The 288,358-nt window shown below is 40.2% G+C and overlaps 1 protein-coding gene across 2 annotated transcripts; it reads right to left on the bottom strand.

Annotated features, from left to right (window-relative positions):
* Positions 1-79,423: 79,423 nt before the first annotated feature.
* Positions 79,424-266,552, bottom strand: LOC131038226 (CSC1-like protein At3g54510). 2 transcript variants are annotated; one of them, XR_009359128.1, is made up of 4 exons: positions 265,989-266,552; positions 221,674-221,820; positions 144,254-144,412; positions 79,424-79,505 (listed from the first exon to the last, which is right to left on the bottom strand). XR_009359128.1 is itself a non-coding variant. In XM_059213112.1 (3 exons), exons 1-3 carry the CDS (start codon positions 266,276-266,278, stop codon positions 144,322-144,324), a joined length of 528 nt encoding a protein of 175 aa, XP_059069095.1. In that variant the 5' UTR covers positions 266,279-266,552; the 3' UTR covers positions 143,974-144,321. The 2 variants fall into 2 exon arrangements, 1 of the variants encoding a protein (XP_059069095.1); XM_059213112.1 differs by lacking the exon at positions 79,424-79,505 and having other exon boundaries at positions 143,974-144,412.
* Between the last annotated feature and the right edge of the window lie 21,806 nt (positions 266,553-288,358).

The raw sequence follows: 288,358 nt of genomic DNA, 5'->3' as shown, positions 1-288,358 counted from the left end.
TTAAAGCATTTATTAAAGTGAAGGCAAATATTAAATATCATTAAATTATTTAAATGAGACTTCTAGAAGGGATCTACAAGTCTTCTTGACCTTCCACTCTTGTTCTTTTCGAACAAAAGTATAACTCCGAAAAAATCAACCCATTTTAAGTGTCTTAGATTTAACTTCCTTGACTATTAAGGTACTGCAAAGCCTAATAATTAGTATATAAAAATAAAACAAACTATTTTTGGCAACAAATATTGTCTCCATTTCTTCAAATCTTGAGCTACAACATAAAAATCTTGATAAGAGATAGAACACTTTTTCTTGGCATTATTAATCTTCTCACTAAAATATGCAACTAGCCTACCTTTCTAACTCAAAATAGTTCTGATAGCATTGCCACTAGCATCACAATCTACTTGAAATACCTTATTTAAATCCAAAAGTGTCGCTTTGTGAATTTATTCTTCAACATATTCAAACTCTTGGATACTCCTATAGCCCACTTAAACTCCTTCATATCCCTTCTCAGTCTATGTTAGGGTGTAGAAATACTAAAATTCTTAATAAAGTTTTTGTAAAAACTTGCTAGACCATGAAACGATCTTACCTCCACAATAATTCTTAGTGTAGGACATCTAATAATAGTCTTTAATTTCCCTAGATCCATCTAAGACTCTCAGTTGAGATAAAAGAATACCAAATACACCAACTCCTTCAAAAAACTACATTTCTTCAGATTATTTAGCAACTTATCCTCGCTAACTTCTCAAAAAATCTTTGAATATGTATTAGGTTCTCTTTTAATGTCTTTCTAAAAATCAAAATATCATCCAAGTACACTAAAAAATTTCCCCAAAAATTCTTTCAATACCTCATTCATAATCCACATAACTATGCTTGATACATTGGTTAGCTCAAATGGCATGACTATCCGCTCGTACAATTCATCTTTAGAGTTGAAGGTTGTCTTCCACTCATCTCCTTCTTTGATATGAATTTGATGATACCCACTCTTCAAGTCAATCATCGTGAAGTACTTAGATCTAGCCAAATAATTCATAAGGTCATCCATCCTTGACAATAGAAATCTAGATTTGATTGTAATCTTGTTAATGACTTGAGAGTCTATACACATTCTTTATTCTTAATCTTTCTTTGGTGCTAGTACTACAAGTATAACACATGTACTTAAGATTTCTTGAATTAATACTTTCTTCAATAACTCTTGAACTTGTTTGTTCATCTCTTCAGTGTTTATAGGAGTCATTATATCAATTGCCTTATTTGGAAAACCGGCTCCTAGTATGAAATCCATCTAGTGACAAATCTTGCTCATGGGTGATAGACCCTCAAGTACATAATCTGATACAATGTCATGAAACTGTTCAAACAAATTTCAGCTTCTATTTATATATCTTCATATTCTTCTTTATGAACTTTAGGAATCATTGCATAACATATATGCTTGTACAAGTTCATTCCACCCAAACAATTTCTACCATCAATTAAATAACTTCTTGCACTACTACATAGATTTGCTTTCACTTCATGGGCTTCAACTCATGGAAAAATCCATCTTTTGTCAAGGAATAAGAGTTGACATGTCCCTCATGTATTGCATGTCAATCAAATTGCCATGACCTCCCTAATAACACATGACAAGAATCCATAGGCATGATGTCACACAATATCTCATTATGGTATTTTACAATCTTGAACTTCACTAAAAGTTGCTCATAAACTAAAGCTCCATGGTCCTTCTACAACCATACAATTTGATATGGATGTCTTATTATGTCCAACTGCAATTTATTAATAATATGCTCTAAAACAAGATTATCAATGCTACCACTATCTATGATAACATTACAAACTTTACCTTCGCATTTGCACCTTGTGTGAAATATATTCTTCTTTTGAATTGGATCTTTCTCCTATTTAGCAAGATTTTACTTGTGATAAGAACTCCTCTTTGTACATCTTCAAAATATTCAGATTCAACATCGTTATCTACATATGAAATTCATGCATTGCTTCCAAGTCTTTTATTTGTCCTTCCTTGATGTTGTGGACACTCGTATGCTCAATTTCCTTCTCTACATTGGAAATAGATTCCACAAAGGCCTCCTCTTCTATTTCCTCATCCAAACCTTATTCTTCCTTTTCAATTATCATTGTTTTCTCACGAGGGTGGTTGGCATCGTATCCTTTCTTTTTCTAACTACAATGATGCTAACCACTCTTCTTTTATTTATTTTCCTCTTTTATTTATTTTAAGTTGCATTTCCTTCCACCGAATACTAGCATGGCCTTTCAGCTTGGTCTTTTTAAATTTGACCTTCTTAGGATCTTCCACTTCCTCATACTCAATGTATTCCTCTATATCAATGATCCAATCGATCAACTCTTCTGGGAAAAGATTTCCAAAAAAAAATGGAAAGTGTAATCTTTGGTCTTTTTCCAATCTTGGAGATGGACTTCAACAATTGACTTGCTCAAGATTTCCTTCAACATCTTCTTCTTGAAATCGTCTTTCTTCTTCAACCTCATCTTCACTTTCATCTCTTCCTCTTGGATCAAATCATCTTCGTAGCTCCTGTTGCAATGCTTAAACTTGTCTCTGTTATTCTCTAAAACCCTCTTGTTACAAAATTTCTTCCACAACCCAAATTCTTTGTGGAGGCATCCTCATCACTTTTGTAACAAATCCACAACCACAAAGTCATAGTGTAAATTGCCTCATGTTTGACAATCTATTTACATACTCAAGAACTCCTACTTTGATACCACTTGATGAAGGGTTAATCCACCTAACACTAAAACATATCACAACAATAGATAATACATAAAATGCAAGAACAATCCACTTTCAGGTTTTTCAATAAAATGGAATTTTACAAATTAGAAATTACAATGTTACAACCATATGAGTTTATTTCATTACAAAAATATCAACTCTCTAAGAAGACTCTACAATTCGAAGCAACAATATACACTAATAGAGTTGGCATCAATAACCGCCTTAGAATGTTATGAAAAGTATAATCGCTTATTTTCCCACCTAGGAAGGATTTTCATTTGAAAGTTGAATTTCGGTAGAACAATTTTTGAGAGCCATAACTTTTGACTCAAACATTTGATTTTCTATTATAATATATTATTGGAAATCTAATGAAGAGATCTCCAATTTCAATTTTATTTGAAGATTATTTCATCCACTTTTCATGCTTTTCCAAGGCTTCTAAGGTCTTCAAATTTAAGTTCAAAACTATACAAAAAAAATCATAAATGCAAATTTAATACCAAATATTGAGATTTCTTTCATCATTCACTTTATTTTTCAGTTTCACTCCTTGGGGTCAATTTTCATGTCCATAAATGTTTGTATAGGTCAACTTCCTAAATATGATATGTGATTATTTTGTCTTTCCAAAGTTTTTGACTATCCTACACCTCATAAGTGTCATCATGGCTCCAAAACAACTAAAGAAAGCTACAAAATAGAAGGAAAATGTTTTTTTTTTGGTAATGCACTACTAAATTGCATCAGATTTCATTATACTTGTGTTGAAATGTGTCAATTTGGCTATCAACAAGTGTGATTGCACAAATTTATATCTTCTTCCCTTCTAATTCTTATTTTCAATAAGGAAACATTTAACACAATTAACTAACAAAAAATAGATGAAGCCCCCAAATAAGCTTTATACATGAAAGCCATGTAGGAGGATTTACCTTTCTACCTTTCTTCCAAACCTACAATTCACCATAAAAAGGAAGAAAGCTAGATAAATATGTAATCCAAGTATTTATAAATAAAAAATTATAGTTTTGCTCAAGCCCTAAACCTACAATTCACCATAAAAAGGAAGAAAGCTAGATAAATATGTAATCCAAGTATGTATAAATAAAAAATTATAGTTTTGCTCAAGCCCTAAAGCTAAATGTGGAGTTAAAGCTAAATGTGGAGTTTGGCTTAAAGATTTCTTAGCATGGGGAGACCATCCCCTTAAACCTCCTTTATCTATCTCTTGGTGGAAGGAAATAAATGTTAGTTATTAATGGCTTCCTCATTCCTTCATTTTTTAATCTCCATTCCCTAATTTTGATTTTGACACTTACAATATGAAATCATAATCCTAGTTTGTCAAATTTTGTGGAAATGTGCTGAAGATTAGGGTCTCTTTTGAAATGGTCGACTAGGATTTATCATCCTAAGGTACAAATGAGTGAATAATTTCTTAAGTTTATTATTTTATTAACTTAATCTTTTTTTGCATTTTAAATAGTGAAAATCTAAATTATAAATTATTGAAGTGGAAGATGGAAGTTATGCCCTTAGACCATTGATTGTATTAGAATCTATCATAACCAACTAAGATTCACATAATCCTTATTTAAGTCATTTTTAGTTCTTAGATATATATTTTATAAGCCAAGTTAGCCTCATTGGATTTGGGATATCAATATTACCTAATGATAGAGGAATTGACTACTTGTTTAGCATTGTATTGCAAGTTTTATTCTTATTCTCTAAGTGGCTTATTAATCAAGTATTTACATTTTCTCATATATTCTTTTCTTAGCCTAAGTTAGTTCATTACAAGTGGTATCAAAGCATATTCTGGAACCATAAGGGTCAAAAGGGCTTTTTTTTAAAACAATTTGGAGGTGGTGTTGTCTATTGTATATCTTTCACAAATACATTTTTTAAGAAAATTATAGGTTTGATCAAGGACACATTAAAGAAGATAAATTCTAGATTTGAGGAAATCATAGCATTTTTGAAGAGCTTATTCTTCACTAAATTCAATTCCAAGGTTGTAAGTCAAGTTTTTAAAATATGTTTTCATCAAAATGATCATTAGACAAGTTACACTCAAAAGTTTAGCTTACCATGAAAAAAAATGGAGCGACATCATGGTGGGGACTTCAACAATAGGCAAGGGAGGGAATCCAATCACTACATTCTAAAGCTACTCTAAATGCAAGAACCACAAAGATTAAGAGGAAGTTTAAATACAAAGGAGTTGAAAGGGACAACTAAGAAAGAAGCTATCAATGATCTCCAATCTGAATTCATTAACTTTCTTCTCTCAAGACTACTATAGACTCCATGAGGGAATATTCACATGAGAAGAATTGAGAAGGAATGTAGCTTCCGTGCGAGAAATGATGATTCTTAGCTTGGATTATATTTAAATTTTAATAGGGACCAACACCCAAATAATTGTACTACAAGATATAAGCATTCCTTACCAAAAATGTATATGCATAGGTTTTATGGAAGAATCCAACTAACTAGCTCTACCAAATGATGTAGTTTTATTTACATCACATTCTATGCTGATAGAAGGTGGAATTGGCATACTTAATCTCTAAAAATATATCAATTCATTTGGATCATTAGCTATACTATCAAACAAAAAATAAGGGATTTGTGGTCACATGGTATATGTTCCAAGAGTAACACATGAGACATTATTAATAACTAACTCTAGCCAACTCACCAAATCAATACAAAGACATACAATCAAGGTCAATATTCAATAATTTCAAACATTGTCTTTAAGAGTTGAGCATGTTAATAGGATAAATTTCAAACGAACTATATCTAGGGGCACTAAAGGATCATGCCAATTATTACACACACATTCCATTAATATCAAACGGTAGGTAAAGGAAAACCTCTTGACCACTATGAGACAAGCAATTACTAATTTCAATCTTAACAACTCGATAAATGGAAGAAAAATGGTAAAGGACACAATTGTGAAAAGAAAAATCTTTTCCATATTGAAGAAGCAACAAAACATAAAGACTAAGATAGCCATAGAAGTGGCATCAAAGGAATCATGAAACATGATATAAAAGGAGCAAGTTATGCACCAAGAAAACAATAAGACATAATTAGGGAGATACAATAGAAATTGATAAATGGAAGAAAAATGGTAAAGGACACAAGTGTGAAAAGAAAAATCTTTTCCATGTTGAAGAAGAAACAAAACATAAAGACTAAGATAGCCATATAAGTGGCATCAAAGGAATCATCAAACATGATATAAAAGGAGCAAGTTATGCACCAAGAAAACTATAACACATAATTAGGGAGATACAATAGAAATTGATGTGCGATAAAGCCAAGGTTCACAAACAAAAACCTTAATAATGGTGACGAGGTTATAACAATGAATAAAAAGGCTTATCCAATTGAAAGCCTTAATTTTATTTAACAATATGTCTTACCCTATGCTTAACAATACTTAATGCAATTGAAAGTATGACTTCTACATAAAAAGCAATAAAAAACATCATTGAGTTGGGAATTAGAAACTAGTCTGGTATTATGTCAAGAAGTACAATAGAAGTACAATAGTTGTAGCTTGAGAAAAACATGGAGGCCCCTCATTTGAAACCTTAGTAATAATGAGTAAGGTTATGACAATGTATAAACCTTAGTAATAATGAGTGAGGTTATGACAGTGTATAAAATGATTGGTCAATGGGTAGAATTGATTTCATTTTACAAGCTGATCCAAGATGAATTCCAAATAAATACAAAAACATTCCTATGTGAAAATATAACATATCTAACTTTTGAATGTATATATTATAAATTGTATCAATTTTATTTCATGCAAGCTTATATTTATCTTAAGCGTTGCAAACATTCTAATTAACAAAAAATGAGACCTTGATGGATAAGTTTAGCTATTATTGCCCTATTTCTTCACATAAATTTGTGTGCTTGTCATTCTAAATACATTGAGAGAATTACGTGAAATTATGCGTTATTCAATATCAAACCATATTTCAGCCTCAACATCCATGCATATTCAATACGAGTAAAAAAAATGTTGTAAATTGAGAACACTATCTAAAGAATAATAAAAGTCAACATGGCAACATTATGGCTCTTGACCATGCACCAAGGAGATCAAATTCTCAACGTTACTTTGTTGTAGGATTTTGCTAGATTGACACAAAGCAGGATGAACATAAGCCTTGGTTACACACCCAAGTATCTCTTCTTTCAAACCATTTTGTTCGTCATCTTTATCCTTCTCCATCGTATTCTAGACCAGTAAGAAAACACAATTAGCCTCGACTATGCAAAAGACAATGTATTGCACAATTACAATAAAAAGATTGATATAAAAGTGTTGATAATAATGTAGTCCTCAATTTTGTATTCAATTAGGGAAAATAAGTCATTTCTATGAAAATTAACATAAACAATTGCTCAATTTTTTTGGGATGTTATTCATAGCAAATAGCTCATGTGCATCCAAAAATCATAATTGAGTTGATTTCAAGGATTATTCAACTACTATCATCTTGGAGTACCTCCTAGATATCTTGCAGGAGTTTAACATTGAGAATGAGATGGCAGAAATATGCAATTTTCATCCAATACATTATTGGCCATGGTTAACGATGTTTTCAAAACTGTTATATGAAAGCATAGTTATTATTTCAAATAAAGGTATCAATTTCCATTTCAAATCTGTTACAAATCAAAATGAGTAAATGTGAGAACCATTAAAAATTTAAATATCTATATTAAATTAAAATACTTGTATACCATTAAGTAGAAAATCTAGAGGGAATCCTAGCCTCTTACATTGTTCTAAGGACATTGATTCAAAGTGATCATGAAGCCATTAGGATGACAAATGGCATCCATCACAATCATGCAACTAATAATTGCAGTATAGAATCATGTTCAAAATGTTGGACAATCCATCAATGGGGAAGCATTTATTGGATGAAAAGTGCAATTTGATCTGTATAACGCTAACAACCTTTGTCTTCTATTTGTCATTTTACCTTGGTTTTATACCAAATAGATTTGTTGTGGATAAGAATAGGTACAAATTGCAAAGGTTCAAGTCATCAAATTTGTTTGAGCATCACTCATACACCACGTAGTCATTTCACATGTCATAAAAATAACAATAACAATGTTTGGCATATACGACATTATAAAACTCAATGCACAATACAAGATCACATATGAAGAGAAGAAATGACTAGCAATCATATCCCTAACTTGTGTAACATGTTAAAACATTGTATATGTTGTTGTAATCTGGCAATGATAAGATGGGATGATAGAGAGGAGGTAGAAGTAGAGTATCAATGGGTTGTGCAAAAATAGGTGGCATGCGATAAGATTATAATACATGGACACACACACACATTGAATAAAAGAAAAGTTAATATAGGAAATACCTTTGTCAATGCATTCTTTAGAAAATGACATAGTTTAGAAAATGTCATAGTTGTGATTACTTTCCCCTTTAACTCCAACTAGTATCAAGATATTGTACTTTGGTGCAAGCATACAACTAATTCCAAAATTTGGTTGTATTGCTTATATAAACCATAGATATCTAATGCCTAAATGAAATAAACAATGCAATTTTAAAGATCAAGGAATGACACAAAACTTATCTAAACAAATCCTTTGAGGAAGAGATAAATATTCTTACTCTGTGATTATAGCCAAATTCTTTTGGTCCCAAGATGAGGAAATCTAATGTTTATTTTCCTAATATTATATGATGTGGATATCAAGAAAAGGCAACTCCACAAGCCCCTATAGGTTCACTAGTAAAATAACAAAGTGGACACAACTCGAAGTCCAAGAACTATGAGATACAAATAAACCTTGGAAATTTTCTATCAATTAGAGGTTTAAAACTATAATTTATTTCACTATGTTGGATGTGTTTTTGAAGCCAAGAAAGATGAGTTATTGGATAAAAGAGGTGTGTATATGCATGCACACATGTTCATGCATGTGCATGTGGGTGTGGGTGTGTGTGTGCGTGTGTGTTCATGTGTGTGTGTGTGTCCCTCCTAATCTATATTATATTTGGAGGATTGTCACTTGCCTATAAGATGTGTGTGTGTGTGTGTGTGTTCATGTGTACGCGCGTGTGCCTCCTAATATATATTATATTTGGAGGATTGTCCCCTAACTATAAGATATGTGTGTGTATTTGGACGATTGTCCCCTGACAATAAGAAATGTGTGTGTATGTCTCCTAATCTATACTATATTTGGAAGATTGTCCTCTGACTATAGGAAATGTGTGTGTGGAGGATTGTCCCTGACTATAAGAAAAGAGTGTGTGTATTTGGAGGATTTCCCCTCACTATGAGAAGAGTGTATGTGTGTGTGCGCGCGTGTGTCCTAATCTATATTATATTTGGAGAATTGTCCCCTAAGTATAATGTGTGTGTGTGTGTGTGTGTGTGTGAGAGAGAGAGAGAGGGGGGGCGGGGGGTGGGCAATCCTCCAAAAAAAAAATACATGCACATGCATGTACCAATCTATATTATATTTGGAGGATTGTCCCCTAATTATAAGTTGTGTGTGTGTGAGAGAGAGAGAGACTTACTTCTTATACATAGGGGAGAATCCTCCAAATATAATATAGATTGGCGCGGACACACACATGTGTGTCCTAATCTATATTATATTTAAAGGATTGTCCCTTAAGTATAAGATGTGTGTGTGTCCCTCTTAATCTCCTAATCTATAATATATTTGGAGGACTACACCTAACTATAAGAAATATGTGTTTGTGTCCCTCCTAATTTATATTATATTTGGAGGATTGTCCCCTAACTATAAGTGTATGTGTGTGTGTGTGTGTTTGTCCCCTTACTATAAGAAATGTGTGGATAAGCACCTTGGGGTTCGTATGTGATAAAAAGGAGATCTAATGAGGAAAACCAATTATGATAATTACTAGTATTAAAGGGATAATGGAAAAGTAGAGTATGAAGAGCTAAGGAGAGTAAGAGGAAGTGGATGAAAAACCAAAAGTGAAGAGATAAAAAACAAGTGAGTTAGAAAGGGAAGATCAAAAGGGGAGACAAAGAGGAATAGTGAAAAAATAGAAAGAGGAGAGAGGAAGAAGAATGTTATAAGTGCCACTCCTAATTTGTATATATAATATATTTGGACAAGGGGTTCTACCCTTGCTATAAAAAACTTTGAAGGGCTAGGCACAAAGGACATAGGTATGGGATAAAGGAGGAATCCAATGAAGTGAAATCACTAATGGGGATTAATTATGACAATTGGTGTAGATAAAATCATGAGGATTAAGAAGCTAACAGTAAAAATTTATTATTTATTTAATTAATTTCATCCCTTATCCATCTTATCATAACCTTTGGTTAAATAAATAAATATTATTTAATTAATTATTTTTCCCTTCATTTGATATCATTAATTAAATAAATATTTATTATATATTTAATTGATTTCCCATTCATCTTTATCCTTGTCCATTTAAACCTAGCCATTCAGCTTGCTCACATGGATCATAATATAAAATTGCCATCATGTTACAAGTTTCCCCTTCACATGTCCAACTAAATCTTGTCCACATTCATTGAACCTAGACACTTCTCAAAAGTCAGAGTAACTTTATATCCTATCCATCCATTTCATACTAAACCTCTTAGTATTAGGCATGAAGAGGGATAGATTTTTGTTAAGGCAAAAAAGCTAAGTCCTTTTTATCCTTCTTTCGATATGACTCTTCGATCCCATAAGAGCAATTCTAAATGTAAACCTTGATGGTTCTTAGGTAGGGGATGGTTTTTGGTTGGTTGCAGGTTGTTCTTTCTACAAATTTGTTGTTGTTGGTTATGGGTGTCCTTTTTACCCATGGTTGTCTGGTGCTTTCCTGTTCCTTTTATTCAGACAACTTTCTGGTTGAAGATTTCATATCCTATCTTTTTTTGGTTGTAAAGGGTTTCGGGTCCCTTCAAAACTTGTTTTTACCCTAATAAAAAACATAAGGATGTTGCTCTAAACCTAGATCTTATCCCTCATGTAACACTTGTCACATTACTGTAACTTTGAGCCAAACCCTAATCCTCAATCAATCTTAGCCATCCATATTTAGTTATGTGCAAGATCACAAGGGGCCAAAAAGTGGCGATATTCTGATTAAAGTCTTGATTAATAGGTTGACTGAAAAATATTTGTAACTTTCAAACAATATCACAGTTTTTGAATTTGAAACATGCGTCACATTCTATGTTTCAGATACTATAGGATTAATAAAAATTGAATTTCATATATTCTTGACCTAGTTATGGTGGTCAGATATACGAGTTTTTATATTTTTTAAAAGTTGCAATAAAAAGGAAATTATTAGTTATTTAAAAAAATACAAAAAAATATGTGTCGCATCCGACCATGAGTCTTCTACTTATATCTAAAATCTTATAAAAAAATATTATAATTTGATTGTGGTTAGGGTGGCCAGACAGACCTCTGCTTCTTATATTTTTCTTGAATTTTTAGTACTACTACATTGAATTTTCAATTTTTTCTCAAAAAGAATTTTTTTTTAGAAAACAACTAGTAGCTTAGAAACTACATTCAATTTTATATAGATTTTATTCTTACATTATTTTGAAATAATGTTAGTAACTTATTCAAATTTTTATGTCAAGTTGCCTAACTCAGTTTTCTTGATTTTCATTGCCACTTAAGGGCCTCTTTAGCCCACCATGATCCAGCACATACCCATTTAGTTTATCCATCCCTTGATTTTATATAACTAGAGGTTGTCATCCTTTATCCATTACACTTGGATATCTAGAGAATCAATTAAGCTTATGTTATCATTTTGCTCATATTATCATTGCTACACCAAGGTAATGTTGGTTTCTATATTATTTATATATGATCAACAATTCCAACTTGCTTTCAATTGAAACTCCAATAATTGAAGTTTTTCTAACTCTTTCATGAAATAATTTATACCATTAGAGATCTAGTATAGTCTCAAGACTAGACCTTATGTCACACATTACAAAAAGGTTTCACTTGCTAACACTAATTTGCTTTCCATCAAACATAGACTAAACCTAATTTTAAATGTCTTGCTTCACAAGTTGAAACTTCGACCTCCTTTGGATTGGTGGTAGCATTTGACATTGCATTCATGAATCACATTCCAGAGCTTTTCCACAAAATGCTTAGACCTTTCTCTTTAAGCCTTTGTAATATTAACAATTAATGAGGATTGAATTCCTCCCTTTACTTGGACTTATAAGATTTTGGTAGTTTAGCCTTAAGCCTAAAAGTGTTCATATTATTTAGTGTCTAGTCTACCAAGGGCTTCAACTTGGTGAAAGAGATGCATATTGGTCTAGATAATTGTAAATGTTCAAATTATCACATATTGGAGACACCCAAACACTTACACTAAGATGCTTGGAAACAAAACCACATTCTTTTCTCTCATTTTCATCTAGGAATTTTCTTTTAGTAGACAACTTTGTTTGATACAACCGTGTGCCCTAATCACATTGCAATAATTTCAACTTTCTTTTCAACTTCTTATTTCTCTCTGATGAGAAAGTTCATATGATTACATATGCATATTTTCATATCCAAATGCAAAAGGAGATGGTGCTAGAATTGCAAAACCTCTTCAACCACTTAGGGAGTGCTCCATGTACCATGCATAGATTTCCATTTGATGGTATTACCAAAAGATTATTCAACACACTACCCACCATCAATTATACTTACAATCAAGAATTTAACCTAGAAATAGGGTTTGATGAAAAATGACCTAACCTAGATGCCCAAAACTTGATCAACACACTCATATGCAATATGGAGCCAAGAAAATTGAATTATAAGAAAACAATAAACTCTTTGTAAATCAATGGAAACTATTTAAAATTTTCTATTATTCTATGGAAGTTGTTGACACTTGTTACTATATGCCCTTTTTATAGCATGAATCTTCAACAAAATCCCTCTCAAGAAAGAAAGTCTTTATGTTCTTTATTTTTCTCATTTTGCAATGGCAAGTGAAAGCCAACTAATTTGCGCCAAAGCACATTATTTTCCAATTTTTTTATGAGTTCAAGGTGCAATAATGGCAAATATGGCAGGTTACCTTGTCAAAATCCATGGCTGAAGAACCAAGATCAACAAAGAAATAGCGGACACTTGTAGAGGGTGGGGTATGTTGATTGTGTCTCTTAGAGTTATTGTGATGTTGTCAATCCTAGGTCCAGTAGACTTCCTATTCTAATGTATGCCATTAAAAAATATCATTTTCATTTCATTTCCCTTGCCAAAGCTAGTTCAATTGTCACAAGTAAATGAGAATGGTAAAGGTTGTGGGGTTGTGGGAGGCTAGATGTGAGCTGCCCATAGTACCATGACCCTCTTGATCAAGGACCAAGTGAAAAACCATTTATACAACTACTCATAAGACATCAATGCACACCAATTATATTGCTGAAGCAACCATAACGGCATGGGAATAACTAACCCAACACTGCCAAGAATAGAAAATTCAAAGATGCTGTCAATTCGTAAGATTTCACAACTTATCCTTTATATTTGATGATATTGTATAAGTCAATATTATCTGCATAATCAAACCAAACAACATTTAACTTAGCACTAATCTATGTAATAAATCTTCTCTTGCCACAACCTTGAGACACAAGAAGCCATCATCAATGCATTACATTTTTAAAACACACAATTCCTATAGCATAATACATAGCCCTTGTCACCTTTTCTATATCACCATATACACCAAAGGTTGCCCTGAAGCAATTTTGTTCGAGCTAATATCACTACTATAGAAGATCTAAAATATATTGAAAACCTGCATCCTACCCGCAACACTCTTGAGAAACCAAGTTGACAGGATACATCAAATAACAAACACATAAAACTTAAGTACAAAACTAAAAAACATAATTAATACTATTTTTGGGGACATGAGATTGCATTCGGACTAGATGCTCATGCATCAAAATTGCTTCTCACCTCCTTTTCAATGGCATGGTTGGACACCATCCTTATGAGTGAAAGCTTTTAGATTGGCATAGGGTGATGTTGAGGAATGAGCATCAAAATTGCTTCTCACCTCCTTTTTCAATGGCATGGTTGGACACCATCCTTATGAGTGAAAGCTTTTAGATTGGCATAGGGAGATGTTGAGGAATCTATTGCACCCTTGCCACTTAGTTGGGGAATGTTGGTGCTTGCTATTCAAGAGCCTTAGGACAGTTGGAAGGTCCTTCATCTTTCTTCTAAAGAACCATCCCCATGGGAGGTTTCTCGGTAGGATGATTTGTCTTCCTCTCCTCCTCACCCTATGATTATTACTTAGTGATGGCACACATTCTTTATTGTGTGCTTTGGCTTGTAGCCTTTGGTCCTCAGTTTTTCTAACTTGTGTTTTGATGGGACTGTGCATACCTAACAAACTCTTTTTTATTGTAAACCCTATATTATGTACTCTAATGTTTCATGATTAATATTTAATCCTTTGCATTATTGACTAGGGTAAGTATATATTGGGTCAAATAATCACCTCCAAAAGCTTTTTCAAGATGGCAAGATGCACATTGCAGTGAATTTGAGATTTTGGATTGTAATGAAGCATCTTAAGGTCGTCCACAATTTTTCCTATCGTAAGGAGATGAAAAGGGAACCTTCCATCCCCAATCCCATGGCATCCTCAACATCAAGACAGTCAAAGCAACATGCTTGTGGTACACTGATATCTAATTTATCTTGTCAATAAATATTTCAAGCATTTCATACTTTTTGAGACCCTCAATAATGTTGAGAAAAAATGATAACAGGAATTTTATTATGGGTAAGTCAAAAACAATCTCGTCACAAGAAGCTCTCAATAACCAAACCACCAGTGAACATTTTAACTTCTAGGGAGGCAAAAATTAAACACACTATGCATGCTACTATTAATAGCCATGGATTCAATTAAATAATGTAGCTATTTAATTTGACAAAGCTTCCTTGACAGGTACTAAAAAAAATAATTTGTTTGTTCAGGTATTGAAAATGGTCAACAAAAAACAGAGAACTACCTATACTGAGTATCTCCGGAATGCAAGAAAAAACCGTTGCTTGCAGTACTCATTAAACAAAAGAGTAATTATGGGGAGCAGAATTGTCAGAATTGATGTTGTTGGTTTTTGCTTTAGTCCAAAGAAACCAATCAGAGTTACTTGCATAAGAATAAAAGACACTATTAAATAGTGTTGAATCTGGCGCCAAAATTGTCCACTGGTATCGTACGCGGGTTCATAAACATTCACTACCTGCAAAATACCAAATACAAAACAATTAAATTTAAAATAGAAATGGCATGGTTAATTTATCAATTGACAACAGTGTTGTACTATTTCTAATGAATGAAAGTAAAATACAACATAACCTAAAAATTATGGATGGATAGAAAAAAATAATAATAGAGTTTTCCCATTCTCGAAAAAAAGACCATATTACCTGATTGAGATAAACAAAATAGCCAATAAATAAATACACTAGAAGAAATGGAAGATTGCAATGGAGCGATGGTTGCATATGTCATCCTGATCAATATGAAAAGGGATACATTTGGAATGATTCTATAATACGGAACCGAATAGATATAAGGTTCATGCTTCTGTCCTCTACCAAATGAGTGAACCTTGAAAAGATGCCACAAAAGTAAACCCAGTTGAAGAATTTCTAAAGGGAAACCTGCCAACCCAGTTGTCAAGATGTATGCCATGAAGAAATCTGCCTGCCATAGTAAAAGAAGAAACAATCTATTAGGAAATTAAATGCCAATGCTGTCTGTCTGTTGTCATTTGTCATAAGTTTAAATTCTGTCTATTTAATCTTTCTCCCAATTTATCTCTAGTATTGGTACTCAAAAACTTGCATTGAAATGGAAAATATATAAGCTACTATCCTTTTGTACAAGCAAAAACCTTTTAGTTTTTCATATAAGAAAATATGTAAAAAAATATTCCCAGACAACCACATCTAGTGTTAAATTCAAGTTTAATGTGTTTAGCAATATAAAAGGAATCATAACATGTGGAGGCAATGAAACATGCTTTGTGTTAGATTTTTCAAAACACAATAAACAACCAAGACCTAGTGTGGTAGCATTAGCGACAAGAATACTTTTCTAACCAATGTTCTCTAAACCAAAATAGAAGAACAATGTTATCCCATTAATCAAGATGCTCGCAATACATTACATGGAACAAGTGAGTACATCTATAACAAATGCGAGGGGAGAGGAGTTGGCAAATACATCCAATTGGAAGTGCAAAACTCCTTCAAAAGATGCTAACAACTCAGACCCTATGACTCACTGCAAGACAAGCCTAAGCAAGCTAAACTTAGTTGTAGGAATATAATTAATAAAACTAATAGATGAATTAAAACTTGCACTTAAGAGTTGGCAAATACATCCAATTGGAAGTGCAAAACTCCTTCGAAAGATGCTAACAACTCACACCCTATGACTCACTGCAAGACAAGCCTAAGCAAGCTAAACTTAGTTGTAGGAATATAATTAATAAAACTAATAGATGAATTAAAACTTACACCAACACTTTGGAAGTCTTGCATATATACTCAAATATTCTTCACCAGCCTAGTTTCTCCATGTGTATTCAAGATGACTATGCAACACACTAACAAGACAATAATATAACTTGACTCAAGCAGCTATCTAAAAAACCTTTTGAATTGATTACTTTAGGCACTATCTGTTGGTATGATGAAAGAATAAGGATCCAGTAAACTATTGAGAGGGCGGGGAAGAGGGGGGGGGTGAATCAGTAGGGGAAGGGGGGGGGTGAATCAGTAGATAGAAAACTATATACACTTTCACCATCTCAAAATCAACCTCTCAAAGCAAACTCTAAATTGACTGGTTTAAACACTGAACTTCAAATGCAATATTACTGACAAGTTAAACCGGTTGACTGTTAAAACAGACTAACAGTAAAACATCTTTGAAACTCTCAAAACCTTTTAACTGAATCATTCAAATACTTTATTGACAGTAGTTAAAACATATTTCAAATTGCTGCCGGTTAACATAACATATCAAAGTGGATTTAACAGTTAAGCAATTCAGCCATAATAAACATAACCACAAAAACATTCACCACTTGACACAATATTTCTAACGTGGAAACCCAAATGGGAAAAACCACGGTGGGGATGAATACCCACAAGTATTCTTAACTCTTCTGAAGTTCGCCCTGTTGGGAGCCTAGCCTGTTAAAGCTTTACAAAAAGTCCTGTTAAGAACTTAAGAACAGATCCTGTTAGAGACTATCTGGTTAAGGGATTGACTATAATGCCTTATTAGAAGCAATACCCTGTTAGGAGTAACCTCGGTAGAGGATTTGGAATCTAAGCTAATGGATCACCTGGTTAGAGGATTTGAATAACACTAAGCTTGTTAGAGCTTACCCGGTTAGGGGATTTGACTGTTGTAATTGTTAGAGAACAACAGGGATTTGCTGATCTGTTTGAATAGCACTACACTTGCTTGTTCAGATCCTTTTCATGCTCCTATCTGCCTTTACAGATACTATAGATACATCATCTGGTTCGGCAACCACACTCTCTTACTCAATCACAAATTGCCAACACTTCAACAAAACAACTCATCGACCTTAAAAACAAATCAATAGGTCGGTAACACATCACAAACCTAAGATCTCATAGAGATTACAAACAAATCGGTTCAAGTATGACCGTTGGATTACATAACAATCACTGCACATCATTCAAGACAACCTCGACTGCTCCTTGATCACCGCTTCATCGAACTTTGTAACTCATCACACAGTTTCCATTACATGCAATGAACTTGTTCATTCCCAAGACAAAAACCATTATCTCTACATGCCAAAAACCATTTGAAACTCTTCTCATACAACATGCATACGTGTCATAATCATTACCACTCATTATTTGATCATAAACCAATACCACCGATTCACCAAACTCCATCGGTTAGGGTTTATCATATCAACAGGTAGGGTTTACCGGTTGATCTCACTTCTTCTCTAGTAATACCGGTTTCCTTCACAAGCTCACTTACTGGTTACAAGACAACATTATAACATCATTACCGGTTAATTGACATCAATGACAACATAACATTTCATTAATGCAATCTTCATGCAAATGCCAACACTATCCAGACACTAACTAGTTCACATGTAATCGATTGAGATGTCATACAACAAAATGTCAATGGTTTATACCTATTTCTTCATTAAGGTGAGCATTGGAAATAAGAAACTCTAGTAAATTGCAACTATTTTTGGGCAGGTATATATGTCTCCCATAAGTTAAAAAATCCTGTTAATGTGGATGTCAATCCCTATGCCCTATTGTATTCTCTTGTTTTTGCATTAGATGTTATAACTTTTTGTACTTTTATATAAAAGAAATAAGGCAGATAAGGGTTAGTTCGGTTTAAGACAGATTTTCATATAGTTAACATAAAGTATATTAAAATCTGGTGCAGTCATTTTCTATTGGTTGAATGAGGGAATCGATTGGGGAATACTTCTTCACTATATAATCAAAATGTTTCCTTGTCATAGTACCCCTTATTATGATATGATTCTTCTACAAAGGCAATTCAATCTTGTGGGTCAAACACTGACCTGAGCGTGCCACAATGTGTTTGTTACTTTGTACATTGTTTTAAGTTTGTCTCCTGCATATATAAAGGTATAAAGTTGATATTAAGTTCTTAAAAGAACAATATGTAATGGTAGCATTACTGCAAAATATATTTATGTCTCAGAAAGTATTTCAGACTGTTCTCAGACACCTTTCCAAGTAAACATTCCCATTTTTCCTTTTTCCTTGAACTTGTTTTCTTCTGAAGCCTTACCATCAAGAATCAACATGAATTATCCTTCCTCTGATTCTCTCTGTTAATTACAATGGGAAAGGCTTAAAGGTGCCTCCTTCCCCTTACAACTTCAGAACAACACTTTAAGGTTCTTATCCAGTTTATCTAAAGCCTTGAGCAGCACATGGCATAGACATCAAAATAAGCTCAATCACTTCAGACTTGATCAATATTTCAACTTCCTTCTCGCTCATGCTAGTGTAACAGCAATACTCTTATTCTTTTTAAAAAAAATTCAATTGTCCTAGTCAGCTTTTAGTCCAGCTTTTCTAGTTTTTGCTTCCAGATTCCTTCCCTTCTCTTCCCTTCCCTTCCCTTTGTAACCAATATCTTTGTTATCAAACTAAGCCACCAGTGAGGAATAAAAGATAATATGCTTTTTGTCACAAAGAAAATGGCAATATATTTTATCCTAGCCAAGGATTTATGGTCATCTTCCATTATTTTGTAATGCTCAAATTCACGATTGTGCAAGCAAAATTATGAATTCCCCACTCCAAAAAATGTTCAGGACCTCTTTCATCAAATTCTATCGGCATCTTAAAAAAGAATGGCCTCATAATACATACGTATTCGAATAAGCCATGTTGCACATGAAATTTGAATGCTTGCTATTTTGCAACTCAAACTTGTAAAAGCATTGCAAGATCGTAACCCACACATGATAAACTCCCCACATGGCAAATGATCCCAGAAATTTATAATCTCAAATATGGATAATTGATTTTTAAAGCAGTTCTGTACCTTGACACTACATAAAAAATTGGTTCCGAAATCCAGGTTGTATTATTATATAAAACTTTAGTTCTGTCTCGAGCACATAGGATTAAAGAATGGTAAATGAGTTAATCAAAGTTGTGTTCTCCATCAAGTATATAATCAGGGAAAACCCTAGATGTTTTATCCTTTTCATTCTCATTTTCTAAAGCAATACAAAAATCTTAAGCTGTGTGAGAACTTGCATGTTTACAGCAATGTTACTAGGTTTAAAAATTTTGGCTCCAGATTGGGAGGGAAATAAATTTGGAAATCCACAGTTACAAAAAAATATTAGCAGAATTTCTATAGGAAAAGGAAAATCCAGTTCAAATCAGAAAAATACAGCTGGTCAAAACAAATAAGATTTGGCCGTATTTGGACCAGATCCAGCCAGATCTGGTTACTATGGTTTACAGCTTGACTTGCAGGTGCAATTCATTTCAGTTGAGCAGGTGCTTCCATTTTTTCTGCTTTTTTGATATTTTTTCAAATTATTTTTTAGCTACTGCTTTAGGAACACAACAAAAGGCTAATTTGAAGAATTATCTACCAAAATGATATTCGTTAGCAGGGAAGAACCAAAAAAATCATCACTTTAGATGTATTATTTTCTGTTTATGCAGATTTTCAAATTTCAGAAATTTTAATAGGTGTCAGGAGTGTAAAAATACTTATATCTAAAGTATTCCTGATATCAGTAGACCTTGAAACCTAATAAAATTATTTGTATAAAAAATAGATGCAAGATTAGTTACCTGTGCAGAGACAGCACTTGCAAGACGATTTGGTATATTTCTAGGATGTGTAAAAGATTCTCCTATTTGATCCAGTAGAGATCCTGATAACAAGCTCAGAAAGAAGACATTTGCAATCAGAAAATAAAAAAACATGCTGCATGCCTTTCTTTCCTGGCTGCTTGTAGAAACAGATCCTTCAATGTCTGCAAGTAGAAGCATTGCAAATGGAATAATGTATATGAAAATGTTGAGGATGATACTTGGGAGATATCCAGTTAAAATGGATCTTAACCCAGGTCTGCAATGGAAAATTGAGTGCACCCATTAGCAACAGTCGACACTTCTATGAAAAGCATTATATCGACAAACATACAATGCAGAACCTAATCTGTCCATCTGCAAGGTAGTCCTAAATTAAAACATCTCATAGACATTCCTAGTAAAGGGGAAAGGAATATTTGCAAGTATCAAGGGCAACTCAGGTAAGTAATAGTGCAAGCTCAACAATATATAACTGAAAAAAGCATGTGTAACCTGTGAGCACAACTAAAGGACACCTGAATTGACCAATTCCAAAGAGATGAAGAAACTTGACCATTAAAGTAAACAGAGAAAACATTGAATAAGTGGATATGCTGCTGATTTCAACACATTATCCACTGTCAATTTTGACATATTCTGTCTGATTCTGGGAATGAGTTTAAGCAAATCAAATATAAAACTCAGTTCTAGCATTGTTGGTAATTTGGCATCAAGTTTCGTTAAGGATGCATATAGACATTTAGATTATATTAAACCAAACATTGCACACACGCGCATACACACACACTTATATACATTTAGATTATACTACAGCAGACACTGCACAGCATATGCGTGTGTTCTCCAATACACTCTTAAATGTTTTACCCTAATATATATAATATACATATACTGTATACATATATATGCATATAGTTATATGTATGTATACATATAGTATATACATATGCACACAAACACACACATACACACCTATGTATATGCATAAATATGCGTGTGTGTGTACAAGGTCAAATTTGGAAGAAAATAAAATTTGTGGAATTCAGCTACCCAAACACTGTCCAGCATAATAAAGAAAAATGGATGGTAAGTTAGACAGGTTCCAGATTCTGCACATATTTTCTATCAGATTTGTAGATTTCTGAGACAAGCAAGCAGCAAGGAGTTCTGTTACATTCTACGTTACCCCAAGTTTCCGGGATGGAGGGACGGGGGGACAGGGGGACGAGTTTCCGGGAAGGCAAATTTTTTTGCCAAATTTGGGTTAGGGGGGGACGGCAAAGGGGATGGCTATATAAAATATAGGGAAAATTTAAAATATATAGGAAAATTCTAATGTTCATATGAAAACATGGATAAAGCATGCATCTATACATTATATTCATATGGAAACATGGATATAGCAAGTGTATGATACTATGAAAACATTTTAGAATGCAAACATCGAACATACAACATTATCAATAGACTCAATACTCAATATGCACTCATAATTCAGAATTTCAATTCATTCACATTGTCAATATGCATATCATAATAGATATTAAAGAAATAACATACATAATGGAGCCTAATTAGACTCGGAGGTTAAATTTTCACTACTTCCATCAGCGCAATTTCCCCCTAAATTTTTCGACGGGGGTTTGGGGGCAGCACCCCCAAGTTGGGGTCAAGGGGCCAAAAATACTTTTATTATTTTATATAGGCACCAGGTGTTATTTTTCTATTGGCAAAAAACCCTTCATGAGATATTACACTCCCTCAATTACACAAAAAACATCATTAAAAAAAAATGAAAATACGACTTTTTTTATTTTAATATTTTTCCCTAGCCCTAGATGTGGGGGACGTCTAGCCGTCCCCGGGACGGCTGGGACGTCCCCAATCCGTCCCCATGCTAGGGAAGCCGTCCCCGGGACGTACAGACGTCCCCCACAGCTAGGGAAGCCATCCCCCCATTTCGGGGACATCCCCTCAAAATTCTGACAATTTGGGGATGGGGGGGGGGACGTCCCCTGGCCGTCCCCAAGTCCCCGAAACGTCCTCGGGACTGGGACGGGGGTTTTCAGGTAGGGGAAGCATCCCCGAGTTTCGTAGGTTACATTGGCTTAATACACTTAAAAGTCTGGCAAGGACTTAAAAATTCATCTTATTGGAGCAGACATACATACAAATATAGATTCTGTGCAGTGTCTGCTCTAGTACAATCTATTCACCAGATTATATTAAAGCAGACAGTGCGCAGAATGCACACACTTATTTATTGAACAGACTTAAAGACAAAATTTGTGCAATTCAGCTGCGCAGACATGGTCCACCATGCTACGAAATCATGGATGGTAAGTTAGATGGATCATAGTTTCCAGACTCTGCAGATCTTTTCTAACAGATTTGCAGAGTTCTGAGACAAGACAGCAGCAGGGAGTTTTGCCGCATTTGCTTAGGACACTGGAAAACCAGAAAAGGAATTGATAAGTCTTCACCTTTCAGCTATTTTGGCATTAATTGCCTGAGACTTGGTCAGTCTTGAAACCACCCATTTTTAAACAAATTAAAAAAAAAAAGTAATTCAAAGGTTAAACAATGTAATGTATATCCCTGAATTTTTTTTCATCTTTTCTGTTAAAGTAATTTGACAGACAATGCTTTGCCAACACAAATAAAATACTAGCAATAATCTGATCTGAATTAGTTCAATCATTCAAAACACAATACATGTCTTGCAAACATCATTTATGTCATTTAAACTGAAAATAATAATACTATACTTAATTGCTTATTAGTTTCAGTCACAACAACAATTAAATACCTTATGGTTGCACCTAAATCAGTCATCTCAGGTCTGATGTAAAGAGCGGATTTGGGAGAGTCTATAACAATGACTTAGCAAGGTCTTCTAGTGACTGTAAGAATACTCCATGTGGTTGCTGAGCCAAAATCACCTCCAAACTCGCAGACAGGTTCATGAGAATGCTCAGAAATGTACAAAAAGCAAGTAGACTCATTTCTTGATGGATTAACACTCAAAATCTCCTCCAGTTATACTCTGTAACTGATTGCTACACTTGGTTCTTGAATGGCTAGCTTGATAACACCTCCGAACACCTGTAACTTCTTGTTGTCCTCATTTTTGTTTTCAAAAATGATGGACCATTACATAAAATGTTTGTCAAAAAATGAAAATTTTACTCTATGGCATGCTTCCCAAGGCAGAATTTCGCCTTACCCTTGGACTGGACTAATCTTCAGTCCATCCACAAACCACGTTTCAAACGTTTGCTATGTTTTTCCTTTAATTTCGGGTTTTTTCTCCCTGACTGCAGGTAGGAAATTTTTCTTAAGTTGCAAGTTTTATGTTTTCCTTTGTTTTAGTCTTTGTAGGGAAATTTTTAGTTAGTTACAAGTTCACTTTATGTAAAAATAGAACTTGTAACTTATTTTTTATTTCCCCCTTGTTGCTTTTTGGCTTTTTAAGTCATTGTAGGAACTTTTTACACATATTACAAGTTAACTTTAAATTATAAAGTTTAAATAAACTTGTAATTCATTTAAAAAGTTCCACTTAAGTGATTTTAAATTATGGTAGAGGTTTTTCTCCCCCATTACAAGTTTTATAAAGTCACTTTTACTTGTAAAAGGAATTTTATTTTCCCTTTACTAGTCTTTTGTTTAAAAACTTGTAAAGGGAGTTTTATTTCCCTATTACAAGTATTTTAAACTTCTTGTTTGCTCTCACAAACCCGATTTTGCCTTATGAGGGAAAAATTGAATATTTTTAACATGTAAAAAGGTTTAAGAAACCCGATTTTCCTTATTGCATGCCTTTTTGAACTTGTTGTTCTTTCCCAAGAAACTGGCCAGCATTCTCCTTCCTAGAGTTTGATTTTGCAAAGACTTCTAGACCGATTTTTGTGGAGAAATCTTAGGAAGAGGAAGGCGTTTTGGATTCTTTGCAATTTTCATGCATTTTCCAACTCTCTTCTCGCCATTTGGAAGATGTTGTTGCTGGTTTTATGGTGTTTTGACATAAAACACGTGTTGAAGAAATACCACGATTTGTCTCATTCAAGTGCCACGAATCTTGTCTCTCCCAAATCGTTTTTGCTTGTCTTTCTTAGACATGGGGTTTGGATGAAGATTTGACCAATTCTCATGCCATTTTGATAGCCATTTTTGCTGCATAAGGCGTTTTGGAAAAACGTGGCTAGGGTTTGAATCTCCTTCTTGAATCTATTTAAGAGTTTCAATCTTCTCTTTCAAAGATAGCTTCTTGCTTCTTGGAGGGCATTTTGATTGATCAAGGTATGATTCTTTCCTTTCTTCTTTGTTTTTATTTCTTGTTTTTAATTGTTTAGTTTCCTTGGTCATTTGTATATATGTTGAATTTGTTCTTGCCTAAAATTGGTTTTGTTCTTTGTTTTTATCAAACTACTTCACAATCATCATTTAATAGTCTTGATTATTCTCAATACATCGTCATCAAACTATTTGGTTTCAATTACATCAACTTATTATAAAGATAGTACAAGGAGCTTTCTCAATATTAACAATACTTGATGGAGTCTTGTTTAGGTACATCACAATTACATTGTATAATCTAGCATTCACTTCTTACTACTCTCTTGAGGAAGGTTATTTTGGTTTGGCAAGTGATCTTGGCTGCTTGAATCTGTTTTGTAATCCTTAAGTGTATCATAACTCTTATATGGGATACCTAATTAATGGTATATATAGTTATAAAACCTAACAATCTAATGCAAGAATTATGAACTTTATCTCAAATTGGAATCAGTTTCCCTCAAGTGCAAGCACAAACAAAAGATCAGGGTCAAGAAAAGGGTAAAAATTGGATGAAACAAAAAAGGTGAAAATTTGGAGAATGGTTTGTTCAAGAAAATAACCATATTGACCTAATAATTCAACCAAGAAAAAACAAATTCAAGTGAATAACATACTTTATGTTTCAAAAATTACTCAGGTCTGTTCCATAGAGTTCACCACAATCTACAATGCAATCTACAACCAAAAAGAAAGAAAATTATCAAGCCTATTATGGGTGTACATCTTGTGGCAAGCATTCTCTCCAACAATGTGGGAGCTTAGATCCACATTAGACCTGTACTTAGCTTTAGCTAGTAATAGATTCCCTACATCAATTGAATTATTTATTTGGTTGAAAAAGAGTGGAAGAATTAATTGTCTATTTTAACATGTCGCACCTACTCATACATGAAAGTAAATGTTATCAATAAAGCCTTGCACCCTCTGCTAAAGCTGTGAACTTTAGCTGCCTATTGAAAACATGGGAACACTTCGAGGTTGTGGGTAACCTAAAGATTGAAGTGGACCTCTAGAGTAAGCTGGTTCTTTTCAAATTCTTCACCTAAACTAACAATTTCTTCAGGGAAAAGAGTGAGGAGGAGAAAATATGAAACTAAAATCTAAACCTAAGGTGATTGCACCAGATGATATGTTGAAATTCAAATAAGCAAAAGATACACAGTATAACAGTGATAATGAAGCTCTTTTACACTAACCAACAACCCATAATCTTTACATCAATACTTTATAAGAAGGTTGGATAATCACAGTCCTAAGAGGAAAAACTCCTTCTTTCACAACGTAAGACTGATAATTACTAAAAAAACACAGCTTATGACCTACAAGAGTATATGTATTTCTGTATAAGGCATCAACAGAAAGTGCAATTTTAAGGGGGGGCAAAAGCCAACCACAAAGAACTGCCTAACACTAAAGACACAATAACATAAAAAATGAGAAGTAGAGAGGTAAGTCAAGCTATTATCCCTGCCAAAAAGGTATCACCAAGCTTTATTATTCCTGAAAATGTGTTACAAAAACATTCCTTCTTGCAGAGAGAACTCAGAAATTACAGTCTGCTAAAAAGATGAATGAAGAAGAACCCTTGAAAAAGTGAAGTCCTATAGTATATATGCCTTCTAAAAAGCAGATAATGAATACAATAATCCATCTCATCTTGGGCGAGCAGAAACAAAAAATCCACTTTTCAGGCCCTCAAACAGGTCTGAAAGGGAACACACTTGAACAAAAGTCAAGCCAACCCATGCCCTGCCATAAAAGCTCCTAAATGCACCATAAATGGTCCCAGAATATCTCCTGACAGGCCAAAAATGTCTCTTTGACCTTACAATAAATGAAAATAAATATCTGTTAAAGTGATTTAAAAATTCACTACTTAATCAGACATTTGTTTAATTTCATTTTTACATTTAAAGTCAAGATTTTAATAACATAAAAAATAATAAAGTTATTTATTAAAGTGATAACTAAATTAATTCACTTTAACAAGTAATATTATCATTTTATTGTTATTAAAATTTTATAAATGTAATAAGAAAATATATTTAATAAAGTGACTTATCAAATTACTTTAATGAACATTTTTCTACTTCATTTATAAAATTTCATTTGACTTTAATTGTGAATATGACAAAAAATAATGGCATTTAAGTAATAAATTTTTTTAATTATTTTAACAAATATCTATTTTCATTTAAATACATAAAAACTTATGCCTAGCTTCCACAAAAAAATATTTATTAAGTGATTTATTAATATCACTTAATAAATATTAACATTGTATATCAAATATTAAGTGATATTAATAAACCACTTAATAAAGATTGACAAGGGGATGAAAATCATTTCATCGACCCCCTTAGGCATTTTTGCGTGGCATTAGAGAGGAGAAAATAAAAAGAAAGCAAAGGTAAATAATGACTTTGCAACTCGAGATGTATTTTTAGGGAAAGAGAAACCTAAAATGCTTCATTTTTACCATCATTCGATATTTTCCTTCCTTCAGCTGTGTTGTGACCATTTCACACATCGCCCCATTAAAATGGGGACCCCCTCTTTTTTGCTTTTGTTTCGCCTGTTCTTCTCTCTGCTCTTAGGGTTTTGATTAAGTGAGTGAGTTGTCTAGACTAGGGTTAAGCCTCAGGGGTTTCTTTTTGATATTTTCAAGCCGAGTCTAGTCGAGTTTTTGAAGGTTATTAAGCATCCTCGCAGAGATTGCAATTTTGAAATAGGATGAGCCTGCCAGGAAGTCAAGTATGTCTCAGGATGGGTCCAGTTAAGATTTTAAGGGCAAATTCAAGTTAGGTCTAAGGGTTAGCATTTTAATGATGGAATTATACATTTTGTCTGGGCAAACTCTAACCAAATTTTGGAAGCAAGGTAACCGATTCTTGGACTTGAAGATGACTTAGCCCTGCGTAATGGAGTGATTTGAAGACCTAAATTTTTGGTATTTTGGCTTATAAGGGCAAAATCGCTCCTGTCCCTCTCTCAAGGACCAGGGCGAAAGTGATATTTTGTGCATCTTGGTTATTGATTTGTTTTAATTGTTTTATGCAGGGTCGCCAGGGGATATGATCGAACGTGAATTAAAGATTTTGAAGGTTTTGAAGACTCAAAAATGACAAGTTTTAAAAGTTTAACACCAAATCACTCCTGTCCTTCACTGAAGGACCAGGGCGAAATGGTTTTCTTAGATCATTTTGGGCCTTGGTTGATCGAACTGAAGCGTCAAGGACGCAATGAAGGATGAAATGAGCATAAAGGAGTATCAAGACTTCGTCGTTGGCAATGAAAGATTGAACTTTTGGCCCAGCAAGACATGTTCGCTCATGTCCCTCTCCCAGGGTCCAGAGCGATTTTCCTCAAAACACACCTTCTTGGACGTTTTTGGATTTGGACTTTTGTTCATTGCTTGCAAAATGATGGTATTTTCCCCAGCAAAGGAAATTTGAGATGAAAATTATGAAGATTTGACCTTAAGGACCAAAATCTCTCCTGTCCCTCACTGAAGGACCGGAGCTTGTTTTTCAAAGTTGCACTGTTCTTGCAGGATCAAGACAATTTGTTGATTGGAAGAGATCAGGGAGGGCATGTCTTGTCCATTGAATATAATTTGAGTAGTCGACAAGCAAGGAAATATACCAAGTTGCAAAAGGGCGCTCCTGTCCCTTGCTGAAGGTCCAAAGCGATTTTCTAAAAAGTGCAAATTTCTTACAAGGACGAAGTAGTTTTGTGATTGAAACGAATGAAAGAAGGTATTTTTAGCCCGTTGAAGATAGTTTGGAAGCCTAACAAAGGACGAATGGGCTTGGATTTGCAAAATCGCTCCTGTCCCTCACTGAAGGACCAGAGCTTGAATTCCAAGTTTGCCTTATCCTTGCAAGATTTAAATGATTTCGCGATTTGAGAAGGACAAGGAAAATATGTTTTGCTCATGGAATATAACTTGAATGGACCACAATGGAGAAAATCGATCCAAATTGGCTTAGGCGCTCCTGTCCCTCTCCCAGGGACCAGAGCGATTTTCCCTCGAGGCAAGTTTTTGGCAAAAGAAAAGCAAGTTTTTCGTTTGAGAAGAGTAAAGGAAGGCATAATCGCTCCATTGAAGATAATTTTGAAAGATTGCAAAACACAAGTGGAGTCCAAATTGGCCAAGGCGCTCTTGTCCCTCTCCCAGGGACCAAGGCGAAAATGCATTATCAAGTCTTCCCTTCCGAATTTGGTCGAATCCAGGCCAAGGCACATGATGGCGATGATATTTGGAATGCTTCAAAGAAGAACGAAGTTACAAAAAACCACAAGACTTGATGAAATGGGCTAAGGCGCTCCTGTCCCTCACCAAGGGACCAGAGCGAAATTTTCAAATTTGCCTGATTGCCTAACATTTTGGAGTGCTACTTTCGTTTGCAAGACTCAAGACGGATTAAGGAACAATGTTTTACGCCTTGGAGATAATTAGATATTGATATGATTAAGGATTTGTGCCATGGACTAAAGATCGCTCCTGTCCTTCACTGGAGGACCAGGGCGATTTCTATAGAATCAATCATTCCTTTCCAAAACCACGTCAAGGCGAGATGATGCAAAGTGAGAAATGTCTTTAAGAAGATAATGAACAAGGAATTAACCTCAAAATCGACAATTTTAAGCTCAAAAGAAAAAATTCGCTCCTGTCCTTCACTGAAGGACCAGGGCGAATATCCTTGGGAGAGCTCATTTGGTATTGGAGAAACGAGTTAGGCATGCATGGAACAAACAAGGAAGATCATTGATTGCCCTGAAACGTGAATTGACAATTGGAAAAGACGAGAACCAAGAGCAAAAGGTGGGATCGCTCCTGTCCCTCACCAAGGGACAAGGGCGAAAATGTTTTAAGATACACTCCTTCCAAAGATGGAATAAATCAAACTCAGGATTCCAAGCGAAAAGGTTATTTTGGACATCCAGGATAAAACTTTGAACGCGAAAAGCAAGAAATGCAAGGCTAAAATGCATGGGCACTCCTGTCCCTCTCCCAGGGACCAGAGCGATATTGTTGATGTTCCAAATACCTCCCACGCTTGAGCACGTACTTTGAAAAACTCACATTAAATGCCAAATTCGCTAAAAACGTGAAATATTTAATTAAGTTGGCATTTAATAAGTTCGCATGGGCATTTAATAATTAATTTAGGCCTTTTAAAAAAATCGAAGTTTTTAATTGCAAAGGCATTTAAATTAATTATTATTAAATTAAATAAAAAAGGGAGAGCGCTTGGGATGTTATTTTAATATTTTTATAAAGGTCGGCCTCCTCTTTTATTTAATTTTTTATTTATTTTCCAAGTCGGCCTATGGGAATTGCAATGCATGAGCGCCTATATAAGAGAGGTTTGTTGCAGCATTTTAATCCATCATTCAATCATTGTTTAAATGCGATTTGGAGAAGCAATAGAGGTGCGAATTTTGATCCAAGAAGAAGTGCGAATTTCAATCCAAGAAGGAGTGCGAACTTTGTTGGAGGTTAGAGGTGGAGCGAGTTTTTCTCAAGGCGTTGAAGACCCAAAGGGTGGTGAAGTTGATGAAGGAGGCGCATTTGCTAGAAGACTTCGATCTTCATTTTGCCTAGCGAATTTCTTAATTTTTGCATCATTTTTTAGAGCTAGTTCTAAAAGAGAGGTATGGTAAAATCTCCCTTGTTCAAATTTTGAAATTTTGAATTTCCAATTGCATAATCGTATTTAGGAAATGATAATTCAAAGATTTATCATGAAGTTTCCTAAATTTAAAACTTAAATCTAGTCTATATTTCTACATTCCAAGGTATATTGCTCATTATGAAATGTTGTGTAGGTGTCAAGATGGCGACCCCGAAGACAGGAGCATCCACTAGTCGTCCAACCCTCATGAAGGAAGATCAAAGGAATGAAGAAATGGAGACCAAGATCGTGTCAAAATGGAGCAACATTGGTGATACCAACTTGGGAAACTTCAGTGTGAAGAAGTTTTGAGAGGTCCCTTATATTGGAAAGCCGTCACCTGTCGCAAGGAGAATAATTGAAAGTGGCATTATCAAGGCGGCCGGCTTCCCTCCAGCAATGCAGTGCCATGAGCTGATGATCAAGTGTGCCCGCCATTACGACCCACAGTCAAGATCGATCATGTCCAAGGAAGGAAACACTTTGGCTTATCTTTCAGAGGAGGCTATCAGTGAAGCTCTTCATCTACCAGAACATAAAGATATGATTTACAAGAGCTTGGAAGGAGCTAGATCCATGTACGAAGATGATCCAGACACTTGCTTGAGCATCATCAACAAGAATTGGTTACTCAAAAGTCGTCCTCGCCTGAGCAAGATTCCCAACACACCACATAGGATCGACTTCCAGGAAGAGTACAGAGATTTGATAACTTTACTCAATAGAGTTACAGGGGCTTCTCAAGCCTTCTATTTTGAGAAGTGGATGTTCTTCTTCATCCAAGTGATAGTTCAAGGAAAAGGAACAATTCATTGGGCTAGAATCATTAGCCATTGCTTGGACGTGCAGTTGAGAAGACTGAAAGCTACTAAATCCTTCCACATGAGCTCATACATCATATATGCCTTGATCAGGAGTTTTGAATATGCAGGACTACCTCACAGAGGAGCGATTGGAAGAGGACCTGGAGAAGTCAGAGTTTGTGACTCTTATGTTCATTTGCATCATCCACCAGGAAGCAACTACAAGTTAGTCAATGATACCTTCACGATGAACATCACCAGGACATTGCAAGGTGGGATTCACAACCGGATATCTCAAGATGCACAGGAGCTTGTAAAAGGGTATGGTGCTTGGTTTATCCAATTTCAAAATTTTACATATATTAGAGTTCATGGGTGTCCTTCACCTCCCTATATGTTGCCAAGATATCCGACAGACCGGATAGTACTACTTGAGGTGACTAGGCAGTTGGCAGCTTATGCAAAGGCATTCAAACACAGGCATGGAAATGGAATTCCTGTACCTATCATACTGGGAAATTCAGTTGAGGTATGTCCTAATGCTCCGGCTTTAGATGATGCAGAAAGAGAGTTGGCCTTATATTCATTTTCATTCTTTTCATTGAGGGAGAATTTTGATCCTTATGGGTATATAGAAGAGACAGTTGGTAGAAAATACAAGCATGAATGTCAGGTAGAGGACTTTTGGATGAATCTCTCAGATGATTTAGAAGTGAAAAGAAAGATGCATTCCAGATTGCCTTTGGATTTCATCAGGAAATGCAAAGTTTACAGAGTGGCCGATCAAGCTCAGGACAGTGGCAGACACCTCCAGTCATCCTATAATAGAGAGGACAAGGTAGTAAAGATAGATTGGAATGAACCCGAGGTTGTGGACTTAAAAGCTTTGATGGCTCCAGTTTTGTCATGTACTCGCAGATGGGTTGATGTGCAACATCAAAAGTTGAGAGAGAAGAATATATCAATGACTTTTACTTTGGAGGAAAGGTCGGTAGAAGGAGGAGCAAGTGCAAGTGAAGGCCATCCTCATCCTAGAAGCACAAGCGAAGGCAATCCTCACCCCAGAAGCGTAAGTGAAGGCAATCCTCATCATAGAGGTGCGAAGAGGAAGGAAAGACCTGAGAAAAGAGAATCTTCCAAGAAGAAGCAAGAGGCCAATCGAGATCGCTCATCCGACACATCTTCTCGACAGGAGAAGAGGACACTTGAAGTGGAGAAATCTATGGAATCAATGGTTCAGAATGATAAACATGAAGAAGGACAGGCATCTCAACGTTCATCAAGTCAATCTCCCCAGGTCAATGAGCTACATGAAGACAAGAATGATGATGAAGCGACGTCTCCTCTCCGGAAAGAAGAGCCATCACCTAAAGAAATACAAGTTAGAGAGGCAAGGTCCGCCATTCCAGATTGGTTAAAGGAGAGACTAACAAGGGTAATTGTGATTGAGGATGAAGATAATGTAATTGACTTAGAGAGCCTTGTTGGAAATTCTCAGGAAGTGACAGAGAGAAGGAAGGCTACCAAGATGTCCAAGATGATCAGAGATGAGACAGGATCCAGGAAGTTGCAGATAGCCACACCAGCAGTGGACAAATATGAAGGTGAAATCCTGGCAGAGGAATATGATGTAGAAACATTCGAACTTGGTCCACTCACAGCCGAGCAGACACTAGATGAGGCCACTGATTCATTTGAGGCACTTAAAGATAAACTTAAGGAAGAAATGGAAAAGAATAGAAAACTTGAGAGAGAGAGAGGTGCTTGGCGAGGCTACTTTAGTCACCTCAGTCAGCCTTTGAGACGTCAGGATCCCGCAGTGTCTCCTATGCAAGCACTTCCCCTTGAAACAGTTGGTGAGGCAGAGAGAGTTAAGAGCTCGGTCTAGCTTATGAGCTCTTGGATTGACAAATCCCATACAGTTGCCATTGAGTTTGCAACAAGAATGATGCAGACCATCCATCGGGCTATCCAGGTCCTTGAGATCATCCACAATCTAATGATAACAGTAGTTGCCTTTGCTCATACTAAAGATGTTATCATTCCTGTTCTTCAAGTAATCAGGCAAACACCAAGGAAGATCTTAGCACAAGAAAAAATAATGGATGGAGGAGTTCATAATTTACTCCAATGGTCTACTTTACTCCAGATGAAAGAAGTACTTTTCGAGGACACCAGCACCAAATGCAATCAAGTTGAGGAGGTCATCCATCCAATCCAGGACAAGGTGTTTGGGGTTTTATGTACTATTCTTGGCAGAAGGATCGAAGTTGAGACAAATGTGGATCTTCAAGAGTTGGAAGAAAGGGTCAAGGTCATCTTTTGCAAAGATGAGAATGTTATTACAGACGAGCAAAGAGATCAAATGTTTGCTACTATGCTCCTGGTTGAGAAAATCAAGGAACTCGAACCTGAATGGGACGTAGCTCTTCTCAAGGCCTTTGATCAGATTATTCACTTGGAAGACCGAATGAGGAATCTTCCCGAGATTCCTATTGCTGAGATTGAGGGAATCGTGTCCAGATTCATTGCATATGCTAAAAAGGAGCATTGGAAAGGGAATAAGGTTCTAGAAGAGAGGTTGTTATAGATGACATGGCACCTTAATTGTCATTGGTCTATGTTTCCTAGATTTTTGTGCCAAATTAAATATTTGGCTATGCATTTAATATTGTTCAATAAAAAGGGAACTTTTGTAATAAAACCCTAATTAGGGTTTAGGTGTCAGAATCTTAGCCGTTGATCTTCTTTTGATCTGGGCCGTTCATTGTAATTGAGGATGCTATATATACCCTCATTCATTTTCATTTTGATAATTAGAAATAGTAAGCAATAAGAAATAATTAGAAGTTTAGAGTTTTTGGAGAGAAGAAAGTTATTTTGTAGCAAGATTGAGTTTTGAAGAAAGAATTTCAAGCAATTGTTGTCTATTTTGGCTTTGAGATCAATAAAATATTGAAGTTATGGTGTTTTATTGCAATTCTTGTGGCTATCTTCATGGTTGTTTACTTTCTTGAATCATTCTCAGTCGAAGTAGTATTTAAGTTTGAAGGACTAAGTGTTGGGCTCGATTTTGGTGAGATTCACGTTCCAAACCACTAGCTTCTTACTGATTGTAGGAACGCCTTGTGTGGTCAACTGGAGAGACTTGAATTGTTTAAACCTTCAATCGTCATTGAGCTTTGGATATGTGCCTTTGTGGTAGTGTCTATGATCCTTGATGAATTGAAAAAATCATTTGTTACCTTAGAAGATCGCATCAATTTCAGTTGGGTTGTTATTTCATGGAAATATTGAAATTGGTAGAATCTTACCAAGTCTAGCCTACATTGGGTCATTCTTAGGATTAAGTTAGAATTCATCCCTCGCAAACTCTACCTTTTGATCTTTTTGAGAACTTGTTAGTTTTAGGCAATCTTGTTCCTACAGCTCGGAGGACGTAAGGCCCCTTGATGAAACAGCATTCACAACGACCACTGGTGCTTATCCACACGTAGAGACCCTACATAAAAGAACATTGGAGTCACCCTGATTGATCCTTTCTTGCGACATCTTCAGCAATCAGAGGCTTTATTCAAGAGAGGATAAGGTACCCTTGGGTATTTTATTCTGTGTATGATTGTGTACAAAATACACGTCAACAAGCTGTTGCGTGGAGTGACTACCATGCTAGGGTTTTGGAGAAAATGAAGGGCATTTGTGACGATTTCCTGCAGATTTCCGCCATTAATGGGTGTCAGCGTGACTCTTTCTTCACCTTTGTCGATTCTGGGCATATACTGGGCTGAACGTGGACTGATTTTTGCATACTCTCTACCGAAAATAATAAGTTGGGCACTATTCTTCAAGTGTTGGGTGCCGCCATGAGAGTCTCTTCTCCTCTATCGATTCTGGGCACATACTGGGTTGAACGTGGACTGATTTTTGCACATCCCTTCCCCATTAGTGAAAACTGGGCGTGAATTTTGTCTAGCCGCCATGGGTTTTTCGAAAATACGATAGGTATTTTCGCCATTAATGGCTGCTTTTGGTGACCCTCTGTTTCTATTTAGCAATTCGAACTTTTGCATTTTACTTGGAAAATGGCTGTCGAAAACTTGCTACTTCTTTGGTTTGAAATCTGTAAATGGTAATGATCCTTTACCACATGTAGGCTGCTTCAGATATGCATTTTTGAGGCATTTCATTTTGATTTTCTTGGCATATAGCGATAAACATGGGTAAAACTGTTGATTTCCTTTCTTTGGCATTTTCACCTTCCACATTCACAAATAAAACCCATCCTCAAGCTTATCAGATTCCTTTACACTACTGTTTGCACAATAAAATTGATAGCTGACCTTGAATTCGACAAATGACCTACTCGGACCCCTGTAAAAATGTGCCATACATATTCTCCTTACTCTTGTAAATCCTAGCATTTTATAGCAGATACTGCTATGGCATTATTGTTGCATTTTCTTGCTGTGACTGTAGCTGCTTAATGAATCTTGAATAACGACAAATCTGCATGTTTTTTGCTAAAACTTAGACTAAACTGGAACAACCACCCACCATGTCCTCTTCATGCTGTTAAAAGACCCTCTGTGACTGTTGTGGCTACTTTAATAGGGGTCACTATCATTCTCCACGTGACCTGCAGTCTTCCTCTTTTAAATACATAAACTCATATTAGCAAGATATGACATTACATGCTTAAAACAATAATATCCTCTCCTTCGTTACAAAGCTGCAACATACTATCTTTTGTAAAAAACACTATGATTTGCCGCTGCTAATGAAGCTGTTCTATTTTTGCTTCTGTGACATGAGGGTTTACTATTACTGGGCTGCTACATGACTGCTATAACAGTCCTATATGACTGCGGTTAATCTTTTCCTCTTTGGCTGCACTCTGCCTCTGTCTTTTTATAATATCACTGCTTTCCTTGGGACAGATGTCGTTGTTGAACATAGCACCATTAATAAGATAAATCTTACTGTTTTGTATCCTTGACTAACATCAAACAATTTCTCCTTGATTCTTCAATGAGGATGGTCTCTGAGATGACACATTGGGCTGCTATCTCTGTCTTTTTATAATATCACTGTCGCAAGACCTGTGACTGACTTTATACCTTGTCACGAATGTGATAATCTTATCATGGCACAAACTGGGGTTTGCCTTATTCCAATCTCGACTATGCTGAGACTTGAGTGTGATTGAAAAGTCCCAACACACCTTTGAATGAAAATGCCTCCCTAATGCTTCAAAACTGCACCTATGACTGCATTCTACATGCTATTATGACTACATCTTATTTTAAAAGGCTGCTGCTTGACTTATGATTGAGGATTGTTGTCGGAAGGTTGTCCTCCTGCTATTTGTCATGGTATTCATGCATAGACTGCCAAAATGCCTTATCATTGTATTAGCTTTTGATGCTTACTATCAATTTCTTAACTGTCAGCTTGGAGAACTTCTAAACCACTGTCTTTTGAAAACATCTAAAAGATCTATGCATTGCTAACTTATATGTTGTATTATCTTTTGTAGTGCAATCTTCTATAATTCTCCTGTACGATGGTCTCCGTGAATGAGTGCCCCTCGCTTATGACAGTATGCTGGTGCTGACATTTAGGACTCTCATGTTCTTATCAGCCTAATGCCATGAGCAACATGTACTCCTTTATTGTGTCCACTGTTGGAGATGGGTAAGGATTGTTTCACTGATGTCATAATAATCTGTCCCTAATGTCATACATGCTGAGCTCAACCCTCGTGGGAGCCCATTTTTCCCACATGCAAATATTTAATTGAAGTAATCAGCGATAAAACTTTACCTGTATCTGCACATTGGACAAATTGTTAGACAAAAACTATGAATTTTCAGATATGTTTCTTGCTGTTTCTGATACGTACAATGACTTGACTAGTATAATGCATTGTAGGAGTGGATTGTGCATGCATTGATGATATATATGCAAGGATATGGAATCCCGAGCTCTAATGCAATTCCCTTATCTTCTTGCAGACACTTGGAGCAGCAGGGGACCTCTGCAAAGGAGCTGGATATGAAGCTACCCAACTGCGGGGGGGTTCGTCATTATGAGGCATTGACGGATCCCTTATCTTTGTTTATATTTTATTTTTTACATGCATCGTTTTCTTGTTGTAATGGGCACCCCCTGTTCGGTACTAAATTTATGTCCTTTTTACTTAGTGTAATTTTGTCAAACAGTTGGCGTGCAAGCTGACTACTGGATTTTTTGGTTCTTGATTTGCTATAGGATAAATTTGGTAAACTGATATTTATTGTAAAACTTTCAAAGTTTATTCAATATAAAAATAACCAGACATATCAAATACCAAAAACAAGAGGATTAATGCTGATGGTATTTATTTAATTCCAACTCCAAGCATACAAATCAGATTTGAAGAATATTACAGACCATATGATAATAAACAAATTCAAACCTGGACTCCACAAGTATAGAACCTGCTGAAAACACTGTTCATGCACTGTAGCTGCACTATTCACGGCACTGTAGCATTTTTACTATTCACGCAGCACTGTAGCAAAACACTGTTCACGCGGTACTGTAGCAAAACACTGTTCACGCGGTACTGTAGTAAAAACACTATTCACGTGGTACTGTAGCAAATCACTATTCACGCGGTACTGTAGCAAAACACTATTTTCAAATCTGCACTTTCAAACTCCTGTAAAACATCATGCGAGAGCACCAAATGAAGCCCAATGTGTTTCCTGAATGAAAACACCATTAATCCTCCTGACTGTGTCTTTCAACAGCGAAGAGAATGATAGCAAAGAGGGATTCCGTCCTCCAAGCCCAATAATCAGATTTCTACGAAATCCAACAGCATAACATTAATTCATCCCAGCATATCCCAAAAGAGAGCTCTCAACCTCCATTTATATCTTCTCCCTGGATGCAAACACTTCATTTCCTAAATGTGGGATAATACAATTAGAATAAAATATTATTTCCCACAATGTACCATTAAAGGGAACTTTTAATATTTTAAACATTACTTTATATTCCCAACCTTATAAAATAACAATAAAGTTAAATATTTAATTTAACTTTACACTTTATCGTTAAATATTAAAACATTGTTGATAATCCCTTTAAATCATTGTCGCCTTCAAATATTTTTACTGATAGTTATGCCAACCAGGGAAACACTAAAAATTTCAAGTCACTGCTTGGAGACTAACTTACTATAAATAGTAAGTGTCTAGAAACCTTGTCAAAGCAGCACTGATTGGCCTGAAATCGAAAACACCTAGGCCAAAACACCTCAGGATCCCATCAATGTCCTTGTTAGCCTTCGGGACCATGTCAGAATAGGCTAACGACACCCCATATCATGTTGCGCTAAAAAGGGGACATTACAGTCCGCCCCCCTTGAAATTGCTTGTCCTCAAGCAAATTCGGTCCTGAATGTTGCAATACCTGCTCATTCTCCCATGTAGCATCCTCATCTGGCAGGTCTCTCCATTTCACCAAGTATTCCTTAACAATTCTGTTCCTGAGTGTCCTTTCCCTGATATCCAGAATAGCTTCGGGTACTAACACAAGTTTTCCCTCCTCATCCAAAGGGGGTAAATCTGCAGAAGGCACTACACTCTGACCAATGGCTTTCTTAAGCCTAGACACATGAAACACATTGTGCACCCGACTGCCCTCTGGAAGCTCAAGCTCGTAGGCGACTTCGCCCACTCTGCGAATCACCCTGTAGGGACCATAAAATCTAGGCTTCAACTTTTCAGCTCCGCTCTTCTTGAGTGATGACTGTCTATATGGTTGTAGCCTCAAGTAGACCATATCCCCTACCTCGAAACTGCGCTCTATTCGGTGCTGATCAGCGTACAATTTCTGTTGATTCTGGGCCTGCTGTATATTCTCCTTGAGCACTTTCAGGATGTCCTGACTATCCTGCAATAAGTTTTTGGCTTTGGGCACTCTGCTGTCCCCCAAAACTAAATCCATGAAGCTAGGTGCATCATAACCATAGAGTGCCATGAAAGGAGTCATCCTGATGGACATATGATAAGTGGTGTTATAACAATACTCTCCCATATGCAACCATCTGACCCAAGCTTTTTGTTGTGCAGTTACATAGTTCCTCAAATATCCCTCCACCCATTTATTCACAATCTCTGTTTGCCCATCTGTCTGCGGATGATAACTAGTGCTAGGTGTAAGATCTGTACCACACAACCTAAACAACTCCTGCCAAAAAACACTCATAAACTTACTATCCCGATCACTGACAATGAATCTGGGCAACCCATGTAACCTGAATATCTCTCTAAAGAAAAGATCTGCCACCTGTGCTGCTGTGTAAATGGACGGAATAGCAAAGAAGTGAGCGAACTTCGTCAAGCGGTCCACCACCACATAGATGCAATCCCTTCCCTGCACTCGTGGTAAGCCAGTGATGAAGTCCATCGAAATACTTTCCCATTTCCTATCTGGAATGGGCAAGGGCTGTAATAAACCTGCAGGAAATGTGTGCTCTCCCTTATTCTGTTGACAAACCGCACACTCCCTGACATACCTCTGAACATCATCCTTGAGCCCTCTCCATGTGAACCGCTCTCGGATCTGCCTGTAGGTCTTGAAGATCCCCGGATGCCCAGCTGTGGGTGCATCATGAAATGCCTTAAGTATCACCTCTCTCAAATGTGATGACGGAATCAAATAAACCCTGTCTTGAACTCTGATCAATCCATCTATCACCTCATAGCGATCATCCTGTATAGTACCTGAAATCAATCCGGAAGCCCAAGCATCTCCAACATACTCTGCTATAATCTGATCTCTCCAATCTCCTGAAATCTCTGCCAGAGCACATAAGTGAGGTCTCCGAGATAAGGCATCAGCCACCACGTTTTTCTTACCTTTGACAAACTCTATGTCAAAGTCATAAGCCTGCAATTTAGTAACCCATTTCTGTTGCCGGTCATTAAGATCACGCTGGCTCATAAAATATTTTATGCTATTGTGATCAGTTTTGATCACAAACCGTCCACCTACTAAGTATGATCGGAATTTGGCCAATGCATGCATTATGGCCAACATCTCCCTGTCATAGATAGAATAGCTCCTCTCAACACCTCGAAGCTTCCTACTCTCGAATGCAATGGGATGTTTCTCCTGCATCAATACTGCCCCTATCCCATCACCTGAAGCATCACACTGAAGTTCAAAAGGCTTCGTGAAATCTGGTAGAGCTAAAACCGGACAAGATGACATCACTTGTTTGAAGTGGTCAAAACATCGTTGCGCTGCTTCTGTCCATACAAAGGCTCCCTTTTTAGTGAGGTCTGTCAAAGGTGCTGCAGTCTGTGAAAACCCCTTAACAAACCTCCTGTAAAACCCGCATAAACCAAAGAACCCCTTAAGCTGTGTGAGGTTTGTGGGAGTAGGCCAATCTACTATGGCTCTAACCTTTTCGGGATCAACCCGAACACCATCCGCACTAATAATATGCCCAAGGTATAGTAATTCTGTCATACCAAACTCACACTTAGACTCCTTGGCATACAAAGACTCTCTCTCTAGGATAGATAATACCTCCTCCAAATGCTGTGAATGTTCCTCCCAGGTCTTACTGAAGACCAAGATGTCATCAAAGAAGATCAAGACAAATCTCCTCAACTGCTCCCTGAATACCTGGTTCATACAACTCTGAAATGTAGCGGGTGCATTGGTTAGTCCAAATGGCATAACCATAAACTCAAAGTGGCCATAGTGACATCGGAAGGCTGTTTTCTCAATGTCCTCTGCTCTCATCTTGATCTGATGGTATCCAGATCGCAAATCAATTTTAGTGAAGAAGCATGCCCCATGCAACTCATCAATCAGCTCATCAATCCTAGGAATGGGATACCTGTTTTTAATTGTTTTCTTATTCAATGCCCTGTAATCGATGCACATGCGCATCGTCCCATCCTTCTTCTTTACCAAAACTACAGCTGAAGCAAAGGGGCTTTTGCTAGGCCTAATGTGCCCCATTTCCAACAACTCCTTAATTGCCTTCTCTATCTCATCTTTATGTTTCTTAGGATGACGATAAGGAGTGATCATCACTGGTTTGGCTCCCTCCTCGAGCTCAATAACATGCTCCGCACCCCTGTTAGGAGGAACCCCGTGAGGAATATCACTGAATACCTTGGCATGCCTATCAAGAATCTCCTGTATATCTGGTGGATAACTCTTCACCCGAGGCTCCGGTGAAGTTGGCATAACTAAGCACTCTGTCGCCCACTCTATGTCATTATGTCGAAAAAGTTTCTCCATTCTCCTCAAAGAGACTACCCTGCAACTCCCATCTGAAAGTCCCCTGAGTACAACAGTCCTACCCTCATGCTGAAACCTCATTTCCAACTTCGCTAGGTTGAAAGTGAACTCAACCAGCGATGCCATCCATGTCATACCGAGGATGACGTCGTAATCTCCCATGTCCACAACATAGAAATCATCTTTCAACTCATAACCATCTCCAAATCTAATGTGAAGATTTGAAACCTTCTGAGTACATAACAGCTTTTGGCCATTAGCCACCATGACTCTAAAACCATCATGCTCCTCTGTCTGTAAACCTCTCCTGGCTACCAACTGTGTATCTATAAAGTTATGTGTAGCCCCAGTGTCAATGAGAGATATCACTTTCTGCCCCTGGATAGTGCCCCTGACCTTAAATGTGATTGCCTTTTGGGCCCCTGTCAAGCGTGCCAACGATCTATCATCCTTAGGAATGCTGCTCTCCTCTATCGTGTTACCCTCATCTGAATCGGAGTGCTGATCCTCCCCCTCTGACTCTGACTCCTCTGCTGAAAAATACTCCATTTGATTTGCCTTAGCCTTGAGAGGGCATTTATGAGATAAGTCCCAAGGCTCTCTACACTGGAAGCACAATTTCTTCTTTCGAAGTTCATTCAAGGTTTCACTGTCTAGTCCTTTGGATCCTTCTTTGGGTTTGTTATACTCTTTCTGAAATGGTTTTTTGTCTTTGTCCTTGCGGTAGGAAGAATCTGTTGAATGGTATTTTCCTTTGTATACCGAAGGGGCTAAATCTCGTGCCTTTTTAGTTGCTTCTGCTAAGGTGAGTGGATCATGTCCCTTCACCCAACCACGTAATGGATCAGCAAGCCCATCACAAAATAACACCACCAATCTCCTAGGAGAGATATCAGTAACAAGTACAGACAAACGCTGAAACTCGGCGATGTAAGCATCCACTGAACCTGACTGTTTTAACTGTGCTAGCTCCTTGAAATGTAACTCGGGATCCCTAGTGTCAAATCTCTCAATCAATCTTTCTGTGAATTCCTCATAGGATGTAATCTGATTATGCCCCAGAGTCACCATGCCATGATGCCACCATTCATGCGCAACGCCGTCCAAATGCATAGCCGCATACTTGATAGCCTCATCCTCAGGCATAGGATTTAGCTGCAAGTATGTATCTATCTTCTGCACCCAAGCTCGTGCAGTCATCTTCCCTGAAGCATCATAATAAGGCAAGGAAAGTTTTCCAACTTTCTTCCTCAGCTCAAAATTCTGATTCCTCCCTCCTGCTCTAGGCATATGTCTCATCCTCAAGTCCATATAATCTCTGAGGGAAATATCTGCCTGAAACTCGGGTCCACTGGCCTCCCAGTCCCTCCTGAACTGACCCTGTAACTCAGTAATCTGCGGTTCGTTCACTGGTTGAACCGGATCCCTAGGTGGAAAGGTGGGTAGAAGAGGTCTCGAGCTCGCTGTTCGAGCTGGGCGTGCAATGTGTCTAAAGTTATCCGCCTCATTCCCATTGTTGCCATGTCCATTATTACCATTAATATTATTCTCAGGGCCATTGTTGTTGCCTCGGCCTCCATTATTATCATTGCCCCTATTGTTATCGTTTCCCCTATTGTTATTGTTTCCATTGTTGGCATCACCTGGATTAATATTAACGCCCATCTGTCTAGCCATAAGCTGCAACATCATGTCCATTCGCCTATTCTGCTCCTGCTGCATACGCTGCCCTTGCTCTAACGTACCCAGCAACTGTCTGAACATTACCTCCCCCTGATCTGGAACGATATTCCTCTCATCTCGGTCACCCATACTGCTGTCCTGCTCGAAGAATATTTCCTCTATGTCTGTATGACTGGATTCTATGTCCACCTGCACAGATGAACTAGACTGCTCACTCTGACTATCCGGATTTCTATTTTGTCTGGCCCTGGTATTGCGAAAATTATAATGCCCCTGTTGCATGCTCAATCATACATTCTGGACCTGTTTTATTTCTGCAATATGTTTTGGTGAAAGTTTCCCACAAGATGGCAGAATCTTCTGCTCTGATACCACTGTAATGGGCACCCCCTGTTCGGTACTAAATTTATGTCCTTTTTACTTAGTGTAATTTTGTCAAACAGTTGGCGTGCAAGCTGACTACTAGATTTTTTGGTTCTTGATTTGCTATAGGATAAATTTGGTAAACTGATATTTATTGTAAAACTTTCAAAGTTTATTCAATATAAAAATAACCAGACATATCAAATACCAAAAACAAGAGGATTAATGCTGATGGTATTTATTTAATTCCAACTCCAAGCATACAAATCAGATTTGAAGAATATTACAGACCATATGATAATAAACAAATTCAAACCTGGACTCCACAAGTATAGAACCTGCTGAAAACACTGTTCATGCACTGTAGCTGCACTATTCACGGCACTGTAGCATTTTTACTATTCACGCAGCACTGTAGCAAAACACTGTTCACGCGGTACTGTAGCAAAACACTGTTCACGCGGTACTGTAGTAAAAACACTATTCACGCGGTACTGTAGCAAATCACTATTCACGCGGTACTGTAGCAAAACACTATTTTCAAATCTGCACTTTCAAACTCCTGTAAAACATCATGCGAGAGCACCAAATGAAGCCCAATGTGTTTCCTGAATGAAAACACCATTAATCCTCCTGACTGTGTCTTTCAACAGCGAAGAGAATGATAGCAAAGAGGGATTCCGTCCTCCAAGCCCAATAATCAGATTTCTACGAAATCCAACAGCATAACATTAATTCATCCCAGCATATCCCAAAAGAGAGCTCTCAACCTCCATTTATATCTTCTCCCTGGATGCAAACACTTCATTTCCTAAATGTGGGATAATACAATTAGAATAAAATATTATTTCCCACAATGTACCATTAAAGGGAACTTTTAATATTTTAAACATTACTTTATATTCCCAACCTTATAAAATAACAATAAAGTTAAATATTTAATTTAACTTTACACTTTATCGTTAAATATTAAAACATTGTTGATAATCCCTTTAAATCATTGTCGCCTTCAAATATTTTTACTGATAGTTATGCCAACCAGGGAAACACTAAAAATTTCAAGTCACTGCTTGGAGACTAACTTACTATAAATAGTAAGTGTCTAGAAACCTTGTCAAAGCAGCACCGATTGGCCTAAAATCGAAAACACCTAGGCCAAAACACCTCAGGATCCCATCAATGTCCTTGTTAGCCTTCGGGACCATGTCAGAATAGGCTAACGACACCCCATATCATGTTGCGCTAAAAAGGGGACATTACACTTGTATAATGCATCATAGGTAGTCATTCCCACGGCTTGTGTGGGAGCATCTCGTTTAACATTTATGAATAAAGAAAATGCTTTTTTCAAATATGCAATGTTGTATGGTTCTTGATTGGTTGTGAACACTTGCATTTACTCGGAAATCTTTTAGCATTCTATAGTATCTCTTGGCAAAACACAAACAACAAACATGTTCCCTTAAAACTATAAAACTTGACCAGCTCCACCTGATTGAGCTGGAGAATGAAAATGGGTAACAGTAAATATTCCTTCAAGTCTTGAAAACAAATGTGAAAAGAGTACCATAAATAAATTGTACAGCCTTTCAATTTATGGACACAAATTTCGATTCAAATATGTAACTTTGGCCATTACCACACAATATCATTATATCAACTAAAACTTATGCATTTCAACTTTTCTATTATGTAAAAGTAAATTCCTGTTACCAATTTAATGTCCCCCATTCGCTTCCTTAAGGATATTGCATTTCTTTGAAATGGAAGAGAACTACAAGGGTATTACAATTCTTTCAAATGGAAGAAAACTATCTTACTGTGAGTATCTTGTTTCAGACTAAAAATATAATATATGTAAGTGAGCAAATTAATGATGTGAAGGACAAAAAGGTTTAAGTTTTAAATTTGACAAAACAGGAAATTCAATTGACAAGGTTGGTAAATGAAGAAAAATAGTCCTTAGAGCCACAATGGTTGAGCCTAGAAAGTACATAATTAGTTTAATCCATGGATATAGTTAACACTATGTGACTTCTGCCATTTGAATAAAGTCCAACTTCAAATGGTAAAGTTAATAACTAAAATATACTTAACAGTGTAGAACAATCATTCTGGGAATCACACATCTAACTCTCCAACTACAAAAGAAAAGATAGGCATCTGAAATTTTAAAACATATAACTCCATATATGAGAAATTGTACACTTACATTAATAGTAAAGCTTTAAAAGGAGGGAACCACTCTTTGATCTTATCAAGCTGTGCAAGACCCTGTACTGCTGTAACAGGAACTGTGAAAAATACTGTAAGAAAAAGCACAGCTGTGGCAATTCCAATTTTGTGAAACACCAAACGAGCATATGGTATGGATAGATTATGCCAGGAGACATCCCTTGGTTCTGGTGCCCATTCTGTAACCCAGTGCATTGGATTCACAGCCTGCTGAGTTTGAGCAGCAACAGCAGCACCCCATCTTGATTTAAATGTAACGAAGGCCACTGGTAGCTCCTGTGTTTCAAATATATTAAATAAATGTTTATTTAATGGTGACTAACATGGATAATACAAAATTAATAAATGCAATTGCACAGAAAAAATAGCATTCATGTATTCAAGATTTAGATTAAATGTTATCCATCTGTGAGCAGTTTTCTGGTCTTCAAGATATTGAAGAATGGATATTGATAAATTCTAGACGAGAAAGTGCTAAAAAATCTTGAGTATGAATCATAAAGTATATGCTCCAATTGAATTCCCTAGGGAACCAATAGAGGATTTAGGCATATGTGCTACAATTAGGTGGAGTCGAATTGCCAATCTTTTATCTATGTGAACCCAATCTACCCCGCATTCTTTAAATTTGCAGGTAGGTGGTTGGAGACTTTGGTGGTTGATGTCATAGTTGATACTTACACAGGTAGTTACCATGTACTATAATAGTGCAGCATGTGCTTTATAGGCTGTCTAACAAGAACCAAAACAAAATGTTGTTACAATGGTTATAATCTAAACCTGTGGAAAAGGTGAACATTGTATGTTGTTAAATGTTCATCTATTCCAAATGACAGAAGATGTACTATGCCAAGGGCCGACCTCATGAGTTATGGCACCCATTGTAGGAGAATTTTTTAAATTAAATATTTATCATATGCTCCTTTGGCCGACCTTGTTAAACGGATAGGTCTTTTGGTTGAAAAGGCACATTCAAGGTACAATTTTGGAGGACTTTTAAAATAAGAATTCATTGAATATCAATCAGATCTTTAAGAGCAGAGAATCAGATTTTTAAGAGAAGATTAAAGAGCAGAAAATCAGAAATTTGAGAGCAGATCTGAGTAAAAATCAGGTATTTTGAAAGTAGAAATCAGAGATAATTAGAGAAGACATTGTGCAGATTTGTGAGCATATTTTGAAGATCATATTGCAGATCTGCGTGGAGTTTCAAGACCAGAAGTTCAAGATAGATTTGTTGACAGATCTTGTTGAAGTCCTTGAAGGATCCAACAACACTACAATCACTTTGCTTTTCGAAGGTTGGTGCCTTCTACTTTGCGAGTTCAAGAGGTCGGTGCCTTAGTCAAAGAGATCATTGTCTCTTGCTGAATTGGTGCTTAGTGGAGGGGATTGGTGTCTCTTGGGGGTTGGTGCCTACAAAGTTGTAAGATGTTTTCTATAAAAGCAATATTTTGCTGTGGTTTTCTCCCACAAGGGTTTCCATACAAAATCGCGTGTGCATCTTGTGTTCTCTATTGTCAGATCTTACTTATGTGGATGCTTCAATTATTGCTTGATGGTTGCTAAAGTAATAAATTGAAAAAGTTGGTCTTATACTGATTCAACCACCCGCCCCCCACCCCCCCCCGCCTCCTCCCTCCCTCTCTCTCAGTATAAGTGAAAAAGCCTAACTGATTGAAGGAAAGATTTTAAGAACACACATGGCAAGTCAAGAAGGGTTTTCCTCAAGCCGAGCTCCATTGTTTGACGGGAACAAGTATGCATTTTGGAGTGTAAGAATGTGCACTTGAATTTGATATATGGAAATCAGTTGTGGACGGAAATGTGGCACCATCTACTCCACCGATCAAGCCAGAAAAAGGGCAAGCGAGAACAATGCTAAATCTATGAATGCGATCCTAAGTGGCTTAACTGAATCTGAATTTGTCAAAGTCATGCACTGCACCTCGGCAAAGAAAATGTTGGATAAGCTTCAAAAGACTTAGGAAGGAGAAGACAAAGTGAAAAAGGCTAATCTCCAAACCCACAAGAGACAATTTGAAAGCCTAAAGATGAAGGAAGAAGAAAATGTTCCTGCATGCTTTCTTCATGTGGATGAAATTGTAAACACTATTCGTGGTCTTGAATAAAAGATTGAGGATCAGGTTATTTTACAAAATATATTAAGATCTCTCTCCATGAGATTCGATGCAAAAGTTTTGGCCATCGAAGAAATGAAGGATCTAGATACCTTGAAGATGGATGAGTTGGATGGCATTCTTATGGCATACAAAATGAGGATTGAAAATGGAACAACATCAAAAAGATAAGCTGCCTTCAAAGCATCAAGAAGAATGAAGAGCAAAGGTCCAGTATCAAGTGAAAGTCCAAGTGAAAAGGAAGAAGCCAACTTTGTGAAGAAATTCAATTAAGGATCAATCAAGAGGAAAGGTAAGTATACTCTTAAATGTTTTAATTATGGTAATATAGGTCATTTTGCTACCAAATGTCCACAAGTTGGAAGTGAACACAATGAAGGGGAAGAAGTATATTACAACAAGAGAAATGACAAGAAAAACCATCATGGCAAGAAGTACACTCAAGGAAAATCCAAGAAGAAAAATTTTGAAGACGCAAGAAGAGCCTATATGCCCAAGGAAGTAGTAGCTCATCTAAAAGTGATGAAAGCTTTTCGGAAAGTGAAAGAGAATAAATTCTCTTCATGGCCATGGAAATGAAAGAAGAAGCTCCAAGGAGCAAAGATAAAGAAAGTGAAAAGTCTGAAATCAAGGAGGATACTATAGTGGATCTTAACAAAGAACTTACCGTCGCCATCAATGAAATCAAATGACTCAAGAAGAGGAACTCAGAGTTGAAATATCAAATTCAATAAGACGAATTCGAGAAAATCATTATGGACTTAAAGACTCAAGTTGAAGAAGCCAATTGCATCAAAGATATTTTGAAAGACCAGCTAAAGGCAAAAATAATGGAGTGTGAGAAGCTTGAATTGGAAATTGTTTTCCTACAAGTCTTGCAAATGGTTGTCAACATAGTGAAATTATTGGAACAAAAATCAAGGTTATGGGACCAACTGTGGAACTTTTAAGTATTGCACCAAAGTTCGAAGAGTTTGTCTCTACCTAAATTTTGTGTGTTGGATTTTGGCTCTATATTTTGTTCTCAGTGTTCAAGGAGATAACACATGATTGCATTGGGATAATGTTGGTGTCATATTTTGCGAAGTCTAAATATTGTATTCATGCCAATAAACTACACACACATAGAAAGGGACTGCAGCATTCTAGTAAATGTGTAGGCAAAATATTAAATGGCAGAAAAAACAATTAATTGTTTCTCCTTGGAAATGCAATGGTATAAATTATTGTAAACAACTGAAAAATGCGATATCATTTGTAAAGTAGGGGAGTCCTACACCACCCATGATGTAATAGCTGATAATGATGAAAGAATTGACCAATACAAGCAGTGAAGATCTACCAAATTTAAGTTCAATATGTTCATGCCTTTCAAGATCACATTTGTCTGTTATAACAATGCACACGTCATGTGTAGGGTGGAAAAATCAAGAATACTTCGGGTGAGACTAAAAATTTGGATGCCAATATTAAGGATTTATTCAAGTGTTTATCCATAGGTCATTGGACACGTGAAGGGGAATTGCTAACAACTATTATTAATAATAGCTGTTATCTCTCAAGGTTGCACCCTCACCAAGTTGCAGAACTTGGTACTTTAGAGGAACATGGAAACACTCCTAGGCTGTGGGTCACCTAAAACTTGGAGTGAATCTCCAAATAAGGTTGGTTCCTAGCTGGTTATCACCTAAGTTTAACTATTCTAATGGCTTTGTTGAGTAAAGGGTAAGGAAGACTGCATTGACTGAAACTATAATCTAAAGGGTGATGCACCAAAATGTTCTACCCAAATCTGTAAAATCAGATTTAACAATTACACAATTTCAAGTAAGCAATAAGGTAACTTGCACAAACTCCAACTGTATACCTTTCATAGACACTCTGCAAAAAGGTTATTACTGCACCTGATTCAAGAAGGAAGAAATAAGCTTCACAACCCTAACAGCTACAACACAACATGGCTTGTAAAAATCTGCAACAAAGCATAATCTTTCTGCAAAAGATACTTAATAATAAAACATAAACTACAAGGAAGTGATAAACTTCACAAAATAGCAGTGTTAAATCACCTAAATGCATACAATATGACATAAATAAGAGAAGGCAAATACTTATATATTAATCTCAAAAGGTAGTCTGATATACAAATATGGAAAAATGAGTTACAAATCTCTCTAAGGAGAAAAGAACTCTGAAAATGAGTTACAATAATCAAGTGACTGAAAAGAACTCCTTTACAAATGAAGACTTAAGGTATATATGCTTTTTCCAACAACTGTACCCCATCAAGTAAACCCTAACCATCTTGGTCGATTTCACCCCAAAAGCCTATTTTTTAGGGGCCAAAACAAGTCTAGAAGGGGATGGGCTTGAGAAAAAAGTCAAGCCACCCCATCTTCTGCCATAAAAGCTCTTAATTACCCAATAAATGACCCCGAAAATATCTCTGAATAGCTTGCAACTCCTCATAAATGCAAAAAAAATATCATTGACTTCTAATAAATATAAGTAAGATAAATATCTCATAAAGTGATTTATAAATCATCACTTTAGTAAATACCTTTCTTATTTCATTTACACATTTTAAGTTAAAACATTAATAAATAAGAAAGATATTTAATAAAGTGATAATTCGATAATATGAAAGGGAATTTCTAAGGATGGCATGCGTGCGGGGGCTCGCGGGCGGCTGAGCTAGGGTTTCGGGCTCGCAGGAGACAGAGTTGCAGGTGTGTCTACGGGGGGAGGGAAGTGCAGGTGCGGCGAGGGCTCGTGGGCGACCAAGCTAGGTTTCGATGCCCTACCTCGCGGGAGACAGAGTTGCAGGTGTGTCTACGGGGGGGGGGGGGGGGGGAAGTACAGTGAAAGATCCCTAATGGATCTTTTAAGTTGACAGGCTGTAATTTTTAATTATTTGTTTTAAAATAAATTCTTCCTATTTATTAAATGATCTTTCAGAGAGAGACAGAAGTTGCAGAAAGGTTGTGTCTTTTGTTTTTTTTTGTATTTTTCCAGATATAGGTAAACAATGAATAACAACAGCAACAAATATGAAATAGGCTGGAAAATAATGTGCAATAATATAATATGCAGCCAATCCAGAATAGCTACAAATCGTATCAGGCAAAATACATAAATGATATGCCAGCAAAGTATCTACCAACCAAAATAATGTTGCCGGCTGCAAGGAAGACCATCCACGCACAATGAAAAGAGATGGCTGATGAATACCAATCAGCAACCCACGTGCCAGCTGGAAGGAGGCCGTACGGCTGCTGCAGTCACATCCAGGCAGCCAAGGAACTCCCACGTGCCAAGCAATATACCCAACATCCAAAGCCAAAGCTCTTCCAATGTTGAACTTGCACTCCAATCAAAGTCTGAAACCAAATGAAGGTGCTGAAACCTTCTATTGGGGTTTGCGTCCCAATATCCAAGCCCTAGGGTTTGCGTCCCAGTTCTCCAGAAATCGCTCCTCAGAGCAAATTCACAAATGCCTAGTTTGAAGATGTAAAAAGATAATAAAATAATGAGCCAACATCTCCTTTTATCTCCCTCTCAAAGCTACTCGAACCCTACAGGGAGAATATGCTTTTACCTTTATTAAATAATGGCATATTCTTAATTAAAAAGGCCTTTATGTATAGGAAAAACACCCCTTTCGTCAAATAACAAAACTCAAGGTGCCAGAAGGTCTCCGGATGATGAAAATAAGTTATAATAATTCAAGACCTTTCCAACGAGCTATAACACATATGCCTGCCTGACCAAAAGAAGCCAAAATCCCCTTATTACTCCAATTAGCTATATAAATAGCTTTATTTAATTAATAAGACGCTAACTTAGGAAGTATTAAAAATATATCCCAAATAGCTGTATAATGCTCATCTGACTCCACAAGTCTGAAACGGAGCCTGCCACCTATCTGTGACTGTTGTCGAAAATCATGGATCCTCGAGCAATCTTGTCCCAATCTAGGGATGCTCCTAGAAGCTAGGAAACATACCCAAATCTCCTGAAACTAAACCCAAGGAATAGTCTCATGGTAACCCAACCCTGGGTACTGTCAAATCCTCCTAAATAGTAGGAATAGCCTCCACAAAAGAAGGAAATGCCTCCTAAAATTAAGGAACTGCTCCAAACTGGTCCACTACTGCCAGAATACCAAATCCCAAACACTGAATATCCTCACTGAGTCTCTATCCACCACTGTTAGCCTACAAGACCCCAAAATAAGTTGACTCACATGTCTCTGCTAGACAGAGCTAAAGAGGGGACATGACATGCAGGTGGGGCGGGGGAGATAAGTGGCAGAAGGGGCTGGGCAGGGTTCGACTGAGGGAGTGGAGGGTGAAATGGTGGGCTTCAGGTGGAGCTTTGGCTGCGAGCGGCTGGGCTTCAGGTTTGCTAAGAGCTGTGGGCTTTCAGGGGGATAGGGGTTTCGGCCGGCGTCTTCTCTCGGTGGTGCTTGGGAGGGGTGGGGTCGTGGGAGCCATGCCTTCCCGAGTGGCCCTTTGGGGTGTCGGTCCTTTATAATCTTGAATATTTGTTTTGAGCTCTGATGACGAGTATTGGTGGTGAAGCCTTGCAGGTACTTCCCGCCATGGATTTTCGCGCCGCGGTGGGCTCAAAACCCTCACTCCAGAGTATGAAGACTTTTAACAATAACCTTTTCTCATCTGAATCGGGATCGGGGAGTGCTGGTAGCTCTCGCATTATAAAGATTAATGGTTGCCTGGAGAGATGCAGTGAGAGGCCGAAGTTGGTTATTCCTCCTGAGTTGATAGCTGAAGACATTGAGTACTTTTCTAAACACTCGAAATATTGCAAGCTTTTGGGAATGAGGGTTTCTTTGCAATTTTTGGAAAACTGGGCGCAGAGGACTTGGGCACCGGAAGGGGAAATAAAGATTATGCTGCTAGCAAACAACTATTTCATGGTTACTTTCAATTGCATGGAGGATCACAAAAGGGTCTTTGAAGGAGGCCCGTATTTTTACAACCAGGTGGGATTGTTCATCAAACCTTGGCATGCGGGGTTTACCCCTTCGGAGGAGCTCCCAAATAGGGTTCCAGTGTGGGTTCGTTTACCACGTTTTCCAGTGGAATGCTGTCAGGAGGATGTGCTACGGTTGCTGACCGCACTGCTTTGGAAGCCAGTGGGATCTTCAACGCGAACCCTAGGGATAAAGGTAATGACCTTTGCGCGTATCTGTGTTGAAATTGATCTTAGTAAACCTTTGCCAGATGCTATAGATATGTGTGCGGGCTCTTACTCATGGGTTCAGCAGCTAGATTATGAGACTTTACCTTTTCATTGTCGTCTGTGTCATGAGTATGGTCATTTACAGCGTAAGTGCTCTAGATATAAACCGGTGGTGCGCCAACCTCAACAGCCGGCTCAGAGTCAAGATAGGGCTAATAAAGGAAAAGCTGCTATGTCGGCCGAGGTAGTGGGTGCTGATGGTTTTGTCACAGGTAAGACAAGGAATAGGAATCGAGGACAAAAGAGGTCCTTACAGGAGAGACAGGAGGAGGACACCTTTAACAGATTTGAGGCCTTGGATGACCTTAGCCATCAAGAAGTGAATCCGGGGTTAACTCCTTTGGACCAAGGTGCTTCAGTGGGGGCCCCGGAAAGAGTTATTGAGGATTCTAACCAGGCCCTGCAAGTGATTGGAAGCCAGCAAATGGAGATGGATCAGACAATAGGGATCCAGTTGGGACTCATTCCTGGTTCGGAGGTGAATTTGGTTGAGGGGGAGGGCTCTCCGATAGCCCTGAAATTGGAACCGGCTTGGGCTAAAAGTAATAAGTCTTCCATTCACCTGGGTCTGCATCAGAAAGATATTAAGAAAAGTGCTACAGAGAAGAACTCAAAGGTTGGCAGAAAGAGGATTTGGATAAAATCAAATTGATGGGAGAGAATTTGGTTGAGTCAGGGTCAGTAAAGACTTTGGATTCTCACTTTTCCAATCCTCCTAAATGATTGTGCTCTCATGGAATGTAAGGGGCTTGAATAGCGGCCCAAGACAAAAAGCTATTCGGGAATTGATTAGGAATCATTCACCTGATGTCCTGTTCTTGCAAGAAACTAAACTCTCGGTGGAGAGTATGATGGGTTTGGTGCCGAAGCTCGGGGGGCGAGGCGAGTGTCAGTGTATTGGGGTAGCTAGTTCCTCTAGAGGGGTGGCTTGTCTTTGGAACCCTTTAAGGATTCGCCCTGTCTGGTGGGTGGCTTCCAGATCTTCACTATCCAAGGTTGCCTCTAGTCTTGAGACTGGAGATCTTATCTTGTTTTCTAATATCTATGCCCCCACCGATCTTCAGGGCAAGCAGAACTTATGGTCTCATATTTCTTGTATGCGAAGGATGGTCCCTTTTCATCCTTAGATTATGGCGGGAGATTTCAATGCTATCCTTGAGTTGAGTGAGAAGAAGGGGGGTGTCATGTGGCTGGAACCTTCTTCTTTCCTTTTTCGGGATAGTATATCTTCGCTGCATCTTGTTGACATTAAGCCTGGTAATGGGTTGTTCACTTGGAACAATAGCAGAGTGGGGGAGTATTGGATTGCAGAGAGGCTGGATCGATTTTTGGTTTCCAGTTTTTGGGTTGGTGGGGGGTGGTCCACAAGTTCTGAGATTCTTCACTGGAGAGGGTCAGACCACTGGCCTATCAAGCTGGTTTCTTCTTCTGCCCAGGTTGCTCGCTCTCCTTCCTTCAAATTCCAACTTATGTGGCTTCAAGATCCTGATTTGCAGGCTCTTGTTGAGCAGTGGTGGAGGAAGGGGAGGCCGTCCTTTGGCACTGCTATGTACACTTTTGCCAAGAAGCTGCAGTTTGTTAAGTTTCAGCTTAAACAATGGAATCGACAGGGTTTCGAGAACATTTTTCACGCTAAGAAAGCTGCCCAAACAGTGTTAAATGGCATCACCAATGAAATCAGATAGCATGGTCTGTCTGAAGCCTTGCTTAGGGAGGAGGGCAGGGCTGTCAAGGCTTTAGAGGAATGGGAGCTCAGGGAAGAAATTTACTGGAAACAGAGAGCCCGTATTGATTGGCTTCAAGCAGGCAATAAGAACACTGCTTTCTTTTTCAACTCTGTGAAAGCAAGACAGCATGGAAATTCCATTCTTGCTCTAGTCAATGATAGAGGTGAGGTGTTATTATCCTTGCAGGAGATATCTAGGGAGGCTTTACAGTATTTCGGATCCCTCTTCAGTGAGGATTCTCAGGGGGAATTGGTGGAGGAGAACCAGGTTCTCGCTTGCATTCCTCCTCTTGTTACTGGGGAGATGAATGAGCAACCTATGGGCCCTATTTTGCTGGAAGAAATCAAGAGGATTGTTTTTCACATGAGGAAAGGAAAAGCCCCTGGACCGAATGGGTTCCCAGTTGAATTCTTTCAAGAGTTTTGGGATATCATTAAACTGGACTTACTGGAAGTAGTCCAAGAGTCCCAGAGGAATAAACAGATGCTTCGGGCCTTGAATGCGACTTTCATTGCGCTAATCCCTAAGTGTGATGGGGCTAACAGGTTTGGCCAGTTCCGCCCTATATCTCTATGCAATGTGACTTATAAGATCATCTCTAAGCTGATAGCAGAGAGGCTGAAGAAGTGTCTGGGGGATGTTATCTCTGAGGAACAGAGCGGGTTTGTGGAAGGGCGTCAAATTTTGGATGGTGTGGTCATTGCTACGGAGACCATTCATTCTATGGCAACCTCCAAGGAAAAAGCTATGCTTATCAAGTTGGACATGGCTAAGGCTTACGATAGAGTTCGTTGGTCCTTCCTCCAGAAGATCCTTAGGGTTTTTGGCTTTACTGGGGAATGGATCCAATGGGTTATGAGTGGAGTTACGTCCACCTCTTTCTCAGTGCTAATCAATGGTGATCATACTAAGCTGTTTGGTGCATCTAGGGGCCTCCGTCAGGGGGACCCCCTCTCCCCTTATTCATTCTCCTAGCCAAGGGCCTGGGGAGGCTAATCAAGCATAATGTGAGTCTGGGTAGTATTCAAGGTTGGAGCTGGGGTAATGACCTCCAGCCACAGTCTCATTTGTAGTTTGTTGATAACACGGCCTTGATGGAACTTGCTCGGATCATAGAAGCTACTAATTTGCGTAAGGTTTTGGATGTTTATCTGGCGGCCTCGGGCCAGTTGATCAATGAAGATAAATCTTCTATCCTTTTCTTCAATGCCCTTGGAACTATTCAAAGGAGGATTGCTCTTATCTTGAGATTCCAAGTTGGCTCTTTGCCCTTGACTTATTTGGGTATTCCTATTTCTCCTGGTAACCCTCCTCGGGAGTCATGGCAGGGTATCTTGGATAAATTTCGCTCGAAGGTTGAACATTGGACCCATAGATGGTTATCATTTGCTAGGAGGGTTCAACTGATTCAGTCAATGGTTCCAGGCTCTTCCGATTTATCGATGTATGCTTCAAGTGGCTCCTAAGTGGTTCTTGAAGGGTTTGGACTCTTTGGCAAGGCAATTCTTATGGGTAGGCAATCTATCCTCTTCCAAATGGAGTCTTGTCAATTGGGACTTGGTGTGTAGCCCGAAGCAGTCGGGGGGGGGGGGGCTTGGTTTAAGGCAGGCTTTTTTATTCGGGGAGGCTCTGGCGGCTAAATTGTACTGGAGGTGGTGTGTCGAGCAGGATCGTGGTTGGGCTAAGATTTTGGCCTACAAATACATGCAAAGGATCCCAGTGCAGGAGGTTCCAAGATATCTGCTTGAGGGAAAAGGCTCAACGATTTGCTATACTCTCAAAAAGGGGGCCTCTCTCATTAAGGAAGGACTCTTTTGGATCTGTAGGAGGGGGGAAGAGGTCCTTTTCTGGAATGACTCTTGGGATGGGTACCCCCCCATCCTTGATCAGTTTCCTAATCTTGGGAACCTTAGTCAGAGGTTTTTGGAGGCAAGGTGGTCAAGGGTGAGTGACTTCAAGGCTGTTTACAGGTGTGGGCGGCTGGAGTTGGAGCGGTGGAAGGCTCCTAATGAGTGGCCGGTTGCTGGGATGGAGGAGGAGTGTGCTGAGTTGCATGGCATTCTGGCGAGTAGACACTGTAGTGCCCTCAAGGGTAGGGATGGACTTGCTTGGTCTCCGAATCCTAAGGGCATCTTTACTGTAGCTAGTGGTTACCGGGAACTGTTGAACCGAAGATTGGAGGGAAGAGAGGTGCACTGGTGGAAACAAGTTTGGAACAATTCTTCATGGCCGAAGTGCAACTGCTTCACTTGGACTCTGGCCTTGAATAGACGCCTAACTTGGGATAATATTCACAAGCGGGGATTCTTGGGGCCTTCTATTTGTGCTTTGTGTGGTAATGGGGAGGAAGATTCCTCACATCTGTTCTTCAGATGCCCCTTCTCTATGCTTATTTGGCATTACTGGTGGGGGGTGTGGATGTGTCCTTGTGTTCACGCAGACTCTCTGGTGGAGTTTTGGAGCAGTTTGGGTAGACCTCCCACCTTGTCCCCCTTCCTCCAGACGGTCTGGTATATTGGGCCCATTTTCATACTCTGGCAGATCTGGCTTGAGAGGAACAAAAGGGTTTTTCATGAGATCAGACTGTTAGTGCAGCAAGTGTGGAATAGAATCATGGTTATGGTTCGGGAGACGGTGGAAGCTAAATGTGAGGTGAATTTTCCTTTGGATAGAGATGAGGTGGATATTATGAGTAGGTTTGGCTGGCAGGAGTTGTCTCCCGCCTCTGCTTGTGTCAGAAGAGGTAGATGTGCTATGAAGAAGGTCCAAAGGGTGGGAAGGTGGAGACCCCCTCAGGATGAGTTTATCAAGATTAACACCGATGGCTCCTCCAGGGATAACCCAGGCCCTGGTGGTGTTGGTAGGAACTGTATGGGGGATGTGGTTTTCTTCTTTTTGGTGCATAAAGGGAGGCAATCTAATAATTTTATGGAGGGACTTGCTATTCTCTATGCCCTGGAGCGGGCTTGGGAGTTGGGTAGAAGGAAGGTTATCTGTGAATCGGATTCACAAATTATTGTTAATTTGTTGACAGAGAAGAAGGTGAGTGGGATTCATTGGCAACTGGCAAGGATTGTTCATCAGATTCTTCAAATTAGTTCTTTAATGGAGCAGGTGTCTTTCATCCACATTCCTCATGAATGGAATAGAGCAGCTGATTGTTTGGCTAAGTGGGCTTCGGAACATGACAGTGATTGGAAAATTGAAGGTTGGGAGCATCTCTCCCCGGATTACTGTCAGGTCTTGCAGAAGATTTTTGCTGAGGACATGGATAGTTATGATGTTGGCTGATCTTGGACTGGGCATGTGGCTCTTTTTTGGGGCCTCGAGGCTTTGGTCCTCATAATTTTTATGTCTCTGTCTCGATAAAGTTTTTACCCCTTTTATTCAAAAAAAAATAAAGTGATAATTCAAGTGTCACTTTAATAAATATTTTTATTATTTACATCAATTACACATTTATCTTTATATGCTATTACTCTATATATAATATTTATTAAGTGATTTATCAATTATCACTTAATAAATATTTTTTTTTATTACATTGGCATAAATTATTAAGTGATAATTGATAAACCACTTAATAATAAGTAATAGCATACATATGAGATGCAAAAAGAAAGGTTCGATTTTCCCTTAAGGCTTTCATGGGGAATAATAGCAAGAGAGACAAAAAATAAAAAAGAAGGCAAAATAAAATATGCCTAAGGCTATCGATGATAAAGGGAATGAAACCCTAATTGTTTCATTTTTCTCCTCATTTGCATCTGATAGCTTCACTTGGAAGCTCTGCTGGACGCTGCCAAGGAGGGTTTGGAGGTCGAACCTGCACCATTTTTGGCGGTTTCTAAGTGTCTGCCACTGGGATGTCTGCGTGAAATGCATGGTAGGCCGCACTTACTGTCAAAATTGAGAATTTGACCTCCATTTTTTGCGATTTGAAGTCGATTTTGGGCCTCTAAGGCCATGGCTTTGACTGATTTTTAAATGCATCTGCTCTCTTCTTTCACCATGCTTGTGTTTTTGGAAAATTCAAAGGCTTTCTGGGAAATACGAAGCTGAAAAACAAGCCGCCATGGGAGCTTTGAATCCTGAGGGTTAAAATTGAGCTTTTCTGGAAAAATACTTGCATATTTCCACTCCATTACCAGCCATTTCAGGTGCATATTCTTCTACGCACAACAACATGATTTTTCACAACATTTCACTTGACTGGAAAAAGATGTGAAAAATTTCTGCTCTCTGATGTGAAACTTTATTACTGCTCTTTTTACACAGTCACTGTTTTATCTTTTCACTGCTGAAGACAGTGACATTGGTTATGCTGTGCCACTATGAAAGTGGTCTCCTCTACTTCTTGAATTCATCTACTGAGTATGGCTGCAAAATCTCTATCTTCTTTGCCAGAAAGATCTGTTCTTGATGCATTTGACAATGTTTTACTGATTGCTTGGTCTTCTTAATTGTTGTTCATGATTATCAAGCATACAAGCAAACTAACTGTCCTTTACCAGACTGTGAGACCTTCACTCAATTCTTTGATGGTTGTGATTGAAGAATGTCTCTCTTTTAGCTTTAACTGCACTTTTCAAGTAAATATTATCTTCTTCATAACCACAAAACCCTTATTTTTGTATCTTTTCTCTTATGACAGTAATACAATGTGACTGCCTTTAATAGCACTGCTCCTGACTGTTCTTGAGAGATCTCTGTGACCGTCTCTTGAAACTTTTCATCTTCTTTTTACCTTTGACCGTTTTTGCACGGTATTAGCATCTATTCCATCCACTGAACCATATGTTGATCCTTGGCTGCTCCATGACTTTCTAGAAGACTTTAACTATTGTATACTTGGTCTCAGTCCTTTATTACCATTTGCTGCTCCTAACTGTGACAACCTCTTTTATAGTTGCTCTTCAAATGTGCATTATGACTACATCTTTGCCTTATCTCATGCTAACTGCCATGATCTCTTAGCTTTGATTCTTGACACTTGAGACTGCTGTGTCTTCTTTGACAAGTCTGAAACCTCAATATTGTTATTGTGCATTCTTGGTCATCATTGAATATGCCTTGCTGTCATGGGCTTTAATAGCCCCCCTGTTGCTTGGCTTTCATTCTAAGCATGGACTCATTGCTATTGCAGATGTCTGTAAAATCATGAATGAATTACTTATCCATACTATGGCTTCTCTAAAGAAGATGACTGCACCTTTGGCTGCTTCCTGAGTGGATAGTGCTGCTATCAAAGCTTCTTTTCATGTGGCTTTTAATACCTCTCCTTTGCTTCTCTATAATGGCTGTCCTAGATAGTATCATATCCTTTGATTACAACATTATTCCTAAATGAAGCTTGCTGTCCTAAAAACCTCTCTGTGATCATTGAATACTCACTGTGATTCATTTTCTGCCATTACAACTGTTATCACCTCTTCATGGCACTGCCTTAGACATTGTAACAGCTTTTAGAAGTATCTTTATGACTGTGCTTTAGAACAAAATCTGCCTTTAGTGACTACTGATCTGCGCTTTGATTTTATGACTGCTGCACTGTAGCTTTCTGGAACACTGTAATGGCATCTCTTTGATACTGGCATATTAAATGATGAGCTTTCCTTCCTAACTACAATTATTATGACGATCATGCAATCTTCTTTATCTCTCTTGTACGATGGTTTCCGTGAATGAGTACCCCTCCTTTATGACAGTATGCTAGTAGTGACATCTGGGATCCGCATGTTCCTATCAGCCTACTGCCATGAGTGACAGGTACTAATTTATTGCGACTGTCGTAGGAGACGGACACAAACTGTTGCATTTTTGTCATAATAATCTGTCCCTATCACAACGTGCTGATCTCAACCATTGTGGGAGCCCATTTTACCCCACCTGCTGTAATAATTACATTGAATGAAGTAATCAGTAATGAAACTTTACCTGTATCTGCATATTAAACGAACTGTTAGACAAACCTATGAGTTTAAATTTGTTTCTCTCTCTTTTTGATATGTACAATGATTGGACTAGTATGATGCATTATAGGAGTAAATTGTGCATGTAATGATGATGTATATGCAAGGATATGGTATCCCGAGCTCTAACACAATTTTCTCCTATCTCTTTGCAAAGACTTGGAGCAGCAGGGTGACCTATGTGAAGGAGCTGGAGATGAAGCTAGTCAACTGTGAGGGTTCGTCATTACGAAGTAATGACAAATCCCTTATCTCTGTTTATACTTTTATTTCTATATGCATCATTTCTTTCAATAATGCATTATAGGTAGTCATTCCCAGAGCTTGTGTGGGAGCATTTCGTTTGACATTCATGAATTAAAAAATCCTTTTAAAATATGCAATGTTGTATGGTTCTTATTGATTGTAAACAATTGCATTTATCTTGGTTCCTTTATGGCATTCTATAGCATCTCTTGGCAAAACACTCAAATAACAAACATGTCCCCCTAAAACTATTAAACTTAACCACCTCCACTTGATCAAGCTGAAAAATAAAATGGGTAACAATAAAAAAGGAGTTACGATTAACACAACTAACCTAGGTGGATTTTGAATGGAGCGCTCATGCAGAGGAAAGGCTAGGTGTTATCGGAAAAAATGTATAGTTTAGTAATGTTAATTAGTGATAGTCACTTAGCCGACGGGTAGGTAGTTGGAGTCGCGACGGTTGTGTCACACCCCTTCGGCTGTCATATATTGTACCACCTCCGGGTGTTGGAGGAGATGTAATGTGGACGATAGAATATAATATGAACATCTCTTGACATTAATGGAAAGCTTATTCTGGTACTTCTTTGGTATTTGCATTGTGCATTGCTGTTCAGTTTCTGTACTCTTCCTGTTTACCCAGTCAGGTAAACATTTGGCGCCGTTGCCAAAATTATTTCAGGAGGGACGGGAATATACTACATGGCACAGGGATAATGGGACAACCATTGCCCGAGGGGACGAGCAGTAAACCTGACGAGGATCACCAAGAACTGTTCGAAGGAGAACGAGCACTCACAAAAGATTTCTCTTGCATCCTTCAAGCGGCCATCGAAACACACGTACGGAGGGAAGCCACCATTGAGGCTGTCCCAGAGGATGCTGTGTGGAGCGGGCTTGGTGTAAGCCCGACGGTGAATCGGTTAATGAGCAATTTGCCTAACCTTTTGGCTCAAGCATTTTTGGCTCTTCAAAACCGCAGAGAAGACACCTACCGTGAGAACCGACGACAGCAAATCTTACGAGAATTTCATGAGCGCCAGGATGACGGACGTAGGGAAGACCGACGAAGGACAAATAATCCTTAAATTGTGAAGGGAGAGAAATAAAGAACACTGTTAGAAGCAGAAGAATTATGTTGATTGTATACAAAAGAATGAATTAATAAAGACGTGTTGTGTTTTGGTTTATGTGTTGTGAAACATGAAATTGTACCACAATTAATGCCCAATTTATTGAATAAAGACAGAAATAAGAAATTAGAAACCAACGAGTGGGAGGCTGTGCAGAAGGCTTTGATTCTGGAACAACGTGTAGAACGTAGACGGAGGCTGAGGCAACTTGCCGAAGGACGACCTGCCGAAGGGTTGCCCGAAGGGAACCAAGGAGGTGTCACGGAAGGTGCAGAAGCCGAGGGGAATTTCTACGCGTTGCCAGACTACTGTAGAGCGAGAAGCCTCGAAGAGTTTCTGGAGGAAACTAGGTTACGGAGAGAACTAGTTGAAGAGACTCGAGATCGGTTCAAAAACTTATCTCTCACGCCACAGAGGGAGGATCACCGAAGGGAGCCGGGCACGAGTGACGGCGAAGGGGGAGCTAACCGCACAGTAGTCGCTCTCACGCCACAGAGGGAGGATCACCGAAGGGAGCCGGGCACGAGTGACGGCGAAGGGGGAGCTAACTGCACGGTAGTCGCTCTCACGCCACAAAGGGAGGATCACCGAAGGGAGCCGGGCACGGGTGATGGCGAAAGGGAAGCTAACCGCACGGTAGGTACAAGGCAGAACACCGTACCTTTGGTCACCACCACAAGAGACATCAGCGGCATTGGAGGGAGCAGCGCCGGAGGGCAGACGCGGCCACAACCACCTCCAAGTGGACGACTTCCATCAATGGCGACCAAACAGAAGTTGCCCAAATTCAATGGGGATAGAAAAGATGATCCCGCACGGCATTGCCGTACCTGCGAAACCATCTGGACAGCCAACGGGGTGACTGACCAGGATGAATGGATGAAACAGTTCCCCGCCACATTGAGAGGAGTGGCTATTGACTGGTATTCAGACTTGGATAAAACCGGGGTAACTACGTGGGATGAATTGAAGAAAGCATTCGAGAAGGAATTTCGGCTTCTCCGAGATGATAATGAGATAGTCTCGGAAATCTATGGAACAAAGCAAGGAAAGAAGGAGACCATACGGGCATATGGCCGCCGGCTAAAGGAATTAGTCGGAAAGATGGAAAGCCAACCGGCTGATGGCTTAAAGAAGCGGTGGTTTGTCGAGGGTCTGAACCCTAAGCTATGACGAAAGATGAAAATTGTGCCTCCGACATCCTACGATGATGCATACAACCGGGCCATGGACCTGGAAAGTGAAAATAAGACGGCCAAAAAGAAGAAGAATAGATCTTCGTCATCCTCTGAAGATGATACGTCGGAAGAAGAGAGTAGCAGTGATGAGAAGCCGAAGAAGAAAGTCACAGCCCTTCAGAAGGATATGGAACGGATGTTAAAAGAATTTAAGACAATGAAGGGGGCCACAAGCAAGGATGATGAACTGTGGTGCACGGATTGTAAGGAGAGCGGCCACACAAAGGGTGCCTGTCCCAAGAAGGCATTCTGTGACATTTGCCAGATCATGGGACATTCTACGAAGGAATGCCCATACAATCTGAAGGCACGTAACCAGCAAGTGCTCTTTGCACATGAGCAGCCCTCCACATCGGATTCAAACAATAATCCATCTTTCGGAGGCTACCGAGGAAACCGACGAGGCAGACGGGGGAATAATAATAATTCCACCAGAAACAGGGTCCAATACGATGCGAAGGGACGCCCGATGATTCAATGTAGGGCTTGCAATCAATGGGGTCATTACTCACGAGAGTGTAATAACAATGACATCGCTCAAAAGCTATGTCGGTACTGTGGTGCACGGATTGTAAGGAGAGCGGCCACACAAAGGGTGCCTGTCCCAAGAAGGCATTCTGTGACATCTGCCAGATCATGGGACATTCTACGAAGGAATGCCCATACAATCTGAAGGCACGTAACCAGCAAGTGCTCTTTGCACATGAGCAGCCCTCCACATCGGATTCAAACAATAATCCATCTTTCGGAGGCTACCGAGGAAACCGACGAGGCAGACGGGGGAATAATAATAATTCCACCAGAAACAGGGTCCAATACGATGCGAAGGGACGCCCGATGATTCAATGTAGGGCTTGCAATCAATGGGGTCATTACTCACGAGAGTGTAATAACAATGACATCGCTCAAAAGCTATGTCGGTGGTGTGGCCCCGGTGACCATGAAGATGCCGATTGTCCGAAGTCTGGCGTAGGGGCCAATCTGATTGATATCGAAGGCAACACACGGGGTAAAGAGGCCATCCTTGCTCTTACCCGATGGCAGGCAAAGGAAGCCCGATACCCCCATCCCCGCACGGAGAAGCAGAGAATGACGGAGGCAAGGGAGGAAATAGAAAGGGCCATGAAAGCCCAACGGGGAGAGACACACGAGTCATCTGGACCCTACTGCACAGACACGGAGAGGAACATTGTATGACAGATGCTCCAAATGGAGGTACCTGTGAAACTGGAAGACCTCCTACACACCATACCGCAATTGGGGACAGTGTTGTTGGGCACAAAGGTTGATAAACCCAAACCAAGAGACATGGACGCTCCCATACTAGGAAACTCGGCAACAAATCCAATTGTACTTACCGTCAACAATGGCCGACACCCAGCTGTGGTGGAGATGGGTATACTGGGCACCATCCTGACGGATACTATAGTAGACGGCGGTTCCGGAGTAAATGTCCTTCCGGAGGACACATGGAAAAAGCTAGGAAAGCCCACTCTGTGGCCACCTACGTTTAATCTGCTAGATGCAGACCAGCACGGGATTAAACCCCTCGGCATGTTGATGGCACAGCAAGTCACTGTGGGTGCACAACCTTTTGTACTCGACTTCGTGGTCATTCCTTTGAAACAGAAAGGGTATGACGCCATACTTGGAAGAGGATGGTTGGTGGCAGCGAAAGCAAACCACAACTGGAAACGAAATACACTCTCGATGGAGAGCGGAGGCAAGAAATTCACTATTGATCTCCGGACGCAGTTGGTGAGCGAGGAACTTGCCTCTTCCTCGGGATCTGAATCCGAGAGGGAAAATGACCCACGAGACGAAGGGAGAGAGGGGATGGACCCAGATGCCGAAGGCATATTAAAAATCGGAGGTTGCTGTTCGGAGGATGACACAGATTCACTAAACGGATTGTTCCATTGGCAGCAGGAGGACTATGAGATGTTCTCACCCTCCTGTAACGTATTAAGCGTCGAAGGAGAAGGAGAGGAGCCAGATCAATATCCTCCAGAATACGGGGAGTATAAGGAAGGAGAAGCTACAATGGACACCGTACCCGCACATCAATTTAGAAACAAGGAGGCCATGAAGTATGAAGAACCGACGGTGAAACCTTTGAATCTAGGTACGGAGACGGATAAGAAAATCATTCTGGTAGGAGATGACTGGAACCCAGTGCTGAAAACAGCCGCATTCAAGATTTTCACCGAGTACAAAGATGTATTCGCATGGACTTATAAGGATTTGAAGGGAGTCCCACCGAAGTTATGTGTTCATCGTATTCTGTTGGTACCAGGTGCAGTACCAGTACGGCAGCGACCGTACAGGATGAATAAAAACTATGCTGCAAAAGTACAAAAAGAGATTGAACGAATGCTGGAGGCCAAGATTATCTTTAGGGTGCAGAATAGCGAATGGGTATCCCCCATTGTAATATCTCTCAAAAAGGATGGTAACGAGATCCGGATTTGTGTCGACTTCCAGCGACTCAATGCAGTTACCATCAAAGATCCATTTCCCATACCGTTCACGGACTCTATTCTTGAAGAGGTGGCCGGCCATGAAATCTATTCATTTATGGATGGATTTTCCGGCTATAATCAGATATCAATAGTGGAGGAAGATACGCTGAAGACGACATTTGTGGTGGAGGATGGAGTATATGCTTACAACCGGATGCCCTTCGGTCTCTGCAATGCTCCGGCAACGTTCCAACGAATAATTCTCCACATTTTTGATAAGATGTCCGTGGGTAACTTCAAGGTGTTCCTAGATGATTGGTCCATCTACAGTGGGGAGGAGACGCATCTGAAGGCACTCGGAGAATGTATGGACAGGTGCCGGAGGGCACGACTCGCACTGAACCCTAAGAAATGCAGATTCATGGTACCTCAGGGTAGACTACTCGGACACATAGTGTGTAAAGCGGGACTTAAAACAGACCCGGATAAAGTTCGGGTGATTGTGGAGATGGAACCCCCACAGGATGTCTCAGGGGTAAAATCTTTTTTGGGACACATCGAATATTACCGAAGGTTTATAAAAAATTTCTCCCAGATATCTTACCCCCTGGATAACCTCACAAGAAAAGGGGAACCATACGTATGGGGAACAGCGCAGTCGGAATCCTTCGAGGAATTGAAATCACGACTGTTGGCGGCACCAATATTGGCCTACCCAAACTGGGACAGAGAATTTCATGTGCACGTCGACGCCTCCAACTATGCAATAGGTGCAACACTAGCACAAGTTGGGGATCATGGGTTGGATCACCCGGTCTACTTCGCCAGTAGACTACTCTTGAAAGCTGAGAAGAATTACAGTACAACTGAACGGGAAGCGCTCGGCATGGTTTACGCAGTACAGAAGTTCTGGCATTATTTGTTGGCGACACCCTTCACCTTTTATGTCGACCACCAAGCTTTGATGAACTTGGTGAATAAACCTAGTATTCAAGGACGGGTGAGTCGGTGGCTGTTATTATTGCAAGAATTCACATTCAACATTATAGTACGGCCAGGGAAGAGCCATGTGATCGCTGACCAACTGTCACGAATCAAGTCGGGAGAACGAGCAGAGGGGGTGAATGATGATTTCCCGGATGTGCACTTATTCCGGATTGCGGTTTTACCATCCTGGTACACTCGTATTGGCGAGTACCTATCGACGTCCCAGTTCCCTCGGGACATACCACCAGGGGAACGACGCAAACTGGTTCTGAGGAGCCGAACGTTCCAACTGATCAATGGACTCCTTTACAAAATGGGGACAGATCAAGTACTCCGCCGATGCGTGATGGAGGAAGAGATACCGGGGATTTTGAAGGAAGCACATGAAGGACCCGCAGGAGGTCATATGGGGCCGGACACGACGGCCAGGAAAGTACTGTTAGCCGGACTATGGTGGCCCACGCTACACAGCGACACCAGAGAATGGGTCGGAAGCTGTGATACATGCCAGAGGGCCGGAAAACCACTAAAACGAGACTTCATGCCATTAAACCCTTCAGCGGCACAAGAGTTATTCGAACGCTGGGGGCTTGATTTTGTGGGGCCTTTAAAAGTCAGTAGACCACGGCGATGTACATACATCGTGGTAGCTACGGAATACTTGACAAAATGGGTCAAAGCACGGGCCCTACCTGATAACACCGCCGTGAGTACAGCCAGATTTATTTATGAACAAATTATCACGAGATATGGAATTCCGCTTCAGATAACCAGTGACAGAGGAGGCCATTTTGTGAACCATGTGGTGAGACTCCTTACAACAGAATTCAAAATTTTTCACTCCTTGTCCAGTCCGTATTATCCGAGGGCCAATGGTCAAGCGGAGGCGACCAACAAGATTCTGGTTTCCGTCATCTATAAGTCGTGCGGGGTAGAAAAGGAAGATTGGGAGGAGCGACTACCGTCGGTGTTATGGGCATACCGCACCACCTACAAAGTAACGACGGGCCAAACACCATTTCAATTAATGTACGGATAGGAAGCGGTAGTACCGATGGAGTTCATGGTGCCAAGTCTTCGAATTGCTGTTGAGAATAAACTTGGCGATATGGAGAGCCTGAGGGAGCGCCTATATGCCCTAAACAAACTCGATGAACGAGAGTGTTTGGCATTCCAGGAGTACATGGCAAGAAAGTGGAATTGAAAGCTAAGAAGATGACGCGGGAGGAAAAAGAATATTGGATTAAACGAGTATCCCGAGACTTGACCACAACAGAATTGGAGAGCATTGTTGATACCACGAAGAATCGTGGGATGCGTAGGTCTTTTGTTGCAAAGGGCCATTGGCGGTGCATAATGGACGTCATCAAGAGCAGGTTGACGGGGTCTGGTAGGGCATCGGACATCGCTCTCCCACAGATCATATTGATGAATGGCGTTGTGTATGATTGGGCTACATTGTTATCAGAGCGGATGTGCGAGTTCTTGATGATGGAGCATCGCACGTTTTACATGCCCCACTATGCCATCGGATTGTTTCTGGAGGCCACGCGAGAAGTAGTACCGGAGGCAGAATTGGAGATACAGCCGCAAAGACCATTGGCTGTAGGTGAGCCTCCTATTATGCATTGGAGACACCTTGACATTGGCCATTCTTCCGCAAAACGGAAAAGGATAGTAGAGACCCCCTCAGCTGAACCTGATAGTGGAAGAGAGACTTCCAGCAGCGAAGAGACTTCGAAGGAAGAAGATTCGGCGGAGGATAGCAGCAGTAGGGCGACAGAAGAGGGGAGGATGGAGCTCGCGGGGGAGCGAGTCTTGTTTGCGCCACCCTCACTACCACTTGGCACACTTGTGAGGTCATCCGCGGGAGTGGGAGGCACGTCCATTCCAGCTTTTGGGGAGGGCCGCACACCCGTTGCACTTGGGCCAATGTAGCAGGTGGCATCACCTTCCATCGTACCACCTCCGCAGGCTAGTGCGCCACCCGCGGGACCGCCTCCGGCCATAGAGGCACGTACAGAGGGCATGGCGAAGTCGTGTGGATCACCGCAGCAAGTAGTGGCAGAGGAGGAGCACAGGGAGGTGGTCGATGCAAAGCCGCAGGTACGGTTGGACATTGTGGGATCCGAGGCAGTAGTGACTGTGTCTGCCTCTTTGTTGGAGGAGCCCCTGGAGAGACACACTTTAGAGGTGGAGAGAGGGCTGGAGGGGTTCGGTACGGATCCATCGGTGGAGGCTATGGGGAGTTGGCTGACCCGGCGATTTCAGATGACGGTGATGCCACCAGTAGGAGCTGCTGTACTCTCACCTCGGCGAGAGCCTCTGATGGAGGTGGTAGACTTGGAGGATTCATCGGGTGAGACACCGGTACCAGCAGTAGGGCATGAGATAGGAGAAGTCATCCCTGCTATCCAGGAGCAGGCGGGGGTAGAGGAGACACCTTGGTGCCAGCAGGCAGCAGTTTTGATCCCACTCGAGCCCCCTGCACCTATATCGGGGTCCCAGCCTTCAGGGCAGGATGGGGAGGACATTGAGGCTTACTTAGTAGATATGGTGACGAGGGGTCGGCGAGTGGTGGCAATGGCTCAGACACGGGCTTTGCAGCAGGTTGTGGAGGAATTAGAGCAGGTCCTCCAGTTTATGCGGGTAGGCTGTTCGACAGCTTTTGCTGCATGCTTTGAGTCACAGGGGTGGCCAGCTATTCAGACAGATGCAATGCTTGAGGCTTGGAGTGTGCCTCAGCCTGTCGTCGAGGCCAGGGTGACTACTCTCGTCCGACAGATTGAGCAGGTTTACAGGGATGCCTACTATGCACTGCGGCAGACGCAGCATGAGTCCGTGGTCCGCGAGGCTGCTCGTACAGAGATAGAGAGAGATCTCGCCAGACAGCAGGCTTCCTGGGCAGCCGAGAGGACGCAGTTGTTAGCACAACTTGAGACAGCCCGTGCAGAGAAGGTTGCGGTTGACATCCGCCTATTGGAAGAGCAGAGTGTGCGGAGCCTTGTGCAGCAGGAGTTGGATGCTGTCACTGCAGAGCGGGGTTTGTTGCAGACTCAGTTGGTCGGTATGACAGAGTCCGCGGATACCAAGGAGAAGGAGTTGCTGGAAGCTGCGCATATGGTGAAGACGGCTTTGGAGAAGGTGTTGGTGGCGGAGCGGGATGTGGCAGCATGCACATAGCAGGTTTATGACCTCCGCGCCCGCCTGGCGGCCCAGACACCAGCATCCCAGCCTTCGACTTCAGGGACGCTTCCTCAGCCCCCTCCTTGACTTTGGTTTGGGTGTATATATGCATTGTCTCCATTTTGTTGTTAGTCGTCGGAGACGACTTCTTTTTTGGGGGAGATGATGTTATCGGAAAAAATGTATAGTTTAGTAATGTTAATTAGTGATAGTCAGTTAGCCGACGGGTAGGTAGTTGGAGTCGCGACAGTTGTGTCGCACCCCTTCGGCTGTCATATATTGTACCACCTCCGGGTGTTGGAGGAGATGTAATGTGGACGACAGAATATAATATGAACATCTCTTGACATTAATGGAAAGCTTATTCTGGTACTTTGATATTTGCATTGTGCATTGCTGTTCAGTTTCTGTACTCTTCCTGTTTACCCAATGAGGTAAACACTAGGGCTTCGGCTGGAGATGCAAACGCTAGGGAAGATGTAGATCCAGACGGTGACAATGATTTTGTTTGGCTTCTTGGAGATCCAAACGGTGACGATGATTTTGTTTGGCTTCTTGGAGATCCAGACGGTGACGATGATTTTGTTTGGCTTCTTCTAACAAAGGAGTATTCACTGATTAACACAACTAACCTGGGTGGATTTTGAATGGAGCATGCGCATGGAGGAAAGGCTAGGGCTTCGAGTGGAGATGCAAGCGCTGGGGAAGATGGAGATCCAGACAATTTTTGTTTGGTTTCTTCTTACCTTTGTGGGCTCTTCTCTTTCTTCAGTGTTTTCTTTTGGTGGTGGCCTTCTGTTTGCAGACTGGGCTGTGGTGCAGACGGGGTTTTTAACCCTTGTTTTTTAGGAAAGGTGGATGCAGCTTTGTGACTTTGGACAACATTTTGGGCATTGTTGGTACTGCTTCCTTGCCTTGATCGATGGATGTTGTGCCTTTGATTCCTTGCTTGGCCATTGCTTCGGGGAGGGTTCTATGCCTTTTGCCCTCAACTTTCGCTTCTCTGATTCTATTTTCCTCATGTGAGGTTCTGTTGCAGCTCTAGCTCTTTTATTATTGTTTATGTTTGAGAGCCTGCTGATGGGTTTGGTTCTTGATGCAGGAGCATCCCTGGTTCACAAAAATCTTGCATCAACCAAAAAAACATTTTCTTTTCTGCTTGCAATTTCAGTTTTCCTTTCTGCGTGTCCCGGTTTTGGCTCACCGGATCCTATGGAGTTGGATTCTACTTGAAGACTTGATCATCTTTCTTGCTTTCAAACCGCATCTCATTTGGATCACTTTCCGGCAAGATATCGCTACCAGTTTCCATGATAGTTTCTTGTTACCGATTGTTCCTTTGTACCAATTGCCTGAGACCTATTATGGTGATCTACCGGAACCCATTCCAAAGCTTGCAAAGCCTTGGACGTTGATCTCGATGTTTCTTGGCGTGTGGCCGACCTTCTACGTTTCATCCTTTGGATTTTACGGAGGAATCTCTTGGAGGAGGCCGACCTTGTTCATTTTGCACGTTATGTCTTGTTCTTCGGGTTTTGATCCTTTTGGGCCAACTGGATCCTTTGGATCGATATATATATTTGTAATCATGCTTTAGAATGCAATCAATTGAAGATCAATTAGAATCAATCAAAGATAGAATGTGCCTAGAAGATAGATCTTTTGATTCAAGGTCCCGGTTGTGACCTATTCTACCAGACCTGTGTGCCGGTATGTTGTAACCCGGTTGTTACCGGTTGGATGTAATCAAATTTCATGCAATAAAACTATCTGTTCTGCATTGCCTCCATCATGTTTGTGTGTTTCCGTTGTGTTTACTCTTGCTGACTGGTTTGGACTGATCTCCTTGAGGTCCCTCCTCACCGATGACTGCTTCAAGTGGTATCAGAGCGAAGTTTCATTCCGGAGGTTGCGTGTCCTGAAATTTTGTTGTAGGGTGGTGGATTGCGGATCCAACTTGCAATTGCAGAGGACTAGTGTGAATCAATGGTGCTAAGACAAACTAGGAATGGTGGAGCGCGTGGGAGTGCAGACCCTGCTATGATGGAGATGTTGCGAGGAATAGCAGTCCGGTTAGAAGTCGTGGAGATAGCCCAAAGAAGAGGCCGACATATTGAAGATGTAAGTGAAGATGAAGGAGAAAAAGCCCCAACAGAACAAGTGAACCTACCGGTAGTTGATCCGGATGTAGAAAGGTTTTGAAGGGTTTTGAGTAGGGCGAACACTAAACCTCATTTTACCCCACCGGAATATGATGGGAAGTTAGATTCGGATGAATTGATGGATTGGATCTTAGAGATGGAGAAGTATTTTGATTTTGAAAACACTGCAGAAGAGAGGAAGGTAAAATATGCCTGTACCCAGTTGAAAGGTCATGCATCTCTTTGGTGGGAGCATTTGCAAGTTGATAGGCAAACAAGAGGTAAAGAAAAGATTAAGACATGGGATAGGATGATTGCTAAGTTGAAATCAAAGTTTGTCTCGGCGAATTATCAAGTGGATTTGTTCTGGAAGTTGCAGAATCTCAGACAGAAGGAGTCTAGTGTGAAGGAGTACACCGAAGCATTTTACAAGTTGAACATCAAATCCAGACATGTTGATGATGAAGTTGAACAGATTGAAAGATATTTGAACGGATTGCGGATGTCTATACAAGATGAACTCAGTATGATCAAATTGGAGAGTGTTGAAGAGGCTTACCAGTATGCCTTGAAGGCTGAAGAGAAATTGAACAAAAGACATGAGCAGAGACAGAGAGGTAGAGGTGGAAGGTTTACTAGAGGAAGATTTCAAGGAGGAAGAGGATATACCGGAGGAAGAGGAACCAATACAGATCAGAACAAGGACAAGGAAGTGAGAAAAGAAGGTAATTCATATTGGAAGGATGATAGAAATTTCTACCAAAGGAGAGAACCGGATGGTTACCAGAATGAGAACTTTGGAAGACAAGACGAGAGGACATTTAGAGGAACCCGCTTTAAGTGTGGAGGAGAAGGACACCGTGCATTTGAATGTAAGAAGACAGAGGCTACCGGAAGAGCGGTAGTGGTGGAAGCAAACCCCACCGGATCAGACAATAAACCAGAAGATGGAGAACTGTTGATGATGAGGAGAGCTTTGTGTCATACCGAAGGAGGTGAAGAACCCTTGCAGAGGAAGAACCTGTTCAAGACCAGATGTAAGGTATCCGGTAAGTGTTGTAAAGTTGTTATTGATAGTGGTAGTTTAGATAATCTTGTTTCAAAAGAGATGGTGAATAAGTTGAAATTGGAAAGATTGAAACACCCTAAGCCTTATCAGATAGCATGGATTCAGGATAAACATAAGTTGTTAGTAAGTGAACAGTGTTTAGTAAAATTGAAAATTGGGAATTATCATGATGAAGTTTTGTGTGATATTATGCCTATGGATATTTATCATCTTTTATTGGGAAGACCTTGGCAGTTTGATAGACAGGCAATACATGATGGGAGGAAGACTACATACACTATTGTGACCAATGGGATGAAGCAAACCTTGTTACCTTTGGAGGAACCTTTGAAGAGTGAAGTCTGTACAAATACCAGAATCTGTTTAGTAGATGGAAGGAAATTCATGGATGGACTGAGACATGAGAATGTGCTTTTTGCCTTAATTCCTAAGAAGAATGAGAGACCGAAACTGGAAGAAGAACACCCAACAGAGATAAGAGATTTGCTGACAGAATATGAGGACATCATTTCAGATAATGTACCTGATGGATTGCCACCTGTTAGAAGTATTAGTCATTGCATGGACTTGGTTCCTAGAGCTAATTTGCCTAACAAAGCTGCACACTGGTTGACACCGACAGAGAATGAAGAACTGAATAGACAAATGCAGGAGCTATTGAAGAAAGGCTTGATCAGGGAAAGTTTGAGCCCTTGTGCAGTACCAACAGTATTAGCACCTAAGAAAAATGGAGAATGGAGGATGTGTATCGATTCAAGAGCAATAAACAAGATCACAGTGAAATACCAATTTCCTTTGCCTAGGATGGATGACATTATGGACTGTTTGAGTGGAGAAAAATACTTTACAAAGATAGATTTGAAGAGTGGATATCATCAGATCAGGATCAGGGAAGGTGATGAGTGGAAGACAGCATTTAAGACAAATGAAGGACTATATGAATGGTTGGTGATGCCTTTTGGATTGACTAATGCACCGAGCACTTTCATGAGGCTGATGAATGAGGTATTGAAGAAATTCTTGGGTAAGTTTGTTATTGTGTATTTGGATGACATTCTGATTTTCAGTAAAACAAAAGAGGACAAGTTTTATAGAGGTTGAGAGAAGAAAAGTTGTTGACCAATATCAAGAAGTGTACTTTCATGAAGGATGAGTTGGTCTATTTAGGATTTGTGATATCTGAGGATGGTTTGAAGATGGACCCTGAGAAAGTGAAAACCATTGTTGAGTGGCCTACACCGGAAAGCATTGGAGAGGTAAGATCATTTCATGGATTGGCTAGTTTTTACCGAAGTTTATCATAAATTTCAGTTCAGTTTGTAACCCTATGACTGAGACCATGAGAGGAGATTAGAAGGAATTCAAGTGGACCACCAGAGCAAACAAAATTTTTGAATTGTTGAAGCAGAAAGTGACTGAGCAGCCTGTGTTGGCTTTACCGGATTTCAATAAGATATTTCAAGTGGATTGTGATGCAAGTGGAACAGCAATAGGAGTAGTTTTGAGTCAAGAAGGGAGAGCAGTAGCATATTTCAGTGAAAAATTGAATGATGCCCGGAAAAGATGTTCAGTGTATGATCAGGAATTTTATGCCATAGTTCAAGCCTTGAAGAAATGGAGACACTACTTGTTGCCTAAGGAGTTTGTATTGTATACGGATCATCAAGCTTTGCAGTATTTGAACAGTTAGAGTAAGTTGAATCAGAGACATATGAGATGGGTAGAATTCTTGCAGAGTTACACCTTTGTGTTGAAGCATAGAAGTGGGAAATCTAACAAAGTTGTTGATGCATTGAGTAGGAGAAGGAATTTGCTGACAGAGATGAGAGTGACAATATTAGGTTTTGAAGATTTGAAGACCTTGTATGATGAAGACCCGGATTTTGCAGAACCTTCGAAAGCATGTAGAGAACCGGTTATGGTTGATAGAAGCAAATGGTTGGATTATTTCATTCAGGATGGGATGTTATTCAAGGGAGTTCAGTTATGCATACATAAGAATTCCATGAGAGAGAACCTAATCAAAGAGAAACATAGTGGAGGTTTAGTTGGACATTTTGGCATTGATAAAACAGTTGCATTGGTAAGTGAGCAGTACTTTTGGCCCCAGATTCATAAGGATGTTAAGAGATATGTGCAGAGTTTAAGAGTTTGTCAAGTTGCAAAAGGCAGTAGTCAGAATGTGGGATTGTATAAACCTTTGACAGTACCGGTAAGACCTTGGGAGGATATAAGCATGGATTTTGTACTTGGATTTCCTAAGACACCGAGAGGGAATGGTTCTATATTTGTGGTAGTGGATAGATTTTCAAAGATGGCTCATTTCATACCTTGTAAGAAAACATCAGATGCATTGCATGTAGCAGACCTATTTTTCAAGGAAGTGGTGAGATTGCATGGATTACCTCAGAGCATAGTTTCAGATAGAGACACTAAGTTTGTTGGCTATTTTTGAGAACACTTTGGAAGAAGATGAAGACAGATTTGAAGTTAAGTTCTACTTTTCATCCACACACTGATGGACAGACAGAAGTAGTTAACCGGAGTTTGGGAAACTTGTTGAGATGTTTAGTAGGAGATAAAACCAGAAGTTGGGATTTGATCCTTGCACAAGCAGAGTTTGCCTATAACAATTCAGTGAATAGAAGTACCGGAAAAATACCTTTTGAGATTGTTACCGGAGTACATCCTAGAGGAATAGCAGAATTGAGAGACATTAGCAGTGAAGACTAGAAGAGTTCAGAAGCAGAAGATTTTGCAGATCACATGGCAGCATTGCATATTCAAGTTAAACAGCATTTGGAGGACTTGAATAGCAAATATAAGGAGAAGGCAGATGAGAAGAGGAGACATAAGGAATTTGAAGTTGGCGATGAAGTGATGGTATACTTGAGAAAAGAGAGATTCCCAGTTGGAACTTATAATAAGTTGCAGATGAAGAAGTTTGGACCCTGTAAGATTTTGAGGAAGTTCAGTTCTGGAAATGCATATGAAGTAGGGCTACCGAATGGTCTAAGTATTTCACGTATATTCAACATTGTAGATCTTCATGAGTACCATGAACCAGAATTCAGTGAGGACAATGTTGCAAACCTTGAGAAACAATTGCCCCGGAAGGAACCAGATCAAATTGAAGAGATTTTGGACAATAGGATTGGGCGTAGTACCCGGAACAGTCAATACAAAGAATATCTTGTGAAGTGGAAGAGAAGACTAGTTGAAGATTCATCTTGGATTTGTCAAGCAGAGGTAGACCGCCTTGTTTTCCCTCTGACCCCAGCAAAGTGAGAGGCTCACTTTTTCATTAACCCCGAATGTCTGATGCAGGAGCATCCCCGGTTCACAGCAATCTTGCATCAACCAAAAAAACATTTTCTTTTCTGTTTTGTTTTCTATTTGCAGTTTCAGTTTTCCTTTCTGTGTGTCCCAGTTTTGGCTCACCGGATCCTGTGGAGTTGGATTCTACTTGAAGACTTGATCATCTTTCTTGCTTTCAACCTGCATCTCATTTGGATCACTTTCCGGCAAGATATTGCTACCGGTTTGCATGACAATTTCTTGTTACCGGTTGTTCCTTTGTTACCAGTTGCCTGAGACCTATTCTGGTGATCTACTGAAACCCATTCCAAAGCTTGCAGAGCCTTGGACGTTGATCTCAATGGTTTCTTGGCGTGTGGCCAACCTTCTACGTTTCATCCTTTGGATTTTCTGGAGGAATCCCTTGGCGGAGGCCGACCTTGTTCATTTTGCACGTTAGGTCTTGTTCTTTGGGTTTTGATCCTTTTGGGCCAGCTGGATCCTTTGGATTGATATATATATTTGTAATCATGCTTTAGAATGCAATCAATTGAAGATCAATTAGAATCAATCAGAGATATACTGTTCCTAGAAGATAGATATTTCGATTCAAGGTCCTGGTTGTGACCTATTCTACTAGGCCTGTGTGCCGGTATGTTGTAACCCGGTTGTTACCGGTTGGATGTAATCAAATTTCATGCAATAAAACTATTTGTTCTACAATGCCTCCATCATGTCTGTGTGTTTCCGTTGTGTTTACTCTTGCTGATCGGTTTGGACTGATCTCCTTGAGGTCCCTCCTCACCGGTGACTGCTTCAATTCTCCTCCCATCTTTTCTCCTTCTCGACCTGTTCTATTGAGGTGAAGAGAGGTTGGTTGGGTGAAGATGGATGAATTTTTCTAGGGGATTTTGCTGCCCTATTTCTTGAGGTCGGTTGCTATACTGCCTTCATCACCATGCTTTTGTTTCTTTGTCACTTTTCTCCTATGGAGGTGGAGACTCTAGTGGAGCTCACTTGCTTGGTGTAAGACTGGTTTGTGCCTTGGTACCTTTTTAAGGTTTTGGGAGCCTTTCTAAAATCCAATATTCCAACATACTGGTGTTGTATTGATCTTTTGTCTCTAGATCTAGTGGGGTTGATCGATGTTTGGCAGTTTCAGTTGGTGGTCCGTTTCTCTTAAATTCTTATTGAGGTGGGTCCTTTTCCTATTGAGGTGGAGAGGAGTTGTGTTGGATGTCTTTGCTGGTTTCAACTTGATGGTTTTGGGTACCAAATCAAAACCCAATTTGAAGGTTAGGGGAGCCTTTCAAAAACCCCTAGTTCCATATTGTTCCTTTATGCTTATCTTCAAGATTTTGGTTGTTATGGTTTGGGGAACCTTGCTTAAAGCAAATGTTCATGTTATGGGTGCTTGGAAAAACCCTTGGTACTTGTTGCAGGTTAAGGCAGCCTTGTTAAAACCCTTGGATTTCCTTGTATTGACATATTTTGGTGTTGTCTAAGTCTTTTTTCAGCTGGCTATTCAATTATTATACTTTGATGTTAGGTCGAGGTTGGGCTTCTGGCTGCCTTTGTTGTATCTTTTGGCAGCGTTCTTCTTTGGGTTCCGGATCCCCGCAAAATCCAAGGGTTTCAGGTCCCTTCAAAACTTGTTGTAAGGGGTTTCCGATCCCCTCAAAACCTGTTTGATCATTAATCAAAAGCAAAGGAGTTACGATCATAGTAGCATTACACTCCAAAAACCCACAATGAGAGAGAGAGAGAGAGTATATATAAGCTAATTTTTACATTTAGAATCAAAAAATGCAAAGCAAAGGCCAATGTTGTTTTTTCTTTTAATTTATAATATAATGAAAAGATAGGGCTACCCGTAAACTAGTAAGCCATGCTTGAATGACAAACAACCTATTGTTTTAGGTCCAGCCATATTTTATTACATAGACCCTCGTACATGAATTTAGATTTATTTAAAGTCCAATGCAATTTTTTATGATTAGCATTTTCATAATGTATAGCATTTATTTTTATCAACACAATAAACTCGGCATGAGATAACAAAATTTGCTTTCCTTTGTTTTTACAATCTATACATTGTTATTCATCACCAAGTTTTCCCATATTAAAACTAGGTAATTGAATTCCATTTATACTTTAACAATCATGTCAATGCCATGTAAATTAAACGCTAGCATGGTTAGAATAATAAGTCACCAATTCTACCTTTAGCCATCCATGTAATATCTTTCTTTAGTGCTATATTATTCTGTGTTTAATGATCCATCTGTAAAAGCTTTAATTCAGTGAAAGGTGTGATTTGCATCATAAAAAGTATGTGAACTTACTTTTCCTAACACAACATGCAAAACTTGTTCAAAAGATTAATACTTTTAAAATTTTAAATTAGGATAATTATCTTTATTGTTTTCTCATATAGTGAATGGAATATATCTTCAGCAGATATGTTAGAAAGATTACTGTTATATGTAGAATAATATGGAATATATCTTCAGCAGATATGTTAGAAAGAGTACCGTTATATGTAGAATAATAACACAGTGGTATCTAATCTTGTATAAAATGCAAATTTTTCCATGGTTTATAACATACTATACTGAAATGTCTATTAGCTAGAGGGATTGGTCTAGCTATTACCATTTTGAATTTCCCAAAATTCCTACTCTACAAAGAATATGCAACATTATGAAATAAGAGCATTACCTTCTGCTTAAGTACAATTTCAGATTGGCAACATTTTAATCTTTCATAAATGGTTTTAAGCTTGCGTTCATACACTTTCAGCAGATCACTATCTGTTCCATGAGATCCAAAATATCCACTTTTTTTAGATAGCCTTTCATTTAAAGATTTCTTCTGCAATTTCTTAATCCATTTTGATAGTTTTTCTGCTTCTTGCTGCATATCAAGATAGAAGCACAATCCACTATCACTGGATGAAATCTTGTCATATTTCTTACAAAAAAATTAGGGAGCAGTGTACTTTAGCAGATATGTATACCAAGTAAAGAATACAATATAGGAACAAAATGTTTGCTGAGAAAAATTCATAATCTCCAAGTTCTCCAAGTTCTAGATACTTAAAGTTAAAAATATTGGAAATTACACTGACACAAATAAACATGGAAAGGCAAAAATAGTATATTCCGTAAAAGGTATTGGAGAACTCTGAAATAGGAGAAATTCTATTTTTGACAAATTGTGGCTAATTGATTAAATTTTCTAACCTTGGCGATTAAGTCCCAATGTTAAATAACATTGCATAAATCACAAAATAAGCTACAGAAGCCTACAAAAAAAACATTGCATAAATCACACAATAAACAGCAGAAGCATACAATTATAATTACACATACAATTTTCATTCCACTGAAAAACATATATTGGTTTTTATTTTGCAAATTCTTCTAGTTGAATTGACTTTAACATTTTGGATGCTTCTATCTCTATTGATGTTGATGTTGGGTAATTGATTTGAACATTTTGGATGCTTCTAATTCTATTGATATTGATTTTGTGTATTCTTCTTCACCAATCTAGATGTTGTGGATGCTTCTACTTCTAATGATATTCGTAATTTGTTGATGCTAATCCTAATGTTGCCAAAAGTAATTGTGTTGTTGTTACCTCATGGATGGACGATCCATTTGATGAAGGCACTTGCATAGTTGGTAGTATTCTGCTATTATTGTTGTACCTCAAACAGTAATGCCTTGGATCTCTACAAATATTGGTCCAATTGAGAAGAGTTGGAAAGGCATTCATCCAATCTTGCTTTAACAAATGCGTTATCCAAGCAGAGTAAAGTAAGGAGAGGCCATTGCCCTACCTCTTAAGGCATCATTTAGGCCAATGAGGGGACTTGATTACCATAAGGATGCAAAGGGTGATTATGCTCTTCAGCGTTAGTCGTTTCTTAGGAACTTGTTGACGTGTCTGAAATCGCATCAGTATGGTTCCATCCGACCAACGCAGAATAGAATACTAAGCATCCTACCCTCTCTTGAGATAAGGAAATCCCTAATGCTGTTTTTTATTTGATCAAAGGGGATTACCTCAATGTTTCTTTTGTCAGGTTTTGACTGCAGGATAACTTAGTGGTTTGATGTGTTTTGCTGGAACACAAAGGGGACTTACGGTTAGGTGAACAACTTTCGGGTGAGTTCCCTTAAATTCTAACAGTCTTGTTATCGGTTGATTTTAGTTGGATCGATACTTAACTCAGGTGGACTGTGGTTTCTTCTTGGTAAAAAAAAGGGGGAAAAAGAGGGATAGGGAAAAGAGATACAAAAAATCTGATTACTTAACTAAGATAACATGTTCAGTTAAAATAGACAGACACCTCCAAATAACCAGATTTTAACATTATCAGCTATTTAAGCACAATGTTTGTAAGAACCTAGTGCGATCTTCAAGGAAAACTAGATTTTCATGCTATTAAACATAAATTCAGAATTTTAACATTCATTCACTAACTGTTTAATAACCGAACTGAGCATATGAGAGGGTTCAGATTAACCATGCAAAGGGAATGACAATCAGCCAGTCCTTAATGGTATGAACAACGAGAATTCTATTAGATGTTTATCCTAAAAATGCTATTGAAAAATAAAAGACATAACAGAATAATTTAAATGATGAAGAAGGGGACCATGCACTCACAAAGAAATGAAATAGCCTTAATTTTCCATTAATTCTGTGTAAATTTCGTCAAAGCTTCAGCAACAATCTTGAACTTCTTACAAAAATAAGGGAAAACCAATCCCTTTAAATAGATTTCCAAAAATAGATGAATGGCCAAGATTTAAACTAAACAAGTGGCCCAGATTCATCTGTACAAAAAGGTACCCATACCCATAAATAGAAGGTAAATATCAGCAACCACCCAAAGGGGAGCAATAACTACCTAAAAAAGGTAATTAAAAAACTATCCATAACAACTCAAAAAGTGCATATGCACAGAGTTTAAAGTTTACAGCTGAGTTGGCAGTCAAATATGAACTTTTGGCCAAAAAGTGCTTTTTCAAATTTAAAAGAAAAATGCATTTTATGAAAGCACTTTTTCCTTTCCTGATGCAGACTCCTTTGTGATAAACTCAACCTCGCTGCGCAGGTACTCTCCACAGATATCCCGATTGGCTGTGCTCTCTACCCGAACATAGTCCTGAAATCTTAGACATAACTTGAATAGTTCGGTTGTCGGTGGCATAGGAGGATTAAACATTTTGTAATGAATACCCTGTAGGAGGCTATCTAAATTCTCCAGTTCCTCCCTCCAGTATGACTTGTGATTTTCAAAGCATGATATGTCCACTTGCAGCCCACCAGCAAAATCTAGATCCTCCATGGAGTAAGTGACCCTGGGCTTAAGCCTGTCCTCCCATTGTGGTTGTACCTCATTATCTTCCATACTATTTTTCCAACCGGGAACCATTGATTTGAGGATCCTTTCACCAAGATCCTTCACATTTGATAAAGTGTCATCGCACTTATCCTGCATTTTATTGATATTATCCTTCATGTCATTCTTCATGCTGAGGGTCCAATACCATTCCTTGAAGGTATTGACATTAGAAGGATTTAGGATAATATCAAATGGGGAATTTGAGAGCAGGTCCAAAATAGAGCCCTAATGAGGGGTAACTCCCTAGCAATCGCCTCATGAGTGTTATAGCACTCCTTCCTTAACTTGCACATTTTGATAATAGTGGATTCCCTATGGAGGGCCATTTCGCGCAGATCCTTGAAGATTTGCTCTCCTCTTTCTTTAATGCTTTGAATCAATTCCCTAACGGCCATGGCAGTATCTCGTACTCCTTCAAACTCTGTGGTGGTCCTTTGCGCCAATGTTGTTGGGGGAACATGGGATTCGGGGGCATTATGTAATGGTCTCAGTAGGTGATCAATGTACCCCTTGGCCTTCTCAGCACGAACTTGATACATGTCTTTCTCAGCAGTTATCTCTTCGAGTTGCCTGAACATGTTTTGCACGAAGTCCTTGAACTCCTCCCTTTCCTGTTCCTTGGTGGCTCGTCCGATCGGGACGGTTGTGATGCTATACTCAGCCAGTGTAACTTGATCTGCTGGCTTATCGACAGGTGGGGTGGCGATATGGAGGGTAGGGTTTCTTTGGTCATCTTTGGTTATTCGGGAATAGGCCTTAGGTTTTTTATTCCCCTTGGACTTGGCTTCGCCTATGCGAGAGAAAATGTCCTCCAAGTCGATGGGTGGCTTGGTGGCTGCCTTCCGCTGAGCTCGAGCAACTAACCAATCTTGAGGTATAGGCTTCCCTGATGCTATGGTTAAATTCCCACTCTGCTCTTTAATGTTTTCAGCTGGCTCATTGCATATTTGTAGCTGCTCTGTTACAGGAGGAGTCGAGGAAGTGTCAAGTCCTTTGCTTGCAGCTGAATTCTCTCCTACTTCGCTGAACAACTATCTGGTATCTTCATGTGATGGTTGTTCTTCAGTTCTATCAGGCTTGCGGGTCTCATATGTCCTTTGCTCTCCTTCAACAGTGGGTTCATCCTTGGCAGTACTGTACAATTGCAATTCATGGCGGCTCCCTTGGGTAGGTTCATGCACCTCAACCCCTTGAGTGGACGGAATTTCTCCTTCCTCAACTGGATTCTTAGGTTCGGCAGGCTCAATGACCCTCACCTCTGTATTTAGCCTATCTTGTGCAGGAGGGTCATCAGCTCCGAATGCATCAACATCGCTTTGGGAAGGCGGAGCAGGTATATAGTCAAGTTCAATTACATCATCAGATGAACTGGGGTCTTTTGATGATGAAGTGACCTTCGGTCTCCTAATAGGGATCTTCTCCCTTCTTGTCCTTTTAGATGTTCGAGTCCCTCTGTTGGCTTTAGCTTTCTTCCTTTTTTCGGGCTTTTCAACCTCTTCCTTAGGTGCACTTGAGGTTCCCTCATCTTCAGAGGACTGAGAATCAAGTCTACCCATCATGTGGTAGGTGAACTGGACTCCCTCATGAATCAGCTGCTCAATCTGTTGGTGTAACCACTGATCAGTGTACCTCCCTGGGGCTACCATGACTGCCTCAAAATCAGTGATTGGATCCTATGACCAATCGATGCCTGGCAAGAGATGCCTTACTGCCTCAAATTCCCGGACTTGTAAGCAATTTCCAAAATCCGTTAACTGATCCGGGACTTGACAATATTCATAGAGTCGCATTTGCTGCACACTTAGCCTTGAATATTTGCGTCGTCGAACTTCATAGTCATCAGAGCAATTCTTCCAATAATCTTCAACTGACTCCTTTGCTCTGTAGCGCCTGTCGTAGGCTCTCTTTGCCAGATTGTCATGATCGAAACATTTCCTTGGGAAATGTTCCTGTAAGCCATAGGAGGCTAACTCAGCAAGGGATTCCTCTGCATGGGCTGGATTCTTCAAATGGACATCGAGGTTACCTATAATCATAGGGAAGGTGAATTCGGACTGCGTCTTGTCTTTAAGCAAATTGTTCACCGGACATGCCTGCCTTGCGACTTCCAGAAGAACTATTTTGTCGGTTGGATATCATGGAAGTTGGAAAGGAGCACCTTCAAAGCCAGCTATTCGGATGTAGGAGAATCTTGGGAATTGAATGAACCAGGCGCCATACCTCTGTACCAAAATGGTAGCTTGCTCTGAGAGCCTTATGTGTAGTCCCCCTTGCATCAGCCTGACCAAGCGCATTGTGAAGGCGTCATTGACACACTCATACTGACCAACTGCATAGGCAGGGTTGTTCTTTTCCCTTTGAGCTATGTCCTGATAATGTAATTGTGGATAGCAATCGTACACCTTCACCTGATCAGGCCCGTTCCCAATCTCACCCTTCATGATCAAACCTGGCAGTGGCTGGTTTCAGGCGAACATATAGACTAGATAGGATGTCATGGTAAAGTATTTTTTCTCTTCAAGCTCGACCAACTGGGTATGGATGTTGTCACTTATGATCTGGGCCCAGTCGAACTTGGATTTCCCAGCGAAAACATGCTCTGTAAAGTAAAACATCCACTCTTCAAAGTAGTTAGATTGGGGAAGTCCCATAACCCTGCTGAGCAATGTGATCATATCTCCATGCTCATTGTGAAAATCGCTTCTGGGGGTCTTTTTCCCAATTTTGATGCTGGGAGGTCTTCTTTCCTTATACCATTCCTCATTTATTAATGTCCTGCATTTGGTAGGGTTCATATCATATGCCACTTGCGCTTCATCTATAGTTGTTGCTATGGGGTTGTTCGGGAAGGGGATGTCAAATGCGTCGCCAATGGCCTCAGGAGTGAAGTCAGCTAGGACCATATTCTCAAGGAGCACCAATCTGGTGTTTGGTTGGTATTGTCGAGCAGCCTCTACAACCAGCTCATAATTCTGCACTGACGGGGGAAATCTTGCTGCCTGGGCAATACCACTTTCCATCATCCGCCTAGGCCTGCCATAGGCATTAGGGGAGAATACTCTGTCTCTGAAATCTTGAATATCAATGTGGCCTAAGTCAGTATTGTTGGTTGAAAATTTTGTACACTTGGGGAAATATACAAAATTGTGGTTTCAACTACAGTGTGTGAGTAAAACTCTCCTAATTAAGGGAAGGCTCCCCCTATCTAACTACAACTTTGAAAATAAAATAGGATGGGACAGCAATCTTTCTTCTTCTTTCAAGAAAAACAATATCCTTTTCTCTTCACAGAAAAGGATAGCGATTGAATATAAACAGCAGTAACCACTTTCAAATGAAATGAGAGAAAGGAAATGAAGTTTCCTGAAAGCGCAAAGACTTTCGTCACTTCCTTCGGGACGGGACAGCAATATCAAGCTCAAAGGCTTGATTATATGAAGTCCTATCTACCCTTTTCTATACTAATTCTATAAAGGACAAGTTATAACAGCTCAAAGACTGGAATATTTTATTCTTTTCTACTTAAAAGAAGTAAAGTAGTATAAACTCAAAGACTTACAGCTGTTTCTCACAAAATCTACTCCTAAATTCTCCTAAGAACAAGTGAAAGCACAAAGACTTACAACTTCTCTAAACAAAATATTTATTTTAATCTATATTAACCTCAACTACTTGCAGCACAAAGACTGCAAATCAGATGTGATTAAGCTCTTTAAGAAACACTTGCAAGAAAGATAATATTGAACACAAACTCAAGAATGTAGCACAAAGATTCAGAGCTTGAGCAATTTCCTTCTATTCCTTTCAATTCTTGAATTCACACATGAAAGCTCAAAGACTTCTTTGCTATAAATTTGGCAGAGTTTTTACTTGCTTTCCAAAAGATAAAAATTACAATAGACCCCCTCAAGTATTTATAGAAGAGGAGCCTTGAGAAAAAGGTGGGAGGATCCTAACTAACTTGAGAGATTCTCTCAACCACCAAGATTTATTCAATAACTAACTATGACTTATTCCAACTACAGTCCTAATTGAACACAAATTGTAGTTGCTTTACATGTAATTACAAAAGTGCACTCAAATTGTAGTTGCTTTACATGTAATTACAAAAGTGCAAGTAATAAGTTAACTTGCAATTACAAAGTTATTTTTTTACATTTAACTTGTCAAAACGAAATTACAAATGCATAACTAAAACTATTGCATGTGTCTAAAGACATGACTCTAACTGCATCATCCTTTGTCTGTGATAATCTTCATCTCGCTTCAGGATGCTAGAACTTGAAGTATTCTGGATTGGTAAAGACATCTTGAACAGGAATGGGAACTTACATCCTTATCTTCTTGCTTGGGGTAGTACTAGCTTTTCAAGAGGGAAAGGGCTGCCTTCCTCTTTTCATGTCATTTTGAAATAATTCTATGCTCTCAACCATGAATTGTTGTTGTATCTCTTCTTTGTATCATCCTTCATTCTTGAAATCTTCTTGCAAAATAAGGCCCATGCCTTAATCCATTGATTTGGTAGATCGTGTGTGCAAACCGAACTAACAAGGGAAGGGATAAATTGATGCAAAAATGGGCTCGCAAGTGAATTTCGGGTTTTGGAAGTTGCATTACATGTGTGGGGAAAACAAGAGCGTTAACTTGCAATTACAGGGAACAAACATGCAACTTCATATGTGTAATGGGTAACTACAAGTTTGCACTTGTAATTGGACCTTTAAAACTCATTTACAAGTGTTTTTTGAGTGCATTTTGGACCAATTTCGGGTTCTGGATGGCTGACCGTAGGTAGACTTTTAATGGGGAAAATGAATGAAGGTGTGAAATGAGTGGATGAAATGGTATGAATGGTATGTACGTATGATGGAAATGAATATGAAAAGATTTTGGGAAGATCATCTTCAAGAAAATGGGAAGAACTTTCAACAAAAGATGGTTAAATCTTTTATCCATAAGGGAAGAACAATGATTTTCATCCAACTTGTAATCGGGATTTTAAATCCCAAATACAAGTAAAGAGGGAAAATAGAGAAGAACAATGCAATTCACAAATTGCTATCAAAGGGGAAAATCTCTCTCACAAAACCGATTTTTGGGGAAGAACCAAAATATTTACAAATTTACAACTAGAAAGGAAAAACAAGAAAACAAGAAAACAAGAAAAAAGAAACAAGAAAAGAAATCTTACCTTGCTCCAATCTTAAAATGCCTCTTCAACAAGATGATTAATCAATCTTGGAATGAAGAAGACAATCCAATAAATAGAGAGAATCCACAATGCCAAAACATAAGGCATTTTTGCAAAAACGCCTTATGTGGAAAAACGTGGCGGCAAATGCAAGGGAAATGGCATGAAAGATGTTTGAATCTCCTTCAACCCTCAACGCCTTATCATTCCAAGCAAAAACGATTCATAAAATTGCTGATTCGTGGCATTCCAAATGGCAAAAAAACGTGGTTTTGGAAAAAACGTGGTTGTTGTTATAGAGCTAAAAACTAGCAATCTTAACCTCCATGTGGCATGAAAGGTGTTTGAAAATGCATGGAAATAGGAAGGAATCCTAAACGCCTTCCTATTCCAACAAATTCTCCACACAATTTTGCTAAAAATCCTCAAAAACGTTTTTCCTTGCAATTCGGGTTTTCTGGAACAAAGTGCAAGTTCGAAATGCATAAAACAATGAAAATCGGGTTTTTTGGAGGATATAACAAGTTTAAAATTTCACTTTTTCAACATGTTACGAAAAATCGGGATTTTTTTTACCAAATAGCAAGTTTAAAATGTCAAAAATGCACTTTATAAGCAAAATTGGGTTTTTGGAGACAAAGTGCAAGTTTAAAATTGTCACTTTTTCATTTTCAAGGCAAAATCGAGATTTTTTGAGAGAAATGCAAGTTTAAAATCACTTGCAAAGGGGAAATAAAATCCCCACAACAAGTTATAATTTACTTGCACACATGTAATAGGGGTTTAAAATCCCTATAACATGTAAAAACCATTAAAGTAGAGGTTTTTGGAAAGAACTACAAGTTTACTTGTAACTTAACCAAAAAATCCCTATTTTAACTGAAAAAGTCCAAAAACAATAAAAGCAATAAAGGGGAAATTTAAAACAAATTACAAGTTTTTCATTTTTTAATAAAGTGCACATGTAATAAGCTTAAAATTTCCCTACAAAGACCAAAACAATGGAAATCATTAAAACTTGCAGTTCGAGGAAAATTCTCCACCTGCAGTCGGGATTTAAAAACCCGAAATTGAAGGAAAGACATAGCAAACAAACCCAGAATGTGACGAAATTCGAAACGTAGTTAGAGGATGGACTGAGGATTAAGCCATTCCAAGGATTAGTCGAAATTCTGCCTCGGAAAGCGCACCATAGAGTAATTTTTTTTTCATTTTTTCACAAAAATTTCATGTAATGGTCCTTCATTTTTGAAAACAAAAATGAGGACAACAAGTATCACCTACACTTTCCCATACACTTTGAACCTTTGATTCCCTCAGTCCTCCCCTCTGATACTGATATTTCATCTTTTTGCCCCTGCGAGGGATGTCTGATTTGGATGCTCGGGACGTTTCGACTGCACCAGGTGTCTTTGAGGACTTGTTGTGACGTTTTCACACATCGCCCCATTGCAAATGGGGACCCATGTTTTTTGCTTTTTAGGGTTTTTTTTTTGGTCTTTTAGGGTTTTGTTAGTTAGCCTTTGCATTTTGAGTGCTGTCGAGGAGATCAATAGGATAGCAAGTCCTGCTGGAGTGAAGTCCTAATCTTGAAATTTGGCTAAGTCTGGAATGTCCTGATCCTGAAATTTGACTAAGTCTGGAAACTGAAAAACCTCAAAAAACTAGATTTTGCAATGTAACTCCTGGAAGTCTGAAACCACTCTCAAACATCCTGAAAGTATATATGGAATATAACTTAAAGTATAAGTGACATTTACTTCAATGTTATATTCCATGAAAATTATCCTGATAGAGAGTTCGAAAAGTCAAATTTCGCTCCTGTCCTTCACTGAGGATCCAGAGCGAATTTCGCTCCTGTCCCTCTCCAAGGGTCCAAGGCGAATCGCTCATGTCCCTCACCAAGGGTCCAGAGCGAAAAGGCTTAGTGGAGTCATTCCTGACCTTGTTTGGACAAATTGAGACATCAAAGGCGTGATGGAGGAAAAAATGAAACTGATAGAGCATCCAGACTTAGTCAAAAAGCAATGAAAGGTTGAACAAATCGCCTATCAGGATGATTTCGCTCCTGTCCCTCTCCAAGGGACCAGAGCGATTTTTTTCGTACACACCTTCTTGGGCCTTTTTTGGACTTGGGCTCTTATTCATGGCATGTAAAAAGATGATATTTTCCTCAGCGAAGGAAATTTGAAGTGAAAAGTAAAAGGATTTGGCCTTGAGAGCAAAAATCGCTCCTGTCCCTCACTGAAGGACCGGAGCTTGAATTCCAATTTTGCATTATCCTCGCAAGATTTAAGTGATTTTACGATTTGAAGACGCCAAAGTAAGTGTGCTCTGTCCATTGAATATAACTTGAGTGGCTTGCAAAGGAGAAAACCAACCTAAGTGACAAAATCGCTCCTGTCCCTCTCCAAGGGACCAGGGCGATTTTCAAATGAAGCTCCTGTCCCTCAACAAGGAACCAAAGCGATTTTCCAACAAGACAAATATCTGGCGAGGGATATGCAAGTTTCATGTTTGAAATGAATGAAAAGGGGCGTGATTGATCCGTTGAAGATAATTTTCGAAGGCTAGCAAAACACAAGTGAGCTTATAAATGCAAAATCGCTCTTGTCCCTCTCCCAGGGACCAGGGCGAAAAACACATTAGCTAACCTTCCTCTCCAAATTTGGACGAGTCCAAGTCAAGACACAAGGTCAAAATGATATTCAAAGTGCTTCAAGAGGGTACGAGATTGCAAAGACCACCAAATCAATGAAAATTGGCTAGGGCGCTCCTGTCCCTCTCCAAGGGACCAGGGCGAAAAATGTATTATCAAGTCTATTCCGCCAAATTTAGGTGAATCCAAGCCAAGGCACATGATGGAGACAATATTGGGAATACTTTAAAGGAAAACAAAGTTGCAAAGACCGCAAGACTGGACGAGTGGTGGCCAAGGCGCTCCTGTCCCTCACCAAGGGACCAGAGCGAAATAGTCAAGTATGCCTAATTTTTAAATGCCTCTTTCGTTTCAAACGTTCAAGATGGAGTAAGAAACAATGTTTTACGCCTTGAAGAAAATTCGATGTTAACATGATTAAGGATTTGTGCTATAAATGCAAAATCGCTCCTGTCCTTCACTGGAGGACCAGGGCGATTTCTACAGAATCAACCATTCCCTTCGAAAGTTACGTCAAGGCAAGGTTACACAAGGTCAAAAATGACTTTCGAAGGACGATGAACGTGGAATTAACCTCAAGAATCAACAATTTTGAGCTCAAAATGCAAAAACTCGCTCCTGTCCTTCAGTCAAGGACCAGGGCGAAAAATCCTTAGGAGGGCTCATTTGGTCTTGGAGAGACAAGTTTGGCATGCGTAGAACAAACATGGATCATCAATTGCCCTCACAAGTTGATTTGACGATTTAAAAGACAAGGGCCAAGGAAGAAAAGCAAAAATCGCTCCTGTCCCTCACCAAGGGACCAGGGCGAAAATGGTTTAAAAGGCATTCATTCCAAAGATGGAATAGGTTAAACTCAAAATACCAAGCGAGAACCCCATTTTGGACGTAGAGGATGAAGTTTCAAACGTGAAGGATGAAAGATGGAGGACTAAAATGCATGAGCGCTGTTGTCCCTCTCCCAGGGACCAAAGCGAAGTTATTAACAAGTTGATATTTTTGCCATGCCTAGACACCAATATCCTCCAAATTGCATTAAATGCTAGATTCGCTAAAAAAAAAAAACTTGAAATATTTAATTAAGATGGCATTTAACAATAACGCATGGGCATTTAATAATTAATTTAGGCCTTTAAAAAATCGAAGTTTTTAATTACAAAGGCATTTAATTAATTATTATTAAATTAAATTTAAGGAAGGGAGCGCTTGGGTATTATTTTAATGTTTTTTTGTAAGGTCGGCCCCCTCTTCTATTAAATTTTTTTTATTTATCTTTTGGCCTATTTTTCCAAGTCGGCCCATGGAAATAAAATGGTGAGCGCTCTATATATTTGAGGCATGTTTCAAATCATTCACTCATCTTTCAAGTGCGATTTGGAAGAGCAATTTGAGGAGCGAATTTCTACCAGGAGTGGAGACTAAGAAGGGCGAAATTCATCTTGAAGGCTATTGGAGAGGCGTATTTCTTGCTAGATTGGAGGATAAATTCCAGATGTTTTGAAGGTATTTGAAGGCGAATTTCCAGATCTTGAAGAAGCTAGAGGAAGGTGGAGTTCTTTTCCAAGCTAAAGGAGGTACATTTTATCCAAGGGAGAGCTTTGATCTACACTTTGCCTAGCGAATTCTCCTATTTTTGCATCATTTCTTAGAGTTTAAAACTCAAGAGGAGGTATGGCGAAATCATCTTGACACCCTTATTCAAGGTTTGATTTTTTTAAGCATTTTTTTGGAAAAATCTAAGTATTACATGGTTAATTAGGAAATGATAACTCAAGATTTATCATGAAGTTTCCTAATTAAAATCTTGAATATTCCTTTTAAAGTTTAATTTTTAGATTTCAAGATATATTACTAATTTTGAAATGTTGTGTAGGCATCAAATGGAGATCCTGGAGTAGGACGATCAAGCAAGGACAAGGACGATCAAGCAAGGACAAGGATGACCTTCTTCGATCCAGCCTAGCATTGACAAGGGCGACCTCCTCCAGCCTAGCATCGACAAGGATGGCCTTCTTTGGACTAACGTCATCAAGGGCAACCTCTTCCAATCCAGCATTCCAAGGCGAGGTACAACAATCATCCTGCAAATCAAGGACACGAGAAGTTAGAAAAAGGGTTTGTTGAAGAAGCAGATAGTTCCAGATGAATTAATTAAAGCTAGCTTCTCAACAACATCAAGTTGAATATCTACCAAGTTACAAGTGTCGGACGAGGTGGCATCCTAGTCATCGCTCATCCAGTCAGTGTGGTCCACCTCAGCATGTCTAGATTCAATGTACCTAACTCATGGAAGGTGGCACAAACTCCGATGTACCTACCTGTTGTGACCATTTCACACATCGCCCCATTTGAAATGGGGACCCCCTCTTTTTGCTCGCCTTTCGCTTCGTTTTTTTAGGGTTTTGTTAGTCAGTCAATTGTCTGGATTTAGGGTCAAGCCTTAGGGTTTTTATTGTCGTCTTTTTTAGGCCAGAATCCAGTCAATTTTGAGAGCTTTTGAGCTTCTTTTGTAAGAATGCAAATTTTGAATGCAATGATTTCGCCAAAGTGGTCTATTTTCAATTGGAATTTTGAGTGCAGAGCTTAAATTTGTCTAAGTGTTGAAGGTGAAATGTGAATTTTTGTCCAATTGACTGATTTTGACCAAATTTTGACTTTTTTGATTTTTGATCCCGGGCGTTGGGAATGATTTGTTTTCGCCTTGTGAATTGATTAAACTTGTAAAATCATGATATTTTGGCCTGTAGGAGCAAAATCGCTCCTGTCCCTCAGTGAAGGACCGGAGCTCGTTCTCAAATATCTTACTGTCCCTGCAGAGTCAAGATGAATTTCGAATTGCAAGTGATAGAGAAAGGCGTGATCTTTCCGTTGAATATAAATTGAAGAATTTCACGAACACGGAAGTGCCTCCAGAAGTCAAAATCGCTCCTGTCCCTCAGTGAAGGACCGGAGCTACAAATCAAATATTGCTTTGTACTTGCAGGATTTTAATGATTTAACAATTTGAAGATGTCCAAGGAGATATGTTTTATCAAATGAATATAACTTGAAGTGCCGACATGAAGGAGAGTGGTCCAGAATGCCAAAATCGCTCCTGTCCCTCAGGAAGGGACCAGGGCGAAGTACATTGTAGCTCCCGTCCCTCTCCAAGGGACCAAAGCGATATTCTTCATAAGGCAAAATCCAGACGAAAATCAAGCAAGTTATAAGTCTGAAGGCAAGAAACAGGGTGAAATGAACTCATTGAAGATAAATTGAAGATTACCAAATGTCAACAAAAGACCTAAATGCCTAAGTTCGCTCCTGTCCCTCAGGAAGGGACCAGAGCGATTTTTGTCTAAGGCAAATTTCTTGCTAAGTTACAATCAAACCCAAGGCATGGATGAATGGAATGGAATGTTACGAATCCGTTGAAGATAATTTTAGAGGTTAGCAATGTGATGTGGAGCCTACAAGAGCAAGATCGCTCCTGTCCCTCTCCAAGGGACCAGGGCGATATAATGGTTATATTACCGTTCCTCCAAGTTCAGGACACTCCAAGGCGAAGAACAAGGTGGTGAGGACATTTTAAGACATCTCCATCAAGCACAAAGCATCAAGGGTCGTCAACATTGAACGAATTACATCAAGACTTGAAGTTCGCTCCTGTCCCTCAGGAAGGGACCAGAGCGATGTTTATTATATTGGCCGAATCCCTCAAAAATCACGTAAGGTCAAGGTTTTGCAAGGTCGTATGAGGTCCAAGGCATGATTAGAAGGTGATATACAAGGACTTCAAACGTCAAAAGATCCTCAAATTGAACACAGAAGCTATATCGCTCCTGTCCCTCTCCAAGGGACCAGGGCGATTTGCTTGGGATCCTTCATTTTCCTTCAAATTCATGCCAAGTCAAGGTTTTTCGAGATCACACAAGGTATAAGGTGTCATTTGAAGATGATATGCAAGAGTTTTGAACGTCAAAGTGTTACCAATTTGTGCAAGGAACTCATATCGCTCCTGTCCTTTGGACAAGGACCAAGGCGATTTTTATTAAAAGACTCATGTTTCGTCAAAATCATGTCAAGGCAAGTTCATGCTAGATCAAGAACGTCCTTTAAGAGGCAATGAACGAAGAACCAAGGTTGAAAGGTGATGCATTTGGACTAGAGCTTCAAGATCGCTCCTGTCCCTCTCCAAGGGACAAGGGCGATGATCCTTCCAACGTCTAAACGCCTTGTAGAATTCAAGTGGAACGAAAGGGGAGCGAAAGAATAGCATTGTTTGTCCATCATAACAAAGATTGAAGTTCGAAGTCACAAAGATTAAAGAGAAATTATGAGGATCGCCCCTGTCCCTCTCCCAGGGACCAGGGCGATATTTGCCAAAGCATTCATGTTCCTTCGAAGATCATAACAAAACAAGTTACAAAGGGTCTAAAACGCCATTTGGAAGGCAATGAACGAGGAGTTAGAACCAAAAACGAGGAATTTCAAAATAGAAGATAAGGATCGCTCCTGTCCCTCTCCAAGGGACCAGGGCGATATTCTTCCTAACATCAAATGCGCCTTGTAAAGGTTAGATGAAACAAGCATGGAATGAAGAAACAAGGTTATTATTTGCCTCGTGATGGAAATTTGAGATCAAAGATGCAAGATTAAGGAAAAACAATGGAGATCGCTCCTGTCCCTCTCCAAGGGACCAGGGCGATATCACATCTTAAGGACATTTATTCACACATGCAAGACACTCAAGTTCGAAAGACCCAACAAAATACCGATTTGAACGTAAGGATAGAGACTTTGGACGTCGAAATTGCAAGAATCATGACAAAATTGATGGATCGCTCCTGTCCCTCTCCAAGGGACCAGGGCGATGAGGTACGTATCTTCCATTTTCAAAATTTGGCGCTCAAACACATTTCTTTAAATTTATTTTAAATGCTAAAATCGATAGATTGAAAATTTAATTAAAAATGGCATTTAAAATTTGCGCTTAATATTTATTAATTATTTTGCCTTTATAAAAATCGAAATTTATTTATTTAAATAATAAAGGCATTTAATTAATTATTTATTAATTAAATAAAATTCAAAAGGAGCGCTTGGTTTGTGAGAGTCGGCCTTGTTATTTATTTAAAAATCGTTTAAATTGCCTTATTAATTACCAAGTCGGCCTATATGGAGGTGAGAGGTAAGCGCTATAAAAGGAGGGTGAAAATCTTCATTTTCACATTATCATTTTTTTTGCCATTTCACATGCGATTTGGAAGACAAAGGGAGAAGTGCGAAATTGTGTTCAAGTGCGAATTATATTCAAGGTGGTGCGAAATATTAACCAAGGCATTAACATCAATCCAAGGCGCTACGAACTTGAAGTTTACATTTGAGCGAACTTGGAGATCACGTCAAAGACTTGAAAGGTGGTGAAATTGACAAGAGGAACGTTGCTTTGAAGACCACATCAAGGACATATCAAAGGTGGCGATATTGATAAGAAGGACATTTATTTGAAGATCACATTGAAGAGAGATCTAACGTCAATTTCGCCTAGGCGATTTTATTCTTTTGCATTCTAGAGTTAGCTCTCGATTTGAGGTATGGCGATTTGGTTTTATTGTTTTATTTGTTGATCGTCATATTTTAAATTTTGAATTTTGAATTTTTTGAATTTTGAATTCCTAGCTCAATCGTTTTATTTTAGGAAATGATAACTCAAAGACTTATCATGAAGTTTCCTAAAATTTATTCTCTAATCTATGTTATTTATTGCAAAATCTAGCTTCTCATTATGAAATGTTGTGTAGGTATGGCAACCCCGAAGGCGGGAGCATCCACCAGTCGTTCAGCTCTCATGAAAGAAGATCAAAAGATCGAAGAAGTGGAGACTAAGATCGTGTCGAAGTGGAGCAACATTGGAGATACAAATTTAGGCAACTTTAGCACGAAGAAGTTTCGAGAGGTCTCTTACATTGGCAAGCCATCACCTGTCGCCCGGAGAATAATCGAGAGTGGTATCATTAAGGCGGTCGGCTTTCCTCCAGCTATTCAGTGCCATGAGTTGATGATCGAGTGTGCTCGTCATTATGATCCACAGTCCAGAACGATCGTGTCCAAAGAGGGAAACACTTTGGCGTACCTTTCAGAGGAAGCTATAAGTGAAGCTTTCCATCTTCCAGAGCACAGGGACATGATATACAAGAACATAGAAGGAGCCAGATCAATGTACGAAGATGATCCAGATGCTTGTCTAAGCATTATCAATAAGAACTGGCTACTTAGGAGCCGTCCCCGTCTGAGCAAGGTCCCGAACACACTGCACAGGATTGATTTCCAAGAGGAGTACAGAGATTTGATTACCATGCTCAACCGAGTTACAAGAGCCCCTCATGCCTTCTATTTTGAGAAGTGGATGTTTTACTTCATCCAGGTGATCGTTCAGGGAAAAGGTACGATACATTGGGCTAGGATGATTAGCCATTGCTTGGACATACAGTTGAGGAGACTCAAGGCTACTAAGTCCTTCCACATGAGTTCATATGTCATTTATGCCTTGATTAGGAGTGTTGAGTACGCAGGACTACCTCACAGAGGAGTGATTGGAAGAGGACCCAGCGAGGTCAGAGCTTGTGATTCCTATGCCTACTTGCATCATCCGCCAGGGAGCAACTATAAGTTGGTTAATGATACTTTCACGATGAACATCACAAGGACGTTGCAAGGTGGAATTCACAACAGGTTATCTCAGGATGCCCAGGAATTCATAAAGAGGTACGGTGCTTGGTTCATTCAGTTTTCCAAGTTCACTTATATTAGAGTGCATGGATGTCCTTTACCTCCATACATGTTGCCGAGATATCCGACAGACAGAATTGTGTTACTTGAAGTAACAAGACAGTTGGCAGCATATGTGAAGGCATTCAGACACAGACATCAGAATGGAGTTCCAGTACCTATCATTTTGGGTAATTCAGTTGAGGTATGTCCTAATGCTTTAGTCATGGATGACGCAGAGAAGGAGTTAGCCTTGTATTCTTTTCCATCTTTTGCTTTGAGAGAAAGCTTTGATCCACATGGACATTTAGAGGAGACAGTCGGCAGAAGGTTTAGGCATGAGTACCAAATAGAAGATTTTATGATGAATCTCTTAGATGATCTTGAAGTGAAACGGAAAATGCATTCTAGATTGCCTTTGGATTTCATCAGGAAATGCAGGATTTACAGAGTGGCCGACCAAGCTCAGGACAGTGGCAGACATATCCAGTCTTCCTATGATCGAGAAAGCAAAACAATAAGGTTAGATTGGAATGAGCCCGAGGTCGTGGATTTAGCTACTTTGATGGCACCAGTCTTGTCTTGTACTCGCAGATGGGTTGACATACAACATCAGATGTTGAGAGAACAAGGCATAGCTATGACTTTCACCTTGGAAGAGAAACCAGCCGAAGGTGGAGCTAGTGTGAGTGAAGGCAATCCTAATCCTAAAAATTCAAGTGAAGGAAACCTTCGATGTGCCAGTGAGGGCAATATCCATCCAAGAGGTTCGAAGAGGAAAGAGAGACCTGGAAAGAGAGAATCTTTCAAGAAGAAACAAGAGGCTAACAGAGATAGATCATCCGGTACTTCTTCTAGACCTGAGAAGAGAACAATTCAAGTGGAAGAATCCATGGAGTCTATGGTACAGAACGATAGGCAGGAGGAAGGACAAGCACAACAAGGGTCACCAGATGGATCTCTCCAAGACTATGAGTTAGATGAAGATAAAGAAGACAATGAAATATCATCTCCTCCCAGACAAGAAGAAATAGTGCACAAAGAGATTCAAGTTCAAGAGACAAGATCGATTATCCCAGATTGGTTGAAGGAAAGATTAACCAAGATGATCGTAGTAGAGGACGAGGACAGTGCAATTGATTTAGAGAGCCTTGTTGGACATTCCCAGGAAGTGACAGAGAAGAGAAAGGCTACCAAGATGTCCAAGATGATTCGAGATGAGACTGGATCCAGGAAATTGCAGATAGCTACACCGGCAGTAGACAAATATGAAGGTGAGATCCTAGCAGAGGAATATGATATACAGACATTTGAGCTAGGACCATCTACAGCAGAGCAGACTTTAGATGATGCCACCGATTCATTTGAGGCATTGAAAGACAAGCTTAGAGAAGAAATGGAGAAGAACAGAAAGCTTGAGAGAGAGGTCGGTGCATGGAGGACTTATTTCAGTCACATCAATGAACCTTTGGGACGTCAGGATCCAGCTAGATCACCAGTGCAAGCACTTCCACTTCAATCAATCAGTGAAGCAGAAAGATTCAGGAACATGGTCCAACGTACAAGTAATTGGATGGATAGATCTCATACAGTGGCCATAGAGTTTGTAACAAGGATGATGAAGATTATTCATCAAGCTATCCAAGTTCTTGAGATAATCCACAATTTGATGATAACAGTAGCTGCATTTGCCCATACCAAAGATGTCATCATTCCTGTCTTGAAGGTAATTAGACACACATCAAGGAAAGTTTTAGCGCAAGAGAAGATCTTGGATGGAGAATCTCACAATTTGTTTCAGTGGTCAACCTTACTCCATATGAAGAGTGTTTTCTTCGAGGACATCAGTGTTAGATGTGGCCAAGTTGAGGAGGTGATCAATCCGATCCAGGACAGAGTATTTGAGGTACTTCGTACCATTCTTGGCAGAAGGATCGAGGTCGAGACAGATGTGGATATGCAGGAATTAGAGGATAGAATCAAGGTCATCTTTTGCAAGGACGCAAATGTTACAGATGAGCAATATGATCAAATGTTTGCCACCATGCTCCTAATTGAAAGAACAAAGGAACTTGAATCTACTTGGGACGTAGCTCTTCTAGATGCATTCGATCAGGTCATCCACTTGGAAGAGAGTATGAAGAATCTTCCCGAGATTCCAATTGCAGAAATCGAAGGAATCGTGACAAGATTCATTGCATATGCCAAAAAAGAACATTGGAAAGGGAATAAGGTTCTAGATGAAAGGTTGTTATAGATGACATGGCATCTTATTTGTCATTGGTTTATGTCTCCTAGGTTTTTGTGCCAAATTTAATATTTGGCTATGTATTTAATATTGTTCAGTAAAAAGGAGGCCATTTGTAACAAACCCTAATTAGGGTTTAGGTGTCATGATCTTGACCGTTGATCTACTTTCGATCTAGACCTTTCATTGTAATTGGGGATGCTATTTATACCCCCATTTTTCATTTCATTTGGTAATAGTTAATAGTCAATAGTTGATGTAATAGAGAAGAGAGATAGCTAAGAGATTAGAAATTAGAAGCAATTTTATTTTGTAGCAAGATTGAGTTTTGAAGAGAAGAATTCAAGCAATTGTTGTACATGATGACTTGGAAATCAATAAAATATTGAAGTTATGGTGTTTTGTTGCAACTTTCTTGGTTATCTTCATGGTTGTTTAATCTACTTGAATCATGCTCAATCAAGGTAGTGTGTTAGTTTGAAGGACATTGTGTGAGACTTGATCTTTGGTAGGATTCGTAATCCAAACCACTAGCTTCTTGCTGATTGTAGGAACGCCTTGCGTGGTCGACTGGAGAATACTTTGAGTCCCTTAACCTTCAATCATTATTGTATCTTGGATATGTACCTTCGTGGTAGTGTCTTTGATCTTTGATGCATTGAATATCATTTTGTTACCTTAGAAGATCGCATCAATTTCAATTGAGTTGTTATCTTATGGCAAAATTGAAGTTGGTTGAATCTTGCCAAGTCTTGTCCATACGAAGTCATTCTTAAGGTTAGGCTAGATTAGACCTCTTTCAAACCCTACTCTTTTGTTATTTTTGAATAGTTTCTTAGTTTAGCAAATCTTGAACTTTCAGAATGCGTAAGACCCCTTGAAGGAAACAGCAAATCACATCATACCGCTGGAAGCTTGTCCACACGTAGAGACCCTACTAACAGAACCTTGGAGTCTTCCTAACTGATCCTTTATGCGAATCTTCAGCAGTTAGAGACTATTTTCTCAAGAGAGGATAAGATGCCTATTGGTATTTTATTCTGTGTATGATTGTGTACAAAATACACGTCAACACTACCCCAGCTATCCATTGGTGGAATTTTCTAGAGAGGACATGTGTCCAAGCAATACAATTTTATCATTGGTCAAGCATTAAATGTTAGGTAATGGTTGTAACAAACCCTAATTAGGGTTTTCATTGTTGAATCTTGGCCATTGATCTCGAATTGATCTAAGCCATCGAATTGTATTGAGGGCACTATATAAGCCCTAGCATTTCATTTTGTAAAGGCAGTTAGCAATAGTTAGAGGGAATTAGTAAGCAGTTAGAAGATAGAGAGAGAATAGCAATTAGAGTAGAGTAGCGAGAGAAGGCAAAGATTGTTGCCAAGATGTTGTTGTAAAAGACTTGTAACTTTATTGAAGAAATGGTGAAATTTATGGGTCGATTCGACAATTTGCATGGTCTTTATACTTCTCATATTTGATTTCATGTTAATAGATGAGTGGAAGAAATGTGCTTGATTGATGGTGAAATTCGTATATCCATACTACTAGCAGTTTGTTGATTGCAGACTTGCCTTGCGTAGTCAACTGGAATCGTTCAGCCTAAGCTTAACTTCAATTGTCGCCTCTTCATTGATATGCATCAACCTGATGGTGTCTATGCTTGCAGTGATGATTTGAACATCATAAAGCTTTCCTTCGAAGATCGCACTAGCCTTGTGGAGATGGTCCTGCGATGTCAAAACAAGACCTAGTTAGAATTTCATCAAAGATCAATCATTGCTCCTACATTCCTTAGTATTAGGATTAGATTCTCTCCTCGCCCTCGTCCTTTTTCCTTTTTTTTCAAGTCAAAGTGAGTAAAATCCTGTGTCCAGCAATATTCAAAGCAAATCAGAAGTTCAGGCATCAAGTGTAAGTCCCCTTGTGATTCCAGCAAATCACATCATACCACAGAGAGCTTATCCACACGTAGAGACCCTACATACAAGAACCTTGGAGTCATCCTGATTGATCCTTTTTCGCGATATCTTCAGCAATCAGAGGCTTTATTCAAGAGAGGATAAGGTACCCTTGGGTATTTTATTCTGTGTATGATTGTGTACAAAATACACGTCAACAGGACTCTACAGCAGATTTAGGCATCTATCCTGCACAACCGGACGCGGATTATGAGATGAGATAAAGGAAACAAAACGGGTTAGATAAAAGGGATACATTAGCACACAAGGATTAATTGAAAACAAAATTTTGAAGAAAGCAAGATACTTCAGCGAAAGAGCTTGATTAATTTGGACCTGAACATTATGAAGCTCTTTGATTACAAATTTACTTATCCGGCTACGGTTCAAGGACTTAGGTGATTTTGACAGCTAAATTTGCACTTAGTCATTTTAAGATCAATTTTCAAAAATGGATGAGGTTAAATATTCCCTAAGTCCGAAAATGCATTTCTGGTTAACTCCTAGGAATAGACTCTGATTTTAACTGCATTGCCTGATCCCTTTCAAACGGGAAAAGATGCGGTTTAATGACTTAATCATTTAATCAATTTTGCATAAACACATCTATCCAATTTTGCATACATTTTAAACGATTCTAAGAGAGACAAAGAAAACTTGCCTGGCAGAATACGGTGTCAACACGCACAAATCTGGCCTGTAGGAATGATTTCCTTTGAAATTTTAAAATGCCCCTCTTATGCCCTATGCCTTTGAAAAGACAAATGCACAACTTGCAAATTTGGAATGGGAGGGTTTCTGCAATTTCAAATTTTAACAGTCAACTCCCTGTCTCTTATTTCGCGCCTAAGTTTGGAGAAGAATGCAGCTTTGAAGACTTAGACTTAGCAATTTACCTTAGACGAAATTTCAGTGTTTTTAACCGCTGCGAGCTCTTACTTTGCGGTTCTCTAATGCTGCAAACTTCGGGAGTTTGGAATGTTTTCAAACTATAAACTTCTGCGTTTTCTCTCCTAATGGTGTCAAACTTGGGTGATTAGCTCTCCTTTGCGAGCTTCTTGGCAAATATGCGATTTAATACCTTGTCGTTGAAAATGGCGTTTCCACAAGGTTAATAAACTTCGCGATTTTCGCTTCAGGCGGACTTCGTTGTAATGAGAGCGATCGCAAGGGTTTTAAATGAACTTACAAACTCCGCAATCTTCCTATGGATGCCGAACTTCGGCGATTTGGGAAAGTTCGCAAATTTTCTTCAAAGTTTTTCGCGATTCAACTAAAGGTTGCGAACTTCGGCGTTTGGGCATGGTTTTGAAAACTTTTAATATTGCGATGTTTGCCTATGGACGCCGACTTTCGGGGTTTTGGAGTCCTTTTTCAACTTCATAAAAATCGCAACTTTCCCCTTAATTGAAACTTCGAGGAAAAGCATCATTTTGCAAATTTAAAACTTTTGCCATTTTGCCGTGGTTCACGACTTCGGCGATTTGGAGGGTTTCTTTTTTAACTTCATAAAAAATCGCAACTTCCTTAGGATGAAAACCTCGGTGATTTGACATGGTTTGAAAGCTTTACAAAATAGAAAACTTCGCGCTTTTCACGCTACATGTGAATTTCGGGAATTTTAGGTGGTTTGCTAACTTCTATATCGCGATTTATCCTCTAGATGCCGAATTTCGGCGATCTTAGCCACTTTACAAACTTAAGATTTTTTGACATTTCACTCTCCGTTAGCGAAAAATCAAGACTTTAGGTGGTTTTTGAAAACTTTAAAATTTATAAAAATCACAATTTTGCCCTTACCGAACTTCAGCGAAATAGAGCATTTTGAAAACTCTTTTAAAACATTGCTATTTTTCCCCAAGTTGCAAATTTTGGTGATTTTAGCCTAGATGCAAATTTTAAAGACTTCGCACTTTGAAACTTCGGGCTTTTGAGAGATTTTGGAAACTTTAAAATTTTAACACTTACCCCCTTTGTGGCGAATTTCGGAGAATGAGGGGGTTTTGAAAACTTTTAAAAACTCTTGCAATTTTCCCCCTTTTATGTGAATTTCGGGATTTTGGGAGGTTTTGCCAACTTCGGCAATTTAGAGCATTTTGTAAGCTTTTGACACTTTAACAATTTTTCTCCCCTCTATATCCTTTTGGCGAAAATCGGCACGTTGGGTCTTTTTGCGACCTTTAGATGCCTTGTCATTTTTTGGGGATTTTGCAAGCTTCTGCCATTTCTCACCTAACTCAGGCAATTTTTACAAGTTTAGGCGATCTCTTGGAATTTTAACGCCCGAATGTTAAACTCACCTTGCGGATTCCCAGGGTTCCGCTCATGACATCATCATCTCCTGGACTGATTACGAACATGCTCAAAAAGGATGCGAGACACCCTGCGCAAAACTCAACAGGGCGAAGGCGAAAAGACCAAAAGAAGAGGGGGACCATGTCAGCGACAGGGAGCGTGTGCAACGCACAACAAAACTTAGTAATGGATATTGAGAGGATCTTTGAAAATCACATTCTCATATAGGAAATATAAGGTATTTGATGCCTCAACCTACATATTTAGAAAATTTACATGCTAGCTTAAGGATAGATTATCTAATTTTACAAATTTTAGATAATATCTCCCATCCCTTTGTAGATCAAAACAAGGACATATCTGTTGTCAAACCTGTGTGTTATGCTGCTTACTAATACTGCATGTTATGCTGTTTGCTGTCTCAGAGGTTTACAGATTGATATAGGGTTCAACAAACATACATTCGCCATGAAAGAACAACTACTAATGGTTCCTTAATGAAGTATGATAACCAAGCATGCATATATAACCAAAGAATGATGTTCTATCACCCGAATCAGACTCTTAAGCTAGCTGACATTATGTCACAGTTGGCATGTGTTCACAGTAAAATAGTGAGTTATGTTGCAAGCCAAAGACTATCTTCTTATTCATATGATGAATGAAATTACATCTCATATGACAGCCGAATGACAAGATATAGGTAGCTAATAAATGATTACACAGACTGTCATTTTCAGACTTCTAAAGACTTTAGGACTGCAGTCATGATTAATCACATATACTGTAATTTCTTCATGAGAGCAAGTGAATAAGGAACCTGATTTCGTGACCCCTTTAGCGGTAAACATTAGCATGAGTGAAGGAGTCTCTAATTATGCCATTTCAATCTTCAATACCCATTGCCCCTGCTGCTGTGAAATATGGTCTGAGAGCACAATGCATGGCAGCCAAATCTCCTTAAGACACTTCCAAAGATGATCACCTTGTTGGCTAAGATGGATTGCCCAACTTAGTGTGAATTTTGGAAGTCCAATGCTCGTCCTAGGAGCCCAGACGTAGGGTGGTAACAGTCAGGTCCGATTTCTATTTGGAAATGCTTAAAGGCCGAACCCACTATCAAACCTCCTCCAAATAGCCCTTAATGAAATCGCCTTTCTCCCTGAAATATCCTAGACCAATTTTTTTCAATTTTTCAATTACAAAGAGTAATGCAACACACATCCTGTAATGTCCCCATTTTGCGAGCATCAGAGTTTGTAAGAATTAGCCTATCATTTGACCCTCGTAGGCTAATAATTATTGATAGAGGGCCTCGTGTGGCAGTTACTTGGTGATTAAAGACATTACTCTTCAGCTGGATTCAGGTTTTGGCCTTTGCACAGGTTTTTTGACTCAGATTGGCATACTTACTATTTATAGTAAGTCACTATTCAGGGTTTCTATTTTTAGACAGGCATCCAATCACATGGAGAACAGGGAGAGTCGACTCCTGGCTCAGACGGTTTAGCAATTAGACAAGTACATCAAGAGATATTAAAGTTTAAGTGACTTAAGTGATTTATTTAATATTTTAATATTATTATAAAGTTCTAAAGTAACTTTATAATAATAAAGTCACTTTAATATAATAAAGTGCGTTAAGTGAATAATTTAATGTGGGAATAAATCTTTTATCCCACATTGGCCAGGAAGGTGTTTGAGCTCTCTTAAGGAAAGAATAAAAGGAAAGGCAAGAGTTCATTCTCGACATCCAGTTGATGAATAGTATTTTGATTGATTTTTATTGTGGAGCCTAGGGCTTTCGCAATTTTCTTCTTTGATCATAGGAAACGAAAACTTCCTATTGATAGCAATTTTGAAGGTGTGAAATAACACCTGAATTATTGCAGTTGTGGGAAAGAATACTTCAGTTCTTTCATTTGTGCAAATTGGTGAAGTTTTCTACAAGGATTTGAAGTTTATTGTTGAAGAACATTTATAGTTGGTTGTGAATCATTCTTATTTGGCAACAAATTATTCGAGGTTTTAAGAGCAGATTGCAAGTTTGTTCTTGCTGCTACAGTGCCATGAACAGTGCGCATGAACAGTGCCATGAACAGTGCGCTACAGTGCCGTGAACAGTGCGTATGAACAGTGCCGTGAACAGTGCGCTACAGTGCCATGAACAGTGCGCGTGAATAGTGCGCTACAGTAGTTGGAGTTCTATAGAAGGGGATTTAGAGAGGTTGAACAGCTATATATATGTGACAAGGGATTTGCATATGAGGAGAATCAAACCAATATATCAAGGCAGCCATTGAAATACCAGGTTTTCTATCTATGGTCATTGTATTAGAAAATCATTACTTCATTGCATCATTTTCTATTATGATTATATCATGAAATATTTGGAGGTTGTGTTGTGACAATTTCACACATCGCCCCATCGCAAATGGGGACCCCCTCTCTTTTGCTTGTTTTTCGTTCGTTTTCGCTTTCGTTTTTAGGATTTTGTTAGTCAGTTAGTTGTCTGGATTTAGGGTCAAGCCTTAGGGTTTTTATTTTTGTCTTTTCAGGCCAAAATCCAGTCGTTTTTGAGAGCTTTTGAGCTTCCTTTTCTAGGATGCAAATTTTGAATGCAATGAATTCGCCAGAATGGTCTAATGTTCAATTGGAATGTTGATGCAGAGCTTAAATTTGTCTAAGTGTTGAGAGTGAAGTGTGAATTTTTGTCCGATTGAATATTTTGACTAAATTTTGACTTTTTTGATTTTTGATCCTGGGCATTGGAAATGATTTGTTTTTGCCTTGTGAAGTGTTAAAATGTGAAAAATCATGTTATTTTGGCCTGTAGGAGCAAAATCGCTCCTGTCCCTCAGTAAAGGACGGGAGCTCATTTTCAAATATCTCACTATTCCTGCAGAGTCAAGACGAATTTCAAATTGGAAGTGATGGAGAACGGCGAGATCTTTCCATTGAATATAAATTGAAGATTTTCATGAGCACCGAAACGCCTCCAGGAGGAAAATCGCTCCTGTCCCTCAGTGAAGGACCGGAGCTACAAATCAAATTTTGCCTTGTCCTTGCGAGATTTCGTTGACTTGATGATTTGAAGAGGTCCAAAGGAAGATGCTTTACCAAATGAATATAATTTGAAGTGCTAACACAAAGGAGAATGGTCCAGAATGCAAAGTTCGCTCCTGTCCCTCTCCAAGGGACCAGGGCGAAGTACCTTATAGCCCCCGTCCCTCTCCCAGGGACCAGAGCGATGTCCTTCATTGGGCAAAATCCAGGCAAAAATCAAGACAAGTTTACGTCCAAAGGCAAGGAAGAGCGTGAGATGAACTCATTGAATACAAATTGAAGATTTTTAAACGTCCACAAGGGTCCCAAAATGCCCAGTTCGCTCCTGTCCCTCAGGAAGGGACCAGAGCGATTTTTGTTATAATTAATTCTCTTGCCAAGTTGCGGACGATATCAAGGCATGGATGAATGGAGTAGAGCATGACGAATCCGTTGAATATAAATTTGGAACCTGACAAAATGAAATGAAGGCCACAAGAGATGGATCGCTCCTGTCCCTCTCCAAGGGACCAGGGCGATACAATGGTTATATTGCCTTTTACTTAAGTTTGAAATCGATCTAAGTCAAGACGAAGGGTGGCAGGAACATCTTAAGGCATCTTCATCGAGCGCAAGCACTTAAAGGTCATCACAATGAAGAAATTTGCACCCTAAGACCTAGTTCGCTCCTGTCCCTCAGGAAGGGACCAGGGCGATGTTGGATATATTGGCCATTTCATGCAAGATTTACGTAAGAACAAGGGTTTGCAAGGTCTTAGAGGGTCCATGGTGCCTTTTGAAGGTGATACACAAAGATTTTGAACGTAAAATGATCACCAAGATGTACATAGGGACCATATCGCTCCTGTCCCTCTCCAAGGGACCAGGGCGATTTGCCTTGGACTCTTCGTTTTGTTTCGAGTTCATGCCAAGTCAAATACTCCACAAGATCATACAAGGTTCGAGACATCGTTTGAAGATCACATGCAAGAGTCTTGAACGTCCAAACATCGTCAAACATGCTAAAAAGCTCACATCGCTCCTGTCCTTTGGACAAGGACCAAGGCGATCCCATCAAAAGCACTCATAATCCTTCACAGCCAAGGCAAGGCGAGGATGAACAAGGTAAAGGACGGCGTTTGGAAGACATCACAACGAAGATTGAAGTTTAAAGTTGCTAAGATTATGGAGAAAGACATGGATCGCTCCTGTCCCTCTCCAAGGGACAAGGGCGATGATCCCTCTAAATGTCCAAACACCACATGCAAACAAACGGAACGCGCATAGAAGGAACGAACAAAGATGTTATTCGCTCTACAAAGAAGGATCGAAGATCAAAAATGCGAGGTCTACGTGAAAACATGGAGATCGCTCCTGTCCTTTGGGCAAGGACCAGGGCGATGAACACCCAAAGGCACTTATGCACACATGCAAGGCAATCAAATTCAAAGGACCCATCAAAATGATTGATATTGAACGTGGAAAGGAAGGAGATGAACGTTGAAAACATGACAAAATCAGGGATCGCTCCTGTCCCTCTCCAAGGGACCAGGGCGATGAGGTACGTCCCTTTCGTTTTCATAATTTTGGCGCCAAATAAACATTTCAAATTTTCCTTAAATGCTAAGTTCGATAAAATTGAAAATCCTATTTAAATTAGCATTTAATATGGCGTTGATCATTTATTAATTATTTTGCCTTTATTAAAAAAATCAAAATTTATAAATTAAAATGAAAGGCATTTAATTAATCATTAATTAATTAATAAAAAATCGAGTTGGAGCGCTCATATATGGAGGTCAACCTTGCTATTTAAAAAAAAAAATCATTTTAAAAAATTGTTTTATCTCCAAGTCGGCCTAAGGGCATGGAGAGGTGCAAGCGCTATATATGGAGGGTGAAAACTATTGTTTTCACATCATTATTTTTATCCCTCTACATGCGAATTAAGGAGAAGGAAGGAAGTGCGAAGTGTGGGGTGCGAATTCCATTCAAATCCAAGGTGGCGCTATTACATCAAAGGTGGTGCGATACTTCATTTGAGCGAATTTGAAGACCACACCAGAGGCGATATTTGAAGATCACGTTCAATCCAAAGGTGGCGAAGTTGATCTTTTGAGGATAACTTTGAAGATCATTTATACATCAACTTTGCCTAGGCGATCTTTTGTCTTTTTGCATTCTAGAGCTAGCTCTCTATTGAGGTATGGCGATTTGATTTTATTGTTTTATTTGTTGATCGTCATATTTTAAATTTTAAAGTTTTGAATTTTGAATCTCTTAGCTCAATCATCGTTGTTTTTTTAGGAAATGATAACTCTAGAGACTTATCATGACGTTTCCTAAAAAATTCTCTCTCTAATCTATGTTATTTATTGCAAAATCTAGTCCTTATAATGAAATGTTGTGTAGGTATGGCGACCCCGAAGGCGGGAGCATCCACCAGCCGCTCAGCTCTCATGAAAGAAGATCAGAAGACAGAAGAAGTGGAGACCAAGATCGTGTCGAAGTGGAGCAACATTGGAGATACAAACTTGGGGAACTTTAGCACGAAGAAGTTTCGAGAGGTCCCTTACATTGGCAAGCCATCACCTGTCGCCCGGAGAATAATAGAGAGTGGCATCATCAAGGCGGCCGGTTTTTCTCCAGCTATTCAGTGCCACGAGTTGATGATCGAGTGTGCCCGTCACTACAATCCACAGTCCAGGACAATTGTGTCCAATGAGGGAAACACTTTGGCGTACCTTTCAGAGGAAGCTATAAGTGAAGCTTTCCATCTTCCAGAGCACAGGGACATGATATATAAGAGCATTGAAGGAGCCAAATCAGTGTACGATGATGATCCAGATGCTTGCCTAAGCATAATCAACAAGAACTGGCTACTCAAGAGTCGTCCCCGTCTAAGCAAGGTACCGAACACACCGCACCGGATTGATTTCCAGGAGGAGTACAGAGATTTGATTACTATGCTCAACCGAGTTACAGGAGCACCTCATGCCTTCTATTTTGAGAAGTGGATGTTTTACTTCATCCAGGTGATTGTTCAAGGAAAGGGTACGATACATTGGGCTAGGATAATTAGCCATTGCTTAGACGTACAGTTGAGGAGACTCAGGGCTACTAAGTCCTTCCACATGAGTTCATACGTCATCTATGCTTTGATTAGGAGTGTTGAGTACGCAGGGCTACCTCACAGAGGAATGATTGGAAGAGGACCCGGCGAGGTCAGAGCTTGTGATTCCTATGCCTACTTGCATCATCCACCAGGGAAAAACTACAAGTTAGTTAATGATACTTTCACGATGAACATCACAAGGACGTTGCAAGGAGGGATTCACAATAGATTATCTCAGGATGCCCAAGAATTCATCAAGAGGTACGGTGCTTGGTTCATTCAGTTTCCCAAGTTCACTTACATTAGAGTGCATGGATGTCCTTTACCTCCATACATGTTGCCGAGGTATCCGACAGACAGAATTGTGTTACTTGAGGTAACAAGGCAGTTGGCAGCATATGTGAAGGCATTCAGACACAGACATCAGAATGGAGTTCAGGTACCTATTATTTTGGGTAATTCAGTTGAGGTATGTCCTAATGTCTTAGCCATGGATGACGCAGAGAAGGAGTTAGCCTTGTATTCTTTTTCATCTTTTGCTTGGAGAAATAGTTTTGATCCACATGGACATTTAGAGGAGACGGTCGGTAGAAGATTTAAACATGAGCACCAAATTGAAGATTTTATGATGAACCTCCTAGATGATCTTGAAGTGAAACGAAAGATACATTCTAGATTGCCTTTGGATTTCATCAGGAAATGCAGGATTTACAGAGTGGCCGACCAAGCTCAGGACAATGGCAGGCACATCTAGTCTTCCTATGATAGAGAAAGCAAAACAATAAGTTTGAATTGGAATGAGCCTGAGGTCGTGGATTTAGATGCTTTGATGGCACCAATCTTGTCTTGTACTCGCAGATGGGTAGACGTTCAGCATCAGAAGTTGAGAGAACAAGGCATAGCTATGTCTTTTACTTTGGAAGAGAAACCAGCCGAAGGTGGAGCAAGTGTGAGTGAAGGCAATCCTAATCCTAGGAATTCAGGTGAAGGTAACCTTCGATGTGCCAGTGAGGGTAATCTCCATCCGAGAGGTTCGAAGAGAAAGGAAAGATCAGAAAAGAAAGAGCCTTCCAAGAAAAAGCAAGGTGCCAACAAAGATCAAACACCAGGTACTTCTTCCAGACCAGAGAATAGAACAATTCGAGTGGAAGAGTCCATGGAGTCTATGGTACAGAATGACAGGCAGGAGGAAGGACAGGCACAGCGTGTTTCGTCAGATGGATCTCTCCAAGACTACGAGTTAGATGAAGACAAAGAAGACAATGAAATAACATCTCCTCCCAGACAAGAAGAAATGGTGCATAAAGAGATTCAAGTTCAAGAGACAAGATCAATTATCCCAGATTGGTTGAAGGAAAGATTAACCAAGGTGATCGTAGTAGAGGACGAGGACAGTACAATTGATTTAGAGAGCCTTGTTGGACGTTCACATGTGATAACAGAGAAGAAGAAGGCTACAAAGATGTCCAAGATGATTCGAGATGAGACTGGATCCAGAAAACTGCAGATAGCTACACCAGCTGAGTTATACAGACAATTTGTGGAGGTTCGAAGGAACTTGAACCTACTTGGGACGCAGCTCTTCTAGATGCATTCGATCAGGTCATCCACTTAGAAGAGAGTATCAAGAATCTTCCCGAGATTCCAATCACAGAAATCGAAGGAATCGTGACAAAATTCATTGCATATGCTAAGAAAGAGAATTGGAAAGGGAATAAGATTCTAGATGAAAGGTTGTTACAGATGACATGACATCTTATTTCTCATTGGTTGATACCTCCTAGGTTTTTGTGCCGAATTTAATATTTGGCTATGTATTTAATATTGTTCAGTAAAAAGGAGGTCATTTGTAACAAACCCTAATTAGGGTTTAGGTGTCATGATCTTGTCCGTTGATTTACTTTCAATCTGGACCTTTCATTGTAACTGGGGATGCTATTTATACCCCCATTTTTCATTTCAATGGGTAATAGATAATAGAGTAATAGTCAGATAATAGTCAATAGTTGATGTAAGAGAGATTAGAGTTAGAAGCAATTTTATTTTGTAGCAAGATTGAGTCTTGAAGAGAGAAATTCAAGCAATTGTTGTACATGATGACTTGGAAATCAATAAAATATTGAAGTTATGGTGTTTTGTTGCAAATTTCTTGAGTTATCTTCATGGTTGTTTGATACACTTGAATTGTGCTCAATCGAAGTAGTTTGTTAATTTGAAAGACTAAGTGTGAGATTTGATATTTGGTAGGATTCGTAATCCAAACCACTAGCTTCTTGCTGATTGTAGGAATGCCTTGTGTGGTCGACTGGAGAACACTTTGAGTCCTTAATCTTCAATTATCATTGTGTCTTGGATATGTACCTTCGTAGTAATGTCCTTGATCTTTGATGCATTGAATACCATTATATTACCTTAGAAGATCGCACTAATTTCAATTGAGTTGTTATCTTATGGCAAAATTGAAGTTGGTTGAGTCTTGCCAAATCTCGTCCATACTAAGTCATTCATAGGGTTAGGCTAGATTAGACCTCTTTAAACCCTATATTTTTGCTATTTTTTGAAAGTTCCTTTTAGTTTAGTAAAATCTTCGAGCTTTAGAATGCGTAAGACCCCTTGGAGGAAACAGCAAATCACATCATACCACTAAAAAAGCTTGTCCACACGTAGAGACCCTACTAAAAGAACCTTGGAGTCTACCTAACTGATCCTTTTTGCAGATCTTCAGCAGTTAGAGACTATTTTCTCAAGAGAGGATAAGATGGCCTATTGGTATTTTATTCTGTGTATGATTGTGTACAAAATACACGTCAACAGGTTGCATATGTTTAATGGAGATATAATTCGCATATTCCACATTCAACATTGATCAGCCAATTAGCTTTCATGCCAATTGTTTGCTTAAATGCCTAATGGCTGTAGGTGTACTTTGGGATGCATGACAAGTGTTTGTCTTAATGTCAACTAGCTGTACTAGTTAATTTCAGTCATTACATATGTGTGGAAAGGTCTAAAACAGCTAGTAGATCATTTCTATAACAACTTTGCATTGTTAGAAGCTTTCCATAACTTCATTTGCAGCCTACAAACCCAAAGAAGACAAATAAAGAATTCACTACAGCGGCTTCAAACATTGTATGCCAAATGTTTGACAATATTCCTTGGTGTTCATATAAGCAAAACAAGGTCAGATTAGCCAAGGGATATTACAGTGGTATCAGAGCGGTTTCCTGCCAACCTGTTGGGTGATGGTTGCATTCAATTGGTGGGAAAATCATCCATGTACAAATCAGTTTTGATTTGGTTTTCAGTTGGGTAGTGAAAATGGGCTACATGACAACATTGTTCAGCGATAAACTGGCACTGAAAGAACTTGAACAATCACAATACAAGCTCAGCCGAGAGTTGTTGCGTTTAGAGCAAACGCTTTCAAAGTTTGGGTTGCCTAAAAGATTCAATTCACTTCCTACCAGCAAAGGTCGAACACCACAAAACAAAGAAGAAGAAGTGATTAGCATGTTTAAGGAGTATAGCACTCTTCCTCAAAAAATTAAGAAGGAACTTCCTTTCATGAGTTACATGGATTTGCACCCGAGTCCTTGCCATAAGACAGAGTTTGCAAGGAAGAAATATCACACTATAGCTCATGAATTGTTTACACATGAAATGGATAGAGAATCTACACATAAGGATAATACAACTCTTCATCAAAATGATTTGGTATCTTCAAATTCCTATGAAGTATGCAGAAATTTATATGATGAATTTGATAGACATGCTGATTTGATTCAAAATGACACTAGCACAACTTTGGGTAATGATTTATCTACATCATCCTTGCAAGAGGTGACTCAAGAAGTTTCTAATATAGAGGCTACTTCTGATTTTCATGACAGCGATGATGAAACTTTGCATGAGCATGAGACAGCAGTGTTTTCACATGTGCAAAATGATCCTATTGAATTGTCACATGAAAGTACTCAGAAATTGGGTACTAATGATGCATTGTATGTGGAGGATTCATGTCATGGTGAGTCTGATTTTCCAGATCAGACCTTTGAAAACAAGCTAGAAGATTCATATGTTGATACGGAATCCCAAGATCGTGCTTTGGATGGGCATGCAGTTACTTTGAGAGTGGAGGTGTGTGAAGATACTGTCATACCAGCAACTTCTACCTTATCAGTTGAGCCATCCTTTGAGGTACAAAGCAGCAGTACCTTAGATGTTGAGGTGTGCATGGATGAAAGCACACATGATGCTGCTTATCATGTAGTGAGTGATGACGAATCAGCCTCATATCATAGTGCATATTGTGAACCGGAAAACTTGTATGGGGTTCATAAGCTACAAAATCCTCATCATTTGGTTGGGCAACTAAAAGTGAATGACAATATGATTGCCACAACTATTGAGCATTTTGATGTTGCTCGTCAGATGTTGGCTACCTATGGTTGGAGTACTCCTTTGACAGATGAGCATGGTGATAGTGGTTTTTCCCTTGCAGAGATACATGCACTTCGAGAAGCAATTGGAATGATGAAACAAAATTACCTAAAATTACTTGCGGATAGGGATTTTCTTCTCGAGTGGGATTGCATTTGTTATGATGCATTGAAGGGAAAGGAGGAGCAGGTCGATGAGCTCACTCATGAGCTTGAGGTGACTATGGACTCATGGCAGAGTGCCGAGTTGGCTCTTCAAGAGTCACAGTTACAGATTGAGAAGCTTACCGAGGAGTTGAGTTTGGCACAGTTTCCACCAACTGCAGATATAGTACAGTTATATACAGAGGCAGTTGATGAGGATTTTATATCCACTGGTTGTAGTGAGGATGTGGTTACATCTATCACAGATATAGGTACGAAAGTTTCAGCTGGGATGAGTACCTTGGTTGAGAGCAGTAGAGAACCACTAGTTGCATCAAGTTCTCCTGAGGTCAGTACTGTGACAGTTGATGCAGGACAGTTCACTGGTAGCTCTTGTGTCACAATGGTGGATTCTCTTGAGAGTTGTGTGGTAGTACACACCGCTACTCCGTCCTCACAGGGCATTTGTAGAGTGTCATCTAGTTGGGAGTATGGCTCCCATGTTGATTTGTTTCCATCTCCTGGAAGCAAATCTGTCACTTCATCCCATGCAGCTGATTTTGGATGCCAGCTTGTTGTTTTTCAGAATCAAAGGGATCAGCTGCTCGATTCAAGTGTTGTTAGTGATGAGCCATTGACAGAGGTTGGAGCATTTTACTGCGACTACACAGTGAGGAGTGCTCATCATTTTTCTTTTGATCCACACACAGAGGACTTGATGATGCATCCGTGTGGATTGGCTCCGAGATGCCATCCTTTGTGGGATGGGTATTCATCATCTTCAGAAGATGGGATTAGCAGTTGTGAGCGCCCAACTCAGCAGTTTATGGGGGATTACTTGCAGGGACAGCTGTCAGTTATACATCATGCTGATATGTATCCAACAGGGTTTGCTACTTCTATGTCACAAAGTTCTCTTATGGGTACATGGTTACAGGATGACTATGGTGTCAGTGGGCATGATGGTTTGGTTAGTTATCACATCCATGGGAGTTTACCGAGAGCTGTAGAGAGATATTGTGTTATAGACGCTTCCAGATATTTTTATCTTTATATGGCGAATGGATGTGGGGTTCAGTTGTTTTGGGATCCAGGAGGCGACAGGTTTGGCACAGTGTATTGGATGGGTCCCATTGGTTTGCTTCACCACTTCTGGCATGGTGAAGTTGAGATCAAAGTAGCGCAGAGGAAGTTAGAGGGTATTAGAATTGGCAGACTTCCATTCCAGGTTTGGGATCCAGGGATATTGTGCGCAACTATGTTTATGTTGGTGCTACAGGAGTCGGTTAAGGATGTGTGGGACATTTCACAATTCTCCTTTTGGGCCTCCCGAGGATTGGAGTTTCTTTGCAGTGGAGATTGCTTGGGGACAAGCAATTTCAGGAAGGGCGGACTGTAATGTCCCCATTTTGCGAGCATCAGAGTTTGTAAGAATTAGCCTATCATTTGACCCTCGTAGGCTAATAATTATTGATAGAGGGCCTCGTGTGGCAGTTACTTGGTGATTAAAGACATTACTCTTCAGCTGGATTCAGGTTTTGGCCTTTGCACAGGTTTTTTGACTCAGATTGGCATACTTACTATTTATAGTAAGTCACTATTCAGGGTTTCTATTTTTAGACAGGCATCCAATCACATGGAGAACAGGGAGAGTCGACTCCTGGCTCAGACGGTTTAGCAATTAGACAAGTACATCAAGAGATATTAAAGTTTAAGTGACTTAAGTGATTTATTTAATATTTTAATATTATTATAAAGTTCTAAAGTAACTTTATAATAATAAAGTCACTTTAATATAATAAAGTGCGTTAAGTGAATAATTTAATGTGGGAATAAATCTTTTATCCCACATTGGCCAGGAAGGTGTTTGAGCTCTCTTAAGGAAAGAATAAAAGGAAAGGCAAGAGTTCATTCTCGACATCCAGTTGATGAATAGTATTTTGATTGATTTTTATTGTGGAGCCTAGGTCTTTCGCAATTTTCTTCTTTGATCATAGGAAACGAAAACTTCCTATTGATAGCAATTTTGAAGGTGTGAAATAACACCTGAATTATTGCAGTTGTGGGAAAGAATACTTCAGTTCTTTCATTTGTGCAAATTGGTGAAGTTTTCTACAAGGATTTGAAGTTTATTGTTGAAGAACATTTATAGTTGGTTGTGAATCATCCTTATTTGGCAACAAATTATTCGAGGTTTTAAGAGCAGATTGCAAGTTTGTTCTTGCTGCTACAGTGCCATGAACAGTGCGCATGAACAGTGCCGTGAACAGTGTGCATGAATAGTGCGCTACAGTAGTTGGAGTTCTATAGAAGGGGATTTAGAGAGGTTGAACAGCTATATATATGTGACAAGGGATTTGCATATGAGGAGAATCAAACCAATATATCAAGGCAGCCATTGAAATACCAGGTTTTCTATCTATGGTCATTGTATTAGAAAATCATTACTTCATTGCATCATTTTCTATTATGATTATATCATGAAATATTTGGAGGTTGCATATGTTTAATGGAGATATAATTCGCATATTCCACATTCAACATTGATCAACCAATTAGCTTTCATGCCAATTGTTTGCTTAAATGCCTAATGGCTATAGGTGTACTTTGGGATGCATGACAAGTGTTTGTCTTAATGTCAACTAGCTGTACTAGTTAATTTCAGTCATTACATATGTGTGGAAAGGTCTAAAACAGCTAGTAGATCATTTCTATAACAACTTTGCATTGTTAGAAGCTTTCCATAACTTCATTTGCAGCCTACAAACCCAAAGAAGACAAATAAAGAATTCACTACAGCGGCTTCAAACATTGTATGCCAAATGTTTGACAATATTCCTTGGTGTTCATATAAGCAAAACAGGGTCAGATTAGCCAAGGGATATTACACATCCGTTAGGGTTAGCACTTAAACCAAAACGATGCGGAAAACAACTCCAACCAAGAGCACCAGGATCCCAGGTTGGGCAAGGCGTGAGCATATGGTCAGTGGGTCTTAAAGCATTTTGAAAATAACTCTAACCAAGAATGTGCCCAAGATGGACTAACATATGGTCAAAGGATCTTGGTGCATGCTAAAAGCAACTCTAACCAAGAATGTGCCCAAGATGGACTAACATATGGTCAGAGGATCTTTACAATTACAACTGCTGAAAGGAAAACTCGACACCAAGCATGTGCTTTCAAACCCAGGGTGGGAATGGAGCTACCATATGGCGGAGATGCTAAGAACTTAGAAATGGAATTAAATGTAAATAACAAGCGTGAAATGAAAATGAGAAGAAATGCTGCCAGTACTACTGTTCAGCTTACAATATGATAGTAAATGCTTGCCAAGATCATAGGATTAAGACTATATAATGCTGTAACAATATAGAAGGCTCTCCCGGGCTTAACAAAAATGATAAGTCCAAGAAATTCTACTCAAGGATCAATCTTAATATTCTGATTTATGACAGACCTGCACATGAAATGCTTAATCAGCAACACATGGAATCACTAAAATGCTCATTACTCTCTCAATACTAGTCCGAATGACCCAAAACCAAAAGCAATGGCTTCCTATGAAGGAAGCGACCCAACCAATACCAAGAAATCAGATATTAACCCAACAGATTATTTATCACGAACCCCAAGGCAATTCCCAGCAGTGACGCCAGGCAAGAATGGCGATTTTTCTCTATAAAATAAAACACTTCATATTAGAATCTGTGAATTTGCACAAATGCGCGCCCAGCCAAAACAAGAGGAAATATGCAATACCCAGAATGAATATGTTTTTATTTTGAAATATATGAGTGAAACTACAAATCTGCCCTGCTAACCGTGACTCCCGAAAATGAAATGAAATGCAAATAACTAAACTTCAAGCACAACTCAAGCTACAATGCAATCCCCACTACAAACTCTCACAACTACACTAAATCACCACTAGTTGCTATCTTTCAAGCAAGAAGCAATGCCAAGGCTATGAGGCATTCATTCCTCGAAGCAACCCCAATACCATTCCGGCAGAGTAACATTACAATAGACACAAGATGCCAAATGAAGGGAAGAGGCCTCCATTTATAAGCTTAACAAGGGATCTCTAGAGGCTTCTAGAAAGTGCGCCATAATTTCACATTTGAATTTTCCTCCAAGAGATGGCGCCACTTTTAAAAGCTTAATTAACCTTTATTTTAATTCACTTCTCTTCATAAAGTTGGCACCCCTTTTCATAAGCAAGATTTTAGACCCTAGGAAATATTAAATCCCTTCCATGATGCGTCCACCCTTGAAGACCACCTTTTAAAACAACTTGAAGTGATGAAGCTAGGCCAAGGGGTCAACTTTAAAATATAACATTAAAACATAACATTATTTAAATGAAATGAACTTATCTCTCCAAAAACATCTCAGGGCCAAAAGTGACGAAGCCAACTGAACCAACTGAAGAAGAGAACCAGCTGTATCGAAATAATTAGGACCACTGCCAGAAAGAGAATTTACTAAAAATAGTAAATTCCAAAAAGTGCTTGGAACGCAAAGCCGGACATACCACTGCGAAACCCTTTGAAAACCCAGAAAGAATCCGTGATCCAAACTCTAATTCACGAGCAACAACAAACTCCAAAATTGGAAACCCTAATTTCACCCATTGAGTAGCCTACGGGTCTCCGAAATAGGCCATCAGTCAACTGAAACATTACGCCTGAGAAGGGGACATTACACTCCCTATATCAAATCGCCACCCCTAATTTGATCTTTCAATGCATCAATGAAATGTAATGGACAAAATCGTGGGACTGCTGAACTGCTACGATTTCCTCAGAATTTATATGATTTCTATTCTCCTTACAAAGCCCTTCCAAAAAAATAACCAAAGAGATCGCTCAACCCTTGAGATGAAATTGCTGTCCTCCTCATTGAACTTCGATGCCTCTATGGTGATGGGTGGACAACATCATGGTAGTTGATATTCTGCTTCCGATTAATTACCCGCTGCACTCACTCAAATCACTCCCAAATTGCTCCAAATAGGATCGCCCTTCTCTTTAGGATAGATTGCTGTCCTTATAAGACTTAAGAGGAAGCATTCACTACAATCAATGAGAAAATTATAATGTCTGAAGGTCTGAAGCAACACCACAAAATCTGATATGAAACTTTATGAGCTCAAATAGGAAGACTAAAATATCCTCCTCTCAACTGCAAATTTGTCTTCAAAGAAGACTTCACAAATTAGGCACCGATGTAGATCTCGTCATGAACCTACTCCCAAAATGAAGAACTAGGGTTTCGTTCTATCAAATCTGTTGAAGGTTTGCATCCTCAGAGATTCAACCAATGCCACGCATCAATCATTTCATTATATCCAAATCTCCAATCTGCTTGATCATCCATCACCCTCTTCTATTTATCCTTTTCATAACCCATCATGAGATTCCTTCTAGAAGAGGGTAGGTACACTTTATTATTTATTAAGTGACTTTAATTATTTTAATTTTATACTTTAGTCACTATTTAATTAAATTAATTAAATATAAAGTCACTTTTTAATTTTTAATTTATTTAATGACTTTATAAGAAATTAATTTCTCCTTATTTCTCCACTTAGCCAAAAGGCTAAGACTCCATAAAAGACTAACAAAAATGGGGACATTACAAGCTGATCCAAAAAACATCTTAAGTCATCCAAGTAGTACTCTTGGACAGATTTATGAAGATTTCCAAAAATCTACTTTTTGATATTTTTTCTACAATTTTGTATTTTGTTCTTTTAAGACTCTTGGAGAGGAATTTGGCAATGTGATAGTTTGACTTTGCTTATGTAACATTCCAACCCAAATTGATTAGTTCACAACCTAATAATATGAAGGCATATACAAACTTCAATTTTTAAGTAACAAGCTAGGAGTTATCACCACAAAAAGTAGGGGTACTGAAATTATATAGGTCCAACGAACATTTTTAGTCTTCTAACAAGTTTGTTCTCATCTAGTTGTTTATTTCAACTTCCAAAAACTACACAAATCACTATCAAGTGTGGTCACTCTTTTAGACCCTTAACTTACTATTTTATAAGTTTTTATTTTTTTTTATGAAAAGTTATATAGTTGTTGGATTTGAAGCATGCAATTAGAGTAGAATTCATGTACCTTTCCTATAGAGTTTTCCCATTTTGTATAAGGTTCAAATTGAAATAAGAATCTACTTTTTTCATCTATTTAGTAATTGTTGATCTTGTTTTGTTTGAATTTTGTTCAATTGTTACTTAGAATACATTAAGTTCCTAAATTATTGTACTATATCGTCAAATACTAGCTTAATTCAAATCATCGATTGGCAAGAGATCATAAAACTTCATACCTGCAACTTTGATGACATCTTATTGACATGTTTCCTCGGTGGTCAAATCATTTGTCTCTCATCACTTATGATCTCTGTTAGTTGAAAATTTTGTACACTTGGGGAAATATACAAAATTGTGGTTTCAACCACAGCACACGAGTAAAAACTCTCCTAATTAAGGGAAGGCTCCCCCTATCTAACTACAACTGAAATAAAAACAGGATGGGACAACAGTCTTCCTTCTTTCTTCAAGAAAGACAATATCCTTTTCTCTTCACAGAAAAGGATAGCGATTGAAAACGAACAGCAGTAACTACTTTCAAGTGAAATGAGAGAAAGGAAATGAAGTTTCCTGAAAGCGCAAAGACTTCCGTCACTTCCTTCGGGACGGGACAGCAATATCAAGCTCAAAGACTTGACTATTGGAAGTCCTATCTACCCTTTGCTATACTAAATTTTACAACGAATAAAAGATAACAGCTCAAAGACTGAAATAATCTATTCTTTTAACACAAAGACAAGAACTAATGCAAGCTCAAAGACTTGCTGCTATTTCTTATCAAATAGTAATTTTTCCTCAAGAATAGACGCAAGCTTAAAGACTTGCTGCTCCTTCAAGAGGGTTTCCTATTTTAATTAATCTTCTCTATTTGCAGCTCAAAGACTTCAAATCAGATTGGACTAAGCTCCTTTAGAAACACTTTGCATAGAAGAAATAAAAAGATTCAAACTCAAACATGTAGCTCAAAGACTCAAAACTTGAGTAATCCTTCTTTCTTATTCTTCAAAACCTTCAATTCACATACATAAGCTCAAAGACTTCTTGCTGTAAATTTGGCAGAGTTTTTGCTTGCTTTCCAAAAGATGAATATTACAATAGACTCCTCCAGTATTTATAGAAGAGGAGCCTTGAGAAAAAGGTGGGAGGATCCTAACTAACTTGAGAGATTCTCTCAACCACCAAGACTCATTCAATAACTAACTGAGACTTCATTAACTAACTAAGAGTTACTCCAACTAACTAAGACTTATTCCAACTACAGTCCTAATCGGACACAACTTGTAGTTGTCTTACATGTAATTACAAAAGTGCAAGTAATGTGTAACTTGCATTTTACAAAAAATACTTTTACATGTAACTTGTCAAAACGAAATTACAAATGCATAACTAAAATTATTCCATGTGTCTAAAGACACGACTCTAACTGCATCATCCTTTGTCTGTGATGATCTCCATGTCGCTTCAGGATGCTAGAACTTGAAGTATTATAGATTGGTAAAGACATCTTGAACCGGAACGGGAACTTGCATCCTTGTCTTCTTGCTTGGGGTAGTACTAGCTTTTCAAGAGGGAACGGGCTGCCTTCCTCTTTTCATGTCATGACCATCTTTGTCTTGAAAGCATTCTATGCTCTCAACCATGAATTGTTGTTGTATCTCTTCTTTGTATCATCCTTCATTCTTGAAATCTTCTTGCAAAATAAGGCCCATGCCTTAATCCATTGATTTGGTAGATCGTGTGTGCAAACCGGACTGACAAGGGAAGAGAGAAATTGATGCAAAAATGGGCTCACAAGTGAATTTCGGGTTTTGGAAGTTGCATTACATGTGTGGGAACAAACATGCAACTTCATATGCGTAATGGGTAACTACAAGTTTGCACTTGTAATCGGACTTTTAAAACTCAATTTCAAGTGTTTTATGAGTGCATTTTGGACCAATTTCGGGTTCTGGATGGCTGACCGTAGGTAGACTTTAAATGGGGAAAATGAATGAAAGTGTGAAATGAGTGGATGAAATGGTATGTACGGATGATGGAAATGAATATGAAAATATTTTGGGAAGATCATCTTCAAGAAAATGAGAAGAACTTTCAACGTGTAATCCGGTTCTAAAAACCCGATTATGAAAGGATAGGTATTTCTCATCTTTGCAACTTGGAATTTCAACAAAAGATGGTTAAATCTTTTATCCGTAAGGGAAGAACAATGATTTTCATCCAACTTGTAATCGGGATTTTAAAATCCCGAATACAAGTAAAGAGGGAAAATGGGGAAGAACAATGCAATTCTAAAATTGCTTTACAAAAAGGAAAATCTCTCTCACAAAATCTGATTTTTGGGGAAGAACCAACCATTTACAAATTTACAACTAGAAAGGAAAAACAAGAAAAATGAAACAAGAAGAAAATAAATCTTACCTTGCTCCAATCTAAAAATGCCTCTTCAAAAGATGATCAATCTTTGAAATAAAGAAGAATATCTCTTAAAAAGAAACTAACCGTATTCCAAAACCCTAGCCACGTTTTTGAAAAAATGGCAAAAACTGAAAAACGTGGCAGCAAATGCATGAGAAATGGCATGGAAAATGGCCAAGACTCTTTCTAACCTCAATACCTTAGCATACCAAGCCAAAACGATTCATAACATTGCTGATTCGTGGCATTTTTAATGAAGAAAAACGTGGTTTTTTAGCAAAAACGTGTTTGCTGTTATAAACCTAAAAACCAGCAAACTTAACCTCCATGTGGCGTGAAAGGTGTCTAAAAATGCATGGAAATAGGAAGGAATCCAAAACGCCTTCTATCTCCCAAAAAATCTCCACAAAAATTTGCTAAAAATCTTCAAAAAACATGTTTTTCCTTGCAATTCGGGTTTTTTGGAACAAATAGCAAGTTTAAAATGTATGAAACAATGAAAATCGGGTTTTTTGGAGGATATGACAAGTTTAAAATTTCACTTTTTCAACATGTTAGGCAAAATCGGGATTTTTTGGCCAAATAGCAAGTTTAAAATGTCAAAAATTCACTTTATGAGCAAAATCGGGTTTTTTGGACCAAAGTGCAAGTTTTAAATTGTCACTTTTTCACTTACAAGGCAAAATCGGGTTTTTTGGAGCAAACTGCAAGTTTTAAATACTTGTAAATGGGAAATAAAATCCCTACAACAAGTTATACTTGCTTGCACATATGTAATGGGGATTTAAAATCCCTATTACATGCAAAAACCATTAAAGTAGGGGTTTTTTCACCAAACTGCAAGTTTACTTGCACATATGTAATGGGGATTTAAAATCCCTATTACATGTGAAAACCATTAAAGTAGGGGTTTTTTCACCAAACTGCAAGTTTACTTGCAGTTGAGCCAAAAAATCCCTATTTTAACTAAAAATGACCAAAAAACAATAAAAAGATAAAAACAACAAAGGGGAAATTTAAAATAAATTACAAGTAACATATTTGAAATAAAAGTGCACATGTAATTGGTCAAAAATTCCCCTACAAAGACCAAACAATGAATATCATTAAAACTTGCAATTTGAAGAAAATTCTCCACCTGCAGTTGGGATTTTAAAACCCGACTGAAGGAAAGACATAGCAAACGAACCCAGAATTTGATGAAATTCGAAACGTAGTTCGAGGATGGACTGAGGATTAAGCCAGTCCAAGGATTAGTCGAAATTCTGCCTCGGCAAGCATGCCATAGAGTAAATTTTTTTCATTTTTTCACAAAAATTTCATGTAATGGTCCTTCATTTTTGAAAACAAAAATGAGGACAACAATCTCTCTATTACATTTGATGGATGGCTGATCTCATGTGCAAGAGCCATCTTATGGAGTTAGCATTATTGATTTCATTTGTCTATTAAGAGAAACATTATTTGATTCCTGTACAAAACGGGTATTGTTTGGGTTTATGTACCTATTGATGTGTCTTTTGTACACAACCAAACATAGAATAAAATACCTAAAGGTACCTTATCCTCTCTTGAACAAAGTTCCCGACTGCTGAAGATATCGCAAAAAAGGATCAATCGATGAAACTTCAAGGTTCTTTTTTGTAGGTTCTCTACTCATGGATAAGCACCAGTGGTCGTTGTGTTTACTGTTTTTCAAGGGGCCTTACGTACTTACAGAGAAAGCTTGTTTGTGTGACTACTTTTCAAAATGAGGGAATAGGATTTTCCTAACGCTAACAGATGTTTCAAAAAGATCAAAAGATAAAGGTTTTGAGGAGGTGAGACTAAATTAATCCTAAGAATGACTCAGTGATGATTGGTCTTGATAGGACTCTACCAATTTCAGTATTGCCAAGAGGTTACAACTCCATTGGAATTGGTGCGATCTTCTAAGGGGATTCAATGATTTTCAAATCACTAAGGGGATAGATACTATCATTAAGATACATATCAATGCCTCCAACTATGACTGAACTCTTAAACAATCTCGATGTTTCCAGTTGACCACACAGGGCGTTCTTACAATCAGTAAGGAGCTAGTGGTTTGGAATATGAGTCTTATCAAAGATCAAGCACAACATTCGTCCTTCAAACATAAAACTTAAATGCTATCTCTCCTAGGAGTGATTCAAGAAGATAAACAACCATGAAAATAGCCACAAGGATTGCAATAAAATACCATAACTTCAATATTTCATTGATCTCATAGCCAAATAAACAACAATTGTTCAACTTTCTCTCTTCACTACTTATTTCTATGCTGCTGACAATATTGAACTCTAAAAAATTCTAACTCTCTCTCTCTTACTTCTTTCTAACTCTTTAAAATGAAATGAGTGAGGGCTTATATAGCACTCTCAAATACAATGAATGGCCTGGATCAAAAGAAGATCGATGGCTGAGATTTTGACACCTAAACCCTAATTAGCGTTTGTTACAAAAAAGTCCCCATTTAGATAAGCATTATCAATCCATAGCCAATAGGAATTGGCACAAATAACGAGGAGACATGGACCAATAGGAATTAAGTTGCCACATCATTTTATAACAACTTCTCATCTAGAACTTTGTTCCCCTTTCTATGCTCTTTTCTAGCATATTCAATGAATCTAGTCATGATCGCCTCAATCTCAGCAATGGGAATCTCAAGAAGATTCTTCATCCGTTCTTCCAAGTGAAGGACTTGATCAAAGGCAGTGAGAAAAGTCATCTCCCATCCAAGCTCTATCTCTTTTGTTTTCTCAATCAGGAACATAGTAGCATACATCTGATTTCGCTGCTCTTCAGTGACTATGTTCTCCTCTTTGCAAAAGATGACCTTGATCTTGTCTTCCAATTCCTGGATGTCTACATCCGTCTCGATCTCAATTCTTCTGCCAAGGATCATACACAATACCTCAAATACCTTGTCTTGAATAGGGTGGATGGTTCCCTCAACTTGGCTACACCTAGAACTGATATCTTCGAAAAGAATTTCCTTTATCTGGAGCAAAGTTGACCACTGCAGAAGACTATGGGCTTCTCCATTCATTATCTTCTCTTGTGCTAGAATCTGTCTTGGTGTCCTTCTTATCACTTGCAAGACCGGGATGACAACATCTCTAGTGTGAGCAAATGCATCCACAGTTACCAATAGATTATGGATGATCTCAAGAACTTGGATAGCTCGGTGGACCGTCTTCATCATCCTTGTTGCAAATTCAATGGCAACCTTGTAAGATTCATCAATCCAAGAACTCATGATTTGAGCTAAGCTCTTCATTCTTTCTGCCTCATTTACTGACTCAAGAGGAAGTGCATACAATGGAGATATTGCTGGATCTTGTCGTCTCAAAGGTTGATTAAGATGGCTAAAATAATTCCTCCAAGCACTGACCTCCTTTTCTAGTTTCTTATTCTTTTCCATTTCTTCTTTGAGTTTGTCATTAAGTGCTCTCACTGAATCAGTTGCTTCTTCCATAGCCTGCTTGGAGGTAAGTGGGCCAAGATCAATTGTATCTAGATCATATTCTTCTGCTAGAATCTCATCCTCATACTTGTCTACCTATGGTGTAGCTATCTGCGCCTTTCGGGATCCTGCTTCATCTCTAATTACTTTTGACATCTTGGTGGCCTTCTTCTTTTCGACCTCTTCATGAGAACTTCCGATAAGACTTTCCAAGTCAAACACTTGTTCCTCCTCTTTGACCACAACTACCTTTGTTAGCCTTTCTTTTAGCCAATCTTGAATGGAAGACTTCCTTTCCCTCACTTGTATTTCTTTAGGCAAAGGTCTATCTTCTCTGAAAGGAGATGTTGCTTCATCATCATTCTTTTCTTCTTGTTGTTCGTTAGCACCAACCTGAAGAGATTGACCAGATGAATGCTGAGGTGCCTGTCCTTTACCTCGATTATCATTCTGCACCATGGATTCCATAGACTCATCAATTTCATACACTATTTGCCTTTGATCTTCTCCTTGACTTGCTTCCTTTTCAGGCCTAGAAGATGTACTTGGTGGACGATCAAGATTCACCTTTTGTTTCTTCTTGGAAGGCTCTCTCTTCTCATGTCCTCCTTTTCTCTTTGAACCCTTGGAATGAGAAGTATTCTCACTCACACTTGCCTCTCCTTCTTCTGTTCTTGTCTCCAGGGTGAATGTCATGGATACATTCTGCTCCTTCAACTTCTAATGTTGTACGTCTACCCATCTACGAGTACAAGCTAACACAAGAGCCATCAATACTCTTAGGTCCGAAACCTCTAGCTCATTCCAATCTATCTTCACTTCTTTATCTTCCTTCTCATAGGATGATTGGAGGTATCTACCACTATCCTGGGCTTGATCGGCTACTCTGTAAACTTTACACTTCCTGATGAGATCCAAAGGTAACCTGGAATGCATCTTTCTTTTCACTTCTATATCATCATGAATATTCATTCAGAAGTCTTCGACTTGAAACTCATGCTTGTACTTCTTCCCAACTGTCTCTTCTATATGACCATGAGGATCGAAATTCTCCCTTGATGCAAAGATTGAATGAATATAGAGATAATTCCTTCTCTACATCTTCCGCGGCTTGAGAATTAGGACATGCTTCAACTGAATTTGCTAGCAGGATGGGCACGGGAATTCCATTTCCATGCTTGTGCCTTGATGCTCTAGCATAAGCTGCCAATTGTCTAGTCACTTCAAGTAGTATTATTCTGTCTGTAGGATATCTCGGCAACATGTAGGGAGGTGAAGGACATCCATGAACTTTGATGTATGTGAATTTCGGAAACTGAATGAACCATGCACCATGCTTCTTCACGAGCTCCTGTGCTTCCGGAGACAATCGATTGTGAATCCCTCCTTGCAATGCCTTGGTGATATACATCGTGAAGGCATCATCGTTTAGCTTGTAATCATTCTTTGGTGGATGAAGAAGTTGAATATAAGAATCACAAACTCTTATTTCTCCGGGTCCTCTTCCAACAACTCCTTTGTGTGGTAGCCCCGCGTACTCAAAACTTTTGACTAAGGAATATATGACATATGAACTCATGTGAAAAGACTTGGTAGGGGCTAGCCTCCTCAACTGTACGTCCAGGTTATTACTAATGATTCTAGCCCAATTGAGCTTTCCTTTTCCTTGCACAATCACTTGTATGAAGAAGAACATCCATTTGTCGAAGAAGAAGGCTTGAGAGGCACCAGTAACCCAATTGAGCATGGTTATCAAGTCCTTGAACTCTTCCTGGAAATCAATCCTGTGTGGTGTATTAGGAATCTTGTTTAGGCGAGGTCGACTTTTGAGCAACCAATTCTTGTTGATGAAGTTCAGACAGGAATCAGGATCATCCTTGTATATAGACCTAGCTCCTTCCTGACTTTTGTAGATCATGTCTCTCTACTCTGGGAGATGAAAAGCTTCGCTTATAGCTTCCTCCGAAAGGTAGGCTAAGACAGTTCCATCCTCGGCTACGATCGTCCTCGAATGTGAATCATAGTGTCGGGCACATTCGATCATCAACTCGTGACACTTAACTGCAAGAGGGAAACCCACGGCCTTGATGATGCCACTCTCAATTATCCTCTTCACAACAGGTGACAGCTTGCCGATGTAGGGTGCTTCTCGAAACTTCTTCACATTGAAGTTTCCTAGATTGGTGTCTCCGATATTGCTCCACTTGGACACGATCTTGGTCCCCAATTCATTGTTCTTCTGATCCTCCTTGATGAGGGCCTGTCGGGTAGTGGATCCACTAGCCTTGGGGGTCGTCATTTGATACCTACAAGAAAGGCTTAAAGTTAGGTTTGAGCATGATATCTTACGACAGGGAATTTGAGATCTTTCATAATTATGAATTTTCAAATTGATGTTATCTATGCACTAAATCAGACTGTAAAAGATTTTAATCCTTACAAAGGATTAATATAGCAAATTAAATCAAATCTTCAACATGCCTTCAAAACTTGATTTCACATACCTTCCTTAAATTTTAGCTATCAACCTTGAAAAATGGATAAAAGAAAATGGAGGTCTGCTGGACAAAGGGTCCTTAATTTGAATTTCAGGTCCTTCCTTTGATGGCTTCAACCTTCAATCAGCCTTCAAGATCTTCCAATCTGCTCAATTTCGCACCTTCAAACTTCTGCTCCTCAAATTCGCACAAGGGAAAATGAATGAATGATTTAAAAAATTTCAAAATACACCTCTCTTATATAGGGCGCTCACCTTATTTTGCCATTAGGCCGACTTGGTAAAGGCTTAAATAAATTTAAAAAAACCCCTCCACAAGCATGGCCGACTTGATAAATAGGTAAAAATAATAAATTTTGGGCGCTGAAATGTGAGTTTTTGATTTTTCAAATTAATTTCAAAGCCTAAGGTTGATCTTTTTATTTATTTTAAGGCTTAGAAAATTAATTAATTAATAAGTGCCTTAACCCATGCGAATTTGTCTTAGCCCCCCAAACGAGATTTAATTAGCAAATTTGGTGAAAAAATAAGAGTAAGCTTAGTGGATGCTAAAGCTTGATCAAGGTTTGATGAAGGCTCATTCTCCATAGGCACTAGAATGCTTAAGATATGAGGAAGGCTTAAATTACTTCAAGAAGGCTTATTTGAACTTTTCATCTAGGCTTATTCACTCCTCACAATTTAGATTTGTCATACCTTCATGTTTTTTGTCTAGCCCAAACAAGGCGAAGAATAGGCTTTCTCAAGGATTTCACCCTGGACCCTTTGGAAGGGTCATGAGCGATTTTCTTTATTAGGTCTTAATTACCCCAATTTTTTCACTCCAAAATCCTCTGGAAGGTGAGCATATGCTTGTTTTAGTCCAACAAAGTCTAGGGATTTCAACCTTTTAGCTTCTCATAAGGGGAAAAAGGTTGATTTAGAGAATTTCGCCCTGGACCCTTTGGAAGGGTCAAGAGCGAATTTCTCTCTTTGCTTGTTTTCCTTCACTTCAACTCACCTTGCAAGGCTTGAATAACCTCCCTCCAGTCTTTTCATGCCTTAGGAATCAAAATCTTGTCTTGACACAATGGGGAAATAGTGATTCTGATGAATTTTGCTCTGGACCCTTTGGAAGGGTCAAGAGAGAAATTCACTTTTTGCTTGCCTATTCACACCCAATTTCACTTTCTTCACCTCATTTCATCTGGACTCCCTCATATTGAATCTATTTCCCAACTTGGCAACATTGGTTTGATCTTCACAAGGCCTAAAAGGTCAAATTTGCTCAAAAACCTAGCCAGGGACAAGACCTATCCAGAATTTTGCTCTGGACCCTTTGGAAGAGTCAGGAGCGAAATTCCAATTTTAGCTCAAAATATGCATCTTTTGTGGTCAAAAATCTTTCCAAGGCACTCCAACTAGCTTCTGCCATTCTAGCCTAGGCCTGACTTCATTCAAAATTTGGATAAAAGGATGGTTGGAAGAATTTTGCTCTGGACCCTTTGGAAGGGTCAGGAGCAAAATTCCAATTTTAGCTTGAAATTAGCATATTTGAAGGTAACAAACTATTCAAGGGCAATCCTAGGAGCATCCCTGACTTGATCTAGGCCTGACTTGGCACAAACTCTTTGAAGATAGGATGTGTTTTAGGATTTTCACTCTAGACCCTTTGGAAGGGTCAGGAGCGAAAATCTTGTTTTGAGCTCATTCCTTCATTATTTCATCTTGAATCTATTTCACAAGGCAAGGAAACACTTCTCTTCTCCCATCCAACCCAAGTTTGACTTGATTTTGCAAGGAAAAATAGGTGATTGTAGAATTTTCGCCCTGAACCCTTTGGAAGGGTTAGGAGCGATTTTCAAGTTTTCTAGCATGTTCCTCCATCATTTGACTTCAATCCACCTCCAAGACTAGGGACACATCGCCTCACTCCCATCTAGGCCATAAAAATCAAAATTTGAACTTGTCTTGCAAAGAAAGTAGGTGATCCTAGGATTTTTGCTCTGGACCCTTTGGAAGGGTCAGGAGCGAAATCCTTGGTTGGGCTTACTCATCCATCATTCGACCTCAATCAACTTTAACAGGGCAAGAACACCTCTCCTCACACTCATCCAAACTATAAAGACTCAAAGTTGACTTGATTTTGTAAGGAAAACAAGGTGATTTTAAGATTTTCGCTCTGGACCCTTTAGAAGGTCAGGAGCGAAAATTTTGATTTGGTTCAATTCTTTCAATTTCAATGATTTCTAGCAACTTGAAGTCACTCTTAGGGACATCTCCTTCTTTATTTCACCTTAGCCCATACTTGATCTAGCACAAAGTTGAGAGCAAAGAGAGGTTTTGAGAAAATTCGCTCTGGACCCTTTGGAAGGGTCAGGAGCGAAAATCTCATTCTTGACTTGATATTTCATCTCTTCAACTCCAATCTTCTCTAGAAGGAAACCAAACATCATTCTTCACCCAAGGGATAAGGTCTAAAGCCAAAACAAGGTAAAAAGGTAGGCTTGTGAGGAATTTCGCTCTGGACCCTTTGGAAGGGTCAGGAGCGAAATTCACCTTTCTTGGCTAAAACCTTCATTCTCCAACGCTTTCAAACATCTTTAAGGATTTCAATATGCTCATTCTCTCTTTCAACATGCGTTGGACATCAAAATTTGGCCAAATAAGGAAAGAAATGAGTCTTTAGGTTGATTTTCGCTCTGGACCCTTAATCATGATTTAGGCTTGATCACTCACTTTTCCAACTTCAAACCACCTCAAGAGGCAAACTTGGATCATTTTCCACCTAAGGAACAAGGATTGAATCCCACAACCAAGTAGTAAACGAGGTTTATAGTGAATTTGGCTCTAGACCTTTGGAAGGGTCAGGAGCAATTTTCATCCCTTAGGCAAAATCTTGATCATCCAAAGCATCAAACTCACTCTCAAGGCAAGAACATACCTATTCATCCTCCATCATGTCAACGCCTAGCCAAAACAAGGAAAAAAAACAAGAGATATAAGGATTTTCGCTCTGGACCCTTTGGAAGGGTCAGGAGCGAAAATTATGTTTTGAGCTTGATTCTTGACTTTTTCAATTCCAATCCTCTTTGGGAGGCAAACATAGATCCTTCCTCTTGCATCTCCACCAACATCCTGACTTTAGCCAAGGGAAAAATGAGTGTTTTCAAGAATTTCGCTCTAGACCCTCTGGAAGGGTCAGGAGCGAAATTCTTCTTTTGGGCTAGAATCCTTCATCTTCACTCACTCCCTAAGGCTAGAATATTCAAAAATACCTTCAAACATGCCTTAGGAACTAGAAATTTGGCCTTGATAAGTGAGAATTTGAGGTCTTCAAGGATTTTCGCTCTGGACCCTTTGGAAGGGTCAGGAGCGAGAATCATTTCCCAAGTTGATTTCATCTTCCTTTCAACTCATTCTCACACAAACTTGGTCAAATCAACTTCCTTTCATCGCAATCAAGACAAACCTCCATCCAACTAGGTCTAGGCAAGGTCAAACTAGGTTTTAAGGTCAAAGGAAGGTAAAAAGGGAAGAATTCGCTCTGGACCTTTTGGAAGGGTTAGGAGCGAAATTCTCCTCTCAGACTAGCTTTCATCATCACAAGGTCTAAAACCTCCTCCCTAAGGCAAACATGCATCCAAATCTCTCATCTATGCCCCAAAAGTCTACAATTCTAGTCAAATCCTTGAGCAAAGTGGAAAAAGGGTAGATTCCACTCTGGACCCTTTGGAAGGGTCAGGAGCGAAATCTCATTCTTGGTTGATTTCACACTCAATTCCACTCCTTCTCAATCCAGACTTGATCAACTTTATCTCTCCCTAGTATCATCATGTCTACTTGCCATCCACTTGACTCAAAAACTTCATTCTGCACGTCTAAGGCCAAAATTGGGGGTCAGGTGAGGATTTCGCTCTGGGCCTGTTGACGTGTATTTTGTACACAATCATACACAGAATAAAATACCCAAAGGTATCTTATCCTCTCTTGAATAAAGTCGCTAACTGCTGAAGATTTCGCAAGAAGGGTCAGTTAGGATGACTCCAATGTTCTTTTTAGTAGGGTCTCTACGTGTGGATAAGCACCAGTGGTCGTTGTGATTGCTGTGTCATCAAGGGGCCTTACGTTGCCGAAGATTTTGCTAGACTAAACAAGCTTTTTCGAAAAATAACAAAAGGATAGGGTTGGCAAGAGGTCTAATCTAGTCTAACCCTAAGAATGACTTGATGTGGACAAGACTTGGTGAGATTATACCAACTTCAATTTTGCCATAAATTAACAACTCAATTGAAATTGATGCGATCTTCTAAGGTAACAAATGATTTTTCAATACATCAAAAATCAAAGACACTACCACGAAGGTACATATCCAAGATACAACAATGATTGAAGGTTTGAGTGATTCCAATATCTCCAGTCGACCACGCAAGGCGTTCCTACAATCAGCAAGAAGCTAGTGGTTTGGAAAGCGAATCCTACCAAAGATCAAGTCCAACACTTTGTCCTTCGAATTAACACACTACTTCGATTGAGAATGATTCAAGGAAAATGAACAACCATGAAGATAACCAAAAGAATTGCAACAAAACACCATAACTTCAATATTTCATTGATCTCAAAGCCATCATGTACAACAATTGTTTGAATTCCTTTCTCAAAACTCAATCTTGCTACAAAAGTAAATTGCTTCTAAACTCTAATCTCTAATGCATCAATAATTTCTAACTCTCTCTCTTTCTAGTTCTTAAAATGAAATGAAATGAGGGTATAAATAGCATCCTCAATTACAATGAACGGTCCAGATCAAAAAGCAGATCAACGGTCAAGATCATGACACCTAAACCCTAATTAGGGTTTGTTACAAATAGCCTCCTTTTTACTGAACAATATTAAATGCATAGCCAAATATTAAATTTGGCACAAAAACCTAGGAGACATAGACCAATGACAATTAAGATGCCATGTCATCTATAACAACCTTTCATCTAGAATCTTATTCCCTTTCCAATGCTCCTTTTTAGCATATGCAATGAATCTTGATACGATTCCTTCGATCTCAGCAATTGGAATCTCTGGAAGATTCTTCATTCTTTCTTCCAAGTGGATGACCTGATCAAATGCCTCGAGAAGAGCAGTGTCCCATCCAGGTTCAAGTTCCTTAGTCTTTTCAATCAGGAGCATGGTAGCAAACATCTGGTCCCGTTGCTCATCTGTGATAACATTTGCATCCTTGCAAAAGATAACCTTGATTCTATCCTCTAATTCCTGCAAATCTACATCTGTCTCAATCTCGATCCTCCTGCCAAGAATGGTACGTAGTACCTCAAATACTCTGTCCTGGATCGGGTGGATAACCTCCTCAACATGGCTACATCTAGTACTGATGTCCTCGAAGAGAACTTCCTTCATCTGGAGTAAGGTTGACCACTGAAGTAAACTGTGAGGTCCTCCATCCATGATCTTTTCCTGCGCTAAGACCTTCCTTGATGTTTGTCTGATTACTTGCAAGCCAGGAATGATAACCTCTTTGGTATGGGCAAAAGCAGCTACTGTTATCATCAAGTTGTGGATGATCTCAAGAACCTGGATAGCCTTATGAATAGTCTTCATCATCCTTGTTGCAAATTCTACGGCAACTGTATGAGATTTGTCCATCCAAGTGCTCATATGCTGGACCAAACTCCTGAATCTCTCTGCCTCACTAATTGATTGAAGGGGAAGTGCCTGCACGGGTGATCTTGCTGGATCCTGACGTCCCAAAGGCTGATTGAGATGGCTGAAATATGTTCTCCATGCACCAACTTCTCTCTCAAGCTTTCTATTTTTCTCCATTTCTTCCCTAAGCTTATCTTTCAATGCCTCAAACGAATCGGTGGCATCATCTAGTGTCTGCTCGGCTGTGAGTGGACCAAGCTCAAATGTCTCTACATCATATTCTTCTGCAAGGATCTCACCTTCATACTTGTCCACGGCCGGTGTAGCTATCTGCAATATTCTGGATCCAGTCTCATCTCTAATCATCTTGGACATCTTGGTAGCTTTTCTCTTCTCTGTCACTTCTTGGGAATGTCCAACAAGGCTCTCCAAATCAATTACATTGTCTTCGTCCTCAATCACGATCACCTTCGTTAATCTTTCCTTCAACCAATCTGGGATGGCAGACCTTGTTTCTTTAACCTATATTTCCTTGAGCAATTCTTCTTCTCCGGGAGGAGATGTCACTTCATTATCTTCCCTATCATCATGCAACTCATTATCTTGAAGAGATTCACCTGGTGACCTTCGAGGTGCCTGTCCTTCTTTATCATTTTGTACCATTGATTCCATGGATTCCTCTATCTCAGATGTCCTCTTCTCTTGTCGAGAAGATGTGCCGGATGAATGATCTCGGTTGGCCTCTTGCTTCTTTTTGGAAGATTCTCTCTTCTCAGGTCTTTCTTTCCTCTTTGAGCCTCTTGGATGGATATTGCCTTCACTCGCACTTCGAAGGTTGCCCTCACTTGTATTTCTGGGATTAGGATTGCCCTCGCTTACACTAGCTCCACCTTCAGCTGGTTTCTCTTCCAAAGTGAAAGTCATAGCTATGCCCTGTTCTCTCAACTTCTGATGCTGCACATCAACCCATCTACGAGTACAAGACAAGACCGAAGCCATCAAAGCATCTAGATCCACAACCTCGGGCTCATTCCAGTCTAACCTTACTGATTTGCTTTCTCGATCATAGGATGACTGGAGATGTCTGCCACTGTCCTGAGCTTGGTCGGCCACTCTGTAAATCTTGCATTTCCTGATGAAATCCAAAGGCAATCTAGAATGCATCTTTCTTTTCACTTCAAGATCGTCTAGGAGATTCATCATAAAATCTTCTATCTGAAACTCATGCTTAAACTTCCTACCGACTGTCTCCTCTATATATCCATGTGGATCAAAGCTTTCTCTCAAGGCAAAGAATGAAAAAGAATACAAAGCTAACTCCTTCTCTGCGTCATCCATGGCTAAAGCATTAGGACATACCTCAACTGAATTGCCCAATATGATAGGTACCGGAACTCCATTCCCATGCCTGTGTCTAAACGCCTTCGCATAAGCTGCCAATTGTCTTGTTACCTCAAGTAACACTACTCTGTCTGTCGGATATCTCGGCAACATGTATGGAGGTGAAGGACATCCATGAACTCTAATATAAGTAAACTTCGAAAATTGGATAAACCAAGCACCGTACCTCTTTACTAGTTCTTGTGAATCCTGTGATAGCCTATTGTGAATCCCACCTTGCAACGTCCTGGTGATGTTCATCGTGAAGGTATCATTAACTAACTTGTAGTTACTTCCTGGCGGATGATGCAAGTGGACATAGGAATCACAAACCCTGACCTCGCCGGCTCCTCTTCCAATCACTCCTCTGTGAGGTAGTCCTACGTACTCAAAGCTCCTGATTAAGGCATATATGACGTATGAACTCATGTGGAAGGACTTGGTAGCCTTGAGTCTCCTCAACTGTACGTCCAAGCAATGGCTAATCATCCTGGCCCAATGTATTGTTCCTTTTCCCTGAACTATCACCTGGATGAAGTAGAACATCCACTTCTCAAAATAGAAGGCCTGAGGGGCTCCTGTGACTCGGTTGAGCATTGTAATCAAATCTCTATACTCCTCCTGGAAATCAATCCTATGCGGTGTGTTCGGTATCTTGCTCAGGCGAGGACAACTTTTAAGCAGCCAGTTCTTGTTGATGATGCTTAGGCAAGCATCTGGATCATCTTCGTACATGGACCTGGCTCCTTCTATGCTCTTGTAGACCATATCCCTGTGCTCTGGAAGATGGAAAGCCTCACTTATAGCTTCCTCTGAAAGATATGCCAAAGTGTTTCCTTCCTTGGACACGATCGTTCTGGATTGAGGATCATAATGACGAGCACACTCGATCATCAACTCATGGCACTGCACTGCTGGAGGGAAGCCGGCCGCCTTAATGATGCCACTTTCGTTTATCCTCCTGGCGACAGGTGATGGCTTGCCAATATAGGGGACCTCTCGAAACTTCTTCGTACTGAAGTTACCCAAGTTGGTATCTCCAATGTTGCTCCACTTAGACACGATCTTGGTCTCCACTTCTTCGGTCTTTTGATCTTCCTTCATGAGAGCTGGACGACTGGTGGATGCTCCCGCCTTCGGGGTCGCCATACCTACACAACATTCCATAATAAGAAACTAGATTTTGCAATGTATAACATAGATTAGATTAATTTTAGGAAACTTCATGATAAGTCCTTGAGTTATCATTTCCTAAAAAACGATTGAGCCACTGAAATTCAAAATTTAAGGCAATGACGATCAAAATTCAAAATAAGGAATCACATCGCCATACCTTATTTGAGAGCTAACTCTAAAAAATGCAAAATAAAGAGAATCGCCTAGGCAAAAATCAATGTTTGAAGCTTTTCCACGTGATCTCTCTTCAAATGAACGTCCACTTAGCACTTTGCCACCTTTGGAGTCTTTGAAGTAGTCTTTGACAAGTTCGCTTAACTCAAACTTGCACCACTTCCTTTGCTAAATTCGCTCCTTGCTTGGAATGGAAATTCGCCCCACTTTGAACACAATTCGCACCTCTCCAAATCGCATGTGAAGGATGTTTGAATAATGATTTGAAAACGAAATAAACACCCCCCCTTTATAGGCGCTTACCTCATGCATTACCTTAGGCCGACTTGGTAATTAAAAGATAATTAAAAGCAATTTTAAAAAAAAACCAATGGCCGACTTTGTAAGAATTTAAATCCAAGCGCTTAATTTGATTTTTTATTTGAATTAATAATTAATTAATTAATGCCTTCGTTTTTTATTAATTCGATTTTTTAATAGGCAAAAAATTAATTAATAAATGTCATTCGCTATTTTTAAATGCTATTTAATTGAATTTTTTTAGCATTTAATAAAAATTCAAAAAAAATGTTTTAGCGCCAAAATTTGAAGTTGAGAAATACGAACCATATCGCTCTGGTCCCTGACTGAGGGACAGGAGCGAACTTATTATTTTAGCCTGGATTCTCGCCTTCGATGTTCAAAATCACAATCTTCACGTTGAAACTGGCATTTTTGCAAGGAATCTCGAGCTTGATCGACTTGATTTTGTGGATGAGTGCCTCCTGAGGTTGATATCGCCCTGGTCCCTTGGTGAGGGACAGGAGCGAACCTTATGTTTTCTCCTTGACCTTAGCTTCTTCGATCACCAATTTTCATCATGAGGAAGAAACAACGTTAGTCTTTCACTCCACGCTTGCTTCACTTGGCTTTTACGAGGCACATTTGAAGTTTGAAGGATTTTCGCCCTGGTCCCTTGGTGAGGGACAGGAGCGAACCTAGTGCTCTAGTCTAAATTTGCCGTCTTTCAACCTTTGCCTCTTGTTCATCGCCTTCCAAATGATATCTTCGACCTTGTGTACCTTGGCTTGATGTGATCTTGTGGAACGAATGATAGATTTAGTGAAAATCGCTCTGGTCCTTGCCTGAAGGACAGGAGCGATTTTGTCTCCTTGTTCAAATTGATCACCATTTGACGTTTGGTTTCTTTGCACATCATCCTCTCAAGATCACTTTGACCCTATGTAACCTTGTACATCCTTTACTTAGCGTGATTTTTGAAGGAAAAGGCCAATCTAGTGAATATCGCCCTGGTCCCTGACTGAGGGACAGGAGCGAATTTTGGTGTTTTGGGCTCACCTTTGTTCTCATCAACTTGCAATTGCCTTCACAATGTAAAACGAGGTCCTTTGATCCTTATTGAACACTTGAAACGTGATCAACATTCAAAACTTAAGCCTTCATGAAGATTTCGCTCTGGTCCCTGACTGAGGGACAGGAGCGAACTTGGGCATTTGGTGCAAATCGTTCATCATATTAACTTGTAATTGTCTTCAAAGTGCAAAACGACGTTCTTCACTCCCTTTCAAACATTTAAAATGTGAATGGCAACTTAAATTTGGCCTCATTTGAACATTTCGCTCTGGTCCCTGACTGAGGGACAGGAGCGAACTTAAGCATATAGTGCAATTCCTTCATCTTTGGCGGTCCTTGCAACTTCGTTCTTCGTCGATACACCTCAAAATGTCCTTGCCAGCTTGTATCCTGACTTAGAGTGGTTTAAACTTGGGAGGAAGGCAAGATAAATACCATTTCGCCCTGGTCCCTGGCTGAGGGACAGGAGCGAATTTGATGTTCTAGGCTCAATCACACTTTGCTAACTTCCAAAATTATCTTCAATGGACTCGATGTGGACCCTTTCACCTATTCTTGGCATGAAATTTGTTCTAACTTAGTGAAAAATTGACCTAAGGCAAAAATCGCTCTGGTCCCTTACTGAGGGACAGGAGCGCCTAGGCCAATATGGAGTTCACTTTGGTGTCTTGCACTCTTCAATTTGTCTTCAACAGGTTCGTTACGCCTTCTTTGTTTGCCTCAAACTCAAAACTTGCTTGATCTTTGCCCAAAACATGCCTCATGAGGAAATTCGCTCTGGTCCCTGGGAGAGGGACGAGAGCTACCACTGAATTTCGCCCTGGTCCCTGGCTGAGGGACAGGAGCGATTTAGCTTCAAAGTCATGTTTTCCTCATGTTTGCGCTTCCAACCTATATTCAACTGATGAAACATATTTCCTTTGATCTTCTCAAATCGTCAAATTGTTCAAATCCTGCAAGGACAAGGCAATGTTTGATTTTGAGCTCCGGTCCTCCACTGAGGGACAGGAGCGATTTTTGCTCCTGGCACATTTCCATGCTTGTGAAATTCTTCAAATTATATTCAACGGAAAGATCATGCCTCCCTTTATCATTTCCAGTCAAAAATTTGTCTTGATCCTGCAGAGACAGTAAAATCTTGAGAAACAAGCTCCGGTCCTTCACTGAGGGACAGGAGCGATTTTGCTCCTACAGGCCAAAATATCAAGATTTTGGGAGTTTAATCACTTCACAAGGCAAAAACAAGTCTTTTCCAATGCCCGGGATCAATCATCAAAATTTTCAAAATTTGGTCAAAATTGCTCGATCGGACAAAATATCAAAATCCCATCATTCACTCTTAGACAAACTTTGGAGTTGCACTCAAAATTCCGACTGAACTTAGACAAATTCACTTAGCCTCTGGCGAATTCACTTTATTCAAAATTGCATCCTACGGGAGGAAGCTCAAAAAGCTCTCAAGATTGACTGGACTCTAGCCTGAAAACGCAGTAACGGAAACCCTAAGGCTTGACCCTGGTCCAGACAACTAACAAACTAAACCAAAACCCTAAAAAGCAAAGCGAAAGGCGAGCAAAAACGAGCAAAAAGAGGGGGTCCCCATTTAAATGGGGCGATGTGTGAAATGGTCACAACAAGGCCCTTTGGAAGGGTCAAGAGCGAAAATCTTCTTTCAGGCTAACTTCCATTATTCTGACACTTCAAACCTTGGATATCCTTTCAAAACTCCTTCAATCATCATCAAGTGCATTTGTTCATCAGCTTCTGAAATCGCTACTTCCATCTCTCTCTGACCACTGACTCCGCTTAATAGGCTCTGACTAGGAGGAAAACAAGATTCTGACAAGAAAACCACCAATCCAGACCTACCCTGACCTGAGACCTATCATCCTATCCATCTTCATTCCCCTGAAGGGAAAAGATCCACTAAGGCAAACCTAGGGCTCCAGGTAGACAACTAAGGACTTCCCAAAACCAAGCTGGACTCAGCTTGAAAGAAACCCTAAGACAAGCCCCCAGAGAGAAACCCTAATCTACTCACTCACTCCAAAACAGAACCCTAAGAAAAAGAGGGGGTCCCCATTCTAATGGGGCGATGTGTGAAATGGTCACAACAGTACCCAATGTGGGCAATACTCATCTTGTGTTTAATATTATGTGTCCAAATAAAATAGACTTCATTAATTGCTCATTGTCACTATTTTTTAATCAAGGCTTGTCATGAATCTATGGATAGTTGATGGGATAATGGATTGTTAGATATGTGATTAATTCGATAGTGTAAAATCTAAGATGCTTTCTGAAGTGTGTGGCATATGATGTTGATAACATTTTGATGATTGAATTCAAATCATTGATATAATTGTGCAAGTATTGGGAGTTTATTGACATGGGTTGTGATATTTTATGTTCAACATGTTTCAAATCACAATTGGACTTGGTTATTTATCTTATCATCATCACCTTTGTAGACAACATATGTTTTAGATTCATCAAATTTCCATAGTCCATGTTGATTACAAATAGTTTTTTGGATGCAATAATTCTTACACAGTTGAATCCAAAAAACAATTAGTAATCAACATATGTTTTGTACTTTAACTTTGGGACCAAATCATTTGATCAGGTATTTTTGGGAGATAACGCACATTATTGGGATCATTTCTATTGGCCAGGGGTTTGATCATTTTTGGCTTCATGGTGATTGACCACAACTTCTCGTTGAATCACAATTGGCTACACGTGCTTTAATCATAATTAGCTTCAATAATTCATTTGGTGATTTCTTTGCATGGGTTAATTCATTGAATGTATAGTTGACCATTTTTGGAGTGCTTAGAGAATTGTCACCTAGTGCATCAAATTAACATTTGTTAGGATCTTACTTGGCTTCAATATTTTAGGTCATCATTTAAATTGGGAAAATTTTCCCTAAACATCCCTCTATTGATGGGGTAAAGGAAGAAAGTTTTGGCTACTATGGATACCATCTTCCTCAAGGCTCTCTAGGTGTAATGTCCCCTACTAGATATAGCCCTGTTTAATAATAATTAATCTTATAACATTAATTAATTTTCCACAATCCATATGAATTAAATCGGTGCTTCTGGATTCGATTGTGAAGTTTTTTTGCATCAACGTTTCAGATCACTCTGTGATCCATCATCAGGATGATAGAGAGCAATCAAAATAGAAAGATAGGAAAGTAGCAAACCAGGGTGACTAAAAAGAGATAGGGAGGAGGCACGATGATCAAGGAGAGAAGGATGACAAGAAGATATAAAGAAAAAAAAATTAAAAACTAAACAACATAAAAAGGAACAAAGAAGAAGAAATTAAAATAAAATAGAAAAGAAACTAAAAAGAGACTCACAAATCAAAAAATCAAAGAAAGAGGCAAATGATGAAACAAGGACAAAAGAACACAATAAAAAACAAAAAAAATTATTTTGCCCTTTGGTTTTTATTGTGTTCTTTTGTCCTTGTTTGATCAGTTGCCTCTTTCTTTGATTTTTTGATTTGTGAGTGTCTTTTTAGTTTTTAAAAAAAAATCTTTTTATCTTCTTGTCATCCTTCTCTCCTTGATCATCGTGCCTCCTCCCTATCTCTTTTTAGTCACCTTGGTCTACTACTTGCCTATCTTTCTATTCTGATTGCTCTCTATCATCTTGATGATGGATCACAGAGTGTGATCCGAAACGTTGATGCAAAAAAACTTCAAACAATCGAATTCAGAAGCATTGATTTAATTAATCTTATATCGGATGAGAGTAGTCTTGGAAGGACAACTTGCACCACAAAAGGAAAGGCAAACCCCTACATACATGTTCAATTATAATTAGACCTAATCCATTCTAATGTAGAAATAGATAGAAGTTGGTATATGAGACATGAGAAGGGATTGCACAGGTCTGTTGTCTACCGAGCCCAAGGAATGGTTACTTCTAACCTCCTTGCTAGACTTGGTGGCCCATGTTGCTTTCCCTTTCAAGCACATTACCCATACACACATCATCTTGTGAGTCTGGCATAGAGAGTGCAACTGGTTCCTTGATTCCAAGGGTTCTTATGATCACTTGTGAGCCCTTCGTCACCACTGGATTACACCTCTACCCTCTTCCCACACAATGCAACAAACAATGCATATATCTCACATGGAATAATTCTATATAAATATTGCTACTATATCTACAAACATATCCAGTTATATATTTATTTGCAGATTGTTTATTAAACACCTTGTCACATGAGGTTAGTTTGTAGTTTGTACCTTCGTCCTTGCTTCTGCAGACTTGACTAATACGATTTGTGTTGATGCTTGGTTGCCCGTATAAGTAATGCCTTCGATCTGCTGTAGATTGCTTTCTGCTTTCTGCTATGATCCGAACTGAAATCTTTTTATGGTTCGAACTGTTTTCAGATTGGAGTTTCATCCTTATTCTTCTCTTTTCTAGAGTTTCCACCTTCGTATGAGTTTCAGGAATCTCTAATGGCTGAATTCGATCAATGCTTCCCCCTTGACTTAAAGATTGATTCTCCTTAAATATCTTGTAATGGCTGATTGGTTGTACCCCTTGGGTTGCAATAGTCACGTCTCCCCCTTGAATCACATCTCTTCATGATTATTTGTAAATTATAGGCATATCATGTTTGTTCTTAATCACATCCTTTCCATAAGCTAATCAATGGTCATTTGAAAATGATTAATTAATCATTGTTTCGACTGGATTTATCATTATCAGATAGGGTTACCAACTAACGGCAAATGCAGATTAGATAATACTCTTCATAGTCAGGCTTCCTAGAAGCATTCCTTACTTCCCCAAACTTCCCATAGAAATAGTATCTGATAGGCTTAAATCTTCCCCATGCATACAACCAAGAACAAGGATGTTGCTGCCTCTAACTTAATAACAGTTCTAATCTGATCTGATCCATGGTGATGTCCCTGGATGCTTTTCTTTTTCTTTACATCTCTCAATGTGAGGGAGAGGTCACACCTCTTCATCATGCATGCCCTTTGGCAAGAAACAAACCGTTTCACCATTAGAACCCTTTTAAAAGAGAGCAACTCTTCATAATTTCTGCCCTATGAAAGCGACACAACCTTTCACAATCAGATCTGTACTTCTTATTTAAATCAGATCTGCACTTCTGATTCCCAAATTATCCCCCCTCAAATGATGTTCTCCTCTCCCTTTTATATCTCATGTTTGAGGGAGTCACAACTTTTCATTCCATCTCTTTTGACCATTCATCAACTTAATTAAATTTTAATTATATTCTTTTATATTTTAATTTTTAATTTTATTTTTTATTCTTTTGAATTTTAACTTTAATTTTACTATTATTACTTACCATTAAATTCTATTCCAGAGTGGGGACATTACACTAGGTAGCGATTATTTTTTATCTTCTTTTTTTTTTGAGGGGCGGGGGAGGGGGGATATAACAGTGAATGTCAAGATAAATCTCTCTTATAGGATCATTTTTATATTCATAAATTACCTAGTAGATTAGGAAACAGGGAGGAGAGGGCCCTGCCCGGGAGTCTTGTGTGAGCAACTCATTTCACATGCTATTAAATGAGTGACTATTTATAAGAGGCTAAGCCCACCTATTATTCACTTACAATTATACTTCACCTTTTATTAAAGAATTTATTTGGAACCCAAGAGATGGCACTCTAACATTTATGGATCTAGATGTAGTATAAGTTCAAAAGAAAGATTGCATATAAGTTAGAAATGCAGACATTAAATAGACAAAGATGTATAGGAAAGATATCAACACTGAAGAAAAGAAAACATTTCAAAATATGTGTTATGTACAAGATAGTGTCGAGGAAGATTTGTATTTGTTCATCTTCCACTAGCTATGTCTGTGCTTGAATCTGCTAATACATAATGTTAATAAGCCACAAAGACTCAAAAACTTTTATGGAGTGAAATGGAATGAAAGATTTTAACAATGTCAATGTGGCCAAAGCAGCCTATGGGACCCGAGAGTAGCACATGATCCCCAACATAAAGGCCCTATATAGTTTTGAATATCCTCTCGAGATCAAATCTTTTGCAGTGATTTTGATAATGATGTTTGCAATTTTGTCCAGCTTTGCCTCCTCAAATAAGGTACTTAAATTAACAACTTACAAAGTGTCTTCATAGTTGGCCTAGATGTCATAGTACATTGAGCACTCCATGACGAAGTGTCATTCTATCTACACTATTCCCTTGTTGCAAAATCGCCATATTATTTTTTCCCACTCCTCTTTCGGTACCACCCATCTGCCAATTTCACATCTCCAACATCTACAAAGTACAAAAAGTTAAACTTACAAGTTACAATTAAAGTAAATAATTAAAAAAACTGAAAATAAAGAATAGAATTTGAAATTTAAATTGAAGTTTGAGGTTACTTTACTGATCTTTCCAGCTCTATTTGGAAAGACATAATAAAAACTATCTCTATGGTACTCCCTTCATCAAATCCATATTTAAATATGTTGAGTCTAACAATGCTTGACTCATAAAACATTTGCTTCAAAGATAACAATGAACTAAATTACTTTGCAATGTTAGAAATTTAGTTACAAACCTTGTGACACCCAGTTACACCAGCTCTTTCCTCTTGGTGTAATCTCTTATCAAGTTGAGAACCCAAGGGTTATTGTAAATATATTTTATCATACTCCTTGCATCTTCTATAATTAGAGTTGGTTGAAAATTTTGTACATCCGGGAGGATGTACAAAATTGTGGTTTCAACCACAACACGTGAGTATAAACTCTCCTAATTTAGGGAAGGCTCCCCCTTTTCTAACACTTACTAAAACTAATTTAATCTAATATGGGTAGGATAGTAACCGTTCCTCTTTTTTTCAGAAAAGATTGTTATTTTCTCTTCACAAAAAAGAAACAACAAATTTTGAAGGAATAATAACAGCAACTTTTAAACAAAACCAAGAGAAGAAATGAAGTTTCTAGAAAGCACATAGACTTCCGTCACCTCCTTCGGGACGGGAAAGGAGCAACCAAGCACATAGTCTTGAGTTTCTAAAATTCTATCTACCCTTTTCAGAATGATGAAATAAGAACAACGTATAGCATATGGGAACGCGAAGTCTGCAACTATGACGTACCTTCAAGTCACTTTAAATGGGAATTACTACAAGCGCAAAGTCTTGCAACTCTTCTCAAATTCTAATCACAAACTAAACTAATTCAACCTTCAATATTTGCAGCACAAAGTCTGCAGATATTCAGAGTGAAGCTCTTTTCAACAACTTTCCACAACTACAAGCAAGTTCAAAGACAATGTCCCAATATGACATAAGAACACAATAGACACAAAGTATGGCTTCAACACAAAGTCTGAAAGTCCAAACTCTTTGATTTTACTTGAGAGAAAATAGTTTAAAACTATAAAGCTCAAAGTCTCCATGAGTGCAAAATTCTGCAGAATTTTCTTGCTTGCCAAAAAGATAAAAAATACATAGAGCACGCTCGTGTACATATATAGGAGAGGGGTTGAGAGAAAAATGTGGGAGAAGTCTAACTAACTAAGACTTTTTCAAATTACAATTCTATTGCTAACCAATTTGTAATTTGTTTACATGTAATTACAATTTACAAAGTTACAAGTGAAAGTTCACTTGCGATCATGAATCTTGACATTTCATGTAATTTGTCAAAAAAAAATGCATATACAAAAAGTAAGTGTTGAAAGACACTTTTATTCTTTTCCATTCATGGCCACGAGGGATTGGAAACTTCTAATAGATTTCTGCAACTTATCAGGATCTAGACCTGTTGTATTCCTGGCCACTGCAACAATCTTAATGATGACATCAGAATATCTAACTGTTGCCTCTCTGTGTTTTTCAAGAGTGGTCTACATCTTATCAAAGAACACCTGGTAATTCATGAACTTGTGGATCAAAGATACAGAAAATTGCTCCGATTCCAACTCATGATGAAGGCTCGACACTAAGTCAGCAAGAAACAAATTTTCAGCGAGCATCTCTCCATCATGGCTTAAGATTTTGCAAGATATTTTGTCAAAACTGGAGATGATATCCTGCTCAACTTCATCACTCATTTCAAGGGTGGCTTGCATGTCTTTGATGACCAATGATTATTTGTCATGAGCTCTTCAAATTCTATGTATTTTTTCCTACTTGGAATTACCATATTGTTGCATAGAATTTCCATTTTGAACTAATCCATCTCATGCCAGATCTCCAAATCTTTCTCAACTGAAGCTAGACTCTGGTTGAAAGCTTCCAATGTCTGATTCAGCTTTAACTTTGTTGTTCTTACATTGCTCAACACGTGCAATACTTTCTTCACCACCTAAGTACTCTGATCAATCACTTGATCAACCCAGGAATCAATTGCCTTAGCCTTTTGAGAAGCTTTCTCAAATTGTTTTACAGATGCTTCAGATGTGGAGGAGGTTAAAGGATCAACCTGCTCTAAAGAATTTGTGATCTTTTGGATCATTATGATGAGCTGTGAATTCTTCTCTCTGAGCTCATTCTTCTTTGCTAGCATCTCATCGTAGCTTTGGACCAGCGAAGATACTAAAACTTGGGCATCATTCATGAGACCAGAATGTGTCAATTTCCCAAGTTCCACCCTCGTGAACCTATAGTCTAGCAACTGCATTTCTTTTGGCAGTTTCTCAACTAGAGGCTCTGCCACTTTTGCATATTTCATCTTGTTTCTATCTACCACCACTCGTGAAACTGTCTTCACTTTCTTACTAGCCCTTGGCTTTGGTCTCCTGAGTTGCTGAAAATCAAATATGTCAGGAGAGATCTCCTGCTTCTTTCTCTTGGGTGTGATTGAACTCAACCAAGGGGGTAGTTCTAATGAGTTTGCATTTGAGATTGCAACTGTGGTTTGTGAAAAAACAGGCTCAACCTGTACCATAGTTGTCACTCTAGGAGGAGCCTCTATCTGAATAGCAACAAGCGTTTGTTCGGACGACAAATCATGACTTACTTATGTCATAAACTCATCAAAACTCACGGCGGATGTATCAACCTCAGGAAAAGAAACACTAGAAAAGATGGCATATGAGGAATTCACATCGAAGACATTCCCCAAGCCACTATGAGAAGTCTCAATAGGTACTTCTATGCTAGCATAGGTAGATGTACTTGGTCCCATAGGTTCCACATGAATGGTGGAGAAAGAATCCACATCCGTATCAATTGGAGACATGGGTACATCCAACGATAATTGGGGAAGGGTTGTATGAGGAGAATCTGAACCTATTGAAAGGGGTGAACCCGATGTATTCTCCTCATGAGTATCATTGTAAGCATCAATAACCTGTATTTGCACCTATGGTTTTTCCTTCCCTTTCAGTGACACTTCTGGGGGAGGAATAACCAAAGCCTTGCTGACCCTCAGCTTGATTCTAGTGCCAAAAGAGGAAGCACCTTCTTTGGACTTGATCCTGACCTCAAACCTTCGCCCAACAGGTCCAGTTGAATCACCTTCTGCTTCACCTTTAATCTTTATGGTCTTGACATTATTTTTCTTTAGCCAAGCATTGGTGTTTGCAAGAATGGGCTGAAATCTGTCAAGGATAGAATCACATTCCTTCTTTGACCATTCCTTTCGGGATCTTGGTCAAATAGAGATCTACAATCTGCTCCAAGGTGAGCCTGCTATAATCCATTCTTCTGATATCTTCTTCAGTGCAAAGATCAACCCATATATCTTCGAGGCGATGAACATGAGTGAAGGCCCTCTTGATTTTGTCCTTCATCCCTCGATAATCAAGATCTTTCCTCTCCTTGAACTTTCTCAATTTGATTTCTTGAAGTTCGGTCTCCATTGCCTTGGCTCTTGCTGAGGTGTTCAAAGAATTTTGACCAATCTGCAATGGATTATGGGAGGAAATGTTGATACCTAACTTGTGATTGGCAAGTTGTATTGCACGAACTAACATCAGCTGTCTTGCCAACTCCATCAAGATGATCTTGTTTGTAGGGTATCTTGGCAACATGTACGGTTGACCCTCAAAGCATCCAACCCTCATATATGTGAAAGTCGAGAACTGCAGAAATAAGCACCCATACTCATTCACTTTCTTCCAAGCTACCTCAAAGACTTTTCTATTTTTGAGTGTTTTGTCAAAAAGACACGTGAAGTGACCAAAGAATGCATCCTGCACCCATCTGTAATGAATTTTGTTGGGCCTCAGAGTCAACTACTCGTAATATTTCCATACTAGCACCAGCGACTGTTGACGGGAATAATCATTATGTTATGTTGTTATATTATGTTTATGTTGTCGTCGGTAATAATGAGTTACGGCGGTCAGTTAGTTGGCCGACGGGTAGGTACTTGGAGTCGCGACGGTTGTGTCGCACCCCTTCGGGTATTATATATTGTGTACCTTTTCTTCGAAGTATGATCATGTTAGTCGTGTCAGATGTAATGTTATAAGCACTTATTGTACATGGACTGTTGAATTAATATAGAGACTGGTTATTTAATGTATTTCCATTATGTTCTGTGCATTTACTTTCTGCATTTAACCGTTTACCCGAGAGGGCAAACATTTGGCGCCGTTGCCTAGACGTACTCGGGAACGGAAGACACGGATGGCGCACAGACACAATGGGCCTACCCGTTGGTGAAGTAAACCCGGAGGCCGACGACGCGTGGACAGAACTTTACACAGGAGAAGACACGGCAACGCGAGAATTTTCGATTTTGCTCCAGGTAGCCATTCAGACATACGTTCGACGAGAAGCGGTGGAGGCAGAAATCCCACCAAGTGTCGTGTGGACAGCGCTGGAGGTTAGCCCGGCAGTAAACCGGTTAATGAACCACCTCCCCCGGCTGCTTGCACAGGCATCGCTGGCACGGCAGTAAACCGGTTAATGAACCACCTCCCCCGGTTGCTTGCACAGGCATCGCTGGCATAGCAGGCCCACCTGGAGGAGATTGCTCAGGAAGAGCGACGACAACAAATCCTGCAACGCTACGAAGAGAATAGCCGATGGGAAACGGAACGAAATGGCGCCAGGCCAGGAGGAAATTGAACCTTTGACTTATGCCCAATAGACTAAATAAGGACAAAAATAAAAAGATACAGAGTGACGAATGGGAAGTGGCACAAACCGCATTGAATCTCAGACAGCAGATAGAACGAAGGCGTAGGCTAAGGCAGCTTTCCGAGGGACGACTGGCCGAGGGGTTGCCCGAAGGGAACCCAAGAGGTGTCACGGAGGTTGCGGAGGCAGAGATAGATGGAGAGAACTACACTGTCTATGTTGTCCTCATTTTTGTTTTCAAAAATGAAGGACCATTACATGAAATTTTTGTGAAAAAATGAAAAAAATTACTCTATGGCACGCTTCCCGAGGCAAAATTTTGACTAATCCTTGGACTGGCTTAATCCTCAGTCCATCCTCGAACTACGTTTCGAATTTCATCAAATTCTGAGTTCGTTTGCTATGTCTTTCCTTCAGTCGAGTTTTAAAACCCCAACTGCAGGTGGAGAATTTTCTTCAAACTGCAAGTTTTAATGATATTCATTGTTTTGGTCTTTGTAGGGGAATTTTTGACCAATTACATGTGCACTTTTATTTCAAATATGTTACTTGTAATTTGTTTTAAATTTCCCCTTTGTTGTTTTTATCTTTTTATTGTTTTTTGGTCATTTTTAGTTAAAATAGGGATTTTTTGGCTCAACTGCAAGTAAACTTGCAGTTTGGTCAAAAAACCCCTACTTTAATGGTTTTCACATGTAATAGGGATTTTAAATCCCCATTACATATGTGCAAGTAAACTTGCAATTTGGTGAAAAAACCCCTACTTTAATGGTTTTTGCATGTAATAGGGATTTTAAATCCCCATTACATATGTGCAAGCAAGTATAACTTGTTGTAGGGATTTTATTTCCCATTTACAAGTATTTAAAACTTGCAGTTTGCTCCAAAAAACCCGATTTTGCCTTGTAAGTGAAAAAGTGACAATTTAAAACTTGCACTTTGGTCCAAAAAACCCGATTTTGCTTATAAAGTGCATTTTTGACATTTTAAAACTTGCAGTTTGCTCCAAAAAACCCGATTTTGCCTTGTAAGTGAAAAAGTGACAATTTAAAACTTGCACTTTGGTCCAAAAAACCCGATTTTGCTTATAAAGTGCATTTTTGACATTTTAAACTTGCTATTTGTCCAAAAAATCCCGATTTTGCCTAACATGTTGAAAAAGTGAAATTTTAAACTTGTCATATCCTCCAAAAAACCCGATTTTCATTGTTTCATACATTTTAAACTTGCTATTTGTTCCAAAAAACCCGAATTGCAAGGAAAAACATGTTTTTTGAAGATTTTTAGCAAATTTTTGTGGAGATTTTTTGGGAGATAGAAGGCGTTTTGGATTCCTTCCTATTTCCATGCATTTTTAGACACCTTTCACGCCACATGGAGGTTAAGTTTGCTGGTTTTTAGGTTTATAACAGCAAACACGTTTTTGCTAAAAAACCACGTTTTTCTTCATTAAAAATGCCACGAATCAGCAATGTTATGAATCGTTTTGGCTTGGTATGCTAAGGTATTGAGGTTAGAAAGAGTCTTGGCCATTTTCCATGCCATTTCTCATGCATTTGCTGCCACGTTTTTCAGTTTTTGCCATTTTTTCAAAAACGTGGCTAGGGTTTTGGAATACGGTTAATTTCTTTTTAAGAGATATTCTTCTTTATTTCAAAGATTGATTATCTTTTGGAGAGGCATTTTCACATTGGAGCAAGGTAAGATTTATTTTCTTCTTGTTTCTTTTTTCTTGTTTTCTTGTTTTTTTCTTTCTAGTTGTAAATTTGTAAATGGTTGGTTCTTCCCCAAAAATCAGATTTTGTGAGAGAGATTTTCCCTTTTGTAAAGCAATTTTAGAATTGCATTGTTCTTCCCCATTTTCCCTCTTTACTTGTATTCGGGATTTTAAATTCCGATTACAAGTTGGATGAAAATCATTGTTCTTCCCTTACGGATAAAAGATTTAACCATCTTTTTTTTGAAATCCGGGTTGCAAGTTGAAAGTTCTTCCCATTTTTGCATTGGCAAAGTTCCAAGTGATCTTCTTGAAATTCATTTTTACCTATCCGCTTCCAATTTCCTCATCCGTACATACCAATTCATCCACTCATTTCACATCTTCATTCATTTTCCCCATTTAAAGTCTACTTGCAGTCAGCCATCCAGAACCCGAAATTGGTCCAAAATGCACTCAAAAAACACTTGAAAATGAGTTTTAAAGGACCAATTACAAGTGCAAACTTGTAGTTACCCATTACACATATGAAGTTGCATGTTTGTTCCCACATTTGCAAGTTAATGCTCTTGTTTTTCCCACACATGTAATGCAGCTTCCAAAACCCGAAATTCACTTGTGAGCCCATTTTCGCATCAATTTATCCCTTCCCTTGTCAGTCCGGTTTGCACACACGATCTACCAAATCAATGGATTAAGGCATGGGCCTTATTTTGCAAGCAAATTTCAAGAATGGAGGATGATACAAAGAAGAAATACAACAACAATTCATGGTTGAGAGCATAAAATGCTTTCAAGACAAAGATGGTCATGACATGAAAAGAGGAAGGCAGCCCGTTCCCTCTTGAAAAGCTAGTATTACCCCAAGCAAGAAGACAAGGATGCAAGTTCCCGTTCCGGTTCAAGATGTCTTTACCAATCTAGAATACTTCAAGTTCTAGCATCCTGAAGCGACATGAAGATCATCACAGACAAAGGATGATGCAGTTAGAGTCGTGTCTTTAGACACATGGAATAGTTTTAGTTATGCATTTGTAATTTCGTTTTGACAAGTTACATGTAAAAGTATTTTTTGTAAAATGCAAGTTACACATTACTTGCACTTTTGTAATTACATGTAAGGCAACTACAAGTTGTGTCCGATTAGGACTGTAGTTGGAATAAATCTTAGTTAGTTAGAGTAACTCTTAGTTAGTTAATGAAGTCTCAGTTAGTTATTGAATGAGTTTTGGTGGTTGAGAGAATCTTTCAAGTTAGTTAGGATCCTCCCACCTTTTTCTCAAGGCTCCTCTTCTATAAATACTGGAGGAGTCTATTGTAATATTTATCTTTTGGAAAGCAAGCAAAAACTCTGCCAAATTTACAGCAAGAAGTCTTTGAGCTTATGTATGTGGATTGAAAGTTTTTGGAAGAATAATAAAGAAGGATTACTCAAGTTTTGAGTCTTTGAGCTACATGTTTGAGTTTGAATCTTTTTATTTCTTCTATGCAAAGTGTTTCTAAAGGAGCTTAGTCCAATCTGATTTGAAGTCTTTGAGCTGCAAGTAGAGAAGATTAATTAGAATAGGAAACTCTCTTGAAGGAGCAGCAAGTCTTTGAGCTTGCGTCCATTCTTGAGGAAAATTATTGTTTGATAAGAAATAGCAGCAAGTCTTTGAGCTCGCATTATTTCTTGTCTTTATGTTGAAAGAATAGATTATTCCAGTCTTTGAGCTGTTATCTTTTATTCGTTGTAAATTTTAGTATAGCAAAGGGTAGATAGGACTTCCAATAGTCAAGTCTTTGAGCTTGATATTGCTGTCCCGTCCCGAAGGAAGTGACGGAAGTCTTTGCGCTTTCAGGAAACTTCATTTCCTTTCTCTCATTTCACTTGAAAGTAATTACTGCTGTTCATATTCAATCGCTATCCTTTTCTGTGAAGAGAAAAGGATATTGTCTTTCTTAAAAAAGAAGGAAGACTGCTGTCCCATCCTGTTTTTATTTCAGTTTTAGTTAGATAGGGGGAGCCTTCCCTTAATTAGGAGAGTTTTTACTCGTGTGCTGTGGTTGAAACCACAATTTTGTATATTTCCCCTAAGTGTACAAAATTTTCAACCAACAGTCTACACTGTTGTAGGGCTGCCAGAAGGAGTCACGGAGGGTGCCGAAGGAGAACTATACAGTTCGCCAGAATACCACCGTAGGGTAAGAAGCCGAGGAGAGTTGGTGGAACAAACAAGGCGAAGTCTAAACCTGATCGACGCTACCAAAGACTTGCTAAAGAATTTGTCCATTTCAGAGGACAACCGGAGGGAGACAACCAACCGGAGGGAGACACCGGAAGGTGACGGTATGACCGAAGGTGTCGAGGGAGCACAAGGGTACCGTACGGGAGGCAATTTGGTTGGTTCAGTGTCAACAACTTTTTCCGGAGGACCCACGAGTGGAGGTTCAGTTGCAGGAGGCGGAGGATCGCAAGGTACAAGTACACAAGGAATTAGAGGAGCGAGACCCAGTGGTGGGATGGCGAGTAAACAAAAATTGCCAAAGTTCACAGGGGAGGGCAAGGAAGACCCCTTACGGCACTGCCGTACATGTGAAACCATTTGGTCCGCTGACGGAGTAACAGACCAGGATGACTGGGTACAGCAGTTCCCAGCCACGTTACGAGGAGTTGCCATAGATTGGTACTCCGATGTGGACAAGCAAAAAGTGGCCACGTGGGCCAATCTACAGAAGGAATTCACGGGGGAGTTTCGGTTGCTCCGTGATGACAATGAAATTGTAACGGAGATATACAGTACCAAACAAGATACTAGGGAGGCAGTACGGGCATACAGTCGGAGGCTGAAAGAACTCTTGGGTAAAATGGAAAGCCAACCCGCAGATGGATTGAAGAAACGATGGTTCGTTGAAGGGTTGAAATCCTCCCTACGGAGGAAGATGAAAATTGTACCCCCGACGTCATATGACAACGTTTATAATAGGGCGATGGACCTGGAGAGCGAACACAAAACATCAAAGAAGAAGAAAAGTAATAAATCCTCATCCGAGGACGATGACTCTTCACAGGAAAGCAACAGTGACGACGAGGCTAGCAAACGGGTGCAAGCGCTCCAGAAAGACATGGAGCGAATGAGAAAGGAATTCAAAATAATGAGAAGCACTGGTCGGAACGAAGGGGACATATGGTGCACTAAGTGCAAAGAGGAAGGGCACACAAAGGGTACTTGCCAAAAGAAGGCATTCTGTGAGATTTGCCAAGTGATGGGACACTCCACCAAGGAGTGCCCATACAACATGAAAACTCGAGGTACGCAAATGAACCAGGTGTTGTTCACGAAGCAGGCCACAACATCCTCACCAGCGGGTACCGGCCAACATACTAACACAACAGCATCATCTGGAGGATACCAGGACAACAGACGCGGCGGCGGAAGGAATAGCAACAATAACAATAACGGAAGCCGTATCCAGTATGACGCCAAGGGCCAGCCAATTATCCAATGTAGGGCCTGTAATCAGTGGGGGCACTTCGCCCGTGATTGCACGAAGGAAGCCACCCCTCAGCACCTCTGCCGTTGGTGTGGGCCAGGCGACCACGAGGACGCAAATTGCCCGCAGGCAGGGGTTAATCTCCTCAACATTGAGAAGGCTGAGAAGACTGGTGAGAAAGAAGTGCTGGCTATCACCCGCGCCCAGACGAAAAAAGCCACTTATCCCGACCCCCGTACGGAGAAGGAGAGATTACGGGAGGCAAAGGCCAATATTGAACGTGAGATGACGACCGAACGACGGGACAACGAGGTGGCGAGTACATCATCCCGTACGGAAGCGGAAAATAACATCATTGGGCAAATCTCACAGATGGAGGTGCCGATAAAGGTAAAAGACCTTCTAGACTCTATGCCACAATTGAGGACTGCCATCCTCACCAATGTGCAAAGCACCGCATCGTCGAGTACACCACAGGTAGGGGTTCCCGCCACCGCAGCGTCGAGTGCACCACAAGTAGGGGTTCCCGCCACCGCTTCAAAGAGTACACCACAGGTGGAGGTTTCCGTCAGCCCTTCGACTGACCCGATGTTACTAGCCTTGAGCAGTGGTAGACACCCAGCTGTGGTAGAAATGGGTATCCGTGGGACCATTCTGAAGGACACCATTGTGGACGGTGGATCTGGGGTGAATGTACTACCAAAAGAAACATGGAAGCGGCTGGGGAAGCCCACCCTGTGGCCACCCACATTCAACCTGGTGGGAGCGGACCAACACGACATTAAGCCACTCGGCCTGTTGATGGCCTAGCAAGTGACAATTGGTACGCAACCATTCTTGTTAGATTTCGTGGTTATTCCCTCGAAGAGGAAAGGCTATGACGCCATCCTGGGGAGAGCGTGGTTGATCAACGCAAAGGTAAACCACAACTGGAAGAAAAATACACTTTCCATGGAGAAGGGAGGGCGGAAATATACCATTGACCTACACACCCAAGATGTCGGCGAAGAGCTCGCCTCTTCAGACTCGGACTCAGAGGACTCTAATAAAGGGGAAGGGGGTCCCGATGAAAGCAAGGGAAAGAACGCGATGGAGCCGAACAGTGAAGGGGTGCTCGAATTGGAGGGATGTTCTGAAGATGAGGTATGCTCACTTAACGGGCTCTTCCACTGGCAAATGGAGGATTACGAAATGTTCCAAAGCTACAAGCTCGAAGTAGAGGAACCAGAGCAACCAACAGAGGTGTACCTGCCGGAATACAAAGAATATTGGAAGGGAGACGCCCCAAACCCTGGCGATGCAGATAATCCGAAGAGTGTCGGCAACGATTGGAACCCTGTGTGGAAGACCGCAGTCTTCAAAATCTTTATTATTCTTCTTCTTCTTATGTACGGGAAGGAGATCGTGGTCCCTGTAGAATTTGTGGTTCCAGGTCTTCCTATGGCCATTGAAAATAGACTTTGCCACCAACGGGTACAAATTGAAACCCTACCACGCGAAGCGCGCAGGGGACCTGAGAGGCCGGACGGACACCCGAGAGCCCGGAGGGGGACCCGAGAGGATGGAAGGGGACCTAAGAGGCTGGGCAAGCGACTCAAGAGGCACGGGACAAAAGCAGGAGACTTTTGGGCGAGGACAACCGAGAAGGATGAAGAGCGATCCCAGAGACAGGGGACCCGAGCCGAAGACTCTCTAGACAACTTTTAAAAAAAAAAAAAAGAGAGAGAAAAAAAATCGCACGGTCGTACGACAACGACCGTACGGTCAAAAAAAAAAGAAAAAGAAAAAAATCGCACGGTCGTACAACAGTGACCGTACGGTCAAAAAAAAAGAAAAAGAAAAAAAAAAGGAGAAAAAAAGGCCACCGCACGGTGGGGAAGAGAAAGTGGCCACCATACGGTGGGCCCACTAAAGGTGGCATCACCGTATGATGGAACCACCGTGCGGTGAAACCACCGACGGTGGAACCATCGTGCGGTGGGACCACCGACGGTAGAGCCACCGTGCGGTGGAACCATCGTGCGGTGGAACCACCGACGGTGGCCCCACCGTGCGGTGGAATCACCGACGGTGACACCATCGTGCGGTGGGAGCCACCGAAGGCTGCGCAAAATGGATAAAACACCGCACGAAGACACCGCCGCGCAAGGATAAAACGCCATGCAAGGGAAAAAAAGGAACGCCGCACACCGAGGATAGGAGGAAGCCACCACACCGCACGAGGAAGTCACCACGCCGCACGAAGAAGCCACCACGCCGCACACCGCACAACACCGGACACCGCGAGGCGCGAAGGGTAAAGGGAAAGACCCCGCACACCGTCGAAGGCACATCACCAGCCAGGGAAAGGGACGCACCGCACAATCAACACGCACAGCAAGGGTTACGCACACCAACGCACAGCAGCTGCAAAAGGAAAAAGAAAAAAAGAGACCAAGCCCGCACAATCCACACAGCCACGTAAGGGCAAAACGACCGCCACAGGTAGACCAAGCAGCCGCACGATTGGAGGTGCCAGTGCTATTGTTGACCGGAGGTGTGTCCGTACGATAAGAAGGGTGTCGACCGCACAATTGGAGGTGCTAGTGCTGTTGTTGACCGTACAGGGAGGTTGTATGGCCGAGGTGCCATCGAGGACATTACAATGCCAAAAAAAAAACGACGACGGCCAGATTTAAAATGATTTACTGAAGTCTGGAGCCTAGACACTGAAAATATTGGAGTGTAGAAGACCACGGGAAGTGTTGTGGTTGTCCGTATTGTGAGCAAGAAGCCCGCAACTAAGCATTGGCAGGGAAGCCATAAGCCGTAGAGGGAGGCGGATTTGGAGGTTGGGAACAAACAGAGTTCGAGGGAAGGCATTGCAGGTCCGCGCAGTTGTATGCCACCAGGGAGTTATTCAGTTCAGTTTTTAGCCTTTGGGGAGTGTGATGGAGGATTTCAGGTGTCTCCTAGCATTTGTGCCAACAGGTTGTGGCCACCTCCAGGCAGGATAGGTACGCTTTGAGGAACTCGGAGTATGTCTCGGTTGGACGTGAGGTTGCCTTGGTGGATGCACAGAGGACTCGGGAGGAGCTGACCACCAGGTTGGAGGCAATAGTCTCGTGAGACTTAGTTCAGTGTACCCAGGAGTTGGATGCCGGGAGAGCAGCACGGGTGGCTATCGAGGACAAATTGGCTAGGGAGATAGTATCAATTGAGTAGCAGTTGGTGGAAGCTGAGACTGAAAAACATGTTTTCCAGACAAGTTTGGGTTAGGCACTGGAGGACTGTGATGGCAAAGGAAGCAATATTGGTGAAATCCGCACTTGAGCATCGGATGGTAGCAGAAAAGGGTTTTCAGGCAAGGACGCAGCAAGTGTATAAGATCCGGGCCCGACTGGCGTCAGTAGTTCCTGCCGTTCATCTCTATTTTGTATTAAGTCGTCGGAGTCGACTTCTTTTCTTGGGGGGGATGATGTTGACGGGAATAATCATTATGTTATGTTGTTATATTATGTTTATGTTGTCGTCGGTAATAATGAGTTACGGCGGTCAGTTAGTTGGCCGACGGGTAGGTAGTTGGAGTCGCGACGGTTGTGTCGCGCCCCTTCGGGTATTATATATTGTGTACCTTTTCTTCGAAGTATGATCATGTTAGTCGTGTCAGATGTAATGTTATAAGCACTTATTGTACATGGACTGTTGAATTAATATAGAGACTGGTTATTTAATGTATTTCCATTATGTTCTGTGCATTTACTTTCTGCATTTAACCGTTTACCCGAGAGGGCAAACAGCGACTTGTCACCCTTGGTAGAAAGACCAGGAAATTGTCTGACGCTGTGATATACACCAAGTATGAATTCATATAAAAAGTGAGGGTAGTGGGAACTTGTGAGAGCTGTTCACACAAGTTGTTGCTGATGACTTCTCCCCAGAAAATGTGAGATTGCCCCTTTCTCATGATCACAATATACTTATACATCCAGATTTCAAACACGTTAGAGTGTTTCAATCCCATTATTCTGTCGAGAAGAGTGATAATGTCACCATCTTCTTCAATGAAGTCGCAGGCTATAGCGATACAGCTTGAGCCATCTTGAAAAGCAAGTCTTGGGAGTATTAATCCACTTGGCATTGATGTGCCTAATGCAGTCAGATCTTCTCTAGTTATAACAATCCAAAGCACTCTTCATAGTGATATATGCATACACAGGAGCTGCGGGGACTTTGAAGATCTTATCAATGGTCTCTGCATCTAACCTAATAATGACGTTCCCATCATCATCTCTGATTGTTCTAGTCTCCTTATCAAAATGAGAGGCACACGCAAGCACAAACTAGGGTTCGAGAGCAGCCACTGGGAAAGATGAGACCAAATGGATATGGCTATTCAAGAGCAATTGCATCCCATGTGTTGGTGAGCCCTCTGTTCTTTCCAAGAACTCAGACATGTCCACATGTCTGATCTCTGTGTCTCGGATCTCATCGATGAGAGAGACTAACTGAGTGGGAGTAATCTCATTCTGGTATTTGTCATACTTATATTTCATTTTCTTATTTGGAGATGATGTCAGCTCTTCTGTCATCGAACAAGAATCTGCAACACTGTGATGAAAACTCAAAAGAGTAAGAACATCTTCAACAGCTATTGGGGATTCCATAATCCTCAAACCTTTGAAAACCAATGCTTACACCAAAATTTGGGTGGTTTTTTTATCATGAAACAACTTGGACTGACTCAAAGACGCTTTATGGATAAGTTTTGGACAATGATGGGAAGCAAATTGGATCTCAAGAAGCTGAATGCAAGTGAAAGAACTTTCATAACTCACTTGTAATCAGGTCTCCAAGACCCGAATGCAAGTGTAAGTGTAAAGTTTGAAGGCAAGTGATAATGGATGCTTGTAGTCGGGTCTTGAAGACCCAGTTACAAGTGGATAGCATGCGATATAGTCTCTTGCAAAGCACTTTGAGCATGGGGGGATATGACTACAAATGGAATAAGTTTGCCAAGTTGAGATGCAATGACAAATTTCACACTTGCAGTCGAGTCTTAAGGACCCGATTGCAAGTATGCAAAAGGAGGGTAGAACAATACATTTTATACTTGTAATCGGGTCTTGGAGACCTGATTGCAAGTAAAAAGTATTTGTGAAACACATGAAATTTGATAGCTCGCCTTTGTATCAAGAGCTTTAGGGAGTTAATATGCAAACGGCCCACTTGTAATCAGGTCTTGGAGATCCAATTACAAGTGGAAGTCTATTTTCATTTAAAGACTTGCACTTGTAAAAGGAAGACCCGATTGCACTCTAGGCGAATTGGGGAAGGATTTGCTTATTGAACAAGCTTGCAATTAGGTCTTGAGGACCCGATTGCAAGTAAAATACCACTTGCATTTGTAATCACCAAAATCGCAAGATGTAACTTGGCAGCACAAACATAAATCTCCAACAACATGATTTGAAAGAAAAGAGACTTAAAACACGAAAAAGGCGCGAATCCCGCAAATCCTGACTTCTTAAGATATGCACAAAGAAGATAAAAAAAAGAGCAAGGAAAGAGGCTAGCATTCAAACACAATGAAAAAGATGTAGAAACCGTTACATTAAATCAACAAACGGCAAGAGAAAGATCATACCTGAAAAAAGAAAGTCGCTTTAGCCAATGAAATATACCTTGCTGTTATAGGATTAAGAATGCAACGGATTTCGTCAAACACTTAGCTGGCAGCCTGCTGTTCCAAGTCTCAGACTGTGTAACCTGCGTGTTATGCGATTTTTGGAGAGCTGTGTAATTTTGCGTGTTATGCAGTTTTTGACTTAGCATATGACTGATATAAACTTCAGACTTACTTTGAAAGCGTTATCTTCAAAAAAACAATCAATTTATGACTTGCAAACGCTACTAAACAACAAGACAACTCTTCAAGATGAATGTGCAATTGTTTTGTGTTTTTCTGATGCAATTACATGAATCAAATGCAAGAACTGTACACCTACAGCAGACTGTTATTTTGACAAACAATTGTCATGCATCCTCAGATTAGTAGCAAGACTTCATGACAACATATATAAAGCTCAAAACCCACTCTTTATTGGATGCAATTTCTTATATTACATATATATGTTTTCTCAAGTCATATCATCTACAGCTGCACAACTGACCCAAATTGACATGGAAACAATGAAAAAGAACCTGGTTACAGAATCGCCCCAAATGGTGGCTGAAGAAGCAAGCAATATCCAATACAAATACCAGATACTGTAGCGGTACTGTTCACAACCACTGTAGCGACGACACTGTTCATGACCATTGTAGCGACAACATTGTTCACGACCATTGTAGCGATGACACTGTTCACGGCCACTGTTCATGTCACCTTCAAACTTAGGAAAGCCTTCAAAACATGCTAGAAATGATGGTCTAGTCTGAGAAAAATGATTGGTTGAATACCCAGAACGATTTACCCCTTCTATCAAATGCCATGAACATAAATGTGAGTCTCATGTGGTCTGATCAACTTTCATGGCAGACCTATATAAATCTGAGAACCACCTCCAAACTTCACAAAATCACCTCCAAATTACTCCTAATGGAATCGCCTAGCCTTCCTTTAATGTATTGATGCAAGTATGAACTAAATCGTAGCTCTTCCCAAATCTGATATAAAAATCTGAGAACTGCTTAAGGGAAGAACTCGATGGACTCAAGATACAATCAACTCCAAAATGGGAACCTTGTCGAAGACGCTTGATGTCAAACAACATCTCCAATAGGAATCCAAGTAAAATTGGCCTTTGGCCACCAATGTAGCACAAATGAGATGACTGAAGTATCACCTCCTGTAATGTCCCCAATTTTAATAAAGTGACTTAATTAAGTTAATTAGGTCCTAAATTTTAAATAATATCATAAGGACTTATTTAATTGATTAATTTAATTATTAAATAAATGGGCCCAAATTAATAAAATAATAAACTTTTGGTCTCGGCCGTTTGTAACCCTTCGGGAAACTTCCTGGAGCCCATTTATAAGGCCGAGTTTGGCATAGTTGTAAGAATGGTGAATTTGATGTTTTCTTTGTATCTATGAATTCCAGTTGGAGTTTGGCACTGTTGCAGTTTCGGAGGTGCAAGATCCTCCCTATTTTGTAGTCCCATTTCGGTGGTTAGCAGCCACCCTAGTCTGTCGTTGGAGATATCATTTTTGATATTTCACTTTGTAATTCATTATCGGACCTATCTCTACCGTGTGGAAATATAATTACAAATATCTAGTTATTGGCCATTCAATGTTGTTGGTGTATACTCTGTGTTGATAATTCATTTCCGTATCTACAATAATCTTATCAACGGAGGAATTATCTACGATTGGATCCTTCAATGGAAGTAACAATGTCGTATGGAGTGTTTGGAAGTGTGCAACCTACTTTTCCGTATGAGTGGAACTTTACGTCCGGAGCCGAAGGGTGTCGCGTGTCGTTGATTGAGGGCTGAAGGTGTCAAAGGTACTTTGGCCTCGAGTGCTTCCCTCGAGTATTTTCCCTCGAGCACTTCCCTCAGTAATTGCCCTCAGGTATTTCCCTCGAGTACTTCCCTCGGTAATTGCCCTTGAGTACTTTGCCCTCAGGTATTTCCCTCGGGTACTTACCGTACGGTTGGGTACATTACACCTCCTCAATGCAACCCCTCGAGAGATCTTTCACTCCCTCAGTTATGCTATCAATGGGAGTTTTCATTCCCAAAGACAAAGATCTGCAGAAACCCCCCCTTGGCTCCACAAAACTCAATCAATACCGAAATCAATTTCAGGCTGATTAGAAGCTGAGCTAAACCTCCTTTAATTCTTTTTCAATCCAGCATCCAGAAGCTTCTAGAAATAATATTAATTTAATATTATTTCACTTAAGTGACTTTATGATTTCATATTAAATTAAGTCAATTTATTAAATTAATTAAAAATAAAGTCATCTTTTAATTTTTTAATTTATTTGATAGCTTTATAAATAATTAACTTAATACTATTAATTAAAATAATTAATTAATCTATCCATAAAAATAACAATAATTTGGACAACTTAACTAATTAAATTAATTAATTACTCTTACTCCAAAAATGGGGACATTATAGCCAAGAACCACAACTAGAAAGAGAAATGAAAATTAAAGATGAACCTCTCAAGGATTCTTATAGCCAATATGGAAGAAAGATTCCTTGTTGAATGCAAACACTCCACACATAAATGCAAGACCACTCCTCCAAAGAAATCGGGCTTTTGACATAGAAAGCAACAAATAAAGGCTTCTTTCACAAGCTTGCAGTCGGGTTATGAACCCCCGACTACAAGTAGATGAAGATTACCACTAAGAAGAGAAGACACCCAAAATCGGGGTATGAATGACCCGATACAAGTGTATTTAAAACTCCTTTTCTTTAAAAAGTGACTTAACTTGTAATCGGATCATAGAGACCTGATTGCAAGTTAGGCACTTCATAATGAAAAGAAATAATTGTAATCGGGCTTTGAACTCCTGATTACAAGTTACAATATAACAAAGACTTAAAAGCTTCCAAAATCGAGATTCAAAAGACTAATTACAAGTAAAAAATGTTACTTGTTGTTTGGAGGACAAAACCCCCAACTTGCACTCCAGGCCTCAAAACCCGATTTTGCACTAATGGGCACAAAATGAAAGCTTAAAACAATTAAAACTTGCAAAGAAAACCAAAAGAGAAAACATACTCAAATGATCATTAACCAAGATAGATTTTAACCTTGGAAAGCGTGCATTGGAGACGCGAGAACATGAATTTTAACGAAAAATTCAAAGGGGGTTGCCCACATTTTTGAAAACCAAAAATGAGGACAACAATTAGTCTCACCTACTCGATATTTTCTATGTCCTCCAAAATAAATTCAAGGCAATGGGTTGTGCAAGGGGTTTGAAAAAGTGATAGATGTCTCTCTCAAAGTATTTCCCCAACCACCATAGCTAACGTTGCATTGTTAGTGACAACTAACACCAAATTCTATATGCCCACCTCAAAAAACAATTCGTCTAACATTCTTGAGTTTGTAAGAAGCATCAACAAATTTTTAAAAAAAAACTCACCATTTGAAGCCACTAAAAAATTTATGAGCATTTGATTCCTTCCATCCATTCATCCCATCTAAAAGAATTATACATCTAAACTTTGACAATTGCTTCCTTTGATCTTCCACCATTGTCTTTGCATCAGCAATAGGATCCTACGACAACCTCCAACTTGACTCTTTTAGAGAAGGTGCCTTGTACCCTTTCCCTACAACTGTCAATATTGTCACTAAATAATAGGCTCTTTGTCATGTTGAAAAGAAGTTTGTAATACCAAAAATTTTCACATATTATCTATTTCTTTGTACACCTCCTTGTTCCACCATGTACCTTGCAGAAAAGGTTGTGCTCTAGGTATGTTTCAGAGGCCCAAAAAATCCCTATGACTAGGCCTTGGTTGAGTTGGATGAGGTAGATATGCCACATATGTGTGAACTGCAACTAGAGATCACCATACCTACTATATCTATTTTGGTTTCTGCTACCTACTATAGCAATTTGTAAATTTGCCTTCTCTAATTTATTCTCATCAAACAAAGTAAGGAGTTCTTGCATCTTTCATTTTGCATCTTCTAGGGAATTATCATAGGGTTTGATATAACAGTTAGGAATGCCTATAATATGGTATTGAAGCAATTGATGCCCCTATTAATCTTCTCCACACACAAGAGACAAATCGCATTGATAACAATCCCATAAGCAAGTAAGATAGCTTCTACTTGCTAGGTCTAAAGATAATGCAGAATTGGATGCCATTGTATGCTAACATACAACATTAATAAAAACAAAAAATAATGTTAACAAAAAAAGATTTGAACACAATTTTTTTTAACAAACCATATGAATGCATTTCGGATGTAATCTCGTAATTGAATAGAAATAGTATGAATTAATTTTTAAAAAGTAAAAGTGTTCACTATAAATTGTAAACCATATATGCAAGGGAAAAAATAAGCAATTTGATTGACAAAAAAATGTGTAAATCAGCAACAAAATTTACATAAATCAAATTCAACGCATTTATAATTACAAATTTTACATTTCATAAAAAATCAAACATGCTAGAAAAAGTTTAAATGCATAAAAAAATGTACATATATCACCCAAAATTCCTCAAACTTTTTCTTTGAATCTACTATGAAATCACTCACACTTTGTTCAAAAATGCTCAAATGCTAGTGGGATCCTTTGGCTTGGGCATGTAGATCTTATAAAGACAAAAAATACATTGTTTTTTGTGTAGGATCCATGCTTAGTTGCATGACTTGGTGAATTTAGTTTACAAAAACTTGCAGCAAAAGAAAACACTCCTAACTTGATAAGTATTGAGCAAATAATTAAACTATGGTTGGGTGATTCTTCTCTTTGTCCCTTTGTCTTTCTCAAGAGTAACATTGGAATAAACCAAGGACGTTATTGTTGAATATCCCAGACAATTGAGAGGGGGGGTGAATCAGTTGTACCTATTATCAATCAAGCCTGCACTCTCTGCTAAAGTTGTGAACTTCAGCTGCCTAATGAAACATGGGAACACTTCGAGGTTGTGGGTAACCTAAAAACTGAAGTGGACCTCCAGAGTAAGCTAGTTCTTTTCAAAATCTTCACCTAAACTAACAATTTCTTCAGGGAAAAGAGTGAGGAGGAGGACATATGAAACTAAAATCCAACCCTAAGGTGATGCACCAGATGATATGTTGAAATTCAAATAAGCAAATGATACACAGTATAACAGTGATAATGAAGCTCTTTTACACTACCCAACAACCCATAATCTCTGCATCAATACTTCATAAGAAGGTTGGATAATCACAGTCCTAAGAGAAAAAAACTCCTTTCACAACCTAAGACTAATAATTACTGAAAACACAACTTATGACCTGCAAGAGTATATGTATTCATGTATAAGGCATCAACAGGAAGTGCAATTTTAAGGGGGGCAAAAAAGACAACCACAAAGAACTGCCTAACACTAAAGACACACAGTAACAGAAAAATATGAGAAGGTACAAGCCATTATCCCTGCCAAAAGGTATCACCAAACTGTATTATCCCTGAAAATGTGTTACAAAATCATCCACTTCTGCAGAAAAAACTCTGAAATTACAATCTACCAAAAAGATGAACAAGTCAGAACCCTTACAATGAAGAAGGAAGGTAGTATATATCCCTTTCAAAAAGCAGATAATGAGTAATATATTCACCTCCTCTTGGGCGAGAAGAAACAAAAACCCCTTTTAAAAAGACCTGAAACAGGTCTGAAAGGGAGAAACCTGGGCCAAAAGTCAAGCCAACCCATGCTGCAACCATAAAAGCTCTTTAAAAGCACCATAAATAGCCCCAAAATATCCCTGACAGGCCTGCAAGCCTTCATCAATGCAAAAAATATCTCCCTTTTGACTCTAAAAATAAAAAATACATCTCATAAAGTGACTTTTTTAAAATTTATTATTTAATTAGATATTTGTTTTATTTCCTGTTCATGTTTAAAGGCAAAAAATGGTAATAAATGTAGATAATAATAAAACAATTTAATAAAGTGACCTATATCACTTTAACAAAACATTTTATTATTTCATTTATTATTATTCTTGACTTTTAAATATGAAGATTAAATAAAATAAATATTTAATTAAATAATAATTTAGAAAAAAAAGTGTCACTTTAATTTGTTTGCCCTCTCGGGTAAACGGTTAAATACAGAAAGTAAATGCACAGAACATAATGGAAATATATTAAATAACCAGCCTCTGTATTAATTCCACAATCCATGTACAATAAGTGCTTATAACATTACATCTGACACGACTAACATGATCCCACTTCCAAGAAAAGGTACACAATATATAATACCCCCGAAGGGTTGCGACACAACCGTCGCGACTCCAACTACCTACCCATCGGCCAACTAACTGACCGCCGTAACTCATTATTACCGACGACAACATAAACATAGTATAACAACATAACATAATGATTATTCCCGTCAACATCATCCCCCCCAAGAAAAGAAGTCGACTCCGACGACTTAATACAAAATAGAGATGAATGGCAGGAACTACTGACGCCAGTCGGGCCCGGATCTTATACACTTGTTGCGTCCTGGCCTGAAAACCCTGTTCTGCTACCATCCGATGCTCAAGTGCGGATTTCACCAATATTGCTTCCTTTGCCATCACAGCCCTCCTGTGCCTAACCCAAACTTGTCTGCAAAACACGTTTTTCAGTCTCAGCTTCCACCAACTGCTACTCAAATGATGCTGTCTCCCTAGCCAATTTGTCCTCAATAGCCACCCGTGCTGCTCTCCCGGCATCCAACTCCTGGGTACGCTGAACTAAGTCTCACGCGACTATTGCCTCCAACCTGGTGGTCAACTCCTCTCGAGCCCTCTGTGCATCCACCAAGGCAACCTTACGTCCAGCCGAGACATACTCCGAGTTCCTCAAAGCATACCAGTCATGCCTAGAGGTGGCCACAATCCGCTGGCACAAATGCTAGGAGACACCTCAAATCCTCCATCACACTCCTCAAAGGCTAAAAACTGAATGGAATAACTCCCTGGTCTCATACAACTGCGCGGACCTGCAATGCCTTCCCTCGAACTCTGTTTGTTCCCAACCTCCAAATCTGCCTCCCTCTACGGCTTATGCCTTCCCTGTCAATGCTTAGCTGCAGGCTTCTTTCTCACAGTACGGACAACCACAACACTTCCCGTGGTCTTCTGTAGGTCAAAATAAACTGGGGGTCTGGGGACAACGCCCCCAGCGGGGTTGAGGGGCAACGCCCCTCGCGGGGTCTAGGGCAGCGCCCCAGCGGGGTCGAGGGGCAGCGCCCCCACGGGGTCGAGGGGCAGGGCCCCTCGCGGGCCTTCAGAACCCCACGAAAGTCCATGGCGTGCATCATTTCTGTGATATTTTATGATGTCAAAACCCTTCTTCTACACTCCAATATTTTCAGTGTCTAGGCTCCAGACTCCAGCAAATCATTTTAAATCTGGCCGTCGTCGTTTTTTCTTTTTTTTTAGGCACTGTAATGTCCCCGATGGCACCCCGGCCATACAACCTCCCTGTACGGTCAACAACAACACTAGCACCTCCAATCGTGCGGTCGACACCCTTCTTATCGTACAGACACACCTCCGGTCAACAACACCACTCCAATCGTGCGGCTGCTTGGTCTACCTGTGGCGGTCGTTTTGCCCTTACGTGGCTGTGTGGATTGTGCGGGCTTGGTCTCTTTTTTCTTTTTCCTTTTGTGGCTGCTGCGCGTTGGTGTGCGTAACCCTTGCTGTGCGTGTTGATTGTGTGGTGCGTCCCTTTCCCTGGCTGGTGATGTGCCTTCGACGGTGTGCGGGGTCTTTTCCTTTACCCTTCGCGCCTCGCGGTGTCCGGTGCCTTTTCCTTCGCGCCCTGCGGTGTCCGGTGCTGTGCGGTGTGCGGCGTGGTGGCTTCTTCGTGCGGCGTGGTGACTTCCTCGTGCAGCGTGGTGGCTTCCTCCTATCCTCGGTGTGCGATGTTCCTTTTTTTCCCTTGCGCGGCGTTTTATCCTTGCACGGCGATGTCTTCGTGCGGCGTTTTATCCTTGCACGACGGTGTCTTCGTGCGGCGTTTTATCCGTTTTGCGCGGCCTTCGGTGGCTCCCACCGCACGGTGTGACCACCGCACGATGGTGTCACCGTCGGTGACTCCACCGCACGGTGGTGCCACCGTCGGTGGTTCCACCGCACGATGGTTCCACCGCACGATGGCTCCACCGTCGGTGGTCCCACCGCACGATGGTTCCACCGTCGGTGGTTTCCCCGCATGGTGATTCCATCGTACGGTGATGCCACCTTCGGTGGGCCCACCGTATGGTAGCCACTTTCTCTTCCCCACCGTACGGTGGCCTTTTTTTCTCCTTTTTTTTCTTTTTTTTTGACCGTACAGTCGCTATCGTATGACCGTGCAGTTTTTTTTCTCTTTTTTTTTTTTTTTTTTTAAGTTGTCTAGAGAGTCTTCGGCTCGGGTCCCCTGTCTCTGGGATTGCTCTTCATCCTTCTCGGTTGTCCTCGCTCAAAAGTCTCTTGCTTTTGTCCCGTGCCTCTCGAGTCGCTTGCCCGGCCTCTTAGGTCCCCTTCCATCCTCTCGGGTCCCCCTTTGGGCTCTCGGGTGTCCGTCCGGCCTCTCGGGTCCCCTGCGTGCTTCGCGTGGTAGGGTTTCAATTTGTACCCGTTGGTGGCCAATCTATTTTCAATGTCCATCCGAAGACTTAGAACCACAAATTCTATAGGGACCACGGTCTCCTTCCCATACATAAGAAGAAGAAGAAGAATAAAGATTTTGAAGACTACTGTCTTCCACACAGGGTTCCAATCATTGCCAACACTCTTCGGATTATCTACGTCGCCAGGGTTTGGGGCGTCTCCCGTCCAATATTCTTTGTATTCTGGCAGGTACACCTCTGTTGGTTGCTCTGGTTCCTCTACTTCGAGCCTGTAGCTTTGGAACATTTCGTAATCCTCCATTTGCCAGTGGAAGAGCCCGTTAAGTGAGCATACCTCATCTTCAGAACATCCCTCCAATTCGAGCACCCCTTCACTGTTCGACTCCATCGCGTTCTTGCCCTTGCTTTCATCGGGACCCCCTTCCCCTTTATTAGAGTCCTCTGAGTCCGAGTCGGAAGAGGCAAGCTCTTCGCCAACATCTTGGGTGTGTAGGTCAATGGTATATTTCCGCCCTCCCTTCTCCATGGAAAGTGTATTTTTCTTCCAGTTGTGGTTTACCCTCGCGTTGATCAACCACGCTCTCCGCAGGATGGCGTCATAGCCTTTCTTCTTCGAGGGAATAACCACGAAATCTAACAGGAATGGTTGCGTACCAATTGTCACTTGCTGGGCCATCAACAGGCCGAGTGGCTTAATGCCGTGTTGGTCCGCTCCCACCACGTTGAATGTGGGTGGCCATAGGGTGGGCTTCCCCAGCCGCTTCCATGTTTCTTCTGGTAGTACATTCACCCCAGATCCTCCGTCCACAATGGTGTCCTTCAGAATGGTCCCACGGATACCCATTTCTACCACAGCTGGGTGTCTACCACTGCTCAAGGCTAGTAACATCGGGTTAGTCGAAGGGCTAACGGAAACCTCCACCTGTGGTGTACTCTTCGAAGCGGTGGCGGGAACCCCTACCTGTGGTGCACTCGACGTTGTGGTGCTTTGCACATTGGTGAGGATGGCAGTCCTCAATTGTGGCATAGAGTCTAGAAGGTCTTTTACCTTTATCGGCACCTCTATCTGCAAGATTTTCCCAATGATGTTATTTTCCGCTTCCATACGGAATGATGTACTCGCCACCTCGTTGTCCTGTCGTTCGGTCATTTTCTCACGTTCAATATTGGCCTTTTCCTCCCGTAATCTCTCCTTCTCCGTACGGGGGTCGGGATAAGTGGCTTTTTTCGTCTGGGCGCGGGTGATCGCCAGTACTTCTTTCTCACCAATCTTCTCAGCCTTCTCAATGTTGAGGAGATTAACCCCTGCCTGCGGGCAATTTGCGTCCTCATGGTCGCCTGGCCCACACCAACGGCAGAGGTGCTGAGGGGTGGCTTCCTTCGTGCAATCACGGGCGAAGTGCCCCCACTGATTACAGGCCCTACATTGGATAATTGGCCGGCCCTTGGCGTCATACTGGATACGGCTTCCGTTATTGTTATTGTTGCTATTCCCTCCGCCGCCGCGTCTGTTGTCCCGATATCCTCCAGATGATGTCATTGTGTTAGTATGTTGGCCAGTACCCGTTGGTGCGGATGTTGTGGCCTGCTCCATGAACAGTACCTGGTTCATTTGCGTACCTCGGGTTTTCATGTTGTATGGGCACTCCTTGGTGGAGTGTCCCATCACTTGGCAAATCTCACAGAATGCCTTCTTTTGGCAAGTACCCTTTGTGTGCCCTTCTTCTTTGCACTCAGTGCACCATATGTCCCCTTCGTTCTGACCAGTGCTTCTCATTATTTTGAATTCCTTTCTCATTCGCTCCATGTCTTTCTGGAGCGCTTGCACCCGTTTGCCAGCCTCGTCGTCGCTGCTGCTTTCCTGTGAAGAGTCATCGTCCTCGGATGAGGATTTATTACTTTTCTTCTTCTTTGATGTTTTGTGTTCGCTCTCCAGGTCCATCGCCCTATTATAAGCGTCGTCATATGATGTAGGTGGTACAATTTTCATCTTCCTCCGTAGGGAGGATTTCAACCCTTCAACGAACCATCGTTTCTTCAATCCATCTGCGGGTTGGCTTTCCATTTTACCCAAGAGTTCTTTTAGCCTCCGACTGTATGCCCGTACTGTCTCCCTGGTATCTTGTTTGGTACTGTATATCTCCGTTACAATTTCATTGTCATCACGGAGCAACCGAAACTCCCCCGTGAATTCCTTCTGTAGATTGGCCCACGTGGCCACTTTTTGCTTGTCCACATCGGAGTACCAATCTATGGCAACTCCTCGTAACGTGGCTGGGAACTGCTGTACCCAGTCATCCTGGTCTGTTACTCCGTTGGCAAACCAAATGGTTTCACATGTACAGCAGTGCCGTAAGGGGTCTTCCTTGCCGCCCCCTGTGAACTTTGGTAATTTTTGTTTGCTCGCCATCCCTGGTCGTCTTCCTGGAGGCGGTTGTGTCTGTGTCTGCGGCCCTGCGCCGCTACCTCTGGTAGTGTTGGTGGTGTGTCCTGGAGGTACGGTGTTTTGCCTGTCGTGTGTGGCACCTACACCCGTACTGTTGCCCTCCCCTTCGTTCTGACACGCTCCTACTCCTGCTTCCCGTTGGTGATCTTCACTCCTTGGCGTAAGGGATAAGTTCCTAAACTGATCCCGAGTCTCCTCGACTAGATTTCGCCGTAACCTTGTTTCTTCTAGAAATTCTTCGTGGCTCCGCGTCCTACGATGATCTGGCGACGCGTAGAAATTTCCGTCGGCCTCTGCACCTTCCGTGACACGTCCTTGGTTCCCCTCGGGCCCCCCTTCGGCAGGTCGTCCTTCGGCAAGTTGCCTCAACCTCCATCTACGTTCTACTTGCTGCTCCAGAATCAAAGCCCTCTGGGCGGCCTCCCACTCATTCGTTTCCGGTTTTCTATTCCTATCTTTATTCAATAGGTTTGGCATTAATTGTCACACATCTCCATAACTTTCAATTCTTAAATCAAAACATGTCTTTATTAATTCATCTGCTCAAGTACAACTCGTGTCAATGACACTTTTATTTGAAAATAAGAAGTTCACGGTTCAATTCCCTCTTGGCCTGGTGCCATTTCTTTCTGTTTCCTGTCGGCTGTTTTCTTCGTAGCGTTGCAGGATTTGTCGTCTTCAAAATTTCCTAAGGAAATGTCGTTAGGCGAAAGACGAAAACTTGTACTAAGAAGCAGAACGTTCCAACTTAGAAATGGCCTTCTCTACAAGATGGGACCTGACCAGATCCTACGACGATGCATCTTGGAAGAGGAAATCCCAGGAGTCCTGAGAGAAGCACATGAAGGGGTTGCAGGAGGACACATGGGACTAGACATGACGGCAAGGAAAGTCTTACTAGCAGGCTTATGGTGTCTGACAATGCATAATGACGCCAGAGAATGGGTGACAAGTTGTGATGCATGTCAACGCGCTGGACGACCATTAAAGAGGGATTTTATGCCACTCAACCCATCGAATGCTCAAGAGCTGTTCGAAAGATGGGGGTTAGACTTCATTGGTCCATTGAAACCAAGCCGGGCCCGACGATGTAGATACATTGTCGTGGCGACCGAATACTTGACCAAATGGGTCGAAGCGAGGGCCTTGGCAGACAACTCCACCGTTAGTACAGCGAGATTCATTTATAAACAGATTATCACCCGATATGGAATACCTATACAATTGACAAGTGATAGAGGAGGGCACTTCGTAAACCACATTATCCGGCTGTTGACAACCGAATTCAAAATTTTCCATTCTCTATCAAGTCCATACTATCCTCGGGCAAACGGCCAGGCTGAGGCGACCAATAAAATCATGGTGTCAGTAATTTATAAGTCCTGCGGGGTTGAGAAGGAAGACTGGGAGGAGCGTCTACCGTCGGTACTTTGGGCGTACCGAACAACTTACAAGGTAACCATTGGGCAGACACCATTCCAATTAATGTACGACCAGGAGGCTGTGGTGCCAGTGGAATTCATGGTGCCAAGTCTCAGAATTGCCATTGACAATAGGTTAGGCGACATGGAAAGCCTCCAGGAGAGACTATACGCCCTGAATAAGTTGGATGAAAGACTGACGATGGCACAGTGGGCGACGGAGACAGCTTAGCAACGACGGAAAGCCTGGCACGACAAACATTTAAGAAGGATGAAGTTCACCCCGGCGCAATTGGTATTGAAGTTTAATGGTCGAAATGAAATTAAGCCAGGCAAGTTCAAGGTAAAATGGCTAGGTCCCTTTAAGATTCGCGAAGTTGGCGCGAACGAAGCCATCAAGCTGTGGACGATGGACGGGATGGAGGTGCCTGATGCTGTAAATGGCTCCAAGTTGAAAATCTATCACCAACGGAGGCAAGAGACTAGGTCCGCCCAGGCGGACAGGTAAGTGCGGTCATATGGAAATGACCGTACGGTAGGTCCGTACAACCCCGTACGGTGCCGTAGGAAAAAAAAAACGGAAAATTAAAAAATTAAAAAATATAAAAATGCTGTCGTACGGAAATAACATTACAGTGGATTCGTACGGCCGTACGGTACGAATTTTTAAAAAAAAAATTAAAAATTAAAAAAAAAAATCGCACGGTCGTACGGAAAAGGCCATACGGACGTACGGAATTGAGTTTTTAAAAAAAATTAAAAAATAAATAAAAAATAGAAAATTAAAAAAAATCCGTACGATCGTACGGAAAAGGCCGTACGGACGTACGAAATTGAGTTAAAAAAAAAAGAAAAAAAAGAAAAAAGGGACATACAGAAAAAAGTTAAAGTTATTTTTTTTGTCATTAAGTGTTTTATATGGCATGAATACTCAGGAAATTGCCAAGTTAGAAAATTGTTGGGTTATAAAGACGTCCGTACGGACAAATCAGCTACTTGCCAGTTAGAAAGTTGTCGGGTTATAAAGACGTCCGTACGAACAAATCAGCTACTTGCCAGTTAGAAAATTGTCGGGTGATAGCCGTACAATCAAATCAGTTGTACCACATTAGCAACGCAAATCCGTACAAAACGAAAGACAGTTAAGGCTCGAAATAGTTACAAATCGAACCCCAAACAAGGAATTTTTATTTTATTTTGATTAATGGTGACTGAACCTAGGGGATTGAAAAAGCTAGACTGGAGGAAGAAATTGCAAGAAAGAGAAGAGCAAACCAAGAAGGAAGCCAGAAAGAAACCTGTTGTAGCAATGGGCGACCAAGACAAGGGCAAAGCAATTGCACAAGATGCAGGAAAGGGAAGAGTCACGCAGGTCACTGCAGATACAATTCTATTCGAGGGTTTGGCTGGAACGGTGTGCAGGCAATGGTGGGAAAATGCCACGAGCCCATCAAATATTGAGGTAAAAATTGAATTAGCAAAAGCTAGGGTCCATGATGCTATTCAGATGCCCATTTTTAATATTAAGGAATTCGAACCCTACCTACGACAAATGATTAAAACATATGATCCTGAACTTCGCACATCGTCATTCAATTTCCAGCACACTGACATCATTGTTTCATTTAACTCTGATGATTTTGAGAGAGTATTTGGCATTCCTGACAAGGGTAAAAAGATTGACAAAAAGGTAACAAAGTTGTCCGAGGAAAGAATAACCCAGCTATTAAAAGAAATGTGTAGGGACAACTTGACTACAAAAGAATGGAGTCGCATCCTGGATCCAAAGGGAAGAGGTCTGAAGAAGACATTTTTAAAATCTGGCATCTGGCAATGTTTACTTGACGTAGTACAGAGCAGGCTGACTGGCGTCAGCAGAGCGTCGGACGCGGCAGTACCTATGATTGCATTGATGGCAGGACTCAGAAAGGGCACGGTGTATGATTGGGCCAGTCTACTGTCAGACAGAGCCCACGACTGTATGATGCTGAAACATAAAGTATTTTATATGTCACATCATGCTATTGGATTATTTTTAGATCCCGTGCGGGTACAGGTGCCACCACACCGTAGAGGATGGTAGCTGCAGGATAGCATCGACTCCCTTAAGCCAGCTATATTTTATTGGTTAGAGCTGGATATTTTGACTACCACCGAGGGACAGACTAGCAGGAAGAGGAGGAGACAGGTCCACGTAGTGGTGTCTGCCAGTGACATGGATTCAGGACGACATGGCACTAGTGAGGAAAGTGAGGGGTCGGATGATTCAGAGGAAGATAGCACCTTCAGGTTTTCACAGACCAAGCAGCCAGTACCGCCGCAGGAGACCCCCACCACTCAGACAGTATCGTTGGCAAGTGTACCGAGGGGGCATCGTGGAATGCCTGGAGGGGGAGTTGGCAAGACCGGCTATGTGGTATTTACTCCAACATTCCTGACTGTCGGAGGAGAGGGAGGACCATTGGCATCATCTGGAGTCACAGTGGGTACCATCTCTACCATCCCCATACCTGGGTTTGGTCAAATGCATCCTCGGCCTCCACCAGTCCAGCCATCGCCAGTCACAACCAAGATGACGACACCAGCAAGTGCACCAGTACGCATGCCTGTCATCCTGACGGAACCTAGGACAGAGGAGGCCCAGAGGACAGTCAAGGAGAGGCCAGCGGGGGGACGATGTCGATTCATGGCTAGATAGATATGCGGCTCTACCTTCATCCCCACGCAGGCAGGCACCACCCACACCTTCCTACCCTTGTATTCCTTCACCTCCAGGGGTTATCGACTTGGACAGTGGCACTAGAAAGCAGGGCAATAGAAAGACACCGCTGGTGGAGGAGGGGGCGGTATCACCACAGCAGCAGCATCAGGTTGGACGGATTGGAGAGGGGAGACCTACTGCCATGGTGCAGTTCTTAGCCAGGATGGAGGAGGAGGTTCAGTTACTGGTTGCCTCGACAGTAGAGGAGTCTGTCGGACAGCTCACTTTGCGGAGACTCCTTGCGTTTGCTACATCTGGAGTAGCAATGGCATTTCAGCAGTGTTTTGAGCAGCATGGATGGCCGACGCTTGATCTTCCAGAGATGCGAGCAAAGTGGCAAAGCCAAGAGGTGGGCGGAGGGAGTCAGACATTGTCTGTGGTCAGACGGATTGAGCAGGCTGTACGAGATAGGTATCTCGAGCTTCAAGAGACTCAGCTCAAGGCGGATAGGGCTCAGGAGGAGTTGGCCACTCGCATCCCTGCATTGGAGACAAAGTTAGAGAAGCAGCGCACCCATGCTAGGAGTACAGATGAGATCCTTGCCACCGTGAGAGGAGAATTGAGTGCCGTGAAGGAAGAGTTGGCAGTGCAGTCAAATGAGAGAGCCTCAGCAAAATCGAGAATTGCTACCCTGGCAGCCGAGTTGGAGGCGAAGCATCAAGAATTGATGGAGGCAGTGTTTCGAGTGAGGAGTTCCCAGGAGCGGCAGTTGCAGGCTGAGCAAGACCTCCGATACCGGACCAACCAGGTAGTACAGCTTCGGGAGCAGTTGGTAGTAGCAGCCCCAACCCCTCCACCATCAGGGACACCTCCCTTACCCCCTCAGTAGTCTATGTGTAGTTGTTATTTTGTGGGGTTCGTAGTTGTTATCTGTTGTAGGCATATCATTCCCATTTTGTTATCTGTCGTCCGGAGACGACATTTCCTTTTGGGGGGGATGATGTTGTCGAGTAATTAAGCAATAAGACATTTAATGTAATTAGAGTTAATGACGCCAGTTAACCCGTCGGTTGTCGACAGTTGACACCGGGTAACTGACCGGTCACCTTTATATATTAGCGAGTCCTTAGTCATGGAGATAGGGTTAGTATGGTCATTGTCATTGTACTGACATTATTATGAATCAATGAAGATCTGAGTTTCTTTATATTCGGTCATGTCTATTATTTCTGCAATGCATTGAATTACACTTTATTGGCAAAACACCCCTCGACCCTACCCTGTACCGCGACAGGGAGCTCGCCAGGGGCGCTGCCCCTTGACGTCGTCTTGGGGGCATTGCCCCCAAACCCCTGTTGAATAATTCGGGGGGAAACTATGCCGATAAAAGTGGAGAAAATTTAACCTCCGAGTTTGATTAGGCTCCATATAACAACAGTGGATGAGGATGTTGATGCCACTGAGACTGAGCCTAAGCCTGGGCCTAAGACACGAACAGATATCATGGCTGCAAAATGTTCCAGGACCTACCTTAGGCTCACACGTAGGATGGTTGCGGGGTCGAGTGATCAATGATCACTGATATTGGCTCCTCTGAGCCTTAGACTTCTAGGCTCTAGCTTTTATGTAGAAACTTGATATATGTTTTGAACTTTTGATGATATGGATTTCATATTCCATGAATTTTGTAGACATTTGACACTATCTATATTTCTATTGGTTGAAAATTTTGTACACTTGTGGAAATCTACAATATTGTGGTTTCAACCACAGTGTGAGTAAAACTCTCCTAATTAAGGGAAGGCTCCCCCTATCTATCTAATACTAAAACTAAAATAGAATGGAACAACAGTCTTTCTTCTTTTTTCAAGAAAGCCAATATCCTTTTCTCTTCACAGAAAAGTGATAGCAATTTAGTATAAAACAGCAGTAACAACTTTTTGAAATGAAATGAGAGAAAGGAAATGAAGTTTCCTGAAAGTTCAAAGACTTTCATCACTTTCTTCAGGATGGGACAGCAATATCAAGATCAAAGTCTTGACTATGTGAAGTCCTATCTACCCTTTTCTATTCTAATGATATTAAGAACAAATTATGACAGCACAAAATCTGAAATAACTTATTTCTTTCTACACAAGACAACAAGAACTAGTGTGAGCTCAAAGTTTTACAGCTATTTCTTATTATTAAATTTACTTCTAATCTCTCTTAAGAACGAGTGTAAGCACAAAGTCTTATAGTTTTTCTCAATAGAACTTCTACTTTAACTAAATTAATCTCCAATACTTGCAGCACAAAATCTGCAAATCAAATTTGATTAAGCCCTTCAAGAAACACTTGCAAGAAAGGTAATGTTGAACATAAACTCAAGAATATAGCACAAAGTGTCAATACTTGAGTAATTTTCTTCTATTCCTTTCAATCCATCAATTTACACATAAAGCTCAAAGACTTTTTTGTTGCAAATTTGGCAAAGTTTTTGCTTGCTTTCCAAAAGATTAAAAATACAATAGACCCCCTCAAGTATTTATAGGAGAGGAGTCATGAGAAAAAGGTGGGAGGATCCTAACTAACTTGAGAAATTCTCTCAACCGCCAAGACTTATTCAATAACTAACTATGACTTATTCAAAGTTACAAGTCCTATTCTAAATTGACTTGTTACTCGTCTACTTGTAATTACAAAAGTGCAAGTCAAGTCATGACTTGCAATTTACAAAATGTTTTTACAAGTAAACATGTCAAAAGAAAAACTACAACTAAGAGATTACAATTCTGAAAAATGCAACCAAGTGTTGAAAAACACTTAAGTTGCAGCATGTGAAGACATGAATCCTTAGAACTTTTGGATGATCGTTCGTAGCTCAGCAGGATTCGGCTCGTGGGTGTTCTTGGCAACAATCATGGTCTTCACAATGGTATCATGGCATTGAAGAAGCATAGAGTTGATCTTCTCCAACGTGGACTGGATTTCATGCAAGAAGATTTGATGTTTCATCAAAACTTGAATTGAGGCAGCTGAAAATTGTTCACTCCTCCACTCATTATGAATCTTCATTTGTAGATCTGTGAGCACTTCTTCTTCTAGTATCAACCCTCAATTCTGACTCATGATATTGCAAGAGGCCTTCTCAAAGTAAGAAAGAACACCTTGGAATATTTCAACTCGCAATCTCATTACGTCATCAATCTCTTCAATGAGGGATTTGAGGACAAGGGCTTTGTTCTCTAGAAGCTCTTCAAATTCCAGATACATGACCCTGGAAGGAATAATGGCATGCTCCTGAAGCACACTCAACTGTTGTCGAGGCATCTTGTGCCAAACCGTCAAGCTACCTTCAACCCTTTCCAAGTTCTGTTTGAAAGTCTCGGAGGTATAATTCAATTTTTCTTCAATGGTCTCCAACTTAACCATCATTTGGAATATGTCTTTAAGTAACTAGTTAGATGCTTGATCATACAAAGATGATGCAATTTGGGAATATGCCCCATCAACATCACACTTAGCAACTAGATAATGTTGAGTATCAAGAATATTGCTCCAACGCCAACACTTTGTGATGATATACATGAGAAGCAAGATGAGGTGGAATCCTAGTCATCATCAACCACTCGAGTTGTGACACCTCAGCACGTCCAGGTTCAATGTACCTGATTCATCCAAGGATGGAGCAAGTGACACATGGTAGTGCATCGAAGGCTGTTTAACATACCTAACTTCATTATCCATTTGTCGACATTCAAAGAGGGACATGTGTCCATCAAGATGTAATTATATCATTGGTTGGAGCGAGTTAGTTGTAACTAACCCTAATTAGGGTTTTGACATGTAATCTCGGCCATTGATCTTGAATCAATCTAAGCCTTTAATTATAATGGGTCCTCCTTTAGGATGTAATTATTTCATTGGTTGGAGCAAGTTAGTTGTAACTAACCCTAATTAGGGTTTTGACATGTAATCTTAGCCATTGATCTTGAATCAATCTAAGCCTTTAAATTGTAATGGGTCCTCTAAATAAATCTTAGTTATCTTATTTGTAAAGGATAATAGTTCATAGTTAGTAGTTAGCAGTAGAGTAGAGTGGGAGGAGGAAGCTTGAAACTATTGCCAAGTTATGTTGAAATCAATTCCATACTTTCATTGAAGTTATGGTGGATGTATGTGTTGTGTTTCTACATTTTGCATGGTTCCTTGTTACTTCTCAAGATTAATTAGAGTTCATTGATCATGGTGGATGCTTATGAAGATATTGTGATGAATTCCTTTGTTCGTACTTTTTGTGGTTTGTTGATTGTAAGCTACAATGTAAAGTTAGTCTGAGCATAATCATTGTGCTAAGTTCGATAGTGGATGCTTGTTCAAGTTACACTAGTATTGGGTATTTGGGTGATGTATTCGCAGTTTGAGAATCTTCCATTTCCTTGGAAGATTGCATCAGTTTTGCTTAGATGTTGTCATCATGACGAAGCAAATCTTGGTTTGAAGGAATTTGTCTAACTAAGTATTGTCCATTGTCATCATTGTTCTTAGAAGTAGATTATCTTTCCTATCCCTTATCTCCTTTTATCTTTATTTTCCAAGCAAGATAAGTTAATTTCCATGTTCCAGCAGTGTTCATAAACATAAGTACCCTTGTGATCCCACAAAATCACATCATAAACACTAAGTCTGTCCCAAGCATTAAGTCGCATAGTTTGCATTGTAAACCTTTGAGTTGTCTGACTTAATCATATTATTTAGCATGCGAGGTTTCTTTGTTCAAGAGAGGATAGAATACTTAGTATTTTATTCTATGTTCGAAGTGTCTTAAAAAACATATTAACAAAACCCAAGTTTTTCTAGTTGCATCATCAATAAAAGTAACATAATAATAAGAGCCACCAAGAGATGATACCTGAGCTAGTCCCCATACATCTGAATGCACAAGCTCTAACTTTTCACTATTCTTTCATTCCCAACTTTGAAAAATCTGACTCTCTTTTGTTTTCCATAACAACAATTTCACAAAAATCTAAATCAACTTGCTTCAAACCTGGCAATAAATTCCTAGAATGGAGAATCTTCATCCCCTTCTCACTCATGTGCCCAAGTTTGTTGTGCCATAATGTTGTATCTGTTCTCGTGGAAGCTAGGAAAATAGAATAATCAAAATTAACAATACATAAATACAATGTACCTAACTTTTCCCCTTTTTCTATTATCAATTTGCCTTTAGTGACCTTCCACGAATTGTCTATAAATATAACTATGCAACCTTCACTTCCTAGTTGTCCTATTGATATTAAATTTCTTCTCAAATAAGGAACATGTCTCACCTCTTTCAACAACCATTGATTTCCATTTGGTCATTTTATTTGTATGTTGCCCTTGCCAATAATTTTGCATGGTATCATCACCCAAATAAATTTATCCAAAATCACCTTGAACATAGTCTAGAAAATATTTCTTATAGGTTGTGGCATGAAATGAAGCCCCTTAATCTAAAACCCAAGAATCAATAATGTTTTTTAAAGAAATAATTAAAACATCTTGTAACACATCACTAGGCTACATTTGCTTCATTATTATTTTCTTGTTGTCCATCCCTTTGTTTTCCCTTTCGAGACCAATAATCTTTATTCAAATGTCCTTTCTTCCCACAATGCCAGCACTCCAGCCTTGCCCTAGACTTGGATCTGCCCTTCCTAGATTTCCCATGATTTGTCGGGCTCTTTCCTCTTTCCCTCTATCTTCCCCCATTCTCAACCGTTAAAGCATTAATTGAAGTCTTAACTGAGCTTTTCCATCGCATTTCCTTACTAAGGATAACACCAACAACATCATCAAACATTAAAGTGTTTGAACCATAGAAAAAAAAATACAACCATGACCAAGTTATTCTAGCTTTCTGGCAAATGAGCACAAAATCAAGAGAACCCTATACTCATCAGCAAAAGTTACTTTTATAGAACTTAATTGACTACTGACCGCGTTAAACTCATTTAAATGATCAGCAACAAACCCACCTTCTAGCATCTTCATATTAAATAAACATTTCATAAGAAATACCTTACTGGAGGCCAAGGGTTTCTCATAGAATTTGTCAAACGCCACCATCAGATCCACCATTGTTTTTTTTTTTGCTATATTGAAAGCCACTAACAATACCAGGCACAAGTGTATTGTTCCTAGTGCCTTCCTATCGATAATCTCCCATTGCGGATTTGTCATAGTCGCTGGCTTCTTTGCTTGTCCACCCAACAGTAAATAAAATCCTTTTGATATAGATAATCTTCCGTAGCTGATAGTTTTGGCCATTGAACTTCTCAATCTCAAGCTTGCCTTCTACCATTGCTTCCACTCGAATCTGAAATCTTCTGCCAATGATCGAAAAATACATAGCTCTAATACCAGTTTTTAGGGTTTAAGGTAGACTAGAGCAAGTACTAAATATAATGAAGAATAAGAGAAGGCAAAAATAACAAATCACATAACATAGATTTAATGTGGTTCACGTTATGTGGGCTACATCCACCAAAGAAATAGTCATCCACTTCTTTTCTATTACCTAGCGAAGAGAAAATTACAATATGATGATTTCACATTACAAAACCACTTATTTATCAATCTTTTTGGCGGTTTACAAAGGTTGATTTACATGCAAAAGTAATAGCTAACTCCTTTATTAAATAATTGGCAATTTTTTTGGCTGTTTACAAAGGTTAGTTTACATGTCAAAATTAAAGCCAACTCCTTTATTAAATAATGGACAATTTTTTCTTTGGGGGCACTACCTGTTGTGCCTTGCACACACTACCCATCGTCGACAAGGTCCCCCCCCTGCCTTTTTTTTCTTTTCTTGTTTTGTCGTTTTGCCTCGCTAGGGTCCTAAGTGAAGTTTTGAGCTGAGCAGGTAAGTCGCAACTGCGAAGAGTTTTGAGCTCTGGGTGGGTGATCCAATCCGAAGACAAGTTAACCTGGAATTGTAAATTGATCGAATGTCCTAAGTCTTGGATTTTAGAGGGTGTAAACCTTGTAAGGAAGAAGCAGAGTTTTGCAACAAAGTCAGGCATATTTTAAAATATAAGACGAGGTTGAAATCTATCAGAGTAGTTAATGTTATCACTTGAACCTGCACCCCTGTTTGCTAAGCTATCAACTCAGCAGGCTTGTGACACATGGGAACCCTCCTAGGCCTGTGGGTTGCCTAAAACTTGGAGTGAACCTCCAGAGAAAGCTGGTTCTTAACAAATTCTTCACCTAAACTAACAATTTCTTCAGGGAAAAGAGTAAGGAAGAGAACATGTAAAACTGAAATCTAAACCTAAGGTGATTGCACCAGATGATATGTTGAAATTCAACTAAGCAAAAGATACACAGTATAACAGTGATAAAAAAGCTCTTTTACACTAACCAACAACCCATAATCTTTGCATCAATATTTCATAAGAAGGCTGGATAATCACAGTCCTAAGAGAAAAAAAAAACTCCTTTCACAACCTAAGACTGATAATTACTGAAAAACACAGCTTATGACCTGCAAGAACATATGTATTTCTGTATAAGGCATCAACAGAAAGTGCAATTTTAAGGGGGGCAAAAGCCAACCACAAAGAACTGACTAACACTAAAGACACAATAACAAAAAAAATGAGAAGTAGAGAGGTAAGCCAAGCTATTATCCCTGCCAAAAAGGTATCACCAAGCTTTATAATTCCTGAAAATGTGTTACAAAAACATTCCTTCCTGCAGAGAGAAACTCAGAAATTACAATCTGCTAAAAAGATGAATGAAGAAGAACCCCTGAAAAAAGAGACCTGTAGTATATATGCTTTTACAAAAGGTAGTCAAAAGGACTCCACCTTCTCCTTTTTGGGTCAAGCGGACTCCAAAAGCCTACTTTTTAGGGGTCTAAACATGTCTAGAAGGGGATGGGTTTGAGCCAAAAGTCAAGCCTCATCAATGTTTTACCATAAAAGCTCTTAAATTTACCATAAATGGTCATAAAATATCTCCTGACAGGCTTGCAAGCCTTCATTAATTGCAAAAATATCCCCTTTGACTTTAACAATAAATGAAAAAGATAATATCCTATAAAGTGATCTAAAATTTATCATGGAATTTAAATGTATGTCTTGCTTTATGTTTATATTTCAAAATTAAAATACTATAAGCTTAATGAAGAAAAATAATTTTAATGAAGTGACTTAAAAATATCACTTTAATAAATGTTATTTTCACTTCATTAAGCTAGTATTTTAATTTTAAAGTGTAAAATTAAAACAAAACCTATATTTAATTTATGTGATAAACTTAGTTTACTTTAATTAATATTATCTTTTTCATAAATATAAAATCTACCTAGACTTTTCATAAAAATTAAAAAAAATATTAAGTGACTTATAAATGTCACTTAATATTTTTTTCAAAGGAACACATAAGTCATTTCAATGACCCCCCAAGGCATCTCCACGAGGCATTTGGAGTTGAGAAAGAAAAAAAATAAAAACAAAGGCAAAAAAGAAAAATGCCAATGTAATATCGATGCATACTTAGGGAATTTCAACCCTAAAAACTTCATTTTCTTTCATTCGATATCTCCATCTCTCTTTTGCTGGAACTGAGGGTGGCCGCCATGAGGGGTTTGGAGGTCGAAATGAAGGGCATTTGTGACGATTTCCTGCAGATTTCCGCCATTAAGGCTGCTAGTGTGTCTCTTTTCTTCACTTTTGCCGAATCTGGGCACATTGGGGCTAATTTCGTTGATGTTGGGCACCATTTTGTTGATGCTAATAGTCAAAACTGTGAACTTCTTCGCACCTCCTTGGCATTTGATACCTCATTTTCTGCTTTTGCTGGAAACCTCTGTTGTGCGCTACGAACTAGGGCTTTTGGCGAAATTTTTTATCCAAACTCCCCCATTTCAGAAGACTCTGAGCGATCATCATACAGATCACTTGCACAAACTGCGTGGTAAGTTAATTTTACTGGCAAAAGATACATCATTTTCTGCTTTGGAGGCGATTCTAGGTCTTCTTTTTCCACAATTTTTCTAATTATTTTATGCATCCTTTCTCGAGATTTTGATCTGCTGGGTGTGACTTTTCCATTTGCGAACTGGGCGTTATTTCCTGAGTGTTGGGTGCCATGATTTTTTGATGATTTATCTCTAGTGGGCATGACTTTCTACTGGCCGCCATGGGATTTTAGAAGGAATTGCAGGTATTCTTCGCCATTAATGGCTGCTTCTGGTAACCCTCTGTTTTCATTTAGCAATTCGATCTTTCTCAATTCTGAAAATGATTTTCTGAGCATAGTTCCTTTCGAAAATAGTGGTTTTATCAGATTTTTCTTTAAAAAATACTGAATAAAAAAAGTGTGAAAACAATACTGCTGTGTGCTGGCCACTAATGGCAGCTTCAGGCGATTTTTCTGGTTTCTATTTTCACTTGCTCTCCCTTCTTCTTTAACTTGTATTTGAGGGTTCAGATAGGACTTAAAAGCCATCTGGTTTGAAACAGACATCATAGCATGATATGTAAATTGGTACAATTTTAGCTCCAAGCCTCGCCACTCACTAGATCTAACAGTTGGTTACTTAATTCCAAAGACCAACAGTGTCTGATGCTTTCTATTGAAACACTACTGGCTTTTCAACATTGGAATCATTCTCTTCACTAGTTCAGCTCAATTTTTTTAACAGCCCACATATTGGGGTTGTAAGAAATGGTTTTTTGAATTTTCATATTCAGACCCAGAATTTGACATTATGTTTCCAGAGATAGGAGCCACCTGTAACCTCTCAATTTCATGCTTCTTAACTAGAGCTTGGTCACCTATGGCTGTAGCTGCTTTTTGCATGCCTTATTATTCAGTGTCGTGCTGGGCTCACTTTTGACAACACGATGAATGCGTTTAGAGATTCTGATCATCCTCCTTACGGACTGAGAAAATTGTGAAAACTCTCATTCTTTGTTTCCCTTACTATTCTCCTAGTGCTTGAGACTTTTTTTTTTTTTAAATGGAGCTTTTTGAAGTCTTTACTGTCATAACTGCTTCAAGTCACTTCCTGCAGCATGTGACTTGGTGGCTATTCACACAATGTTTTATAAGGAATGGGCTAGCCCTTGTTCTAAATTCAAACCTTTATTCATGCTAATGCCACAATAATGTCGTATTCCTTTTCTGGATTAATCCTCTGACTTGTAACACCTCCTTATCTTGCTGTTGTTGACTGTCAAATTGACTACTAATCGAGTCAGCAAACTGATCATTGTGATTGTATTTTAGATTATATGCATCCTTTCTCTAACTTCGCTCAAACGTATCATGCATTGTGCTAGGAAGCAATCTTCATCATAATTTTGAAAATGAATTGTGCTCCTCCATATTTGCTGCCCGCTGCAATCTACTGCTCTTGCATCGCTGTGAATGGGTGATAACTGAACTATCTCTCGTGCTTCCAAGCTTTGCTAATGCTTGCATTAGGTGATTGTATCCTGTCACTGTTCTTTGTTTTTCTGTCTGTGACTTTCTTCATCGTCATTGTGAGGATCATACAGACCTTTCATTATCTAGTGAAGGAAAAAACAATCCCTTCTCTCAGTCACAACCTTCTTTATATATATCGGAAGAATTGCATAGCTTTGGCAAAGATTCAGTGTTCATTTTTGCGTCTGCTGCAAAATGATTTGCTTCACCAGTTTGCTTTGAACCCTCCAGCTTTGGTGTTTTGGAAGCATGTAAAGGTCCATATTTTATTTGATCGGGAAAAAATTTCTGAAACCTTTAAGTCAATGAGTTGTCTTCTACTACTTCTATTGCATTACATTATCTTTTTAAAAAGAACTACTTTAACATTCGTGAGGTTGTTATGACTCACCCCTGCCTGTGACCTTTATTAAACATCTCCATGGTCAACCTTGAAACACACTTACATTCCTCATACTGCTGTGATTATCATTGCTGCACTGTCTTCACCTGCTCTTGAGATTCTCACACATGACAAGGAAATTTGCATTGAGTCATAATTCACACCTGCTTTAAAGCTTCTACCCTTGGGAGACTCCTTGGATCAATCTCTGATGGTGACTATAGCTGCTTGGTACTCTAATATATCAGCGTGGCTCCTTGGAGTAGTGATTTGCTGTTTATACCAGTGAATTGACTAATTCACTGTTGTGGATAATGAACCCCTATTTGATTTAGTTACGCTGACATATCAGAGTAACCATAATTCCTTTTAAACACTAGATTGTAGCATGCTGAGCTCAACCCTTATGGGAGCCCATTTCACCCCACATGCTGAAAAATGAACATGATCGGATTTGTAGCTGCACATGAAACAAACATGTGAGAAATAATATGCCTATGTATGATGATTTTCCTAATTTCTCTTGGATACTTAAAATATGCATCTCCTTTCTTTGCACATCAGGACTGACTTATACATGTATAAGTGAATGCTCATGTATAGTGTATGACCTTTCATTGCTTAGAACACAGTTCTAACTCATTGCCTATTGAATCATGTAGGAAAAAGGAGCACTGAGGACCTGGGAAGCAAGGATGAGCAGGACAACACCAACAGATTTATGGATCAGCCAACAAGCACCAGTCATTCAGGCAATGACTGGTCACCCTCTAGACATGCATTTTTAGCATTTACTTATTCATGTGTAATTTAGTTTTCATGTGCATCATGCATATTGAATGAACCTGGTCAGTCTCACGGCTTATTGTGTGAGACATGCATTATGTCATTTTAATAAAGATTACACTCTTTTCGAAAGACTTGCCTAATCTTTCTATCCTTCATACATTTATATCAATGAAATGCTTTCTTTGCAATCTTTGTTTTCTGCATTCTTTTGAGGTTATTTCATTTGTAATGAAATGCAACATAGAGAGGCCATTAAATACCACTTGCTCAAAAACTTAGTGGCTTTACCTGATTGAGCATGTAGGTGAAAATCTGGTAACAGTTAAACAGCAAAGGAGGAGTTTTAAAATGAAGATCGCTTTAAAAGACTTAGAAGACTTAGACTCCCAGCATTTCCAAAAAATTCACACAAATCGGCTCAATTAGCCGATATTCTAATTCAAATGACCAAGTCTAAATCGGCTTCATTAAGTCAAAATTGAACAAAAATGCCTCAATTAACCCAAAGACGTCAAGATGACTTTTTAGGCCAAAAACAATATAAGTTCTTAGGCTCACAAATCGGCTCATAAGGCCGAAATGTGAGGAAAAGCTCTCAAATCGGCCTCTAAGGCCAAAAAAACGTAAAAGCTCTCAAATCAACCTCTAAGGCCGAAAAACGTAAAAGCTCCCAAATCGGCTTAAAATGCCAAAATATGAAATTCACCAAAACTCACAATATCATCATATGAGCCGAAGATAAGCAAGAGCTCTAATTCGCGCAAAATCGTCTTTTTGGCCGAAAAAGTCAAAGGAAATCAAAATCAACATAAGGTCCTTAAAGGCCGAAAATCACCAAAGTTCACAAAGTCGCCTTTTAGGCCGAAAATCAAAAGGTTCTAATATCTCGCAAAAGACCCATTTAGGCCGAAAGTGATCAAAAAGACTTGCAAAACCGTCCTTTAGGCCGAAAAACGAAAGTATAAAAATGCACACAATATCATCTTTTCAGCAGAAAACAATAGAACCAAAATCGTGCAAAGAACATTATTTGGCGGAAAAGAAGAATAAGAAGAAAACGAAAGTCTAAAATCGCGCAAAGTAAGCTCATAAGCCGAAAAGGGAGGAGTTCAAGTTCGCAAAAATAACTCTCTAAGCAGAAAGTCTTCAAAGACCTCAAAGTCGCGCAAGATGGATCTTCTTTGAGCCGAAAATGAAAGGGTTTCGAATTCGCACAAAACGCTTTTGAGCCAAAAAGGTTAAAATCTCGAATTCGCATCACTTCATTTGACCAGAATCATTCAAAGTTTAAAGAATCAAGTTGCGCATTTTAACCATTGAGCTGAAAACCATTTCAAACGAAGTAAAATCGTGCAAAAGAAGCTTCAAATTCGTCAAACGATCCTCTTGGCTGAAAATCGTTCTGGATTCATAATCGTGTAGGAGAAATCTATTGGGCAAAGTCATTTAAAAACCAAAATCGCTAGGTAAGTTCGAATTTCTCCTTCAAATGGTTAAAATTGTGCGAAGTAATCATGTTTTTCTTAACCTAGGGTTTAAAATACGAAGTAAAATTTCAAATTAATTTTAAAAACTTAAACACCCAGGAGACAATCAAGTACCATTTGCTAAAACAACCTTCCAGCCGAAATCAAGACTTAGGCAAAATTTAGGAATTCTGGTCTGAAACTATTTTAAATGCATAAACTCATCTTTTTGAAATTGCAAACCCAAAATCATCTTCGAAACAATCGGCACAAACCAAAATTGAAAACTCAAACAATCAATCGCTCAAACCGATAGCATGTGCAACTTTTCGCTCTTCAGCAGCATAGAGAGCAACTCATCTCGAAAATTTTGCTCGAATCAACTACCTAAAACCAACTGATCTTCAATGTCTAGATTCCATTTAAAACGCGGAATTTGAATTGTTTAAATAGCTTGTTTTAACGCGCTTTAGAATTTAAAAATATCTTGTTGTTTAACAATTTTTATGCTAACACCGTCTTCTAGCACTACTGACCCGCTTTTTTGCCTTAAACCTGTTTCGTAATCTGTGTCCAGGTGTGCAGGATAAATGCCTAATTAGGCGGCAGAGTCTTCAAAGGCACCCAGTGCACCAGGAACATCACAGACCTCCAAAGCTAACATTCCCGCAAGCTGGAAAAAATGAAATATCAATATCAAGGGGTGGTCAAGAGTCAAAGGTCCAGAGTGAGTGGGATAATATTGGGGATACGAACCTTGGGCATATAAACATTCAAGACTTCAGAGACAGAGTGTATGCTCCAAATGCATATGGCAAACCCAGGCAGATGCTAGAAAGTGGCATCGCGCAGGCTGTTGGTTTCCCACCAGCAATACAAAATTATGAGCTTGTGGTCGAGGCCGCAAGGCACTATCAGCCGAAAACAAGAATGGTGATGGTAAAGGGAATGGTAATGGCCGACTTCACACCTGAGGCTATCAGGGAAGCATTTGATATCTCGTTGCCTGAACGTGCCAGCACTGTGACCATTGATGAGGCCCAACTCGCTATTGACAAGGATCCCAATAAGTACAAGATATTAATAAACGAAGAATGGTTTAAAGTAAAAAGAGCCCCGAGAACTAGGATCGTGAAAAAGACCTACAGAAGTGAGTTCAATGATGAGTACGGGGACATGGTCACGCTGCTTAGCTGAGTTATGGGGCTCCCCCAGTCTAACCTGTATGAGGATTGGATATTCTATTTCACCGAGCATGTCATGTCCCCTTTCTAGGGCGGACATCAGAGACAGAGGAGTTGGCCTATCATTGGAGTCTCGTAGGCTAGCAGAGGTTGATTGGGACTCATTCAGTGCATATAGTGACTGGATTTTGGCTTTACAGGCAGTTTGAGGGCCATTGGGAGTAGTTCCTTGATTTTAGGGAGATTCCCTATTTTTTAGGAGGTTGTGGTAGTTCCCATATTGGAGGTTCCACGGGACCATGTCATGGTTTCAGTTTCAGGAAGTTTGGGTGTGTTTCCTAGTTTCTAGGAGCATCCCTAGATTTTAGGGATGGGACTACCAGTTAGCTCAGCTTTTCCGGCATCGGTCACAGATAGGTGACAAAGTTATATTCATGATTGTTTGGTCATTTTGGGCTATTATTGGATATCTGGAGATATTTTAATATATTTAAATATTTCCTAAGTTTGCGATTAAATAAATTAAAATAAGGCTATGTATTTAGTCATTTCGGAGTAATAAGGGATTTCAGGCTTCATCTGGGTTGATATGCCTATGTGTTATAGCTCGTTGGAAAGGTCTTGAACTTTGCTACATGATTCTCACCTTCCGGAGTCTTTTTGGATGCCTGAAGCTATTTATTTGCAAATTAGTGTTATTTTCCTATAGTTGACGCCATAATTAGAAAATAACACTCTTTTCATAATGCGCCAACTTTACTCCCTTTTAGGGTTTGGCTTGGAAAGGAAAGGAGATATAAGGAGATCAAGACCAAATTGTTCATTATCTTTTTACACAATCAAACTTATTTTGCGAATTAGCTCTGAGTGGGCAATTCTTCATCTGGGATGCAAACCCCAAGATCTGGACTGGCTGGGACGTAGCCCTCAACAAATATTGGCATTGGATTCTTCAGGCAGAGTGCATTGTTGACAGAGATTGAGTACGCCATTCTTCATTGTGGATTTAGGTTGCAAAGTAAGGGTTTCAGCATGGCAGATTGATTCTTCAGCTTGGGCGTGATCCTTGCAGCCTTAGGGCCGCCATTTGCAACAGGTACATCCCACGTGGAATGTAAGGAATGCATGTATTCAGCCTTAGAGGTATTCTTGATTCATGATCACTTTTCACCTTTCAGTTTGGCATCATTGTTGGATGTAAGTTCCTTGGATCTGCATTGGAATTATTATTCGGTTTTACAAATCAGAAATCTGTCTGGTACAGCTTGTAGCAATTCTGAATTTGGCTGTATGTTCTTATTTATTTTCAGTCTCCTTTCATGTTTACTGTTCATTATTCATTACTTGTTTGAAAACTATCAAAAAACACAAAAGAAACAAACCTTCTGCAACTTCTGTCTATTCTCTAAAACCATCAAAGGAATCACAAGATGATATAGTTTATTAATTTAAAAACTACAGCAGATCAGCAAGGGGATCCATCAGGGATCTTTCAAAGCAGGTCTTTAATGGAAAGGCTAAGTTCGACTGGGCTCAGATCATTAACGATAACATTCACACATAGCTAGTGGAGCTCGAGGAGAAGAAATACTTCACCATGACCTCCTACTTAATCTATATGTTCGCTAGGCATCAACAGCTATCAGGGTTGATCCAAAAGGGTGAAATTGGAAATGGACCCAATCATGTGAAGGTATATGACTACTACCCCCAACTGCACTATTATAACATAGCTCAAAGGGAGAAAAACAACATTGCCTATGCAGTTGGTCAGTATGAGCACGTGAATGATGCATTCACAATGCACATGGTTAGGATGATGTAGGAGGGATTACAGATAAGGCTATCAAAACAGGCCTGATATGGAAATATGGGGCGTGGTTCATCCAATTCCCTCGCTTTTCCTACATTAGAATCTCAGGCTTCAAGGGAGCACCATACCGGCTTCCCCGTTATCCATCAAACAGAATGGTCCTCATGGAAGTTGCAAGGCAGGCACACCCAGCAGGACCTATACTCAGAGAGAAGAGGCAGTTAGGGTTCACATTCCCGAGGGTCATAGGGAAGAATGATGTGTATTTCAAAAACTCTGTACAAGCCGAGGAATCCTTTGATGAATTAGCAACATATTGCTTGCAAGAGCATCTCCTCAGGAAATACTTTGACCCCGCTGGGCTAGGAAAGAAGGCCTATGGCAGGCATTACAGGGGTAAGGCATCCATAGAGGACTACTGGGCTAACGGCCTAGATGACTTTGAGATCCGCCGGCGAGAGTACTCAAGGTTAAATGTTCAGCAAATGAGAGATTTCGAGTACCACCAGGTCCCGGATCAGGTTGTTGATTATGGAGATTGCCTGCAGACGCAAGATTATGAGGTAGTCAAAGACCTCCCACCAGCCATTAACTGGGCCCAGTTCCCGGTCACAAACTTGGAGGCCATCATGGAAGGTCCTAGAAGATATACAAATGACTGGCTATCCCAGCAAATAGAAAGCCTAACTCATGAAGGGACTCAATTCACCTATAATATGATGGGAAATCTTGATTCCCATTCTTCAGAGGACGAAGGAGCATCAAGTGCGCCAAGGGAAGAAGAAGTTGAGAAGCCGGAGAAGAAAAGAAAGAAGGCAAAGGACAGCAAGGGAACTGTTGTGACCATTTCACACATCGCCCCATCGCAAATGGGGACCCCCTCTTTTTGCTTGTTTTTCGTTCGTTTTCGCTTTCGTTTTTAGGATTTTGTTAGTCAGTTAGTCGTCTGGATTTAGGGTCAAGCCTTAGGGTTTTAAATTTTGTCTTTTCAAGCCAAAATCCAGTCGTTTTTGAGAGCTTTTTGAGCTTCCTTTCTAGGATGCAAATTTTGAATGTAATAAATTCGCCAAAATGGTCTAATTTTCAATTGGAATGTTGATGCAGAGCTTAAATTTGTCTAAGTGTCGAAGGTGAAATGTGAATTTTTGTTCGATTGAATATTTTGACCAAATTTTGACCTTTTTTGATTTTGATCCTAGGCATTGGAATTGATTTGTTTTCGCCTTGTGAAGTGTTAAAATGTGAAAAATCATGTTATTTTGGCCTGTAGGAGCAAAATCGCTCCTGTCCCTCAGTGAAGGACGAGAGCTCTTTTTCAAATATCTCACTATTCTTGCAGAGTCCAAACAAGTTTCGAGTTGGAAGTGATGGAGAACGACGAGATCTTTCCATTGAATATAAATTGAAGATTTTCATGAGCACAGAAATGCCTCCAGGAGGAAAATCGCTCCTGTCCCTCAGTGAAGGACCGGAGCTACAAATTCAATTTTGCCTTGTCCTTGCGAGATTTCGATGACTTGATAATTTGAAAGGGTCCAAAGGAAGATGCTTTACCAAATGAATATAATTTGAGATGCAAAAACGAAGGAGAATGGTCCAGAATGCAAAGTTCGCTCCTGTCCCTCTCCAAGGGACCAGGGCGAAGTACCTTATAGCTCCCGTCCCTCTCCAAGGGACCAGAGCGATGTCCTTCATTGAGCAAGATCCAGGCAAAAATCAAGATAAGTTTACGTCCAAAGGCAAGGAAGACGGTGAGATGAACTCATTGAATATAAATTGAATATTTTTAAACGTCCACAGGGGTCCCAAAAGGCCTAGTTCGCTCCTGTCCCTCAGGAAGGCACCAAAGCGATTTTTGTTATAATTGATTTTCTTGCCAAGTTGCAGACGATGTCAAGGCATGGACGAATGGAGTAGAGCATGACGAGTCCGTTGAATATAAACTTGGAACCTGACAAAGTGAAATAAGAGCCACAAAAGGAGGATCGCTCCTGTCCCTCTCCAAGGGACCAGGGCGATACAATGGTTATATTGCCTTTTGCTTAAGTTTGAAACCGACCCAAGTCAAGACAAGGAGGCAAAGGACATTTTAAGACGTCTTCATCAAGCACAAGCACTTAAAGGTTATCATAATGAAGAGATTTGCACTCTAAGACCTAGATCGCTCCTGTCCCTCAGGAAGGGACCAGAGCGATGTCAAGTATATTGGTCATTTCAGGCAAGATTTACGTAAGATCAAGACTTCGCAAGGTTACACAAGGTCCAAGGCGTTCTTTGAAGATCGCATGCAAGAGTTTTTGGACGTCCAAACGTTGCTAGTCATGCTAAAGACTCACATCGCTCCTGTCCTTTGGACAAGGACCAGGGCGATCCTATCAAAAGCACGCATATTCCTTCAAGATCAAAGCTAGGCGAGGATAAGCAAGGCAAGGGACGGCGTTTGGAAGACATCACAATGAAGATCGAAGTTTAAAATTGCCAAGGTTAAGGAGAAAATTATGGATCGCTCCTGTCCCTCCCCAAGGGACAAGGGCGATGATCCCTCTAAAATGTCCAAATGCATCATGAAGACAAATGGATCGAGCGCAAAAGGAATGAGCATAGATGTTATTCGCTAACAATGAAAGATCGAGGAGCAAAGATGCATATTGAACGTGGAAATTTGGAGATCGCTCCTGTCCCTCTCCAAGGGACAAGGGCGATGAACACTCAAAAGGCATTTAAGTACGCATGCAAGATGATCAAATTCGAAGGACTCATCATGATGATCAATATTGAACGTGGAGATGAAGGAGTTGAACGTGAAAAATGCAAAATCAAGACAAAATAATGGATTGCTCCTGTCCCTCTCCAAGGGACCAGAGCGATGAGGTACGTCCCCTTTGTTTTCATAGTTTTGGCGCCAAATAAACATTTCAAATTTTCCTTAAATGCTAAAATCGATAAAAATTGAAAATCTATTTTAAATTGGCATTTAATATGGCGTTGATCTTTATTAATTATTTTTGCCTTTATTAAAATCGAAATTTGCAAATAAAAAACGTAAGGCATTTAATAATTAATTAATTAATTAATAAAAAATCGCATGGAGCGCTCATGTATCCAAGTCGGCCTTGTTATTTTAATTAAAAATCATTTTTAAAAAAGTGGTTTTATCTCCAAGTCGGCCTAAGGGATGAAAGGGTGAAAGCGCTATATATGGAGGGTGAGAGATATCATTTTCACATAATCATTTTTATTCTACATGCGAATTGAGGAAAGCAAAGAAGGTGCGAAGTGTGCTTGAAGTGTGGAGTGCGAATTACGTTGAAGACCAAAGGTGGCGCTTAATTATCTAGGGTGATGCGAACTTGAAGATCCATTTGGGCGAATTTGAAGGTCACATCAAGGGCGAATTTGCTAAAGACTTGAAGATCACGTTGAAATCCAAAGGTGGCGAAGTCGATCTTTTGAGGAGATAACATTGAAGATCATTTTTACCTCAATTTTGCCTAGGCGATCTTTTCCTTTTTGCATTCTAGAGTTAGCTCTCTATCGAGGTATGGCGATTTAATTTTTTATTGCTATTATTCATTCGTCGTCATATTTTAAATTTTGAAGTTTTGAAATTTTGAATCTCTTAGCTCAATCATCGTTGTTTTTTAGGAAATGATAACTCTAGAGACTTATCATGAGGTTTCCTAAGAACTTTATCTCTCTAATCAACGTTATTTATTGCAAAATGTAGTTCTTATAATGAAATGTTGTGTAGGTATGGCGACCCCGAAGGCGGGAGCATCCACCAGTCGCTCAGCTCTCATGAAAGAAGATCAGAGGACCGAAGAAGTGGAGACTAAGATCGTGTCGAAGTGGAGCAACATTGGAGATACCAACTTGGGGAACTTTAGCACGAAGAAGTTTCGAGAGGTCCCTTACATTGGCAAGCCATCACCTGTCGCCCAGAGAATAATAGAGAGTGGCATCATTAAGGCGGCCGGTTTTCCTCCAGCTATTCAGTGCCACGAGTTGATGATCGAGTGTGCCCGTCACTACAATCCACAGTCCAGGACGATCGTGTCCAATGAGGGAAACACTTTGGCGTACCTTTCAGAGGAAGCTATAAGTGAAGCTTTCCATCTTCCAGAGCACAGGGACATGATATACAAGAGCATAGAAGGAGCCAGGTCAATGTACGATGATGATCCAGATGCTTGCCTAAGCATAATCAACAAGAACTGGCTACTTAAGAGTCGTCCCCGTCTAAGCAAGGTACCGAACACACCGCATCGGATTGATTTCCAGGAGGAGTACAGAGATTTGATTACTATGCTCAACCGAGTTACAGGAGCACCTCATGCCTTCTATTTTGAGAAGTGGATGTTTTACTTCATCCAGGTGATTGTTCAAGGAAAGGGTACGATACATTGGGCTAGGATAATTAGCCATTGCTTAGACGTACAGTTGAGGAGACTCAGGGCTACTAAGTCCTTCCACATGAGTTCATACGTCATTTATGCTTTGATCAGGAGTGTTGAGTACGCAGGACTACCTCACAGAGGAATGATTGGAAGAGGACCCGGCGAGGTCAGAGCTTGTGAATCCTATGCCTACTTGCATCATCCGCCAGGGAAAAACTACAAGTTAGTTAATGATACTTTCACGATGAACATCACAAGGACGTTGCAAGGAGGGATTCACAACAGATTATCTCAAGATGCCCAGGAATTCATCAAGAGGTACGGTGCTTGGTTCATTCAGTTTCCCAAGTTCACTTACATTAGAGTGCATGGATGTCCTTTACCCCCATACATGTTGCCGAGGTACCCGACAGACAGAATTGTGTTACTTGAAGTAACAAGGCAGTTGGCAGCATATGTGAAGGCATTCAGACACAGACATCAGAATGGAGTTCAGGTACCTATTATTTTGGGTAATTCAGTTGAGGTATGTCCTAATGTCTTAGCCATGGATGACGCAGAGAAGGAGTTAGCCTTGTTTTCTTTTTCATCTTTTGCTTGGAGAAATAGTTTTGATCCACATGGACATTTAGAGGAAACAGTCGGCAGAAGATTTAAACATGAGCACCAAATTGAAGATTTTATGATGAACCTCCTAGATGATCTCGAAGTGAAACGAAAGATACATTCTAGATTACCTTTGGATTTCATCAGGAAATGCAGGATTTACAGAGTGGCCGACCAAGCTCAGGACAATGGCAGGCACATCCAGTCTTCCTATGATAGAGAAAGCAAAACAATAAGGTTGGATTGGAATGAGCCCGAGGTCGTGGATTTAGATGATTTGATGGCACCAGTCTTGTCTTGTACTCGCAGATGGGTAGACGTTCAGCATCAGAAGTTGAGAGAACAAGGCATAGCTATGTCTTTTACTTTGGAAGAGAAACCAGCCGAAGGTGGAGCAAGTGTGAGTGAAGGCAATCCTAATCCTAGGAATTCAGGTGAAGGTAACCTTCGATGTGCCAGTGAGGGCAATCTCCATCCGAGAGGTTCGAAGAGAAAGGAAAGATCAGAAAAGAAAGAGCCTTCCAAGAAAAAGCAAGGTGCCAACAAAGATCAAACACCAGGTACTTCTTCCAGACCAGAGGATAGAACAGTTCGAGTGGAAGAGTCCATGGAGTCGATGGTACAGAATGACAGGCAGGAGGAAGGGCAGGCACAGCATGTTTCGTCAAATGGATCTCTCCAAGACTATGAGTTAGAAGAAGATAATGAAATAACATCTCCTCCCAGACAAGAAGAAATAGTACATAAAGAAATTCAAGTTCAAGAGACAAGATCGAATATCCCAGATTGGTTGAAGGAAAGATTGACTAAGGTGATCGTAATTGAGGACGAGGACAATGCAATTGACTTAGAGAGCCTTGTTGGACGCTCACATGAAGTAACAGAAAGGAAGAAGGCTACCAAGATGTCCAAGATGATTCGAGATGAGACTGGATCCAGAAAACTGCAGATAGCTACACCGGCAGCAGACAAATATGAGGGTGAGATCCTAGCAGAGGATTATGATATACAGACTATTGAGTTAGGACCATCCACAGCAGAGCAGACTTTAGATGATGCCACCGACACATTTGAGGCATTGAAGGACAAGTTTAGAGAAGAAGTGGAAAAGAATAGAAAGCTGGAGAGAGAGGTCGGTGCATGGAGGACATATTTCAGTCACATCAATGAACCTTTGGGACGTCAGGATCCAGTTAGATCACCAGTGCAGGCATTGCCCCTTCAATCGATCAATGAAGCAGAAAGATTCAGGAACCTGGTCCAGCGTACATGTAGTTGGATGGATAGATCTCATACAGTGGCCATAGATTTTGTTTCAAGGATGACAAAGATTATTCATCAGGCTATCCAAGTTCTTGAGATAATCCACAGATTGATGGCAACAGTAGCTGCATTTGCCCATACCAAGGACGTTGTCATCCCTGTCTTGAAAGTAATAAGACATACATCCAGAAGAATTTTAGCGCAGGAGAGGATCTTGGAGGGTGATTCTCACAGTTTGTTCCAGTGGTCAACCTTACTCCATATAAAGAGTGTTCTCTTCGAGGACATCAGTGTTAGATGTGGTCAAGTTGAGGAGGTGATCATTCCGATCCAGGACAGAGTATTTGAGGTACTTCGTACCATTCTTGGCAGAAGGATCGAGGTCGAGAGAGATGTGGATATACAAGAATTTGAGGATAGAATCAAGATCATCTTTCGCAAGGACGCAGATGTTACAGATGAACAGTATGATCAGATGTACGCCACCATGCTCCTGATTGATAGAACGAAGGAACTTGAACCTACTTGGGACGCAGCTCTTCTAGATGCATTTGATCAGATCATCCACTTAGAAGAGAGTATCAAGAATCTTCCCGAGATTCCAATCACAGAAATCGAAGGAATCGTGACAAAATTCATTGCATATGCTAAGAAAGAGAATTGGAAAGGGAATAAGATTCTAGATGAAAGGTTGTTACAGATGACATGACATCTTATTTCTCATTGGTTGATACCTCCTAGGTTTTTGTGCCAAATTTAATATTTGGCTATGTATTTAATATTGTTCAGTAAAAAGGAGGTCATTTGTAACAAACCCTAATTAGGGTTTAGGTGTCATGATCTTGTCCGTTGATTTACTTTCAATCTGGACCTTTCATTGTAACTGGGGATGCTATTTATACCCCCATTTTTCATTTCATTTAGTAATAGTCAATAGTTGATGTAATAGAGAAGAGAGATTAAAGCTAGAAGCAATTTTATTTTGTAGCAAGATTGAGTCTTGAAGAGAGAAATTCAAGCAATTGTTGTACATGATGACTTGGAAATCAATAAAATATTGAAGTTATGGTGTTTTGTTGCAAATTTCTTGAGTTATCTTCATGGTTGTTTGATACACTTGAATCGTGCTCAATCGAAGTAGTTTGTTAATTTGAAAGACTAAGTGTGAGATTTGATATTTGGTAGGATTCGCAATCCAAACCACTAGCTTCTTGCTGATTGTAGGAACGCCTTGCGTGGTCGACTGGAGAACACTTTGAGTCCTTAATCTTCAATTATCATTGTGTCTTGGATATGTACCTTCGTAGTAGTGTCCTTGGTCTTTGATGCATTGAATATCATTATATTACCTTAGAAGATCGCACTAATTTCAATTGAGTTGTTATCTTATGGCAAAATTGAAGTTGGTTGAGTCTTGCCAAATCTCGTCCATACTAAGTCATTCATAGGGTTAGGCTAGATTAGACCTCTTAAACCCTATCTTTTTGTTTTTTTGAAAATTCCTTTTAGTTTAGTAAAATCTTCGAACTTTGAATACGTAAGACCCCTTGGAGGAAACAGCAAATCACATCATACCACTAAAAAAGCTTGTCCACACGTGGAGACCCCACTAAAAGAACCTTGGAGTCCACCTAACTGATCCATTACGCGAATCTTCAGCAGTTAGAGACTATTTTCTCAAGAGAGGATAAGATGCCTATTGGTATTTTATTCTGTGTATGATGGTGTACAAAATACACGTCAACAGGAACCCAGACATCAAAGAGAACAAGAAGGGAAAAGATGCCAATTAGGAGGCCAAAAGTCACTACCTCGTCCAAGGATCTCAGTTCTGATGATAATGTAGTCGAGCTTGATCATCTACCAACCCCACCTTCACAGAATGATCTAATTGCACCAGAGGCGAATGATCCGCAGACGCAAAGTGAGCAAGAAGCAGAGACAACAAAAACTAATTTTATCTAACCACGTAAGTCCCCTTGGTGTTTCAAGCAAAACACATCAAACAACTGAGTTATCCTGCAATCATGAACAGACAGTTGGAACCTTGAGGTCGTCCCCGTTGATCAATTAAAAACAACATTAGGGATCCCTTATTTCAAGAGAGGATAGGATACTCAGCGAGAAAATTCTATTTTGCGTTGGCCGGATAGAGTTGTAGCGATACGATTTTAGCCATGTCAACACTACCCCTAAAACCCCCTGCTAGGAGCACTGCCCCCACTAGGGGTGTTGCCCCAAACCCCTATCATGGGCTCCACCCCCTATCCCCAACCGGGGGAATGAACCCCTCAAGCTCCACAGGAGGGGCTCTAACCCCTACACTCCCCCCTTAATTTATTTGGGAGAGAACAACTGACAAAGTCACCAAAATTTAAGCCCAACAACATGATCAGTTGCCACTCACCAACAACATTTTTGTTTGTATTGGAACCTGTGCAAGAACATTTTGTGTCACTTTCTAGAGTTCCTTGTGTTCTGTCCATATGGGAAAACAATGCACCACGTTGTATTCCATGTGTGGCACTAGTGTACACTACAAAAGGTGTATGAGAGCTGCAGATTAAAATTCATCATCCGTACATTTTATTTCTATCATTATTAAATTGTATTTTTGTAAGCAAAGAGATATTGTTGTTGGTTTATTATAACTGGGAATTTGTATCACAAAATATTATATTTAATTTATATTTCCAATTATAAGTTGTTGTAAAGGATAAATCATATTGTTGGGTGGCATCTGATTCATCTGAATGTAGCTGGTGATTGAGTTCTCAAAGAAAGCACTTTCTTTTGCAGAATTCATTTTCCTATTTTACACCCATATTCGACAAGAATTTTTTTTTTGTATCAACACACTCCTATCCAGAACCCAAGCTCATTCCCATACCAGCACTCGCAACTTAGATAGAAACATTTCATATTTTTCTTGGATTGAGTGGAATGAAGCGTTGCCAAAAAATTTCTGAAATTTGCCCTTAAATTAAGCAACAAAAGCACTTTCTATATGCCCTTGGTAAGTTTGTCCGTCTATTGTTGTCTATGCTCTTTTTGCAACAAGTACGTACCAACCTTATCAAAAGTTAGAGTCCAGCTTTCAGCCAGTTTATTATTTTATTATATTGAATTTAGTTAAATAATAGTGGAATAATCAACTATTCCAATATGTATGTATGCATATTACATCTATATGTGTGTGGGATAGTAGGTCGGAGGAGGTGGGTAGGTGTTGATGTGTTTTTTATGCACATGCGAACACAGAATACAATAACAAGGTATCTTATCCTCTCTTGAACAAAGTTGTTCGAATGCTGAAGATTTGCCTAAGGATCAATCGAAATAACTCCAAGGTTCTTATATGTAGGGTCTCTACGTGTGGATAAGCTATGTTGGTGTGATGTGATTTTGCTGGATTCACAAGGGGACTTACATTTCGATTGCCTAAATGCTTTGATATGCTCTGAACTTGAGTCCTATCTACTAGCTGGGAGATAAAAAAGAGCAAAAGATTGAGGGTTTAGGAAGTCTACTCTAAGACCTAGAATGCAAGAAGACAAATGAATGACTAGGTGGAGTCCTACTGGGCTAGGTCTCACCATCAAACTGAACAATTCGATACCAGCTCAGTGCAATCTTCTAAGGGATGTTTTGGATATGTTCAAATCATTTCCATCAAACACTGATCACCATCCAAGTTAATGCATGAACAATGGACGTATAACAATTTGAAATTAAGCTCATTCAATGCCAGTTGACCACGCAAGGCGCCCTTACAATCAACAAGAGGCTAGTGGTTTGGACTAGGCGAATTCCACGCGAGTGCATTCAGTAACTTCCTTCATTCAATCTAATCATTTACCATCTAAAATGAAGATTCAACAAGAAACCATGCATATTGCAAAGAAACAACACACTTCACCATAACTTCAATGAAAAATGAAGTTTATTTACAATTTTGGGCAACAATCTCTTGCCTTCTCCTCCTACTATATTCTAATTGCTATCTAAACTTATATTCTTCTATCCTATTCACAAACTATTCACTATTAATTATTAACCAACTATTAACTTTTACAAATGAAGAGCTTGAGCCTTTTATAATGCTCTCAATACAATTCAATGGCTCAGATCAATTTGAGATCAATGGCCAAGATTTTACAATGAAAACCCTAATAAGGGTTTGTTACAACAAACTCTCCTTAGCCAATGAGAAAATTACATTCCATGAATGTGGACCAATAGATGTTAGGGGTAGGTACATCGGAGTTTGTGCCATCATAGAGGAATCAAATACATTGTATCTAGGCATGTTGATGTAGACATTCCCTGATTGGTGAGTGGTGACTAGGACGATGACTAGGATTCTGTTTGCCCTCTCGGGTAAACGGTTAAATGCAGAAAGTAAATGCACAGAACATAATGGAAATATATTAAATAACCAGCCTCTATATTAATTCCACAGTCCATGTACAATAAGTGCTTATAACATTACATCTGCCACGACCAACATGATCCCACTTCGAAGAAAAGGTACAAAATATATAATACCCGAAGGGGTGCAACACAACCGTCGCGACTCCAACTACCTACCCGTCGGCTAACTAACTGACCGCCGTAACTCATTATTACCGACAACAACATAAACATAATATAACAACATAACATAATGATTATTCCCGGCAACATCATCCCCCCCAAGAAAAGAAGTCGACTCCGACGACTTAATACAAAATAGAGATGAACGGCAGGAACTACTGACGCCAGTCGGGCCCGGATCTTATACACTTGCTGCGTCCTCGCCTGAAAACCCTTTTCTGCTACCATCTGATGCTCAAGTGCGAATTTCACCAATATTGCTTCCTTTGCCAGCACAGTCCTCCTGTGCCTAACCCAAACTTGTCTGCAAAACATGTTTTTTAGTTTCAGGTTCCACCAACTGCTACTCAAATGATACTATCTCCCTAGCTAATTTGTCCTCGATAGCCACCCGTGCTGCTCTCCCGGCATCCAACTCCTGGGTACGCTGAACTAAGTCTCACGCGACTATTGCCTCCAACCTGGTGGTCAGCTCCTCCCGAGCCCTCTGTGCATCCACCACAGCAACCTCACGTCCAACCGAGACATACTCCGAGTTTCTCAAAGCATACCAGTCATGCCTGGAGGTGGCCACAATCCGCTGGCACAAATGCTAGGAGACACCTCAAATCCTCCATCACACTCCCCAAAGGCTAAAAACTGAACTGAATAACTCCCTGGTGTCATACAACTGCGCGGACCTGCAATGCCTTCCCTCAAACTCTGTTTGTTCCCAACCTCCAAATCCGTCTCCCTCTATGGCTTATGGCTTCCCCGCCAATGCTTAGCTGCAGGCTTCTTTCTCACAATACGGACAACCACAACACTTCCTGTGGTCTTCTGTAGCTCAAAATAAATTGGGGTCTGGGGGCAACGCCCCCAGTAGGGTCGAGGGGCAGCGCCCCAACGGGGTCGAGGGCCAGCGCCCCAGGTGCGCTCCCTGTTGCAGTACAGGGCGGGGTCGAGGGGCAGCGCCAACACCAATTTACAACCCTCAAAACCATACGAAAGTCCAAGGCGCACAACATTTCTGTGATATTTTAAGATGCCAAAAACCCTTCTTTTCCACTCTGAATTTCCAGTGTCCTGGCTTCAAACTCCAGTGAATCATTTTAAATCTGGTCGTCGTGGTTTTTTTTTCTTTTTGGCACTGTAATGTCCCCAATGGCACCCCGGCCATACAACCTCCCTGTACGGTCGACAACAGCACTGGCACCTCCGATCGTGCGGCCACCTTCCCATGCGGTCCACACCCTTCTTACCATACGGACACACCTCCACTAGCACCTCCGATCGTGCGGCCACCTTCCCGTGCGATCGACACCCTTCTTACCGTACGGCGGACCATGACGACGGAGCCACTGCGCGGTTGTGTGGCTGTGCGGGGATTTATGCTAGGTGTGCGGTTGACCACCGCACGATGGCATCCACCGCCGGTGGTCACCGTACGGTGTTACCACCGCACGGTGGTCGCCGTCGGTGTTGCCACCGCACGGTGGTCAGCGCCGTATGGTGGTCCGTTCCTTTTTTATAATTTTTCTTTTTTTTTTCTTTTTAATATTTTTTTGACCGTACGATCGCTGTCGTACGACCGTGCGATTTTTTCTTTTTTATATAAATTTTTGATCGTACGGTCGCCTGTCATACGACCGTAAGTTTTTTTTCTTTCTTTCTTCCAACTGTACGGTCATCTGCCGTACGGCCCCGTACGGTGGTTTTTTTTTCACAAATTTTTTTTCTTGCCGTGCAGTTAACTGTCTCGTACAACCGTACGTTTTTTTTTTTTAAGTTGTCCAGAGAGTCTTCGACTCGGGTCCCCTGTCTCTGGGATCGCCCTTCATCCTTCTCGGTTTTCCTCGCCCGAGAGTCGCCTACTGTGGTCCTGTGCCTCTTGAGTCGCCTGCCTGGCCTCTCGAGTCCCCTTCCATTCTCTCGGGTGTCCGTCCGGGCTCTCGGGTGTTCGTCCGGCCTCTCAAGTTCCCTGCGCGCTTCGCGTGGTAGGGTTTCAATTTGGGCCCGTTGGTTGCCAATCTATTTTCAATAGCCACCCGAAGACCTGGAACCACAATTTCTACAGGGACCACGGTCTCCTTCCCATACATAAGAAGAAGAAGAATAATAAAGATTTTGAAGACTGCGGTCTTCCACACAGGGTTCCAATCGTTGCCAACACTCTTCGGATTATCTACGTCGCCAGGGTTTGGGGTGTCTCCCTTCCAATATTCTTTGTATTCCGGCAGGTACACCTCTGTTGGTTGCTCTGGTTCCTCTACTACAAGCCTATAGCGTTGGAACATTTCATAATCCTCCATTTGCCAGTGGAAGAGCCCGTTAAGTGAGCATACCTCATCTTCAGAACATCCCTCCAATTCGAGCACCCCTTCACTATTCGGCTCCATCGCGTTCTTGCCCTTGCTTTCATCGGGACCCCCTTCCCCTTTATTAGAGTCCTCTGAGTCCGAGTCGGAAGAGGCGAGCTCTTCACCGACATCTTGGGTGTGTAGGTCAATGGTATATTTCCGCCCTCCCTTCTCCATGGAAAGTGTATTTTTCTTCCAGTTGTGGTTTACCCTTGCGTTGATCAACCACACTCTCCCCAGGATGGCGTCATAGCCTTTCTTCTTCGAGGGAATAACCACAAAATCTAACAAGAATGGTTGCGTACCAATTGTCACTTGCTAGGCCATCAACAGGCCGAGTGGCTTAATGCTGTGTTGGTCTGCTCCCACCAGGTTGAATGTGGGCGGCCACAGGGTGGGCTTCCCTAGCCGCTTCCATGTTTCTTCTGGTAGTACATTCACCCCAGATCCCCCGTCCACAATGGTGTCCTTCACAATGGTCCCACGGATACCCATTTCTACCACAGCTGGGTGTCTACCACTACTCAAGGCTAGTAACATTGGGTCAGTCGAAGGGCTGACGGAAACCTCCACCTGTGGTGTACTCTTTGAAGCAGTGGCGGGAACCCCTACCTGTGGTGCACTCGACGATGCAGTGGCGGGAACCCCTACCTGTGGTGCGCTCGACGATGCGGTGGCGGGAAACCCTACTTGTGGTGTACTCGATAATGCAGTGCTTTGCACATTGGTGAGGATGGCAGTCCTCAATTGTGGCATAGAGTCTAGAAGGTCTTTTACCTTTATCGGCACCTCTATCTGCAAGATTTGCCCAATGATGTTATTTTCCACTTCCGTACGGGATGATGTACTCGCCACCTCGTTGTCCCGTCATTCGGTCGTCATCTCACGTTCAATATTGGCCTTTGCCTCCCGTAATCTCTCCTCCGTACGGGGGTCCGGATAAGTGGCTTTTTTCGTCTGGGCGCGGGTGATCGCCAGTACTTCTTTCTCACCAGTCTTCTCAGCCTTCTCAATGTTGAGGAGATTAACCCCTGCCTGCAAGCAATTTGCGTCCTCATGGTCGCCTGGCCCACACCAACGGCAGAGGTGCTGAGGGGTGGCTTCCTTCGTGCAATCACGGGCGAAGTGCCCCCACTGATTACAGGCCCTACATTGGATAATTGGCCGGCCCTTGGCGTCATACTGGATACGGCTTTCGTTATTGTTATTGTTGCTATTCCTTCCGTCGCCGCGTCTGTTGCCCCGGTATCCTCCAGATGATGCCGTTGTGTTAGTATGTTGGCCGGTACCCGCTGGTGCGGATGTTGTGGCCTGCTCCGTGAACAACACCTGGTTCATTTGCGTTCCTCGGGTTTTCATGTTGTATGGGCACTCCTTGGTGGAGTGTCCCATCACTTAGCTAATCTCGCAGAATGCCTTCTTTTGGCAAGTACCCTTTGTGTGCCCTTCCTCTTTGCACTCAGTGCACCATATGTCCCCTTCGTTCCGACCAGTGCTTCTCATTATTTTGAATTCCTTTCTCATTCGCTCCATGTCTTTCTGGAGCGCTTGCACCCGTTTGCCAGCCTCGTCATCGCTGCTGCTTTCCTGTGAAGAGTCATCGTCCTCGGATGAGGATTTATTACTTTTCTTCTTCTTTGATGTTTTGTGTTCGCTCTCCAGGTCCATCGCCCTATTATAAGCGTTGTCATATGACGTCGGGGGTACAATTTTCATCTTCCTCCGTAGGGAGGATTTCAACCCTTCAACGAACCATCGTTTCTTCAATCCATCTATGGGTTGGCTTTCCATTTTACCCAAGAGTTCTTTCAGCCTCCGACTGTATGCCCGTACTGTCTCCCTGGTACCTTATTTGGTACTGTATATCTCCGTTACAATTTCATTGTCATCACGGAGCAACCGAAACTCCCCCGTGAATTCCTTCTGTAGATTGGCCCACGTGGCCACTTTTTGCTTGTCCACATTGGAGTACCAATCTATGGCAACTCCTCGTAACGTGGCTGGGAACTGCTGTACCCAGTCATCCTGGTCTGTTACTCCGTTGGCGGACCAAATGGTTTCACATGTACGACAGTGCCGTAAGGGGTCTTCCTTGCCCTCCCCTGTGAACTTTGGCAATTTTTGTTTACTCGCCATCCCACCGCTGGTTCTCGCTCCTCTAATTCCTTGTGTGCTTGTACCTGGCGATCCTCCACCTCCTGCAACTGAACCTCCACTCGTGGGTCCTCCGGAAAAAGTTGCTGACACCGAACCAAACAAATTGCCTCCCGTACGGTACCCTTGTGCTCCCTCGGCACCTTCGGTCGTACCGTCACCTTCCGTTGTCTCCCTCCGGTTGTCCTCTGAAATGGACAAATTCTTTAGCAAGTCTCTGGTAGCGTCGATCAGGTTTGGACTTCGCCTTGTTTGTTCCACCAACTCTTCGCGGCTTCTTACCCTACGGTGGTATTCTGGCGAACTGTAGAGTTCTCCTTCGGCACCCTCCGTGACTCCTTCTGGCAGCCCTACAACAGTGTAGACAGTGTAGTTCTCTCCGTCTATCTCTGCCTCCGCAACCTCCATGACACCTCCTGGGTTCCCTTCGGCCAACCCCTCAGCCGGTCGTCCCTCGGCAAGCTGCCTTAGCCTACACCTTCGTTCTATCTGTTGTCTGAGATTCAACGCGGTTTGTGCCACTTCCCATTCGTCACTCTGTATCTTTTTATTTTTGTCCTTATTTAGTCTATTGGGCATAAGTCACTTCCATACACAGCAAACACACGCCATGTACACAAAAAAACTTTTATTATTTTTATTTTTATTTTGCCTTTCGGCCACAATTTATATCAGCCATGTGTCGGGATTATTACAAGGTTCAATTTCCTCCTAGCCTGGCGCCATCTCGTTCCGTTTCCCGTCGGTTGTTCTCTTCGTAGCGTTGCAAGATTTGTTGTCGTCGCTCTTCCTGGGCAATCTCCTCCAGGCGGGCCTGTTGTGCCAGCGATGCCTGTGCAAGCAACCGGGGGAGGTGGTTCATCAACCGGTTTACTGTCGGGCTAACCTCCAACGCTGTCCACACGGCACTTGGTGGAATTTCTGCCTCCGCCGCCTCTCGTCGGACGTAGGTCTGAATGGCTACCTGGAGCAAAATTGAAAATTCTCGCGTTGCGGTGTCTTCTCCTATGTAAAGTTTTGTTCGGGCGTCGTCGAACTCTGGGTTTATTTCACCAACGGGTAGGCCCATTGTGTCTGTGTGCCATCCGTGTCTTCCGTTCCCGAGTACGTCTAGGCAACGGCGCCAAATGTTTGCCCTCTCGAGTAAACGGTTAAATGCAAAAAGTAAATGCACAGAACATAATGGAAATATATTAAATAACCAGCCTCTATATTAATTCCACAGTCCATGTACATTAAGTGCTTATAACATTACATCTGACACGACCAACATGATCCCACTTCGAAGAAAAGGTACAAAATATATAATACCCGAAGGGGTGCGACACAACTGTCGCGACTCCAACTACCTACCCGTCGGCTAACTAACTGACCGCCGTAACTCATTATTACCGACGACAACATAAACATAATATAACAACATAACATAATGATTATTCCCGGCAACAGATTCCACCTCAACTTGCACATGTAGGTTTGGAAGATTTGATACTTGACATTACAAGCCTGCTCAAAGTAGTGGTGATAGGAAGTATTCATCGTGGTCAACCTCCAATCCTTGCTTGTCTATCTTGCCTTAGAATGGTTATATGATCTCCCTTCTGCCATCTTATGATCTCCTCGTGTCAAAGTGATAGAATGAGAACCTTGAAGATATTCCGCTCTACTGCTTGTAGGTTTCCTACATTTAGCAGGGTTCATGTCGTAAGCAATTTGTGCCTCATCTATAGTTGTAGCAATGGGATTATCAGGAAATGGGATGTCAAATGCATCCCCAATGGCCTCAGGTGTGAAGTCAGCTAGCACCATATTTTCTAGAACCACTAATCTAGTCTCTGGCTGATAATGTCGGGCAGCCTCAACTACTAGCTCATAATTTTGCACGGATGGAGGGAAACCTGATGCCTGAGCGATACCACTTTCCATCATCCACCTAGGCTTGCCATAGGCGTTAGGAGAATATACCCTGTTTCTGAAATCCTGAATGTCTATGTGGCCCAAATCAGTATCGCCTATATTCTCCCATATGCTCTAGACTTTTGACTCCCTCACTCCTCTTTGGTACTAGTACTTCATCTTCTCACCTTTGCGGGGAATGTCAGATTTAGAGACCCAAGATGTTCCGGTTGCACCAGGTATTTTGGAGGATTCTACCGCCGATTTAGGCATTTATCCTGCACAACTGAACGCGGATTATGAGATGAGGTGAAGGAAGTGAACAGGTTAGTCAAAATAGAGGACGATGTTAGCACATAAGGATCAACGAGAAAACCGAAATTTGAAGAAAGTACGATGCTTTAGTAAAAGAGCCTGCTTATCCAGAAGCGAAATGCTACCTGAATAGGAAATTAAGTTCTTTGTTTAAAATTTGCCACTTGGCTGCACTTCAGTTTTCAAAAAAATGTTCAAAATTTCCCCAAGTCTGAATTTTTTGCTTTGTCTTTACGCTATGTTTAATGCTTTGCTTAATACCTTTCAAAAGAAAATTGTGATCTACAAAATTCATCCGATTAATTCTCCATTAACTGTTAAGCATAGTGACCAGTTTTGCATTTATTTAATGACTTTAAAGGAGACAAAACGAGTCATACCTGGTGAACAAGGTGCTTATCCTGCGATCTCTCCAAACTTCGGGTTAGAAAAGCTTTGTGCAAGTTCAGCCTACAAGGCCCTTTTGTAAACTTTGAAAACCCCCTCCTTGCAATTTTTGGACTACAAAGGGGCTTTGTAAATTGCACGGGCCTAATATCTCTTCCCCACGTGATTTCTGGCTGGGAGAGGTGCTTGGCAAAGCGCTAAACGCCCTTTCCACACAACGTTTTCGGTATAGGGAGGGTTTTTTGCGAACTTAAAATTGGAAAAAACTCCCTACCTCTCTTTTGTGCGCGATCTTTGGACTGAAAAGAGGAGATGCAAAGATGGGAAAGCTTACACCCAACCATATTATTTGCGATTTAACTTTGCCTGTCCAATTTTGGGCCTAAAGACTAAAATGCAAACTTTCAACCGCCCTTCACGCAATTTCCAATTTCATCGATGCTTGCCCATTTTAGGGTTAGGAAGTCTATTTGCAAATTTATAAAGTCTAACGCCTTCCTATTTATTGTGATTTTCACTCTCCTTGGCGATTTTCGGGGCAAAATGGAGTTTTGCAAACTTGAAAGTGAAACGCCCCCTTTTCTATCTTGCGAAATTCGGCCAAGAGAGGCCTTTTGCAAAGTTACGCTTCTTACTTGTTATGTCGGGTTTTTCGGCCAAAAGACATTTTTTGAAAAGTTTTACCTTTCAATCACCCTTCACTTATACTCTGTGCGATTTCGATGTTTGCCCAATTTCGGGCCAAAGAGACGAAATGCAAACCTAACCTTTTCGGCTTCCTAGGCATGTTTGAAAAGTTCGTGAATTACAACGCCTTCACTTTGATTGGCATTTTTGGCCCATGAGGCCCTTTTGCAAGGTTTTATAATTTCGCGATTTCTAGCGTTTTATCCAATTTCGGGGCAAAATGGAATTTTGCGAAAAGTTTTCACTTAACTTGCATTTTCGAGCTGGGCGTTACTTTTGAAAAGTTTTTAAGATGTTTTAACTCTTTGCTTAGGCGATTTTCAGCCTATGAGCCCTTTTTGAAAAGTTTTTAAGTTATCGCGATTTCACTCTCTTTGCCCAATTTCGGGCTAGAATCAACTTTTGCCAACTAAAAAAAAATAACGCCCTTTCTACACAGCGAAATTTGGCCCATAAGGCCTTTATGAAAAGTTTTTAAGTTATAACGTTTTCACTGTATTTGGCGATTTTCGGCCCAAAGGCGACTTTTGCAAGCTTTTCAAACTTAGACGTTTCTCCCTTGGATTGATTTTAATCATTCAGATTGCGAGACTCAACTCCACAACATGATCCCTGGGCCACGCGACTTAAAACTAACAGACACCCCATCTCCTAATGGCGACATAGCTCAAAGCTTCACTACTACTTGTTGGATCCCAAAAATGGCGGATAAAAATTTAAATTCGAAACTCAGCAGGACGAAGGCTGGAAAAGAAATGAGGGGGACCCTGTCGCCGACAGAGAGTGTGTGCAACGCACAACAAAGGGCCAGGAGCGAATTTTGCTTCTTGGCTCAAATTCCTCATGTTTTGCTATTCAAACTTGTTTCAATTCACTTTCAAGGCATGCATACATCATTTCCTCTTCAATCATGCCATAGGAGCAAGGATTTTGGTCCAACTTAGAAGCAATGGAGGGTTCTAAAAAAAATTCGCTCCTGTACCTTTGGAAGGGTCAGGAGCAAAATTGACAATATTGTTCAAATTCTCCATACTTCATCATTCAACTTGGTTTGAATTCACTTCTAAAGGCACACATAACTCAACTTTCTTTCAATCAAGCCTTGAAAGCATGCGTATGGATCCAAGTAAGGAGCAAGAAGGTGTTCTAAGAAAATTCACTCCTGTACCTTTGGAAGGGTCAGGAGCAAAATTCACACTTTCACTTTAACTTGGAGCAAAGGAAGTACCTCTCAGGATCACCATTTCCAGCTCACTGTTTACCAATCTTCTTTAACTCGGTCAATCTTCACGCCAATCTTTCATTATCAAAGAAAAGGTTGTATTTGCATCAAGTTAAAGAAATCTTCAAGAGTCTTGTTCCATTCACCTAAGCTCTTTTCGTTGCTACAAGATTATCAAAACATTATTAACCATTAACCTTCAAACAGCCTTTTGTGTACAGATCAGTCACCAAGGGGTCAAAAGAAGTATGCTTTTAGACCAGATCGGTGCTTTGAAGGATCAGGATGGTCTCTTGCAAAGGGAGTAATTCGGGCTTTTGAAGAGCAATGGAAGTAGATTCAGGTTTTTTGGAGTGGCAACAGAAATCATCTTTGGATAGATATCTTCCAGCTTCATGTTGTCTTGAAATATGAGTTGCTTATTGTGAATTTGATCTTCTTGACTTCTCCATGTGACTGGTCTTCTATGCTTCCTTGAATGCTCATCTTTCCATCAAACCTGAAAGACCAAGAAAACACTTAGATCAAAATTGTGAACAGACACCCGGTTAAGTAAATGTGAGATAATTCACGGGATTCACTTCATGAAATTCTTCAATATCTGGAAATAGCATCAATGGGCTCTGCACATAATAATTCAAATCTGCAATTGCATTTTTAGACCTATCAATGACATATCAGATCTGGACCTTGTTGACGTGTATTTTGTACACAATCATACACAAAATAAAATACCCAAGGGTACCTTATCCTCTCTTGAATAAAATCTCTAACTGCTGAAGATATCGCAAGAAGGATCAGTTAGGGTGACTTCAATGTTCTTTTAAGTAGGGTCTCTACGTGTGGATAAGCACCAGTGGTCGTTGTGATTGCTGTTTCATCAAGGGGTCTTACGCCAAATCCGAACTGCAGCAACAGGGTTTCCTAATACTAACAAGCTCTCAAAAAAGATCAAAAGAGTAGGGCCTGCAAGAGATCTAATCTAATCTAACTCTAAGAATGACTTAATGTGGACAAGACTTGGCAAGATTCTACCAACTTCAATATTGCCATAAAGTAACAACTCAATTGAAATTGATGCGATCTTCTAAGGTAACAAATGATTTTTCAATTCATCAAGGATCATAAACACTACCACGAAGGCACATGTCCAAGATATGACAATGATTGAAAGTTTAAGTGATTCAAGTTGATCCAGTTGACCACCCAAGGCGTTCCTAAAATCAGCAAGAAGCTAGTGGTTTGGAAAGTGAACCTCACCGACGATCAAGTCCAACACTTTGTCCTTCAAATTAAAACACTATTTTGATTGAGAATGATTCAAGAAAATGAACAACCATGAAGATAACCACAAGAATTGCAATAAAACACCATAACTTCAATATTTTATTGATCTCAAAGCCATCATGAACAACAATTGTTTGAAATTCCTTCTTCAAAGCTCAATCTTGCTACAAAAACAACTTGCTTCTAATCTCTCTAATTTCTCCTTAATCTCTAATTTTTCTAGTTCTAGTTACAAAATGAAAAGAAATGAGGCTATATATAGCATCCTCACTTACAACGAACGGTCCAGATCGAAAGAAGATCAGTGGCCAAGATTATAAAACCTAAACCCTAATTAGGGTTTATTACAAATAGCCCCCTTTTTACTGAACAATATTAAATGCATAGCCAAATATTAAATTTGGCACGAAAATCTAGGAGACATAGACCAATGACAATTAAGGTGCCACATCATCTATAACAACCTCTCATCTAGAATCTTATTTCCTTTCCAATGCTCTTTTTTAGCATATGCAATGAATCTAGACACGATTCCTTCGATCTCAGCAATTGGAATCTCGGGAAGATTCTTCATTCGTTCCTCTAAGTGGATGACCTGATCGAAAGCCCTCAGAAGAGCAGCGTCCCATTCAGGTTCAAGTTCCTTGGTCTTATCAATCAGGAGCATGGTAGCAAACATCTGGTCCCGTTGCTCATCTGTAATAATATTCTCATCTTTGCAAAAGATGACCTTGACTCTATCTTCTAATTCCTGCAAATCCACATCTGTCTCAACTTCGATCCTCCTGCCAAGAATAGTACGTAGTACCTCAAACACTCTGTCCTGGATCGGGTGGATAACCTCCTCAACATGATTGCATCTAGTACTGATGTCCTCGAAGAGAACTTCCTTCATCTGGAGTAAAGTCGACCACTGAAGTAAACCATGAGGTCCTCCATCTATTATCTTTTCTTGCACTAGGACCTTCCTTGATGTTTGTCTGATTACTTGCAGGACAGGAATGATAACATCTTTAGTATGAGCAAAGGCAGCTACAGTTATCATTAGGTTATGGATGACCTCAAGAACCTGAATAGCTCGGTGAATGGTCTGCATCATCCTTGTTGCAAATTCAATAGCAACTGTATGGGATTTGTCAATCCATGAGCTCATAAGCTGAACCAAACTCCTGACTCTCTCTGCCTCGCCAACTGATTCGAGGGGAAGTGCCTGCGCAGGAGATACTGCTGGATCCTGACGCCTCAAAGGCCGATTGAGATGGCTAAAGTAGCCTCTCCAAGCACTGACCTCTCGCTCAAGCTTCCTATTCTTTTCCATTTCTTCTCTAAGCTTGTCCTTAAGTGCCTCAAATGAATCAGTGGCATCATCCAACGTCTGCTCGGCTGTGAGTGGACCAAGCTCAAATGTCTCTACATCAAATTCTTCTGCGAGGATCTCACCTTCATACTTGTCCACTGCTGGTGTAGCTATCTGTAATTTCCTGGATCCTGTCTCATCTCTGATCATCTTGGACATCTTAGTGGCTTTCCTCCTTTCTGTCACTTCCTGAGAATTTCCAACAAGGCTCTCTAAATCAATCACATTATCTTCGTCCTCGATCACAATCACCCTCGTTAGTCTCTCTTTTAACCAATCTGGAATGGCAGATCTTGTTTCTCTAACCTGTATCTCATTAGGCAATGTTTCTTCTTTTCTGAGAGGAGATGTTACTTCATTATCTTCCTTATCTTCATGTAACTCATTATCTTGGAGAGATCCACCTGGTGACCTTCGAGGTGTCTGTCCTTCTTTATCATTCTATACCATTGATTCCATGGATTCCTCTATCTCAAATGTCCTCTTCTCCTGTCGAGAAGATGTGCCGGATGAACGATCTCGGTTGGCCTCTTGCTTCTTCTTGGAGGATTCCCTTTTCTCAGGTCTTTCTTTCCTCTTCGAGCCTCTTGGAGGGGGATTGCCCTCACTTACACTTCGAAGGTTGCCTTCGCTTGCATTTCTGGGATTAGGATTACCCTCACTTACACTTGCTCCTCCCTCAACTGGTCTCTCTTCCAAAGTGAAAGTCATAGATATGCCTTGCTCTCTCAACTTTTGATGCTGCACATCAACCCATCTGCGAGTACAAGACAAGATTGGAGCCATCAAAGCCTCTAGATCCACAACCTCGGGTTCATTCCAATCTAGCCTCACTGATTTGCTTTCTCGATCATAAGATGATTGGAGATGTCTACCACTGTCTTGAGCTTGGTCGGCCACTCTGTAAATTTTGCATTTCCTGATGAAGTCTAACGGCAATCTAGAATGCATCTTTCTTTTCACTTCAAGGTCATCCAAGAGATTCATCACGAAGTCTTCAATCTGAAACTCATGCTTATATTTTCTTCCGACTGTCTCCTCTATATACCCATATGGATCAAAGTTCTCTCTCAAGGCAAAGAATGAAAATGAATATAAAGCTAACTCTTTCTCTGCATCATCCATGGCTAGAGCATTAGGACATACCTCAACTGAATTCCCTAATATGATAGGCAGAGGAACTCCATTTCCATGTCTGTGTCTGAATGCTTTCACATAAGCGGCCAACTGTCTTGTTACCTCAAGTAACACAATTCTGTCTGTCGGATATCTCGGCAACATATAGGGAGGTGAAGGACATCCATGAACTCTAATATATGTAAACTTCTGAAATTGGATGAACCAAGCACCGTACCTCTTTACAAGCTCTTGTGCATCCTGAGATAACCGGTTGTGAATCCCGCCTTGCAATACCCTGGTGATGTTCATCGTGAAGGTATCATTGACTAACTTGTAGTTACTTCCTGGCGAATGATGCAAGTGAACATAGAAATCACAAACTCTGACTTCCCCGGGCCCTCTTCCGATCACTCCTCTGTGAGGTAGTCCTGCATACTCAAAGCTCCTGATCAAGGCATATATGATGTATGAACTCATGTGGAAAGACTTGGTAGCCTTCAATCTCCTTAACTGTACGTCCAAGCAATGGCTAATCATTCTAGCCCAATGGATTGTTCCTTTTCCCTGAACTATCACTTGGATGAAGTAGAACATCCACTTCTCAAAATAGAAGGCTTGAGGAGCCCCTGTAACTCGGTTGACCAGTGTTATCAAATCTCTGTACTCCTCCTGGAAGTCGATCCTATGTGGTGTGTTCGGGATCTTGCTCAGGCGAGGACGACTCTTGAGTAACCAGTTCTTATTGATGATGCTTAGGCAAGTGTCTGGATCATCTTCGTACATGGACCTGGCTCCTTCTAAGCTTTTATAAACCATATCTTTATGTTCTGGCAAGTGAAGAGCTTCACTGATAGCCTCCTCTGAAAGATAAGCAAAAGTGTCTCCCTCCTTGGACACTATCGATCTGGACTGTGGATCATAATGGCGAGCACACTCAATCATCAACTCATGGCACTGGACTGCTGGAGGGAAGCCGGCCGCCTTAATGATACCACTTTCAATTATTCTCCTTGCGACAGGTGACGGCTTGCCAATGTAAGGGACCTCTCGAAACTTCTTTGTACTGAAGTTCCCCCAGTTGGTATCTCCAATGTTGCTCCACTTCGACACAATCTTGGTCTCCAATTCTTCGTTCTTCTGATCTTCCTTCATGAGAGCTGGGCGACTGGTGGATGCTCCCGCCTTCGGGGTCGCCATCGTAACACCTACACAACATTTCATAATAAGAAATAGACTTTGCAATGTATAAACATAGATTAGTTTGGAGATTGAATTTAGGAAACTTCATGATAAGTCTTTGAGTTATCATTTCCTAAATTCGATTAAGCTAATGGAATTTCAAAATTTCAAAATTCAAAATTAAGACAAGGGATCTTCGCCATACCTCTCTTGCGAGCTAACTCTAAAAATGCAAAATAAGGCGATTTGTCTAGACAAAAATTGGAGTTTTGAAGATTTCAACGTGATCTTCCTTAAGCGAACACCTTCCTTAGTAACTTCGCCAACCTTAGGGGTCTTCAACGTGATGATGGCAAGTTCGCTCAACTCCAACCTAAGTTCGCACTCCCTTTTATGATGTTTCGCATCACCTTGATGAAATTCGCACCTTGTCTTCTTGATATTTCGCATGCAAAGGATGATTGAATGATGTTTTAAAATGCCATATCACACCCCCTTTATATAAGCGCTTACCTCTTCAATCCCCATAGGCCGACTTTTGCAAATAAATAAATTTTAAATAAAAAGAGGAGGCCGACCTTTTTTTAAAAAAATAAAACCCAAGCGCTCCAATTTTATTTAATAATAATAATTAATTAATTAAATGCCTTGTAATTTAATAATTTCGATTTTTTAAAAGGCAAAATTAATTAATAAAATGCCTTGTGCGCACTTATTAAATGCAAATTTTAATTAAATATTTCAAATTTTATCGAAATTTTGCATTTAATGCGATTTGAAAATGATGTTGGCGCCAAAACATGGGAGAACAATGGATATTAACCTTATCGCTCTAGTCCCTGACTGAGGGACAGGAGCGCTTTAGCATTTTGATCTTGATTTTTACGCCTTTTACGTTCAAAGTCACTCCCCTTACGTCCAAATTAGCATCTTAATTGTGAACCTTGAGCTTGATCGATTCAATCTTTTGAATGAATGTCTCTCAAACCATTTTTGCCCTGGTCCCTTGGTGAGGGACAGGAGCGAACTTTACTTTCTCCTTGATCTTTGATCATTTTGGTTGCCAACTTACGTCACAAGGAGAGAAATAACTTCATCCATTCATTCTACGCATATTTAATTTGTTCCTTGCAAGGCAAATTTGATATTTGAGTGATTTTCGCCCTGGTCCCTTGGTGAGGGACAGGAGCGAACTTTGTATTTTAGCTCCAAATTGTCAACTTTTAACATTAACTCCTTGTTCATCACCTTTCTAATGACATTTCGGACCTTGCATGACTTCGCCTTGCTATCGTTTTTTGAAGGAAATGACTAGTTTAATGAATATCGCCCTGGTCCTTGACTGAAGGACAGGAGCGATTTTGCATCTTTGCTCAAGTTGATCACCTTTTGACGTTAACTTCCTTGTTTATCATTCTCTCAAAGACATTTTGACCCTGCGTAACTTTGATTTGGCCTTGCCTTGACATCGTTTTTGAAAGAAATGGCCAACTTAGTGGATATCGCCCTGGTCCTTGACTGAAGGACAGGAGCGATCTTTGGTGTCTTGGGCTCATTCTTGTTCCTATCAACTCGCAATTGCCTTCATAGTGTAAAATGAGGTCCTTTGATCCTTCTTGAACCTATGAAATGGGATTGATATTCAAAATTTAAGCACACCTAGAGATTTCGCTCTGGTCCCTGGGAGAGGGACAGGAGCGAACTTAGGCATTTCATCATATTTGGCGATCTTTGCAACTTCATTTCTCTTGAAGCACCTTCAAAACATCATTCCCTCCTCGTACCTTGGTCTGGAGTGATTTTAAACTTGTAAGGAAGGCAACATAACTAATATTTCGCCCTGGTCCCTGGCTGAGGGACAGGAGCGAATTTGCATTTGTAAGCTCAATCACACCTTGCCAAGGTTTAAAAATATCTTCAACGGACTCGTCATGCTCCCTTTCATTCATCTTTAGGATGGAATTCATTTCAACTTGGTGAGAAATCCTCCTTAGTAAGAAATCGCTCTGGTCCCTGGCTGGGGGACAAGAGCGCCTAGGACAACATAGGCCTCACTTGGCGTTTTACAATCTTCAAATTATCTCCAACGGGTTCGTTACGCCTCCTTTGCTTGCCTCAAAGTTAAAACTTACTTGATCTTTGCCCAAATCTTGCCTTATAAGGAAATTCGCTCTAGTCCCTGAGAGAGGGACGGGAACTACCACTAAAATTCGCCCTGGTCCCTGGGAGAGGGACAGGAGCGATTTTGCTTCTATGGTCCATTTTCCTCATGATGACATTTTCAAGTTATATTCAACTGATAAGATGTATCTCTTCTGTTCTCCCCAAATCGCGAAATCGTTCAAATCTTGCAAGGACAAGGCAATGTTGGATTTTAAGCTTCGGTCCTTCAGTGAGGGACAGGAGCGATTTTTGCTCCTGGCACATTTCCATGTTTGCAAATTTCCTCAAATTATATTCACTGGAAAGAACATGCCTCCCCTTATCTCTTCCAATCCAAAATTCATCTTGATCCTGCAAGGACAGTAAAATTTTGAGAAACAAGCTCCGGTCCTTCAGTGAGGGACAGGAGCGATTTTGGTCCCTGAGGGCAAATGTTCAACTTTTGTTGCAAATGACTAAGTCCTGGCGTTCCATCACGTTTATTCCATCTTTCATCACGCCCTTGACGTTTTAGCTTGATCAAAATGAAGTCAGAATGGTCCAAACAAGACATTTCGCCCTGGTCCCTGACTGAGGGACAGGAGCGATTTGTCCTAAAACTCCAAAAATTCGCCATTTTCAAATCTCATAATCTTCAAAGGTTTCAATTCGCGTTCAAACGCATCTCCTGACGACCCTGCATAAGACAAATGAAACAAATTAATAACCAGGATGCATAAAATATCACTTTCGCCCTGGTCCCTGGCTGAGGGACAGGAGCGATTTTGCTTCCCTAGGCCAAAATATCATGATTTTAGAGTTTTAAACACTTTTCCAATGTCCGGAATCAATCATCAAAATTTTCAAAATTTGGTCAAAATCATTCAATTAGACAAAATTCCATAACTCCATCATTAACACTTAGGCAAAATTTGGACTTGCATTCAAAATTCCGACTGAACCTAGACCAACCCACTCGACCTCTGACGAATTTACCTTATTTCAAAATTGCATCCTACGAGAGGAAGCTCAACAACTCTCAAAATTGGACTGGACTCTGGCTTAAAAACATCGAAACGGAAACCCTAAGGCTTAACCCTGGTCCAGACGACTGACCCACCTACTCAAAACCCTAAAAGCAAAGAGAGAAACAGGCAAAACCGAGCAAAAAGAGGGGGTCCCCATTTTAATGTGGCGATGTGTGAAATGGTCACAACAGACCTGTACAAAATTAGGGAGGAAAACACCTGGATTTGAATATGAACAGCTTGTTTGTCTTCAAGAATTATTTCCCTTCTTCTCTGATTTGGCTTAAGTTTGATCTTCTTCACTAGATTGCATTAATCTCTGCTTGAATTCATATCAGGACTGCATATACTTGTTTCCAGAATCCGATGTAGATTGAAATCCATGTCTGTCAGATTATTCACTTAAATCTGCACCTCTTGATTTCTCCTTAAAATCTGATTACCTCAATTCAAATATGAATTCGTATCTTTGCCTTGTCATTTACTTATGCTCTCCTTATGATCTGATTTTGAATTTAAATCCCCCAAATGGTTTTGTTCATGTGACACATCTTTCCCTTCAAAGGCCAGCTTGTTTATTTCCTAAGTGCCACACCTTACATTGTGTTTCATCGTGGCATGTGTTGGGAATATTAGGAGCCAAATAAACTGATAAGGTGGCTCTTTTCTTATTAAATATGCCTTAAAAACTTTTTCCTCTTTCCAAAATTAAGTTTTGGTGGGCCCAAGCAATGATGTGGAAAAGGTATGTGAAAACTTTTAAAATTTCCATTTCTGATTTTGTGGGGCCCAAGCAATATGTGGCATGGTAATTAAAAACACTTAAAATCCCCAGGCTAAAGCTCGGTGGGTCCCAGCAAGGAAGGTCCTTAAAAATCTTGTTGATTCTCCATTTTTGAGTGTGTGGGGCCCAAAAGGATGATATGATACGGTGGAGAGAAATGTGAGGGGGGAGTGGTAGGAAATGTTAAGGGTAGCTGCTACGTGGAGAAAGAGGAGGGAATTGGATGTGTGGGGAAAGGGGGACATAAGAGATATAAATGATAGAAGGAGGAGATACGTGGGTGGGGAAAGAGGTTTAGGATGTGGGAGGTAGAAGGGGTTGGAGTTAGGATATGTTGGGGAATAAAGAGGAGTGGGAGGTATAAGGGGGTAATGAAAGGTAAAGGGAATGTAGGTTATAATGGGAGTTATAAGGGGCAAGGAAAAAGGGTAAGGGGGTAGGGTGGTAGGTTAGGATAGGGATATGATATGGGTAGGCTAGGATGGGGGTAGGTGATAAGATGGAAAGGGTAGGTTAATAGGTGTGTGGTAGAGGTAAGCTTAGGGAAATAAAGGAAGTAAGACTTATGGGATGTGGGTTAGAATAGATGATTTTAGGTGAATAAAGGGGTAAAGGGGTAGATAGTGTGGATGGTAGGTTAAAGGGAGTGTGAGATAGAAGGTATGAGGGGAAGGGAGATGTTAGGATAGAATAGGGGTAGGGGTAAGGTGGAAAGTAAGTTAGTGGAGGGAGGTGAGGGTGTAAGATGGAAGGGTAGGTTTAAGTTAAGATGTGAAGGAGGTTAAGGCATGGGGTATGAAAGGTGGATGGAGGATAGAGGATAGGAAGGTAGGTGAGTTAGAAGGTATGGTAAATGGAAGTGAAGAGTGTTAGGGGAGGTGGAAATGGGAGGAAATGGAAATGGGAGTGATTGGGTTTGGGCATCCACTAACAGGATCGGCAGAAGTGGAAGGGATTATGCCTTGGCTGGGCAAAGGGAATGTTAAACCTCACTTCATTTCAAAGAGAAAGACTTGGCCAGCTCCTGAGCAACTACGAACAAAAGGTTAACAGCAAAGACTCGACAACAACCAACTAAGCTAAGACAACTAACCTAGAAAGCGAAAAAATGGGGGTCCCCATTTGCAATGGGGCGATGTGTGAATACATCACAACAGTAGGCAAGGTAGAGGCGTATACACACATAATAATTACATATATACTGGAATAATCCAACATATATTCTGACATGACTTCATTTGGGGATGATGGACACAAATTGCTAGCTGATTCTGTTTACTACTGGATTTCTCAGTCCAACTTGAATCTAGAAAGCTCCATCTAGATGAAAAATACAGTTATACTTTTAAAATGCTTTAGTCACCAATATAATATAAATTAAAAAAAAATGTACTTTGAGGCTATAACAATAACACAAAAATATAAACATGACCCTTGTATAATATTAAATTTGACAAAATTACAGTATTATAATTTATAAAGGATTATAAAAGCCAAGTACATCAAAACACTGAATAAATTTCCATAGCCTACAAAAATTAAGCAAATTGAATGTTGATGCAAGATTTTAATTGGAAAGTGACCATTACCTATTGGAGCCTCTTCTTACATTCGAAATTGTAAATGAATCCAGTGAGTGTCGCTGCATATTATCTGTAACATTGGGTTCATCTGTATAATTTATAGGTACCAGTATGAAAATGCCGATGATGGTACAAAATATGAAGAATTTGATACTGTAAAGACAAAATAAAGGTGGTAAGGGGCAAAATACGCTACTTCCTAGAAAATTGACCATACTTAAGGTAGCTAAAATCCACATACAAAATTTATATAAAACTTCAAAAGTAGACTTTTCAGCTTTGTAAGCAATAACAAGACTTCAAAAAGATTATTGTCTCAACTAGTTCTGCTACTTCAATTTAATGAATTAATTAATTTCATTAATTAAAGATTACATTTCATGTAATTTAGACCAACCATATCATCATGTTCTCGTTACAAAGAAGAAACTCTTATGTACAGTTGTAAACTATCTTTTGAAAAAGGGTATATATATTGACACATAAACAGTTAGAAGCCACTTCTCTTCTAGAAGATATAGTTCTATAAGCAATGAGTTGAACTCTTTATAATCTCCAACATATGGAAATGCTCAGTTGCTAACATTATCACATCAGTTACGAAGGCATTTAAGTTTCAATTTTTAGTATTTTCACTTTAGCACACAAACATGTGAGATAGGTGGATTTCCACTAGAGTTCTCAAGGACCCACATTAATCATGTATATTGTTATATTCATTAACACATTCCTTTAAATTAAACATTAATTACACCTAGTTACATCATATTCCATTGCATACAGTTGTCCAACACAGATTGCAGTAACCAAGGCTATATATTTATCCATGTAAAGCTGAGATATCCCAAGGAAGAGATTTTTTGTCTGTTTAAAACTAAAATGGCAAGCTTCCCACTAACCACTGAAACAATGGACTTGCAAACTGCCATCAACATGCTTGTATATCAAACAGAGTTAAACAAATACACCCATGAAACTTTCTCAAGAGATTTTTTGTCTGTTTAAAACTAAAATGGCAAGCTTCCCACTAACCACTGAAACAATGGACTTGCAAACTGCCATCAACATGCTTGTATATCAAACAGAGTTAAACAAATACACCCATGAAACTTTCTGAACTGAGACAAGATAATCAAGCATACAAAAAATTTAGACATGGATTTCAAGTCATGTAAAATCCACTTTGCAAACATCACCACAGACAAACTTAAGAATTTATTTCTATTGCTCAAGATAGCCATGTACAAGGCAATACAGCACTAATGTGACCCTTTTTGGGTATCAGACTCAATAAGGACTCCCTAACATTTTCTGTAGGCTGCCTTGGAGCTTCCTTATCAACAATTGCAATTGGGAAGTATTCAAAATTGCCTCTCACACACACACCAAAAGTCTTGCCTTTTATGTTTTTCTTTGTTGGCTGGCATAGAATCTGAACAATAGCCTCTACCTCTTCCTTGGTGCGTGATGAACAATCCTTTGGCATTTAGTGCAGCTGTTTCTTTTTATCCTTCTTTTGCTAGTCTTTATTTGACCATAGTGCTTCTTTTGAGCCCATGCCAATTTACAAATAGCCTTTCGACCCTCTTCTTCTCCTATCAATTGCCCATGCCTAGTCTTTGTCCTTTTTGCACAATCTCAAGATGCTCTTTACCGTCTCTTAGAGTTTACCTTACCTTCTATTTCAATATCATATCTTCTTCCACTTCTTTAATTGCATCGAGAATGAGGTCTTCAACAATTGGAAGTAGGTTTGAAGGCTTTTGTAACTCATCTAGTATGCTTGTTTCATACCATAGAAGCAAATATCTTCGTTGGAAATTTCTTGGAAAAACAAAAGATAAAGATATTTTCAATTTATCAAGAAAAAAGGGAAACTAGTGTTGAATTTGGGTTGGGGAAAGATCAGAAAAACCCAAACCCTAGATTATTTTGACCAAAAAATTAAAAAATTCGAGCAAAAAAATGTGAATATTCAACCAAAAACCTTTTTAAACCATAATTTGTCACGTTTTGTTGGTAAATTGGGCAAAAAAGTCAAAATACCAGCACAAATGCATTGAACTGATATATTCAATTTCTCGTGATGATTTTGGCAATTTAATGCCAGAGGTGACAATACAATATTTATCACAAGAAATTAAAAATATATGCTTTTATGGACTTCATACACTGAAAGTGAATGTATGTCCATAAATAAAATTTCATCCTAAAAGCATTCTCTCCATATCGTGTCCCCTTCTCAAAACTAAGAAGAGTTAATTGAAGAACCATAGCTTATTTTATTTCCCGTAGACCAAGCGGTAAAATAAAGGAAATAATAATATTTTATGTGGGCCCAATCACTCTGTTTTCAAAAGGGCAACTTGAATATTGCAAGTCCTATGAAATATTTAAAAAGTGCTTTTTAACACTTTATTTAAATATGAATTTAAAAAATGTTTTTTGTAAGTTAAATAGCATTATGTGATATCCCCGATGTAATTAAATAATAAATCTAATTACTTTGTTGTAGGGCCCAAATTTAATAACAAATATTTCAGGCCCCTTTTTAATTAGATTAGGCAAGTTTTGGTTGGTCATATCGACCCGTTTGTAACCCTTCGGGAAGTTTCCCGGAGCCCATATATTTGGCCGTGTTAGTCATTGTTGGGGGTATGCGAATTTTGATATTTATTTTCTCTTGTGCGAATTCCTGTTAGAGTTCTGGTTACTGCCATTTCGGAGGTGAAAGACCCTCCCTATTTGGTACTTGCAGTTTCGGTGGGATTCACCTCTCACCCTATCCTACCTTTGTATTCGTTCCGGATCTAGCGCATCTTGAAATATATCATTGCTTACTTTCTCCACTGTGTATCTGTTAATTTGGATTTACATGCATAAGGGGAACTCATAATATTCCGAACCCGTTACTCCGGAAACCCACCACACAACTGCTGCAATTCACCAAACCTCGACATCTTTACCCAATCCGCACCACCGTACGGCCTTCACCGTACACCTTCAGCACCACCGTACGGCCAGCCCTACACCACCATGCGCCGGCTCTGCACCACCGCACGGCCTGCTATGCACCACCGTACGACCAGCCCTACACCACCGTGCGCCGGGTCTGCACCACCGTACGGCCAGCCCTACACCACTGTACGACCTTCTTGGTGCTACCGTACGGCCTGCCCCTGCACTACCGTGCAGCCTGTTGCACCACTGTACAACTTCCTTGACCCTACCGTACAGCCACACCACCGTACGACCCTGCTCCAACCCCACCATACGTTTGCCTCCCTCCCTGGTGCAGTCAGGGAACATTACAGTGGTATCAAAGCTTGTGATCTTGCCAACCTGTCGTGTAGCGAATGCAAGTGTACACCAGAAAGAGGTACTTTTCAGCCGATCGAATGGGCGAACCACAGGACCCTACAAGAGAAGTCATGGCACTATTAAGGGAGCTAACCAAAAGCCAAGCTCAACTCAACGACACCCTAACCAGAGGTGAGCAACGACAACAAATCATGGAGGAAACCTTACGACAATTGGCCTTGGGAAAAACGAATGGAGAATAGAATGGACAGGGCGATAATTCGGTCACGGGAAGGTCAAACATCCAATGCTCACATTCACGGCCGCTGATGCCGACTTTTCCTCAAAAATCCGAAGCACCACGGGGGGAGCCAAAACCCACCTTTCAGGAGATGCAAGCACAGTTGAGTCAAGATTGGAGGGATGCAAATCTCGAAGGGGATATATCCTTCAAGGATTATGTGGAGCTCCGGATGAAATACTCGAGCGGCAGAAGTCGTGGCCATTATGGAGACTATAACAATGACGTCAAACGGAAGGTTGGCAAGATCAACCTGTCATCCTTTGATGGGGCCGGAGCGACCTCGGCATGTGCCTGGGTTCAAAAGGTAGATACTTACTTCCAACTCAACCCGATGCCTGAAGATGAAGCTATCAAGTTTGCAGCACTCCACCTGGAAGGGGTCGCGCATGAATGGTGGCATCATGGAATGGTCACTCTTGGCCATGACCAGATAACTTCCTATGTTGAATTCACAGAGAAGCTCATAGATCGATTTGACGGGAAGGACCCAAAACTCAATTTCAAGGAGTTGGCGCAACTAAAGCAGTTGGGATCTATGGACAGTTACATCACTGAATTCTAGAGACTATTTGTGTTGGTGACCGACATCTCAGAGCGGAGATTGGTGGTCTTGTTCATAGACGGATTGATGGAACCACTGAAAGGTTGGGTAAAAGGGTTCAACCCCAGCACGCTCACGGAAGCAATAAAAAAGGCCCGCAACATGGCAACATCTTCCTTTTCCAGAAGTTTTGCACCTACCAAACCACCTTTTGTTCCGAGGGAGAAGGATAATAAACCCTATCCGAAGGGGTCATCGCTCGATGAAGCCACAAGACAGGAACTCAGAAGGAAGAAGTTGTGTTTCACCTGCAAAGAACCATGGGAACCAGGCCACCGATGTTTGGGCAAAGGAAAGATTCACTCTATTGAAGTAATGTTGATGGAGAAGAGGAGCATGAAGAAAGTAAAACCCCAAGGGAAGAATTGGCCGAAGAAACCAACCTGGTGTTGTGACCATTTCACACATCACCCCATTAGAATGGGGAACCCCTCTTTTTGCTTTTGGTTTTGCTTTCCTTTGCTTGTTTTTCTCTCTGCTTTCTAGGTTTTTGAGTGAGTGAGTGGTTTGCCTGGGCTGGCTAGATTAGGGCTAATCTTGGAAGCTCGTTTTAGGGTTTCTTTCAAGCTGAGTCTAGCCTAATTTTGGGGAGTTGTTAGCCGTCTGCCTGAAACCTCAAGTTTGCCATAGTGGAGCCTGCTTTTCAAGAGAGTCAAGTTGGTTAGATCAGGGGACAGGGTGAATGGGCCGCAGGTCAGGTCAGGACTAGATTTGAGGGTTTTCTTGTCAGGGTCCTGTTTGTTTCCCCATTTAAGTCAGTTGAGCAGAGCCAGTGAAGCAAAGGAGTTGGTTTGATCAAGTTTGATGGAGGATGAAGCGAATCAAGGTAACATCTAGCCTAGAAATGTCAATTTCGCTCCTGACACTTCTAGAGGGTCCAGGGCGAAAATCCTTGTAAACCTCTTTTTTCTTCTCATTTTGACTGAATGATGCTTTCTAGGGCATGTTTGAGGGTAGATTGATATGTTCTTGCCTGGAGAGGGACTTGATGGATTTTGAAAAATAAGATTGATGCCTGAAGGAGATTTTCGCTCCTGACCCTTCCAAAGGGTCCAAAGCGAATTTCATCCTAAACCCTATTTCTTGCCTTGGACAGACTTCCAACCTTGTTCTTAGCTTGGAAAATGACCTAACTTTGCTTTGTGAGGTAGTTTGAAACTTGAAAACTGAGCAATTTGGCATGGAATGGAGATTTTGCTCCTGACCCTTCCAGAGGGTCCAGAGCGAAAATCTTATTTTGGCTTATTTCTCACTAACTTTGGCTAAATTGTGATGTGCAGGGTATCTTGGGAGGAAGATTGGACATCCTTGTTGATTTGGAAGAATAAGTAAATGAAGAATTTTGGACAAAAAGGAGAATTTCGCTCCTGACCCTTCCAAAGGGTCCAGAGCGAAATTCCCAAATGCTCTTATTTTTGCAATGAAAAAGGTCAAGATTTTGGCATGAATGAAACTAGAATAGATTGCTTTTACCTATTGAGGTTGTTTTAACTTGGAAAAATGAAGGATTTTGCCCAAAAGGAGAATTTTTGCTCCTAACCCTTCCAAAGGGTCCAGGGCGAAAATTCCTCAATCACCTATTTTTCTTGCAAAATCAACTCACTTTTTGGTTTTTATGGCTTGGATGAGAGAGTAGTGTTTTCTTCCTTTGAGAGGTGAATTCAACTTGAACTGATGATGGAATAGACCTAAAATGAAAAAATCGCTCTTGACCCTTCCAAAGGGTCCAGAGCGAAAATCTCTATAGGAGGTATTTCTTGTCTTGTTTGGTCAAATTGAGGTGTCAAAGGCATGATGAAAGGAAGAATGAGCATGTTGAAACCTTTGGACATGTTTAGAAGTGATGAAAATGAAGGATTCTGGCCAGGAAAGGCAATTTCGCTCCTGACCCTTCCAAAGGGTCCAGAGCGAAATTCCTTATAAACCTATTTTTTAGCCTTTCTTGGATATGAAACCTTAATCCTAGCATGATGAAATATGAAATCCTACTTGGCAAAGAAGTTTCAAGGTAAAACAATGAAGATTTTTGGTCAAGATTGTAATTTTCGCTCCTGACCCTTCCAAAGGGTCCACAGCGAATTTTCTCAAAATCACCTTTTGCTATCAAATTTTGCTAAGTCAAGTATGGGATAAGGTGAAACATAGAAGGAATTGCCCCTGGGAGTGACTTGAGGTTGCAATAAATCATCAAAAAGTGAAGGAATTGAGCCAAATGGTGAATTTCGCTCCTGACCCTTCCAAAGGGTCCAGAGCGAAATTCCTAAAAACACCTATTTTCTTTGCAAGGTCAAGACAACTTTTTGGTTTTTATGGCTTGAATGGGTGTGAGGAAGTGTGTTTTTTCCTTTTGAGGATGATTGAGGTTGAAAAGATGAAGGAATTGACCCTAGAACATGATTTTCGCTCCTGACCCTTCCAAAGGGTCCAGAGCGAAAATCCTCAAAAGTCATTTTTTTTTCAAAATTTGGGCAAAGCTAAACTTAGACAAGGGTGTGAGAGGACTTTTGAAATGCCTTGGAGTTGAATTGGATTGCCAAGAATGTAAGTTTTGATGCCAAGAGGGAAATTCGCTCCTGACCCTTCCAAAGGGTCCAGCGCGAAATTTACAAATCCTCCTATTTTCCTTGCAGTTCAATATAAGATTTTGGTTTTCAGGACTCAAAGAGTAAGGCATGATGTTTTATGCCTTGGAAATGATTTGAAGTTGAAAGGATGAAGGAATTGCCCTAAAACCTAAAAATTGCTCCTAACCCTTCCAAAGGGTCCAAAGCAAAAATCCTAAAACCAACATGTTCCTTTCAAGTTTGTGCTAAGGCAAAACTAGACCAAGGTAGAAAAGGCCCTTGAGACCACCTTTGAGTGGATGTTTGTTTCAAAAAATGATGATTTTAGGTCAGAGGATGATTTTTGCTCCTGACCCTTCCAAAGGGTCCAGGGCGAAAATCTCAAAATCCCCTATTTTGCCTTACAAGAACAAACCAAGCTTGGGTGGAGTGAATGAAGAAGACCATTGCCTAGCCTTGAGGGGTGGATTGAAGACAAGATGATGGAGGAGTAAGCCCAAGCAAGAAAAATCGCTCCTGACCCTTCGAAAGGGTCCAGGGCGAAAAACCATAAAGTCACCTTTTTCTTCCAGATTTGAGTAAGACTAGGCCTGGACTACAATGAAAGAACCTATTTGGAATGCCTTGAAGAAATTTAGACCTTCAAAAAAATGGGAATTTTGAGCTCAGGAGAGAATTTCGCTCCTAACTCTTCCAAAGGGTCCAGAGCGAAATTCCCAAAAATGCAGTATTGCCTTCAAAGTTTTGATGAGCCAACTCAGTGATGGAGATAAATATACCCTGGAGATTGCCTTGAAAGAGGTTAATGATCAAACTGAGGTGAATTTTGGCCTAAAATGTCAAAATCGCTCTTGACCCTTCCAAAGGGTCTAGGGCGAAATTCACATTTTCACCTAATTTCCTCATGTGAAAGACTAAAAATTGAAATGCAAGACTTTGATTAGGTCAAAACAAACATGAACTCGCCTTCCGGGAGATTTTGGAGTGAAGGGAATGAGGTATTCAAGACCTAATTGGAAAAAGGGTCCAGGGCGAAATCATCAAAAAACCTATCATTCAACCTCGTTTGATTAAGTCTAAGGCAAATTGCAAGATTGTGAAGACAAAGTCATGGAAATTTGCAAAAATAAGTTGTGAAGTTTTTGACTCATGAAGTGAGTAAGTCTAGATGAGAGGTTCAAACAAGTTTTGAAATAATCTAGACCTCCATCACTTTGGACATTTCAATGCCTAAGGGAGAAAGGAAACTTCATTAAGCCTCAATCAAAACTTAATATTCCCAAATTTTCTCTAAATTTGCCAAATTCAAGAAGTTAAATGAAATTCGCATGAATTAAGGCATTTGCAATTGAATCAATTAGTTTTAAGCCTTAAAACAAATGAAAAAGGACACCTTTCAAGTCTTAAAATTAATTTTAAAATTTAAAAAAATAAAGGTGAGCGCTCAAATGCATTTATTTGCTTTTACAAGCAAGTCGGCCCCCTTTTAAAAGGAATTTTATCTTATTTTATTGCTAAAAACCTAGGTCGGCCTCATGGTTAATTAGGGTGAGCGCCCTATATAAGAGAGGAGTGTTGTGGCATTTTCAAATCATTCATTCATTATTCTTCTCATGCGAATTTCAAAGAGCAGATTGGAGGAGCGAATTATACCAGATTGGAGGCGAATTTCTTGCTAAATTGGAGGCTAATTTACAGAATTCGCTAAGTGGTTGGAGGCTAGTGGAAGGCGAAGTGCTTTTGAAGGTTAATTGAGGCATAATTCATCCAAAGGGAGACCAAAATCCAATCCTTATCCAGCAAGATCTGATCTTCTTTCTTCCATTTTCCAAGGTTCATAGTTAAGCTTTCAAAGAAGGAGGTATGAACAATCATTTTTTTGAAGTTCTTATTCAAGACTTATTTTGATTTCATAGCAATCTTTTTAAATTTAAGTCTTGTAAAATCTGATTTCATTCATAATTAATTTGAAAGTTTATAATTCTTGGATTTGTCATTTTCAAATTAATGTCCAAAATTATCCCCTTGAAAGGTCTTAGATCCTATGCTTTAAGATATTATGCTCAAGGACTAATTTTAAGTTTTTGTGTAGGCATCAAATGACGACCCCCAAAGCCGGAGGATCTACTACTCGGCAGGCTATCATCAAGGAAGATCAGAGGAGCGACGAATTGGAGACCAGGATCATGTCCAAGTGGAATAATATCGGAGACACCAACTTAGGAAACTTCAATGTGAAGAAGTTTCGAGAGGTCCCCTACATTGGCAAGCCATCACCTGTTGCGAGGAGGATAATTGAGAGTGGCATCATCAAGGCTGCAGGTTTCCCTCCCGCAGTCAAGTGTCATGAGTTGATGATCGAGTGTGCCCGCCACTATGAGTTACAATCAAGGACGATCGTAACCAAGGATGGGAACATCTTAGCCTACCTTTCAGAGGAAGCTATAGGCGAAGCTCTTCATCTTCCGGACCATAAAGACATGATCTACAAAAGCTTGGAGGGAGCAAGGTCGATCTATGAAGATGATCCTAAGTCTTGTTTGAACTTCATCAATAAGAATTGGTTGCTCAAAAGTCGGCCTCGCCTGAACAAGATTCTCAATACACCACATAGGATTGACTTCCAGGAGGAATACAGGGACTTGATAACTTTGCTCAATCGAGTTACAGGTGCTTCTCGAGCCTTCTTCTTCAACAAGTGGATGTTCTTCTTCATACAAGTGATCATCCAAGGAAAAGGAATGCTTCATTGGGCCAGAATCATTAGCAATTGTCTGGACGTGCAGTTGAGAAGGCTAAGACCCACCAAATCATTCCACATGAGCTCATATGTTATATATGCCTTGGTCAGGAGTTTCGAGTATGCAGGGCTACCTCACAGAGGAGTGATTGGAAGAGGACCCGGAAAAATAAGAGTTTGTGATTCTTATGTTCAACTGCATCATCCGCCCAGAAGTGACTACAAGTTAGTCAATGACACCTTCACGATGAACATTACCAGGATATTGCAAGGTGGGATTCACAATCGATTGTCTCTAGATGCACAAGAGCTTGTGAAGAAGCATGGTGCATGGTTCATTCAGTTTCAAAAATTCAAATACATCACAGAGGTCATGGGTGTCCTTCACCTCCCTACATGTTGCCAAGATATCCAATAGACAGGATAGTACTACTTGAGGTGACTAGACAGTTGGCAGCCTATACGAAGGCATCCAGACACAAGCATGGAAATGGAATTCCCGTGCCCATCATACTAGGGAATTCAGTTGAAGTGTGTCCTAATACTCAAGCCGCAGAAGATGCAGAAAAGGAATTATCTCTATACTCATTCACATCCATTGCCTCGAGAGAGAATTTTGATCGTCATGGTTATATGGAGGAGACAGTCGGCAAGAAGTACAAGCATGAGTTTCAGGTGGAGGACTTTTGGATGAATGTCCTAGGTGATTTAGAGGTCAAAAGAAAGATGCATTCCAGGCTACCCTTAGATCTCATCAGGAAATGCAAAGTTTATAGAGTAGTCGATCAAGCCCAGGATAATGGTAGATACCTCCAGTCATCCTATGAGAAAGAAGACAAAGAAGTAAGGATAGATTGGAATGAGCCCGAGGTTTTAGACTTGAGAGCTTTGATGGCTCCCGTTTTATCCTGCACTCGCAAATGGGTGGATGTACAGCATCAAAAGTTGAAGGAGCAGAATGTATCTATGACATTCACCTTGGAAGCAAGACCAGAAGAAGGAGAAGCAAGTGTGAGTGAGAATATTTCTCATTCCAAAGGCTCAAAGAGGAAAGAAGGACCTGAGAAGAGAGAACCTTCCAAGAAGAAGCAGAAAACGAATCCTGATCGCCCACCAAGCACATCTTCTAGGCATGAAAAGGAAGCAAGTCAAGGGGAAGATCAGAGGCAGATAGTATATGAAATTGATGAGTCTATGGAATCCATGGTACAAAATGATAAACAGGAGAAAGGACAGACACCTCAGCATTCATCAAGTCAATCTCCCCAAGTTGGTGCTAATGAGCAACATGAAGAAAAGAATGATGATGAAGCAACATCTCCTTTCCGGGAAGATAGATCTCTACCTAAAGAAATACAAGTGAGGGAAACAAGATCTGCCATTCCTGATTGGCTGAAAGAAAGACTAACAAGGGTAGTCGTGGTTGAAGATGAAGAAGATGTGTTTGACTTGGAAAGCCTTATAGGAAATTCTCATGAAGTAATAGAGAAGAAGGCCACAAGGATGTCTAAGGTAATTAGAGAAGAGACAGGATCCAGAAAAGTGCAAATAGCTACACCAGTGGTGGACAAATATGAGAATGAGATTCTAGCAGAAGAATATGACTTAGAAACATTTGAACTTGGTCCACTTACCTCCGAGCAAGCAATGGAAGAAGCAACCGATTCATTTGAAGCACTTAAAGACAAACTTAAAGAAGAAATGGAAAAGAATAAGAAGCTTGAGAGAGAGGTCAGTGCTTGGAGGAACTATTTTAGTCATCTTAATCAGCCCTTGAGACGTCAGGATCCAGCAGTATCTCCTTTACATGCACTCCCTCTTGAATCAGTAGGTGAAGCAGAAAGGGTGAGGAGCTTGGTTCAACTTATGAGTTCTTGGATTGATGAATCTCACAAGGTAGCCGTTGAATTTGCAACAAGAATGATGAAGACAGTTCATAGAGCTATCCAGGTCCTTGAGATTATCCATAATCTAATGATAACTGTAGCTGCATTCACTCACACTAGAGATGTTATCATCCCAGTCTTACAAGTGATAAGAGAAACACCAAGACGGATTCTAGCGCAAGAAAAGATAATGGATGGAGGAACCCATAGCCTCCTACAGTGGTCAGCTGAAGGAAGTCCTTTTTGAAGACGTCAACACCAGATGTAGCCGAGTTGAAGGCATCATTCATCCAATTCAAGATAAGGTGTTTGAGGTGTTGTGTACCATTCTTGACAAGCGGATCGAGATCGAGACAGATGTGGACATCCAAGGGTTGGAGGATAGAATCAAGGTCATCTTTTGCAAGAAGGAGAACATCATCACAGATAAGCAACGAGATCAAATGTACACTACTATGTTCCTGATTGAGAAGACCAAAGAACTTGAACCTGGATGGGAGACGACTCTTCTCACTGCTTTTGATCAAGTCCTTCACTTGGAAGAACGAATGAAGAATCTTCTTGAGATTCCCATTGCTGAAATTGAGGGAATTGTGTCCAGATTCATTGAATATGCTAAGAAAGAGCATAGGAAAGGGAACAAAATTCTAGATGAAAAGTTGTTATAGGATGATGTGGCAACTTAATTCCTATTGGTCTATGTCTCCTCAGTATTTGTGCCAATTCTTTATTTGCTATGGATTAGTAATGTTTATCTAAATGGGGACTTTTTTGTAACAAACCCTAATTAGTGTTTAGGTGTCAAAATCTCAGTCGTTGATCTTCTTCCGATCTTAGCCGTTCATTGTATTTGAGGATGCTATATATGCCCTCACTCATTTCATTTTAAAGAGTTAGAAAGGTTAGAAAAAAGTTAGAAAGTTAGAGAGAAATAAGTTATTGTTGTAGCAAGATTGAGTAGTGAAGAAAGAATATTGAACAATTGTTGTCTATTTGGCTATGAGATCAATAATTGAAGTTATGGTGTTTTATTGCAATACTTGTGGCTATCTTCATGATTGTTTATCTTCTTGAATCACTCTCAGTTGAAATAGCATTTAAGTTTTAAGTTTGGAGGACGAAGTGTTGTGCTTGATCTTTGATAAGATTCACATTCCAAACCACTAGCTTCTTACTGATTGTAAGAACGCCTTGTGTGGTCAACTGGAAACATTGAGATTGATTAAGAATTCAATCATTCTTGGAAGTATTGATATGTATCTCTATGATAGTATCTACATCCTTGATGATTTGAAAGTTATTGAATCCCCTTAGAAGATTGCATCAATTCCAGTAGAGTTGTAATTTCTTGGCGATACTGAAATTGGTAGAATCTTATCAAATCTAGTCTTCATTGAGTCATTCTTAGGATTAGTTCAAGTATGCCTTCCTTGAAACCCTTATCTTTTGACATTTTTTTGAAATTTGTTAGTGTTAGGAAAATCTTGTTCCTTCATTTGGAAAGAGAGTAACACGGACAAGCTTTCTCTTAAAGTACGTAAGGCCCCTTGAAGAAACAGCATACACAACGACCACTGGTGCTTATCCACAAGTAGAGATCCTACAAAAAGAACCTTGAAGTCATCCCGATTGATCCTTTTCACGACATCTTCAGCATTCGGAGACTTTATTCAAGAGAGGATAAGATACGTCTAGGTATTTTATTCTGTGTTTGGTTGTGTACAAAATACACATCAACACCTGGCGGAGAGAATCTCCACATTGGTACGGAGGGGGGGCGTCATCGCCACACTGGCAGGGACCCCGAGGTGCAGTGTATTTAGAGTACGTGGTACACTCCAAGGGCAACGAGTTCTTGTTATGCTCGACAGTGGAGCCTCGCTCAACTTCATAAACTCGTCACTCGTCAACCGTGTTAGCGGCATTATTGTACACAAACATAAGACTAGTTAATTATGTGTAATTGTTTTGGTTAGTTGGCAACCGAGGGGTGGTCGTTGCGGTGCAACGGTTGGCGCTCGCACCCTCTCAGTATCTTTATATACTTCCGAATGTAACTTGTGACGGGGGGAACAATTATGAATGGAATAACATCTGATATATTGCATCTGATATCTATGGCATTATTATTCTGCGTTATCTGTGTACTTTAAGTTATTCACCCGAGAGGGTAAACATTTGGCGCCGTTGCCTAGACGTACTCGGGAACGGAAAACGCGGATGGCGCACGGACACGATGGGCCTACCCGTCAGTGAGATTAACCCAGAGGCTGACGACGCGCAAACGGAACAATCGTCGTGGGACGCAGAGTGTGATGGCAAGAGGCAAAGGGGAAATTGAACCCTGTGATAATCCCGGCACAATGTTGAGATAAATTGTGGACAAAAGGAAAAATAATAAAAGTTTTTTTTGTGTACATGGCGTGTGCTTGCTATGTACGGAAGTGATTTATGCCCAATGTATTAAATAAAGATAGAAATAAAAAAGCAGAAACGGACTAGTGGGAGGCCGCACAGAGGGCCTTGATTCGGGAGAAGCAAAAAGAACGTAGACGGAGGTTGAGGCAACTTGCCGAAGGACGACCTGCCAAAGGGTGGCCCAAGGGGAACCAAGGAGGTGTCATGGAGGGTGCAAAAGACGACGGAAATTTCTACGCGTCGCCAGAACACCGTAGGGTGCGGAGCCACGAAGAGTTTCTGGAGGAAACAAGGTTAAGGAGAGATCTAGTCGAAGAGACCCGGGATTGGTTCTGAAACTTATCCCTTACACCACAAAGTGAGGATCACCAAAGGGAGCCAAGAGTGGGCGCCAGTGACAACGAAGGGGAGGATAACCGTACGGTAGGTGCCACACTCGGCAGGCAAAACACCGTACCTCCAGTCACCCACGCAAGACACACCACCGGCACCGGAGGGACCGGAGGGAGCGGCGCAGGGGCACAGACACAGCCACAGCCACCTCCAGGAAGACGACCCCCATCGATGGGGAGTAAACAGAAACTGCCGAAGTTCAATGACGACGGGAAGGAAGATCTCGTCCGGCACTATCAAACGTGCGAAACCATATGGTCAGCGAACGGTGTTACCGACCAAGACGAATGGGTAACACAGTTCCCAACAACTTTAAGGGGAGTGGCCATAGACTGGTACTCAGACATGGATAAGGCCAAAGTCGGCACATGGCCCGACCTGAAGGAGTTTGGGACAGAGTTCCGCCTCCTGAGAGATGACAACGAAATAGTCGCCAAGATCTATGGAACGAAGCAGAACAAGAACGAGACTGTCCGAGCCTATAGTCGGCAGCTGAAGGAACTACTGGGAAAAATGGAGAGTCAACTAGCGGATGGGTTGAAAAAGCGATGGTTCGTGGAGGGACTAAAGCATTCCCTCAGAAGGAAAATGAAAATTGTTCCACCTACATCGTACGAAGACGCATACAATAGAGCGATGGATCTCGAGAGTGCGACCAAGACATCGAAGAAAAAGAAGAAGGATAGCTCGTCCGAGGGGGATGACTCGTCACAGGAAAGCAATAGCGACAGCGAAGCTAGTGAACGGGTGCAAGCGCCCCAGAAAGACATGGAGCGAATGAGGAGAGAATTCAAAACAATGAGAAGCACCGGTTGGACCGAAGGGGACATATGGTGCACTGAGTGCAAAGAGGAGGGGCACACAAAGGGTACTTGCCTGAAGAAGGCATTCTGCGAGATTTGCCAAGTGATGGGACACTCCACCAAGGAGTGCCCATACAACATGAAAACCCGGAATACGCAAATGAACCAGGTGCTGTTCACGGAGCAGGCCACAACCTCTGCACCAGCGGGTACAGGCCAACAAGCGAACAACAATGCAACCTCGGGAGGCTACCGAGATAACCGGTGGGGAGGACGAAACAACAATAACAACACAAGGAGCCGGATCCAATACGACTCCAAAGGTCGACCGATTGTACAATGCAGAGCGTGCAGCCAGTGGGGGCACTTCGCCCGAGACTGCTCAAAGGGAGAGGCCACACAATATTTGTGCAAATGGTGCGGACCGGGAGACCACGAAGACACCACCTGCCCGAAGTCCGATGTCAACTTGCTCAATGTCAAGGAAACCAAAGAAGAGGAAGTGTTGGCCGTAACCCGCGCCCAAGCCAGACACGCAATGTGCCTAGACCCGAAGATGGAGAAGCAAAGGGCACGGGAAGCACGGGAAGAAATTGAGAAAGAGATATGAGAAAAGGCGAAGGCGAAGGGTACAGCGAGTACTTCCAGCCGACCGGAGGCGGAGGATTCTATACTAAATCAAATTTTAAAATTAAAACTTGAGGTGCCTGTGAAGGTACACGACCTCCTCCAGACGATGCCTCAATTACGAACGGCGTTGCTGAATAATCTCTCCCAACCACGCACCAATACCAACCACCGCACAAATGTTCCTAGGGGGTCTGCAATAGACCCCATGCTACTGGTAGTTAACACTGGAAGGAACCCGACCATTGTGGAGATGGGTACCCTTGGCACCATTCTAACCGATACCATCGTCGATGGTGGATCAGGAGTGAATGTTCTTCCAGAAGAAACCTGGTGGAAGCTGGGGAAGCCGACGTTGTGGCCATCTACATTCAATCTGCTCGGAGCATATCAGCATGGAATCAAACCCATCGGGACACTGATGGGCCAACAAGTTACCATCTACACGCAACCCTTCATACTAGACTTCATGGTAATCCCACTAAAGAAAAAAGGGTATGATGCGATCTTAGGGAGAGGGTGGTTGGTGGCAGCCAAGGCCACCCACAACTGGAAGAACACTCTGTCTGTGGAGAATGGAGGAAGGAAGTTTATCATATACCTCGGGACACAGTTAGTTAGTGAGGAACTGGCATCATCTTCGGAATCGAAGGGTGAAGGAGAAGGCAACCTGAGGAACGAAGGAGGAGGTTGCAGGGAGCCCAACGACGAAGGGATTCTCAAACTAGGAGAGTGCTTCGAGGATGAGACAAGGTCATTGAACGGGCTCTTCCATTGGCAGATGGAGGATTATGAAATGTTCCAGAGCTACAGGCTCGAAGTAGAGGAACCAGAGCAAGTAACAGAGGAGGTGTACCTGCCAGAATACATAGAATATTGGAAGGGAGACGCCCCAAACCTCGGTGACGTAGATAATCCAAAGATCAATTGTGTCGGCAACGATTGGAACCCTGTGTGGAAGGCCGCAGCTTTCAAAATCTTTATTATTCTTCTTCTTCTTATGTATGGGAAGGAGACCGTGGTCCCTGTAGAATTTGTGGTTCCAGGTCTTCGGATGGCCATTGAAAATAAACTTGCCACCAACGGATCCAAATTGAAACCCTACCACTCGAAGCGCGCAGGGGACCCGGGAGGCCGGAGGGGGACCCGAGAGGATGGAAGGGGACTCGAGAGGCCGGGCAGGCGACTCGAGAGGCACGGGACCAAAGCGGGAGACTCTTGGGCGAGGCAAACCAAAAAAGGGCGATCCCAGAGGCACGAAACTCGAGCCGAAATTGGTTATTTAAATAAAATAAAAAAAAGTACGGTTCGTACGACAATGGTACCATACGGGAAAAAAAAAGTCATGGGGCACGGTGACCACACCGGTGGTGGAACCACCGAAGGTGAAACCACCGACGGTAGGACCATCGGCGGTGGTCACACCGACGGTAGGGCCACTGAAGGTGGAACCACCATGCGGTGGTCACACCGACGGTGGGGACACCGAAGGTGGATGCCACCGACGGTGGGGACACCGAAGGTGGATGCCACCGTGCAGTGGACACCCGCACGCCACACTTAAAACAAATCCCCACACCACGCAACCCAGGCACAAGGAGAAAACAAAAAAAGGAAAGAGGGGGAAGGAACACAAAGGGAGAAAAAGAAAAAAAGGAAGGCGAAGAAAGCCCACAGCCAGCACGCACGAAGAAATAAAACACGCAGCAGCCCCAAATGCACAAACACACAAACACACTCCACCCAACAACGGAGCGCCCACGCAAGCACAGGGCTGGCAAGGGAAGGTGGCCATGTATTCCGTATGGGGTGATCCGTAAGATGGAGGGGTGTTGACCGCACGGGAAGGTGGCCGTATGATTGGAGGTGTCAGTGTTGTTGTTGACCGTACGGGGAGGTTGTATGGCCAGGGTGCCATCGGGGACATTACAGAGGAAAAAAAAACGACAACCACTAGATTGAAAAATCATTTGATGACATCTAGAGCCAGGACGCTGAAAATATTAGAGTGGAGAAGAAGGGTTTTTGCATCTTAAAATATCACATAAATGATGTGCGCCATGGACTTTCGTATGGTTCTGAGGGTTGTAAATTGGTGTTGGCGCTACCCCTCAACCCCGCTAGGAGCATTGCCCCCAGACCCCCAGTTTATTTTTGAGCTACAGTACACTTGTTGGAGTTGGGCGAAGGGCATTAGAGATGTCACAGTAAGTGTTGTGGTTGTCCGTACTGTGAGAAGGAAGCCTAAAGCTAAGCATTGGGGAGGAAAGGCACTGCAGGTCCGCGCAGTTGTCTGACACCAGGGAGTTATTCAGTTTAGTTATTAGCCTTTGGGGAGTGTGATGGAGGATTTGAGGTGTCTCCTAGCCTTTGTGCCAGCGGGTTGTGGCCACCTCCAGGCAGGAATGGTACGCTTTGAGGAACTTGGAGTAGGTCTCGGCTGGACGTGAGGTTGCCTTGGTGGATGCAGAGAGGGCTCGGGAGGAGCTGACCACCAGGTTGGAGGCAGTACTAGCATGAGACTTAGCTCAGCGTACCCAGGAGTTGGATGCCGAGAGGGCAATGTCGGTGGCTATCGAGGACAAATTGGCTAGGGAGACAGTATCATTTGAGTAGCAGTTGGTGGAGGCTGAGACTGAAAAGCATGTTTTGCAGACAAGTTTGGTTTAGGCACAGGAGGATTGTGATGTCAAAGGAAGCATTAATGGTGAAATCTGCACTTGAGCGTCGGATGGTAGCAGAAAAGGGTTTTCAGGCGAGGACGCAGCAGGTGTATGGGTTCCAGGCTCGACTGGTGTCAACAATTCTGTTTAATGTCATCTCTATTTTGTATTAAGTCGTCTAGAGACGACTTCTTTTCTTTTGGGGGGGATGATGTTAGCGGCATTATTGTACACAAACATAAGACTAGTTAATTATGTGTAATTGTTTTGGTTAGTTGGCAACCGAGGGGTGTGTTGTGACCTTTTCCACACATCGCCCCATTGCTACTGGGGACCCTCTAATTTTCCTGCTTTCTAGGGTTTTGTTAGTGTCCTGTGACCTTTTGCTACAGTTTCACCAAGCCTTGTCCAGTTCAGAGCATTTCAGGCCCTAACGATTGAAAGTTAGTTTTTTGCAAGTTATGTGATTCCAAAGTATGAACACCACCAGAGTGCTTAGAGAGACCAAAGGACGAAGATCGCAAGTGATTTGGATGAATTTGGACAACTTTCTATTTTTAGAAAGTCTGCTTTTTTTTTGCTTTTTCCTATTTTTTAGGAAGTTTCGTTTTTGGCCTTTTTAGCCCAATCCCTGGTATGGCTATTTTTAGAAAGTTTTCCCTATTTTTTAGGGATGTCTGCTTTTTGCTTTTTCGAAATGGGAACCTAGGGTTTACACTTGTACTACTGACCAGCTTCGACCGAAACTCGAAAATTCCAAGTTTTGACCTAAAAAGCTAAATCCCTAGATTTTAGGCTTTTTGCTTTTTCCGAGATGCAAACCTAGGGTTTACACTTGTGCCACTGACCTGCTTCGACCGAAACTCGAAAATTCCAAGTTTTGACCTAAAAAAACTGAATCCCTAGATTTTAGGCTTTTTGCTTTTTCTGAGATGCAAACCTAGGGTTTACACTTGTACCACTGACCAGCTTCGACCGGAACTCGAAAATCCCAAGTTTTGACCTAAAAAAGCTGAATCCCTAGATTTTAGGCTTTTTGCTTTTTCCAGGATGCAAACCTAGGGTTTACACTTGTACTACTGACCAGCTTTGACCGGAACTTGAAAATTCCAAGTTTCGATCTAAAAAGCTAAATCCCTAGATTTTAGGCTTTTTGCTGCTTCAGATGATCCACCTAAGCATGGATTTCAAATTTCAAGTTAATCAGGTTAAATTAGATTAAACTGTGAAATTTTGAAGTTTCTCTAAAAATTATGCTAAGTCTGGCTAACAAAGGTTTTTGAAGTATTTTTGCAAGTTCAAACCCCACCACGATGCAAGAGAGGCCATGAAGGAGCCTTGCCTGAAATCCGCCATGCCTTAGGAGGTTGTGTGGGTGCTCACCCTGAAGTCTGCCATGTTTGGGGAGGTCACATGGGAGCACGCTCTAAAGTCCACCAAGGTCTAAAAGGTCAATGTGGAGAGCCCTCCAAAGTCCGCCCAAGCAAGAGGAGGGAAGGTTAAAGTCTGCCACACCTCAGGGGGGGGCCATGAAGGAGCTCTCACCAAAGTCTGCCATGAGTTTGAAGGAGGTCATGTGGGAGCAAAGGCTAAAGTCCGCCCCAATGCCTTAGCCAAATAACATCAATGATGGAGGCCATGAAGGTGCCTTAGCCAAAGTCCGCCATGCATTTGGAGGCTATGTGGGAGCACTCTCCAAAGTCCGCCCAAGGTTGGGAAGCTAAGGAGGAGTAATCAAAGTCCACCCAATGAGGAGCCTTGCCTAAAGTCCGCCCAAGGAGGAGCACTCTCCCAAGCCCGCCAAAGTTTGGGGGGTCACATGGGTTCTAAGCCCAAAGTCCGCCATGAGTTTGGAGGCCATGGGTGTCATAGCCAAAGTCCGCCAGGATGATGGAGGCCTTGAAGGTGCCTACTCCAAAGTCCGCCCCACCTAGAGAGGCCATGGAGGAGTCAACACCAAAGTCCGCCAAGGTAAAGGATGCCTCGGGAGAGTCATGAGAGGGGACCTTCAAAGTCCGCCCCATGCCTTAGCCAAAATTTTGCCTTGAAGAGAGCTATGAGGGGAGCCTTCCAAAGTCCGCCCAATCATGTAGGAGGCACCACCAAAGTCCGCCATGCCTTGGGAGCAACCTCCAAAGTCCGCCATAGGCTAGGAGAGATGCCTAAAGTCCGCGATAGGCTAGGAGGGTCCTGAGGAGAGGTCACCAAAGTCCACCCAAGGTGGGAGAGAGGTCACCAAAGTCCGCCATACCTTGGAAAGGTATCCAAAGTCCGCCATACCTTGGAGAAGATGGAGATAAAATTCGAAAAATCAACCTACACATGGAAGGTCAAACAAAGTCAACATGATGTCACAAAATCCACAGAGATTTCAAAATTAAATCCAAAATGAAGAAATATCTAAATAAAAAAAAATCCTCAAAATAAATCCAAAATGGAAAGTTTTTTTTGAGAATATTGAGGGAATATTAAAAAATTATTGAGATATTAATTCAAAATGGAAAGTTTTTTTTGAAAGAGAATATTGGAGGATTGATGAATATCTTCAAACTTAAATCAAAATGTAAAGTTTTTTTTAGAATTAGAAGTATGAGTTGGATGATTTTAGGGGTTTTGCTTAAGCCTTGTCTACAAATACTTCATTATCAAATTCATTATTACACCAAGAAGTTCAAAATTACTAAGGAGAGCTTAGTAAAGTATGTCAGTTTGAAGATCATCTGGAGAAAATTCTAGATATTGCTGGAAGTGGGATAATATTTTTAGTAGAAGGCTAACAGATTTCTGGAGAAAGGCATCTTTTCTGAATTTTCTCAATATTTTGGAGAAAAGTCTAGCCTTACTCCTATCCAAGTCAGAGGTGAAATTAAAATTGTGAATTTTCTGAATATTTTCCAGAATTTAATAAATGATTTTTTTCAAAAATTTTGGAGAAAGAAAATCATTTTTTTTGGCTAAGTATGAAATTTTTTTGAAAGTTTTAACACTTGATGGTGACTTCAACCGACCTCAAGGCTGAGGGTCTGGAGGTGAAAATTCAATTTTTGTGGCTAAGTATGAGAGTGAAAAATGGAAAATTTTCCAACACTTAGCCATTTCGCGGCCCCGTTATTTTTTTTTTCGAAATTTTGCAGAAAATTTTCTAACTTAAAGTTTTCATCATTCATCTGCAGGTCTTAAGCACCATGAAGTTCGAGGTAGATAAAGATGCTCCTCCAGAGTCGAGGATGACTTCCAAGTGGAAGAACATCAGCGACACCAACCTCGGACACATCAACCTAAGGGAGTTTAAGAAGCGAATGTTTGGTCTGGACAACCTTGTGCCTACCACCATTGCGCGAAAAATGATGAAGAGTGGTATCGTGCACGCTGCCGGCTTCCTCCCCACCATGCAGTGCAATGAACTAGTAGTTGAATGTGCCAAACACTACAACCCCATCAGTAAGGATATTGTTGCACCTGATGGAAGAGTGTTGGCGAATGTCAGCGATGAGGCCATCAGAGAAGCCTTCAGGATCCCTGAGTACCACAACGCAGTATATATGACCAAGGACGAAGCTGACAGTCTATACCACGATCACCTGGAAGAATATGATGCCATAGTTAATCATTCCTGGCTAGACAAGCCAAGGAAGGGCGCCTCCAAACTCTAGAGAAAGAGCCTAGTGCGAGCATACTTCAAGGAGGACATTGGGGACATGATTGTCTTGCTCAATAGAATAATAGGAAATCCTCAGGGAGCTCCATTCGAACCCTGGATGTATTATTTCATTAACGAAATAATCAATGGAGTAAAAATGATAGATTGGGCCCGTATGATCAGTGACAACCTAGATAGCCAGCTAAGGAATCTGGAGGCGAATAGGACTTTCTTCATGAGTTCTTACTTGTTCTATTCTTTAGCCAGGACCTACAGGTACAAAGGTCTCACTTGTAGAGGAGAAGTTGGGAACAAGGAGAACCAATTTCCGGTATATGATTGCTATCCCCAACTCCATATGGAGGAGAAGTTCCATTTCAAAAGGGTGAATGATGCCTTCCTGATGCACATTACCCGGACCCTTCAAGGTGGCCTGCACCAGAGGCTCTCTCAAGAGTCTATGGACTTCATCGGTCGGTTCGGGTGTTGGTACATCCAATATCCAAAGTTCACTTACCTCTGAATTCAGGGATTCTCTGGGCCCCCATACAAGCTTCCAGCTTACCCTACCAACCGAGTGGTGTTGCTCGAGGTTGTGAGACAATTGGAAGAGTATATAGTGATTCAAAGGGATAAGCAGAAGAAGGTAGGGACATCCTCACTTACAATTGGTAATGGGCTAGAAACATGTCCATCATCACAGGCTGCAGCTACCGCTAAGAAAGAATTGGCCTGGTATCCCTTCTACCAATACAAGGCAAGAAAAGATTTTGATCCATTCCATAGGATAAAGAATATCGAAGGGACAACGTTTGAGCACAGACTGGAGTTGGAAGACTACTGGGCTAATGCAGCCGATAGTTTCGAGATCCGGAAAAGGTTCTGGTCAAGAATTCCTTTAAGTATGGTGAGAGCAACGGAAGTATTCAAAGTTGCCGATCAGGTAGAAGAAAGCCTAGAACTTCAGCAACCGGGTTTTGAGAAGATGAAGAATGAACCTTTAGTCTTGATAGATTGGACAGAGGGAGAAAAATTAGATCTAGCAAACCTCATGAGGTTGGTGGTTGAGTACTCAAGGTGGTGGGCGTCTGAAAAGACAAAATAGTTGAAGGCCAAAGGTGTGGTTCTAACTTATGAATTAATGGGAGTAGATGATACTCTGTCCGTCCATCCTTGTACCTCTGCCGGTGATGCTCAGAATCCAGAAAGTGTTGGATCTCGAAAGAGAAAGAGTTTTTTTAAAACAAAAGCCTCTGTGACGACAGGGATGTCAAGCCATCTCCAAGACAGTTGGGGGACGGTAATGTCCCCACTTTAGCAGTTGACCAAGCATATGTGCGTTAGCCTAGCTCTACATGGTCCCGAGGGCTAACGAAGGGTTTAAAGGGATCCTAGAGTGTTTTGGCCTAGTCATTTCTAGTTCAGGCCAAAACGGAGTTGATTTACTTAGTTTCAGGCATACTTACTATTTTTAGTAAGTCAACAGGACACAACGAAGGCTAGTTTTGGTGATTGGATCCGATACTCCTTGGCGAGAGCTTTCTGACGAGTTATCAATCGTGCTATTCGGAGTCCGATTGCTAGTATATTTTAATGCCTAAAGTGTTATTAAAGTAACATTTAATTTCATTGTAAAATATTAAAGTGTTACTTTAATATTTATTTTATGGGGATGTGTGCAAATCAAAGGGGCATCCAAGGGAGACATAAGTGAATATTTTAATATGTTTTATATTGCACATGTTTTATCCCACATTGCTTAAGTGAGTTGGGTCGACCCTTGGAGAAAGAATAAACGGAAGCTTTTGTGGCTTCATTCAGCATATTGAATTTGAGAAGAAATTGATGTGTGAGTTGCAGATCCTTTCTTGGCATTAGAGGACGTCTATCCTCTCGTGTGACATTCTAGACGTCATTCCCTTGGGGTTTGGCCTTTGGAATCCATTGCTTTCAGCTTCATTAACAGGCAAATTGGGTGCATTTCCAGCTACAGGCAGCAACACTATTTGGGTGTATTTCCAGCTACGGGCCGCAACACTATTCATGTGGGCACTATTCACGTGGTACTATTCACGCGGGCGCTATTCATGTGGCACTATTCACGTGACACTATTCACGTGGCACTATTCATGTCATTGTAGCAGCAAGATTGGAAAACATTTGATGGAGCATTATTGCTGGAGTATTTAGTGAGTTGAAAAAATCTGCTATGTATTTGATTAATTCTGAAAATAATATCATATCAGTAGTAGTTCAATTTCCAGTTGCATATTATTCTAGTTTCATTCTTGTTCATATTCTGTGATTTCAATTCCATGTAAAACAAACCAACATTTCATTTCTGGAGCCATAAGGGAATTTAAAACATTAAACGGAGAAATAAGGAGTTGGATGCAAACTGTTTGATAAAATTCCTAGCAGCAGTTGGTATGGTTTTTGGGCATTCCGAGGTGTCCATTACAGTGGTATCAAAGCTTGTTTTTCCTGCCATCCTGTGAGGGTTTCATGGGTCCAGCACATCAGTATTACTTGAGGAGAAACAAGTCAAACACAAACCTACAGAATTCACCAGAGATTGAAGAAGAGGGTGACCTCTTTTTAGCACCAGCCATGGGTGACAGAGATGGGTAAAGGGGAGAACCTAGCACTAGGGAGATGCTCAGTTATCTTGCTAGGGGTCAGAGGGAGCTCCAGGCTACATTGCAGCAGATGGCTATAGCATTTACACAACATTTGACGAGAGCAGACCAAGGTAATAATGGCAACCAAGGTAATAATACCCATCAGGGTAATAATGCTAATCAGGGAGGTGGACAGGGTAATGGACGTAATGGAGACGCATCGGTTAACAGGGGAACCAGGACATATGCTAGAGCAGGTTCTTCTACTACGAGACCACTCATGCCACAGTTTCCTCCGAGGCAGAATGACCAGAATAATGTCGGTCCTATACAACAAGAGATTCAAAATATGATTATGGATGATTGGAGGGACTCTAGCCCTGAGCTACAGGCTGAGATGACATTCAGGGAATATATGGATGTTAGACTCAAGAATATGCCCATGAGAGGAAACTGACAACAGAATTATGAGATGAGGAAGAAGTTGGGAAAGTTGTCTATTCCCTACTATGATGGTACAGGAAAGGCTTCAGCACGGACATGGGTCCAGAAATTAGATACTTATTTTCAGCTTAATCCCATGCTTGAGGAGGATGCAATTAAGTATGCTGCATTGTACCTGGATGGGAGTGCACACGAGTGGTGGCACCATGGTATGGTCACATTGGGCCATAATCAGATAGACACATACGCAGAGTTCACTGAGAGGTTGATTGACAAGTTTGATACGAAGGATCCAGAACTCCATTTCAAGGAGTTAGCTCAGTTGAGACAGTGGGGTCCTATCGACAGTTACATCTCAGACTTCCAGAGACTATCAATGTTGGTTACAGACATTTCGGAGAGGAGGTTGATTGTATTGTTTGTGGATGGATTGTCAGAGCCTCTTCGTGGTTGGGTGAAGGGACATGATCCCCTCACATTGCAGGATGCAATTAGGAAGGCGAGAGATCTTGCACCTTCCGCTTCTAGGAGTAAGTTCACTCCTAAGGATCCACACTTCAAGAAGGATAAGGATAATAAACCTCTACATAGGGATTCTCAGCCTCAGAAAAAGGAATCAAAGAGGTTAGACAATGAGACACTGAACGAGTTGAGGCGAAAAAAGCTATGTTTTCAGTGTAGGGAACCGTGGGATTTATCTCACAAGTGTCCTCTGAAGGCTAAGGCCAACTAGATGGAGTACTTCTCTGCTGAGGAGTCACAGTCAGAGGATGAGGAGCAACAGTCAAAGTCTGATGGTGAGAGAAGTGCCACTGAGGAGGGTTCAGGGAATGATAAGTCCCTAGCTAGATTGACAGGTGCTCAAAAGGCAATTACTTTTAAGGTGTGTGGTACCATACAAGGATAGAAGGTGGTTGCTTTGCTGGACACTGGGGCCACACATAATTTCATAGATTCACAGTTAGTGGCTAGGAGAGGGTGGCAAACTGAAGAACATTCAAGATTCCGAGTCATGGTAGCTAGTGGTCACAAGTTACTATGCACACAGAAGATTACAAATCTTCGCATCAGATTGGGAGATGGTTATGAGCTCCAGGATGAGTTCTATGTTGTGGACATGGGTGATTATGACGTTATCTTAGGGATGACTTGGATGGCATCGTTGAGAGAATTTACTCTCAAGATGGAGAGAGTAGAGATGAGGTTCCAGCATGAGGGCAGGACCGTGGTACTCAGAGGATTATCAAATGGTAGTTGTAGGGTAGTTTCTTTGAGGAGGATGGAGAGGTTGTTCAAACATGATGATGTTGAGTGGGCAGCGGAGTGCTTGATTATGCCAGCATCACCAGAACCACAAGTTAAGAGTCATCCGCCTGATATGCAGGACATCCTTGATAGACATGCCAAGGTATTTAGTAGTATTCCACATGGTGTTCCTCCAGATAGGGGAATAGAGCATGTCATTGAATTAGAAGAGGGGGCTAAGCCCATCATGATCACACCCTATCATCATCCTAAGAAACACAAGGATGAGATAGAGAAAGCCATCAAGGAGTTGTTGGAGATGGGGCACATTAGGCCAAGCAAAAGCCCTTTTGCTTCAGCAGTTGTTTTGGTTAAGAAGAAAGATGGAACAATGCGCATGTGCATTGACTACAGGGCCTTGAACAAGAAAACCATTAAGAACAGGTACCCCATTCCGAGGATAGATGAGCTGATAGATGAGCTACATGGGGCATGCATCTTCACAAAGATAGATTTGAGATTAGGGTATCATCAGATCAGTATGAGGGCAGAGGACATTGAGAAGACAGCTTTTCAGTGTCACTATGGTCATTTCGATTTTCTAGTTATACCATTTGGGCTAACCAATGCTCCTACTACTTTTCAGAGTTGCATGAACCAGGTGTTTAGGGGGCAATTGAGGAGATATGTTTTGATTTTCTTTGACGATATTTTGGTCTTTAGCAAATCATGGGGGGGAGCATTTGCAGCATCTTGAGGAGGTACTATCTATTTTGGAGAAAGAGTCCCTGTATGCCAAGGAGTCTAAGTGTGAGTTCGGGATGACAAAGCTTTTGTACCTTGGTCATATTATCAGTGCAAAGGGAGTTCGGGTGGACCCTGAAAAGATTAGAGCTATTGTTGATTGGCCCACACCTACGAACCTTACTCAACTTAAGGGGTTCTTTGGCTTATGTGGTTTTTATAGGAGGTTTGTTAAGGGGTTTTCTCAGACAGCTACTCCCTTGACAGATCTTACTAAGTAGGGGGCCTTCATGTGGACAAAGGCAGCACAGAGGTGTTTTGAGCATTTCAAACAGGTGATGTCTTCATGTCCAGTTCTAGCTCTACCAGACTTCACGAAGCCTTTTGAGCTTCATTGTGATGCATCAGGTGATGGGATTGGAGCAGTATTGATGCAGGAGAAGCACCCCATCGCTTTTGAGAGTAGGAAGCTCCGAGGGGTGGAGAGGAGCTATTATATTTATGATCGTGAGATGTTGGCCATCATGCATGCCTTGGCCAAATTCCGATCCTACTTGGTTGGAGGGAAGTTTGTGATCAAGACGAATCACAACAGCATAAAGTATTTCATGAGCCAGCGAGACTTGAATGATAGGCAACAAAAGTGGGTCACTAAATTGCAGGCTTATGACTTTGACATTGAGTTCGTCAAAGGGAAGAAGAATGTAGTAGCTGATGCCTTATCCAGAAGACCTCACATTTGTGCTCTTGCAGAGATTACAGGAGATTGGAGGGATAAGATTATAGCAGAGTATGTCAGAGATACTTGGGCTTCAAGTTTGATTTCAGGTACTATACGGGATGATCGCTATGAGGTGATAGATGGATTGATCAGATTTCAGGACAGGGTTTATTTGATTCCATCATCACAGTTGAAAGAGGCGATACTAAGGGTATTTCATGATGCGCCTACAGCTGGGCATCCAGGGGTCTTCAAGACCTACAGGAAGATCCGAGAACGGTTCTCATGGAGAGGGCTCAAGGGTGATGTTCAGAGGTATGTCAGGGGGTGTGTAGTTTGTCAGCAGAATAAGGGAGAGCATACGTTCCCTGCAGGGTTACTACAGCCCTTGCCCATTCTGGACAGGAAATGGGAAAGTATTTCAATGGACTTTATCACTGGGTTACCACGAGTGCAAGGGAGAGATTGCATCTATGTGGTGGTAGACCGCTTAACGAAGCTCGCTCACTTCTTTGCTATTCCGTCCACTTACACAGCAGCACAGGTGGCAGATCTTTTCTTTAGAGAGATATTCAGGTTACATGGGCTACCTAGATTCATTGTCAGTGATCGAGATAGTAAATTTATGAGTATTTTCTAGCAAGAGTTGTTTAGGTTGTGTGGCACAGATCTTACACCCAGCACTAGTTATCATCCGCAGACAGATGGGCAGACAGAGATTGTGAATAAATGGGTGGAGGGATATTTGAAGAACTATGTGACTACACAGCAGAGGGCTTGGGTTAGATGGTTGCATATGGGAGAGTACTGTTACAATACTACATATCATATGTCCATCAGGATGACACCCTTCATGGCACTTTATGGTTATGAAGCACCAAGCTTCATGGATTTGGTTTTGGGAGACAGCAGGGTGCCCAAAGCCAAAGACTTATTGTAGGATAGTCAAGATATCCTGAGAGCGCTCAAGGAGAACATACAGCAGGCTCAGAATCAGCAGAAGTTGTACGCTGATCAGCATAGGGTAGAACGCAGTTTTGAGGTAGGGGATATGGTGTACTTGAGGCTACAGCCATATAGGCAGTCATTGCTCAAGAGGAGCGAAGCAGAGAAGCTGAAGCCTAGATTTTATGGTCCCTACAGGGTGATTTGCAGAGTGGGCGAAGTCGCCTATGAGCTTGAGCTTCCAGAGGGCAGTCAGGTACACAATGTATTTCATGTGTCTAGGCTTAAGAAAGCTATTGGTCAGAGTGTAGAACCTTTTGCAGATTTACCCCCCTTGGATGAGGAGGGGAAGCCCGTGTTAGTACCTGAGACTATTCTGGACACCAGAGAGAGGAAACTCAGAAACAGGATAGTGAAGGAGTATTTGGTCAGATGGAGAGACCTGCCGAAGGAAGATGCTACATGGGAGAATGAGCAGGTGATACAGCTGGCTGGACCGAGATTGCTTGAGGACAAGCAATTTCAAGGGGGGTGGACTGTAATGTCCCCACTTTAGCAGTTGACCAAGCATATGTGCGTTAGCCTAGCTCTACATGGTTCAGAGGGCTAACGAAGGGTTTAAAGGGATCCTGGAGTGTTTTGGCCTAGTCATTTCCAGTTCAGGCCAAAACGGAGTTGATTTACTTAGTTTCAGGCATACTTACGATTTTTAGTAAGTCAATAAGACACAACGGAGGCTAGTTTTGGTGATTGGATTCGATACTCCTTGGCGAGAGCTTTCCGACGAGTTATCATTCATGCTATTCGAAGTCCGATTGCTAGTATATTTTAATGCCTGAAGTGTTATTAAAGTAACATTTAATTTCATTGTAAAATATTAAAGTGTTACTTTAATATTTATTTTATGGGGATGTGTGCAAATCAAAGGGGCATCCAAGGGAGACATAAGTGAATATTTTAATATGTTTTATATTGCACATGTTTTATCCCACATTGCTTAAGTGAGTTGGGTCGACCCTTGGAGAAAGAATAAAAGGAAGCTTTTGTGGCTTCATTCAGCATGTTGAATTTGAGAAGAAATTGATATGTGAGTTGCAGATCCTTTCTTGGCATTAGAGGACGTCTATCCTCTCGTGTGACATTCTAGACGTCATTCCCTTGGGGTTTGGCCTTTGGAATCCATTGCTTTCAACTTCATTAACAGGCAGATTGGGTGCATTCTGGGTGCATTTCCAGCTACAGGCAGCAACACTATTTGGGTGTATTTCCAGCTACGGGCCGCAACACTATTCACGTGGGCACTATTCACGTGGTACTATTCACATGGGCACTATTCATGCGGCACTATTCACGTGGTACTATTCACGCGGGCGCTATTCATGTGGCACTATTCACGTGACACTATTCACGTGGCACTATTCATGTCATTGTAGCAGCAAGATTGGAAAACATTTGATGGAGCATTATTGCTGGAGTATTTAGTGAGTTGAAAAAATCTGCTATGTATTTGATTAATTCTGAAAATAATATCATATCAGCAGTAGTTCAATTTCCAGTTGCATATTATTGTAGTTTCATTCTTGTTCATATTCTGTGATTTCAATTCCATGTAAAACAAACCAACATTTCATTTCCGGAGCCATAAAGGAATTTAAAACATTAAACGGAGAAATAAGGAGTTGGATGCAAACTGTTTGATAAAATTCCTAGCAGCAGTTGGTATGGTTTTTGGGCATTCCGGGGTGTCCATTACAGGGACATCCCAAATGCCCCGGCCATCCCTAGGACGATCAGACGCCCCTGACATCAGGGGACGGTGTTTCCAAAAAAGGGGACATTTCCAAAAAAATTGAAAAAAAAGGGAAATAGGGGCATATCCCCTGTCCATCCCCGGGATGTATCAATAGTCGAGGGGACATTTCCAAAAAAAATTGCAAAATAGGGGATATCAGGGAGACATCCCCCATCCATCCCAAGATGTCCCCGATACTGAGATGGGGTTTTTATGTGTTCTAATCGGGGTATACGACAATCAGAATTTGACCATTATTGATGATTTGAAGGTCATGATACTTTAGATAAATGTATCATGAGACATGGTTTTTAAGTGTTCTAATCAAGGTATACGACGATCAAAATTTGACCATTATTGATGATTTGAAGGTCATGGTACTTTAGATAAATGATTTACAATTTGCAATCAAATTCTCTATTGACTACTCTTCCAAACATGACAAACTTTTAAAAAATTGGGTAAGGGACTTTACAAAGATGTGGCAGGAGATGTTTGAAGATGCCATCTTGCCAATAGCTTTAGTTCCCTTCATTCAAGGTGATTACAAAATGATGAATTAAAAAACCCATGATTTTAATTTATTTTTTTATGGAGGCCCAGACCTGCAAGCACAGCAGCTCGCAGCGAGCTGCCAGCCTAGCAAGGGCCTTCACGAAGTATTTTTTGCCACCGGATACGGGGGCACGAGCCAATAGGTTGAACCTCTTTGGCTAAGAGCCGAGGACTGCAGGGTATCCATTCCGCCAAATTCGTCCGGGCCACGATCCCGGCCTCATCCCTTATGATGTCGAAGCCTTGCACTCAGCAAGACTTGGTGGGCTCAAGTGGAGCCATTCAGCTTCACCAGTAGACCAAGGGCCCATTGACATGATTTTAATTTGAAAGACTTCTTTTACTGTTTTTTAGTAATTAACTTTTCACACGTGAACTTTCTAAATATTTATATTAGTTTAATAGCCTTTAAAAGATCCACCCGTTCCCTCGATCTGTGTCGCCTAACTCGGAAAAACACTGCTATTGAAATTTTCCTTCGATTTAAATAAGCTCTTTCCTTGATTTTTTCAATTATTTGGAAGGAAAATAAAGTCCTGTAATTCTTGAAAAATAAATTGAATGAATGATTCAATAATCGGATAATTACATTGAATGATATACACACGTATATATAGAGGTTACAAGACGATGATCTATAATTAGAACATAATGTTAAAGTAAAAGATTAAAGAGCTAAAAGCTAAATTAAGCTTAAAAGCTAATTAACTAGAAAGAAAAAGCTAAATGCTAAATAAAGCTCAAAAGCTAATTAACTAAAAAGCTAAATGACCATTAAACAAGGAACTAAATATAGGTGACTAAAATATAATTAAATATTCTAATACTCTCCCTTAATGGTCATGCTATCTATCACACCAAGCTGCCCTCTAAATTTGAGAAACTTTGTCAGGCTCAAGGACTTGGTGAGGATATCTGCAGTCTGATCTTCTGTAGGAATGTACTGCAGTATCACTGATCCATCTTCAACATGTTGGTGGATGAAATGACAATGAAGCTCCACATGCTTTGTCCGCTCATGGAAGACTGGATTTTTGGCTAATTTTAGAACCCCTTGATTATCACAAAACAAGGGAGCAAGTCCTAGTTGAGACATTTGCATGTCTGCAAGCATCCTACGTAGCCAAATTGCCTCACATGCTGCCTTAACAGTTCCCCGATACTCTGCTTCGGTCGAGGAAAGAGCTATTGCCTGTTGCTTCTTGCTGGTCCATGTGATTGCACCTGTACCCAAGCTGCAAACATACCCAGAAGTTGACTTTCTGTCATCAACACAACCTGCCCAATCTGAGTTTGTGAAACCAACCAGCCTAGGATCTTTGCTTCTGCTGTACAGAATGCCAAAATCAGGAGTGCCCTTCACATATCTAAGCACATGCTTCGTTGCAACCCAATGTTCAACTTTTGGGGCTGACATGAAGTGAGAAATATAGCTCACAGCATAACTGATGTCAGGTCTAGTGGTGGTGAGATAAATGAGGTTGCCCACTAGTTGCCTGAATGAAGACTCATCCACTACAGGTGAATCTGATTTGGCTGATAATTTGAGCCCTATCTCCATAGGTGTAGATGCAAGTTTACAATCTTGCATTCGAAACTTACCTAGTAGGCTCTTGGCATACTTTGACTAAGAAATGAATATGTGGCTATCAGTCTACCAAACTTCTACACCGAGACAATAATGGAGAAGTTCCAAATCTGTCATATCAAAATGCTGACACAAATTCTGTTTGACCTGCATGATTAGATGTGCTGCATTGCCAATAATGATGAGATCATCAACATAGACTACTAGAAAATAGAATATCATCACTAGTATGTTTGACATACAAATTGGGATTTGAAGGACTCCTCTGAAAGCCTTGATCAATCAAGTACTTATCAATTTTGATGTACCATGCATGAGGAGCCTGTTTGAGGCCATAGAGTGCTTTGACTAGTCTACATACCTGGTGTTTCTTACCGGCAACCTTGAAACCTAGAGGCTGCATCATGTAGACTTCTTTTTGCAAATCACCGTTGAGAAAGGCACTATTGACGTCCATTTGATGGACTTTCCATCCAAATTGAGCTGAGAGAGCGAGGACAAACCTAATGGTACTCATCTTGGTTGTGGGAGCAAATGTCTCCTCATAGTCGATGCCCTCCTTCTGTGAAAACCCTTTTGCCACCAACTGAGCCTTGTACTTATCAAGGCTCCCATCAGCTTTATACTTGACTTTAAACACCCATTTGCAGCCAATGGGCTACTTTCCTGGAGGAAGATCGAACAATACCCAAGTGTTGTTTTTCAAAAGACTATGTTGCTCCGCTGCCACAGCCTTTTCCCATTCAAGTACACCTTTGGCCTCTGTATATGTTTGAGGCTCATAAATACTGTGAATGTTGGCCATAAGAGCAAAATTAACTGTGTGTTGCCTGCTCTTACCTCTAACTGATCTACCCTCAATGATCTCATCATCATGAAGATCACCAATGGTCTTGGCCCACCACTTAGGCCGGAGAGTAGAAGTACCAACATCTGCTACAGGATGAAGAGTGCCCGGAATATCTGGAGCAAGCTCCTCTGGATGTGGATCGAGAAGATCCTGAGGAAAGTCAGGGGGTGCAATGTCATGCCTGGGAGACCCCACAACTTCAGAGTCAACTAAATCTCTCCCATCAGGTGGAGCTAAGGGAAGACGAACACTCATACTTACAGCCTTTGGAGGGTGATCCTCAGTGCTCAAATCAGGAGAGGAAAGCTGAAAAGGCCCTCTTTCTTCATCAAATACTACATCTCGACTGAATATGAGGTGATTAGTGTCTATATCAACCAGCCAATATGCCTTGTGGTTGTCACTGTAGCCGATGAACATCAATTTTAGACTCTTTGGATCCAGTTTGGTGCACGTGGCATCTAGAATCCAAACATAAGCTGTAGAGCCAAAAACTTTCGAATGACTAATTTTGGGCTTCCTGCCAGACCAAGCTTCCTCTGGAGTCATCTTCTTAATGACCTTTGTGGGAGACCGGTTCAAAAGGTAGACTGCAGTGAAGATCACTTCCGCCCAAAAGTGTTTTGGAACATTTCTATGCTCCAACATAGACAGAGCCATCTCAGTGACTGTACGGTTCCTGCACTCAACAACACCGTTCTGCTGTGGGGTGTAAGGTGTGGTAAGCGGATGCTTAATGCCATGTGATGCACAAAAGTTGGTGAACTCTGTAGAACAAAATTCCCCTCCATTGTCGAACCGAAGAGTGACTATCTGACAACTAGACTCTTTTTCCACTAAGACCTTAAATGTTTGAAACATGGTGAACACCTCTGATTTCTGCTTAAGAAAATAAACCCACATGCGTATGCTGAAATCATCAACAAATAATAGAAAATACCTGCATCCAGTGACTGATGGAGTGTTCATGAGACCACAAATGTCTGCATGAACGAGTTGCAAGACCTTGGATGCTCTCCAAGCGTCTCCATTTGAAAACGGAGTCCTATGCTACTTTCCAGCTTTACACGCTCCGCAAACTCCATGATTCCGAGTTTGAATCTCAGGTAATCCTAAGACTAGATCCTCTCGAACCAACTGAGAGAGATAGTGGACATTGAGATGCCCATATTGCTGATGCCAAAGAGTGCTGATGGAAGTACTCCTAGTTGCCATGGCGAGCTCCTGAGAAACAATAGAATCAACAAGTCTATAAAGACCATGATCCTCAATACCAACTACAACTGTAGTGCGAGTCTCCCTGTCAACAATGCTACACTTGTGCAACCCGAAGACGACATCCAGCTGTGGTGAATGCTGCATAATCTGACTGACTGACAGTAGATTGAGCTTCATACCAGGTACAAAGTATACATTGAGGAATATTAAATCCCTCCCACCAGATGAAATCTGAACGTTGCCCTTGCCGACAATAGTATACTCTTCGCCTCCACCAAAGATCACTGAATCATGAAAGGCATGTACTCTCTAAACCAATCCCGACGATGTGTGAAATGTTGAGAGGCTCCAAAGTCAATGTACCAGGCTGATGATTGAACATCATCAGAGGAGGTTTGGGCCATGAACGCATAGAAGGTAGATTCCTTCTGATCAGGATGCACGGCAGAATTGGCTTTCTACTTGGACCCTCCCTGTTTGGATTGTTGGGATGCTATCAATTTCCGACAATCTTTCACCAAATGGCCATGTATATGACAGTAGGAACACTGTAAGCTCTTCTTTTTGGAAGACTGCTGAGGTTGACCTTGACCTTGTCCTTTCTGCTAGAAGGACGAAGCTTTACCCTTGTACTTATGTGAAGCTGAGGCTGTGAAAGCCTATTCAGTGGATGAATTAGCTCTGCTTCCAAATTGCTGCTTCCATCGATCATGTTGTAGCAGCTTGTTGCAAAGATCAGGAAACTTCAAATCAACACTAGCAGAGGAGATATTGAGCATGTTGTCCTCATTTTTTGTTTGCAAAAAATGAAGGACCACTATGGTAAAATTTTATGAAAAAATTGAAATTTTTACTCTATGGCACGCTTCTCGAGGCAAAATTTCGACTAATCCTTGGACTGGCTTGATCCTCAGTCCATTCTCGAACTAAGTTTCGAATTTCGTCCAATTCTGGGTTCGTTTGCTATGCCTTTCCTTCAATTTCGGGTTTTAAAACCCGAACTGCAGGTGGAGAATTTTCTTCAAACTGCAAGTTTTAATGATATTCATTGTTATGGTCTTTGTAGGGGAATTTTTGATCAATTACATGTGCACTTTTGTTTTAAATATGTCACTTGTAATTTATTTTAAGTTTCCCCTTTAATGTTTTTATCTTTTTATTGTTTTTGGGTCATTTTTAGTTAAAATAGGGGTTTTTTGGCTCAACTGCAAGTAAACTTGCAGTTTGTTCAAAAAACCCCTACTTTAATGATTTTCACATGTAATAGGGATTTTAAATCCCCATTACATATGTGCAAGTGTTTTTAACTTGTTGTAGGGATTTTATTTCCCTTTTACAAGTATTTTTAAACTTGCAATTTGTCTTTTAAAACCCGATTTTGACATAAAAGAGCATTTTTTGACAATTTCGAACTTGCTATTTGTCTTTTAAAACCCGATTTTGACATAAAAGTGCATTTTTGACAATTTCGAACTTGCTATTTGTCTTTTAAAACCCAATTTTGGCTTATAAATGGAAAAAGTGAAAATAAAACTTGTTATTTTCTCCCCAAAACCCGATTTGCATGTTTTTGGGTAAATCGAACTTGTTTGTTCCCCAAAACCCGATTTGCATGTTTTTGGGTAAATCGAACTTGTTGTTTGTTCCCCAAAACCCGATTTGCAAGGAAAATGGATTTGTTGAAGATGTCAAAGCGATTTTTTGGGGAGATTTGCTAGAGATGCAAGGCGTTTAGGATTCTATCCTATTCTCATGCATTTTCAAACACATTTTTCGCCATTTAGAGTTTATTATTACTGGTTTTTGGAGCTGAATCAGCAAAAACGTGGTTTATCCAATCCACATTTTGGGCGTTTTTTACTCCATGAACCTGCAATCTCCTAAGGCGTTTTGCCCTCTCCTACCTAGGCGTGGAGTATGGGATAAGTTTCAAGACATTTAATGATCCATTGATGGTGCATTGAATACCACGTTTTTTGCAAAAACGTTATTTCCTTTGGCTGCGTTTTTTACCTTTGGCGTCATTGCCTCTTCAAATACCTTTGGCGTCATTGCTCCAACAAATACCTTAGGCGTTTTGCTTCAATAAACTTGAAATGCACACTTTCATTGGCATTTTGCTCCTCCAAGTTTAAGATTGCTGCCATATTTGGGGCATTTTTACAACAAAAAAAACGTGATAAGGGTTTGATAGTCCGGTTTCGCTTCTTCATCTCAAGAAGTATTGCATTGTTGGAGAAGCATTTTGCATTTTTAATAAAGGTATGTTCTTCCTTTCTTCTCTTCTTTTTATTATTTTCTTGTTTTCTTTATTTTTCGTTTTTAGTTGCATTTTTGGCATGTGATGTTCTTCCCCTAAAAATTGGTTTTCGTGAAAGAAATCTTCCCCTTTGAAATGCAATTGTTGAATTGCATTGTTCTTCCTAAAAATCCCTCTTAAACTTGTATTCGGGATTTTTAATCTCGATTACAAGTTCGCTGGAAATTCTTGTTCTTCCCCTATGGTTAAGGAATTTAACTATTTTTGGTTAAAATTCCAAGCTTGAAAAGTGTGAAATACCCTTCCCTTGCAAATTCGGGTTTTAAAAACCGGATTACATGTTGAAAAGTTCTTCTCATTTTCATGAAAATGACTTTCCCGGATATTCCCATTTCTATTCATTCGCGTTCCCCATATCCGTACTTTCCATTTCCATCATTTCCCGCAAGTCAAAATCCCATTTTTCATCCATTTCTCCATTTTCGAATTTACAAGTGTACTTGTATTCGGGTTTTAAAACCCCGATTGCATGTATGTACTTTCCAACTTGTATACTTGCGAAAATTCTCCCAAGATCCGAAATTGGTCAAAGTCAAGATTTTCCCTTTTCTACATATCTCCCCTCTTCCTCTCACAAAACCGTGAAATTCAGAGATCAAAGTTTTACCCATTTGAAGAAGAAAGAATGATATTTGCAGCTGATTATGATGTTGCCTTAACTCTTTTAAGTCTTCATCACAGCATTCCAGGTTCACAATCAATGTCAGATTTGCCGGCATCGCCAACTCCAAAGAAAATGAAATACAAATATGACAAATACCAGAATGAGGTTACACCTTCTCAGGTATCTTCTCCATTGGATCGCATCAGGGACACAGAAATAGGGCACGTTGATATGGCAGAATTCATTCACAGGGTAGAAGATCCACAGGATAACAACTTGCAGCGGCTGTTGGACAGCCATATCCATCATGCATCTTCTTTCCCAGTGGCTGCCCTAGAACCTGAGTTTGTTCTTGCATGCGCCCATCATTTTGACAAAGAGTCAAGAGTCATCAAAAATGATGATGGTGAAGCTATAATTCGTCTTGATGCGGATACAATCGAGAAGGTCTTCAAGATACCTCCTGCACCTGTTTATATGGAAATCACCAAAGAAAGTGCAGCAGAGTATTATGTGAAAAGGGAAAAAGATTGCAAGCGACACATCAATAGATGGATCCAAGAGCCTCGTCCTTCCTTCTCAAGATGGGCAAAGTTGTACCGTTGTGATTTCAAGTGGGAGATAGGAGACACCATCACTCTTCTCAGCAGGATGATGGGTCTTGAGCACTCTAATATCTTTGAGCCATGGATGTATCAATTCATTATGTTCATACGGCAGTCGCATCATATTTCATGGGGTGAAATCATCAGCGATGCTTTGTGCGAACAACTTGCAGCAATTCCTACCACTATGACCTTCTTCATGAATTCTTATTTGGTATATTTAGCAGCGTCACTTAGACACTTTCCAGGTCTTTCTACCAAGGGTGATCGCTCGCTTATACCAGTTTGGGAATATTATGACCAGTTGCCATTGAAACCTAGTAGACTGCATTTCAGAAAAATCCAAGATGCATTCTTTGGATATTTCATGTGTCAGTTTGACATGGATCTCAGAAACAAAAGAGTATCAGATGAGGCATGGGTCAAGGTGTCGGAGTATGGGTGTTTATTCCTGCAATTTCCCACCTTCACCTACATGAGGATTGGATGCTATGATGGACAGCCATACATGCTTCCAAGATACCCAACCGATAAGATAATTCTTATGGAGTTGGGAAGACAGATCATGGCTGTTCATACTTTTCAGTCTGCTAGACACAAAGTTGGAATGGGGATCTCTAGCACAAACCCATTGAAAATTGATCGATACTCCCTTGTCACATCTGTGAAGGCTAAGGCCATGGAGGTTGAATTGCAGGAAATCAAGCTTAAGAGATTCAAACCTAGAGCTGATTTTGATTATAGAGGTATGAAGGAGAAGATCAAGAAATCCTTTGTGCATGTTCATCGCATTGAAGACATCTGGGTAGATCTCCGCACGGAAGTCGAAATTCTGAAGATGGATTACTGCAGGCTCACTGTTGAGCAAATTGTTGACTTGAACTTGGCGGATATCATACAAGGGATGATCGATGACGGGCATATACTTGATCCTAAATACATTTCACGAAGGGTTGAGGAAGCTCCACTTCCTTTGATCCAATGGTCACACAAGGAGTGCATCTCGATCCTTGACAGATTTCAGCCTATCTTGGCCAACACTAACGCATGGCTGAAAAGTAATGCTGTTAGACTTATCAAAATCAAGGTTGGTAAAGAAGATGATTCTACAGGGCCTCTTGGACGGAAGTCTGAGATTCAGATTGATAACAAGGAGGGTGCTTCATCTTCAGGCACAAGGATCAAGTTACGAGTCAGTCGTGCAATAGTGCTTCCTCCTGAGGAGACGACTACTCGTGGGAAGGAGAAATCACGGTTCCATGTTCGGGTGATCGATCTGGATAATCCAGAAGAGGGGCAGCAATCTGATGATGCGCCTAGGTCTCCAGTTTCAGACTCACCTCACGAGGTCATTCCTCCAGTTTCCATTGAGACGCCTCTTTCTCCTCCTGATTTGCTCATAGATGAGTCTCCTCAGAATGCAGTTCCTATTTCAGCATACGAGCCTTCTCCTGATCAACAACGAGAAAGTGTGTTGGAAGTTCCTGAAGATAATCCCACTTGTATTCAGTTATCAAAAATTGATACTTCCACTTCTGGTTTTGAAGAATTCATGAGACAATCTTCATGTCCATTGGTAACTGAACAAACCGTGGTCGCTATTCAAACAGATATTCCTCCCAAGGTGACCACAGTAATTCAAACAGAAACTGCTTCTCCTTCACCTACGGCTGCTACAGGAAGTGAGTTGATGACTTTGCCTCCATGGCTTAGTTCTTTCACCCCGAAAAGAAAGAAGCAGGAGATCTCACCTGATGCCTTTGATTACCAGCAACTCAAACAGTCCAGATCAAAAGTTGCTAAGAAGGCAAAGACTATCTCTAGGGTAACTGTTGATAGCAACAAGATGAAAGTAGTTGAAATTGTGGAACCTATTGCAGATAAACCACTTGATGAAATGTCAGCTACTGATTATAAGGTTACAAGAGTAGAACTGGGCAAGCAAACACATGAGGTCATTAAACATGATGCTCAGTTTTCTGTTGCTTCACTAGTGCAAAGGTGTGACGATCTTCTTGCAAAGAAAGACAAGCTAGAAGAAGAAAACCGACAGCTCATGGCAGCCATTCATAAAATCACAAAACCTGCTGCTGAAGGGAGTAACTCCATAGGTTCTTCTGGTTCCCAAGAATCAATTTGTGGAGTGGAAAGGGCTGCTCAGAAAGTACAAGCATTGGATTCCTGGGTTGATCAGCTTCATGATCAATGTATTCAAGTGGTAAAAGACATTTTTCAAGTAATGTCTAAGTTGGAAACCATTGAGGAAAAACTGGATCAGACTTCTAACACTTTCAAAAAGAATCTGGAAAGTGTTGAGAAAAGTCTGGCAATCTGGCGTACCATGCCCCAACAACAGCTGAGTATTTTGCAGGAGCACGCCATCATCTCTTCCAGGGTCATGTACTTGGAATTTGAGGAACTCATGGAAAACAAAACCCTTGTTCTTAAATCCCTCATTGAGGAGATCAGTGATGCAAGGAGATTCCGGGATGAAGTCTATCGAGGTATTGTCTCACATTGTGAAAGGGCCTCTTGCAATATAGTAAGTCAGGATGGAGAGCTGATTCCAGAAGAAGAAGTTCTTGCTGATTTACAAATGAGGATTCATAATGAATGGAGGAGCGAACAATTCTCGGCAGCTTCAATTCAAGCATTGATGAAACACCAAGCCTTTTTGCATGAGATCCAGTCCATCCTGGATAAAGACAATTCTGCGCTCCTTCGTTGTCACGACACTATTGTGAAGACTATGGTTGTTGCTAAGAACACCCATGAACCGAATCCCGAGGAACTACAAGTGAACATCAGAAAATTTCAAGGATTCGTGTCTTCACAAAAGGCAACTTAAGTGTTTTTCAACACTTAGTTGAATTTTCCCTCTTTTGTAATTTTTAGTTGTAATTTCATTTTGACAAGTTACATGTAAAAGTAATTTTTGTAAAATACAAGTTACACATTACTTGTACTTTTGTAATTACATGTAAGGCAACTACAAGTTGTGTCCGATTAGGACTGTAGTTGGAATAACTCTTAGTTAATTAATGAAGTCTCAGTTATTTATTGAATGAGTCTTGGTGGTTGAGAGAATCTCTCAAGTTAGTTAGGATCCTCCCACCTTTTTCTCAAGGCTCCTCTTCTATAAATACTTGAGAGGTCCATTGTAAATATATCTTTTGGAAGGCAAGCAAAAACTCTGCCAAATTTACAGCAAGAAGTCTTTGAGCTTATGTATGTGAATTGAAGGTTTTGAAGAATAAGAAAGAAGGATTACTCAAGTTTTGAGTCTTTGAGCTACATGTTTGAGTTTCATTCTTTTCATTTATTCTATGCAAAGTGTTTCTAAAGGAGCTTAGTCCAATCTGATTTGAAGTCTTTGAGCTGCAAGTAAAGAAGATTAATTAAAATAGGAAAATCTCTAGGAGGAGCAGCAAGTCTTTGAGCTTGCGTCTATTCTTGAGGAAAATTACTGTTTGATAAGAAATAGCAGCAAGTCTTTGAGCTTGTATTAGTTCTTGTCTTTGTGTTAAAAGAATAAATTATTCCAGTCTTTGAGCTGTTATCTTTTATCCATTGTAAAAATTTAGTCTAGCAAAGGGTAGATAGAACTTCAAATAGTCAAGTCTTTGAGCTTGATATTGTTGTCCCGTCCCGAAGGAAGTGACGGAAGTCTTTGAGCTTTCAGGAAACTTCATTTCCTTTCTCTCATTTCACTTGAAAGTAGTTACTGCTGTTCATTTTCAATCGCTATCCTTTTCTGTGAAGAGAAAAGGATATTGTCTTTCTTGAAGAAAGAAGGAAGACTGCTGTCCCATCCTGTTTTTATTTCAGTTTTAGTTAGATAGGGGGAGCCTTCCCTTAATTAGGAGAGTTTTTACTCGTGTGCTGTGGTTGAAACCACAATTTTGTATATTTCCCCCAAGTGTACAAAATTTTCAACCAACAGAGCATATCAATGAAATGCTCGTAGGATCTGGGAAGGCTTTTCAGCGTGATCACTACCATATCCTCTTCCACCATGGTTCGGCCTATAGCTTCTTACTGATCACAGATGTCCTTGATCTTCGTAAGATGTGTCTGGATAGATGACTTCTCATCCATCATGATAGAAAACAACATATTCTTCAGAAAGAAAGCTCGGCTCTTGTCAGACATTTCATGAAGATCCTTCAAAAGATCCCAAATCTCTTTTGCTGTGCACCTGTGGGAGTTGATCATCTATGACGGAGAGTTTGATAAGCATGACAGCCTCTCGATTCTTCACATCATGTTTGTCTTGATCTTCACCTGCTGTTGTAGGACGAGATTCCTTGCCCAAAACAAGTTGATCAAGGCAATGATACTCGAAGATGGCAAGCATACGTTGTTTCCAAGTGTTGTAGTTGCGGCTGTTGAACTTTTAACTGTGTTCCAACATGATGTTGGTTAATGATACCATCACGGAAATCGAGGTTGATCAAGGTCAACTGAGTGAAAGCAAGAGACAGAAGAATTTGATTTTAAAAAAATCAGAATAGAAGCAGCTATTGAAAAAAAACTGAAACCCTATAGGAGAATTCTGGCACGAATTTCGAGGTTGGGAAGAAACCCAAAATTTAAAAAAAGAATTGCACACTTAAAACAGCATAAATGGTGCCCAAAAAAAACAGCAAAAATCCCAACGTCCACAGAAATAGCAGAAATTGTGAACTATTTTTAAATTCCAAAGCAAATTTGTTGGCACAAAATTCGAGGTGCAGAAAACTAGGCACCCAAAAAATCTGAGACCAACCCAGAAAAGCTCTCAAAAAACCCACCAAGAATCTGAAAATAGAATGCAGATCCAACAGCTCAAAAATCAAGGCACGAAAAATGATGCACCCAGAAAACTCTGACAATGACCCAGTTGAGGTCGCAAAAAACCCACCAAGAATTTGTAACTAGAATAAAATTTTGACTTGAACTGAAGGGTCAAAACCTTAGTCGAAAATTGTAGAAACCTTAGGAAAATTTTCAACTTGTCTCAGGAAGAGAAAAAAATCTGCTCTTTTTAAAAAAAAGAGTTATAAAAAAAATCTCTTCAATAAAAAAACTTTGAAAAATTTTAATAACAAAAAATTTCGAAATTTTTAATTTTCATGCTCTGATACTATGAAAAATAAATTGAATAAATGATTCAATAATCGAATAATTACATTGAACGATATACACACGTATATATAGAGGTTAATTAGAACATTATTAAAGAGCTAAAAATTAATTAAGCTTCCTTTGAAAAGCACGCCACCAAATTTAGTTTCATGCAATTGTTTGATACACTTCACACAAAGTGATTTAGAATCAGTTCTAGGAATGTGTAAGACAATCTCTGAAACTATTTTCCCATGCGCATGAATCCATATAAGAGATTTTTAGTGTAGAGAAGAATATTTTATTTTCCCATTTGCATGAATCGCCATAAGAGATTTTCAGAATTGAATAGAATATTTTATCTGCATTTTGCACCCTCAATGGAGTTAAGTCACCATAGAATTTCTGCAGATTTCTAAAAGTATGCACAGCTTATGTACCAATTACACCATAACTAAAAGTATAAGCAGCCTTTTATGCCGTTTTCATCAAATATCTCCCTAGATAATATATATAGACTATAACTGCTATTTGCTTTACTCAGACTACACTCTGCACCTACCCCTAAATTCAATAGGATGAGGATTGAATACTGAAAGTCTGGAGTTTCCCAAGCAGACCCGGAGGTTCAAATTCAACTTGTTGAGTGTGACATACTCCAGTGGGCAAAACCGGGTGCATCTCCGGGATAAATTTGCCCCCTAAAATTGACCAAATTTTAAAAACAAAAATGTAAGATCTGGGAAATTGATTTTCTATAATAGTTTAGATCATATCCTTTGTTTTCTTATAGAATACAAATGTACATTAAAAAAAAAAAATTAGTAACATGTATTAGCTATCAAACTCGTTCTTTAAATTTCGGAGTACATTCTGCATTAGTGGATATTAAGTGTTGCTGAAAAGCACTCCAACATCAAAAACGTGAGCCTTGATTCATGGGTGAAATTCAAAGTTGTGGAGGCGTAGCTTTTTTTCCTCAATAGTTCAGTTTCATTAACCAGGTGAGAGTACAAATTCTTACCTGAACACAAAGAGCCTCAGAAGCACCAGAGAGTCCAAGCCCGAAGAAGATATAACTTCATCCTCTGTAGTTTTAAATGCACAGCTAATCCAAGTGGCAGAGGGAATTAGCCTGCCTAGAGTGAAGCTCCCATCTTCAGTTTGTGTGGGTGTTTTATTCTTCAAAACTTGACGGGGAAAATAAACAACTGCATTGACAGGCTGCTTCTTGAAAATGGAAAACAAGGTCAAGAAAAGAATGGCCAAGCCCATGTTAATGGCCGCCGAGGCGATTAAGCTCCCCACATTCATCTTTCCCCGTATGCATTTTCCCTGCAACGAGAGGGAAATATATACAGGGTGACGCAAAAACTGCGGTCACGCATGCGTGCCGCGTGTCTTTCGTAAGCTCATTTGACCAATGTTTCACGAATCGAGCCATTGGCGGTCGCGCAGTTTGAAATTGACATTGTTGGTGTATCTGCAGTGGCAAGCGGTAGTGATAATAATCCTCTGTGACTCTTGCGTGTCAATTTGAGTTCGATCTACAGGTCCCGCAATTTTCACGAGAGATGAGTCCTCACGACTCTCCCCATATAAGCTTGACATTAGATCGTTCCTGCCATGTTTTGTTTTTATTTTTTTTTTAAGATTTTTAATTTTACAAGATTAGGCAGTTTATGGGATCCAAACTAAAAATAAAGGTCAGGTCTTCATGTAGCTGTTTAACTTATTTTGACCAGCTGCTGCTCCACTTTTTATAAAAAAATGGTGAAGTTGTGTGTTATTTTCTTAATAAGCAGTTGCTGTTTATTTCCAACCTTTCTTTTCCTTACAACCCTTCTTTTTTTTCAGCTTTTTTTAACAAATGTTAAAAAAGATTCCAATTTTTTTTTAAAATAAACAGAAAATAGACATAAGCACATGCATGGGGACATGAAGTACAAAATGATTTTAAAAGAATCAATCCGCTAACCAGCCTAGGATTATTGGTCATTAAAGTTTTTTTGTGTTTTTCTAATATATAATTGAAATATTTGAGTCAAATTAAGCAGTACTCATATTTGTGAGTATTTATGATGAGGTTGATTTTAAATTCTTTAATTCAAGTAACTGATTTGTTAAATAAATAAATTAGAGTAAAAAAATAGTCATAAAAAAGGAAGCTCTCTAATTGCTTTAGCAACTTCTCCAAATCCTAGATGTCTATAGTTCAACTGGGTCCAATGACCAACGAATAAAATTTCATTTCCAAAACATCTCTTGTTTTCTTTTCTTTATATTAAATATGAGGAGAGAATCGTTACAACATCACTTTTATCAAATCAGTATTAGGTATTCCATGTCAAGGAGACAATATATAAACCATCTGACTAACAAACAACCATAAACAGTGACCTAAAGACAAAAAGAGCCCTATACATCGACACGTGAATAAAAAGGGTCATCTACATCTAAACTGTGTGCCCATACATTGGGGACCATATACAAAATGAATATTGTACCTATAAATCCATATGGATTCTATACAAAAAAACTGATATAAACAAAAACATCATATAACTAAGAAACTGACTAAATTATTAGTCTTCAACCCATGTTGTCCATCCTATGGGACTTTCCATCCAAATGATGCTTATGTTTTAGTTCACCACCCCCATTGTAGGTAATTGTTGAGCCTGATACTACCTCTCCACCCACTTGTCTTCATTGATCTCATTCATGAAGACCTCCAAAGCATTGACAAAGGAAGATCTCTTTATTTTAAACTTGGACAATGTGTACCTGTGAGACAACTGAGAGATATACTCTAGTTGTGCCATCCTCAATGAATCTCTCGAACTTCTTCTTTGCAAGCCTCATAACAATGGTGACCTACAATTCAACATTGTAAACAATTAGTCTTCTTAAATACTCGGTAAGCAACCTACCCTTACCTTGGAATTTCTCCCCATTCTTAATGGACCAGATAACCTAAAGTATCTCACATGATAAAAGAGACAAACAAATTACTATCATTTTTAATACCATTAATGAAACCAAAAACAACATCAAAATAAGATAATTTATCAGAAACTTTGATACCAAAGATGTTCCAAATTTCATTAGCCACAACACAATCAAAAAAGATATGCATAGTAGATTCAATAACTTTGCAAATACTACATACATCATTAGCCTATTGTTTACTTTTAATAGGTAACCTATGAAGATTAAACAACCATTTAAATCCTTTCTTTTAGGGTGTGATATTACTACCCCATAAGAAGGAAAACACTTTATGCCAATTCTCATTACTGCATTTCAAATTGCACACAACATTAATATGAGCAATTAGATCAGCATTACAACATAGAGTATCATAAACCACTTTTGCTTTAGTGTTCATTAGCAGAGCACCATTCGCCCATGTGAACAATTTGAATCTATCTTCCACCATAGAATATTGTTTAGGTAGTTCTAGGCTGATACAGGCTTCCCTCAAGATAGAATAGGTTCTCTAGTTGGTTGAAGGTAAGTGATACTTCTGACTAAGAACATTACAAGAAATTAGTTGACCATAAAAATAATATCATTAAAACAACAAATACAATTAATATTCCAACTTTTAGCAAAACATCCTTGAATAAGGGCAAGGGGCCTACCTTTGTGGAATAAATTTGGTGTTATCATTACTACAAATTCTATTATGAGAAACTAGGCTTCTAATAGACTCTCATGCCTTTCATATTTCCTTGAAGACATTAGAGTTGGTTGCGGAGATAGGGAAACTAGCAACAATGAGGTCCCTAAAGGGGAACAACTTCCAGGTCTTGTCTTGTTTAGGAACAACAAGTCTTATATTTGCGATGGTGAAAACTATTAGGGTTTCCACAATTAGATTTATGAAAATTGATAATATTTAAGCTTAGTGACCACCACATTAAAAGAGGCATGGACCTAATAGATCTATCCACAAATTAACAAGGATAGGGCTGAGAATTCTTATTATATTCACTTTGGGGAAGGATCCTCTTTTAAATTGAATTGTGAAAATGTTGAAATTAGGGTAAATGTGTTGGAATTGAAGTGAAAACACATAAACAGTGAGCTACAGTCGTCGGATCGAGCTACAAACCTAGATACGAGCAAGGTAAGAGTGTTCAAATATGTTCCCAGAAGGAGCTCTTGAAATGTTAGAACCAGAATGCCTGTCAATCTGGTCCTCCGCACTTTTCGCCATCCAAAAGGGAACCTATTTGTCTCTGTAAATCAAGCCAATTTTGAAGATTGCAACTCCGTACCCATTCCTGGACACACTAGAGAATGGAAATAGTTTGGGAACAGGGGTTTGCCTTGGGGTAAAGCCCGATTTTGAAATTAACCATGAAATAGAAATGAAATGTAATTGAATTGCAGTAATGGAAATGATCTCCTTTTAAGGGAAATGTTGAATAATGTCTGAAACGCTAATGATATATCTCTTAATAGAGTTTTGTTTGTCCCCACAAGAAATTAGGGTTTCATGAGGTCTTCATAAACATAGAACATGAATGTCAAGTCCAATGCTTGAATCTTGACCTTACAAATTGCTCCAATGCTTGAAAGAAGACTGATTGCTTGCTCACTTGAATTTGAATGCTTGATTTCTAGAATTGATTGCATGAATATCTTACATGGTTATCAAAATGAGAGGGGTAGACCTCCTTTTATACATGCTTGTCAAAAAACAATCTAATTTTTCAACATGAGTCGACACGAGATCTAGGTCCCCACCAAAATAATGTTATCGTTGAAAGGTCCAAAAATAGGTTTTGATTGGGAGGACCAGAGCACTGGGCACTCTTTTCCCTGAGGACCGGAGCACTAGGCACTCTTATCCCTGAGGACCAGAGTGCTATTTCCCTAGTCTTGACCAATCAAGACATAGGAAATGGGGTAAGAAAGTGTGCATTCTAGGAAAAAATGAATTATTTGCATGGTGTGAGCAAAATCAAGGCTCTGATCAAGCCTCGGGACAAGAATGCCAAGGTGAGGGCCCAAATGAGAACAAAACTATAAGGGAGTACAATTTAGGATGCTACAATATTATTTCTAATAAGGACCTTCCATAGCTCATTGCCCTCCAATGTGTGAAAGATCCATTTGGCAGCTAATGCGATCCCTTGCATCTTAAGATCCTTGAGACCCAAGGCACCCATCTTCTTGCTAAGGCAGCATCATTTCCATCTGACCGAATGCCACTTCTTATTGCCTCTACCATTTGTATTGTCATAAAATTGTGACCCTAGCAATTTTCGACCGCATTAGGGTCCTCACGCATGCAAGATCGAATCCTCTAGCCTGATCAGAGACCGAATCCCTTGTAGCTAATGTGATCCCTTGCATCTTAAGATCCTTGAGACCCAAGGCACCCATCTTCTTGCTAAGGCAGCATCATTTCCATCTGACCGAATGCCACTTCTTATTGCCTCTACCATTTGTATTGTCATAAAATTGTGACCCTAGCAATTTTCGACCGCATTAGGGTCCTCACGCATGCAAGATCGAATCCTCTAGCCTGATCAGAGACCGAAGATTTCTCAACCCTTAGAACAACTTCTTTCTTGGCCTTTGCATCACCTCATCCGCACTCTTCCCTGGAGAAAGGGGTAGGACAAGGGCGTGGCGCCCTTGTCCTCCTCGGACAGGGGCATGGCGCCTTTGTCCTCCCAGGATAGGGGTGTGGCGCCCCTGTCCCTGCCCTATTTTGGGGTAGGACCCTTCCTAGGGTTGCATTGTTGGTTATGCATTGGGCGGGAAACTCCCCCGATGTCAGCCTGTGATGAAAATAAAATCCACTAACACATATTTAAGGGGCATTTGTCCTCTCATTTGCATAAGGGGAAGCTGGATAAGGTTGGAGTGTGCCAAGTTGCATAGGCGATCAAGCATTCAAGAGCATTCAAACATTCAAGCATTCTTTTCCAGCATTGAGCATTATCAAGTCTCCCTTCAAGGCCAGGTGTTGCATTCAAGTCAAGGATTCAACGATTGAAGAGGAGATTGATTCCAACATTCAATTCCACACAATCATTTCTATCAACATTTCTACCACAACCTCCCTTGAGGTGATTTACAATTCAGCCTTTCATTTACAACTACTTGAAAATACTTTCTTTCATTACTTGGTTAATTTCAAAACTGGGGTTTGACCTAAAGGCAAACCCCCAATCCCAACCCATTTTCCTCTCTTTTCTGTGTGTAGGTTGTAGGTGCGCAGCTGTACTTTCAGATTCGGGCTCCATTTGTAGAGGCGAAAAAATCCTTTTCGTTTCGTGGATTTTTCGGAGGACCGTGTACATTCCCACCACGATCTGGGCAACTTTTCCTCAAATTCACAGGGCAACTTCTTCTCGACATATTACTACCAGATCCAGGTGCACAACTTCATCCCATATTCCGATCTCAAGTTATAATCAGTTTTTTGTCAATTTTGCACTACATAATTCAATCAATTCCTTTACATTTCAAATAAGGAAGAGGGGATCAACTTATCATTCCCATTTCATTCAGAATTCAATCTATCATCTTCTTGTGGAGAGATTGAATCTAGTGATTTTTCCTATCCCCTTCCAAATGTAATTTGATGAAAAGTGTTTTAAGGGTAATTAATAGTGAAACTCTCACCTCTCTTTGAGGGAAAGGGTAGTTTTCCTCTTGATCTATCATTCGCCATTTTCCCACATCACACCATCAAACCAAAGAAAATACCTGATTACTTTCTAAATATCATTGATTTGGTAATTGTTGAACATCCACACAAAGGCGTAGTAAATAATATAGGAGGAGGGAATCTTCTGGCATACTTGCATCCTTCCAACCATGGATAGGTATTGACTATTCCATCTAGCCAATTTGTTCTCAATCTTCCCTTTGATCCACAACCGCATTTCTTTCAGACATGGGTTGATTACAAAGGGTATGCCCAAGTATCTGACTTGTTTAGAAGGGTGTTCCCATTGATAATTGTACATATAGATCCATGTGGGGGGGGAGGGGAGGGGTGGTATCAACCCACCCAAGTAGGGTGGATTTGGTAGAAGAAATATTGGCCCCAAAGGCTTCACAAAAATATTTTTTTAACATAAAGGACTCCATGTTTGCCTCTTCAAGTTCTAGGAATAGATTTGTGTCATTAGCGAATTGAATATTGATTAGGTCCTCCTTGTTGGGAAAAGCAGATGCCCTTGACCCTTGGGGAGAGAGAAGACTCTCTAAGAAAATAGAATATAGTATCAGATGTTATAACAAACAGGGCAATGGCCAAAGGTTGCCCCTGCCTAATGGACCTTTCCAACTTGAAAGGTTGAGTATGGGATCCATTGACCTCAACTTGAACAAAATCATCATTAATTAGATTCTAAACCATTTGACAGAACTCCTTTGGAAACTTGAATGCTTGCAACATAATGATGAGGAAACTCCATTGAATTCGATCATATGCCTTCTCAAAATAATTTAAAAACATAGCCACATTTTGGCTAATATATTTAGCCCAGTTCATTGCCTACCAATTAGTGATGAAATTTTCAAGAATGTATCTGCCCTTGATGAAACCCGTCTAAGTATTACTCACAAAGTTGGTTAAGATATCTACCAATCTAAGCACAATAATCTTTTCTAGGATTTTATATGAAACATTTAACAGAGTAATAGGCCTCCAATTTTTTTATTATAGACTTGTCCCCATCTTTGGGGAGTAGTTTAATCACCCCTTTATTAATATCGGCTCCAAATGAACCCCTATTCAATCCTTCCTCATATGCCTGAAGTAGGTCCGAGCCTATCCAATTCTTAGCATCTTTATAGAGCTCAATAGGTAAGCCATCAAGGTTGAGGGCCTTGTCATTGTTAAGAGTGTTGATGGCCTTAAGGATCTCCTTAATTGAAATTGGTTTATTGAGCACTTTAGTCTCCCCCTCTAAATTTTTCCTTGGGATGAGGGTTCCACACTTGTCTCTTGTAGTTTGACTAGAGGGGGAGTTCCCTTCAGAGGAGAATAACTTTTGGTAGTATAGAAGGAACGCTTCTTTGATGTCATTATTGTCCACCAACTCTCTATCTTCTTCCTAGATTCTATCTATCCTTTCTTTGAACTCATTTTGTCTTAGCATATTGAAGAAGAACTTGGACCCCTTGTCACCCTACTCTAACCAACTGATTCTAGCTCTCACTTTGATTCCCTGAATATTTGGTTTGTGTTAGCAATTGTACTAATTCCAAGGTTGGTAGGATCTATTTAGGTCTAAGATTCCAAAACCATAAGGTTATCTACCAACTCCCTTTCAATCTTCTTCTCATCTTTGTCTTTTTCTTTCCCACCATTTGTAGCAGGATCTTCTAGCTATTAACATTCTTATTCCATTTGTCAATGGTAGAGGGAGTGTGGTTGTCCCATTTCTTAATTTTCCTAATCATCTAGATAGCACATCTAACAGGGTAAACGCATAATAATGGTTCCCACTTTCACCTACGAAGAAAAAACGTGACGTAGGGAAAAAAAATTCAGAAGGGTGTTCATTCTTATGGGGGGGTTCGAACGAACTACCCTTTGGGGTTTGAAAAAAGCCCCTATTTTATACAACGGGTGACATTTTTTGGGTTCGTTCAAACCCGTTTTCTTTAAATATTTTATTGGGTTCGCTCAAACCCCCCTTTCAAGCGAACCATCTTTAACTATTTTTTTAACTAATAGTATATAAGCCAAAAATGACAATTGGATTGTCATTTTCAACTATCAAATTGGGCTCCATAGGTGGTTACTTCCATTTTCGGCTAGCAACGCTTGTCAGCACCAGACACCAACTGCTATTCGAACTATATTATACCAAGTGCAACAAATTACCTTTTTTCTGTTGGCCATTTGGAGGAATTGATTATGTGTTGCATTGATGCCAACACTAGTTGTTTGGATGCTTTACTGGCACCCTTCTGGTCCTGGTAGGTTGAGTGGTTTCTGGTTGGTTTAGATCCGGCATGATCCGGTATGATTTGGTTATGGAATTGGTTTGTTCATGATACTCATGTTCATATTCAGTAAGTTGGTTTTTTTCTAGTGATTGAATGCTATCTTGTTTGCCTAGAAGCCTAGCTTCTGGTTCCGGTGAGGGTTTCACTAGCAGATATTTTGATGAAGATCTTTGATGAATTGCATAAGTGGTGTCGGTGCAACTTCTGGTGGAGTTTCAGGATGCTGACAGTGATCATGTTCGAGACTTGGCGGATAGAGATCATTGCTTTAGCGTATGGACCTATATTGGGTCCTAGTTGATCTAGGTTATGGACCGACTTTAATGAAACGTGTGGATTGGACCTCTCGATGTGTTTTTGGGATGTCTTATGTGTTGGATATTATTTGTTTGGTCTAAGGCCGACATGGTTTGTAATTATGTAATTGGTTTATTGTCTGGTGGCCGACTTGATTGTTTATGGTCGAGGGTTTGTATATATAACATAAGATCTCATTGTAGATCATCATGTTAATGGTCATAGGAATGGGAAATGGATATGTAATGTGCAAATAATCTAATATCATTCAGGCAGAAGATTTGGTCGATCATTGGAGATCAAATTGGGCTTATGTAAGAGGATTTAGTCCTCTGGTATTGAGCTTAACCGAAACTGTACTCAGGCATAGGAGATGTTATCTTTGCAGTTCAAACACTTCTTCGAATTGTAGTTTGGATTTCTATTTAGTCAGTGAGGCTCCTTTTATAATGAGCAATGTGCTCTAGGCTGTTGGCCTTCCTGCAAGTGCAGGCCCCTCAATTGTAATTCACATACTTACTGCAGAAGTATTTTCTGACTGTGGGTAGGCTTCCCACCATGGTTTTTCCCTTTACCGAGTTTTCCACGTATAAATCTTGGTGTCATGTGGATGGTATTTATTATGTGATTATTGTTTATGCTTAATTGGTTTAACTGCTATTTCGATACTTGGTTTAAGCATTTTGGTATTAATGTTTTAATTGCTAATGGTTTCTGTAATCTGTGACAACTGATTCACCCCCCCCCCCCCCCTCTCTCAGTTGTCTTCCGGTTATTTGAATTGTCTAACATTTTCTTGTTTAAAATTGTTCTATTATGTTGTTGTTTTTGTATTTTTTAAATTCATTGCTAGATTTATTTATTTTTAAATAGCAAGTAAAAATGTTTCCTCTTTTTTTTTTTAATTTTCAAATAAATAATTGTATATTGAATTCACATTGTACGCTTTAGAAAACCATGGAAATTTTTTAGAAAAACTTAGATAACACTAAAAAAAATAGAAAACCTTACAAAATTCTTACAAAACCTTTCAAATTTTAGAATTTTTTTTGTATTACATTACAAAACTATAGAAAAATCTTTAAAAAGCTTAAATTATTTTCATTAAAACCCCTCTCTCCCTTTTCAATTATTTTCAGTAGATCCCTCTCTCTCTCTCCCTTTGTCTCTCTCAGCTATAGTATTTAATAATTTAAATATAAAACGTTTGATATTTAATGTTTTAATCTCTCTCTCTCTCTCTCTCTCTCTCTCTCTCTCTCTCTCTCTCTCTCTCTCTCTCTCTCTCCCTTAAACTCAAGTTTTAGGTATTGGGAAAATGGTGTATCAACCTTGCATATACATGAGGTTACTATTTATAGTAAGTTTTCATTTGAGCACGAAATGGTGTGAAATTCTCCCTGACGCTTCTGGTTGGCTAGAGAAGCATTCCGGTAAAGTTACGTCGCAAGATCACAACTAGTTTTGAAGATATTAAATTTTTCGTTTTAGAGGGGTCCAATGAAAGGTTTAAATTTAATTTTGAGGACTTTAGAGGCCCTGAAATGCCCTAAAAAGTGGGTATAAATGGAGTAGTGATTTATGAAATGGTTTGTCAATCAAACACACGATTCTCAAGTTATGACCTCCGGAAGTATGTGCTCCTGAAATAAGAAATATAAAATACATCAAACACATAAATGAGTTGTAAAAGGGAGGGACACATGTTGATATGTGTTGTAACATGTCATAGGGCATCTAGAAGGGAGATACAGTCAACTACACCTTATTGGGTGGTTTTAGCCCATGGTTTACTAATACCGTTTGACAGTTTCTTGTATTGTATCTCCAATATATGAGGTGTGTAAGATAGAGGTTGTGTGTAAGAGTCTTATGACTATTGAGTTACCTTTGAATCTCTGATTAGTGGTACTCCTGCGAAGAGCTTTATCTGCAAGTATATTGTAATCTGTTTTGATTGTTGAATAATATATTGGCCAGCTTTTGGAGTGTGGGGTTTTTCTCCCGAAAGGGTTTTCCCCATGTAAATCACTGTGTTATGGTTTGAATGTTATTATATCTATTTCTATTTTCTGTAACTGTTGTGATGATCTATAAATTTTTTTGCATTACTCACCTCTCAAAGTTAGTGTAGGAAGTTGTTCCGCTAGCTGACTTCCTTACAAGTGGTATCAGAGCTTGATCACCTTTGATTTCAGTTGTGGGTTGTTGGGTTTTTTGAACTAATCCAGATTTGAGTGGGAGCTTTTGCAGAAGACACTTTTTGATCTTGTTGTAGGAATTTTCAGATGGCAAGTTCATCACGGAAAATAGAGGTGGAGAAATTTAATTGAACAAATTTTGAGATGTGAAAGTTGAAGATGGAAGATCTTCTAATAGATCGAGATCTATGGGATGTTGTTGATGCGAATGTCCAAAGGCCCTCAGATCCTACTACAGTGGCTCAATATGATGTTATGGACCGAAAAACCAAGGGTCTAATCAGATTGTGCCTAGAAGACTTTGTTATTATCAATGTCCACGAAGAAAACATTGCAAAGAAACTATGGGATAATCTTGGTGAAATGTATCAAGAGAAATCTTTATTAAATCAGATTTTCTCGAGGAAGAAATTGTATTCCTTAAAGATGGAAGAGGGTGGAAGAGTTGCAGACCACCTGGAAGAATTTGATATGTTGGTGGCTCAATTAGTATCTGTTGATGTTAAGATGAACGAAGAGGAGAAATGTCAGATCTTGCTTTGTTCTTTGCCTGATTTGTGGGATTCTCTTGTTATGGCTATTAGTAGTACTTCTGTTATTTTGAAGTCTGAAGATGTGGTGAGTGCCCTACTTGGTGAAGAGATGTGAAGGAAGGTATCACACAGTTCGAAGGAATCCCTAACTATTTATGGAAGACCTAAGGAGAAAGGCAAGAAGAATGAGAAGCGTGATAAGTCCAAATCAAAAGGAAGACTGAAATCTCCTGGAAATTCCAAAGTCATTTGCTGGATCTGCAGTAAACCAGGTCACATCCCTAAGGACTGCAAAGAAGAAAAGAAGAAGATTGATTTTGATTTTGAGACCGAGAAGGAAGATGGTGATGCATTCATTGCGGCTTTGGCGACTCATGCAGGTAATGATGCCTGGTTAATTGATTCAGGTGCATCTTTTCATATGATTGCCAATAGAGACTGGTTTTCTGAATATGAAGAATTTAATGGAGGTAAGGTGCACTTGGGTTATGATTAACATTTAGACATTGTTGGTCGAGGTAAAGTTAGAATCAGGTTTTCTGATGGTAGAATAAAAAGAATTAATGGTGTGCTGCATATCCCTGGTTTAAAACGAAATATTTTATTTGTGAGCAAACTAATAGATGTGGGTGCACAGGTAGTCTTTTCTGAAGCAGGATGTAAGGTGATTAAGGGTGCTATGGTAATTGCTAAAGGTGTCAAGTTCATCACTGTGTGTTGGTGTAAATAATTATTCATCATGGATATTATTACACCTTACTTAAGTTTACTTAGGAAATGCATTTCATAGTAGTTTGGGTATGAGACACTTGGGTGTTTGTGCCACATTGAGATAGCATGTGTAGGAAAATTTCTACCTTTTATGGTGTGATCTTGTTACTACTCTATCATATCCACTTATTGTGGAGTGATAATTCCACCTTCGGTGGGTGATCCACCTCATGTGGAATATTGTATTGTTTCTCCTACCTACCGCACCTATTTCCTACCTATCTTTGTTTCTTATTGAGCCACATGTCATGTTTGTGTGCTCACGTATCCATATAGTCTTGTCTTTATAAGTAGGATCATCTATATTGTATGTAACAACAACAAAAATCTTGATGATCTAGTTGATTAGTATTTTCATCATTTATAGGAATATAGTTTATTCTTGTCACATTTTGTTCTCTCTTATTTGTGCTTTCCATTGCCTCTAGATCTTGGCAAAATCTCACACTTTGTATAAGCTAGATGCATACACTATTGAGTGTAATAACACTTCTTTAAAAAGTAAATCTGTAGAAGATTTGAGGGTTTCACCTTCAAGCAGATGGAAATGGATTTTGGGTACCTAAGGGTGCTCTTTCTTCTGAAGCAAAGTTACCTATAGAGAAGACTATGTTATGACACCATAGGCTTGGTCACATTGGAGAAAAGGGTCTAAGGACGTTGAAAAATAAAAAACCTTATAGAAGGTTTGAATGATTGTAATCTTGACTTTGATTTCTGTGAGCATTGCATTTTTGGAAAACAAAAACCGCATTTAGTTTTACTTGAGTTCTTATTAAACTTGTGGCATTTTGGATCTTATTCATTTTGATGTGTTTGGTCCTGTCGATGTTCCTTCGATTGGAAAATCCATATATTATGTTTCATTTATTGATGATTTTAATGGAAGGACGTGGGTATATTTTCTAAAGAGTAAATCTAAAATTTTCAGTCAATTCAGAGAATTTAAAGAAATGGTTGACTTGCAAACTGGAAAGAAAATTAAATGTTTGAAGACTGATAATGGCGGTTAATTTTGCTCTAATGATTTTGATAGAATTTTTAAAGACTGTGGCATTAACAGACAGAAGACAACTCCATATTCTCCACAACAAAATGGAGTTGCAGAAAGAATGAACAGGACACTGATGGAGAAGGCTAGGAGTATGCTGAGTGGTGCTGGTCTAGAACAAAAGTTTTGGGCTGAAGTTATTGCCACTGCTTGCTACCTAATTAACGGGTCTCCTACATCATCTCTTGTTGATAAAATGCCTATGGAAGCATGGTCAGGTCACAAGCCTTCATTGAGACATCTTAAGTTTTTGGTTGCGAGGCATATGCACATGTGCTAAAGGAGAAGTAGACAAATTTGGAGAACAAGGCTATGAAATTTATCTTCATCGGGTATAGTCATGGTGTGAAGGATACAAGCTTTGAGACCCTGTTGAACAAAAAGTAATTCATAGTAGAAGTGTTATTTTTAGAGAAATTAAGTCTCCTGTTACATTGCAACCATAACAGACTAAAAAGGAAGATGTGATTCAATTCCCTTCTACACCTGAAAGAGTTGAATCAAGATCCCTAGATAGGCAAGAAGTTGAGGAGAACTCATCTAGCTTTGAATCTTTAGAAGAGGAGGAAGAACCTCCAACTCAGCTTGTTCGAAGGTCTACAAGACATAGACATAATAATGTGGATGAACCAAAATCTATAGAAGAGGCATTAGGTATGAATGATGCAAAATCCTAGAAGATTTCTATGGAAGAAGAAATGGTAGCTTTGAAAAAGAATGATACATGGGATCTTGTACCATTGCCTGAAGGACGGAAGACTATTGGTTGCAAATGGGTGTTCAAGAAAATGATTGGTTCAGATGGAAGCATTGAGAAGTATAAAGCGAGGTTGGTTGCAAAAGGCTACTCTCAGGTTGAGGGTGTTGATTATGGTGAGATATTTTCTCCTATTGCCAAAATGATATCCATTAAATTTTTGCTTTCTATTGCTACTGCTTATGATTTAGAAGTCAAGCAAATGGATGTGAAAACTGCTTTCCTTCATGGTGATTTGGAGGAGGATATTTATATGACACAGCCAGAGGAGTATGTGGTGAAATATAAAAGTAATTTGGTTTGTAAATTAAAGAAATCTTTGTATGGCCTCAAATAGAGTCCTAGGATGTGGTACCAAAAATTTGATACATATGTGTTGAGTTTGGGATTTGAGCGTTCTAAATCAAATCACTATGTTTATTATAAAAATCATGGTGATCATTTCCTGTACATTGCATTGTATGTTGATGATATGTTAGTCAATGGTAAGGGAAAGGTATGATTTCAAATCTAAAGTCTCAGCTCGCTGCTAAATTTGAAATGAAAGATCTTGGTGCGGCAAAACACATTCTTGGGATGAAAATTAAAAGAGATAGAGTGAACAGAAAGCTATGGCTAGGCCAGAGTAAGTATATGAATTCAATATTACAGAAGTTCAACATGCAGGATTGTAGACCATTGTGTGTTCCTTTTATAGTTGGAATGAAATTATCCACTGCAGATTGTCCTACATCTCCATCGGAGATGGAATACATGAGAAGAGTGCCTTACCAAAGTGCGGTTGGAAGTTTGATGTATGTTATGGTCTGTACTAGACCATACATTGCTCAAGCAATGGGAGTTTTGTCCAGATATATGTCTAATCTTGGTAGAGTTCATTGGGATGCAGTCAAAAGAGTCTTCAGATATTTGAAGGGTACCTCAGAGTATTTTTTGTGTTATCATGGTAATTCAATTGGAGACATGATTTCCCTTGATATTCATGGTTATGTGGATTAAGAGTGGGTAGGTGATATTGATAGTAGAAGATCCATCGGTGCTTATGTGTTTACTTTATTTTGTGGTGCAATTAGTTGGATGAGTAAGCGACATGTAATGGTTGCTTTGTCCAGTACTGAAGCAAAGTATTTGGAAGATACTCATGCTTGTAAAATGGCCATTTGGCTTAAGAGATTGTGTTAAGACATTGGAATAAAACAAGGAGTCGTGACAGTTTATTGTGATAGTCAGAGTGCGATCTGCCTAGCTAAGAACTAGACATTTCATGCCCGAACCAAGCACATTGATGTTCAGTATCATTTTGTCAGATATATGGTCGAAGATGGTAGGGTGAAGTTGGTTAAGGTAGAAACTTTGATGAATGTTGTAGATTATTTAACTAAGGTTTTGAGAACAGAGAAGTTCAGATGGTTCTCAGAGTCTATGGGCCTCATGGCCCATAGCAATTAATTCATTGTGTTGATACTCCCTTTGCTCTTGCAAGGTATTCGACAAGTGCGAGATTTGTTGGGAAAATGGTGTCTTAAACTTGCATTTACATGAGGTTACTATTTATAGTAAGTTTTTATTTGAGCACGAAATGGTGCAAAATTTTTCCCGAAGCTTCTGGTTGGATAGATAAGCATTCCGGTAAAGTTACGTTGCAAGATCATAGCTAGTTTTGAAGATATTAAATTTTCCATTTTGGAGGGGTCCAATGAAAGGTTTAAATTTAATTTTGAGGACTTTAGAGGCCCCTAAATTATATTAAAAGTGGGAATAAATAGTGTAGCAATTTATGAGGTAATAGAGCACTTCATGAGCTTTCTGGCGCTTCAAACAGTTCATCAATCGGACACGCGGCTCTCAAGTTATGGCCTCGAGAAGTTTATACTCCTGAAATAGAAAATATAAAATACAACAGACACTTAAATGAGCTGTAAAAGGGAGGGACGCGTATTCATGTGTATTGTAACATGTCATAGGGCATCTAGAAGGGAGATAAGGTTGACTACACCTTATTAGGTGGTTCTAGCCCACAATTTAGTAATATTGTTTGACGGTTTCTTGTATTGTATCTCCTATATATGACTTGCATGAGATAAAGGTTGTGTGTAAGAGTCCTATGGTTATTGAGTTACCTCTGAATCTCTGATTAGTGGTACTCCTACGAAGAACTTTCTCTACAAGTATATTGTAATTTGTTTTGATTATTGAATAATATATTGGGCGGCTTTTGGAGTATGGGGTTTTTCTCTCGGAAGGGTTTTCCCCACGTAAATCACTGTGTTATGGTTTGAATGTTATTATATCTATTTCTATTTTTTGTAACTGTTGTGATGATCTGTAATTTTTTTTGTATTACTCACCTCTCAAGGTTAGTGTAGGAAGTTGTTCTGCTACTTGACTTCCTTACATTAGGACCTCTCTCTCTCTCTCTCTCTCTCTCTCTCTCTCTCTCTCTCTCTCTCTCTCTCTCTCTCTCTCTCTCTCTCTCTCTCTCTCTCTCTCTCTCTCGTTGAAATGTGGTGACTGATCAGCAAAGTACTGTACTCTCAACACGTATTCTCGCCGGGGTCAAAAAATTCTTTTTGCCATTTTTCTTTGATGAAAACCGACATTGTAATAAAACCCTAAAAAGGCCGACTTTGTTTGTTGCCCAAAAAACGCATGTTATAAGCGGCTGGGATGCTTAAGGCATTGTAAGGTTGATGTACTATTTTTGTTGGATAATAAGAAAGATTGGACGACTGTGTATGGTGGACGTAACCCATTTTGGGTGAACCACGTTAAATCTCTGTGTTATTCGTGTCCTGTTTTATTTCTTTATCTTTTGTATTTAAATCTGCATATAATTGTTAGTTCATATTTGCTTCAGATCTGCTTGAAACCCTAACAATTGGTATCAGAGCGAGGTTTTCTATAAATTGGCAGGACTTTCAGATTTGAGTGGGAGCAATGGAGGATTCCAAATTCAAGGTTGAAAATTTTAACGGCCAGAATTACCAGTTATGGAAAATGCAAATGGAAGATTACTTGTATCAAAAGGATTTGGGGCGACCATTAGAAGGAAAGGCAAAGAAAGTGACCACAATGTCAGATGAAGAGTGGGACATTTTAGATAGAAAGGCACTGGGATCCATTCGATTGTGCCTTGCACCGTTTGTAGCATTCAATATAACAGAAGCAAAAACGACTGTAGATTTGATGGCGACATTAGCTGAGTTGTATGAGAAACCCTCAGCTTCAAATAAGGTATTTCTTATGAAGCATCTGTTTAATTTGAAAATAAGTGAGGGAGGATCTGTAGCAGAGCACTTAAATGAATTTAATACAATTACCAGTCAATTGTCTTCGGTAAAAATTACTTTTGCAGAAGAGGTTAGGGCTCTCTTGATTTTATGTTATTTGCCAGAAAGCTGGAATAGCCTAGTTATGGTTGTAAGTAACTCTGTCTTTGGTAAAAATACTTTGGTATTTGATGATATTGTTGGTGTTATCCTAAGCGAGGAAATGCGAAGGAAAATCATAGGTGAGACTCCAACATCATCGGGTAGCATTTTGAATGTGGAGAACAGAGGAAGATCAAAGGAAAGAGGAAAAGGCCCTAGGAATGAGAAGTCACGAGGGAAGTCAAAGAAAGGACGCTCTCAATCTAGAGGAAAGAAAGATTGTTGGAACTGCGGAAAACCTGGTCATCTAAAGAAAGACTGTTGGTCTCGGAAATATAAAGAAGGAGACAAAAATGAAAATGACAGTAAGGAAGCTAATATTTCAAGTAATGCTTTACAAGATGCTTTAATCTTATGTTTGGATAATGTTAATGATTCCTGGGTAATAGATTCTGGGGCTTCATTTCATACTACACCCCATAGAAAATATTTTCTAGATTATGTTCAAGGTGATTTTGGACAGGTATATTTGGGTGATGATGAGCCCTATCAAATTGTTGGAAAAGGAAAGATAAAGATCAAGTTGCAGAATGGAAATGACTGGTTTCTGCAGGAGGTAAGACATGTTCCTAATTTAAGAAGAAATTTAATTTCTGCAAGGCAACTAGGTAGTGAAGGTTGCATAGTTACCCTCTCAGACAGTATGTGGAAGGTCGCTAAAGGATCATTAGTAATAGCTAAAGGTGTGAAGGTAGGCACATTATATCTGTGTACAGGTAACACTTACTCTACCCTAGCTGCTACAGATAAAGTTACTGTAGGGACAACAACAATAAATGTTACAAGAACAGATTCGATAATGTGGCACCATAGGCTTGGGCACATGAGTGAGAAAGGGATGAAAACCCTTCACTCCAAAAATCTATTGCCAGGACTAAAGAAGATTGATTTAGAGTTTTGTGAAAACTGTGTTTATGGTAAACAGAAAAGAGTCAGATTTCTCAAGGTTGGGAAAGAGAAGAAGAAGAGTGAGAAGTTAGAGCTTGTACATTCAGATGTATGGGGACCGGCTCAGGTATCATCTCTTGGTGGCTCTTGTTATTATGTTATTTTTATTAATGACTCAACCAGAAAAACATGGGTATATTTCCTAAAACAAAAATCAAATGTTTTTGAAACTTTTAAGAAATGAAAAGCTTTGGTTGAGAATGAGACAGGAAAAAAGTTGAAGTGTCTCAGATCGGATAATGGAGGTGAGTATTGCAGCAAAGCATTTGAAGATTACTGCTCCTTAAATGGGATTTGAAAGTAGAAGACAGTTCCAGGAACTCCATAGGAAAATGGTGTGTCAGAGAGAATGAATATGACTATCATGGAACGCGCAAGGAGCATGAGATTGCATGCTGGATTGCCCTTACATTTTTGGGAAGAAGCTATACATACTACTGTCCTTTTGATAAATAGAGGACCTTCAACCCCTTTGGATGGTGGTATTCTAGAGGAGGCATGGACTGGTAAAAAGGTAAATTATTATTTTCTAAAAATGTTTGGTTGCGAAGCTTTTGTCCATGTTTATAAAGAAAACAGAACCAAGTTTGATGCTAAATCTCATAAATGTACCTTCATTGGATATGGGATAGATGAATATGGCTATCGGTTATGGGATTTTGAAAATAAGAAAATAATTAGAAGTAGAGATGTTTTATTCAATAAGAAGGTTATGTATAAAGAACAAATGCAGGAAAAGAAGCATGAACATGACAAACAAGAATATGTGGTGTTGGATGAGATTCCTGAAAATGAAATGCCACAGGTACCTGATGCTCAACAACAACAGATTGTCCCACAAACTCCTGCAAGTGTTAGACATTCTACGAGGACAAGTAGACCCCCTGAAATATTTTCTCCTTCTTTATATTCTATTTTATTAATGGATTCTGGTGAACCAAAAGAATATGAAGAAGCAATGCAGGTAGATGTCAAACAACAGTGGGAGCTAGGCATGAAAGAGGAGATGGACTCCTTGATGAAAAAAAGACTTGGGACTTAGTCCCTTTACCTGCAGAAAAAAGAGCCTTGCCTAACAAATGGGTTTATCGACTGAAGGAGGAGGAAGGAGGTTAGAAAAGATATAAGGCCAGACTTGTGGTAAAAGGTTTTGCACAGAAAAAGGGTATAGATTATGATGAAATATTTTCTCCAGTTGTAAAAATGACTTCAATTAGAACTGTACTCAGTCTTGTGGCTGCAGATGATTTACATCTTGAACAATTAGATGTCAAAATAGCTTTTCTCCATGGAGATTTGGAGGAGGAAATTTACATGTTGCAACCACAGGGATATGAGGTCAAAGGTAAGGAGAACTTGGTGTGCAGGTTGAAGAAAAGTCTGTATGGCCTAAAGCAAGCACCCCGACAATGGTATTTAAAATTTGATAGTTTCATGGCTGAACAAGTTATCATAGATGTCATTCTGATCATTGTGTATATTTTAAGAGATTTGATAATGGCAGTTATATTATCCTGTTGCTTTATGTTGATGACATGCTTGTTGCTGGGTCTAACATGCAACATATAAATGATCTTAAACAAAAATTAGCCAGGTCATTTGCTATGAAGGATTTGGGTGCAGCTAAGCAAATTCTCGGTATGAGGATTACATAGGACAGGAAAAATAGAACCTTGAATTTGTCCGAAAGTGAGTATATAAAGAAGGTGTTGAAAAGATTTAACATGCAGGATGCAAAAGCAGTTAGTATACCTTTGGCTAGTCATTTCAAATTGACTAAGGAGATGTGCCCAAAGGCACAGGAAGAGGTTAATAAAATGTCTAACATCCCGTATTCATCAGCTGTTGGCAGTCTGATGTATGCAATGGTATGCACAAGGCCAGATATTGCACATGCAGTAGGAGTTGTGAGCAGGTTTATGAGTAATCTGGGTATGGAACATTGGAATGCTATGAAATGGATTCTTCGGTATTTGAAAGGAACTACTATGAAGGCATTATGTTTCAAAGGATCTAATGTTGCTCTGAGTGGATTTGTTGACTTTGATCTGGCGAGTGATATTGATTCATAGAGGAGTACTACAAGGTATGTTTTTACTATAGGGGGAACTGCAGTCAGTTGGATTTCTAGGCTGCAAAAGGTTGTTGCACTTTCAACCACTGAAGCTGAGTATGTTGCTGCTACAGAAGCCAGCAAGGAGATGATTTGGTTGCAATGTTTTCTGGAGGAATTGGGTTAGACACAAGAGGAAAGTCCATTGTATACTGATATCCAGAGTGCCATTCATCTTGCGAAGAACTCTGCTTTTCATTCAAGGACAAAGCGCATTCAGCTCAGGTACCACTTCATCCGGACTATTTTGGAGGAGGGTCAGTTACGGCTTGAGAAGATTCACACAAGTGAGAATCCTGCTGATATGTTCACGAAGGCAGTTCCACAGGAGAAGCTAATTTCTTCATCAGTTTCTGTTGGTCTTCTTGATTGATAATTGTGGAATTTATACCAGTCGAGTCCTAGTGTTTTATCCAGCGGATGCTGCATGTATAGTGGTGTCGTGTAGTCAGTCTCCAAGTGGGAGATTGTTCAGTGTGGAGCCTGATCAGTCTCCAAGTGGGAGATCGTTGAAATGTGGTGACTGATCAACAAAGTACTATACACTCAGCACGTATCCTCGCCGGGGTCAAAAAAATTTTTTTGCCGTTTTTCATTGATGAAAACTGACATTGTAATAAAACCCTAAAAAGGCCGACTTTGTTTGTTGCCCTAAAAAATGCATGTTATAAGCGGCTAGGATGCTTAAGGAATTGTAAGGTTGATGTACTGTTTTTGCTGGATAATAAGAAAGATTGGACGACTGTGTATGGTGGACGTAACCCATTCTGGGTGAACTACATTAAATCTCTATGTTATTCGTGTCCTGTTTTATTTCTTTATCTTTTATATTTAAATCTGCATATAATTGTTAGTTCATATTTGTTTCGGATCTGCTTGAAACCCTAACATCTCTCTCTCTCTCTCACTCTCTCTCTGTCTCTCTCTCCCCTTAAGCCAAGTTTTAGGACCCCCTCTCTCTCTCCCTCCCCTTAATTCAAGTTTTAGGACACCTATCTCTCTCTCTCCTCTTAATTATTTTTAGTATTTTGATTTTAAAGTAGCTTAGTATTTGAATTTAAAATGTTTAGTATTTGTTCAGTTAATGTTTACTATTTAATGTTTTAATTTAGTCTCTTTCTCTCTCTCTCTCCCCTTAAGTCAATTTTTAGGAAGGTTCTCTCTCTCTCTCTCTCTCTCTCTCTCTCTCTCTCTCTCTCTCTCTCTCTCTCTCTCTCCTTCATTCAAGTTATAGGATCTCTCTCTATCTCTTTCTTTCTATCTATCTCTCCCCTTAAGTCAATTTTAGGACCTCTCTCTATCTCTCTCCTTTTAATTCAAGTTTTAGGACCTCTCTCTCTCCCTCTCTCCCCTTAATTCAAGTTTTAGGGGACCCCTCTCTCTCTCTCTCCCCTTAATTAAAGTTTTAGGGCCCCTCTCTCTCTTACTCTTAATATCTCTCTCCCTCCCCTTAATTCAAGTTTTAGGATCTCTCTCTCCCCCTAATTCAAGTCTTAGAACCCCTCTCTATCTCTCTTACTCTCTCTCTTACTCCCTTCCCTTAAGTCAACTTTTAGGACCTCTCTCTCTCTCTCACTCCCCTTAAGTCAATTTTTAGGACCACTCCATTTGTCTCTCTCTCTCCCCTTAATTCAATTTTTAGGGCATCTCTCTCTCTCTCTCTCTCTCTCTATCCCCCCTTAAGACAATTTTAGGACCCCCTCTCTCCCTCCCCTTAATTCAAGTTTTAGGACCTCTCTCTCTCTCTCTCTCTCTCTCTCTCTCCCTCCCCTTAAGTAAAGTTTCAGGACCTCTCTCTCTTACTCCCTCCCCTTAAGTCAAGTTTTAGGACCCCCTCTCTCTCTCTCTCCCTCCCCTTAATTAAAGTTTTAGGACGTCTCTCTCTCTCCCCTTAATTAAAGTTTTAGGACATCTCTCTCTCTCCCCTTAATTCAAGTTTTAGGACCTCTCTCTTTCTCCCCTTAAGAAAAGTTCTAGGACCTCTCTCTCTCTCCCCTTAATTCAAGTTTTAGGACCCTCTCTCTCTCTCTCCCCTTAATGGATCCCTCTCTTACGTGGCCCAGGACATCTCTCTTTCAAGGAGGCAACGGGGATTCGATTTCCCGTAGGAGTACTAGGCTAGGAAAGTAATTATAATACCTATCTCTCTCTCTCACTCCCTCCCCTTAAGTTAATTTTTAGGACCTCTCTCTCTCTTTCCCCTTAAGTATTTTAAATATTTAGATTTTAAAGTAACAGTATTTAAATTTAATGTAAAATTTTAGTATTTAAACTTAATGTTTAACTTAGCATATTTAA

Source organism: Cryptomeria japonica, chromosome 10 (assembly GCF_030272615.1).
Source record: "Cryptomeria japonica chromosome 10, Sugi_1.0, whole genome shotgun sequence".
Taxonomy (NCBI): Eukaryota; Viridiplantae; Streptophyta; class Pinopsida; order Cupressales; family Cupressaceae; genus Cryptomeria; species Cryptomeria japonica.
The sequence above is the reverse complement of the archived record's forward strand: the minus strand, read 5'-3'. Positions and strand labels throughout refer to the sequence as shown.

Bases quoted from the DNA above. Each gene is read 5' to 3' on its own strand.
- LOC131038226 (XM_059213112.1), bottom strand. From the start codon at position 266,278: ATGAATGTGGGGAGCTTAATCGCCTCGGCGGCCATTAACATGGGCTTG. The intron at 221,821-265,988 runs GTAAGAATTTGT...TTGTCTTTACAG, and splicing joins CTGAGGCTCTTTGTGTTCAG to TATCAAATTCTTCATATTTT. The intron at 144,413-221,673 runs GTAATGGTCACT...TGTACTTTGTAG, and splicing joins GTAAGAAGAGGCTCCAATAG to ATGTTGGAGATGTGAAATTG.